Source organism: Chamaea fasciata, unplaced genomic scaffold, assembly GCF_029207755.1.
Source record: "Chamaea fasciata isolate MVZ Bird 193981 ecotype frontalis unplaced genomic scaffold, bChaFas1.0.hap1 SCAF_6, whole genome shotgun sequence".
In the NCBI taxonomy this organism is placed as follows: domain Eukaryota; kingdom Metazoa; phylum Chordata; class Aves; order Passeriformes; family Sylviidae; genus Chamaea; species Chamaea fasciata.
In genome coordinates, this window is record NW_027094091.1 from 60081668 (window position 1) to 60328879 (window position 247212).

General features: G+C 42.3%; 4 protein-coding genes and 1 long non-coding RNA gene across 21 annotated transcripts; 2 read left to right on the forward strand and 3 right to left on the reverse strand.

Moving 5' to 3' along the window:
* The first annotated feature begins 4805 nt into the window (after positions 1 to 4805).
* On the forward strand, positions 4806 to 118038 carry ZNF827 (zinc finger protein 827). 3 transcript variants are annotated; one of them, XM_066186530.1, is made up of 14 exons: positions 4806 to 4940; positions 42116 to 43126; positions 47007 to 47179; positions 56759 to 57242; positions 68888 to 69121; positions 80745 to 80993; positions 81707 to 81764; positions 86258 to 86361; positions 104422 to 104559; positions 105854 to 106025; positions 107530 to 107696; positions 110638 to 110829; positions 110924 to 111101; positions 113901 to 118038. In XM_066186530.1, exons 1-14 carry the CDS (start codon positions 4886 to 4888, stop codon positions 114706 to 114708), a joined length of 4023 nt encoding a protein of 1340 aa, XP_066042627.1. In that variant the 5' UTR covers positions 4806 to 4885; the 3' UTR covers positions 114709 to 118038. The 3 variants fall into 3 exon arrangements, with proteins under 3 accessions (XP_066042627.1, XP_066042628.1, XP_066042626.1); XM_066186531.1 differs by having other exon boundaries at positions 110924 to 111110; positions 113901 to 113987; XM_066186529.1 differs by lacking the exon at positions 4806 to 4940 and adding an exon at positions 18010 to 18253 and having other exon boundaries at positions 86237 to 86361.
* An 807-nt stretch (positions 118039 to 118845) lies between these two features.
* LOC136291453 (transcription termination factor Rho-like) lies at positions 118846 to 122441 on the reverse strand. 3 transcript variants are annotated; one of them, XR_010721550.1, is made up of 2 exons: positions 120991 to 121078; positions 118846 to 120329 (listed from the first exon to the last, which is right to left on the reverse strand). XR_010721550.1 is itself a non-coding variant. In XM_066186543.1 (2 exons), exon 1 carries the CDS (start codon positions 122023 to 122025, stop codon positions 121372 to 121374), a length of 654 nt encoding a protein of 217 aa, XP_066042640.1. In that variant the 5' UTR covers positions 122026 to 122441; the 3' UTR covers positions 118846 to 120329; positions 121214 to 121371. The 3 variants fall into 3 exon arrangements, 1 of the variants encoding a protein (XP_066042640.1); XR_010721551.1 differs by having other exon boundaries at positions 120986 to 121062; XM_066186543.1 differs by lacking the exon at positions 120991 to 121078 and adding an exon at positions 121214 to 122441.
* On the forward strand, positions 122167 to 123880 carry LOC136291455 (uncharacterized). Its single transcript, XR_010721552.1, has 2 exons — positions 122167 to 122249; positions 122933 to 123880. It is a non-coding gene; the product is annotated as an uncharacterized lncRNA (long non-coding RNA).
* Positions 122700 to 163238, reverse strand: MMAA (metabolism of cobalamin associated A). Of its 5 annotated transcripts, XR_010721549.1 has the most exons (12): positions 147515 to 147745; positions 146765 to 147241; positions 145617 to 145739; positions 144353 to 144523; positions 143972 to 144057; positions 143490 to 143624; positions 140077 to 142164; positions 127359 to 127527; positions 125231 to 125310; positions 124599 to 124791; positions 124135 to 124401; positions 122700 to 123006 (listed from the first exon to the last, which is right to left on the reverse strand). XR_010721549.1 is itself a non-coding variant. In XM_066186542.1 (7 exons), the coding sequence occupies exons 2-7, from the start codon at positions 147183 to 147185 to the stop codon at positions 141877 to 141879; spliced, it is 1239 nt and encodes a 412-aa protein (XP_066042639.1). In that variant the 5' UTR covers positions 147186 to 147241; positions 147515 to 147745; the 3' UTR covers positions 139652 to 141876. The 5 variants fall into 5 exon arrangements, 1 of the variants encoding a protein (XP_066042639.1); XR_010721546.1 differs by lacking the exon at positions 124135 to 124401 and having other exon boundaries at positions 143475 to 143624; XR_010721547.1 differs by lacking the exons at positions 122700 to 123006; positions 124135 to 124401; positions 147515 to 147745 and adding an exon at positions 162914 to 163238 and having other exon boundaries at positions 143475 to 143624.
* Positions 163239 to 165038: 1800 nt separating this feature from the next.
* SMAD1 (SMAD family member 1) lies at positions 165039 to 242608 on the reverse strand. 9 transcript variants are annotated; one of them, XM_066186540.1, is made up of 7 exons: positions 242588 to 242608; positions 187317 to 187939; positions 175777 to 176034; positions 173032 to 173148; positions 170028 to 170249; positions 167809 to 168065; positions 165039 to 166426 (listed from the first exon to the last, which is right to left on the reverse strand). In XM_066186540.1, exons 2-7 carry the CDS (start codon positions 187714 to 187716, stop codon positions 166283 to 166285), a joined length of 1398 nt encoding a protein of 465 aa, XP_066042637.1. In that variant the 5' UTR covers positions 187717 to 187939; positions 242588 to 242608; the 3' UTR covers positions 165039 to 166282. The 9 variants fall into 9 exon arrangements, with proteins under 9 accessions (XP_066042637.1, XP_066042635.1, XP_066042630.1 ...); XM_066186538.1 differs by lacking the exon at positions 242588 to 242608 and adding an exon at positions 227716 to 227738; XM_066186533.1 differs by lacking the exon at positions 242588 to 242608 and adding an exon at positions 208404 to 208559.
* Between the last annotated feature and the right edge of the window lie 4604 nt (positions 242609 to 247212).

Below are 247212 nucleotides of genomic sequence, written 5' to 3' on the forward strand. Positions count from 1 at the left end.
ACAGTCCGTGTAATTACACAGATAAAAGCAGACATAGATTATGCTGGAAGCTGCTTTCACGGAACCAAGAACACCAGTACTATGCCAGCCTGTTTGGTGCCATATTCTAGTGCCATTGCACTGGGTTTGTAATGCTGAGGTAGTTACAGCTCTTTTAAACCTTTTAAATATACCAAGAGCAACTACCATTAGCCTTGGGTCACTGTGGAGCAGAATGTATCCCGTTACATTATTTTTACTGTATGGTAGTGCAGTACTTACTTACCCATAACCACACGCAACCAGTAACATTAACCTCCAAATAGCCTGAAGAACACACCATATCTCATTATAATAATCTGGGCTTCATCCTTTGCCTGACTTTAATTATTGTCCATTCTCAAATATTTTTGGTTACGTGACAGTTGAACTACTTCGGCCTGTCATTAATTGTAGGCCTCTTTAATCTCAACCTTCATTTTCTTAATGTTTACATTTATTTTCTTTACTTTAGCCACTGAAAAACAGGTGAACTCAGTCTCATTTACATTGTTTTGTGTAGCATGTTAATTAAACATTTCAGAGCATCATCCAGAGATTGTGGCAAAAAACCCCCAAATTCTACTTTCTATTTTTTAAATTTCTACTGTAAAGAAGGGGAGAAAAACATCAGCTGATAATATAAAAAACCCTCAAAACTCGGATCTTTTTCCCCTCTGCCTCAACTCCCTCACTAATTGGGTCCAAGCTTCCTCACTAATTGGGTTTCCAAAGAGAAAGACAATCAGAACCACATTTTGCTTGTGGTAATTTAACTGAGCTATAAAGTATTGATTAGCTTATTTACGTTTCTTTTAAATTTGCTTTATACTAAAGTGTGAAGAATGTTGCAGAGGAGAAAATAAAGGCCTCCAACCTATTTCAGTTTATTGAGCAGGGAAAGGTGTGTAGATAACTCGAGAATTTTTGCCATATACTCCAGCACAAAACAATCAGTAATACAAAAGAGGGAGAAAAGGACAGGCAAAGTATTTATAGAATGCAAATACTGGGAATTTTCTTTCCTCTTCACTTTTTCTTCTGTTACCTTCAGCTTCACTGCTAATGACAAGTATCATTTTAATTTGCAGGGAGGGTTGCTAAAGCAACTTTCAGGAATGTATTTAATCAGGTGGCAAACTGAATCCACAGAAGCCGTAATGGGGATACAGGGTGATGGATGCAGGACATCCTTCTTGTTACATTCCTAATCCTCCAAGGTCACTCAGCTGATGTGTGACCTTGCCGTTTAGAAACTGCTGACCCAGATCTTTCTCCTGCCCCACGGGAGGATGATATAATCTAGGAGCTCACGGGTAGGGCTCTGCTACCTGATCTCTGTCCGAGGTGGAAGCAGCCTGCTGGGATGGCAACGCAGGAAGCATGGCTGCAGCGAAGAGAAGTTCCTTCAACAAGAATCTGTGACAGATTTATTCAGATCAGAAAACCTGCAAGTTTCCCAATTGCATCTTGGCAGGGAGGAGGGGGAAAGGCATCCTCTTTATCTGGCCTGAGAAACCCCAGTAGGACTGACCTCCAGGGCCAGCCTATTCAATATTTCACCTGAAATTATAATTGCTCGAGTCACTGTAGAACGATATTTGCAAACTTCCCTGCACTTCTCGGAGGAAACAGGTTGTTTCAATGAGTTTTTAGTAGGATTTATCCAAAAATTGTATGTTTTACAAATGAAAATTTGTAGTTCCTGCAGTGCTGGCCTCCTGATTGTGGTGGGCCTAGTGTGCTTTTTGTGGAAGTCTGATGTGTGACAAAAGCCTTCTAGAGGGTGATTAGCAAACACAGTAGCAGCTAATTCTGATGAACTGCGGGTGAGCAAATAGACCTTTGTGTAACTTGCCTTGTGCGCTGAGCAATTGGAGGGGACAGATTTGGGACGAGGAGAGAGAAACTTAGCAGGTGGGCTTCTGACACTGTTGCTCCGCCTGTGTGCATCCTAAACGAGCTTCTGTGATACCATACACATAAACAGCTCATGGCACGTCATATTTTCAGGGTCAAAGCAGTCAGTAAAGTAGGGGGTGTGTTAGTCTTTTCTTAAGAGATAGGCATCTGCATGGAGAAAGAGAATAGAGTGAAATGCTTAACAGTGTACAACAGCCTAGGGGACTGCAGGCAAAGTGTGTGGTCTCAGCCAGCATGGCTCTAATGGCCATTCAGTCATAGGCAGTCCTTTTTCTGCTTTGGAGGGGCAGTTTGTAGGGTCTTTGGGAACCCATCTGAATGGTGAGTGACTCCAAGTTTTTGTTTTCCTGAGTTAATTTTAGCAACGCCTGTTTTCCAGTCTTGTTCACTGTGTGCTACACAAATGCTTTTGCTAGTGTGGAACAGAAAAGGAGGAATGATGGACAAGGTGGGTGGCAGTTGCTTAGGTTTGCTCTCTCTGTACTGCCACTCAGTGTCAAACCACACCACTTTACTGGGCTGTGTCAGATTATGTGTGGACACAGCATTCCTGTTTGTTAAATACCATCTATTTTATCCAAATGGCATTCCTTTTAATTAAATAAATAATAACTGATTTTTAAAAGTTGGAGTTTTCCCTCAAGCTAGGTTTAGGAACCTACAAATCCTAACTTCCACAGGATGGAGAACAATTGCTTAACTCTCTCTTTTGACAGCAGGTAACCTAGAAATCTAGGTTAAATTAAATAACTCTCTCTATCATACTGAAGATTAGCAGAATTTGTTTTTGTTGTCCACTGCTTAAAACTCCCCAAACCTGGTATCTTCCTCTAATTTCAAGGAGTTTTGGAACAAAACCTGACACTGCTGCAGGTCTGAAGCTTTGTCAACAGCAAAGCGACTCAATAAAGTGGAATTGGTTTGGGAGGGGAGAACTGTGGAGTGGCACTCAAACTCTGGCAGGTTACCTGTGTTTCTCTGGCACTCCCCAGCAGAAGATTAGTGTATCACCCTAGGTTTTATGTTCTTAAAGTAGGAAAAAACCAACCTTAAACAATGAGATTTCAAATCTGAACTGGAAAATGGTAATGTAGAAAGAGAAGGAAGGGGTGCCAGGGCATCAGAAATGGGCCAGCAGCCATTTCATCTGGATCAGGAGCAGCTGAATTTGCCTGGCAGTGTCTTAACACCTGGACTGCAAAATGCAGTGACTAAGGTGAAGGTATGTGATTAATTCTGCTGACTCTGTTATGGGAAAATGGATTTCTGGCGAAGGGATGGGAAGAGCAGTTGGGGGCAGTAAAGTGGCTCAAACCTGGGAACAATTTGCTTTCATACATGAGAGCTGGAGTCATCAGCCTCTATGAGCAAGACTCTAACTATGAGCAGATCAGTGAGGACTTTGTCATTGATTGAATTGGGACCAGGATTTCACTAATTCATGACTAATTGGTAATCACAGTAAATAATTTCTAATTATGGCAAATGTGCAATGGTTGCGTTGCTGCCTGGAGCTGAACTGTTTACTTCAGGGTTGGGTTTTTTTTTGGTGTTTCAGCATGGGAAGCAGGGCTCATAAATCCCTGTGTTACTTACCTTTAAAAGGTGTGACTTAAAATGTAGGACTTGGCTGATGACAATGGATGCATGGAAGGACCATTAATTTAAGTGAAAGGAGGGTGAATTCTTTCCTTTTCAGGCTCTCACAAACTGCTTGCTTACCTAAGTGTACTAAATAACTGAATAAAATATTTGTGGACATGTATTCAGATATGATAGGAAAAGCTGATTAAAAAAAAAGAACTTGGAGTAGAAAAGGATTTTTCTGTAAAATGCTGGCATTATGTCAGTGGTAAACACAAGCATTCTCATCTCACATTAAGGTGACAGCCATTTCTGTTCATAGATACTTCTTGAGGAAATTCTTTTTTTTCAGAATAGATCTCTTCTGTCCTCAGTCTAGCTGGTTTCTAAAGAGCTGTGATAGTCAGTGAAAGATGTATGAGCCTAGAAGACAAGGTGACAGAACTGATGGCTTTATCAGGACAGTTGAAAGGAAACTGAAATTTTAAATTTGTGCCTAGTAAGAAGTGTGGGGAAAAAGCTGGTTTTCAGTTGACAAAAATACTGTAGAACAGAAAGGTACTTGGTAGGATTTTAACATCAGGGTTTAATCCTCTGTTTTCCCTAGCACCCACTACTGAGGGGGGAATAAAAAATTAAAAATAGTTGGGGTGTTCCACCAAGGGGAGGAAAAAATAATCCTTTGATCAGCTGCACCTGCAAGTCTCGGTCTGGGAATGAGCAGCCTGGCTGCCACCTGAGTCTGTGTTGGAATCAATCCTGGTTTCCCTCAGAAGGAAACTCTCATGCATGGTGAGGCAGAGAGTCTGGTGACGAGGAGAACTTCCCTGAATGAAGATGCAGACTAAGACAGACTGCCAGGAAGGTAGCTGAAGGCTAACAGCAAAATTCGGCTATTTTAGCTCCTTAACACTTGTCCTATACCTTTACAGCCTGTTTCCATTGAACACCCAGGAAGGGTTATTACTATTTCTGTTCTACAAAAATAAACAGAACTATTGAATGTGGTGGTGGGGAAGATGCAAAGAGTCGCCTCACATTTCTGCTTGCCCAAACTGTGTTCAGGGGCTAGTGTGCAACAGCTTAAAAAAAATAAAAAAATAAAAAAAGGCCCAAACCTACCCAGCCTCCTTTCCCTCAGCCTAAACCTTACCCATATCTATGACTGCAATTAAGGGCAAAATGCCTCAGCTGCTGCTTGCCTCTGGAAGCACCTGCACTTAACTTACATTGTTAAAAGTTCTCTGAATTCCACCTGCGACTGAACCACATAGCACAGAGTTTGACCAGTGAATGTTGCTACTCCTTTCTTCCAGATCAAAGTAGCAGTGGAGAAGGGAAGAAGCTAAAAGAAAGGTTGATGACACACAGACCTTCATACTGCAGACCACTGCTTAGTGTGCCCCAGGATACAGGTAAGCTCAGCTCAATTTTTTTCTTGAAGGAAAATGTGTAGGTGTTACCTCATGTTTGGCTATGTCAGAGGGGGAAACTTGTTGAGGAAAATGCATAAACAACTAGTAAAAGTAACATCCATTTTCTCCTAGCCCTAGGCAGCTTCTCAGTGTGTGGTTGGGTCACAGATATGGTTCTAAGGCACCTGCAGTCCTGAGCTATGTGGGGGCCTCAATAGATAACACAATTCTGGATTCTGCCCTAGAGGTGAGACTACAAAAAGATCAATTTTTTTAAACCAATTTCTTCTGTATTTGTGCCTTGGGTGGTTCTTTCTCTCACATCCAAATGTGACAGCTTCAGCAATGCTTCTGCTATGACCAACTTAAAATCAAATGAAGAAGTATGAAGTGCAGACCTGAGGTCAGTGGCAAAAAGTACCAGTTTTCTAGGTGCTCGGTGCATGGTCATCAAAAATATAATAAAAGTGGTAGAACTAAAATGGGCGAGTAGTAACAACTGAAAACTCAGCTTCTAAATCCAGAATGAACTGGCAGAGTGACTCCTTTATTTCCAGTATATGTTCTCTAATTCAGAACTTTAAAAACCCACTGGTTTAGCATTGTACAGACTATCACAGGCTATTGAGTTACAATGGCATAATGAGGTAGCTAACTGCGTGTTTTTCTCCTCTCTGGCACATTTGAAGTGAAAGAAAAGTATTTTAGTGTAACACATTTTATTTGCCATTACAACAGCTAAAGAGGGTGTGCAAGAATAGTTAGGGAAGCTCAGCCACAATAGCATACCATGTGGGGTCATCTTTATCCTGATTATTTTTTTTTTTTTTTTGTCTAGCTCTTTCTCTGACACTGCTATGGAGTGTGTGTGGTTTTGCAGCAGTTGTTCTCTGTGCTTTCCTGCTAGGGAGGAACATTCACAAATACTTTGTGAAGAAGGTCTGGGATTGAAATTGCAACATCATAAAGCTTGTTTTGGCATTTGAATGGTTAACAGCACCAGCGTTTACACGTTTGACTGGTTTGAGATTAATGGGTGAAATACATAACTCCTCCAGAGCCTCTTTCACATCTTCTGCATTAATGGCAGGCAGTTCCACAGCTAAACCCCCATGAAAATGGCCCAAGTGAAAGCCACCGCTCAAGTGGCAAATCTTGTAGGATATTGAACTGAGGAAGCTTCTCAAATGGGGAGGTGCCAAGGGACAGGCAACAGCTTTGGCTCACCAATGATCTAGAAGAGTACGTGGAGAGACTTTAGAAGTGCAGGTGGATGTGCTGTTCCACTATGTCATTTTCTTTAAAACATTGCCATCCACACTGTAGTTTTAATTAAGCGAAAGGGAAAAGTTGGCTGCTAAACATAATATCTTTGGGCCAATGGTCAAGCACAAATTGAGCCATGCAAATACACAGCCAACCAGCTTGGTTAGTTCTGAAGTGGCGTTGATGAAATCTTCTGGTTTGTTGTTGAGTTTTTGGGTGTTTCCCTCCCTCCCCGCTAATTCTTTGGTTAGCTTTGCTCAAAAGCTGGCATTCCTATATGGTAGCAGAAGGCCTGCCTGAAATTTTGCTTTAATAATCTAATTTTTAGTGATTCAGCATATTTAACCTCAAGGAGTAGAAACGGTAGTGCCACAGATTGCTGTCCGTGTTTCCAGGGGGACTTGGTTGATTTGGGGGCGGTTTTTAATGGTACTTCTTCGAAACACAAAGGAAACAAAGCATTTCCTTTGACCTGAGCGTGATTCCATCCAAACCATGCTAAGAGTCACTGGAAGGATCGGCGATAAGGACGGAAGCAAGGAAAGCTTAAGTTAGAGCCGGAATCGTCCCAATAAGGCAACAGAGCGGGGCAAACACATCCTTAAATTGGCTGCCTGTTGTGTGTGATAGCGAGGTGGTTTCGGCCCTTTCCTCCATCTCCGTCCCGTCCCGATCCAGGGCGGCTCGTAGCGCCGGGCCGGGGTTGCGCTCCGGGAGCGGCGGGAGCGCGGCTGCCCCCGGCGCCGGCCGCGCACTGCAGCCCGCGGGGAGAGGCGGGCGCCCGGCGCCGCCCCGCTCCGAACGGCAAAGACAGGAACTCCCCCCAAACCTCGGGAAAAGGATCGGCGGAGCTAAGGGAGTGCTGCGCTGCTCTGGGTGCCCTGTCTCTGCTCGCCTGGTACCCGTCTCCTGCTCAGGCTCATCATGGAGGTGCGAGGGGGGGCTCAGCAAGCAGCCTTGGGCCGATGGAATGGCAAGCTGGTCCTTGCTTAGAGAGATGCAAAAGTCGCTTAATTCATGCAGAATTTTTTATTCCTGCACCTGTAAATAAGTCACTTTCATCTTCAGTATTGTTAACCTTATCGCGAGGAAACGTATTGGCCTGTAACCTAACCCCTCTGCATTGGTGACTTTGCCACCCTCTGTGTATTGGCACAGCCTTTTCCCTCAGCAGACTTTCTCCCTTTTGGGAACAGGATTTTGAGTGGGGGTCCTGTCTTTAAGTGCTGGTGAGCAAAGCCCCAAAAGTTACCTGGCTTTGACATGAGAGCCATGAAAGAAGTACCTTCCTTCCAAGTGCCTGCTGGCATAGGTGCCTCAGCCTGGGGTCTGAGCAGGTACAATCCCATAATACATATTGCAAATCCAGACCTCTAAAGGCCCTTGAAGTTTCTTTAATATTTTTTTTTTCTTTCCTAAGCCTATGGCGAAGTCATGTGTTACCACTTTGTCTCTAAAAAGGCTTTACTGCGCCAGTAAAAACCTGATGCTGGGTTGTACAGGGAGCAGCTGAAAAGAATATGACACTCAATAGTATGGGAAATCTTGCTGGAGACAGTGTCACTGAGCTAATAGGAGACTTTAACAGAGCCTGGAGAGGAGCAACTTGCCAGAGAAGGTCAGTTTGAAAAGTACAGTCAACCCATTTTGAAAGAGACTGCTCAGAAAAGTCTTCATGCTACAGGAAGTTGCTGAAGGCATGGCAGTTTAGAGCTGGGAAAGATTTTAGTAGAGATGATTGACTTTTAGTAACAAATTAAGTTAGAAGCTTTGAATTAGATAGGATGGTCAATCAGAGGAAGTATATAAAGCTTAGGTGTTCATGTAGGTGAGAAGGATATTCTGGGGAGGGATGTGCCTCTGTTGAAAAGATAAAACGGGAGAAACGGGGAGATGTAAAAAACTGGATGAGGCAACAGTTCAGAGGTAACTTGAAGAAGAGAGAGGCACCCTAATCTTCAGCCAGCTAAAACATTTGAGCTGTCAAGCTGGAAATCTTCCGACTTTCCTAGCAACCTAAAATATCTCCATCTTTTTAGCTTCATTTAGGTGGGGTTTGGGTGATGTTTTAGTTTTGATTTTCTTTTTTTTTGTTTCCTGTTTTGGAACCTGGAGTATCTAGCTCCCAATAACTTGTTGGACTTAATTACTTTATGATAACTCACAGGCACTGAGTGTATAAAGCAGGAGCTTTGGTAAAAACCCATGTGTTGTGAAGGTCTCCAACAATGCCAGCAATGGAGGATGGCAGTCTTCATATTTTATATTCTCCAGTGAAGAGTGTTTGGAGTCCTCAACATTTTTAATAAGTTGGTTAAGCACCATGGAAGAGAGAGAAGTAGGTGTGGTGTCAGACTTGACCCAGCTTCCTTGATTAGCATACCCAGCTGGACAGCAGAAGTAATTATGTCTGACATGGTATCACAGCTGTGGGGACTGGAGGCTTGTATGAATCACAGAACCCTGACAAACCCTGAATAGGAGAGTTTCTCTACTTCACTGTGCAGACTTTTTCTTTTTTTGCACTAGAAGACCAGAAAGATGTTCCACACCATTTCTTCCTAATCTCGGCTGCATTGTGGTATCCTCTCCAATGCTGTTTTCTCTTGGGAAGGCTGCTCTTGAGTATCTTCTTGGCCCACTTCCCAATTGCCTTGCTACTCAGATGATTTTTAAGCCCCTGATTTTGCCTTTTCCCCGTGTAAATGAAAGCATCAAGTGTTTCCCTTCTGAGTTGAAATAATACAGCTCTTGTAGAGTTCATTAGGCAACTAAAATGTGTTGTTTCTGATGGACACTGTTCTGGGCACCTTGGAGGAGAGGCCACCTAAATTTATGGTTTTTGAGATCAAGAAGGCTTACTCATTTTCTTATAAGCTGCCATTCAATATATTAGAATGAATAAAACCTACAAACTTTAATAAAGATTTCCAAGAAAACCCAAAAATAGCCTCTTGAATCTTGCACAAGTCTATGCCTTTGCTGGACCTCTTCTCTGAAAGTCAGTCACCTTGATTTTTCCCTTTTATGTTCTGCTTGATGACCTTTACAAGACTAAGTGGGAGATCCATACCTTCTCTGGCTAGACAGGGAATACTTACTGTTCAGGCTTCCACCTGCTTCTATTCATTCTGGCTCATGCAAAATCCTCCATTTAGGAAATATGGGAAAATACTCCTCCCTTTAAGAACACTTCATCTTCTCTCTTTCTTCTTTAATACAAAAAATATGGATTTTTTTTTTTGTTGTTGTTGAGAGTGGGATATATACAAAGAGAGAGACTAGAAAGTATTTGAGTGAATCTGTTTATTCTTCCATTCTCAGACCCTCGATTCTTCATTTGTACAGTTACTTTTTGAGGAGGGAAACACACAAAGGGGCAACCCCCTGCCCCTTCAATTGTTTGTTGCTCGAGTTGGGGGAAAAGAAGTGTGTGAGAGCGTGTTCCCTGGGACCGTGACTCCATCTGCAGGCAGGAGCGTGACACTCTCTGCAGAGAGCCACCACGACCTCCGTGCAGCGTCGAGTCCCTTAGGTCTTCAGTGACACTGCTGAAATCCCCCGGTGTTTCTCAGTGCTCAGCAGTATCTCTGTCCCTCCCAAAACCTAAATGAGAATAAGAGTAATAAGAAGTCAAATTATATGGGTACCTCATGAATTTTACTTCCATGACCTGGGCACCTTCAGTGCAAGCAGCCAACATATATGAGGGGTTATATGAGTAAATTTGTGTGCTTACTGGTGGAAGGAGAGAATAGCACTAAGGAAGTATGGCTGCAGGTTAGCGAGAAAAGCAATTAAATCCTGTGGCCGCAGCACCTACGTGTCAGGGATGTGTTGATGATAATGGTTTGCTGGGAAAAGCAGCCTTAAAATTCTACATCTAACTTTGTTGGTGAACTACTACTAGCAGAGTGCATGTCCCCAGCTGAAAGGTGGAGGTAATGATGCTTTGCAAATGTCTAAGAAAAAAGACAGCCAACTTCCAGTGCTTGCGTTTTAGAGGGATTAAAAATACAGTCATTCTTCTACCTGCTCTGCAGTTATAAGTTCATTCAGATTGTATAATCTTCAGGATACTGAGGGAAGAAGAGTGAGGAAGTAAAACACCAACCATGAGTTTGGAATGATTAATTAATGTTTTCCATTAAGTGGCTCATAAACCAGTAGCAATTCTAAGGGAAAGTATTTGGACATCAAAGAGTTCTGGATATAATAAAGGTGTTTTTGGTGAAGAGTCCTAGTAGCTAAAAAAGCCAGGTGGCATATTTGTGTTCTGTAAACAACTCCTATAAAATCAGACATGAATACCATGTTTAGGAAACAGTGGATGCTCATATTACAACACTTTCATTTAGGTTGGGAGAGTCCTCTTAATATCATCTAGTCCTTCCTCAGTGCTCAAACAGATAAGCTAAGTTGTTCAGGCAACCTCTCTGGTCTACTTGTGCCAGTGTTTGACTCTTCTAATGGTTAAAAAATAAAAGTTGTGTTCTTGTGTTCAGATGGAACATTGCTGTTGTGTTGTTTGGTTTGGTTTTGGGATGTTGCTCTGGTTTTGGGGTTTTTTTTCATTTTGTGCCCCTTGCCTCTTATCCTGGCAGTGGACATTGCTGAGAAATGTCTGACTTCTTCAAACTCCTTCCTGGCCATCAGGCATTTGTACAAATGGATGAGATCCCTCTGAGCCTTCCCTTCTCCAGGCCAGACAGTCTCAGTTTTTCAGCCTCTCCTCATACAGTAGATTCTCCAGTCCCTTAATCATCTTTGTGGCCTTGTACTGGACTCGCTCCAGTAAGTCCAGATCTTCCTTGTGCCAGGAAGCCCTGAATGAGATGCAGCATTCCAGAAGCAGCCTCACCAGCACTGAGTAGAGCTGCAGGATCGCTTCCCTCGACCTGCTGGCAGCAGTCTTCCTCCTGGTGCCCTTCTTGGCTACAAGGGTGCATCGCTGGCTTGTGGTCACTTTCTTGTTACCAGGACCCCAAGGTCCTTCTTGGAAAAGCTGCTTTCCAGCTGGTAGATGCCTAGGATATGCTGGTGCCCAGGGCTATTCCTCATTACTTTGCATTATCCCTTTTGAACTTCAGGACGTTCCTCTGCCCACTTCTGTTGAGGTAGTACTTCTGAAAGGTGACACAACCATCTGGTATTATCAGCCACTCCGTCCAGTTTTAAATCATTTGAAAACTTGTTGAGGATGCAATCCTCATCCTTTTTTGTATGGAAATGAAAGCTGCTTCCCTCCAGGTATTACCACTTCTCCTCTTTTCCTGCTGATGAAGTTTAGTGCTTCTCTGTGGGATTTTTCACTATTGTTAGTCTATTTCTTTTGGACAATTACTTGCATCTTACTGTAAACTACAGACTTGAAAGAACATGGGTGGCCTTAGAGCTGCTGAAAAATAGGGACTAGAAACAGTATGTCCATCTGTGTTAGCAGGGGTTGAGGAAGCTAGTCTTTATTTCTAGTATCTCAAAAGACAAATAACCTTTTCCTGTGCGTTGTACAGCCTGGTGGGGAAGTGCCAGTGGAAGGAGAGATTTCCTACAGGCTGCATGCCTTCATGCTCAGCAGGCTGACTTGCAGCCCAAACCATTCTGCCTGCCTGTAGGTGAGGGCTGATCACTGAGAACATGCAGCATGGTCAAGCATAGCTGAATTCCCTGTGAAATTCATCACACCAGGCAGCTGAACTCTGCTAGAAGCTTGATCTCTGCATGATCCTTCCCTCCCTTATTCTAATGGATTTCTTTCCCTTGGAAATGTAAAATCTCAGCAACATCATATTTTCTTGTTTCCCAAACGCCCTTCTATCTCACCCTTGTTTAGGTATTCCAGAGAAGGCATAGTTGGCATCAGTACCACTGCCATGCCCCTCTGTGCCTGCCTTCCTCCTGCTGTGTCAGAGGGAGATGAGTGTGGTGAATGCACAGTCCTAGATGGCAGCTGAGCTCCTTGGGGTCTTGTCAGCTCTCATGGTCCAGCGCAGTCTCAGTATTACTCCAGTGTTTTAACAATAGAAAACTAGCTAGTTAATTGAGAAACCAGAATTGATTTCCCTGAGGAATTTGCCACCTTGCTGGTGCAGCAGAGACTCTGTCTTTCAACGTAAATGTAACAAGGTGTTTAAAAACTTGGACACACTTCCATTTAGCAAACAGCTGTGGCTTAAAACGCTGTTGCCTTGCTACTTAACGAAGCTGCAAGACTTCTCACTGAAGTAGACAGGAGGATAAATATGTTCTGTTTTGCCACTTTGGGGGTGGTTTTTCCAGGAAGACGTAATGCCTTAAACCATGGCAGGTGTTTGATAAAAAGGCTGTGCCTAAATCTTCAGTTAACCAGTGACTAGCAAACTATTAAGCAGAAGCAAAATGAGAGAGGCAGTTCTTTGGGTCTCACTCTGATTTACCTTAGATGATTCTTAGGGTGGGGTAAAGTTAATGATTTCAATGCACTTAAATGTAGAATATAAAATTACGCAAAAAGATCAGGATTGGAGGAGATAATTATCCATTTTATTTTCATGTTCGTAACAGCAGTAGCCCTGAGCTAAGTGTTCCAGTCCTCAGTTGACTAAACAAATTCTCATCAGTTCAGAAATTGCTTGGTGTTTTATGTTGTAAAATATTAATTTATTTTTTCTATATTTAATCTCTAATGGGTAAGAGGTTGCTCACTCAGACTTGGGAGAGAAATTTTGCATTTCAGGTATCTGTAGGCCTGACTCCAATAGTCCTAGGGTCAGGTTAGTGGTTGGTTGATTTTTGTTTGCATGTTTGATTGGTTTGGGGGTTTTTGGTTTTTTTGCAAAACAGCCTTACAATAAAGGGATATGTAGGATTGATATATATTATATGTAATTATAGGTAATATCATTACATATATAAATTATGCAATTATGAAATTGGAAAGCCAACTACAGTCATGGTAAAATACAAATCATAAGACTCAAGTAACTCTGAAGAAGCATCCTATAGTATTTAAGTAGCAACAAAATTACGTTGACACTAGTATGTGGTCCTTCTTTGGACCTTTAGACAATGTATTTCTGGCCTGTGAAATATAGGATTTTACATCAGCATGGGTTTAAGGCCACCAGCCCTAAAGTGTTGATTTTTTTTTTTTAAATTGAAATTAGTAGCTATATCATCTTTCCTAGGTAGTGTGCTGTTCTAACAGCTGAAAACTATAAACACGATGGTTTTTCTGAAGAAGTATTAATGTGTTAAATTTGCACCTCAACTAGAAGCATCTTGTGCTAAAGTTTGTTATGAAGTGATGATGGCTAGTTAGTTTGCCAGGATTCAGACAAGATTCTGAGAAAACTGGCTGTGTTTTAGCAAAGAGACATAGGTCATATTGCACTCTTCCTCTTTGATGCCTCTCCATTTGGAGGCTTTGAGACTGTAGTGGAATTCTTGGTCTTCAAGAACATTTGTGATTCAATATGCTCTCTGCAAGAGTTCTTGCCTAGAAGTGGCTGTGGGCCTTTCATTTTAAGAAAGAGGAGGTTAAAAACTTTGTGGAAGGAAAATTTGGTCATCTTTTAAAAAAGCAGAAGCCTGTGTGTCATTAGGGTCTGCTGGTTATGCAAATGCATCTCCCACTTGGTAATTGTTTGTTATCTGTCTCAGGATGATACTCATCAGACAGCAATGGCTTCTGATGATAGCACATTGGCTTTTGTGGGGTTGGTTGGTGGCCTTGCCAGTCAGTATCTTGTCGTTATTAATTATTCTTACAAATCTGTTACTTAATGTTATTTGTTTACAGAGGAATTGCAAATATGGATGATGGTGTCCATGAGCTGTTGTCCTATGGGCTTGTTCATCCCTTTGTGTTTGCCTTTCAAATGCTTCTGAGCAAAGAGAAGGTTGTAATCAAATGTTGTTTGAAGGATTGATTTGTAGTTACTGCCGAGCATGGAAATATTGGCATAAATTAAAGCCAGAGTTTTTGCCGTTAAGGGTAATGGCCAAAACATGTGAGAGAGATGGTAATTTCAATTAAAACTAGTGACCCTCATTGTACATATTGAAGATACAGAGGCTATAGAAGGTATTTGCCTATGTTCAACAGGAAATTAATCCAAAGATAGGAGTAACTTTAAAAAGAGCCCGTGGAGCCTGAATAACTCTCCGCTGCATGCTCAGGAACACACACAACTGACCCGACTTTCCTTTTTGTGGGCTATACTTAAAGCAGAGGCAGCCATAGTTTGGTTTGAGAGGGCCCGGGAACTGATTAAAATGGTCTCACTTTTCCACTCAGTGCACATCTTTTAAAAAATCTGACCCTGGGAGCAGAACTCTTTAAAGTTTCAAAGAATAAAGCATGGATGCCCGCTAATTTTTAAGTTTCTGTTTAGCAACCTTTTCAAGTATCTGGTACATTGCATAAAGACAGTTTGGATGCTATACACTGCAAAGGTTTTAGGAATGTTACATCTTTTATTACTGTTTAAAACCTTATTTACTCAATTTGTTTCATTTTTCGTATGTGTAAGCAAAGAAAATATTTACTTTGTTCAAAAGTGGTTTCTGGAGCTGAACTTAATTCATATGTGTAACTAGGTTTGGTGTTTGAAAGGTGCCATACAATCATTACTTATTAATAGCAGGACCTGCAGAAGCAATGCATTATTTATATTATGTTATCTGTGGAAGACTTGCAACTATTTTCTTGTGTTTGGACTAAAAATGTTCGAAAGTGTGGTCAGCTGACTTAATTTTTTCTTTTTGTGCTATACCACCCAACACATAATGGGAGATGATTTTTAAAATGGCATTATGCCCTTAGTCACCTTCCTTAAATCAACTTGTAAAACAGTGGGAAGTGAGGACTGATGTACCTATGGTTTCAGTGGGAAGGCTCGATACTATCTGTTGACTAGGACAAGATCTGGAGTAATGCACTTAGCCAGGATAGGGGTAAAAAATGAAGTTGTTCCAAAGAGGGTATTTCCAGGTGTGGGGCTAGAAACTCTTCTAAGCTAGAGTATATAAAGTTTTTCCCTGATAATTCATTCGAGCATTGGGATTTCTTTCACTGCAGAACACACTTAAGGCTTGGCCCACTAAACTCCTAGGAAAACTGTTTAAGATGTCTATGGAAGCCAAGGTCACCCTCAGAGAGATTTAATGCTGCTCTGCTGTGTGCCAGTCCCCAAGGCCCTTTCAGAGAGCAGTGCTCCCGTGGTGCCTTTTTGCTGCAGCCACCTCAACTCCCCTAAAGGGGGTTTCAAATGATGGAGGGAAAAAAAACTTGCATGGCACATTGTAAATTAATGCTGACAATGTCAACATTAATTTATGCTAGAAACGCACAAGGAATAGAGGGTGGAAAGAGTGATAGTGAAGAACACAGTATTTTCTGTGTCCTGTTCTCCTAGAGCACCTGGGGAAGGGCTGCCATAGCAGTGGTGGATCATTGCACAGAGCCAGCACTCTTTCCCTCTCTGAAATGGCCACTTTGTGGCCTCCTGCACAGACAGGATCACTCGGTCACTGCTCACAAAGCTGGCTTAGTTCAAGACAGTTGCCATTAGAATGTATTGAAAAAAGAAGTGAGCGGGTCAACTCCTAGAGCAAGCAAAGCTCTGTTGCTAGTCCCAGGCATGTTGAAGTTGAGGTTTGTGAGCAACAGTGAAGAATGCCTCTGATATTTTTGGTTATCACTGCTAATGTGGTAGAAATCTCCAAGCCCAGTATGAACTGGAGAACTGAGGGAAAACACAGGGCTTATATATTCTGAGGGAATTCTGTCTCTGGTACTCTTGGTCATGAGTAAGTGTAAGGCAGCTGTTTGGACTTATCCCTACCCCCAGAAATCTCCAGGACTGACAGTTACATACTTTGGCTTTACCTCTGGATTAAAAATAAATCTCTCCATGAAAATGAAGTATTTTAGCTGTAATTGTGAAATGATAAACCAGCTGAAGCCAGGAGGAATTTGTTTTGTTCATGTGTACCCTGTACATGTGGTTTTGAACCTCAGAATTGCATAGGCATGGTAATGAACCTGAGATTGTCATATATGCAATCTTTTTAATACTAGTTAGATTTTTTTTCTTTCTGAAAGGCTTATTGTGGCTGTAAAATGGGTATAAGATTATGTGAATCTATTCTAAATTGAGGTGATTAAGAGTTTAAATTTATTGTTTAAAAATATTTAGGTTGCAGATTTAGTGTTTTGTGTTTTCCTAGGCAGCTGTTTACTTTTAAAAATTGAAGTTAGGATGAAAAATAGTGTAATAAAATGATGAGTCAGGTTGTCAAAAGCCAAAAAATTCTAACAGGTATACATGCTAGAATAATGCGTATTTTTATTTTTGCAACATCTGACTCACGATTTTGATTATGTATTCTGCTAAGTTCAAAGTTTTCTTACACAAAGAGGGAGCTATATGAAACAACCATGCTTCAAATAATTTTACTTCAATTGTAGTAACAGATTTTGGAGTTTAAATCATTAACAACCTCTGTGTGAACTTTTATCCAAATGACTGCAAGTCACAAAGAGAGCACTTCTCTTTCACGGAGTACCTTTTGTGCTGTAGTGAGACCCAATCCCTCTTCTATTTTTTTTCCCCACCTTCATGTCTGTCTTTGAAGAAAGATGTGTGATTTGTGAAGTAATGAGAGTATGTATCAGTTAATGAAAGCTGCTATCCTGGCTTCATAATGCACACTGGAATTGCTTCAGGATAAAGCTTCATATACCTGCATTACAGCAGGAAGAAAAAAAAAAAAGTAAATTTCAGAAGTCCAGATTGCTGTGTGCACTGTAGAAGTATCATGTAGCAGTTAAACCAACCATTAGGGGTGACCTAATCTTGATTTCCTCCCCCCTCCACACACACACACACACACACTCTCTTTCAAGGAGTTGTGATTTTCATGTTGGTTGTATTCTTTCCACTTTTTAAAACCTGCACTAGATATTGTCAGAACACCGACTTGTCCACCTTTCTTTCTGGCTTATTTTGGGTGCTTGTTTTGGCCTGGAGGGAGTTGTGTATAGAGCAGCTTCTCCCTCCCACACCGAAGTTCGGCTACATAAAGCCCCTTCGGCCCCTGTGCTTTGTAAAGGGATAGCTGAGCTCATCCAAGAAAATCTATGGGGTTAGCTGTGCACCACCACGATTTTGCTTTTCTAACACAGAAAGACAAAACGCCTTAATTAAAAAAAAAAAAAAAAAAAAAAAAAAAAAAAAAAAAAAAAGTTGATGTTATTATTTTCGTTCCCACCACAAACGAGGGGATTACAGTGCGAATGGTCGAGACCCACAAATCCACACACACACCTTTTTTTTTTAAATTTTTTTTTTTTTTTTCCTAAGGAGCGGATTAGCAGCGGGTGCAGGACCGGGGCAGCGCATCCTCCGCCGCCGCGCAGCGCCGCGCCCGGAGCCCGCGGGGAGCGGGGGCACCGTCCCCTATGCTCCAGCGGGGCGCGCGTGTGTCTGTGCGTGTGTCTGTGCGTGTGCCCGCCCGCCGGGGCTGTGCGGGGGTGTGTGCGGTGTCCCTGCCCGCCCGTGGGCGCGCCGGGAGCGCCGCCGCCGCCGCTGCCCTTTGATCCCGGCGTTAGTGTTAGTTAGGGGCCGGGAGGAGCGCGGGGCGCAGCCCTCGGCACCGCCGCGCCAGCCCTCAACCCCGGCACGGCGCCCTGCGCCCGCCCGCCCGCCGGGAACACATCCCCGGCCGCTGAGGGATACTGCGACCGGGGACAAGCCAGGTGCACGACCGGGTTGCGGGGGGGTGGGGGGGTGGGGGGCGGGGGGGAGAGGAAAAGAAAGCGAGAGGGGGAGAGGGAGCCCTTCGCGGTGGCTCCGAAAAAACCGGCTTCAAGCCCCCTTTCCCCCGGCGAAGAGGGAAAACCCGCCCCGGTTAGCAGCTCCCCCGGGGGCCCCGGCTTTGTGCCTGTCCGTGTCCCCCCCTCCCGGTCTTATTTGATCTCCCGTTAAACCAAGGAGGAGAATGTGAAAAAAGGGGGAAAATGCCCAGGAGGAAGCAGGAGCAGCCCAAGCGCCTCTCTTCACGTAAGTGCCCCCTCTTTTTGCCATTTTCTCCTTCCTCCTCTCCCCGTCTCCTTCCCCTCTGCAGCCGCCTCCGTCGTTTCGTGTATTAGTTTAGGGTTACAGAGGTGAAACTGACAAAGACACAGCCTGGGTTATTCCTCTTTTAGGTCTGAGCTAAGGCAGCCATGTTGGTGATGAACAGCCTTGTGCCCTTTTAATTTTTCCTCTCTCTCCTTTCCCCCCTTCTTTCTTCGCGTCTCTCGCCCTTTCCTCCCTCTCCCTCCCCTCGCCCGTGATTGTGCATTTGTGCTAAGGGGGGGGGGGGGGGTGGAGGGGGGGCGGTGTGGGTTTCTCTTTGGGGCCGGAGGGAGGGGGGTCTGTTTTATTGGGGTGGGGAGGGGGGCTAAGCACGGGAGGGGAGGGCGGCGAGAGGGGAAGCGGCTGCTGGCGTCTTGTGCGGAACCAGCCGAGAGGTCTGTCCCCGGCTAAAGGTTGCGGCGGGGCTGGGCGGCCCGGGAGCGGGGGGTAGGCGGGCAGCGGCAGCGGAGGGGGACGGCGGGGCACCCCACACCGACCCCAGGGCCACCCCGGAGGGGGCTGTGGCCGCCGGCGGCGGCGTGGGAGGGGGCGGCGGGGAGGCAGACCGTGGCAGGCGAGGTCCCTGCAGAGCAGGGAGAGAGGAGGCGGCGGCGGGCTCCGGGCTCCTCCTGGCCGCAGTGAAATGAAGGGTCAGGCGAGCCAGGCGAGACTCAGGCTTCGGCGGCGCTGCCCCAGACGAGAGCAGCAGAGCACAGGGCTAAAGTGCATCCGATCTCCGCCCGCGGGCACCCACTGCGCTCACACGCACACACACATACACACACACATCCCCTGACACGGCTCACCCTGCCCTGTTCCTGAGCGCTCCCTCCCCCCTCCCTGCCTGTTTTCTCCCCTCTTTGCAAAACAGTTAACTTTTCTCCCGCTCCCTCTCCCCCCCTCTCCTTTTATTCAGCGCTCGGCAGCTATTGAGAGGGAGGCGGAGAGGAGGGGAAGGGACCTAAAAATACCCTGCCCCTGCATGGCCCCAGGGCTGGTTTAAGGAAAGCGTGGGGTGGATGGAGGGGTCATTTGTCTGTCCCCGACACATCTGCTCGGAGCGTGCCTGCCGCCCCTCCGCGCCGAGCTCGGGGCAGGGCGGGAGCTGAGCCGCCGGTGCCGGAGCCGGGCTCGGTCACCGGGAGTTCACCGGGGTGGCTCCTGCCCCTGCCCGCGGGGCGCCGCTGCGGGCGGAGCGCGGCCCGGCCCCCGCTCCGCTCTGCGGGCGGAGGGGCTGGGGCAGCGCTCCCCGCGTCCTTCCCGCACCGGCACACGGGCCGGGATGGGGGATGTGGGCGCGGGGGGCGGCGGGCCGGGGGCGAGGGGGAAGCGCTTGCAGACCCCGCCAAGATTTGTCTCCCCTTTTCCTTTCCTGCCGAATCGAGGCAAGGGCTTGAGTTGCGGTGGGCTTTGCTTCGGGGGGGTTGATGATTGAGGTTGGTTTAGGGGCTTTTCCTTCCCCCTTCCCTTCCTCTTGCCGTTTGCCCCCGCACAGCCCTTTGGCGGTCCGCCCGCCGGAGGAGCCGAGCCGGCAGCCCCGGTTCGTCCCGCAGAGCGTGGCCGGGCTCGGCTCGGGGGGGGCGGCGGGAGCGCGGCGCCCGCCTCTGCAGCGCCCCGGCCCCGGCGCGGCGGGCGGGGGCAGGGGCCAAGCCGGGGCGCGCAGGGCCGTGCGCGGCCGCCCAGGGGCGTTTCGGGGGGCGGCCGTGGGGGGCCCGGCTCGGCAGGAGCCCCGCGGGGCTCCCCAGGCGGGCGGAGGCGGCGGGGCCGCGCCGGGCTGGCGGCTGACCTTGCCCTCGCCCCCGCCCCGGCGCGCTGCCCTCCGCCCGCCCCTGGGGCTGACATCAAACCTGGGCTCCATCTTAGCTCGGCCGGGCGCTGCCGAGTGCGGCGGCGGGGGCTCGGCTCGGCTCGGCTCGGCGCGGCTCCGCCGGGCCCGGCCCTGCGCTGCCCCCGCCTCCGGGTTGCGGCTGAGGCCGCCCGCGGCCCCGACCTTCTGACCGCCGCGCCGGGGGAAGTCACGGCTTTTTCTGGGCCGAGGAACAATTGCCTTCATTGTTCAGACAGAGTTCGGCGTGTGTTATTATTTTGATATTTTTAATTATTTTTTTTTTAATCCCACGGCCTCATTTGTACTTCTTTCGGATTAATTTTTTAGTTTAGTTCATGGGAGGAGGTATTTTTTTCCTCCTGGCGTGTGAAAGGCACACCCGCCATCTGTCCCACACGAATGCTACCTTTCAGTGGGATTTATTTATTTTGATTTCTTTTGCAACTAGATTGTACTGGATTAAAAGCTGTTATCAGGCAATAGTAATAATACTTTAGATAACTCAGAATAATAGTGTTGTAGATTAAGAAAGTACCTTGGAATTTAGTGTGCAGATTATGTAAATAGTGATTTGGTTTGGGTGGGTTTTTTGGTTGGTTGGGTGTTTTTTTTTAAGCAACATGTTGCTTTAATGGGTACTCAGTGTAAAATGCGGTTTTATTCTCTGTTTCTCGCTGGGTTTAGCAATAAATTTCTTAGCGGGACAGAGGGTGTATTTCATTTTGAGGTATTAATGGTGGCAGAAGACTGTAAAGTGCCCCACGCGCGTCCCAAAAGAAGGTGTCAGCTGCTGTGCTCAACCTTGACTCTGCCCCGCTGAGGGCGTCGTGCCGTGGTTCACTCCCAAGTCATGTTACAGGTTGCTGGTGATGCGTGAATGCTCTCCAGGACGCCTAAGTGATGTAGCATCTTACCGAACCTCCCTGGGATATTTCGGAATTTGTTGCAATTGTTTGTAAATAGTCAGATACGCAGAATAATTTGTGAGTTACAGTGTAACTGAGCAAATGTAACTTAGCCTGGCAAGTCCTTGGGTAGGAAGCTGTGTTCTCAGGGTTTCTAGGCCTTAATAAATTCCTCAGAAATTGTCAGGTACCCTGCAGAGCACCTGAGGATTGCTGTTACTGCTCACTAGCACCCTGATTTTATACTTCTGCCCACTGACTCCGCTGGACTCACCTACGTTTGCAGGTAGTTTCCCTTGAGAAGGCTGCGCTGCCAAAAAACATGCCATGATGAAGTTCTCTGTACAGGACTTTGCTGGAGATGTACCAGGCTGCTGCAATAGTTTAGTTCAGTTCCAAGGGAGCAGTGTTGGAAGGAAGAGGATTGATATTATTAGATGCAATAATGCTGTGTTTGGGTGGCATCTGCTTAAAATGACAGAGTTAAGGTTGAACTTTCAGTCACTGGAGTTGTTTACAGCATAATTTACTTTGGAAGGGTCCTTTGCAGGTCATGTGGCCTAGCCTCCTGCTCAAAGCTGGGTGAACCTCAGGGTTCAGTCAGATGGATGAGCCCGTCGAGACTCCAGTATTTACATGTATTGTAAAGTGGAGCTTTTGTGTCCAAAGAAGTCAGGTTTGGGGCACTGTTTAGTCACAGATGCCAGTAGAATGTCTTCAATTACATCCTGTGGAACACAAAAGAAAGCGCATCCTTCTTAATTTAGGGTATAAATGAATGAGGAAAGGATTTTAGAAGTTCCTGGATAGACAGTGGCTCGTTCATACCTAAATGAAATATTACAGCAGTGTGGACTTGAATTACAATGCCAGAATTAAGTCTATAACTTAAAATTTTCCCCAGTACATGCGTGTCCTATGATTACATTTGGATGTGGCTAACTTGGACAAGTCAATTCATTTTCACTGGAATGTTTTAAGGAATTTTGCTTCTTTCTGTGTGTATGTGTGTTAGGAGGGTTTTTTTCCCCTTTCAGCTACTTTAGCAGTTAGATATTTGTTTCCCATTTACTCAGCATAAGAATCTTTAAAAGTATATGTATAAACACAACCCAGTCTTTCTTTTCCTTGTTGTCTAGCTTTCCATTCTACCTTAGGCTGTTGTTTTCTTTACTGAGGATTCCTGAAAGTCTGCTACGTCTGAACTGCTCTATGTGACTCGGAAGAGCTCAGCCTGAAAAGTAAAAGTTTTGGGAAGTCTTCAGGCACTCGAGTAAATGTTTAAGATCTAGAGCACTACATTGCCTTAAGTGCAGCAATCAATACTCCTTGGGGTTTGGTTCTGTCTCAGAGGCTTGTCAGCAATGCAATTTGCGAATGAATGCCACAATTCCATTTATTCAAAGCTTGCATTTATTACAGACTCTCAGGCAGAATTAAATGCTACATTGAGAAGTTTGAACTGCTGCTAGTTTCTGAGGAATGTTTTCAATTCAGGACAAACTGCAGTGGTGGTTTCTGTTGGATTTGTTTTGTTAAAGGAGGAGATGTGGAATTGATACAATATTAGTTTCCATATCAAAAGCTGGATATCTGACTAAGAGTGGGAGTAACTCTTCTTCCTTTCACATTGTTGGTCAGGTACAGTGTTGGATGTTCCAGATACTGTGTTGAAGTGTTCAGCTGTCACTGTTTCTATACAGTAAAAAAACGCTTGAACTCTGTGAAGGTTTTTATTATATTGTGTCTTTATTGCTCGATTATATCATCAGAGGGGAAAAAATCCTGTCAAACAAGTAAATTAACAGTGATTTAGAGCTTCCTTCATTTCTATTGCTGCAGCTTGCTTCATCTGATACTTTCTGATAGCAAGAGAGAGGATGCATTGGATGGGTTTTTCAAAAGACTTCCCAATGTCAGGAGCGCTTTTGCTGTCATTTGGTATTTAAGAGTTGCCTCCAAGACAAAATGCTTTCGCCAGGAACAGAAATCTTTCTCTTTCAGATGAGTTTATTACTTCAGTAGCCCACATTGCCTGTATAAGGGGAAGCTTTTATTTATTCTTCTAACATGTTTTATTTATTCTTCTAGCATGTTTACTATTTTTGACCTCTTACCACTGCAGGGATCTTGATGTAGCACATAGTCCACAAGAGGATCCACATAGGGATGTTGGTACGATGAGGTTAATAATTTCAATGCTCTCATTATGGTTGTCCTGGTGGTGCTGTAATGCGCCTCTCAAATAAGCAGCCTTTTGGTGGGTTGAGTAACAGCTCCATTACTCCGTCTGAAAACACTTCTTTCATTTTGTCCCTCTTGTGCTAGTGAAGTCCTCACAGACTTCAAAAATATCTTCTCCCTATATGAGGACACTTTTTGACATGTAAAGTCTGTCTCTTTAAATTTGTATGCTTTTTTTTTTTTTTTTGGTTATGCAAACTAAGTCACTTTTACAGGATCATTCAGTGATAAATGTCTAAAGCACATCAATGGTAGGCTATGTCTTAGTGTTGTCTGATGGTAAAAAATATGGATACATCACACTGGAATATAGACTGGGCTACCAAAGAGTCCGTGTTGTTCTCATTGAGCTAATTAAGTCTTGAGGATCTTAGGAGTGAGATTTTAGAGGGGGTAAGGGTGCCAAAGATTTGGAACAAAACTGCAAAATTTATAGTTGGCCAAACAGGACAACTGGCAGGGAGAGCAGTGGAATGGGAAATGTAAGAGCATGCAGACAGAATGCATTTTTACTTTTAAAATGGATGAAGAATGAGTATGACTTAATCTTTGTAGCAGAGTGATTGTTGTCTTTTTCATATGTAAGAAGGCAGGAGTAGGAGGAAGTAAGTTTAAAAAAAAAAGAAGGAAGAAGAGGAGCCGGGAGGAGCTGGCTGTTCAAAGTGAAGTATTAGTAATTTCCTATAATTTAATCAGACCAGATCCCAGAGCAAGATAATGAGAGCATGACCTACAAAAGAGGACTTTTTGGAAGTTAAAAGGGTTTCTAACATGAAGCTTCACAAGGCATGTGATTTGTCATGAAGCACTGTATAGAGGACTTTTTTCCCTTTCACATTGCAAAGGAATCGTAATATAGACATGAGTTTAGATGGTTAGGGAGAGCTGATACAGATTGTGTCTGGGATCCTTTTACTAATGCAGCTTTGTCAAGAGTGACTCTGGAGTTCTTTAAAAGTATATCTTCCAAATAACAACCTGGGGGTTTTTCCTACTCTTTTGTTGCCTACTTTGGTATTCATGGTACATGATTTGAATCATTTGGGTTTACTCATACAAATCCCTCTAGGATGTTTGGAGGCTGAAGTATCATATACCTTTAAATAATAATAATAATAATAATGATAATATGCAAAATATCTGGACTCCAAAGTAGCCAGCAGTATGTCATAGAATCTAGTTTTCATGGGGATTGGGGAATTTTCTTTCTCTTTTTGCTCCCCAAAGTAAAACTTATTTTTGTTCTGCCTTAAATGTTTTCTCTGAACAATACATGCTACGGACTTGAAGAATAATAAATTATATTGGGCTAAAGAAAAAAAAAAAACCCAAAACTTAAAGGTGGATAAATCCCTTTCTCCAAGGATTTTCTTTTTTAAATGTAGTTAAGTAATAAAACTCAGACCCATACTTCATGCTCTAGGGAACAGACAGCATCAATGCTGCACTTACATACTGTGTTGTGGCTACTGCAATGAAGCATTCAGCAACTTGTACCCATAAGCTCACTTGAAAGCTTGTCTTTCAGGTTTTCTTCTTTGCAGACTTAGTCACCTTTGTGGTAATGTTATGCTCCCAAAGACAGCTTCTCTTTTCCTTGCTTGGTATCCTTCTTGGTCTAGACACCAAATATTTTGAATGTCCTGTCTAAACCTGACAGCTTTGGAGTTAGCTCTATTGCTTGAAATTTCTCCCACCTTTCAAGGGATTTCCTTGTTTGTGGCGTAACTGTACTGAGTATTGGAGTTCCAGGTTAAGCCCAACACTAAGATAAGGCTGTTCCATTTTGCAGGTTAAGAATTCTCACAGAGTCTGAGTTTGGGTAATTTGGAATGACACAAAAGTCACGTTTGGGGTTTTTTTCTGAGAAACATTGAATAAAGAGAGAAAAACTGGGCTGTATAAATAGTCCTTTCACTCATTCTTTTCAGTACTTAAACAACAGGATTGGGAGCAGAGGGGAAAGAGTGACTAGTGCTGATAGCACAGCAGACCAGGAGAGAGAAGGTTGCATGTGAGACTGATGATTTAGTAGTTGCTGTTTAGAATAAATTCTATTAAAAATTAAAGGATTACCAAGTGGTAGCAGTCTTGTAATTAGTGGTATAATCAGCAGTTCCAGCAGATGAAATTAGGTTCCAAACATCTGCACTGTTTTTGTCTCTTTTATTTGGGGTGCTCTCACTAGGGTAGAAATAACATTTTTGATGCAATTCAAAGCCAAGCTACTGTCATCATCCCTTTGAAATTTGCATGGCCCTACTCTAAGGATTCCCTTCCTCAAGAAGGGTTTGTAGCTCTACTGGCCCTCACCTGAGGTTTGGATCTTGGATGTGGTTTTCCTCTGTAGCAGGGATTTCTATGCAGGTGCAAAGAATTCTTTCCTGCATGGTCTCAAGTTTTATCTGAAAGTTTCTGAAAGGGAAAAAGATTTGGCTCAAGCTTGCTTTAAAATTACAACTTCTTACTTTGAGCAAATGTTTTGGACACGTCCTGAATCTTGGTGCCTGTTAGATTTTGTATCAGGGCAAGTAACTTTTAGAAAAATTCACTAAAGGAACTGCTGGTTTTACTAAGTGTGTGTTTAGCTTAATGAATAATCCCCATGTGTGAGTTTAATGAACACAAATTCTTTGCAAGCTTCTAAACTTCACTTTGATTTGTGTAGTAGGACAAATAATTACTCATCTCAAAAATTAAAATACGAACAGATCTTCGTCGACTAGATGATCATTATCTGGAGTGCAAAGTAAGGAACAGAGAGGGTGGCAGACAAGTGTATTTAGACAGCAGCTGGTGGTGTAGCTGTGTTTGCATGCTTTCCTGAAGCACAGCCAGAGCCTCTCCCTTTATAAACCTCTGTGCCAAATCTAGACCTGGCAACTAATGACTGAGGACCCATTTCTTTATATGTTTGGAGCAGAACTTCCTCTTACCTACCTCTGTGTTTCTGTCGCTTCGAGCCCATGAGGAGCCCTTCTCAGGCACCAAAGCATAACAGCCTAGAGCTTCTCCAATTTCTGCTGTCCCCAGGCTCTCCCCCTGCTCCTCGTTCTGGAAAGGAAAGGCTGACATAATCCTTTTGTCAATTCTGCGTTGCCAAAGGGGGTTCTTTGCACGGTGAATAACTCTGAAGGGAGCTCTTCTGCCCACCTTGAGGTACTTGAATATTGCCCGTAAGACCTAAATAGGCTTCATCATAATTGTTTGTATTGTCTTCCTGCACAGTGCTGTGCCACACTGAGATAACAAAGCAAGCTCTAAATAAGCTGCCTTGTGTACAGGAGGCCGTTATCACAGCAGTGTGCCCAGGTTAATTCAGCTCTACTACTTGTGGGTATACTCCAGCTGGCTCACATATCACCACATAGCACTGCTATTATTTGGTATGGACACGCTCCCAGGAGAATCAGAGTTGTTGTCTTTGAAGGCTTTTACTGGCCTGTGTAAAAGTTGTTGGTAAAGCCCACGGAGTTCACAGCCGAGAAATGCGCTTTGGAAAAATAAAGTCAAATTCCACTACCACTGTCACACCTCTTTGTTTGTTCAGCAGAAAAAGCCAGGAATGGATTGGACAGGAACATGAAACTTCCTCTTCACTTCTAGCTGTTCCTCTTTATCTAAATTTTAGGTGGATTTTTAGGCAGAGTGTCAAAACAGGTTGCTGTCATTTCTGCTGTGTCTATGCCCTTAGTAGCCATAGCTGTAGTTTCTTGTACTGGCAGCTTGGCATAGAATCCTAAATTTCTTCAAAATAAGATAAGGTTTGAGGAATGTCCACTTCTAATTGAGTGCTTGCACGTTAATTACATGTCCTCTGAATTAAGGTTGAGAGCTGAGTGCATAGAACCATGTGTCTGGGAGTGAGCCGTGCCTCTTCCACATGGTCGGCTGCTGTGTGCTCTCCTACCACTATGAGTAGCTTCCTAATCCTCACTTATTTGGCTTTGCTTGTTAACCCCAAGCAATCCTCTCAGGGACAGAGAAAGCAGCTGTCTTTGGTAGCAAACACAGCGCAACAAACCAAGCACTTCTTGAAACTTCTCTTAGATACGTTACCATATCATCCTTGTGGGAGGAATTAGAAGCTCAGGGAATATGATTTGCCATGTTTTAATCTGACTTTGGGAGAGAGGAAGAGATTAAATTATAGGCAACTAGATTCCTGTGACATGTACAGAAGGGAATAATTTCAGTATCTGAAATCTAAACTTTTTGTTTCTGAACCTGTTGGAAGGCTAATGAGAACAGAACACCTCAGGTGAGTAATGGAGCAGAGTAAAATGGTTAATGAAGAGCCCATTATTTACTTGAAATTGAGCAGGCGAAGTTGCTTATAGCAAAAATAAACAGCAACTAGTTAAAATGAAAAGGGATTTTTGTTAAAGCAGGTACTCTGGTGGTTGTCACCTGCTGTGGTTGAATATTGCCATCCACACAGTTTGTGAGCTCCTCCCTTTGCTTTGTGACCCCTTGGTATGGGTTGTGAGCGCAGTAGGGATAATTACAGGCACTGTAGCACCTTGATCTGAGGCTTCCCATGTTCTGTTTATTGCCACCTGCATATTAAGATGACAGGGATTTCTAGCTGACTTTGTTGTTTCTTTTACTTTATTGATCCCTGGAACATCTTTAATGAATATGTTCTAAAGCAACAATTTCATTTATTTTAAAAGTCCTTTTCTAAGAGTCAGTGTTTTGAGTGTTTAATGTGGGTTTTTCTCTTTCTGTATGTTAGTAAAAGGGAAAGAAAGTTCACAGTATTTGTTGTTGCTGCCTTTCTGACTTCACTATTTAGAATAATTTAAGATGACTTCAGTCATCTTAACATTATTTCTAAAATTGAACTTAATGTTTATTATCAGGAACGGGCCATCTTTGTAGCCTTCCTCTGATCTCCCCTTGTAGTGCTAGGGTGATGCAAATGTTATGGAAGTTGCCTTGGTCCCAGATGGAGATTCTTATTGCATGAGGATGCTTCTAGGAGAGGAATAATCCTATTATTTCATACATCTTCGTATCACTGTAACTTGGAATAGGCTGTGAATCAGAGATGGGAAGGGTTAGAGATGAAACTACAGCTGGAATGCATTCTGATTGACTTGCTGCTAGTTAAGAGCCATTTCCAGCTGCTGCTGCTAAGCTGATCTCCAGGCTGAGGTTAGAAAACACAAGGGACAATCAGAGCTCGTGCTGTGTTCCTCATTTGCCAAATACCCGCGTATCTCACAGGGGAGAACCTGGCCCTGCGTGTAAATCAGACAGAAGTGTTGGGATTATTGAATGTGTAGTGGTAACTATTCTTCTGAATTGAGTGGAATGAACTGCTTTTGCCAGGATGCCACAGGGATTGCTGGGAAATTGTGATGTCTTATTCATGTTCAGAGAAGGAAATAAAGAGCTAACCAAAGAAGTCAAAGTAGGCATAGGTCAGGATGTACAACAGCACATCATCTTATCAAGGTAGGCAAACACAAGCAGTTCTTTGACAGTTTTTCAAGCTCCGGTATGTCCTTTCTATGAAGAGCAGCCAGCCAGATATCTGCAGCAATAAAGAGACAGTTAGAGAGAATATTTTCTTCTGCCTTCCCCAGAAGCTACCTGGGTTAACCTTGTGCCTGGGAGATGAAAACCTCCCTTCAGCAAGCAAGATTTTTTTTCCTCTTGCTGTTTTACTGGTTCTGTAAGCTGTAACTGTGTTCCTTAAACAGTTTTGGATCCAGAAGTTCCAGATAGCAATGACAGAGCTGTTGAGGTATGATGATGGTTGTGGGGATGTTTGGAGGCTGAGCAGGATAGTATACAGACATTAGATGTTTCTTTTTGAGTGCTTGTTTGGTTGGGTTTTTTTTCTTGTGGTTCACAACAGGAAATTTTCTTTAGAGAATCCTCACACCTACTGGCAGAGCTTCACACTTGGCTTTTTTCAGCTTTAATCCTTGTATAGTAATAGTACACCGATGAGATCTATTTTTCTTATTTTTCTCTTTCTTCAAAAACACTTGTGGGGCAATTACTGCTTTTATCACTGATAACTCTTCTCTTTTTCACCCTTTGCTAGTCAGTATTTATGATAAGCTTTCTATGCCAGCTGAAGAAGATTGGTCAGGAAAAGGTAGGAAAGTAGAGAAAGAAAGAACCATTTTTCATTTTGGCAATAGCAGTACTTTATCAGTGTCACACCCTGAGTGCTATTGGTGGTTTCAGAAGTTAATAGAAAGAGAAGTTATTTGGAACTGGTTCAAGAGAAGATACTACGTGCCTTTAAGCACTGGAGAGGAGAGGAAAAGTAAAGGTTGCCATTTGTATCATCCCTGACATTTTTGGCCTGGTTTAGGAAATTAGAGACAGTAGTCATGGAGAAGGCAGATCAGAAATACCATGTTCTTCTGTAGGACTTCTGATCGCTCTTTCAGCCAAATGGCTCCTGAAATTCTGTTTCCTGTGGTAGCAGTAAGACGTGAGAAAGCGCTCTCAAAGATTACCTTGTGCATGAGAGACAGGGAAATTCTGTTTCCTCCACCTTTGTTGGCTATGTGCAATGCATAGGAGTACAAGCCAGGGAGTTGACCTGCTGTCAACACATATGACCAAACAAAAAATAGTTTCCGCCTAAAAGAGAGCCTGTTTACTAGTTAGGTCCTGTAGGAAACATACACTTAGTAGTTTCTTGGGGAAGCTGAGGTAAGTCATTGAGGTTGTGCATCTGTAGAGCAGTTGTCCCTCTTTGGAGCAGAGGTCAGTGGGGAAAAAAGTTGGAAAATGCGCTCCTTTAAATGACTAGGTGTGTTCTGGATGCTGCTGTGTGTTTTGGAGTGGTGCTGAAAACTTCTAACAGAGCTTTCCTCAAGTATCAGAGCTGTGCTAGGCTTCCATCAGTCAGTCCCTGTACAAATCCTGGTCACAGTTTGTCACCTCTCAATTTCAAAACTTGAAGAGATACAGGAAACCAGTTCTATTGCACCAGTTCTATTCCGTTGTGTTTAATTACTTCTGTGTGTAGAGAAAGAAGGATGATACATATAATTATTCTTTTGGGTTCAGTATCTGTGCATTAGCTATTTTTTTGCTCTCCTGTTCTGGGAATCTCTTGCTATTACCAGCAAGAGAGGAGTTATGGAAAGGGAAATTTTACCTTAGATCATGTGCATGGACTTTGCCATAGGTTTAATATTCCATTTTTAGCCCAAATTAGCTCACTGGCAAGGACCATGGCCTGTAGGTTTTTGACACTCTTGTGCCACCTGTGAGAATTGGACAGTTCTTTAGATTCCCACCAGGGGCACTGAAGCAGCTCTGCCTTGAAGATGAAATCAGTAATTGCAGTGCTTCAGTAGTATTTGCTTGTCTGTACCTTCCTCTCTATGTTAAAGACTTCTCCCTACTTTATAGACACAGGGGGAGTGCACGGCTTGGGGAGGAAGATGGTTTAGACCTCATAGGAGGAGTTGAGGAGACTAGGAACCTCCTGCCCTGTGTTTGTGCTCAGCCAGGCAAGGAGCAGTGATGGAGAGACAGCAGTTTCTCTTGCTGTGGTGTTGAGGTGAGCTGAGGGAGCTCTGACGGTCCTACACTGAGCCAGACTTAATGTGGAACCAGCAGCCTCAAATAATGATAGCAAGGGAGATTATTTTCTGGAGCTATCACTTTGGTATTTAGAAACCTTTTTTAAACAAGCCTGTTGTAATCTTGTTTATAGTAATTAAGGATTTGCTAGTAATTTAAATAGTTGGTTTTGGCAATGCGCAGGTCATCTTCTTATAGGTATTGCTAATGTCAGGTTGAAAACATTTACACAAGACTAAAAGTCAAGGAAGCAGGTAATTGACTGATTTATCAACCTTAGCAGACAATTTTTTCTGATACATCATGGTGGCTATGGTAAATTTACTCTGGATTGCTTAAGGGCATGATCCTATATGGTGTGTACAACACATGAGGGCAACTCCTTGGAATGAATGGGTGAAGGAGCAGGTAATCAGCCAGCTTGGTTTTGGTGCCTCAATTAGCCTTTTGGTCAATGGCTTGTCTCCTAGTAAGGTTGGGAATTGCTATGCACAGCACAGCTCAGAACATAGGTGGTTTACAGCTTTTTTGGGGAGCTTTTTAGATCAGTTTTAGTCTTTCAGGTTTTGTGAGAACTTTTTAAACTTATGGCCGTTCCTAGGCCATAATGCTAAATTGCAGTTGTGATCAGGGAATTACTTATTTTCATTGCAAAATGCCGGTATGTAACAAAGTAGTATGTTTGAACACTTTTCTTACTTCTTTTGCCAGCTGCACTGATGCTTGCAACTTCTCCTCTGCTTCCTTTCCACCTGTAAGGGTGACAAAAATCATGTTGCTGTGGTGACCCTGTCAGTTTTAGACGACAAGCCACACTAAAATGAGTCACAGCTATTGAGGGTTAATCAGCAGTGCAATAATCTGTAGCACAAATGGATCACTTTGTTCTTGGCTGCTGTAAGTTGTGAGGAATATTTGAGAATTCCTGTGCCTCCTTTTTTTTTTTTTTATTGTTGGGGTTGTGACTGCTGAGGTTTGCAGTGCATTTCAGGCAATGAAGGTGCAGTTTGTCGCAGTAAAGAGTTGAGACAGCTATCACTGCAGCCAGTTCTGGGGAGGTGGCAGGTCAGGGGCAGCCCTTAATTAAGATGAATTGTTGGCTGATGAAGGCACTCAGTAAGAGCAGGCAGTTTACAGATGTAGCTCAAGACCAGAGAACCCAGGTATGCAAAATACAGCAGACCACCAATTCTATTTGTTACCGGGTTAAGTGAAGATTAGAAAGCATAGCTTTCCTGTGGGTTTTTTGGGGTTGGGTTTGGTTTTGGTGGTGAGTTTGTTGGTTGGCTGGTTGTTTTTTTGGCACCTAGAGGATACAAAATGTGACCTAAGAAACTGTAGCAGTTGTAATTACTCCAGTTTTGGTATGGAGGCTTCTGTGACCGAGAACTGAACTACCAGAAAGCACGTAGCCATTTGGAAATGAGTAACTGAGCCTCTGCTTTGTGTTTAAGATAAGGTAGTTTTGTGTTTCTGCTTAGAATTTCCTAATAGAGACACCAGTTCAGTGTTCCACAAGCAACTTCTTTAAGAAAATTTCATTAATGACCTGCCCAAAGACATAAAACCTTCATGGAGTGAGATGTTATTGAAGGATGGCTTTAAAATATTCTGGATTACTATATTGAATATTTGGCATTCATGTGATTCTCCCACAATAATTTGATCTAGGGTGGAAACTAAAATTCCTCCTTTAGGGACTTCTCTGGTTGTAGCCAGCTTTTGCAAATTCTTCGCTAGAATTGTTCAAGGTTTCATTTTCATTGAAGACCTATGTTATGAAATTTTGGAGTATTTCCCTCCTTTTTGAGGTAGGCTGACATGATAGGTCTTGTCTCTGTATGCTAAGGATAAGAGAAGCCTTAAGACTAATCTTTAGCTCTTCTTATTTTGGAGGTGTCAACATCCCTGTTATCATTTGGTAGTTGATATTTTCTCACTGTAGCAGTCTGTTGAGTTAGACATCTATCTAGACTAAAATAAATGAGCAATCAAAGTAATTTTTGGCTAACTAGAAACAATTTTATGGAGTTTTTTAGCTTCTTTATAACTAACAGCAGGTAGAATTTTTAATTGCTCTGCTGAACTTTACATGTAGGTGGCAAATATTCACTGATGTCAAGGATACACTGCCATTCCAGGTGCAGGGAATCTCTCTGGATAGATTTGCACAGGAGCCATTTGAAGCACTGCAGATTGCTACCACTGTTTCCCATTTCCAGCAGAGCTGTGGGAATAACCGTGGAATAACTCCTGCACATACAGTTTTTCCTCAGCTTTATAATAATCTATCAGAGTCAAAAACTGATATCTTAGCTGGTTTTAAAAGGCACAGGGAAGCTTGAAATTCCTGATAAGGGACTTTAATCTGGCTCAGAAGTTGCTGCCTAAAAATTGTTTGGTTATATAGAAAATGGTTTGTCATCATCTCTGTTTACATGAGGAAGAGGTGTATTCCTTTGACATGTTAATGTACCGACTCTAGGTTGTCAGTTGGCCATATTCCTGCAGTGTATGTCAGTCTGATCAGTACCTTGTGCTTTATGAAATGTGTGCCCAGCCTCAGCTACAGGTTATTATAGGACGCTTGTAAGGGCCTGTGGAAGAAACTTTCAGTAAGTCTGGCTGTGGTATTTTGTTCAGCCTCCATAAAACTGTTGCGAGAACATTGGGAACATAAAATAGCTTTTGCAAGGAACATGATTCTCTATTGTTTTACTGACACTTCCTGTGTTTTATGAACCTGTCTTGAGGCTACCAGGCAGCCTTTGCAGCATAAGCTGACCTCAGAAATATTTGTTTCTTCCGAAAACCTCCATCATAAAAATCAACTGTCTTTTTATACTTTGTCTCCAGTTATTCTGTGTGTTGATCACAGAATGGGTCAGGTTGGAGGGGACCGTGGTGGGTCATCTGGCCCAACCTCCCTGCTCAAGCAGAGTCATCCCAGAGCACATGGCACAGGACTGTGTCCAGACAGGTCTGGAATATCTCCAGCAGGGGAGACTCCACACACTCACTAGACAGTCAGTCCCAGTGCATGGTCACTGCACAGTGAAGAAGATCTTCCTCATGTTCAGGAGGAACTTGCTGTGCATCAGTTTCTGCCATTGCCTCTTGTCCTATTGTTCAGCATCACTGAGCAGAGCCTGGTCTGTCCTCTTGACACCCCCTCCTTTGGATACTTCTGTACATTTGTGGTCCCTTCTCAGTTATCTCTACTCAAGGCTGAATGGCTCCAAGTTTCTCAGCCAGTTCTTGTAAGGAAGATGCTCCAGTCCCTTAGATGGTTTTGTAGCTGGGCCGGAGCCCCATGTCTCTCTTGTACTGAGGAGCCCAGAACCTGGACAAAGCCTTCCAGATGCGCCTCACCAGGGCTGAGTAGAGAAGGCAGGATCACCTCCCTGGTGATCAAGTTGTGTCAAGTCAGCTGATGAAAGCTTTTTGTGCAGGCTGTTCTTTTGTGGGGCACCTCTTGAGTGATGGTCTTCAAAAACATTCCCCTCCTCTAAGGAGGTATATGTTCTGTTCTGTTTCACATGCACACCTCAAATTCTTCAGGTCACTGGGCCTGAAATACTGGCAAAATCCAGCTGGAATCAAGTAATACTAAATTATAGTAAGCAAATATCATACATGTGTTACTATAAACGTGTACTATTTATATGCAATGTTGTTATATATTACTTTATAAATCATACTGCCCTTCCCTCCTACTTTCATGGTTGCTGATTACTGTGCCTCACTGTTAAGATATTATTTCTGGGTCTTTAGAACTCTTCTCTCAGAAAGATGCTGCTGACCAGTTCTAGAGAAGAGGGTTTTTTTAAATTAAGATCTGAGTACAGGGGGCCCAAGCCAGCTACAGATGTCCCAGGTTAGGCTTCTGAAGAAGTCTAGATGATATTGACTGTGGTGGCCATCCTGACTGCACAGGCCAGCTCTTCCCTGAGAGGTGTAGTATGTTGTTGAGGTTTGGGATGGGAGAGAGAATCCTCAGTTGGTTTTTCGCTGACAAGATGTGATGTCATTTGCACCCCACAAGACTAGAGGAGATAGGTGGCTCGGACTGTTGATTCCACCTGTTTTCTCTTTCCTGTCTCCTTTGCATCATTGTTTTTTTCCTGATTTCTTGACAGAGTGTGTAGTTTTCTGCCAAATTGGTGAGTTGAAATTGGCTCATGAAGCAGTCAAACAACAGCAAATCTAAGGGAGGGCACAGGACCACCGCTTCTGTTGGTCTTGAGCTTTTGTCACCTCACTGCACTGTCAGGTGATGCTTGTTCCTTTGTAGCTTAAAATATCTGAGTCCCAGTGGAAGCAACCCTCCTCAAACACTAATCCCACAGCTACTAACTATAACCTCCTGCCTAGAACAGAAGAAAAGCTGATCTTCCTTAGAGGCTAGATGTCAAGCATCCATCATTCTAAGAGTTCTCTTTTGAACTTGCTTTTGGGGGCGATCAGACTTGTCTTTGTAAGGTCCTATCTTGTGGTCTGTTAACCAGCCCTGAGAACCTTCAACAGGTAGTGACAGCTGTCCTCAGGAGAAACCATGTGGTTTTGTCCCTTTCCATGGATGCATGCTAGTAAAAGATGGATTTTTTTGGCAGCTAATGAAACCCACTTGGCACATTTATTCTGGGGCTTGTGGCTGAAACTAGAAGGCCACTGCCTCTGTTTCCCATCTACCACAACTCCCCTGTCCTTTGAAGGGCAAGAAATAAAGACAGTTTTATGTTGTCTGTGACAAGCTTTTTCAGTAATCTGACCTGATTCCCCTTTTCCTTGGGAGAGTCCATCGCACCTGGATTCTGCCTCTGAGAGGAAACTGAGGTGTTGTACATGCCTTTTGATAATCTGTGGCTGTCCAGCAGTTTACAAACATGAGTGTGTAATATTTGGGCACATTCAGTTGTTTGTGTGTATAGACAAAGCATCTTGAAGAGTTCTAGTTACTGCAAAATGATTAACATTCTCTAATCCTTTTTGGCTCTGATGCCTTTTTCAAACAAGCAGTGCTAGAGAAATTGTTAGGTGAATATTCTGGGGTTTTCTTGTATGTTGATTTTTTCAAAGTCACTTTAAGTTAGGGATAAAAGTAGGGAATGTATGCCCTGTCTTTAAAAGCTGTGCCTTCCTTTTCCCCTCTCCTCCTTCCCTCCAGTTAGGAAAATCATTATCTTGGAAGATGTGGAGATGAAATAGAGAGTCCTACCTAGGGCTTCTTTCCCTGTCTAATTGTGTGACTATTTTCACATAACCTAAACACGGGGGGAGAAGGACAGAACAGAAGAGCTGTGGCTTTTTGGCAGATCCTTCTTGCAGCTGTGCTGCTCTCTTTAGGTCAGCCTGCAGTAGAGAAATTTGGTTCAAGCACCAGCAACACTACTAAACCATTTTGTGAGGAGGTCAAGAGTTGAATAATCATCCCGTTGATAAGGAGCGAGCCAGAAATTCCATTCAAAGAGGACAGTGACTTCCTGTGCTGCTTACCTATTATAGGTCACAGAAATCATGAAGGGAAAATGGGGGGACCAAGGGCACTCCAGCACATGACTATTTATGTAACTGTGACTTTTAAGTCTTGTTTGCTGCTGTAGATATATTAAAAGGAGTTAAAGCAGGCCTTTGTGTTTTCATTAAAATCATGATTTTCTAGCAAGCATCCCTATGGGAAAATCAACACAGCTGCTGCTCTGGATATACAGCCTCATCAGATGTGGCTGTAAATGCTTTTTAGAGGTGGAGACTGTGGGCAGTTGGCACATTGTGTGCTCAGCTTCTTGGTGGTAGTCTTACAGCACACACATCTGCATGGTTTGGTGGGTATGTGAACCCATAAATGTTGTTCAGCCCAAAGATATTACATTCATTTTTTTTTAATTTGCAGTGCTTAAAAATCAGCCTGAATACCAAAAGGGTAGTTTGTAGGCAGGCAGCTAGACTGAGCAATTTATGTAGGATACCACAGAATAGACTTTCCAGCTATGACTGTCATTTTTAGGTCTGTGCCTTCTGGTTTCTATAGTACCTGATTGTGAAATCAGCAAGGGCTTATGTGCAGCTGACACCCAGAGAAAATGTGAATTAGAAAGTGATGTGATATTAGCAAGTGGTCTCTTGTAATTATTCTTTACCCTTACTAAAATGATGCACTTACACAGCTTACATAGTTTACCTAAAGGTATCCGCTGTGTTTGGTCCTTAGCTCCTTCATTCTTTTCTCGTCCATATTATCTGGTCTGCAGAGGTAAGATGGGGACAAGGGGAGCCTGTGCTGATCTTGAATTAGCGGCCACCATGGGATGAGAAAACTTGTCTTACTTGGATATGATGATGATGATGATGACAAGTCGTGATGGAACCTGGGTTACAGCACGAGAGGGTATCCTGAACTAGACTGCCAGGACAGCAAATTCTGGCCTGGCCTGATTCCTAGTTCTCTTTGAGGGTTCTAAGAAAACAGCCAGGAAAGAACAGAACAAGAGAACCCCTGCTAGAGGCTGGATATGAGCATTTCAGTTCCCTATCTGTCTCACCTCTCCTTGTCCGTGACCAGTTAAAAGCCTTTACAGTCGTCCTTGCCTTTCTTGATTGTCGACTGTTTCTTCTCTTCATTCATTCCACTTCTCTTGCGACAGATGATAAAAGTCACTCAAGGCTAAGTCCTAGCTTGCTCAGGTATTGTCTCTGCCTTATTTCTGATGCATCTGCCTATTTACTTGGCCTTAAAATGATTGCTCAGCCGAGCCAGTCGGTGTTTCCGCAGAACTCCTCTTGGATGGCTCCCTGCTTCATTTAAGTTTAATGCATTCTTTTAAATTCTTTCAGTATCTTTGCAGAGCTCCTCAGTCCCCTAGTGTAAAGCTATCACTTAATCCCAGCTCTTTCAGTAGGCCTAGGTACAGTGTTCAGTGTAAAATAATCCTAAGGACGGTTTATGGTAGGTACTAGTGATGAAATGATCGAGTTGTTGGGGCAGCAAATTAGGGAGATGATCTGGGTGTCAAGTGGACAACAAATGTAATTGCAACTTTATTTAAATTGACACAAACGTGAATGATCACATCTGAAATCCTTATACAAATCAGGGTAATTGATATCAAGATAATAAAGATAAGTTTGGTTCTCCTATATCTTTAAATCTTGGTTCTGTAGGTTCCCAGTTTTTCCTTGAAATGTAAGTGCTGAAAAAAGGGCAATTTTGATTAATTTTTCTCATCAGCAATTTTCCTGTGTGCATTTCTTTGAAACTATTTGACTTCTACCTTCTTCTGGATTTGCTTTAATTTTCATTTTGTAATACCATCATTACAATTTCCATATGTTTCATATCACTGTAGCATATGGATTTCTGTATTGAAATTCTGTAATTTACTCATTACAGTGAATGATTAAAGTAGAATTTTGTCCTGCTTAGCATGAAAAATCAGTCTCTGGGGTGGGTTCCTTAGCTGTAGTGTCTTCTCAGGTAATTTCTAGTGTTTCAAATGGTTTTCTTTCCATCATGTTTTCACTGCCCATGTCTCCGTGTCTATTGCTCAGTAACACAAGTTTAAGACTCTTCCCTTTCCTGAAAATCTAACTCGCTACATTGATATTTCTCCCCTCCAAGTCCTACAAAGTGAAGCTGTGAATCATCTCACACTTGCCACTGTCGCGAATGGCATGTGTACATTGCACTGGCTACAGTTAAATTTTCCAGCATTTGAACCGAGTGGCTCAGTGTATAAATCAACAAATGTGTTTGTCTATTTCAGTTTTCAGATATAAGTAGTTTGAGCAAGTTAATATTTACGTTTCTATTGGCACCGGGGTCAGATTCTAATCAGCACTCTAAATAAAAGGGCAGACGGTCACAAAGTGAAATAACATACTTTGGGATCAATAAGATTTGTCTGTCAAACTGATCTCTTGAAGAGGAAAATGAACTTCTCCGTATCTGAAAGCAAGCAGATGAGTTGGTGAGTGAGGGAAACTGGCACTTCTTCAAACAGTGCTTTCTGCACGCATTCATGGCTCTGCCAGAGATGGACACATGGGCTACATCCGTGGCAATAGTCACCCGGCAGTACTTTGGTGCCTTTTGTCATTGCTGACAGGAGTGGAAAATATTTTTTGAGGCTCCTCGGTGCTGTGTGATGTGATCGTCATGAAACATGCAGGCTGTAATTTCCAGCTAGCCTCTGCCAGAGGCAAAGGGCTTGGGAAGTAGTTCTTGTTTCAAAATCACTCTGGAAATCAGGAAGAAGCAGCATTGACAGGTCTTGACTCCTGAATCATGATGAGAAGAGCTCCATAACTGTGTTGTGAGAGAAGGGAAAAACATGTCATGCAGATGTCTGCCACAGATGTGAAATACAGCTGAAATTTCTTGACAGACGTGTGGAGGTTGTCTCCTGCTTCAGACAAACCTGGTCTGGGTGACCCAGGAACCCCCTGGGTTCTGAGGGAAGATTTTATACAATTTGAAATCATAAAGAAGTTGCTGGATTGGGTTGATTTCTCCTGGAGTTCTCAAGCTTGTTCAAACTCACAGGCTCACAAGTTAATGTGAATTAAAATTCTGCCCTGAAGGCCTTGAAAGGCAACTTTGCTTAGAAATGAAATTGCCAGGCTTCACTGTTCTGCTTCTAAACCAATTCACTGGTGTTTAAAGGGAGGCTTGACTGAGCTCTTGGTAAGACACTGATGCTGACTTTTTCAGCATTAACCTTACAGCCTTCAAATATAGTGGGCTTGATGCTGCAGCAACTGGGAATTACTGAGAAGAGGAAAATTAGAAGAGTGGCAGCAGTTAGAGGTCTGATTTCTGGCTACAGAAAGAAACTGCACTGGTGGAAAAGAAAGTATCCTGCTGGCTTTTGGGATAGTGAGGCTGGAGAGGAAATTTGCCCTTTATTATAGAAACTGCATGGAGCTTTGAGAGGCTTGGAGTGGTCACAGGTAGATTAGCAACAGGAGAGGGAGCTCTCAGTGTGTTACCTGAAGAGGAGGAAAATCCTGGGCTTGGGAGCAAGCCTGTGAATGAAGAATCCTGCTCTCCTGCTGCTGCCTGTCAGTAACATGGTGGTGGCTGCCCTTTTGTATAGGCAAGAGCAATGGGGAATGTGCGTGTCTGGAGAAAGAAAGAAATTGAGGTACACGGCAAGGAACGGGGGACTTCTCTAATACTGAAGTCCACTTCTTGGATCCTCTTATACTTAATTATGCCTCAGACTGTAATGTTTGAGTGGCTTTCTGGGTGAAGGGAAATGCAATTCTCCCTCCCTGTGAATGGATGGGAAGTACAGAGACACAGAGAGTGGGGTTTGTAGGGGAGAGGAGAGATTGTTTCAACAGACAGATGTAAGTGGTAGGAAGCAGGCTAGCTCTGGCTCCAGAGCTGTGTAGTGGTGTCAGCTCCAGGCTGTGTCCCAGAGGATGTGCCCTGCGCTTGATGGATCAGTTCAGACAAAGTGCCAGTAAGATGCTTTTTTGGCTTCCAATCCAGAACTTGTTTGCATCTGGGATGAGTGAATGGATCTCTCATGTGAGTGCACCCAGCTGTACAGACACGCTCAAGTTACTTTTTTAATGTTCACAGGGTGAAAAGGGAATACATTCAGTTCTCCTTTAACCTGCATAAGTGCTGGTTCAACTGATTAGCATCTACCTCCTTTATTTGAATGTGCATGGTACTGGCCTTTATGCACACCTTATTGCTGAGCCTGTGTTGTTAACTTGGACAATACCAAAAATAATTCTAGCTAAGAGCTTGGATGTTTGTTTGGCTTTTGTTTGTTTTGAAAAGGGAATACGCTAACCCTCTTCTGCTTGAATTACAAACCTGAGGTAACTGAGTTTATTGCCAGCTTTTGAAACATTGGTGACTTTTTTCCAAAGGATTTTGAGTAAAAGAAACCTTCTGTGAGAGACTGTGCCTCGTATTCTGTATAACATAAAAACTCCCAAAACTTTGCTTTCAGAGTGTACGTTTGTATTTCTGTACTCGTGATACATTTGTCTGAGGTTTTCCTCCTTAAATTCTTTGGATCAAAGCAATAATAGAAATCTAAGTTTTTATTCATTAACTTCTCTCCGAGTTTTGTAATTTGCTGGAATTAAATTGGGAATCTGGGAATAATACATGATCATAGACACAATGCATATTGTGCAGGCCTGATTCCAGAATGTCAGTGGAGGGTTATATTAAATACTTTTGTCTTGCTGTGGTGTGATTACAAAGATGCTTGTGCAGCTTGGGACATTGTGTCTAAAGGCAAGAAATGTGAGAGGTATCTGGCAAGAGGAGATAATATGAATTTAATTCTAGCATTGCTGTTGTTCTTTACTATGTTCTAATTGGGCGGGAAGATCTGCCAAGAAAAAGAAGTCTTGGTCACATCTGTATGACTTTGAATGCCTGTCAGGAAGAGGAGCAATCCAGGGTCACAGTGCTTTAAACACTGGCAGGTCTCAGGAGAAACTCAGGTGTTTTGCAGTTGCCAGAGAGGAGAAAATGTAACTTAACTGCAGTGAAACCAGCACTTTTCCTTTTTTCCTTTTCAGCTAAACTAAGTTCAGTTTAGGATGATCTTTTAGACTTCATTAAACAGTGACAAATAAGAACAAGTAGAGTGTGTATAAGACAACACTTTTTGTTATGATACTCCTTTCCCAAGCAGTTGGAGAGATGAGAGCTTTAGCCTGCATTCATGTATTAGTCATTGCAGCTATTCAGGAATGAATTGTGAATTATCAGTACAGATTTATTTTATTTTATTTTAGATAGGGGTCACTGCAGGATTGGTCTGAGATTTGAGTAGCTACACACCTCATCTGCCTTTGAAGGCACACCTGTGCTGGCTGTACAAATACCCAAGTACCCAGTAATTTCTGATCTGTTAAATCCCTGCCTTATACCAGACAGTTCATAACATTTTGCAGGCTGTACAGACTATGCCAATAAAGAATTGTTTGCAATATATGAATATATATTATATTTATATATATATTGTTGCAGTTTTAGCTGCTTTAGTTATGCAGACTGAAAGATGACAGGTTTGTCATCATTTTGTCGTCTTAGAAAGATTTATCCATTTTGAAAAGCTCTTTTTTTTCTGGTCACTGAATCCAGGCTGATTCCAAGCCGGTGCACTTTAGGGGGTGTGCTAGGGGACTATTCAGGGGGGTCATGCAGAGGTCAGGCATGCTTCTTGCTAAGAAACTGCTTTCCACAGATTTGGGAATAATGCTGTTGTTCGTGGTTCCACACAGATGGTACCAGACAGGAAGAAGTGGAAGGTGAGCTCAGCGAAGAAGAACGCTGGTTTGGGAATTCTTCAGAAACTCCTTCGGAAGCATCATATGGAGAAGTGCAGGAGAACTTTAAGTTGTCTCTTGAGGACAGAATCCAAGAGCAGTCCACCTCCCCCGATACCTCTTTGGGAAGCGCAACGCCGAGCAGCAACACAGCAGAGCTGGGATCCATTGAAAATGAGGCACTAAGAGACACGCTGCAGAGCAAGGAGCACCTTTCTCCAGAGGTGTCCTCTCTGGGTGAAGAGGAACCTCCTGGTCCAAACAAGCCACTGAGCAGTAACCTGAGGCGGCTCCTGGAGGCTGGCTCCCTCAAGCTGGATGCTGCTGTTACAGTCAATGGCAGAGTCGAGTCCCCTGTAAATCTTGGCTCGAACATCTCCTTCTCTCCACCTGCTCACCATGCCCAGCAGCTAAGTGTGCTTGCCAGAAAGCTTGCTGAGAAACAGGAACAAAGTGACCAATACAATGCAGGCAGTCACTTTATATGGAATCAAGGTAAGTGGTTGCCAAACTCAGCCACCACCTGTGGTTTGTCCCCTGATTCAGCTATCCTGAAGCTGAAAGCCGCAGCCAATGCTGTTCTGCAGGACAAATCTTTTTCCAGGACTGAGGACACGATAAGATTTGAATCCTTTTCCTCGCCTTTTAGCTCTCAGTCAGCCAGCTCTACGTTAGCAGCTTTATCTAAGAAAGTGAGTGAAAGAAGCATGACTCCTGGGCAGGAGCACCCGCCTCCAGCCAGCTCTTTCCTTTCCCTGGCTTCCATGACCTCTTCAGCTGCCCTTCTCAAGGAGGTTGCTGCAAGGGCTGCAGGCACCCTCCTGGCTGAGAAGAAGAAATTACTGGTACCTGAGGATCCCCTGCAGCTTTCAGAGATGAAACAAGAGAAAGCAACTCCACCACAATCTTTGGAATTACTGTTACTACCAGTCCCGAAGGGAAGAGCATCCAAACCCACTAGTACAGGTATGGATACAATTTGAACCACTAAGTAGAATGTATTTGTTTGGCTATAGACTTATATAACATCTTTTCAGCGAGTCTGGATTTGGTTTGATTCCGTGTCTTATGAAAATAAGAAGTAGGTACTTTAGGTGAACAATAGAAAAGCTTTTTGAAGTACCACTTTGAGACCAAGCTGTCACAAATTTTTCCCTGTTTTAAAGGTATGAGTGTACAGTTCGATACATTTTTTTCCTCCTTTTGTTCCACACAATAGTATTTTCCTCTCTTACCAAGTTTAGAATGTGTCCACAAAAATATTTAATGGAGAAGATCAAAGAATCCCTGTGAGGGAGCTCACAGTATCAGTGAGCATGTACAAAACTATGCTTTTGAAATATCGGACAAGGGAGAATTCTCCCTCCTGCTGTCTCTGTCACAAATGGACTTTTGTGTAATCTCTTACTACCCTGTCCTAATTTACCAGACTATATTATTGTGTTGTCACTTTTCATTAAAATTTTTTTACAATCCTTTGTTGTTAACAAAAAAAAAAAAAATCCAACTAAACTGCATTTCTCTAATTTGCTCAACAAAAACCATTTTACACATCTGACTTTCCTCCATCAGTTCCAGCTGTTGACAGTCAAGGAATCGGGGTTATAGGGAAGAAGAAGCAACTGTCTGGGTAACAAAAGCTTTAAAGAACTGGCAAGCCATGCAGGGGAATTTAAATGATCCATCTTCAAAATAAGGAAAAATAATTTCTTTCATCTCTTTCTGTAAAAAGTTCACATCACGGATTCAAATTTCTGGTGGAACATATGGCTTCAGGTGTTGACAGTGTTCTGCTGCAGGGGAAAAGGAAGCATGGCAGGTATCTTTGTGGGATGCACAAAGTGGTTTAGTATATTCCAGCTTTATCAGGCGGAGTTTTATCAGGAATGCTAGCCTGGCTGCACAGGTGTAGCAAGCCAGTGGATAGATATGAAGCCTGATATGGACGATGTGTAATTGCCCTGCTGTTTTTCTGGCCTAACCTCTCTGTTTAGGGTTATCCCGAGGCCTGGTCTGTCCCTGTACAGCTCTTGGTCAAAGCTCATAGGTTAGCTGTTGGATGGACAGCAGTGATCATCCTTCCCTTGGAAGAGGAGGGAGAGGGATACAATGACTTAACAGCCAGTACCAGTTTTTGCTCAGTGTTACACATGTATTCTATAAATGCTTAACTGCTGTATTTTGCCAAGGCACTTAAAGTGGCAAACTGTTCTTGGCATGGGCCTGTCCTGAGGTTTTCATTAGTTTAGATGAAGTTCTTCTTGGAGTAACACAAGCTAAAAGCTGAATGTGTACATTTGCCATGAAAATAAATGTTACACCTTCCTGATTCCTTTAGCTCAGAGAACCTTATGGCACTAAAAGATTTTTTTAAAAGATAATTATAATTATAATTATATAATGCTTTATCGTTTTGTGTCTGTCTGGTTGTACCTTGAGACTTTTTTTGTCTTGTTCCCAGAGAGAAGTCTCTTTTCCCAGTAGGTATAGCTTGAGAAGTCTTTTTCCCTGCTCTCATACTTTGAACTTTTAATGCACTGATGAGTTTGCTTTGCTGTTACGAATCTGATTCACTTCCCCACCAGCAACATGTAGCTTTAGTTATGAGATCAATACTCAGTGAGATTAATTAGATGTAAGTAAGGAGCAGCAAAGATGGAGGCTATTTAAAGAGGAGTAAGTTAATAACAAGAGTAGGTCTGCTGCTCTTTTGTCCACCACGTTGAGCTATTTGTTCAGAATTATTTCAGGCAAGAAGCTGGAGCCATGGCTTATCAGAATGCAGTTACCTCTGAAATGGCATGTCAAGTTTGGTCAACCTAATCATTGCTTGCATTTTTATTATAGTAAATTGGTATAGAGGAGACTAAATTTTTTATCAATCTGTTAATATTGCCAGTTTTATGAACTGCTCACGCATTTGGGATGAAGTTGAAAAGGAAGCCTGGAATATCTGTTAAGTTCTGATTGCTTTGAAAGAGTCTGGGTGACAGACCTTTCTTTTACTGACTGAATACTTATTGGGTGTAACGTAATGCCGGTGATGCTTGTAATTTTGTTCCCAAAACTTCTTTGGGAAGCACTGGCTGATTCTCTCCTCACTGGAGTAACATAGTGATATAAAATAGGCATCAATATAAACGAAGGAAAACTGAAACCCCTGGTTTTCTTTTTATTCTGAGCTCCATGCAGTATAGAGCTAACATGGTTCAGCTTTGGAGCACACTGGCACAACTCCTGAGTAACACTAATTGCCACTGTTATTGGTGAAGTCACGTGCATTCATCCCACTTGTTTGCATATTTTGTAATGTGCTAAATCACAGTTGATTCATCTTGATTGCAGATTTATTTTTAAGGGGGTCAAAGCCAGGTAATACGTATTTCTCTTCTGGGTGATAACCAGAGGCTGAAGAAAAGATGTGATAGACGGAAAAGACATGATAGATAAAAATCTACCCATGTTTTTCTGTGGTTTGTCTCTCTCCTGCCTTTTGTGAAGAAAAAAATAAAAATATTTTAAAACCAACACAAGCAGTTATGACACTGGTTTTGGCCTACTCTTTAGAGATGCAGGGAGGGGAACAGTTTGATATTTTAAGTATGATAGAATATTTTACAAGGAGAGTTTCTGAACTTGCAGTAGTACATGCTTTGACATTGTGTCCTTTTCTGTACTTACATAATGACTGCCTAATCAGTTGAATTACAGTGGTTTTGTTTCCTACTTAATAGCAAGAATTGTATTTTGGGACATGACAGATCTTTCTGGAGGCTTTTATCACTTAGTTCCTTATCAAGGGACTTTGATATTTGCTATATTCTTATCAGTGATAGTCATAAGATTAACTAGTCTGAGAGAATTTTTGAATAGCAAGATGCACATTGCTGAGCTCTGGATATTTGAAAACAGTCTTGTCTTTTACAGTGAGGAAAAGGACATCCAGTTCCACTGTAATAGTGGGTCTTTCTTTATAATAATGAGGGGAAATTGTTGTGAGAGGTTGGATGGATGCAGGGTTAGTTGTGCAAAGTCAGCAGCAAGGAATTTCTCTCTCCTTCAACCTTGTGATGGTTCTGCACTTGGAAGTCTAACCATATTTTCCTGATCAGTGCCACCAAATCCTTTTTTTAGGTGAACTGGGCAGTAAAGCAGAGTGCAGGCATTTAGGAAGGCAGTAGATTTAAGGCCCTGGCAATTAGTGGAGCAGAAGGAAACCTGTGACCTGAAGACCTTTGATGGCTGATGCTGCAGCAGTATCTGCTTGAGCCATAACTAAACAATTTCAGGAGCAGGACTTCCAAAGTCTTTCAGCTCTGGTGTTAAATATATCTGCCTTGCAATAGCAGCATTGCTTTTCAGTTAATTTGTGGATTCTTCTGTGCTTTATGTCCTGCTTCCCTGCTGGCTAACCATCAGATGTGGAAACGGATCATTTTTTAACAGTTATGCATATTTTCCATACTCTGCTACAACCAGCCTTTGATAGGAAATGAAGCTGAAAAGTGATGATTATGAGAGGCATTCATCTCAATGCAGTTAAATTGTAAAGAACATTAGGACCCAGGTGAGAGAGAGAGTAGCATCCTCTACTGATTAGTGAAAGGAAGTTTGGGGCATTAACCTTTATAAATTATGGTGACCTTTCTCAGGGAGATAATAACTAGATCCAGGGGAAGAGGTATATGCAGGGGGTATGGAAACTTCTGGTACCTGTTGTTGTTGAACTGTTGTCTCTTTACATATGAGACTCTAGCACTGAGAAATGATCTCTTGAGTATGTTTACAAGGGGAAGGTATTTGACAAATGGCTGTAAAGGATCCTCTCTTTTTTCTTCCTGCTAAGCCTCAGAAGAAGAAGGGGGAAAACCTTTCCAGTGTCCCATCTGTGGGTTGGTTATCAAGAGGAAGAGTTACTGGAAACGGCACATGGTGATTCACACAGGTTTGAAGAGCCATCAGTGCCCGCTCTGTCCTTTCCGCTGTGCACGCAAGGACAATCTCAAGTCACACATGAAGGTAAGGGGAATCTTTACTGACAATCAAAACCATCAGTCAAAAAACTGGTAGTATAGCAAAGCTATTTCATTTGCATTTGCAAGAACAAAATTTCCCTAGTTGGTACTACAAGTGATGCCTGTACTTAAGTAAAGAGCCCATAAAAAGAAATAACTTTTATTGCATTGCTTGCCTTTCCATTTCATGCAATGTAGGAACTGCCTTGGGTCATGTCAGTTGGGTGCAGCTCAAGCTGTCTGTGACTGATGCAGTTCCAGAGCTGGAACCACAGCAGCAGGGTTGTTGACTGGGATGCAATGCCACGCAATCCTATCCTAGTGTTACTTCCAGGATGCCAGCTAATAACCCTGCATGCCAGTGTCTCCTCTAAGTGGGCAAGCTCCAGCAGGGGTGACTCCATTGTTTTCTACAGACAGGCCTGCAGTTTTAACTTTTTTCTTGCTGTAGCTTTTAACCGTGGGCATTTCAGCAGTGAATCATCCAAACCAAAATGAATGACAGATTATACTGTAATGTTTTGTTTTCAAGTTTAAAGTGTGTTTTTAACTCGGCCTAAGTTTTGGGCTCAAGCTGAAGATGACCTTCTGAAGGAAGCAACATCTGTGTTGATACAGAAAAATATAAAAATGTGAAGAAACTGATTTTCTGCTTAGCTGAAGGACTGTTGTGGTTGCAACACGAAGTGCTGAGTCTGGCAAGCTGTAGAATATTCTTGAGGAAGTTAAAATGGTACCTGTCCTCTTAGCCCTTTGGTTAATAGGCTGAAGTGAAAACATTTCCCTTGTTAATGCAGTTGAGTTTTATAATAATAGTGAAATGTTTTATTATACCATTTTGTCTGATTTAGATGAGTATGTGTAACAGGGTATCAGATTGGTGTGAGGAGGGACAGAAATGCCTGTTCTGGTTTCTTACAAGCTATTGCAGAATCCGAGTTTACTGGACAAGAGTTTGGCCTTGCTTACACTCAAGAAACTGTTCCCTTCTGTGTAAATCATTCAGATTTCCTCTGGCCACCAAATCAGATCTTGCTATGGTTTAAGTTGTTGCTAGGTCTTAAATCATCCCCCTATAGTCTGAAGGCTCATTCCTTAACACTGCTACTGTAGATCAGTGCACTATTTCCAGGTGTCCTCAGTGTATCATGCTAATCCTGATCAAGTAAGCTCAGTGTTCATGACTCTTTCAGGACTTGCTGTTCCATGTTGACTAGAGGGCACAGATGGCCAGCCTAAGAAAAGGGTGAATAGATAAGATGGGACCAAAGACCTGTTGCTGTCCCCTGCTTTGTAAAGGACATCCCTGTTGTTCCCTGAAGGGATAATTGTTCTCTGCATTTATTTTGCCTTGCTGGCAAAAAACTGTCATTTGAAGATTGAGGGTCTGTCCCTCCCTTTTTGGCGTGGTGGTCACAGGACAAAATCAGGGACTTTTTCACTGTCTCTGTGTGTTCTCAAAATGATGGCTTTCTGAGGCCCTTGTGCTCTTTTCTGCTCCTCTCCCAGCATTAATGCTTTCATTAACTGAGCCTGCATCTGCTTAAAATGTACCTCCTTGTACAATCATGTAGCACGTAGCGTTAATTATTTGGTAATATTATGACTATGACTGAGTAATGCTCAGTTAGAAATCCCTGAGGTCAGAGTCAGGCCTGCTTGACTCAGTGTAAGAGATTACAGCCCCCTTCAGCCTCACTGTGGAGGCCAGATCTGAAGATTCCTCCATCACTGCAGTCCAGTCATAAAGGCTGGGATGGACTTGGGCATCTTTGCTGGCAAAACTGCCCTTATTTGAGGTGAAAGCAATTGTCCTACAAAACCAGGTGGTTTGCATTTGTGTTTTGGTCTTAAAGATAGATGTAAAGAATCACAGGCACAATAACCTGAAAGATAATATTTTACCTTAGTTTCCAAGTTTCATGCACTTTTCTCAACTGACTAAGCCGTTAATAGGATTATTTTCTATCACATCAAAACTGAAGCAGGTGAGTGAGGAAGGGGCATGTTAGTCTTGTGTCCAAAAGTGTCAGACATAGTTGGAATTCCTTTTGGTGGGAGCGTAAATTGATAGCAAGATGAGAAATGAAAAAATACCAGATTTCTTTTCTCATTATAAACAGTGCTGCATTTAAATCGATACCTATATGATGATATAAAAACTGGCACAGATATAGGCCAACAGCATTCAAAATGGACTGAATACACACAAGAAATTATATAGTACAGCTGGGAGCTACTTAGGATGTAGTGTTCTGGTTATGCCAGTTGGGTGTGTTGGTTTTCTTATTGTCTTAGTATCCTTTAGGAGCCACCTGACCTTATCTCCTTGCTGGCAGGCAGCCCATGAACGTACAACTGCTTCTGCCTCTCCACCCGTTTCTCCCCATGTCTCCCCTGTGGCTACAGGTGAAGACACATTTTTCTAAACAAAAAAGGCTCCTCAGAACTGAGGTACTGGGCTGGTGTTTGTCATTCATTACAAGCCAGCTTTTATTCCAGGATGCTGTAACAAACCAAGCTTTTTTCCTTTGTGCTGCTCTTTGGTTTTCAATTTTTTTTTTTTTCCTCCATTCATAAGGATAACAGGAGAAATTGTTTTTGTTCAGCTGCAGTCCTCAGAATCTGATTGTTTTGTCTTTGCTTCCTCCAAGGCAACATAGCCATGAGCTTGAACCACCTTATTTTTTCTAGGTTCTTGTAGGCATTCTCCACTGAAACTGATTATTTGGAAATTTAATTTCCATGAGTGGTCTCTGTGTGTCCATTTAGATTAATGACCAATAACTATATAATATATATACTGTGTAATTTTAGTATAATTATAACATATCTAAGTGACTGACCCAGAGCACAACATGGCCAACATTTTTGGTGTCCCATCCCCTGCTATGGAGAAAATCCTAACAGAGGGCTGGAATGATCCCTGCCCTGACCCATATTCAGATCTGCATGAGCTACCCACCACATGGATCAAGCTTTCTTCCACTAAGGGCACTTTGCCAGGGCTACCTCACAACTGGAGGCGAGGAAGTGAAAGGCACAAGAAGGGAAACAGAAGGAAAGTTTCCACACAGACACACAACAAACAAGGGGGGGTGAGGAGTCTGCCTTTTAAGGCACAGTGTGTTAACTATTATTGTTATGTGGTCTTTACATTCCACAGGGATAGGCACCTTAGAAAAATCCCAAAATAGATGCAGTACAGAATTATATTGGGTTTTTTTTTTTTTTTTTGAGGCACATTGTAGTCCATGCATTACCATGAGTTTGGGCTCTCATGCCCAGGAATCTAGGGGGAGCATCTCAGCAGCTGATTCTGGTATCATGGTATGGTTTCTAGAGATGCTGAGAGTACTGAACTGGAAAATGAAGCTGGGCAAAAATGCATGGGTAACTGAGAGAAGTGTCTTGTCCAAGCAGGCAGCAAGTATTATGCTTGAGTCCTTCTCTCTGTTTATCAAAATATATGTTCACTTGGAATATGTTTTCTTCTTGAGACAGTGTTCTACTACTTCTGCAGAAAGTAATGGAAAGTTGTGGTGTAATTCAGCAAGATGTAGTCAGGCTTTTCTGTTTTTTTCCTGGTAGGGATTACATTTTCCTCTGAGCAATACCACAAGCATCAGTCAGACTTTGGCCAGTTGGTGCCTTTGGATCATGCACACATCTCCCTCAGCAATTGGTGGACAGATAGGCTGTGAGATCATACAGATATGTTCCAAGAAAGCAACAGGATATTAGCTGAGCACTTGGATGGGGGAGTGAGGAAGAGGAGCATATGGCCAAAAACAATATCCATGAATGTTCCTTGTGCTGCTATATAGGCATAAGGCAGAAATGGGTGAGCTAGCTGTTGTAGCCATGGAAGAGAAGTTTGGTATTGTGAACGTGTGCTGAAGCATGAGGGTTTGATAGAAAATGAGGGAAGATGAAGCTTAACAGGAAGGTTCAATGCAGTGGTCAGCATGTCATGTGATGCTCAACCACAGGGTTTTCCTGCTTATGAAGAGCAACCATCTCAGTGATATCCAGATTAATGTTCTTGTCTAATACAAAGAGGGTTATAATCAGCCTAGCAGTTAGGAGGCCTATTAATTATATGATAGTGGGGATCAGGAAAGGTCCTGAGGAATGAGGCTGGGTGCTCAGTGCCTCTTGTTGTTTTGCTTTTCCCTCTTTCTTCCTCAGCTTTCAGTGTCAGCAACTGAATAAGCTTTCCTAATCCATTTTAGGGAAGTATGGGAGCAGTTCTTTTCAAAGCGTCTTCAACTTCTTGGGAGAGGGAGATTGACGGTGTTTTACAGGAGGGAGTTTGGTTTATTTTTAAGTTAAACTTTAAGAGCCCTGGGAGGCACGAGTGATTCTATGACCTCTTCGTCATCTGAGGGGAGCTAATGCAAACTTGAACAGCTTTTCAACACATAAAATCTGTGCCCAGTCTCAGACAGGTACCACAAATGACTTCAAGTATCTCACTTTTTGCATATGAGACAAAGATAAGGCAAGATCTTAAATCTTCTCAAAAAATAATTTTTTAAACACCTAATCCAGTCCAACACTGCAGAGAGGTCTTTTCCTCCACCTTGTTTTCAAGTAAAGCAAGGAAATACTTTTGAAAAGAAAATACTATATGAATAACATGTGTCTTGAGGAGAAGGATCAGATGAAAGCTAGCACCACAGCACTCAACTTTTGAAAATACAGTATTTTAAAAATGAGGGAATTTGTTGGAAAAGAGCATGAAATGAAAAAGCAGAGGGCGCATGATAGATGTTAAAACGGAAAGTGTACGCAATTTTTAACATAATCCCACAGAAGAAACATGAATGTCTGTGTCCCGTAACCAGAAAGGAGAGTCTGTGCAAAGCATTACCCAGCTGTAGGGAAGGGGAAGAGAAAAGATCGACCTCAGCAGTACCACAGAATTGCAGGATGTGCCTGTGTCACCCTTTTCCTCACCCCTACTTCTGTCTTACCCTGTTGGGTGGGATCACATGTATTTGTAATTGTGGCCCATCTGTATGGCTGGTAAATCAGCAGGAATGTTGCTTTTAAGTATAAAAAGATGACTTAAGAAGTGGCTTATGATACCAGGAAAGTTACAATGTCCACCGAAAAAAAAAAAAAGTAACAGAAAAACCAGCACATTGATACAAATGATGTGATCGGATAGGGACATGTGGTTTCTGTAAAAGAAAATCATGTGTTCCTCCACTAAGATGTTTTGAGCATGTCAGGAAAATCACAGACTTTAAAATCAGTTGAAATTTATTTGGTCTATAAAAAAAGCCTTTGGCAAAGCTTCTCACAGAGAAGCTGCCAAATAAATTAAGCAATGTGATGTACTGTGGCAAATTAGAAATTCACCAAGAGACAGTAAAACAAAGGGTAGGAAGGAATTAGCAATTTTAAGCATGACAAAAGGCTAACAGAGGGGTGTTCCATTACTAAAAGTGGAATTGTGCATATTTTAGCGAATGTGATCTACACAAAGTGATGACTGTGGGTAAGAGAATTGTAGATGGTACAACCTTATGTGCATGAATCGAGATGAAAAAAGGCAAAGCTTGAAAGGGAACAAAAGGAGGCTGGCTGCCTGATAAACAAGGGGGCAAATGAAGTTATTGTTGACAAATAGAAGGTACTGTACCTTGGAAACCAGAGTCTAATAATGCACCTGGCTGTCGGATATAATGAACTGTAACTGCTCAGGAAAAATATCTGGATATTGTTGTAGACAGTTCAATGAAAACCTTTTCTTGGCATGCACAGCAGTGGTTAAAAAGCACATTAGATATTTGAGTGTCTGGAGAATAAAACAGAAATAACACTGAAAATGTAACAATGTTACTATTAGCATATGGTATGCTGCCACTTCTGGTCACTGCATCAGAAAAGACATATGAGAAATACAAGGGATTTCAAAAACTGGAAGTGAAAATTATTAGTGGGATGGCAAGAAAAGACTGCCTTTGAAGAAAGAAGCTGAAAAGAATGGGACTGGCAGGAGGGTGAGAGAGGTGTGATCAGAATAATGCCTGATAGAGAAGATGAACTGAACGGCCTCTTTTTTTTCTTTCTTGTAATGTGAGAATGAGGAGGCAGCAAGAGAAACAGAGAAACAAAAATAAAAAAATTTGACCGATACGTAACTTGTACCCAAGTCCTCAAACAAGGCCTAAAGTTTGTAAGGACACTGTAATTCTGTTGAAAATTACTGCATGTGTCAAAGCAAGCACACACTGACAAAAACTGCAGAACCACAAAATATCATTTGAGACTGGGCAGCCTGTAGGGTTAGAATAAAGATGATACAAGTCCTTTGCCCAGTCAAGGAAAACATCCCTGGTTAAAGGAAATAAACTCTGAAGCCAGAAGCCCTTAAGTGGTTCTGGCATAAGTCAAACAGTAGTTTTATGGGATTTTGAAAGAAGCATTGTGTATGAGCAGGTTGTGCACTGTGGTTTGTTGCAGTGTAATTCAGAGAGATCCAAATCTGGCAGCAGCTGGGCTCAGACTGGCACTTTGGGGAAAACCTGCCAGCTGCACTCTTGTCTCCTCCTGCCTGTGGTTCTTGCAGGAAGAGCCTGATTGAGCCTAAAGAAGACATCTGATGGTTTGGGTAGCATTAGCACAGTGTAAGAGCTATTCTCTGCCTCATGGAGGGAGCAGGCGGCTTTTTGGGCTGTAATATTGTGTGGCCTAAATCTCCCCTGTGGCTTTCTGTGTAGCTCTACGGGGTTTCTTGTTTTTCATTCTGCAGCAAGTAGTTGCTGCTTTGACTTTTACCCCCAAATGGCAAGGAATGGCAATTCTTGGCTCTTTTAGCTGCTGTTGAACGAGAAAATAAGGGAGTTTTTCCTTTAGGGGGATTTTAGCTTAGCTTTAGTGTTCAAATTTTTAAATTAATGTTATTTATGAAAATGAAATAAAAGTTAAAATCTTCTTGTGGGAATGGACTCTGGACATTGGAGAGGCTAAATCTTTGGCTTAATTTTTTTTTCATTTTTTCTTTTTCTAGGTCTAAAATTTTTCCTTTCAATACTCAAAATATTTGGGTTTGAACTCTGTCATTCCTTGGCTGCGAGTTAGAAACGTTCCTTGTTTTATGAGAAATCCATCGGTGATGAAGTTACTGTCTTTGGGCAGGAGAAAAAGAATTCAAATCAAATGAATCAGTGGCTCCTATTTTCATCCATTCTCAAAAGATATTGCAGAGGTGGCATGCCATACTCCCAGGGAGAGAAGGTGGGCTCCCACACAGGCTCCGTCACCTGCCTGCAGCTGTGCCAGCCTTCTGAAGGCATCGTATTGATGGCTGTGATAAGGGCCTCTGCAAGACGTGATTAAACACATAGGCAGGGAAATGCTGATTGAAGGGGATCCTGGAGAGAAACCCTGGCACACAGAATCTGTGGGTGTAAGCGATAAAGTTGCCATGGTGAGGGTGCTTGCTGCCCTGAGTACATCTTGGTGTTCTCTGAGAAGAGTGCTCACACACTGCTGTACTCACAGACCATCCTGCTTCCAGTAGTGTAGACAAGCAATCTGGTTGGCATTTTCGTTGTAGCCTGCTAATATTTAGAATTTATTGTGTTGCAGTTCTTCTGCAAGATTGCCTTAAATCTGTGTTAGGTTAGCATAAACTTTTTCTTTTTTTCTTCTTCTTTTTTTTTTTTTTTCTGTCATTGTCAGGTGCAATTATAAGATTCCAGAATTGCTTTGTCTGTAAATGTCATGCTTAGACAGTATTGAGAATGTTGTTCTGGCCAAGAGAAACTCTCTCTTGCTGTCCGTCTAGCACCTCCAGAGCCACCAAAGAGCCACTGAATGAAAAGTTACACACCACTGGTGAAATGTGTCTCCACTGAATGGAAAAAGTGCAAAAAGAGAGACATCCCCCAGCTTTACATTTTATCAGACCTGAGCTGAGGGCTTGTGTAGAGCTGGAAGTCCTGGATCTGAGCTTGTGACTGAGTTCCTATTACAATATAGGAATTTAATCAGGCAATTGTCCACAACCACGTGAAACTCCAGCCTGAATTCTGACAGAGCCTTGTTTGGGAAATGCTGCTGTTACTCTGGAGCTCTGCAGTGTCTGCACCAGGACTCCTGGGATCTAGATCTCAGCTCTGCAGGAGAGCAGAAAGTGCTGAAAGCCTTAGCTAAAGCTAGGTTTTCCAAGCTCCCTCCTGTAAATCTGCAGCCCTCAGGGCTTTTGGACTCCCAGGCTGTAGCAGCAAGCCTTGAATCCCTGGCACAGCTGGCTGCTTCTGAGCCAAGCTCCGGGAGCACGGGGAAGGAAGAGTGCCACTCAGTAGGGTAGGGGAATCACACCTTGTTTGCCAAGAGTTCATCAAACCTCTCCATGTTTCAGGTGAAATATTTTGCATTCAACAAATTGCCTTTTTCCAACAAAAATCTGTCTCACTGAAATGTTTCCAACCGACTTGAGTCACAAGCGAAAGCGAATGTGTGGAGCTCAGCTGGTGCCAGTGTGCCCCGATCACATGTTCTTCCATTAATAAGGAACAAATATATGTATTTGCCAGCCTTTTTGCAGGGAGTAGCCTGGAGTGCTGCTGTCAGGATTTAAAGTTTATTTGTGAAGCCGTAGCGAAAAGATTTTTCAACAGCCTGGCTGCTATTATGCTGGGCTCAGTTGTTCCTTCTCTTTAATGAGTACTGTATGAAGCTAGAAATTGTATAATTATATGTATGTAGCTTATATAGTTTAATGAGGGTGTCTGCTCATATAATACGTGAGTCATTACACAGGGATGGATGGAGTTCCCTCTAAAAGGTAATCGGGATCAAGCCTGAGGATAGCAGGCATTGTATTCATACTGGAGCATGCAGGCTCTATGACAAAGAGCTTGCAGTCAAAATATGAGGACAGTAAGATTAACTGTGATCCTTAACTGACTGATAAACTAGAATAAACGGCAGACACCATCTCTCATGTTTCTATTCTATCATAAAAGAGCTGTTTATTTTCTGGTAGAATTAATTTGCAGCAAACTGTTTCAATAGCTCCTTGGTATTGCCAGGTGCTGTGTTTTTACTCTAATGGTACATAAATCAGTGATGGACGTTGCTGTGCTGGTTGGGCTTTTTATTTTGGCTGGGTTGCTCTGAACAATTTTTATTAGTTAGATTGCACAGAGTGATGTTTGTTTTTTAATCAAGAAAGTTATTAGTTATAGCTTGGAAGTCTTTATGCACCAACAGGTCATCAGGATCTGATTGTAAGAACTGTTTGATCCAAAGCAGACTTCATCATTTCCAACCTGCAGGAACAGATGTTCCTGATTTTTTGTTTTGTTTTATTTTGTTTTGTTTTCACTTGAGTCTGATGTTTACGCTCTTTGACTTGTGTGAAAGAATCCTACTGTTCTTGGGGTCTGACTTTCCAAGTGCTCAGAATGAAGAGTTCACTCATTAGTTAATATTTTCTTTTGGTTTTTTGTTGTTTTTTTTTTTTTTTCAAAGAGTATGAGAAATGCAGAGTTGAGATTTCTGGAATTCTATTAATCTGCTTGGCTTAATACATGCTTTTATCTTTCACTTCTTGAACCAGGTTCATCAGCACCAAGACAGGGGTGAGACCTTCCAATGCCAGTTATGCCCTTTTACCTCCTCTCGCCACTTCAGCCTGAAACTCCACATGCGCTGCCACCAGCATTTCCTCAGGACAGAGTCTAAAGTGAAGGAGGAAATGCCAGAAACTGAGGTGAAGGGGTCACCACAGCTAAACAGTGACTCCTGCCCGGGACCACAGAGGGAAGGAGCGGGGCCCGACCTCACGGGATCAGCATCTGTATCCAAAACACCCGATGTGGCTGGGCAGCCTGCTGGGGGGGTTCCACCTTTGCTGGTGAAAGAAGAGCCCAAAGATGACACTGGCGCCTCAGCTGCACCTTTTGCTCTTAGCACTGTTGACAGAGCCCCAAACAACACAAAGCTGAAAGACTCCTCTGACTTCGTAGCCAATACAGCATCAGCGCTATTCAGCCAAGACATCTCTGTCAAGATGGCATCAGATTTTCTAATGAAGCTGTCAGGTAATTGAGCAGCAGCATTGGCTACTCCTTTGTGGGCTAGGACACACTTTGTCTTGGTTTTGCTAAGTCAAGGAATTGCTAGGAGCAAAACATTGTAGCTTCTTAGCTTAATAATTTTTCTTTTGATAGGAGAGGCTTGGTGGAGGGCAAAGGGGAAACAGTGAGAAGGGAAAGGGGTTTTGCTGTTTAATTGCTGGGATTAGGAGCAAGAACTGTTTATCCAGGCTTTCACGTTCATTAGTATTTACCTTGGCAAATCTCTTGTGACGCATTTTCCAGGCATGCGGAATACCTGTAGCTCTAGTTTGAAATCATTGAGGGCCACCCACGCGCCCAGCATGTTCAAAAATTCAGTTCTTAAGTTCTCTGCCTTTACCCACCTGTTAAAAAGAATCAATGAAGTATTGGTCACCTTTCTTTCCAAGTAGCATTTGAGGCCTATGTGGTAAGTGCTTGTGAAGTGTAAATGTTACTGCATTTGGGTTTTGTTGCTAGCACTTTTAAAAGAAGAGTAATCCTAGAGATTCATGTAAGCTTTTAAAAATAATAATTATTTTAATTTAAATCCGTATCTAATGCCAAACATACGTTTAGTGTTTTTTCACCATCAGACCATTGCTGTAAGAATGATATTCATGTGTGAAACTGAAGTGTAGGATGTGTTTAGGGTGGATCTGTTATATTTTATATGCTCTTTTATTGATTTGACTGAATACTTCAGAACAGTTGATATTCTGGGGAGGTGTTCCATGCCAAATGTTTTCAAAATAGGCCTTGAATTTTTGAAGAGAAAGAAGTCAGGAAAAATGTCACTCAAGGAGCTTCTGTTTCACAAAGAGATCTTGGTCCCTATGGGAAGTTTTAGGCTTTAGAGATAGAAGATAATCTTCACCACAGAAAATAATCAGTCAGCTTTCTCCTTTAAATGGAAAGTAATTTGTATTTGAGCAAATTTTATTGTCAGGTAAACTAAGGAATTAGCTCTGTGTTAATGCCCAGCCTTGGTGAAACCACAGCCATTTGTTTAGGAAAATCTTGCTCTCCTCATCTTCCCAGATCTTTTTACCTCTGGGACCACAGTTCTGTGAGGAATTGAGTAGAATGGGTTAATACAAGAAATCTAAGCTGAGGCTTTATGGAGCCAGCCAGGAAAAGAGAAAACAGCTGAGGGCAAGCAGGAGGTGAATTGGGCTGGCACAAATGATACGCTGTGTTGGTTGGAAGAAGCCATAGGACCTCCCCCTGAAAATAATATTAAATAATCTGTCCATATAAATTATTAGTCTGACTGACAGCAAGTGGGCAGGATGAGTCTGTTTGGGTTTGCTTGTACATTTCTTTACTTGAGTTTCAAATTGGGACTCGATATGAAATCTATCTTACGCTGTCCAACAGCTGTCCCACACATGTTGTTGTTCCGATGTCGACCTTAAATTTGGGTTGCTGTGCACAAAGAGGCTCTGCACATCAGCAGGGCTGGCCTGGGGAGGGTGGTGCTCATGATGGCTGCATGTATCAGGATTGAGAGCAGAGTGAAGGAGAGGGGGGGAAAGCCTGAAAGCTGAGAGAACATGCAACAATTTGGTGTGTGGCTTTTCATGTAGCAGTTGATGGGAAGCTGTTCACAGTTTAACAGGCGGTCATGTTTTCAGTGTCTGCTCTATTGGCATCAGAGAAGGGATACAAAGGTACATTATTCATGCAAAAAGCCTATGCAGTTATTTTATGGTGACTTACTAAAGGTCTTGAAACCTGACTTGTATGCACTGTTACCTAGCAACATGTTATAAAGTCGCTGGGGGAGCCAGATGTATCTGTAATTTTGTATGTGCGCATATTTGGATTAAAATGTACTGCCAGTCACCAAGTTTGCTACACGGGAAGAGCAATGTCAGAAGGAAGGGAATTTCTTTTTTCCTGAGATTTATATTGTGTTACATACATTTGGTTCATGCTTTCCCCTGTACAGAGTACATAAATTTAGAGTAGAAGTACTTCTCTTTTAGCAAGTTGGCTGAGTATTAGCTGCAGTTTTGATGGTTCAGCTCTGCTGAACGAAGTTCCTTTGAGTGATTTCTTTATTACGACAGTCTTGTTAGGCCCATCAGAGCTTCAATTATTTGCCCTACCTTTCCAATGATATAAATCTTTTGACATCTCAAATTGTATATGCCAATTGTAACAGCCAACACAGATTTTTCGAGACCAAATTATGTCAAAACAATCTAATTTTCTTCTCTGACAGGCCTTGTGGCTAGGAAAGAAGCAGTAGATAGATATATAGACTTTTAGAATTTGGCATTTATTCTTATTGAATATTGATGCTCTAAATGAACATTTCTTTTCGCTTGCCAATGTTTATTGCTCCTCTTCTTGCTTGGTGTCAATCTGTATACCTCCAGTTTCATGGGAAACCTGCTGAAGTCCATCCATCATGTCCCATGTCTCTCCAGTTTAGAGACGAAGGTGTCACATGTGACAGTGTCAAATGCTTGGCACAAGTCTGCTCTGCCCCTGTCCACCACTGCTGAAGCCCCACCATAAAAAGCCACCAAGTTTGTCAGGCATGATTTGTCCCTGGTGAAGCCACAGTGGCTGTCACCAACCACCACCTTGTTTTCCATGTGCCTTAACATAGTTTTCAGGAAAATGGAGATTATAGTAAATAATCATAAAATTATTGTAATTAAGACAAAAAGTAACAGGATTGTATCATGGTAAGGTTTAAGTTAGTGTTAGGAAAATCTTTCCCAAGCTGAGGTATTTATACCTCTAGGATAGCTTGGCTGGAGAGATTGTGGCATCGCTGCCACTGGGGAAATGTAAAAGCAGCTGGATGTCAGATAAGGCTGGTCACATATTAAGCAGTAAGATGGACTAAATCTGTGTATGTCAATCAGTGGACCATAGGATGCCATAAGCAGTGGCAAGAAATGTTATCTGAAAAAAAACAAGCAGCAAGCTGTAGAGATGCAAATCGGGGGGAAATTTACAGATGTTCAAAGTTAGACCTGATTTGGAGCAGGCCAGAGATGAATTATGGTGACACATGAATTATGATGAATTATGCTCAAAACAACCTTTCAGGTTTTATTCAGAAAGGCTCAGAGGAGCTTTAGATTTAAAGAGATTGAGAAATACTGCTGTGGGTGACCTTTTCAAGACCACTTCATACCCAACTCTGGGCCATTGCTTGCCAGAAGGATCTTTAGTTATGTGTTTTGTAAAATAAGGCATAACACAAATCACCAAATGTAAATCTAAAAATTAGAACAAATCTTGACTTTTTTTCTAGATTTAATTATCTAGATCCTAGTTTAAGGTAGGAGACTATTTTAAATTCACAAGAAATTTAAAAGGGTTCTCTAAAACTTCATTCAGATTTTTGTGTAAAGACAATTAGCAGATGACTCAACACATAAAGAGAACAATATTTAAGCATGGGTCTGTTTTGACCTTCAAATCTTGCTCCTTTGATTTCAGTAGGTCTGCTTGTACACTTCAAATTTTTCCAGTATTTTGTTCTATCAGTGTTTTGTCAGAATGTTTTCCTCCCCCAGTCTATCAATTCCATGTTGAGACTTTATAACAGCATTCATATCTTAATTTGAAGAGTATTTGATTTTCATGTTTCAAAGGTTTCAGTGGCAGACATTATGCAACACATCCCTTTAAATACTGGTGTCCTTCCACCCACTTTTCAGGCCTGATGGGCTTTTTTGAGTTTCTTGGTGGGGTTTTGTTTTGGTTTTAGATTTTTTGGTAATAAAACATTCTTTCACAATGATCCAAACTACAATGGCCAGTGTACCCTAGTGATGATATTACTGTGCCTACATTATGTGCTGCAGTAACTTTTAACATTTGGAAATAAATGAATCCCAGCAAAATGAATGGGATTCTTGCACTATTGCTCTCCATGGGATTCTGTGTGGAAACAGTAATTGGTACACATCCTTCATTGCTGGCCTCTCTCCCCCACCTCTCTGGGTTTAAACAAGTGCATTGCTCCAGCAAGCAGGTCTCTTCATCTTGTGGAGTAGTATCAAGTGTGCCCTGCCTCTGCTGTTCTTTTTATGTTCCCCCAGTTACTGGCGTGGAAAACCTTAAGAAAAGACAGGAGGAAGGAGCTAAAATGCTGAGGGTTTGGGGCTGGCCATGTTAAACCAATTAGAAACTGCTTTCTCTCAGTTTGTCATATCTGCTGTCACTGTTGTGTGAGGAGTCACGCCTTTATTTCGGGGAAAAAAGCCACCATGGGACTTTGGTGACTGCCCAAAATATTTGGGCTTTTCATTCATGTTTTATTAGCTGATTCCATTAATGGAATAATGGGAGAGTAAATCATCAGACATCTATATGCAGCATATGAGTAGATAAGCTAAGTAATCACTTAGATTATTTGTTCTGTTCGGCTCTTGAAATTACTGCATTCCTTAAAGGTAGCACAAGTAATTTGACATGTTTTATCATTTGGCATTGACAATACTGAACTTGAACTCTTCAAACAGCTATTTCTAATTTTTGAAAAAGCATGTCCAATTAAATTGCCGTAATTCATGTATTGTAGTAGCAAGTTCCAAAGAAAAGACCACGCTGTCTATATTTGGGATTTGTAGTTTATGTCAGAATGTAAAATCTCAATTAGAATATGTACGTGCACAGGGCTGGCAATTATTGAGCCATGTCCCTAATTAAAAAATACTGTGAATTCCATGATGCTGCTGTCAGTGTAAATACCCCTGATGTCATCAAGTTTTCTCTTTGAAGTCTCTCCAAATTCACATTTTCCTAGTTTCCATATAGACCTTTAGTTGGAAGTAAAATTCTGATGTGCAGTAGCACATCTACTTAAAACTTGGGCAAATAAAATCTTGTTCTAATCTTTGCTACTGATATATCATCACTCTTATAATCTCTTTTCAGCAATTTCTAGTTTTGTATCCATGATTTCTAGGCATCCTTAAAATCACGCCCATTGTGTTTTACATCTTGAAGGAATGTGTAGAATTTAGCAAGATAAAGCAGTGTAATCTCTGTTCTAATTCAACAATTTAAAATGCAGAGTAACAAACTCCTTTTTTTCGTGTGTGTACTCAGTCCAAAACAACTTAAAAGAAGCCAGCAATATGATCCTGAACCAGGTCTGTGCTTACGATTTAGTTTTAATGTCTACACAAACTCTTACATTTGGAGTATATGACTGGACTAGGCTGATGGCTTTTTTGCTTCCCTAAATACACCATTACTCTGGGCAAAAGTCCGAGCTCATGAGCCTTTCTCTCACATCCATCCAAAATGGGATTTGAAAACACTGTTGGTTCAATCATCTCTGATTGTTTGTTTTGGTTTTTGTTTTGTTAAACAAATATAAAGGTCGGTCCAGTGGTATTTCTCTCCTCTGATTTTGCTTCTTTGTAGAAAGAAGACATTCCCATATTGCAAACAATTCTTTCTTATCAGCAACAAATTCTTGCTCCTTTCACTTCTCCCCTCTCTTTTCTCCAGCTTCCTCACAATCTTACCTGTTCTGCTGCTGTTTTGTTTTTTACCTGGAAAGGAAGAAATGGTCTTGGCAGATGCTACAGCCTTGTTTAGCCTGTGGGACTTTGGCTGCGTAGCCGACATCTTGGGGTGTTGCAAGGGATGTGTGGCTCTGCACCTGCCTTAGCAATTTGCCTGATTTCTCCATTCCACTTGGACTAGAACATGGTGAAATTTTGAAGTCACAGTAGCAGGACTGGTCATTCTCCTTTTCTGTGTGTCATTGTGCTTGACTCCAGCTTTCTAAACACAGAGCAGCTTCAAAGGTCAGTTTAGTTAACTGGCCTTTCTTAACCTATGCTTGCAGTTTTTAATGTAGTTAAGCAATCTGGTTTGGAAGACCTCACATTTTAAGTGGTGTTCTGAAGCCCAGGAGTGTCGAATCGTGGCATCATTGTATTTGTGATTGTCTATTCTGCCATTGCACTGCTTTGATAAAAATGTCGTGATGCTGAGCGCCCTTGAGTCATGAGTTGCTTTTTCATTGATAATGCCCATTCTGTCCCTTATAGCCCTATAGGTTAGTTTTCTTGGCTGAGGACAGAGTAGAGGGCTTTAAAATTCAGGTGAAATTGACTGAGAATTCCTAGAAGACTTAGGTAGCATGAAGTGCTCTGGAACATATTAATACTCCAGGACAAGAGGCACTAAAAGGAAATGATGGACCAGCTAGAGTGTCCTGCTAGAAGAACAGTATTTCTCCTTTTGGGCCACTTACAGTATATGCAGCCTCTGTGTTTAATAAGATGAGCATAATTTGTCAGCCCAATTGGATTTTAGTCTGGAGATTCTCCAACAGGTTCCAATTCCATAGATTTTTCTTGTGAAGTAATTAGCTCACTGGGGGTTGCTTCTGCAATGTTTGTGCCCCTCTCCCAGTTCTTGAATGTCATCAAATATAAGCCATGGTCTCCATGCAGAATGCCAGTTCCTACCTGGACATTTCAATGGCTAGAGAATAAAATAGTAGATAACTCAAGTCACACCCTTTATTGACCACACCTGCCCTCAGGGTGATGTGATGCCCACTGACTTGGGACTGTGTCCTCCAAATACTGCAGAACTGATCTGTCAGAGGCCCTTGGTTCATTTTAACCACCACAGCTCAGAGTTTGCCCTCTGGTTTGGAAGGTTCATCATAGTTCCTTTCAACCCAGACTCTCTGTGGATGCTTTTTCACTCTGTGTGGATGCTTTTTCTCGTGGCCTTTTTTTCTTTTTTTTTTTTCTTTTTTTTTTTTTTTCTTTTTTTTTTTTTGGCAGGATTTTTGTTGTGGATTCTGGGTTTTTCATCATGGTTTTCTCTCAGACGGATGGAGCAGTGACCAACTTCTTGCTGATTGTGACTTGTAACATTAAGCTTGCCTTGGAAGTAATCAGCCCATTTTTCCTCTTTCAGTTATAAACATTCTGAGCATTTAGAAATCCTCTTAAGTGGACTGATGGAGTTAGCAGCTTCTCCCAGAGTGTTTCAGATTAGTGGCAGATGCCCAAAGCTTTTCTTGTGGCATTTGGCAGTTTCAGGAAAAGTGTTATAACTTTGATCATCTACTTTTGCCAAATGGCTCAAATGGTTCCAGTTGCCAGGAAGATAAAAATCAGCAGTCTGGAATATTCTTTGATCTGTGTTTTTTCTGGATATGGAATGGAACAAATGGAGCATTATCCACCGTGCTTGAGAGATTCCTGCCTGTTGGTTTCGTTTGCTGCATGGGTTTGTTTTGTTTCCTCACCGTGCATTTCAAAATTAAATTGCTGGGTTTTTTTTATTCAGTCTGCAGACAACACATCTTTCATTCTGTTCTCACTGCTGTTCAGAATGAATGTAAATTAAATACAAATTAGGATATGTGTGTGTATCTATTTTTGTATGTAGCTAGATGATACTCTTCCTTCTGGGGTATAATAATTTTGTCGTTCAAATATACTTTAATAATCTTCAACATATTCTTTTTAATTCTTGCCTAGTTCTAATTTTTTTAAGGATTCCTCAGTCATGGGATTTTTAAAAAAATCATCATAGAAAACTTTTATTTCCCTTATTTGCAATGGTTTTTTCTTACATCTGTTTATTGTTTTCCCTAAAATGGCTAGTGGATGCATCACACTTGCTATTCCCCATGTGTTAGCAATTTTGTCCATAGTTGTGGATCCAAGATGGGACAGAAACAAGAGTGGTGGGGGCTTCTGTTGTTTAGGGTCTTTTTTGTGTTGTGGGGTTTCTTCCCCTCTATCTTTAATATATGGAGCTGATAAATAAGGCGACCTGCCCTTTTTTATTTGTCCTTCTGTTTTTAGGCTTCATTTACATTAGAATCTGCTTTAGTATATTTCAAGAAAGAGTAAAAACCCTGTAAATTGTAGCAATTGCCTTGAAACTGACCCAGTCATTGTCTGATTTTGTTTTTATTTTCTGGGGGAAGAAAAATGAGGCAAGTAACTCTTCTATTTTTGTGATTTATCTACAATTTAAGTGTTTGGTTTTTAGAAAACATCATCGGTTCAAGGAATGTGCTGCCAGTTAATTAAAGAAATAAGACTACTTCTTTCCTAATTTATAGTTCCCTCTTCTGTCCAAAACAAAGCAGCTAGAGTAGGCAGAATCAGTGACATAAATAAGAACAACAGTCCGGGATTCTTTTCCTTCATGTAATACTGCCAAAGGCAGACCTTCAGGGCTTCCTCTGGGCTGGGGAACCCTGATTATGTTTGATTTTTCTCGTTGGTGAAGTATTGTAAACTCACAGAGTATGCATATCTTGTGAAGAAGTCATTTAGATTATATCTGATGCTGTGCTGGTAGATTGGTTATCAACTGCTTTTGTTTATCATTGTTACCCTGGATGGTGGCTCAGAAGTGTGAGGCAGTGGCTCCTAGCAGCATGTGCTGTCCCTGCAGGAGGGATCACATGTGGCGTAGGGACAGAAAGGGAAAGGTGTACAGAGGAAAGGAGGGAAACTTGATTCATTCTGCATCTATCACTTCATAGGATCAATCAGGTTGGAAAGGACCTCTGAGATCATCAATTCCAATCCTTAACCAAACACTCCCCTGTCAACCAGACCACAGCACTGAGTGCCACATCCAGTCTTTCCTTAAACACCTCCCAGAGCAGCCCATTCCAATGTCTAATCACTCTTTCTGGAAGAAATTCTTCCTGACGTCCAACTTAAGCTTCCCTTGGTGTAGCTTGGGACTATTTCCTCTCATCCTGTCGCTGGCTGTCTGGGACAAGAGACTGACCTCCACATGGCTACAGCCTCCTTTCAGGGAATTGTAGAGTGACAGTCACCCCTGAGCCTCCTTTTCTCCAGGCTAAACACCCCCAGCTTCCTCAGCCACTTCTCACAAAACTTGTGCTCTAGACTCTTCACCAGCTCTGTGGCCCTTCTCTGGACTCACTCCAGCACTTCAGTGTTCCTCCTGAACTGAGGGACTAAGAGCTGGACTATCACTAAACTGTTTAAACTCTGATGTGATCTACCTTGAATTTTTTGGTCCTCTGAGCTATTAGAACTTGTCTTCATCTAAGCAGAATTTGAGGATACTCTGGGATGAAGAGCATAGAGACACCACCTTGGACTGGGTCAAACTGGCTGCTGACTTTTGCCTTGGTGAAAAGAGGGTTTTAAAAAAGAAAGCTAATTTCTTCCAAAAGCATTCCTTTTGATTCTTTTTCTTGTGGTAGCATAATGCAATAAGCGTCTGCCACTGCATACCATAGCACCTAACTGTTGTAATAAGTTCCTTGCTTAAGTCTGTGATACTATATGAATTCTGTTACATTCTGTTTGTTTATGGATGTTTTTGCCATGGTATATGGTTGCAAACTTACACTGATCTATGCAAGTTTAATATCACCTCTATTTTAAATGGTGAAAAAGTGTAGGCTTACTCAGCCTGTAGTGCTTGCTCTGTCTGGCTCATTTTCTGCCCTGGTTCATGGCAGAGACAAGGCTGGGTCCACAGGTTAATGGTTGTTCTCGGTGGGTCGTCTTTACCTCTTGCCTCTGACTCATGCTTCCTTTATTTTCTGGGACAAATTTGAATTAATACCTTTTTGAAATGAATAAATTCAGAAGACCTTTTCTTTCCCCAGTGTTCTCTGAAAGTTCAGGCAGGCTGCTCTCTCTCAGTTGCACTCAGTTCCTGGTGGAGGTATTTTTCATATCAGCATAGCAGCTGGAGTGGCATGTTTTAAAAGCAACGGACAGCAGAAGCTAATTCAGCAGAGAAGGTTTGGGTCTCCTTTTTTTTTTTTTTTTTTTTGTGACCATTCATCCCCCTGGATCAAACCCCAGAATAGACTGAAGCCAGGGTAAAGAAGATAGATGGAATTATTTTGTTAGTACCTTGGTAAAGTTAAGATTGTCTCGAGAGCTCTAACTTGCATTTTTATGGGTTAAGGCATGTTTTAATGTTTCACATTTCTGCTTTTGCTGTTCTTTAAAAAATAAAAAATGCAAAAGCAATTCCTAGTACTGGTAAACGTGCCTGTAGGTCATGTTAAAAATTCCAGATATAAGGTAATGCAATTTCTGAAGTGAATAGACCTAATGTGTATGTGCACGTTGCTTATGTACGCACTCTTTACACCACTTGCCTTAATCGTGTTCTTTGGTAATGACTTGCCAACCAACAAGGAGGAAAACCAAACAACTCTGAAATACAAATTGAAAATACGTGTTGTGTTACAGGGTAATGCAATAGCTTTAAAAACCATTAGCACACCCCCAAAGACAAACAATAAAAAAATTGAACTGTATGGAAATGAACAAAGGCTCAAAGTAGCAAATGTAAGTGTCTAATTCTGATAAAGATGGTAATTGTACCTCACATTTTAGAGTTCACATGTCTGGGAGATGGTGAGCACTTCATGATAGGATGCAGGGATTTGGGTTCTCTAGGAGTTTTGGCGGAGTTGCTGAGAAGGAGTGTCTGAGGAAATAAGCCAAAAAAGTGAGGAGACTGAGAGTAGGTAAGAAGCTGTGAATTGGAGGGGAATGAAGACCGAGGGTTTAAGAAGGTAAATGTTTCCAGATTTTGTCAGGGACAATGCTCTGTCTTTTGTGTTTGTGGAGACGGAAGTTTAGAGAAGTGGGAAAAATGTAAACTTACCAAATTTAAAGGCACTCAACGAGTCATCTGCTGTGTGTTACTGGGAATATAAAGTGATATTTTGGTCAAGAAAAGGTCACAAAGAGACAGGGAAAAAAGTATCTCTTCATGGTTAAACATAAAGAAAATCATAAGAAGATTTAGTTGAAAAATAGCGCAACTTCTTTAGCTTTCTGCTTGTCATGCCTCTGCCCATGAATTTATGTTGGCTGGCCTTGGAAGTATTGTTGAAGAGCTGTTCTGGTATTATCCTTTTAACCGAACACCGTGCAAAGGTTCTGCTGCTGTCAAGGGATATCGGAGAGACCCTTTGAGAACGGCATTGCTCGATGTGTATCTACAACCAATGCTTAAACAGCTCTCCAAAGTCCCCTTACCCTCTTCTGAGGCTGTACAGCTGCTTAGGAGGAGTATTCCAAAGGAATATTTTAAACTTACTCTCTTTCTTTTTATGGATATAGAGCTTGGAACAGTGCAGAACTGTCTGCTGAAAATCCCTTCGTTCTCTCCTTAATGTAGCAACTTTTAGGACCTAAGAATTTGCTCTTTTCCCTTTTACTCCCTCTTAGGTTTTCTGTCTTTCTACTCTTCATCTCTTGCCTCTTTTCCACGCTTTAAAACCTTAGTATGTCATATACATGGGCTTTGCCAAATTTGCCTGTATGTGAAATGATGTTTTAAACTTCCACCAAGCCTGTAGAAAACCTACAAACCAATGACCAGGGAAGTTTTTAGGAGGAGTAGGGGGGAAAAAAGTGAGAGAATGTTCTTCTGAGCTTTGGGACATGCAGTTGTCAAAACTGACCCTTTGTAGAAAAAAGATGCAGAACTTTGTTTGTCCCTTGAAGCATCTTTGAGCACAGTTTGATATGTCTGCTTCCCGTACCTGCTCTAGCATTTCCCCCGTTATGGTTTCTTCCTGTTACTAACTACTCCAAAATTATGTATTACACTAAGTCTCACTTCTTTCCTTGTATTGACAGCTGCAAATCAAAAAGAGCCCTTGACTCCTAATTTTAAAGTGAAAGAGGAGCCTGAGGATGAAGAAGCTGGAAGTTCAACCGTGTCTCAGCCCAGCTATGTGTTCAGCCAAGAATCTGAAGCCCCAGCTCCAAACGTCCCTGAAGAGAAACTCAAGCCACAAGAGCCACAGGCGAATGTGATGAGGCAGGACATGTCAGTCAAGGCAGCATCTGAGCTTCTCATGAAACTCTCAGGTAGATATTTCATTTACTAATATTGAGTTTCTGATTTTTTTTTTTTGTATGCTAGCAGGGTTACCTTGCAAGAAGGTGGGTTCAGCTTTAGTAGTAAGCCAAAGAACAATTGCAAATGCCTGTCTACAAAGTGTCATGTACATGAAACATCTCTCTTTGGTCTGTAGCCACATTATCTAATTATCTCTGCTCTGATTTTCAAATTAATGACTATGAAATAAGTCAAAAGAAATGATGCCTTAAAGCTTTTCGGTGCTGTAATTTTTAAAAGGTACAAAACCATGTTAATACCAATTTATTCACATGTGTCACTTCATTAACATCATAAGAACGTTTCTGTACTTTACTATACCTGACATAGCTTTATAAAATATGACTTTTAAAGCTTTTATTTTTTTCTGATAATACATTGCACTCAAAATTACAAGATACTGATTAAAAAATTGTGTAAACTGAGCCAGCTTTCTGCATTTAGCAAGACCACTTGAACTTGCTTACATTGCCTCAGTGATAGATTCTTCTGCCAGACAAGTAGACAGTGTACACACACAGGTAGTGTTAAAGCTTGAGGGAGTCAAATAAAAATATATATTCTGCTAATTATGATTTGTCTACCTCTCAGAATTGAGGTTAAAGAGAAAGTAAAAGGGTTGAATTCTTCCCACTGGGGTCAGGTTAAGTGAATGCAGAAAAGGCTTTGAACTTCTAACAGACCAATTTTTAGAACCAAGACATGAAATCAGTCTGGCAGGCTGGGTTTTGTGCTTCTGCACCTGAACTGGATCTGATAGATTTTAAGTCTTCTTCAAAACTGGACAAAACTTATTTTTTTCATTATGCCAAAGTCATGCAAGAAGTGCTGGTGGGAATGCTTGCAAGTTTAGTAACTTCTGAGATCCCTGTCAAACCTACCTGAAATCAGTTGTCTTGATTGGACACTGTCAAACGTGAATTTGAGCTCAAATTTGTACCTGAAAGACTTGAGCTGACTAGGATCTCCCCCATGAAACATGTAGTTAATTCATGCCTGTTCATGCCTCCATACTTTAATTTGCAGAAGAATTTGAATCACTGATTTGCAAGCCTTCCATGTTATTGGGGCAAAAAGTGTTTCAGTAGTACAAAACCCAACCAGAGTGCCAGTTTCCAGATTTTTTTCTCAGACTCCCAAATACGAAACACTTGGTTATTGGTGTAATCCACAGTTGCTGCTTGTAACTAGTTTGAGTGGGGTGTTTTGGTAACAAAACTGTGCAGCCTAATGAATGCTAAGATGTGACTATTTTTCTTGGTGCATATACATTTATGTAACTATTTTTATAAAGAAAGAGCTCCATAATTTCATGTTTTGTCATGTACTTCAGAGACATAAGGGTTCTGGATTGTCAGTGTGGAGTTCAGCACTGGGCAGACTGTGTTTAGATAAACCTATTGCTGCCTATTACATTAGAATATTTGTGCCTTAAATACCTGTTTATATGAGGAAATCCAGCATGTATTAAATCTTTGTCTAGTCTTCAGCTCGTGTTGGGACCTCCCATGCTTTAAAGGCTGTGGTAAGAAATACACCAGTGTAACATTTCTTTTACAAGCTCTTAGGGACTGAGAAGTTTTTGCTGACAGTGGTCTTTTTGGCTAATCCATAGATTAGGAGGTGAAGAGTGACTCGGATTTATGGAGTTGGTGTTGCTGCTGTCGATATTCCCGCATCAGCCAGGGTGTAGGGTTACACCCAGTTTGTCACAGACAATTGCATTTCCCTGAATTACCATCTAAGGCAGAAACCAGAGAGGAAAACACTGAGATTCAGTGTAATGTGGGACAACTACAAAAGGAAAATCTAAAGATGATTAGCCTCTTTTATTATGGATTTTCTTGAATTTTTATCTGGTAGAATATTCCCATATTGCCGTTGACTTTGCAACCTACCATAAGCAATTTTGCAGCCTGGTTTTGGTGACTTAGAACTTACTTGAACAATTAAGCCACTTCTTCATAGAATCATAGAAGGTGATGCCTTAAGTTTTAGCTTTCATATTATCCAGATTCTGTACTGCATTAGCATATAACTCTGAACTTCATATAAAGTATTAGCAAGTTCTCCTCACAGTTTAGTTAGACAAAAGAATCCTTTTCCAGCCCAGGGAGAACCAAGGACACCTTTACAGCTTCAGGCCCAAAAAGTATAAACAACAGCAAATTGAGGAGAGCAATCTGGGAGGATGGAACTTCATAACCTGAAGCTGTAATTGGACAATTAACCCCAATACGTAAATGGACCAAAACTTATAAAAGTGTGAAAACGTGTGACATGTTGTTCATCTTGGGTGTGGCCTTGGCTAGACTCTTGTACTGCCCAAGGTGCAGTCTTTGAAGGCTTTTTAATAAATACCTACTTTATTCCTTTAACACTGTCTAGCCTCTGTTCTAGGTAGCCTCTCAAGGCATCAAGGGACTTTAAGATGACAGAATCATTTAGGCTGGAAAAGACCACCAAGGTCATTGACTCAAACTGTTGACTGCTCACCACCTTGTCCTGGGCCACAGCACTGAGTGCCACATCCAGTCATTTCTTCAACACCTCCAGAGATGGTGACTTCACCACCACCCTGGGCAGCCTGTTCCAATGTCTGGCAACCCTTTCTGTGGAACAATTCTTCCTGATATTCGGTCTGAACCTCCCCTGATGGAGCTTTAGGCCATTTCCGCTTGTCCTGTTGATGGTTGCTTGAGAGAAGAGACTTCCCCAGCTCCAACCTCCTTTCAAGGAGCTGTAGAGAGCAATCATCTGGTTCCAAACCCCCTGCCATGGGCACGGACGTCTTGCATTAGAAGATATTGCTCAGTGCCTTATCCAGTGTGGCCTTGACCACTTCTACGGATGAGGCATCCACGCTTCTTCCTGAGCCACCTCTTGAGATTAAAGGGAAAATAAGAACAAGCTTCCTCCTCTTTCATGGTACTGGAAAGAAAAAAAATTGGAAAAAGTGTGTCTTGTGGTTTTACTTTCTGTGGGAAATCCTCAGCCAAGTGCCCTTGTTAGATTTGCTATGTTTTATAATTGGGTTTAAGTCAACTCCTTCCAGATTTGCTATATGCTTGGTAAGGACTGCATGGATTGTGCTCATGCACTATTTTCACTTTCTTCTGTGTAATACTAATCACCAAAATCTGCATCACATACAAATTTAGGAAGAAATTTCCAATATAACAGTATTGTGCTTCCTGCATTCCTGACATCTATGCTGCTGTTATCCTCTGAGCCAGAATATTGCTGATTGTTTCAGCCTCTTGGATGGGAACCACTTGGGATTTGGGCATAGACCTTGCTCTCTCCTTCCATATGGAGGATAAACTGGTTTATATTTTTCACTGGGAAATCTTTTTTCCCAAACAGAGGTGCTGCGTTGCCAACTCTTAGCTGTACAGGGTAGTGGGAGGCCTTTCCAGGTCTGGAGCCTGGTTTGGTCTGGAGCATACTGTAGGGTAGGTTTACTCCATATCACCAGCCCTTTGTCAGCCTCCATTGTAAGCCACTCAGAAATGACTCTAGAGATAGGAAAAGTTCAAAGAATAAACATCTTTTCCCATTGCGGAACATTAAAAGAGCATTTGTTAGCTGCCATTGTAGAAGCAGATGGGAAGAAACAAGAGAAAATCATACACAGCTATTTTAGTTCTACAAGACGAGATTCTCTTTCAAGCTGAAGGGCTCTTGAGACACCTGTTTCTAGCAACGTGACCAGAGTTTGGGGTCAGGCCCTTACCCCGCACATTACTTCGGTGGAATTGGACCTTTTACAGCAGTTCTTTCTCTCCCTTGTTCCCCTGGGATTCAGGTCTTCTACTCCGCAGTTCATAGATTTGATGCCTACTCACACCTCTTCCAAAGGATTATCCAGGCTCAGAGGACTCATGTCTCTTGGGCATGTCTGGGCAGAACCCACTTCCAAGCAAACAGCCGGGACAAAACTTCCTAACAATCAAGCTGCTATTTCAGAATAAATCAAATGCCCATTTGAAAGAAATGGTCTCTGGAAGTTAACAGGTGGTTTGAGCAGATTTTCAACCTCCATTCTACAGAAGAAAATAAAATTACCACCGTGATCTGTATGAATGCTCAAAGGTGAGCTGGGAATTCTGTCCATTGCTAAGTCTTGACTGAGACTAGAACCACTGTTAAGCAAACAGATTTGAGGAGATAGTGGATTGCTCTCAACCTTTTTTGGAAGGGTGCCATCCCTGCAAGAATTTAAATTCCCATAAAAGATTGCATAAAAGCAGTTAGAACAAATGGGAGTAATATGTTTCAAATACACCTGTTTTTTTACCTTTTTACCAGTTCTCTTTCATGAAAAAGCTAATTTATTTTTCAGAATATTTAATTAAGTGGCGCCCTCAATGATTCCTGGTCAGTTTTATGCACTCGGTCTTGTAAATTGGAAGGTAGGTTTCAGAGGAGACTGAAATTAAAAATAAATATTTGCATTTACATGCCAATGTTAGAGCTAAAAAACTCATTTTCTGCTGAAATAGTCATGCCGCTGATATGTTTGGGGCATGTATTAGCTTTTAGAAGCTTACAATATTTTGGCGTCTTGTTCAAAAATGAGCGTATTGGTGAAGGAATCTAAAATCTATCCCAGGTATTAGTACTTTTTAAGTAATGTTTTACCCAGGGACATCAGTATGTCCTTGTCTTTCCTAGAAATGTTGTCTGAATCACATTTGCCTTTACTTCAGATGTATCCTTTTTTTTTTTTTTTTTTTTTTTAAATGTGCTCATTTTGCATATAACTCAGGTTGTTTTCCTCCTCTCTTTTTTCCCTGGGTCAATTCCCCAAGTATTGCACATCTCCTTGTTAGCCCAAGCAAGTGCGTGACATTTGTACTATTCGGCTCCTTTGGATTTTTTGTTCTTCAGTCCTCAGGTCACACAGTGTTTTCTTGTAATACACCAGTACCAACAAAGTGTCTTAGTTTGGGGTTATCAGCACATGCAATTAGTGCAGACTTACTTCGTGACCTCAGCACACCAAGTGAAGCGCTGCCTACAATTGAGTCCAAAAGCATTCCTGATCAACTCTATTTATTATCACCTAATTATTATATGATAGCTCCTCTGTTGGAACAACTGGTTATTTATTACAGGGGAGGAGTGTGATAGGTTTTTTGACTTTTTTTTGATTAAGCCTTTATCTGCTTTAAAATGTTTGTGGTAATTTCGTATTCCACGCCTCGTAGTTAATTTTTTGACACTGCATCATACGTTTAATTGAAATAACATGGATTAGAACAACTATTTAAAAAGAGTAATGCAGGGAGAAAAGATTGATAGTACAATTCTAGCATAAGGTAAAGGTCAGAACTAATCTTGCTGCATATTTCTTTTCCACAACATTGTGGACTGCTCTGGGAAGTACCTGTGTGGAGTTAGGCTGCTGTCTTTGCAGATCCCTGTTGCCAGTACCTCATGAGAGTGCCTGCACCTGGACTGATTGCAGGAGAGCTGTCAAGGCTTTCATCCCTGCTAAGAAACTCTTGATAACAGGCAGACAAGGGAAAATACAGGGAAGTCTTTTGTTCCTTGGGGCTTCTGTAGGAGCCCAGAATGTAAGTGGGGAAGTGTATGATCTGAAATAAGACTTTCTTTATGGGAAGTAGAGAAATGGCAAAGTATGGCAAGTCACATTCCCAGATTAAACGCTGCCAAGTGGGTTTTGTTGGGGGTTTTTTTGGTTGGTTGGTTGGTTTTTTGGGGTTTTTTGGGGTTGGGGGGGGGGGGTTTGTTTCGGTTTTGGTTTTTGTTTTGTTTTGTTTTGTTTTTTAATTTTCACCAGGTTCTGCAAGTAGAGTCTTGCAGGTAAGCACCATGATCCTACCATTTTAATGGAAGGGGCAACAGATGTCTATCACAACTCTAATTAGTCTATGGTTTTAATTTGCTCCAGTTTTTTTTTCCTTGGATCTCATTTCTGTGAAGCAGCTTGTAGTTGCTAAATTCTGTAACGTGGGAGTTCGGAGGTTCCACTTTAATAAATATGAGCTATTTCATGACTTTTTTTTTTGATGCAGGATCCTGTTACATTGATTCATTGACATTGTCTTATATAAAACAGCAGTTTGAAAAAAATACTAGCAAAATAAAGCATCAAGCACAGCGCCCTAGGGGAACGTCAGATGTTCCTTGTTGTGTCTCTGTGGCAGAACCTTCAGGGCTCGCCAACTGTTCCCTACCTCTGAGGTTTTATTTAAGCTGTTTTAGGGCATGTTTATTTCCAGCAACTCAGAACAATTAGCATAACAAAACGCCTGATTCTCAGTGCTGAAAGCTTTTGAAGTTGGTACAAGTTGACCCACTAGTTACCCCTGTCTGCTTCATTGTGGAAACTGGTACATGAGTCCAATTTGTGAGACATATGGGAAAAGCTTTCTTCTCTAAGTTGATTCATAAAGTTGATTTGTAAAGCTGATGGGCATTTCAGCAAATATGAGCAACTTAGAATTTTAGTCACAGGGTGAAGTTTTAAATAAAATGGTGGGAAGAAACAGGATTGATTTATCAAGTATTCATTTGATTTTGGCAATGCATGGTTATTGGATAGCTGTTGTATCAGCCAAAGCAATATTTACAGCATGACTTGTGTTTTTTATGAAATCTATCCCTTGCCTTTGACTTCTATCTCAAATAACGGGAAAAGCAGAGTGTGCTGCATTAGGAAGGGTACGTTCAGTGTCCCCAAAGAGCATGTGAGGGCTGCATGGAATCACAGAATGGTCTGGGATGGAAGGGACCTTTAAAGGTCATCTAGTCCAGCTCCTCAGCAATGAGCAGGGACATCTTCATCAAGATCAGGTTGCTTAGAGCCCCATCCTACCTGACCTTGAACGTTTCCAGGGATGGGCAACCTGTTCCCATGTTTCACCACTCATCTTGTAAAAAATTGTTCCCTTATATATAGTCTGAATCTATCCTCTTTTGGGTTAAAACCACTGCCTCTTGTCCTGTCACAACAGGCTAAAAAGTCTGTCCTCACCTCTCTTAAAAGCCTGCTTTCGGTGCTGAAACACTGCTGTAAGGTTTCCCTGGAACATTCCCTTCTCCAGGCTGAACAGCCCCAGCTCTCTTAGCCAGTCTCCACAGGGAAAGTGTTCCAACCTTCTGATCAGGTCCATCAGGTCATGGCTTCCCGTGCTGCAAGGCACTGGGGGAACTGAGCCTTTCAGTCTGGCACAGAGGAACTAAGGGCCAGTCTAATTGCAGCCTGCACCTACTTGAAGGAAACTTGGAAGAGGGGTGGAGTTAAACTCTTCTCCCTGCTGGCAGGTGGTAAAAGATGGGGAAGTTTGGGAAGTTCAGAGTGGACGTTAGGAAAAAATTCTAGTGCTGCATTAGAACAAGTGTTATCTTCCTTTTGAAAATTCTGCAAGGTGAACCTGCAGCTGGCCTAGTGCTGAAGGTTCGTTAAATAATTTTGTTTGGAAGGGGCCTCCAGGGTCATCTATTCCAGACCTCTGCTCAGAGCAGGTCAAACCAGGCAGGCTGCTGAGGGTCTTACCAAGTTTAGAATGTGTCCAGGGATGGAGAACCCAGCTTCTCTCAGCGATGTGTGTATAAGTATTTCCCCATCCTGACGGGCATTCTTTTTCCTGTGTGTATAAACAGAATTCCCATGTTCCGGCTTGTCTGTTGATCACTGTGCATTTATGAGAGAAGTCTGACTTTAGCTTCTCTACACCTTCCCTTTATTCCCTAGAGAGCTGTCGGCAGCAATAAAGTGTCCCCTCAGTGTTGTTTTCTTGAGGCTGGACAAACTCAGTGCTCACAGCTGTTCTCCTCTTCTGTCTTGCAGCAGCCTTCTGACAACCTTGGCTGCCCTCCACTGAACATGCCGTGGGGGTCACTGTCTGTCCTTTACTGGGGGAGCCCCAGACAGGGCACAGTACCCTAAATGCAGAATCGTAAGTGCAGAACAAAGGGTAAGAATCTCCTCCCTCTGCCTGATGGCTGCAGATCCGATGATGTGGCCTGAAATAGGGTGGGCCTTGAATGCCACAAGGGCACTTCGCTGACTTGTGCTCAATTGGAGCTGGATTTTGATGGTCCCAACTTTCAGACAGATGGAATAAAGTCTTTCTAGAACTTGCCAGCCTCTGTTCTAGGCTGTAGAATGGTGTTGCCTGAGACTAAATTTCAGAAGTGCTCTTACTGCTACACCTTATAGAGGTGACACTGTCAGGCCTTCAGATACAAATGTTGTACCCTGAGCTTTTAAGTAGCACAAGTATTGTTCTACGTTTCTGGTGTTCTAGGTTTGGAGGGTTTTTCAGCAAGTATCACTACTTGCAGTTGTGAATGCCAGTGAACCTGAAAACTGTGGAAGAAATTGCCTCCTCCTAAAACAAGCCTGTCCAGTACTCTATTTTTCATCTCTGATATGGAAAATTGTCTCACCCAATGTGAATAGGATGACATTCATTAAGGCTTTTGTAGATAAGATGATTAAAAGTTACGCTGCACTGTAAAGAAACAGCATCTCTGTGGCTTGATAAAGTACCTCCATGTATAAAATAGTTCTATTTTGTTAAGGTGTTTCTGTATCACAAAGTTAATAGCAGAAAAAAGACATATTGGGTGATTTAGTTCATCTTTTGCCCTATGAAGAGTCTCCGCACTGCTGTGCTGTTATTCTGAGCCTCACTCAGGTTAGTTTTGAATGAATAGCAGACTGTGTTTTGGAGATCATGGTCTGGATACTTCTGAGCTATTTGAGTCTTTTTAGCCCACAGAGTTTGCTGTACTATTCTAGAAATCTGACCTGAAGAAAAAAAACTGACTGTCACATACGAACGTCTTATTCTGATACGTTGCAGATTATTTAACCAGCTTATCTACTAGGTCTGCTATAAAAGTCAAAGATAAAATGATTTTGTTATTTAAAGCAGGAGACCTTTTTGTGTACCTGTACTTGACTTGAAAAACTTTAGCTGCACTATAACCATGTGAGATACCTATGTAAAGAAATAAGGGCTATCACCTTACTCCACAATGAACAGCACTGAAGGGAAAATAATCCTCAAGAAGCTGGAGTTTGACTGCCTATATGGTGAGACAGATACGGGCATAACCTTAATTACAGTATTTGGCCAGCACAAGATCTAGCACAGCAGGTTTTTATGCCTGTGATTGCTGCTTGTGGGACAGACTGACTGTGTTTCCCTTTCATTAGCTCTTGTAAAATTATCAGAAACCCTCCTTCAATCTTCTCTTTGTGTGTTTGCTTTGGGGATTTAGAGTACGACAGAATTCACATTTGGCAGGGACATGGTGTCAGATCAAAAGGGTGCAGCTGAGAAGATAAAGGTCAAAGGAAATGATCAAATATGTAGATTCAGTTAGGGCAATTGCAGTGCTCGCTGGTGGTGACGGAGAGAAGGTCACTGGTATTGCTTGACTCTTGCCTTAGTTGGGGTCCTATCAGTTTGTCTGATACAAAAGCATTTGCAGGACAGGGAATTAAACTGTGTGGAGCAGGAACAGAAATAGAAAGAATATTTTAAAAGCGGAGAGAGCAGCAAAGGTCAGCTTGACTCTGCACCTAAATTTGGCAGCTGGGTGCAGAGCTCAGTCTGTCAGACATCTGAAGAACTCATTTGTTTGCGGAGTTACCTGAGCTTTTGATTGACACTGTTACCTGATGCGTTCCTTTGCTGCTCTGTGTTCACTTTCAATGCACAGCATGCTATTTTTACACTTTTAAACACAGATGCAAGGTTCTGTGGTTTTATAATAAGAGAGTAATGGAAGCTTTAAACAAAATTTTAAAAAGAGAAAAATCTTCTTAACAGGACAAAAAAAAAAAGCATTATGATATTTCTAACTGGTCTCAGGCTGAGAATTCGCTATAAAAATTTCTGAAGTCTGAGATGTATCTGTGGATAGTAGATGGTAAAGATTTTTATCAATGTTTATATGTGTCTTTTAAAGGTCAAGAAATGTCATAAGAAAAGATTGAAAGCACTTCATGTAAATTGTTCCTGGAACATATCCAAGTGGCTTTTATCTCCTGGCTTCAATTTTTTTTTTTTTTTTTTAAGAGCTGTAGGAAGTAAAGCCACTTTTTCTCTACTCCAGGAATGTGGAGGAAGGCAAAAACCCAGGTAATGAAAAAGGACTTGGTGATACATATCAGTTTAATTTTAGGTAGAATGCTTATGCCTTCATGATAAAGGGATTCTCTCCGTCTTTTGCTGGAGGAGACGACATGACACCAACCAGCTGAGGAAGTTGAAAACATTTTTGGGGATAGCCAAACCATGTTTTGGTGCCTCTGAGATCCATTGTAATACTGGATAATTGAAAATGAAAGGCCTGAATCTTTCACAGTTGAAGTAAAATCTGTGAAGCTGACACACTCACACGTGAGTTAGAGAGGATGGGAAAAACAGAGCAAACAAATTTTGTTGGAATGATTCCTTACCCGGGTGTCCCTTCTGGTATTTAACTCTGTTCATGCATTTATTTATGTTCTTGGTTCTCCAGGCATAGCGCCTTTTTTATGCTGTCTGTCTCCGGAGTTTCTGGTCAGCATCCAGCCAGCAGAAGCAACACCTCATAGGGGAGTTCTGCCATGATACCAGTGCCCTTTCAGGAGTGCTCTGAATGAAAATTACTAGGAAAAAAAAATCACGCTCTTTTTCTGAAACTAAATTGAGAGTAAATTCTACAGGTCTTCAACTTCTCTTTTTGCAGCAGAAAGTCTGAATCAAAAGGGCTGTATGGTATTTGGGGTGTAGTAAACAAATTAACTTGGAGCCTTGATTTTGAGATTTCAGGGCTAAAATTGTCGATTTTGATCACTTACCTTGCAGCCAAAGCAAAGCATTCAGCAACACCCAAGGAATCCCAAGTGTAGAAAGTGAACTATGGTTTTGTTTGCTAGACCTGGGACACTGGAGAGGAAGGCAAGGAGGGGGAGGATATGGACTTGAGCAAACTGTTCATTAAGGTTAATGAACCTTGTAGTGTGTGAGAGAATATCTGTCAGCCTTGAGAGCAGGATGAGGCCCAGAATACTCCTCTCACCTAGAAAACTTGTGCAGGTGTAACAGGTTCTTCACATGGTTGTCTGGAATTTTCCATGAAAGGGAGTGGAAGAAGAGAAGATGAGGTTTCCTCCTCTGCCCCTATCCCCATACTGACCCTTCTGTCAGTGCTGGTACAGAGTAATTTGGAGTTTGTAAGAGGCCTTCAGTGCCCGCCTTAGGAGGGCTGGTGTGGAGCTGCAACTTCATTTAATAAATAGAAACAAGGCTTCACTGACTGGTGTGTCATCGCACACGCAGCATTCATAGAAAGTGATGTAACTCTCATATTTGCAAATATGCAACTGTTTTCTGCTTTCTAGTTTGAAAAATTATTTTCAAGAGCTTGCTTCTATTTATAACAGCCAGAAGAATACTGAGGCTGTCAGCTGCTTGCTTCCCTTCCCATTTGCAGGGACGTGGTACACAAATTACGACTTGGTAATTGTGATTTCTGCTTTCAGCACTCTGAAAAATTACCGCCTAATTAAATAATTATGGCAGTTGTTTATTTTTTTTTTTAAATACATATTTGCAGCCGAGAGTTTCAAGGAAACCCAGACGGTGAAGATAAAGGAAGAACCGATGGAAGTCGACATCCAGGACTCGCAGGCGTCGGTGTCACCCAGCCAACCCAGCCAGAACGTTGGCTACAGCACTTTACTGGGGCGAGACATCAGCGAGCGCATCCCCAAGGCACCCGAGGGCCGCGTGCTCCCGGAGAGAAACCTCTTCAGCCAGGACATATCAGTGAAGATGGCCTCTGAGCTGCTCTTCCAGCTATCAGGTAAATCCCGTGCAACTCCTCAGTAGCTGAAGTTAAAGAACAAAACGAGATTTTTTATTTTTTTTTGTGTTGCCCCGAAGTTCTATGAAACTGTGAGATCACAAGGGCTGGAAACTAATAGGAGTTAGAACCTTCCCACCCTCACACTTGGAACACAGAGGCCTTGCCAAATGTCCCCCATAGTTTGCATATGCTTTAAAGCACTGTGGCGGCCAGGTCAGGTTCACAGTATTTCAACTGAGTTGGAAAAGCCAGAGTTCAGCTCCTGTATTTTTGAAAGCTAATTAAATAATTTGTGATGACTGCTTTGATCCCTGTAGAGGAGGATCTGCAGATGGCAGTTCCTGGCCTAAGTGGCCAGTGGCTGCAGGATGCAGCACTCCTGGGGCTGCACTGCCCACTTCCCTTGGCAAAGAAGGTGAACCACGTCTCTTACACAAAGGCTAGTGGGACCAGCACAGTGTTCAATGAACACTTGCATCGCTCATCGCTCTGCACGGAGCTCCAGCGCTGACATGTGGAGCTGAAAAAACTTGTTGGGTGTTGATTTAAATAAAATCATGCCCATTCTCTAATCATGTTGGAACCGTTTACCCTAAATTACCCTAGGTTATGCTGTTACCTGAAAGCATTAAAATAGTTCTGCTGAATAAAATCTGATAGAGAACATATGACATATGCTAATCGCAAAACTCATGTGTGTTCCCCTGCAGAAAAGGTGAGCAAAGAGCACAACCACAATAAAGATAACACCATCAGAACTACAGCCAGGTAAGTACAGCCCATGGTTACCTGCAAAGCTGCACTGTAAATTGCATTGCCTCCTTTTGCCTTGTGAACTCAAACCTGTCTGTCTCCTGCAAATGGGACCTGATAGCACAAGTGTAAGACATTTCCGTGAGTAATGGAACCCATGTCTGAAAAGCGACTACTATAGATCTGATTGCTTAGGGTTCAAAAGTCAAAAAGGCCTGAAGGGCTTTTGTCTGTTCTCCTCTGATCAAGTAGTCACATGTCATTTTAAGAATTATTTATTCTATTTTTTTTTTTCAACAAAAACTGAAACTTAAACTGCATGGTACATGCAGTGCTTGAGGGAAGACCAGGCTGACAAGTGGATTTTAAGACATGGATGAATGTAAGAAGAGGTGATTTTGATTGTCTTCCGTCTAGCTAAATTCCTTTAGAGAAATTTCAATTTAGTATTTCTGTCATCTCAATACATTCTAGAGATGAATTTTTAAAAGCCAGACTGTAAGACAGTGCTAACAAAATGTGTTAAAAATTACAGTTACATTATTACAATCACTCAAATTAAGCAGGAGTTAAAAACATGATCCTATTGTGGCCTGTGCTGTGAAAGAAATGTGCACTTTACAGTACTGTGGCTGGGAACAAACCCACACGGTGTTTACATATCCATGCAGCAAGGTGAGGTGTTCCTATGGGAAGATTTAAAGCTTTTATGCAGTAAGTGGTAGCTGGAATTGGTAAAGACTTAGGAACCCTTGGTGTAGGGTAGTAGGAGTAGGCAGGAACTGACAAGGATATATTTCTTTCCTACCTGAAAGTTCCCTAATTGTTGTGGATGGGTTGGAGACTGAGCACATTGAAGTGATGAAGAGTTCATTCAAAGATAGGGTAAGAGCTTCTTGACTCTGCAGCTCCTTTACAGAAGTTCTCAGTGCTAACTTACAACAGCTTTGCCCAGACAGAATGGAAAACATTTCAGTTGCAAAGAAAAGGTCTCTGAAATACATTGTACCTAAATTTCTAGGCCTATCCAATTCATTCATGGCAGCTGCAATAAATAACTTGTTTTTAATAAACTGACCAGCTCAGTAAATGTACATTAGGGTCTTTTTGATGTTACAAGTTGAAAGATAATTTAATTGAGCTTTTGGCTTTTGGCTTCTGGTTACAGTGAATGCTTCCCATATTTGCTGGTTGTGGGAATTTGTCAGATATGCAGCCTGCAATGGCTTTCTGTGCTACTTAAAAAGCATAAGCCTGAGATACAAACAGAGAGAAATGCACATATTGTCTAACTACTCCTTAACCATCCAGGGTGTGCTGCAGGGACGGGCTGACAAATAGTTGAAAATAGATTTCAGTGTCTCATGATGTTACCAGCTGGACTGGTGTGAGAATCCAGAGCTACTTTTGGATCTATCAAAGATAATTCCAATTGGAAAGGTTGAGGGCAGTTCAAAGATAACTTGCCCTTCTTCTGGCTGCCAACTTTTAAGAGGGTAGCACAGTTGGCTGTTGTCAAACTCGTGTTGAGCTTTACTGAGTTGTCCTTACAGTGGCTGCTACCTATCAGAGCATGAAATGCTGAGTGCCTGGTTCAGTTTCTCTGGGTGCTTTTCTTATCCTGCCTATTTATCAGCAGAAGAAGACATGAATGAGGAGAGCTTCTTAAGAGGAGAAGTGAGTCAGTCTACTAAATCCTGCGAGTTCAAACAGATTGAGTTGAAAGACCTTGCCAAAATAAAAAAGCCAACCCACCCCAAACCAAATAAACAGCTGGAAGTCTTTACTGGTAAGGGTATGACGCCTTCTCAAAAATAGAATGTGATGGAGCAGCCAGTGGAGGATAGAGGCACTTGGACTGCATCAAGAAAACATGTGGTGTTGCAGTTTGGCTCACCACCCCACATCTGGAGTAATGACAGAAAGGCATTTGAATCACAATTGCTGTGTGAAATGTGCTGACAGCTGCAGAGAGCCAAGGTGAGGTCAGTGTTGTCCACCTGTGAGTAGCTGGGAAGCATAATGATTTAGCTGTGTCACTGGTGAGGCTTAAATCAGCAATCCCCAGCAAGACGGGGCACACAAGCACTTTTTGCTGTCTTACTCCCGATTAACATTTCTTACTGTCACCTATCTGTTGCTGTTCCTCCTGTGAGTATTCCTGGACTTTGCCAGCAGATACTTCCATGTGACTTTGCTTAAGCAGCCGGAACTGGCAAGGATTCCTCACAGTTCAATGGCTGAGTGAGATGGTAGAACCTGCCATGTGTGATGAGAAGACAGAAAAGTGGAGAAGCGAGTGATCTGGAAGCGAGTGCGCCAGCCTAAGATGCCAAGATAAGTTTCTTTCATCTAGAGAGCTGTGTAGCCATGAAACTGGAAAAGTACAGCCAGAGGAAAAATAAAAAATACCCCAAAGCTTTAACGTTCATCAGAAAGGACTTTGCACAGTGATTGAGGGAAGTGTGTGTAATTTCTTGCTGTGAGGCAGGAGCTCCTCCCTGCATACTTTGCACTGGGAATCTGCTGAGATAGAAATAATAATAGGGCCACCACTGAAGGGACTCGGCTGCCATTGTAGAGGAAGGCAGAAAAGGGGTGTCCAAGGATACTCTGGTTCTGTAATTCACCAGAGGCCAGTGGACGAGAGGGAAATCCTTGGGATATGGCATGACGTGGACTTCAACAGCACCTGCTCATGATCTATGACCCAACCTGAAAGAGATAAGCCCTGCACCATCCATTTTGCTTAGAACCAGCAGTGAACAGTGTCCCAGTGACTGAATCTAAGGCACAAGCAGGAAGGCCAACATGGAAACCCGAGCGGATTACAAGATTTTCAAGAGTTACAATAGTAATAAAACATTTTTTATTGCTGTTTTTCTTTCAAATCATTATTAAACCAGCGAGAGGAATGTTGCAATAAATCATGGCGTATTTTTATACAGTGTCAGTCTGTTTTGTATTATGTCACCCCTGAGTGGGAGTGTGAGTCTTGGAAGAAGTTAAGTTTTGCATATGTGTGTTGGAGCTGTTGTGGTTTATCCTGGTCACTTGTTTTCTGGAATATCCTGCATTGTTCAGCTCTTGGCATTCTCCAAACCGTTCAGGTTTGGGGCAACTTCACACCTTCCCCTTCAGCACAGACTAATGTTGACGACTTCTGGATGTGTTCAAACTTTTATAGAAATACCAAAATATCCCATTCACTGTCACATATGGAACAGCACAAAATGAATAATGTCCAAAAAACTTAATAGGAAAGTAAAACAACGTGGTTGCCAAAAGTGTTTCACAATCAGCTCATTATCAACAAGTTTCCCTGAGGCAGAAGAGGTCTGACTAAGAATACAAGTGACGTGGTGGAGACACCTTGTTCACTCTCTGCAGAAAAACTGCACGAGGGGAAATACAGACCAAGTGATGCCTTTTGGACAGAAACTTTGGGTATCTGGACTGGTGAGGTCAGCTTGGTGCAGCTGGCACGTACTGTGAGTCTGGACTACTTGCTGTGCAACTCCTTCTAAGACCTCATAGTAGGTCCTTTATCCTGAAAACATTCTTGGATTTTATTCCTGGGTAAGAAAAGGCTGCAGAAATGGTCTGGCCTCCTGTCCTGCACCTTTAAAACACCCACTATACACCAGCCTGTCAAGGATTCTCGGTCTGGGAGAGATCAGATCTAAAGTGATTTTCACTTTGCTTAGAAGAAATAGATAGTTTTCATGCAGCTGGAATACATTCCCTTAGAAAGCATTTTTCCAAGAAAGACTGTAGTTTTCTATTTTTAATTTTTTTATGCACCTCTTGGCTGATGTCTGTCTGTACTGCAGACAAGGAATTCTTGTTTCTGTTATGATCTTTGAGCAGAAAACAAATACTTTGACAGAGATGCCATTTCACTATTGAAATTAACTTTTTTTTCTGCCTGTTAATTAAAACTAAGGCAAAATATTCTTTTTGAAATCATGTAGCTGGTAATTTTTGTGCTTTATACTCTTTGGGATGCGTCTGTTCAATTTATGAGTTGTTTCCTGCTTTAAAAATCAAATTCATGGAGGCAGTTTCATTCATGTCAGAACAGAACTATTCAGCATCTTAATCTAATATTTGAAAAGTTCTGTTTTAAAGATAACTACTGTACGCCTCAGATTATTAAATAATAATATTTTTTACCTTTCTTGATTACCCTCTCCAGATATGGCGATGGAATACAAACTTTTGAAATGTTAATTTTAACGATCCATACTGTATTGTGATATAGCAAAAGTGAGATGTTGAAATGTAGCTAAAAGCCTTTTGTGAGGTGTTCAGTTTTCACTCTGAAATACAATTGTACCAAAGCATGCTGCCTCACTTTTCAGCATGAATTCTGTAAATGAAACGTTTTTTTTTAACAAGATGGTATTTCTTACAATATTAAGATGTTGAGATCAAAATTCATATTTACTTCTTCCTCTGTTAACTGCTGTTTTCTTTAAAAAAAGGCATCTTGTTTTTTCCTCTAGCCCTTTCTTTTCTGAAGATACATTTAGACAATCACCATTCACTTCCAACTCAAAAGATCTCCTGCCCAATGAAACTGCTCTTCATGGAAGGACGTCAGCACCAGGTCAGATACTTCTTTCTTCCATTACTTCCAGTTAACAGATATTTTTAAAATTTTCTTACTGTAAACTCCACCACCTGACCAATGCTCTTGAAGTATGGTTTGCTTTGTCAAAAGGCAGCTATTTCTCCGTTACAATAAGTGCTTATTATTTAGAAGGAAAAGAGAAAAGTTAAATACTGCTGGAGCATTTTTGTTAATAGTCTTTAGGCTGCTGTTTCTATGAGTTGTGCAATAGTCTACAGCAGATTTAATTTAGCAATATCAAGAGAGGTGAGGGGTTTTTGTGTGTGTTGTGTGTGTCTGCCACTGTACTGATGCTGAATTACTATCTGCTATTTCTCTGTTCCTGGCCATTTCCATCTCCATCTCTGGAGTACAGATGAAATGTTTACAGGATGTCTATCAGGGTGGCCGATCTTGGCAATACAATTTTCCTGCCTTTAGCAGTAATTTAGAACCTTTCTGGAAGGATGTGGAGTTCTTCAAATGTACTGAAAGGCCCCAGCGTCTGTGGGTGCCTTCCCACTGATTTTCTGAACTGGTTGACAGGCATTTTATGTCTAGATATAGCTTGGGTTGTATTCTGCATTAAAATGGAAAATACAGGCATGTAATAATACTATTCAAGGTCGCACTGAACACATGCAAGAACTTGGTATGTGCCTTCACCGTCCTGCTGCAAAATAACTCGTTTGCTAGTTCACTGCTATCTGTTCTTAAATTAATAGCTCTGGGGTTCTAAAGGTCAGTAATTACACAGTCAGCTGTGGGGGGGGTTATTCACCTTTTCTTAGCAATCAATAAACTTTTGGGCACGTTACTGCTAATTTTCAGCTATAGACTGTCATTTAATTTACAACTTAACAGACCCTTCATTTTTTTTAATGCTTGAATAGTCATTTGACAGCTTGTGAAGTGGCAGATGAGGGTAAGAGCTAGATGCTGTCTAAGGGTAAATATGCATAGCAAGAAGAAAAAAAAAAAATTGTAGGGTAAGGACAAGGGTCTCCAGGCTGTGCACAGACACAGTTCTGTAAGGAAGCAGTGGATTCTATACCTCTGGGTGAGGAGAACCAGATCAGGTGTGGTGCTTTTAAGTATTAAAATGTAAACCAGGTTAGCACTTTCAATCCTGGCTTTTGACCTTGACATAACATGGAATATTCATATGCCCAGATGAAAGATGAGAATTCACAGACTCCTCAGGCAGGGCTCAGTACCTCAGAGGACACGGCCTCTAGCAGCAAGACTCTTACATCATACCAAGATAAATGCATAAGAATTTTAATTCTCTCTAAGTCTTCACTTTAAGTGAGGCCATTAGAAGTATGGGTGGGGTTTGATCTTCTGCTTAAAAGATGTAAAGTATCTTGTTGGTTAGATCATCCTGGAGTGTTAGAATGGCTTCTGAGGAACTGGGTTTTTATATGCTTGTGCTGCTCCATAATCTATTTGTGGAACCTTAGTAGGTCTGTATATTATAATACATGTTGCTCTGTGGTTATAAGACTCTGATATATAATAGTAGCAAGTATACTGAAAAGTTTACAATGCCAGTTTCTGGTATGTTTTTATTTTTGGAACAACTCTCCTAACGCAAAATATGTTGTTTTATCTCAGCTGCACAACAAATTCTTGGGCCTGAACTGCAAGTTTACAGTAGCACCAAGAATGTCATTTAAATTTGTAATCAATTACAAATATTATATTCGTGTAAAAGAGCAGCAGAATACCCACAGGTAAATTTCCTATTAGTTTCAGCCTTGCAAGAAGAAAGAGCCTATGTAGTGCTATGGATAGCTCTGAAAACATTTTATCCCTTCAAAGAGCAGCATTAAGGAACAGAAACAAACCATTGTGAAAGGCCTACAGAAAGCGTTACAGAAAATGCTGTGGAAGTGTGTACGTGGTCTCCCACGTAAAAATGCTTTGGCTTGAGATTTGTTTTGGGTTACTTCATCCCTGAAACAGGACAGTAAGAAGCAGAAACAGCAGCCTAAGAAAATTATAGGAAATTCCCGGTCCAGTGGCCCTGGTGGAACCCCACGCACACTCGCGGTTGCCTCTTCCCAAGTGAGCACCAAAATGGGTGGCTGCGTCCCCAGGCTCCTGCCAACTTTCTGTCTGCAGACTTTTTGGCACCCTAGCTGCAGAGGACTTGGGAAAAGTGACAGGAACATAGGACAGTAAGATATTTCATGTGTCAAATTCAATTCTTTCCTGTACTAGGTAACATTATGCAATCTTTTTCATTACCAGGCTCCATCTTAAATCCCGTCATCCTTATTATTTTTATGAGGATGCTGTTTCAGAAGCTCGCCCCTTTGAAGAATTGGGACCACTCTCTTTCCAGCCTGAATTTATTCACAGCAAGTTCTACTCTAGTTATTTCACCAGCGCTGTCCTTCAACTTTGATAATTCTTGTCCCTTGCAATGTTCACCATCTGATGTGCCATTTTACATTCCTCTAATCCTGTCTTCGTTTTGGGGAGCTGAGACAGCCTGTGTCTTTTAGACTCTTTTAGTATGATAGGGTTTCCATTTCCTAGCCTTTTTCTGCCTCTGTTTAGGGGCATTAATTTCTGCAAATATGAGTAGTCAGAGCTATATGTGCTCTTTCATAGGAGGTTTTACCCCTGACTTTTTCAGTAGCCTGCAATCTTCTGAGTGCATATTGGAAATGCCTCTCCTGATTAATCACAGCCTTTGTAACTAGAACATGCTGGTGTCTCTCTTGCTGGTCAAATAGTAACATGTTTTTCTTTTCCTTTATAATTTCAGCTGATGATTTCAGCATGCAACAGAAATTCTTATTCCTACGCTCTTAGGCAAATGACCTTGTAATTTGAATTGTTTCACTTGTTATTCTAGCTCTCAAGATTATTTCTTTAGTACTCTGAAATTTCTGCATATTGATATTGCTTTCACTAATGCAATTTGGGTTTGTTTGGGGGTTTTTGTGTGCGTGTGTGTGTTGAAGCTGTTAAAGAGGATTTTTAAGTACAATGGGTCCAAAGTTCAGTCCTTGAGACTTAAGCTTAGTGGCCCCCTCAGCGCAAACCACTTCACTTTATAGCCAGTTTATAAGAAAATTGCAAATTCGGGTATTTAAGTGGCAGAGCACTCTTTGTAGGGCATTGAGTAGTTAAGATCCCCCAAGGAGTATGAAATAATTAGGAAAGAATATTAAAAGATGTCTGAGCGCACTGCACTGATCAGGGCATTTAGCAGAGGGGAAAAGAAAAATCCTAAATAAATAATGATATTGTGATGAATTTGGCCTGAAAAAAGGGTGGAGTATTCCTAATCAGCAGCAGTGTCACAGGCAGGAGAGTTGATTTTAATTCAGGTATCCGAGGAAATAATGAAATCTCCAACAGCTGTCAGAAAGGGACTCATCAGATCCACAGAAGTCATGGTATCTCCCTGATAATCTGTGGTGAATTCCTAATACTCTGAGAAGGGACGATAGAGTTTCCTAGGGTATATAGTTCAAATTTACTGGTTAGATTTGGGGAATTGCTTCTCTCACTTTTTAAGGTATTTTCTATGTTAATAACCATATTATTATATTGCACTTTTCTGTATTACTCTTACTGTCCAAATAACTTCATTTTTACTCAAAAATGGAAATAAAATATTCTTGATATCTACATCCCAAACACTTTGCTCAAAAATTACCATAGTATCAAAGTAATATCTAATACAAAGTCAATCCAAACCAATTCAATAATTTCAGCTGCCCCCCATTAAGATGTGGCCTCTTTTAATCTGGCAAAAGGTAAGGAGAAGAAATTAAAATTTTTATTTCAAACAGTCAGTTTTTAAAAAATGACATTTTCATCTTCTGTTTTATAGGATTCTTCTTTTGACAGAATAGTTTTATGTCAGACTATATAGTTCAGTTCAGATCACTGGATAAATTAAAAACTTGATCTTATGCTGCTGTTCCTGACCCTTAGTCAGTCTTTAATGTACTTTAATAGTTTTCCACCATCTCATTGACTCATTCTGTAAATCAAACCTGCCTTCATGGAAGCCAGATGAGTGATATTCACTTTTGCTTTTCTGGACGGTTCATTGATATTGGTGAAACCCTCAGCCATGGCTTTTTGGGCGTATTTTTTCTCCATGTATGTCTGTGTGTAGTATAATAATATTTCATTATTTTCTCTCCTGTTTACCAAGGACCTGGTATTCTCCTTCATTTGCATTGACAGTGCCAAATATTGAAACAATCCCATCTGTAGTGGATTAATTTCTTTTTTTTTTTAAATCCATCCATTCCAGTATGTTTGGAACTTCAGGACTATTCTGCAAATGCACAGGTTTCTTCTTCTTCTCCAGTTCATACTCACACTGTCCTTTTCTCTAGAGCAGTAATTCCACTGGTAACTTCAATAATACTAAAAGGTGAAAACCTGCCTGCTCCCAGGGCCTCATCTTTGCACATTCTGCACACAGCAGTGCCAACACCTGTGTGGCCACATCAGGGGACGTATGAGCTAATCTTTTTTTTTCCCTAACAGTTTGTGGGAATGTTGGGACGTGTGCAGGATGGAGGGAGTCTGTATCCTTCAACCATGTGTAATTTCAGCATTTGTGTGAGACTGGTGTGCCCATGAGCACACTTAATCTTGTTCATTTTCTTCTGTTACCGTAGCTGGAAAATACCCCCTGAGGGTTTAGAATTTTAGCTTGAATATGATAAATAATCACGGTGGTGGTGTTGTGCAGATATCACATTCTTTAGTATGAGTTTGCATGTATCTTCCTGCCTAATTCCTTTTTAAAAATGCTTTGAGGTCAATATAGCTCTTGATGTTGTAATTTTCTGTGGCTCCGAGCATCTGGAAAGTAGACAGCAAGAGCTCTTTTGGTCCAAGCAGCAGAGGTGCTCATATCCACTATTTTCTGGCAGTATTTGTGCTCTGATTTCGCATGCTCTGCAGCAAAATAAACTTCTGCAGCCTTCTACAGCAACCACCTCTGAATTTTAGGTCATCACCATGAGACCACTGTAAGCACACTGAGAAATGAAGGGACACCTTGAGGGTTTGATTTCTCTATGTGGGATCACTGCCACTTCTGTCACCCTGGAAAATACCTTAGGCCTTAGGAGACTATGAAATACACAAACCCTATGAATTTCCACTGAAGTGACCAGCAGTGAAATGTTGGCATTTAAATTGCCCTTGTGTCACTTCCCTGCTATGTACCCATGTAGTTAATTAGAATGATTCACACCTTCTTACAGTTGTTTGCTTACAAGTGCCAAAAAGGCTCTAACTCCACATTGTGGGTCATCCTATTTACTGAAGGAAGGCTTTCTTAAAATGTTCAAATGTTAGAATTTGTAAATGAAAGCCAGGGCTTAAGAGCATGATTACAAGCAGTCGATTTTGAATTAATTCAGGACAGCAGAACCTGTGGATTATTATCACAGAATGGCTGAGGTATGAAGTCTAGTTCCTGTCCCTTCCTCAGAGCAGAGTCATCTTGCTGCTCAAGGCTATGTCCAATCAGGTTCTGAATATCTCTAGGAATGGAGACTCTGGACAATCTGGGTCAGCTGTGCCAATGTTTTACCTTGCTTACTATAAGAAAAGTCATTTGCTTATGTTTAAGTGGATTTTCCTGTGTTTTAATTTGTGCCCTTCCCTCCTCTACACTGGCATCACTAAGAAGAGCCTGACTTCATCTTATTTCCCCCTATCAGGTATTTATCCAGGTTGGAAAGATCCCACCAAGTCACTTTTTTTCCATGCTGAGCAGTCCTAGTTCTCTCAGGCTCTCCTTGTATGACAGCTGCTCCATTCCCTTAATCACGTTTGCCGGACTTCAGACATTTTTTGAAAGCCTAAAAGAATATTTCAAGACCCTGGCAGGTGTTTCTGTCGCTGTGATGGAACAGCAGTTTTTATTGCCAGTGTAATTGCAGGAGGGAGTGCACGTGCATATGAATTGACTTATGTAGTGCTTTTCCCCCCACTTGCTTTATCCCATTATTAGTGCTTATGATCATTTTATCTGCTTTCAGTTTGGGTCTGAGTTATGAGCTCTGCCCATCCAAGACATTGGATACCCCCTTCAGTTTCCTGATGATGAGAGTCCCTGACCCCTGTTGGCTTCCTGTCAGAGTAGAAAAGTGAGAGTGGCACTTAATTCACTACCAAGGCATGTTCCATCAGGCACTTGGTCCTGCTGTTCATTTCTGTCTCAGGATTTCTGTGAAATGTGCTTGGGGAAAGTGGTGCTGGAAGCAGATGCCACGCAGTCATTGACGCCTGCAGGGCACAATTGTAGCTACTCCCTGAGCCGTGCAAAGTCTGTCTCTCTCAGTCCTCAAAAGCACCCTTTTCATTTTATTTTTCTTCTGGTACTTGTCTGGGAGTAAGATTTAACCAAATACTCTTCTTTGTGTGTGTGTGTGTGTGTGTGTGTGTGTGTACACATGGGTGTGCATGTGTGTGGCTGTGTAAAAATCCACACAGGTGCATGAAAAAGGATACTGGAGAGATGTCCCTCTGATAAATCCAACCTGTGTGACAGCTTCAGACATGCTAGGAAAGTATTTTTGTGACAGAGTGGCAGATTGATCTTAGTAACTGATTTGAGTTCCTTATCTCCAACATGCTAATTCTTCCCACACAAAGAGTGTCTTGTGGGTACAAGTGACTGGTGTGAGCTGTCTGGAAGGCCAGGGGCTGTCAGCCACTGAGGTGGCTCTCTGCAGTCAGATAGCGGGAGACAGATAGCTGGCAACTTGTGGAAAGTTATTCTAGGGAAGGTGAGATAGTTGGACTGCAATAGAAGTGGGCTATACTTGGCATAGTTCTCCAAAGCAAGACAGATTTTGCAGAATTTGTTCAACATAATTCAGTGCTAAACTGCCTGATAGTGGCTCTGGCACGTTTTCCATCTATCGCATCCTGTCTCCGGATTCCCATGACCGTCTGCCTGCGTGCAGCCTTCTCTCCCTGTGCACTCAGCTGCCTTGACAACCACTTTGCACCACAGCCATCGAGCAGAGCCTTCCACATTTCTGGTTCATTCCTTGGGATCGGAACCAAGGCGGCTTCAACCGATTGCAGCATTTTCTGGATCTGCTCCCAAGCAGGTTTGCATCTCCTGCACGTGTGGTGCAGATCTGTGGTGCAGCAATAGAGGCCATGTCCTGAGCAGCCACACAGTTTTCATAAGTAGCAGAGTCCCTTTCAGAGCTGAAAATATAATTCATTATGCAGAACAAGCCATTTCAAATCAGCAAATGGCCTCTTGCTCGAGCATGTGTACGGTGTGTTCTCTGGCTAAAGCAGGACAAGTGAGATGTGCGGCACGTGCATCCTTGTATGTATCTTTGCTTTTCTTAACCATTAGTATTTACTGGGCAGGGAACGTGATCATATCCTTCTGAGCATCCCATGAAGCTCCTGGTGAATTGACCAGTCTCTCAGTATAGGCTAAATAGCAGGACTTCGCACAAATTGATGTGGCCACACAGATTTCACTTCTTTTCCCTGTGAAGTCACTGCACTGAATATTTTGCCAGTTGTTTACAGGACTTTCAAGATGAAAGGTGTTAATTAAAACAAGCAGAAAGAGTTCAGGTCCATATCTAATGGCTGTCTCACTTGACATCTATCTGAAAGCTTGTGTTTCTTGTTTTACTATGGGCTGCCTCTATACAGGGTAAATTTTATTTTCCAATACTGCACAGTGTTCTCATACAGGCAAAAATACTCATTGACAACTCTCATTGTTTTGGCAACTCTTATTATTTAACTTACCACAATAAGTTTGCTAAGCAATGGTTACTCGATAGCAAGTGATTTTTGAAAAAAATAAAATCGTTGTTGCCATAAATATTCTTAACCAGATAACACAAGTGGAGGTCAAATTTGAGAAGAGTTTTTTGAGCAGCTACGATCATTGGAAGTACTTAGTGAGAAATGTGGGACTTTGTCTACTGTGTATTATTCTGGGAAGTGAATTTGGAACAACACAGGGCTGCCCAGCAAGTTCTTGGGAGCTGCCTTTTGATGCAGGTGATAGAAGATAGACTGGGGGAGAATGACACGAAGTTGTAGAACTGGTTTGGGGAAAGGAAGAAGGGAAAAGAGCAATATAAAGCCGGTTGGCATCAGGAAGGACAACTGGAACCAACTTGGAGATGCACGTGGAAAAAAGCCTCACAATAGTTAATGACCTCTGGGCTTGAGTGAAGCTTCTGATGTGTCCTCCCACACTAAGGCTATAGAGAGCAGGGAAACCCAGGGTAGGTACAGCTCTAATTAAGGGGGAAGTGTCGCTGTCAAAGCCCAGGGACCGCGTGGGGTCTGCAAGGGGCTGTGCTTGCTCTGTCATTCATCCATTTTATTAACGTTGTGGATGATGGAGGAGAAAGGATGTTCATTAAATGTCTGGGGCACACCTCGCCAGGAGGTGCTATGAGCACTCCAGAGGACAGAACTAGAGTTCAGACTTACCTTGAGGAACTGAAGAAACTGTGAAGAATAGCAGCCAATGCAGTGAGATCAAAGTTCTGTGCCTGGAGGAATGGTGAGTGCCTTGAAGAAAGGGGAGGGATGAATGCCCAGGCAGGGATGGGGATTAGTGTTGGTCACACACCGTGTTTAGAGCTGGCATTGCAGAAAGGACAAGCATCTGGTTGAGGTGTTGGGAATGTTGTAAGGCACATGTGGTAACTCTGCTCTGCAGCTGGAGCCCTGAGTTCAGTTTTGGGCTCTGTAATGCAAGAACAATCTGGAGGAGACAGCGGTTGTCAGAGGTTTAGAGCACATGAGCAGTGCATGAAGGTTGAAGAATTTTACCAATATATTTAGTCTGGAGAAGAAAAGAGGGGAGATATGATAATGGCATTCAGGTATGTAAAATGACAGCTTTGAGAGGAAAATAATAAATCTTACCTGTGTTCATGCGAGCAGAATAAGGAATAACAGGCTTAAATGACTGCAGAGGGAATTGCAGCTAGACACCAAGTGAAACTTTCTAGCAGAGGGGTATTTTTGCACTATCACAACTGTCAGAGGAGCCTCTGGAGTCCCTGTCATAGGAGGGGTTTTTTTTTAAAAAAAGGTAAGAAAAGCACCTGTTGGGACTGATGAGAAAGTTTGGTGAGTTGCTGACGTGCCTCTGGGTGAGGGAGAAACAAGCTGGCCTCCTGGGGTGCCTTCCAGCTCTAATTCTGGGATATAAATTCAATAACAAAGCTACAGTGGTGACTGGACAACCTCCTGGAAGAGATTTGATAGATGAGGCACTTGGCTTACAGATACTCAGCATGCTGTGGTTTAGAATCTGCATCTCATTCAAACCTATCTCTGGTTTCATATCCTCTTTTGTCTTTCCTAATATCAGAATCTTTTGTAAACGTAAGCATCAGCACTGAGTCAGATTGTTTCCCAAGGATTAAACTTTTCCAAATACGAGCTCAACGTGAAATAGAAAGACAGGCTTTAAAATTACTTTTCTAGCTCTGCAAAAGGAATTGGAACACATCATTCCTGACATTTCTTTTTAGAGTTACCTTGAGATTCTTCAGCCCTCACCTATCTTACCTTGTACAAGTTTGCCTTCTATCTTCTGTCTGCCTAAGAGTAAATTAAATGCAAAATTCATCAACTTTTTGGGCGGATGGATAGATAGACGTAGAGAATATTGTTTGAAAATAATCTAAGTAAAGCTGAAGACAAGTTTGGGGGTTTTTTTCTTCTACAGCGTGATTTCAATCTGAGTACAAATTTGCCCCAATTTGTTGCTGGGTGTTTTAGATGAGCTTGGGGCAGTTGCGATGCTCACTGGTGCCCTGCAAAAGCGAAAAAGCAGATGGGAGAATTACGCAGAAGGAGGGGATGGTTTACAGGTAGATGCATGTGCTGGTGATAGGAGAGAGAGCAGAGAGAGATGTTAGTATCTTAAAAAGAGTGAGTTAAAGGCCTCAAGGAAATGGCAAATTCAGTGTTTATCACTTGGGGAATCTGCAGTAAAAGCAGCAAAAACGTTTTCTTTCACAGCAGCAATCACAAGCACCTTGGCAAAGGTGGCTCTGGCCAAATGTTTCTAGTTACTTGTTCATCCAGTGTTGATTATTTTGTGTTAATTCACTCAGCTCAGGTACTCAACCTATATTTGGTGGTTTATTTTGCATTCCCCCACTGAGGTTTCTGGTCACCAGCTTTTTTCCAAGTGCAGAAGATTTTGCTTCACCCAAAAAGAGGCAGAAAGCTGAAAAGAAAACAATACAATCTAAAGGCCAATTTGTCTTTATTTCTATCTGAATGCTGGATGGGGAACTACTAGTGTTAGCCTCTGCAAAGTGCCCTATTTGTGTTTATTATCTTCTCTTTAGAAAAGAAAAACCTGTATTTCCCATGGACTTGCAAGCAGAAATTGTCACATTGTCAAAAACAAAAAAGGAAAATTCGGATGCCCCATAATGGTTCTAAATGTGCACAAATGTTTGAGTGATTGTTAAAAGTATTTCTTGGAAGGATGTCTTAAGCAGGATTGTAGGGAAAAAATTAAAAAGGTAGAAACCTGTTGGGATTATGGAAATGAATTAATTTTGGTTTAAAAATAGCAACAGGAGCAAATTATACTTTCATAAATTCATAGGAACTCAGTGTTGTAGCACCCAAAATAAGTGTTACAAGCAGTGTAAATGCTTGGGGTGGATGTGAGGGCCACCTGCTTGGGAGTGAGTTGGAGGAGACTTACATAAGATTATTATGGCAGCCTAACTTTTGTCATGAAGATATTTTCAGGAGGAAATGAAATTAAGTACATTATGCAAAGATAAGAGAGCACATTACCAGGCTTTTCTCTGGCAAAAGATGCAGGATTGAACTTTAGCTGTTATTTCTAAACAAGAAAAAAGAAAAAAAAAAATAACGGTAATGGTGACAGAGTCTTTTCCTGCTTAAAGGCTCAGCTGTTCTTGGCCAACAATGATCAGGTAAAACTTGGAGAAACACTTTTTGGGGAGCAGATTTGTTGGTGCTTCTTTTGCCTTTCTTGAAATGTCTCAACACCCTCAGTGAAAAAAAAAAAAAAAAAAAAAGCCATTTTTCCTCTGGACCATTTTGCATTACTTCATCTGCAGCCACGAAACCCAGCTGTGTTCCCTGTGATAACCGTGACTGATGGAGGAGCTCTTGGAGCCATGCAGTGAGATAAAGGGACTCTTCCAGGACTGCTGCTTCTCAGCCAGCAAATTCACAGCTTGGGGAGGGCCTGATTTTGCATCTGTCATGAATTTTACATTGTTCTATTCTTCCTTGTTTTGTAAGGGATGCAGTTACCACAAGACAGTCCTGTTCATGCTTTATGCTAAAGCAAGGCAGTGGTGATACAAGCTGGGGGAAATGCCCTGTTGCCCAGCATTATCCTTAAATCGATGCCTGTGATGTACACGTTGTAAAAGTAGTTTTCAGGTAATGACTGCAGCATTATTGTAGCTTTAGGGTTCCTTAAAAATTTGCAACTTCGGCCACCTTGAACAGAATTGACCGGATTTTTTTCTCTCTTCTTGGTTGTTTCTTAAGTCTTGAGTTTAATGCAGAGAATAAAAGCAAATCCCAGAGCTTTGTAATGCAGATGAAGATTATCACAAGATATCTCATGGTTTGCTCAGAAGTCTTCTGTTGTAAAAGAGAAGTGAAAATAGGTGTGAGATTTGATGCAAAGGTAGAAGGTGGGAGTGGCTTTGTTTTAAAGCCAGCTGTTGTCCCAGTCTTTTCTTTGCCCTTTCTCCTTTATTTTCTGATTGTCCATTTTTGAGCAATGGGCTCAATCTCAGCAGTGAAGGGGGCTTCACTCTTTTTTTCCATGTTTCTTTATGGAGTCAACTTTAAAGTTCATCTTTCACCTGTTTTTTATTCTTTCCCCAAACTCTGATATCTTTATTGTTTCTCAGTGACCTTTTCAAGTACTGCTGTCTCTTGTTGTGCTCTTGGACTACTTCTGTGCACAATATTAATGTCTCCTTTGGTGGGCTGTGCAAGCACTTTGCTGAACTATTTCCAACTTTGATGGTTGCTCCTTTTCAGAAAAAGCAGCTTAAGTACTGTGCTGCTGATACATAAAATCGCTTGGGTTCTACTTTCTTCCATAGCAAGGATTTTAAATTATCATAACATTACCGCTTTTTATCCAGCATAGCAAGCTCCATAGTAACGTTACACATTTGAAATGCTTTTGAGGAGAAAAAAATAAGAGCATTAATTGGTAAAGTTTTTTTTTTGTTTGTTTGTTTTTTACTGGAAGGCAGACTTTTTCCGCTTCCTCTGTGCATTTGTTCTGTCATTCAGATTGGTTATGTGCAGATTTTTGGGGCTTATGAAACAAAAAGGACACAGGGGAAACTAGAGTTTTCTATCTTCTTTGTATTTTTGTGGGGAATACAGAAAAACGTTATGCCTAGAAAGCAACTCCTTGTCTCTCAGTTAATAGGGGATGAGGCTGCTCACAGTAAAAGATACACCCTGAACCAAGACCAGACAGGATGCAGCAATGCAGGGGGTGACAAATGAAGACTGCAGGGCCAGTCAGGATCTCTGATACCTTAGAGAAGCTAAGAGATGTCTTACTCAGGAACTACACTACCTGGAAGGATTCCACTGTTTATTTAAACTGACTTACTAGAAATAAGGATTCTGGCCCTACAAATAAAACCTTTGTGGAAGCAAGTTGGAAAGGCAGTAAGATATGTAGTATTTGGAGCGCTGCAATTCCGTACAGTCAATATATTTTTGAGCTTGGGAACCTTTCACAGGCTTTTGGCAAACAAGCTTGCAACAGAGCCATAATTACATATTTCATAAAAGGAGTTCTCAATTTTTAAATACAGTGTGCTTGCCAGAGGTGATGGATGAACATGTAAGGGGAAGACTCCAAAGCAATAAAATGCATCTTTGATGATGGGAACACTGCCGAAATAGGAAGACTGTATAATAAGATAGATAAATGCAGACAGAAGGAGGAAAGAAAATTTCTTTGAGCAAATAAATGTTTTTAAAGCCATGTTTGCATGACTGTCTGACCTTAATACCTTGTTTCTGGATAAATAATTTTTTGACGTTTGTGTCTTTTAGACATAACCAAACAGAAATTACCTCACAAATGGAGTGAGCTTTTGTGACATTCTTGTAGAGCTGCATGCAGTGTATTTACCTCTTGGGTAAATGTGGGGTACATGACAGATCTCAAAGGAAAAAGCAGCCATTCAGCTCAGGCCAGGAGCAGCCAGAAGTTACCTGATGACTGCTTAATGTCCCAAGTCTTTCTTAGCAAAGTGAGATGCCTTGCTGTTGGACATCTGCCCAGGAGTGTTCATCCTCTTACCATGAGCTCACAGAACCCTGGTTACCTTGTTCCTTAGTCAGTTTATTAATTTTCTGGTTTGGTGGCTTACAAACAGCATTTATTGAAAACACTCTAACCGGCACTTTCTGTTTCCACAGAATTTCTGTTCATTTAATTTTCAAGGTTACTTACCTGGTTTCTCCTTGACCATTTGTCTGGTGTCAAACTGTCCGAATAACTCAGAATATAACTCTGATGTACACTTCCAGAAGAATGGAGAGAAAATGAATTTTGACCTTCTATGTCGAGGCTTATCAGCACCTCTCAATCCCATCTCTATAAGGAATACTTATTGCAAAGAACAATCTGTTTAATTTATATCCATGGGATTCCATCTGACCATCAGGATCTGCCCTTGTAGATTTGGTTGTTTCTGAGGTCTGTGGAGGTGCAAAGATAAAACAGAGAAGCAGCTGTTTAAGTGAGTTACAGGTTGTGAGAGCAGACAGTGAACCAGCAAAGGTTATAAACATGAATTTACCTTCTTTGAGTGATACCTCAGCACACTTCTTGTTTGTCTTCTTAGACTTGTCTTTTTCACTTGAATAGTGGTTTCATTCTTTCCATTGTCTGCATAAAGATAAAAAGTTGGCCATGGCATTGGACAGCATATTAAAACATAACGTAGCATAAAACACTGTGGAGCACTAATTGACAAATACATCAAAGAAAATAAATAATCCAAGTATCAGAGTCCAAAGCCAGTCCCTGGGGAGTTCTTGTGCCTGACAGCCACCAGCAGCCACAAGGCTGATTGGGTGACTCCAGACAGTCACTTTTGTATTCAGGTCATGCCTCGTCCTCTTCTTCAGTTACAGCTTCCAGCAGATATGGTGTCCTCTCTCCAGGCATATCCTGACAAAAGCCAGGGTAAAGACCTTTCAGAAGGGGTGGTTAATACACTCTCGGTATTGAAATCACCAGCTGGAGAGGGAGAGGACAAGATTAATCACTAAATGTGAAAACTAAAAATACAAATGTGTTCAGAATTATGCCCCAAACCTCAGGAAAGGGGTAAACGGTGACTCTCTCAAGCTGCTGTGCTTTGTTTGCCAGAAATTAAATCTATGTGGAAGAGGAAGAGGAGGCACAGAACAGTGTTTCTGCAGTTGACGTCCTCATCTCAGAGAAAATACAGATGGTAGCAGTTCCTAACCACTTCTTGGATGATCAGCTCTACACAGCTACTCATTATGAAGTTGACTTGTGGCTAGAAGGGGAGCAATGTCAGGTGATGCAGGAGAGCAGGAAAGGTGTCCATAAAGATGTATTTCACTATATTTAATTAAATCTTACCTTTTCGTAAGATTCTTAACTCTTAAGGGTTCTATGCAAAGTTATTTCAAAATAATTTTATCACTAGCTTTGTAATATCCTGAGGCTTAATCCTTCTGTTTCTTTTTAATGTTGCACTGGAGAACTTGGTGGCTTTTCATTTTACTGAGCACGTATTTTGTTTTAAACTCCAAAACTCACACAGAAATGCAATCTATTCCTTAATAAGTTCAATATAATTTTGTCTTGTACGATTTTCTAACATAGGAGTTTGGGAACTTGCTTTGGGCAGTTAAAGCAGAAATCTTGTATCGAGTGCTTTTTTTTTTTTCTCGTCTCTCTCTTTGGTTTCCTTTTCATTTCAGTGTAGGGGATGTCATGGTGAACAATGGTTTTCTGTAAGACATCTTTCACAACAGCGATTTATTATTTAACGTTAGCTGGCCTGAGTCCATCTTCTTCCTGGCCACTGCGTAAGGTGTTCTTTTAAGGCTAGCAACGCTGACTGCCTTGGGACAGGGCGTAGGGGTGCACAGAGAGCTCTGTGCACAGCCCAGTGTTGTGGCCTTGGAGTCACTGGGCCTGTACTCACTTCCCAGAAAACACCATTCCCTGGCATTAACTAGAACCAGAGCCCAAGGAATGAATGTGGAAGTTGACTCACATGACTCTCCAGGTTGCTGGCAAGGTCACGTGCCGGGCATGTTCTGGGAAGATTTCTGGACCATGGTATGGACACAGAGCTCCAGTTTCCAGGATGCAGTCAAAGCTTGCCCAGAGGGTAGGATGTGTGGAAATAGGTGGTTTTCCTTGGAGCTGAGAAATCTCTCACAAGGTGCTGAGGCTCCTGTTGCAAGAGACCAGCTCTGGTTTGCCATGAGCAAGCTAAGAAGCTGCTGAATAGAAAAAGCACTTTGTTGCAGAGAGAAGATTCAGTCAAAAGAGAAGGAAGAAGCACTGTAGTTAGGACTCCAGAAATACATATTTAAAGTAAACAGAAGTACTTTCAAAATACCTCAGTGTTCTCTTTTGCATCAATGAAAAATATGCAGCTGCTTTGCAAGGGGACTGGCTGTCACCAGCCTGAGAGAATCAGAAAGCTGCTATTTTTGCAGCTTGCCATGAGCTTCCCAGGACAATCCCTCATAGGGAAGAGGATATGATATTTCTTTTTCTTAAGTGATAAAAGAGGGCTGATGACTAATACTGAAGTGAATTGTTAAGAGACTTATTTACTTAATTGAGCCTGCTTGTTTGGTACGTGTCCCAATTAATTCATTTTTGTTGTGACCATATTGAAGCAACCTACACCCTTGTGACCCTCTCTTATAATTATTACTATTTTCCTCATTTGAAGCACTGTTTTGATTATGTACTCAAAAAGCTCTGCTGAAGCATCTGTAACACTACCACAGTCAGATTTTTCCATTGTTTGGAACTCAAGGATAGCAATAAAAAGAATCCTTCCTTATTGAAGTTTTTAGAGGTTATGGGTCACTTACAGCCCTTAGGGGATGGGGGATGTCTTCCTTTTTAATTTCACAAAATGAGTGTTTTGAATAGGCAGAACTTGTTTTCTAACCAGAAGTTCTTTTAAGAAAAATGTGTTGTTGGATGGTGGCGCTCAGAGGTGGCTCAGAATTCCTGTGGTGTGAATATTGTACATATTACAGGGTCACAGGAGGATGAAAGAGCAGTGGAGCAGGGGCTGGCAAGTATGGCCAGCCCTAAATTTGCTGAGATTGCTACGTGGACTCTCTGCCCCAAATGAGGCATTGTTTTTGTTATTGCTTAAATTAAATACAATATTTGACAGCTCTTTGCCTAAACCACAGTGGGGCTTTCTGAAAAGCTCTCTGTGAAGGAGAGGCTCTCTCAGCCATGGTAATCACATCTGCAGTGGTAGCTGTCAGTGAAGGGCTGCCAGTACGCGGGCAGGGTGTTTATTCCTCAGTGCTTCATGGGATGAAGATTTTGCTGTTTGTGCCAAACTCCACCATGTTGACTCATGCTCACTACAATGTTTTTGAACTCTTGTCCCCAGCTCCTCTCCCCCCCATTTACCTGGAAATCCCGGCCAAGTGGTTTTCCTCCATCAGGGCATGTTCACACGCGCTGGTGGAGCTTGTTCTGGGCAGCGATCCTAGAGGAGGTGTTTTTTGGGGAAAGGTGCTCTGCCAGCGGCATCTTTCCTTCCAGTGGAACTAGAAGAATTAGACCAAGCCCTTCACTGCTGGCTGCTGTGTTTAAAAAGCACCCTAGTTCTGTGCTCCTCTTACAGCAGCAGTCCCTTCTCCTCAGGGAACAGGACCCTTGCACAGGGTATTTCTTTTACTCAAGACTGGCTGATGCTCTTTCTCTTATTGTTTTAAGTAGTACACTGCTTTCCCCAGTCTCTACTTGCTTTTTGCTCCATTCTGTCCAAATCAAAACTGGCCATGCTTTCAACTTCTTGAAGCATTGTGTAATCTTTTTCCCTCTTCCTCGTTCCCAATCCCTTTCTCTTGACTTCCTTACAAAGCGCTTTCCTATCTGTGCTCTATGCTCTGTGGGGTTTCTTTTTTTCTGTATTGCAGATTCTCTTTGTTCCTGAAACAATTAAAACCACTTATTAAAAGCTAATAGCTCACTCTGGGTCACAGTTTTTCAATGGGCCTCTAAGCTGCTGGGGATTTTGATGCCAGAGGACGGTGGTGCTGGGTAGAGCTTATCTTCGGTGCCAGCCATATACTGGGGTGCAGTGTCCTTTTGTTTTAGTGTTTGTCTGAGCAATCTTCTGGTTTTCAGAGTCAGCCTGCTCGTGTGTGTGTAGGTGTGGCACTTAAAAAGATGGCTTTAGTGATGGACCTGGCAGTGTGAGATTAACGGGTGGACTTGATCTTAGAGGTCTTTTCCAACCTAAATGATTCTAGGATTCTATGTAGCAAAAATTCCTGCCTCAGTAGAAAGGAAACTATCTGAAAATCCTTATTCAGCCATGAATAATAAGCCAGTGTCAGATAGACTGTCTCAGACCAGGCTTCTTCATGCACCAGGCAAAGGTGGGTGACTGAAAAAGCCAAAGGACTGGTTGTTCCACAAAACCATAATTAGAGGTTAATGCTTGCCCTGCTCACTCTTGACTTTCTCTCTGTACATAACCTGGTTTAACTCTTTGGCTGTGCCTATGTCCAGAACACTTTGGCTCCGCGTTCCGCTTTAGAGCATGTGAGAAAGATGCTGTATGAGAGATTGATTTCCTTTCCAGCATTGGGAGTTTCCTTTCTAAATGAACTCGTGTGCCAGATCACACAGCATGCCGCCAAAGTGCTGCGTTTTAAGTGACACCTACAAGGCTCTACTGAATGAAATCTGCAAGTCTTCAGAGTTCTTAAGATGACTTTGTGTTTTTGGCATAGAAACAGAAAAGCTGGGGCTGGAGGTGGGAAATGGATTGCCATCTTGGAAATTTAATGACCAGCTGTTCCCCTGTGATGTGTGTGGAAAAGTGTTTGGTCGCCAGCAGACTCTGTCCCGGCATCTCTCACTGCACACAGGTAAGGCAGGGTTTACCTGTGGTTGTTACAGCACTCGGGAATTCCGTGGGGTTTGTTTTAGGGGGAAGAAAGATGGTAAGGAAAGGAGTGTGTGAGTCATCCTTGGCTCACCTGGAGCAGAGCCAAGCGCAGGGACAGGACACAACGTCAGAGTGGGCTTAGGGAGTGAGCATTTCTTTCTTTGCAGCCTCTGTGACATTTCTCCTTACAAAACCTGTCAATTCAAGTTTGTCCAGGTTCTGGCACACCAGACTGCAAACACCAACTGGTAACCAAGCTTGGTAATGGAGTTCTGAAGGGAAGGCACAGCTTTTTTTTTTTTTTTTTTTTAATGGATTTGGGTTTTTTGGGCAGAAATATCATTCACCTGATGAACTTTTCGAGTGTCGCTGAACAACAAAAGATTTGGCCTTGGTGTTTTACATCTGTGAAACTGAAAGGATTGAGTAACTCATTCATCTTTGCTCTCATCACACAGTTCTGAGAGGAACAGGGGCTGTTCTACCCCACATCAACTTTCTTACGGTGAATCTGCTTCAAATCAGCTGAAACAAACAGAGTTTTTATATGGAAGATGCACTCTGTCAGCCTGCCGAGGTGTGCTGCACAAAAAAACACTCGGAAGCAAGAATTTCCCATGTAGAGCTGAGAAATCCTGTTGTATAATGCCAGTGTGTGTTGAGCCATCCAGCAGAGCCATCCTGAAAAGGCTCAGCTGCTCCATAGTCTAGTGGGGTTTCCTTAGTCCTAAGCTGCTTTATGGAATACCTTGAGTGAGTTTTTCATTAGTTTATTTTTAGAACTGGACTGATGATATACAGTGTTCCCCTTTCTTCTGCCCTCAGATTTTAATACCGAATCATCAGCTGTCAGCTCTCTGCAAGCAATCACATGGACAGCCTCAACAGTAACTAAGTCCAAAAATCAAATAAAAGATGCTGGGTAGAGGAAGTAGTTGTAGACTATTGACCTGTTTCTCCACTGCCTTTGCTGCAGCTCCCAGAACAGCAGTTGCCCCAGTTTTCCAGTTTATAAAGTTTTATATTATCCAACTACAAATGGTAGAGCAAATTAAAAAAGATTGCCCTAAACTACCTTCAAATTAGTTGGGTTTTTTTTCTGAGTAATTGCTGTGAACTCCTATAAACTTCTAAAATGTCGAGCTTCCAAGCTACCTCATCCTGAAAGCCGCTTGGAGAAACCCAAAGGAATGCACGCTTGGTTCCTGGCAGCTTTCAAAGCCGCTGGCTTCAGACTGAGGTATACACTCACATCCTTCTGCTCCTTCTTTCAGAAGAGAGAAAATACAAATGCCACTTGTGCCCCTATGCTGCTAAGTGCCGTGCTAACCTGAACCAGCACCTGACCGTGCACTCGGTGAAGCTGGTGAGCACCGACACCGAGGACATCGTCAGCGCCGTCACGGCCGAGGGCAGCGATGGAAAGAAGCACCCTTATTACTACAGGTAATTACACCCTTATTACTACAGGTGAGCACCCAGACGAGGGCTGTGCACCACACACCGTCTCGTGTGCCTGCTGAGGATGTGTGACAGGGCCACCCTTCTGCTGCTGCAGGGTTGGAGCCATGACTGAAGTATTTTTCCTGCCCATATCTGGCTTAGGATGAGCGGTGAACCCTGGCTGGCTGCTTCGTGCTGTTTGACTTGACTGGCCATTGGGAAGGACTCGGGAGTTTGCTGTGGGTTGGTTTTTTTTAGTGGCTTTGTGAGGCAGCTCGGGTCTTAGAAACCTCTCTAGATTTTTAAGCAGTGTTCCTTTAGGTTTTGTGTTTGGAAATATCCCATCGTGTGCACGGATCCACAGCGAATCTAAAGCCCGGTGCTTCCAGTTGCCTCGGTTTGTTCCCTTGTCTTCAGCCAAATCTATGGAATCGAATAGCTTAGAAGTGTTATCAAGAATTGTTGCATCAATCTACACATTTCCTCTGTTTGCTGGAGGTACACACCTTCTGTGACCAACATGGTGAAGGAAGAAAACCTTCAGGAGAATTTGCCTGAAAAATTGAAAGGAATTGCCCAGATAAAATGGATATGTAGACATTCTTCTTGTTGTCTGCACCGCTGTGCACTCTGCAAACTGTGATGTGCACTCTAGTGGCCAAGCAGATTACCAAATCACTCTTACTTTGAGTCAAAGTGCCAAGAGCAGATTTAATTACAAAATCATAGGAGTAAGAAATAAATGAGACCTGCTGGATTAGATTATCTAGTACTTCCCCTTGGGAAAGCAAAATAGTGCCCTGGAGTATATGCCTTTTCCAATCTTTCTGGCTTGTTTTAAATGTTAATAGCCTAATCAAAGCAAGAGGAGGACTCTGCAAAGAAAGTTAAATTAAAGGGTCCTTTCCACTGCCTCTCAGTATCACTCTGTTTATGTGCTGGCTGCAAAATCTGTATCCCTGCTAATTATTTGCATAGCTGAAGACTGCTGTTTTCCAGTCAAGCATAAGAAATGTTTGAACCCATTTTTACTTGCTTACACCGAAACTGCCAGGCAGTTTTGCACAAGATCCCAGTTTGGCATGGGAACCATTCCAGGCCTCGAAAATCACTCCTGGAGCGTGCAGCAAGCTCTCTGTTTGTCAGTGTATCAGCTGTACTAAACATCTTGGCAAAGCTGCAGTGCCTCTTATTGCCCAAAGGAATCGGTTAGGTGATGCACAGCATCTGGAATCTGTAGTTTTTAATTAACTTTATGATTATTTAGCATCATTATAGCATGTACAGGATTGTTGCATTGTGCCTGCCCTTAATCACATTGGCATGGCCATCAGTTCAAAGGCAGTTCAGCAGACAAAAGAATTCTGCAGCGAACACCGAGCAGCGAGGAAGCGCAGAAAACTGTGCTGTGAGTTTCCTCTTGCAAATCTGGGCAAAGGCAATAGGCTTCTGTTTGTGGTTTGGTTTTTAATGTTTCTTTTGCTCTTGAATTCTCTTCTGCCTGCAGCTGCCATGTGTGTGGGTTTGAGACAGAGATGAATGTCCAGTTTGTCAGTCATATGTCCCTCCACGTGGATAAGGAGCAGTGGATGTTCTCCATTTGCTGCACGGCGTGCGATTTTGTCACTATGGAAGAGGCAGATATGAAGGCTCATGTCAACAACAAGCACACAGGTGACGATCCCTCTCTCCCGGCTGCAGTGATCTCTCTCTTCCTTGCTTTTTAGGTGCAACCTTTACACTTCCCATTAGCACTCTGCTTTCACTGAAATGCTTGCTAATTAAGGCCTGATCTCTCAAAGTTGAAGTGAATTGGACTCCAGCCAGGCAAATAATCTGGTGGTGCAGATCAATTTTCAAGCTTAGTGAAATAAATGAAGGACTACTTAGCCCTTCTTCTTCCTATTCCCCTTATCCCCCAAATCCCCTCCCCTGCTGGAGTCAGTCAAATATTTCATTTGTTTTTCTGGTTTACTATTTCATCAAAAGCCTGCTTTGACTTCAGCGATGATAAGGTGACTTTGAGGGCTAATTGTGCATACCTGGCTCTAAGTCTGAAATAAACATTGTGTTGAGCTTTGCTCCTCACTGTGTTTGCCCCTACAGTCCATCAGTTTGGAATTTCACGCTGATGTTTAGTTGACACTGTGATTCAACAATACCATAAATGTACTTTATATTAAATAGCAGAACAAGTCGTGCTCTCTCTCTGGTCCTGCTCACTTAATAGCCAAGGATAAGAGCAATAGCAGTTTTCAAACAAGCTCCATATGCTTAGTCCAACTAATGAAGTCTGGCATAATTTAAGGAGAAGAAAATTGGAATCCTTTTCATTAATTTCTCTTATAAGACCAGGCAGAGGCATTTTTGCTGCCACAAAGTACTCACAGTTGGATTTACAATACGGAAACCTGATTGCATCCAGCACAACTTTTCCATCACTAAATTGCTTTTCTTGTCCTACCAGGAATAAAATTGGGAAAACAGGAGGGATGAAGAAGAAGGGAGAGAAGAATACAATTGGTTGTGTTCACAGATACATAAGTTAAATGGAACTACAGAAATATGAACTACTGGAAAGCTCTCAAGGGATTTTATGCCAGCATAGCTCTCAGCACTGCTTCACTTCATAAAGAGGAGTTAAAGGCAAATGAGAAACACCACCCATAGCCATGTGAAAAGCCTCAGAGCTCAAAAGTGAGCTGTGCTCTGCTGTATTTTCCTATTGTGGCTAAAAGACTGAAACTGCTACTTGTCTTTTGAAGATAGGCAAAACCCCCTTGTTCTTCCTCCACCCTGGCCAACTGAGCCCCTCAGCTGGTGGTTCAGCCAAATGCTCGCACATATGGCAAATACGGAGTAAAAAATAGAATGGGTTTTCTGGGTCACTTGACTCCAGTTCCGTATCCTGTGATGTTACCAGGTCATGAGGGGACTGTTTATGAGGATATGGCATATGTCTTCAAAGAAGTATCGTTGTTTTAAACGAACTGTTTTGAGAGACAGGCAGCTGTAGACTTTCTTGCATTAAAGATTAGGGACCCTTTTAAAATTTGCAGTGTGTGTCATAGTGATAATCAGAATACACATACACTGCTCTTGTGCAGAAGTGCCCTCTATGTGAAACAGCAATCTGCCTTTTCCTCCCTCCACCTTTCAGCCCTCCTTCCACACTATTTATTCCCTCAGTACATTTCTGAAAAACAACATTCTCCCCTCTAAATGTACACTGAGCCTTTTCCTGTATGGAACACAGTTTTCCTGCTGTACCAATCCCTCGCTGCACATGTTCCTGTTGGAACCCCTGCTCTGGACATATGCAATCACAGCTGTACATGCTGAAATGAAATAAGCAGTGGTGGCAGTGCAAACCAGCAGCAGCTACTGGGAATAGGTGACACAGTAACATTCTGCGATCACATTTACCTTCTTTGAAGACTCCCCAAACACCGATTGCTCATATTCATCCCCTGTTCTGCTCGAATTCTGCTTTTGTTTTCCTTGACTGTTTCCAACCTAAGCACTTCTCATTTGTAGCAAAAATTCTTGTTACTGGCCCTTCAGGTCATAACCTTGTTTTCTGTGCTATTAAATTTCATTCCATTTGTATTACTCTTGTCCCCAAGGTCAGTGAACCTTTCTGTATGATATCTAGTCATCCTCCCTATTGGCAGCTCAGGTCATCAGATTTCATTAGTGCATTCCTACGTTTTTATCTTGAAGGTGCCACTCATCAGTTTAAAGCTAAGGACACAGGTGCTGGTGTTTGCAGAGGCCTCGATCAGGGGACTGTATCACATGGAGAATTTGAAGTTTTAGCGAAGTCTCCTTTTAACACAGCTCTCATTGAACCAGGACACGAGTGGGAGGGAATAATTTGCCCATCCTTGCCTCCCTGGCTCATGGCAGTTCTCATATGGGAACTGTCCCTCTTGTTCAGTTCTAGTGTGTGATGGGGTTTGGGATTTGGACTTCATACATTTATTGTACACAAAAGGAATCTCTGATGCTTTCTTTCTTTCATAAAGAAGCTTTATCTCTAGGTCCAGTTAAAAAACATGCTTTTCAATTATCTTTGGAAGGAGATCCTCATAAAAACATATAAATCTTGAGACCACGCTGTCACCTCTGCAATGATTACAGAGGACAGTCTTCAGTACAATGAGGGAGATTATTCTCCTTTACCCTTCATCCCAAATTTACTCACTGGACCCACACAGATGGGAAGGTGGGGGAAGTTTAGCTTGGACTAGTAGGTACTTTTGGTTTCTGCCCCTCAAACCTACAGAAATTCTGTTTCTTTTCTGAGCGACAAGCTTTTGAACTCAGAGTAATCAAAGTGGTTTTTTGGGGTTTTTCCAGTCCAGTAATGTGGTAGAATTGCATGATCCCTTCCCACTACCATCACAGAAACACTCAATTGCAGGATAAACTGAGAGATGTACTGTGGTTAAACAGTAATAAAAAAGGAAGGAGGCCCAACAGTGTTTTTTTATCAATTAATTTCAGACTTGTTTTGAATTAACTTTGAATATAAGTACTTCCTGAAGTTTAGAACAGAATCCTGGAGACTCCATCCAATATGCTGAACTCGTTATTGCTCTCTGTTTTTCAGCTGAAGAGAGGAAGACACCCAGTGAATCTAACAGTCCATCTTCATCTTCGCTGTCAGCACTGAGCGACTCTGCCAACAGCAAAGAAGATGCAGATATAACCCCCAAAAACAAGGGGTCAAACAACCTGCTGGTCATTTCTGTAGTGCCTGGTAGTCAGACCTCAGTGAACACTGAAGAGAAGTCAGAGAAAGGTAAAGAAATTGTTTAACAAACACAAACTCTCACTCTCTATGCAGTCAATCTGGCCACAGTGTAAGGACTAAGTTTTCCCGTTCTATTTTTCAGTCTTTGAATGTGTTTTCTGTAACTTTGTCTGCAAAACAAAAAATATGTTTGAGCGTCACCTGCAAATCCACCTGATCACACGGATGTTCGAGTGTGACGTGTGCCACAAGTTCATGAAGACACCTGAGCAATTACTGGAGCACAAGAAATGCCACACTGTCCCCACCGGTGGGCTCAAGTAAGGAAAGCAAGTACACAAACTTTTACTGTGTTAAGCACTTTAATACTGTGGGGATAGGACAAAAGGAAGTCAGTCAGAAAGGGTTGGTTAACTAATAACAACCCAGATTTGGGGCTCCCTTGTATTTAGATGACCCAAGGCCTGTCCTTGAGGCTTGAGTCATTACAGCAGATTGGGAACCTAGCAGTCGAGGAGCTGTAACAAACTGTGATCCTTTCCCCATTCAAGTCAAAGAGGAGACAGTATGTGATGGGTCCTCCAGAGAATGAGGCACTACCGCAAAGAGCTTTTGGCAGAATAAGGGGTTTTTTTTCCAAGGCATCAGAGCAAAAAGAAGCACCCAGCACGGGCTCTGTTTTTCCCCTGGCTCAAAGAAACTAAATCCTGTACAGCCTCTGCAACTAGGTCTGAAGTTACAACCTTAAAGGCCTTTGTATACTCAAATCCAAAGCCTCCAAGAATGAATGACTTGGATGCTTTCTGCCTTGTTTGCGTGCCCCACAACAATCACTATGGTATAAATTAACAGGTAAAGAGTAATACAGTCTCTGAAGATAAAAGCTCTTTGATTTTGGCTGTGGTGGTGTCCTCTAAGGTCTTTTGGTGCAGAGCAGTGTTTCTAGAGAATGGGTGTGCCCTTATGTCACAGTCAGACCCCTGAGGGAAGGGGCGACTGCTGGGGCCATACGCTTGCTCTCTGGGCAGGCAGTGTGATGTTATGAGAGAGGCACGTCCCTGGTCTCTGTCTGGTCCAGCTGCTGCAGGAAAAAAGGCTGCAACCACTTGGAGCCCGGCTAGAGTTCAGCACAGGGCTCCCAGCTTCTGCTGCTCCTGCTGAGCAGGCCGATGTCTGCGGTGCGCTGTGGCTGGCACGCGAGGAGCTCAGCTTCACCGCGGGCAGCCCCCTCGGTTTGCGCTGCAGCTTTGGAAAACTGGCCCTGTTTGCCAGGCAGCCTCTGGTCTCCAGCTCAGTAGTTCCACAGACTGGCCTCTGTGGTCACTTGAGACGAGATGACTGAATCTGGGAAGAAGACCAGACTGAGAAACAAGCAGCGTGTCAGAACGACGGGATGTCTGCCTTGGACATACAGATCAGTTGTCTAATGCACGTTTGGTTGAAGCTGCGTAAAATCTGTTCTATTTACCAAAGAAAAACCATGACCGTAATATGACTCAAGTCTTCCCCACAGAATGGGTTTCTCAGTCTATAATCCTGCCCAACTCAAGTAATAATTAGGTTCTTTGAAAGCTGCATCTAAGAAAAAGCTCTGATTTATTTTTTTTTAAGGCATCCAGAAGAGCCTGAAGAGATCTAAGTAAATTGTATTTTTCTGTCTCCTGTTTGCTGTGGGGGAAGAGAAAAAAAAACATGATTCTTCCAGCTCCAGGTCAAAATCTGAGATTCTGATCCAGAGAGCACCCAGCCCAGGAGAGGTATGTGTGCATTGACAGCCAAGTCCTCTGGTGAAAGAGATAATCACATTAGAAGCCTCAGTGACAGGCTCCCTCTCTGGATCAGAGTACTTGATGTGCATCAGGAATTGTGTCCAGGTGTTTCAGTGTCTCTTTGTCCTCCTGTTATTACTCACTTTCCTCAAAAATCTCTTGATTGACTTGTAGAATAATATTATACCTGCAATCAGATGTAGCAAGTAAAACACGCATAGGGAGAATCTCATTTTAGAAATTATCCAAAATGCCAGAACACAATTAGCAGCCCTGCCAAACAGTGAAAGCAGATGTGTGGCAGCTAGGGATGTTAGAAGAGAGTAGCCAGCTGCCTCAGTTGTACGTTTTTATCCAGCCCTGCTCTCTGAGCTCACCAGTTCCATGTGGAAGGTGCGTGCTTGGTTCAGTACAGCAGAGATCCCTGGCAGGGAGCTGTCCCCACCAACTTCCTCTCAGCTGCACCAAGCAACAGTGGGCGTGTTTTGGGTTTGGGGGGTGGCCAGGCTCGTTCAGCGTGCAGCTCAGGCTTCTTTCCAAACTTTCATGGTTCCCTCCTCTACCCTTGTTGGCCCCTCCTGGCTCAGGAACTGGGGGGAGGCCCTTTGCCATGTCCACCCCAGGCCGGACGCTTGCTGCTGTGAGGAAGCAGAACCCACATCCTGTTCCTGCACAGGAGCAATTCCTGCCGTGGCAGAGGTGGCTGTAGGCAAACACTGCCAAGCACACACCCCTTGCAGCATGGTTAGCTCATCTCCCAGAAACGGGAGTCCCTACAAATCATCCCAGCAGCCTGGCTTTCAGCTCTTGCTAGCAGGATACCCAGCAAGCTTGTTGTTCGAGGTCACAGAAAAGGGAATTCCTAAGCTTTTGCTGTACGTGTGGTATTACAAGTTTATTCCATCTTTACTTAAACAGCTGTTTTCATACTCATCTGTAAACACTCACTTTAAACCACTTCTTAATGGAAAAAATGGCCAAAGTGACTTCGTGCAAACACTAGGAATCGTTACACAAAGTACCTGTGCATCAGTCACCCACCCTGCACTCCCCGGCCTGCTTTGGGGGAAGACCCCATCAAGGTAAGCCAGAAGGTTAAAGGGATGCTCCTTCTGGGTGAATCAGTGTTTTCCTAGGAATGCCATTAAATGGGCAAACCTCCTCTAAGCAGAGATGTGTCAAGGTTAACCAAATACTGGAAAGAGGCTTCCCAGGGAGAACCGAGTGCCTTTTTCTCCTCCTTAGTAGGTCAGAAAGGGGCTGAGTGCCAGGGTTAAAGCAGGAACGCGGCTCTGCCAGCTGAGTGACTCCTCTTCCCTTTGTCCCCGCCCGCCCTTGCTGTGTTGCCAGGTGCCCGTTCTGCATCTACTCCACGAACCGCCCCGCAGCCATGGAGTGCCACCTGAAGACTCACTACAAGATGGAGTACAAGTGTCGGATCTGCCAGACAGTGAAAGCCAACCAGCTGGAGCTGGAGATGCACATCCGAGAGCACCGCCTTGGCAACCATTACAAGTGTGACCAGTGTGGCTACCTGTCCAAGACGGCCAACAAGCTGATCGAGCACGTGCGTGTCCACACCGGCGAGCGCCCTTTTCACTGTGACCAGTGCAGCTACAGCTGCAAACGCAAAGACAATCTCAACTTGCACAAGAAACTGAAGCACGCTCCACGCCAGACCTTCAGCTGCGACGAGTGCCTGTTCAAGACTACCCACCCTTTTGTCTTCAGCCGCCACGTGAAGAAGCACCAGAATGGGGACTGCTCCGAAGAGGAGAAGAAGGGCCAGTATTCAGCTTCCAAGGAAGCCAGTCCGCTCCTACCAGTGAACAGCTCCAGGAACCTTCTGTCACCCCTCTCAGTCATGTCTGCCTCCCAGGCTCTGCAAACAGTAGCTATGTCAGCTGCGCACGGCAGCGGCGCAGAGCCGAACCTGGCAGTGAAAGCCTTGGCCATCAACGGCACTTCCCTGTGCTTTGACAAATACTGGAACTCAGAGTTTGCCCACCTTATTCCTTTAACCATGTTTTTCCCCAAAAACCACTACGATCTCACATTCCATCCACCCAGACCTCAGACTGCACCGGGAGGTGCCTCTTCACCGAAACACTCCTTCCTTGCCTACCTTGGACTAACAGAAAGGGCAGAAACTGTCTGAGGGCAGTTGCATTCTGTACCAAAAATCCCCCAAACAGACCCAGCAGGTTATACATTGCTGCAAAACGTAGCCCCAAAAGGTAACGAACACTTGTACTATATCATTAGTAAGGTTTAGCAAATGGCTCTGTGTGTATTCTTATTGCATTGACATGAAAGCTGCTTTATTAAATCTCCAAGAGGTGACCTACTGCATACTTCTACCTTCAGAGGCATGTTCCCAGTACTCTTATCTAAGAAACTATTTTGTCTTGTTAAGCTGAAAAAAAAAAAAAAAAAAGAAAAAAAAAAAAAAAGAGTGTCCTTATTGGCAATCAGCACTTGTAAGATGACATATTGATGCATTTTATTTTTGGGCTTTGTGTGCGTGCGGGTGTGTGGGAGAGAGGCTGCCTGTAGCGTGCCATGACATTGCTTTTGCACATCCCTTGGATTGGCTTATTTAACCATCTTCCTTCTCCCCTTTTCACGCACTCGCTCCCTGCCTTCCCTCCGCCTCCCTCTGAGCTGTGCAGCTGCGGAAGGAGGGATGTTTGGGCCGGGGCAGGGGGAGAACTGGTGCATTATTTCAGTGCTGTTTGCAGCTTCCTTTACTTGTTTGATGCCTTGTGTTCGGTTGTCCAGGTTTGAGGATTTGGGGTAGAACTGGTGAGGAAAAAAAGTCGCTTTCAGCACTGCAGGATGAGAGCATGACAATGACAAGAGTGTGTATATCCACACACACATGCAGTGTGTGCAGCCTACGCACCCACACAGCAGGCCCAATTCTCAGCTCTTACACAGGTGTGATAAACACCTGCCTCTGGGCCACAAGCATACATCTTTTGTTTTAAAAGGGCATATAAATATTATATATATACTGTATTATGCAGTGGTTACCTTTTAGTTTGCAGGAACAACTTGTATAACTAGAATTCTGTAGTGGGAAAAAAAAATCCAACAAGGGGATTTTAAAAAGGGTATGGATAAATTCTGGGTATAAATACTCAGACTAAAAAAAAAAAGGCAGTTTTGCACAGTGCTTTAGTCTTGCACTAGTTTGTTTCTCACTTGCAAAAAAAAAAAAAAAGGAAAAAAACAAATTGTGGGTTGAAGTTAATAAGACTGTTTATTTGAAAAGGTACCAGTCACTTCTTTGAAATATAAAGCTATAAGAAGATGCTTTTGGAACCATAAAGTTCTCTTTTTATACCCTCAGTGTTTCAATTGTACTTGCAAATTTAACAGTCCTCTCGCTCCCCTCCTTGTCATCAATAATACTTTATCCCTTTCTGTTGATGGCAGATAGAGTGTGTCCTGCTAGGAAGCTAACTTTGTACTTATTTAATGCTCCTACTTGTGGTCATTAAAATGACATGTTATATGTAGCACTTTATTGCAGGAAGAAGCAAATGCAGATTGGTTGTATAACCTTTGTTAATCTCAAAATGCCAAGAGTGATCTTAATACAAGAGAAGGTAACTGACTGTTAATTGATTTCTGTTCCTTAGACAATTTAGTATGTGGGAAGAAAGACTGGGATTAAAAGCACTCTGTTTTACAATTGGAAGTATAAAATGTGAAGCATTGCAAAATGATCATGTGACATGCAGGAATGCCTTCACACTGAATTATTGTTTTCCATGGTGTCTCTTGGATTTGGATCTGGCTGTCTTTTACCAGCTATTAGAACTGTCTGACCTAGCTTTTGCCACAGTCCCCTCCCTGTCCCTTGGCCAAGCCACTGTAGGAGGTGCCCTGAGTCACATCTTTCATGCTGTCGACCCACCCTCGTGCTGTCCTGAAGGAACTTCCTGTGCAGGTTGTTGTGGGATGGGGGGGGATCCAACCACCCCTTGTTTGTGACAGCAGGAAAGCAACAACCCAGTTCAGGAAGGCATTTCTTGTTCAAAAGGGCTCTTAGCCGTATGGACAAGCAGAAATGTAACTCAATCTTCATTAGTTCTTAAATGAAGCTTGTGTAGAAGGACTTTCTGGATGCAAAACTCGCATCACTTGAACCTATTTGCAAGATTCCTACATTTGTTTTGTACTGAGATGGCCAAACATTCTCCACTGTCATGACCAAATTCTTCCTGTTTGTGGAGGACTTCCTAATCTGCACACTCCTGTTACCATACTGGAAGCTAGTTAGAAGGGGGAAACATCCAAAATCAGAGCAGGTTATCATTTGGCGTTATTAACGACAGGACAGAGAAGTCTCACCATTTGTTCACATTCCAGCAGACAGTTTTGGTTCTAACGAGCGCTTGGCGGTTCTGTCTGTGCAGTGAAGAAAACCCATCTGCTCCAAACTGCGTGTAAACCTTTGTAAACAACTTACCTAACTCAGGGCCCTGCTCTCCACGCTGTACTCCATCAGAGCTCCTGCGCGCACAGTACAGACAAAATAGAAAACACTGTGTTGGTAAGTACTCCAAGCATAAAAAGTTACTATCTGGACAGCATGAACTGTGCAAGCTGTATCCAGCAGCTCTACCAGTTCTGTGAAAACACTCCGCACATCCCTGACCACACCACAGAAAAGCGAACACTCCCAAATCAAAAAGCTTGTTTTTCACACCAGCTACAGGTAAAGTACAGCTGCCCAGGAGGAGGAAGGTTAAAACAGTGGGCCACTGTATCTAAACCAAATGGCCATTGAAATGGGGCTGGAACTTCCAAGAATGAGCTGCCCACATGCAACCGCCACGTGTTTTGACCATGCTCCACTGCACCAGTATCTGACCTGGCAAAGTTTAGTGTACCTGGGAAATTTGTTTAGCACTTTGGAAAGGATAAACTCATTCTTTCTGGCAAGTTATAGAAGTTTTCTCTGTAAGGAAAAGTGTGTTAGGAGGTTTTTATTTTTTTAAGAAAAAAAAATACACTATTTATCAGAGCTCTTGCATATTAAAATAATTGGTTTGCAGTTCAATACTAAAGACAGGAATGTTCTCCAGAGGTTCCCCCGTCTCATTAATGACCAACAGTTCTGATAAATTCCCCCCACCATAAACGTAATTTCGTACTGGTTTTCACTATGCATTCTTTCATGAAAGCTGGCGTGTTTTTCCTTTCAGTAATTCAGTTAAAGTTCTCAGCACTTTTTTCTTTCTTTCTTTTTTTTTTTTTTTTTTTTTACTCGTTGTACTATGTTCAAATATCATTCTGTCAAGGTTTGTGTACATTAATAAAAATTTGTATTGTATAAAGCTTTTTGCATTATAAGGCTGTACAGGGTCATTTTGACAGTAACTGGTATATTTCTTTGCATCTTATGTTGCATTGCCAATTTCTAGTGTATCCAGTTTGGAAGTACAATATACTCTAATTAAAAAGGTTGGCTATATTCTGGTTTCTTTTGGTTTTCCTTCCTCTCTTTTTTTTCACCTTAAATATATTTAGAATTGATTTGGAGGAAGGGGGAAAGGATTCTCCTACAAGACAAGAAGATAACATCTCCCCTTTCTTTTTTCTTATCAATGATATTTATCTTCAATTTCAAAGCTGAAGAGGAAAGCTCTGGCTCTCACTCCTGATGAAGAAATACAGCAAATAGTCCTAGGACAGCTCCAGGACTTCACTCTGAGGATTCTGTGCTTGTAGCAACCTTCCAGGTCAGTTCTGCAAGGGGGGGGGGGGGATCATTCCTCTTCTGGGCACTCTGCTCAGTCATGCATTCCAAAAAAATCAGATCCTTATTGTGGTAAGTCAGCCGAGACTCCGTTCTCTTCATGCGGGAAAAGCCAATTCTTTACTCCCATCCTGATGTTACACAGTTTTCACAGACCTCGTGTGCAGCTCCTGTTGCTGGTACTTTTCTTACTACTGCGTTGTTTGGTCACAAGGGGATTTGTGTGTGTGTGCTGAGATTCAGGTTCTTCACACTTTTCCTGTACGGGTTCTCCTGGAACAGATCTTACTGTTTACAGATGCACTGACTTTTCAACCCAAGAACAGGTGCGTGTGTTAAGGAACCTTTCACACCAAGATTGTTTTGGCAGGGGAACTTGCAAGTTCCTTAACTGCACTTAGAAGAGATGACAGGCTGGCTGTTAATTTAATAGAGCAGGCCTGATTTTATGAGGCCTTTCTGTTATAATTCTTCTACCTGTCACAACATCCCCCCCTTTTAAATTAATTTTAAAAGCTCATATGTTCTGATGTTAAAACAATTTGCATCTTATTAATGCTATTACCAATTATCTATTAAATACGGGACAAGATACATAAAAAGCTGATTACAGTCAACAAAACTTCTTAAATCCAATCACGTCACTGACACAGGGCCTTGCAGCATGAGAAAAATAAAAATAATGTCCAATGTCTCTGGGGGAAATTGAGATCAATGACCATTGTTTTAAGGTCCAAATAGTTGAGACTTGGGAAAAAGTCCATTAGCTGGAAATGTTGATCTTTGACATCACAGAATGTCTTTGTGGGAGCTGGAACAGGGAATAGCTGAAGAAGGTTGGTAGGAACACTGAACCACGATGATGACAAAAGGCTTTTGTTGCCAAGTTTCCTCTGTAAGTCTCCAGACACAGCCCTGCTCTGGCACTCCTGCTTGTGCTCCTGTTCAGATTCCAAAGGCTGGGTGGTGATGAAGTCATTTCTCACTGAACCTCATCTTCTCAGAGGCAATTCCTATCTGATCAAATGAACAGATGACTACTTTTAACCTGTTGATGATAAAAACACATGCCTGTCTTCTCTTTAAGTTAATGAATCAATTAGGCTGTGCTGCTGTACACTCAAAGGGGATTTAGATTTAATGATCTTTTTTCCAAATTTTTAATGTAAATTGCATTATTCAAAATGATTTGTTGTCTTAATGTACATATTGCATTATTTGAATGTTCTCACGGTGTTAAATTCCCCTTCTTTTTGATTTTTTTTTTTGTGAGATGCATGTTTTTTATTATGAGTATGAAGGGAACATCAAAACAGAACAATATATGTAGCAAAGCCAGAAACTTACAGCAATCAGGAATAAGTCAAATACAACAACCAGGAATATTTCAGATAATAGACATAATTAATAACACATGTGAACTAAGGTAATTAGCAATCTCTGAAAACTGGAATAAAACATTGTCTAAATAATATTGAAACTTATACAAGATTAACTTCATAGAACTTAGCCTTGCTCAACTTAACAGAAGGTAACAGAGCATTAGATTCTTGGAACTTAACATAACTGCAAATTCGTGCCTTTAAAAGTTATAGATATGACAAGCTGTAGCTTATTCTACTGTTATTAACACAAAAAGAAAATGAAAAAGTGAACAAGCCGTAAAAGAAATAAGTGTGATGGTGTACTGGAGGGATAAAAGTCACAACAAGCGTATGAAACTTAACAAGTAATTTAGTTATGAGAAAAACCCATGGCAACTGCAATTTTTTCAGAAACAGAAATTTAGTAAGACTTTTTAGAGTGCATGGTTAGTGAAAAAATATAATAACGTGTAATTTGGCAGAGTGCTGAACGGCTGAGTAGCTTCTCACGATTGCACTTGGTGTAATTTCATCTGGCAAATCTGTTAACATTCTTGTTAAAGAAACCAGACTATGCTGAAATCTTTGACAGGTAATCAGGCACTGCCTTTACGGCTTTCCATCTCTCCAGCAACCGTAAAGCTGTAAAAAATTAAAATTCAGTCAGAAAACAAAATTAACTTAAAATCCCCAATAGCAACACGTTTTCAAGGCGTTCAAACACAATGCCTGGCAAAGCTTCATTAAACAGAGGCAGTCAGAACCCACTCCGCGCTGGGGCAGAGGGGCTGCGCTGCCCGCAGGGAAAAAGGAGAGGGAAGGGAAAGGGAAAGAAGCCTCCCGCTGCCGGGGAAGGGAGACAACGCCGCAGTGTTGTGCCCACAGCCGCAGGGATGAGATCCTGAACTCTGGAATGCCCGGGCAGCGGGGGCATCCCCGCCTGCCCCCAACACCCGCGGGAGAAAGCGGAGGGGGAAAAGCAACACAAAAACCCCTCTGAAGGCCGCATACAGCGAAAGCGGGGGAAACCCCGAGAAGGAATACAGGACAGGCTCAAAAGGCACGAAGCGCTTGCGGCTCCCCCCCCCCGGCCCGGCCCGGCCCGGCCCGGCCGAGCCGCCGTGGCTGTTGGAAATCCCGCGCGGGGCCCGGCCGGGAATGCGGGAACGGCATTGGAGCCCTGGGCTGTGGGAGGAGCTGGGAGCAGGGAATGCGCTCCGGCTCCCGCCGCCTGCAGAGCCGGCGCGTTCCCTGCGGAGCTCCAACCGCGCGGGGCCCGGGGCTCCCCGGGGATAAACCTGACCCGGCGGAGCCGCCGCGGCTTTTCCCGGGGAGCGGCCGCCGCCATCGCCGCCGGCCGCCGCGTCCCGCCGGAGCCATTTCCCGGGGGCGCCGCACGCGGGTTCCGGCTCCGGGCTCCGGGCGGGTCCCCCGCGGCGGCTCCGCCGGCCCGGGCTGCGGCGGTTCCGGGGCGGCTTTTCCCAAAGGCGGCGGGAATGGGCCGGCGGGGATTGCCCGGATCGTACCGCGGGTTTAAACTCTCACTCTGCGCCTCGCCCCGCGGCCCCGCCTGCGCGCTTTCCCGGCATACGCTCCGCGGCGCGTAAATTCACATTCCGCGGCGCGGCGCGTATTTTCCATACTACGGGGCACGTATTATGATGTCCCCAAACTTCGCGGCGCGTCATTTCATACTACGCAGTGCGTATTGTGAGGTCCTCATACTCCGCGGCGCGGCCCCTCCGCTCCCTCCCCCCGGGCGGCGCCTTCCCGGGAACTCTGTCGGTTTCCCCGTCGGTTTCCCGCTCGGTTTCCTGTCGGTTTCCCTGTCGGTTTCCTGTCGGTTTCCCTGTCGGTTTCCCCGTCGGTTCCCTGTCGGTTCCCTGTCGGTTCCCCCGTCGGTTTCCCCGTCGGTTTCCTGTCGGTTCCCTGTCGGTTCCCTGTCGGTTCCCCCGTCGGTTTCCCTGTCGGTTTCCCTGTCGGTTCCCCCGTCGGTTTCCCGCTCGGTTCCCTGTCGGTTTCCCCGTCGGTTTCCCGCTCGGTTTCCCTGTTTCTCCCCCTGTGCCCTGCTCGCGGCCCGGGCTCTCCCAGCTCGGGTCCCGCCCCGCCGCCGCTCCGTGTCCCGGTGCGTTCGGCGCCGTCCCCGCCCGCCCGCAGCTGCCGCCGGCGCCTTTCGCTGCCCTGTGCGTTCCCCGCTGGAATTCCCTCTGGCCGCGGGCCGCCCGTTCGCGGCTCTGGGAATTCCGTCCCTCGGTCCCGGCCCGGCCCCGCCGCCTCCCGCCATCGCCTGGGGCCCTCGGCTGTGGCAGTAAGTCAGCCGAGACTCCGTTCTCTTCATGCGGGAAAAGCCAATTCTTTACTCCCATCCTGATGTTACACAGTTTCACAGACCTCGTGTGCAGCTCCTGTTGGCTGGTACTTTTCTTACTACTGCATTGTTTGGTCACAAGGGGATTTGTGTGTGTGTGCTGAGATTCAGGTTCTTCACACTTTTCCTGTACGGGTTCTCCTGGAACAGATCTTACTGTTTACAGATGCACTGACTTTTCAACCCAAGAACAGGTGGGTGTGTTAAGGAACCTTTCACACCAAGATTGTTTTGGCAGGGGAACTTGCAAGTTCCTTAACTGCACTTAGAAGAGATGACAGGCTGGCTGTTAATTTAACAGAGCAGGACTGATTTTATGAGGCCTTTCTGTTATAATTCTTCTACCTGTCACAACAGATCCTTAAGCAGTAGTTTGGTGGACTTGCTCTTGTTTGGAAACAGTCCAAATGAAATCAGGGAAATTTACTTAAAGAGAGCTAAGCAGTAAATGAAAGAACACAGTGCACTAAAACATTATCATGAAAATAATTTTTTTCATTGTAGAAATATTGTGTACTCATTTTATCAGCATTTTAGAAAAAACTCTTTTTTAACCAGAGATTACTGGAATAATTAAAATGCACAGAGGACACTAAAGAAGGAAACCCTAAGAACAGACAAATTTCCAAGAAGAAAAGGTACTGCTGACTCCACTGAACAAGAAAATATACGCAACATGCTAAAAGAAGTTAGACTACTTAAACACTAACAAGGAAAGAAAATAATCTGGGTGTTCCTTACATAAGAATTATCCTCAGATATATTAATGTTAACATTAAATACATGTGGACTGCCTTTTTCCCCCAGTCAGGGCAATGTTAATGTCTACTCAGCTGAAAAAACTTACAGTTACTGAGGTGTGGATACTGACTTTCAGGGCCTTCATCAGTAACTTGTACGTGTTGCTGGGTGTTGGAATTCACTGCTCCTCTTCTGCTGCTGACTCCTTACCTGAAAAAAAGCATTGACACGGAGTTGGTAAGTCATGGTGTCTCTCTCTTCCCACCCACGCTGTATCTGCAATAGATACAGTGATACCCTCTGTGGAGTTTTTGGCACTAGACATAAATAGTCATCCTAGCAATTAAAAGGCAATCATGCAAATCATGCCCAGAGCAGCTGTGGGTGCCCCATCCCAGTAAATGTTCAAGGCCAGCCTGGAGGGGACTCTGAGCAATCGGGTCCAGTGGAAGGTGTCCCTGTTCATGGCAGGAGAGTTGGGACTGGGTGGCTTTAAGGTCCCTTCCAGTGCAAACCATTCTGTGATTCTATGAAGAAGTGGCTTAATCGTTTAAATGAGTTCTAAATCACCAAAACCAGTCTGCAGAATTACTTAAAAGAAGCTGGGAGGCGCCTGAATTATCTTACTGAATTTTCTGACTGCCTAAGTAGTCAGCTAGCAGTTAAGTGCGAGTCTTGTAGAAACTCCAGCCCCTGAGTCATTTATAATAAGCTTCTGCCTAAAAGATCAGGGCCAGTCTCAGCCAAAACACAAACTGCCTGCAATCATCCCCTGAAGCTTTGGTCTGCCAGCAAACCCCTGTGTGCACCCAGACGGGTGTGAGTGTGACATGCTGAGATGTGATAAGGAGCCCCTGCCCTCTGCAGCAGGTGGCTACAACAGTGTCGTATGATTTTAATCAATTAACTCTCCCCAGTCTGTGTTTTCTTCCAGTAATATTCCAATACCCACATGTGATTACAGAAAACAGCTCCAGTTGTGCACTACCCTTTCAGCAAAACAAAAAGTGTCCTGTTTTCATTCCGAATCTATGTACATTTTTAATATATGCTTAAAAAAATAAAATTGGCTTTTTTTCTAGTAGTTATTTCTTACAATCCTACATATGCCGTATTCATCATTGAGGTGGGGAGGGGGAGGGGCAAGGGACAAAAAGTCAAACCAAACCAACAAACCTACAATTCTCTACAACACTTCACTGTCAAGAGGGCTTCTCTGCAGTGGAGGGGAGAGCATCATCTATACCGAGTCGTATTTTAACATCCTTGTTGTGTTAAAAACACATCAGTTACGCTCCTAGCAGACAGACATCTGCATTATATCATCCCCCATCTTACCTGCTGCTAATTGGCCTCCTTGTTGACAAGTCTCAGCAGCGAGGTTAAGTGCTGGCTGTAAAAGCAGCGCAGCCTCTTGCCCCCAGGGTCAGAGCTCAGGCAGCCCGTGCTGCAGCCTGCATGGCCTCCTTTCCCTGCTATATATTTTCTGGGAGCTAATAAAACACCAGGGCAATCACTCCTGCCTGGAGTCTGCCAGCCACCACGGTGCCTGTGGAGCTGCAGCAAATGGAACCTCATCTCCCCAGCACAGAGCACTCCAGGAGTCTGCAAAGGAAAAAGGCATCTTCTCTTGCACCAAAGTTTTAAAAACTCCCTGAGATGCAATTTAAAAAATCCCTGAAGTGACAGCTAACCTTGAACATGGGCCGGCCTCAGTGTCCAGCAGAGCCCTTGGAGAAGGGGTGGGGGCCCACCTTGCCTGAATTCACAGGTTCCATTTGAACCAAAGACTGTGATTTTACCTGGCTGCTGGGCTCCTTGCAGAGCTCTTGGGAACATATCCTAGGAAGCCATCCAGGTGGATGCCAGGCAGTACAGCAGGAACGCAGCTGTTGGGCTTCCAGATGGGCACAACACCTGCCTTTGACCAACCTGGCAGGTTTGATTTACATAGGACAGGGAAAGGAAAGGGGAAAGGGAAAGAAAGAACTGGAACTGAGTAGTAGCAGGGGTAGGGGAACACACAGACAAGAAATATGTTTCATTAAGTCAAAAAAAAACCCAAAAAAAGCATTCCCCCCAAAAAAACCAACAACTACTGTGCAGAAGAACAGAGCATCAAGTGATAGTATGGCACTAGTTTTGCAGCCTGTGGGAACCTATTTCCCTATTTAAAATGGGGAAGGGGTTTCCATGCTTGGTTTTGCTTTGTTTTGGGTTTCTTTGTAATTATTTCATTTCCCTCCACCCCAATCATTATTAAAACCAACATATGGCACAACTCTAAAAAAAACGTCAACCACTTCCCATTTTTTTCCCAGTTTAGGCTATTGTTAATTAAAAGACTTCAAGTTTCTGTCATAGAAGTTCCTCTTCTGTTTGCATTTAGTTCTGCTCTACTTCACTTTTCAGACCTCTACTTTCTATCACATACCTTTCTTTTTCCAGCACTTCTCAGACGGCATTTCACTGGAAGTGTAAACTTTGGATTGTTACTCTTCTGGGAATGTGCCTCTTTAAATAAAGAAGAGAAAAATGAGCCCCTAGACCTTCATGCCAGTGTATTCAACACAGCCTAAAGTGACCAAAACCAAAAATAAGCCTTGCTTTCTGGCTGGTCAACAAAGCATCAAATACTTGCTTGATTCTTTCCCTGCTATTTAAGCCTGGAATGTTCATTGACACGCCAGGCCGAAGAATTCGTTTTTTAAGAGATTTACCAGGAAGCCAGTTGGGAGGGTCAAAGCCCTCACTCAGGTGCTCACACGTGGGTGAGCAGGACTTTGGAGCCACAGAGGCAAGATGCATCAGTGAATGGGAGCAGGTTTCTCCCAGTTTGCTCTCACTGCCTCGAAAGTTGCCACAAATCACCGCATGAGCCCGGTCTAGGCCCTGCTCTGGGCCAGAACCAGCAAAATAAATGAAGACGAACTATCCATGTCTGGTATTCCCTGATTGCAGGGATTAACACTTCCCTGGTATCCAGTACATAGTGTGCAATTGCATGCCAGCACAGTTAGAAGCAGTGCTTGTTTTAGCAATAAAAATCCCTGGATCTTTCTTTCCTGAAACTGAGAAAAACATTTTAAATGGGAAGGGACTGTAAGTAAAGAGTTGCAGGAAAGCTCCTTCCATCAGCAGGGTTCTGAAATAATGTGAATACATTGGTGGCTGTCACTCATGCCAGTGACACTTTTTAAATGTACCAGAATAGCTCTATGCACAGGTGTTACCAGAGCAATGCCCACTTGCACTCTGAATATTTAGTAAGCAAGCATTAAGACTTCATGTTTTTTATACTTAGCTCCCTATTTTTAATAGGACTGCATACCCAGAACTTAATGAAAAGATCTAAATATAATGTCAGTGTGATTTAAAAATATGCACTGCATCTTTTAAGTTGACATTTCAATTAAAAATAAATAAGATCCATTTATATGGTGATACTGTGATAAGATTGCATCAGTCAAGTTTCATTCCTACTCAAAGTGACAGATTTCTCTAAGTCAGAGCCAGGAAATTCAGTCCTCTAGCAACTCCAACCAGGAAAATATAACTGAGGGTGAATTTAGGCGCTTCACAAAAATTGGGGTATCATGTTTCAAGGATAAACGTATTTCACAGAATCCAATAACCATTAAGATTGGAAAAGACCTCCAAGGCCCTCCTTTTGTTAATAATGAATTTATTAAGACTTTTTTTTTTATTATCTTTCACAGAGAAGGCCAGATTGAGTTGCAGCTGAGCTTTCACCTTTCTAATTTTTCTCTCTACATGACCCAATGACAACCCTTGTACTTTTCTCCTGAGTTGCCTGCCCGTTCTTCCAAATGTCAGAAATCCTTTCTCTTCCCTGAGTTCACCAAAAGCTCCCTATTCAGCCATGCCAGTCTTCTTCCCCATCTTCCCACTGTTACTATCCTGTGGCTAGTCTATTAAAACTGATAAGTGCACTCAACTTTTGTATTTGCCGTTCAGCCCAAGTCACATGAGTGACATTAGTTTTTTTCTGTCACCTAGTCAATAGCTTGTCAAGATCCAGGCTCTTATTTGATGGTAGACTTCAAGAATCCTCCACACTCAGCGTGCCAAAAGAAAACGGATGAGGCATGGTTTTGCACTGTTCAGAAAATCTGTTTCCCATTGAACTTTTTTAGTTTCTTGGGCTAGTCTAAGAGAGGAACTCAGACAATTCAATTGTAGTGACCAGAAGTAAATAAAAAGATCACTCAAAACTGTCACTGGCAGCCAAGAGGCCAGGACTCTGAAATGTCTAGTAGGAATGTGTCCTAACCTGCCAGAAGCTAGCATGGTTCAAAGCTTGCTCTTGGCACTGCCAAATGACCAGGGACTGCCTCCTCCCATGTCATCTGCCAGTTCATGACAGGCCAAAAACTCAGAAGAAATCCCTTAGCTCTGCAGCTCTTTCTAGAAACCTCAAAGAGCCACGCTACTTACCTCTGACTCCTCTGAGATCTGCTGTCTGTACGAATGTTGAGGCTGAATTCACTGTGCAAACACTGAAAGCCAGAGAACTTCCACCCCAGCAGAAGTGCACATACCTGGTCTCCTCTTGCTCTACTCTTGAGGAGGGTGGGCTGCCCGTTGTAGCAAGCTGCAGTGTCGTAACAAACTCAAACCAATTATCTTGCTTCCTATGTAAGACTGCCGAGTCCCTCACATCATCTCGTCACAAGCTTTCTGACAAGGGACTTTCTGAAGACTCTTTTCCTGTAAACAAAAAAGGGAAAAGCACTTACCCAAGAACACAATTAATACTGTCAGTCAAGCCAAGTGAAATCTGACATCTCACACCATCCCAAGGATGCACTCAGCTTGAATTCTGATGGTATCCTTGTTTACCTTTCCCTCCTGGCTATAAAGAGGACAGCTGGCAAAGAAAGCTACCCTCAAGGAAAGACACCCTCCCACCTCTTTCAAAGGTCTTTGAAAGATCTCCCAGCAAGGTGAGAGAACCCAGGGAAACCTTCCGGCCACAGAGAGAGACTGCTGCTCAGTGCAGGGGGAAAGTCTCACCCTCTGACTGCAGCTGGCAATCTGGGACACCAGGCAGAGGCAAGAACAGACAGCAGCCTCTCCTCACACCATCCATCTGCCCAGCCCAATAGATCTTGTGGGGCTCTTGCCAATTAGCACGGTTTCTCTTACTAATGGACAATCAAGCATGTGCCAAAGTTCATCCAGTCTTCAGCTCATTTCAGGGAGGATCTGAGATTGGCAATAAAACTCTCCAGAAATGGAGAGGCAGGAGACTCTAATCAAAGACCTCTTGGAGGGTCCTGAAACCAGCCCTTTCTCACCAGCAAGCTCAATATGGCTGTGCCCTGACAGAGCCCGCAGGTTGTTTCGGACATAAGAGGTGTCAGAGAACAGATTCATGCAGGTTAACTAGGAAATGGGTAATGCATCCTCCATGTCTCACAGGCTGGACATGAAGACAAGCAACTGGGTTTTTTTCTTAATGGATAAGGCACGGGAGTTAACCTCGAGGTGCTGCAGGTCAAAATGTGGTTCTTTTTTCCTGATAATGATCAAACAGAACACTGTAATTCAAACCCACATCCAAAAAAGTTGAACAGCAGCCAGCCTTACCAACTGCTCAGGGCACCTGCTGCCAGTGATTTAGCCTCTCCCTTGCACAAATGATGTCAGAAGATGAACACTTTCTTTAAGTAATTCCCCTTCCTCATCCCCTGCAAACCTCTTGGTTTGTGCCTGTATCACATACACTGTCAACTGTTCAGGATCTCTTTTATTCAAAACATGAATGAACATAATTACACTAAACACCACAGAGCCGCAACTTTTTGAACACATCAAAAATTTTCATTTTTTGCAGGAAAAAACTGTAGACAATTCATGTCAGCAGCCAGATTAAAACAAACCAATCTTTCTGAACACAAGCTGGGCTCATTCATTACCTCCAGATTTAATGGACTGCAGATTCCTCAGCTTTTGGGAAATACAATTGAACGGTTTGTAGAGGAAGATTGATTTTATTTATACACATCTGCAAATAAAGGCTCCATATTGTGGCATCAGATTCATGATATAACTTCAGCATCTCTTGAGGAGAAACAGTCAGGATTTTGGGCAAAGGACTATAGTGTGGGTCATTTTCTAACAGAGTGGAAAGAAACGAAAGAGAAGTGCTGTGCAAAAGTGGGACTTTGCCCTTAGTAATTAAAGGTAGCATGGATTTCACCCCAGCTCTAGCAGCTTTCCATCTATAGGGAGAAATAAGGAAAAGAACAATACACAATAAAATTCACAGTGTGAATTATACGATACACCTTCATAAGAATCTAAAAGTATGAGCAGAAGGAAGATTTGAGGAATGGATAGTTTTAGCAAGGCCATACCACATAAACAAAAGATATCCAGGCAAAAAATGAAAAAAAAAAAGGGGGGGGAAGTGTTTTTGAGATGATCCAAACCTATTTTAATCTGTTTGGGCTACAGAAAACAGGTTTCCTGACTAAGAGAATGCCTTGAACAACTCGGCCACAAACAGGCCTCTTCAAAAAAGTTATGCCCTTAAAGCTATTTATACAACAGCTGGGACTCCTAATTTTCCCAGCTCTGCTTCTTCTTGAGTGACAAAACATTTTATATCCTCAGTAGCTCTTGCCTGTTGCAAAGCAGTGAAAACACCCTTGCCAAAATAAGTCAGAAATGCAGAACCCTGAAGGAAATGAGACCTGAGACAATTGATTTAGGACTCTGCTCACTGGGTTTTTTTGTTTGTTTTTTTTTCTTTTTCCTGGTTCCAAGTAGCCCAGTACGTTTCCAAAGGACCATGGAGCAGTTTGACACATTGAGGAGGGGGAAAAAAAGATGGTAACAAGTGGTTGTTCTTTTTACCTCAGCTGTAAATCTGAGCACAACACCCAGGGCACAGCAGCAATTCCAAACGAGTGCAGGCAGATATACAACGTGCTGCTTGCCCCAATCAAGCCACAGAGCAGCACAAAAAAAAATAAGGCTCTCTAGCAAGACGTAAAAATACTCAAATCTTTTGTAAGCAGAAGTTCAGTTTTAAGGAGGTCTAAACTCTTTTAACTCCAGAAAAACAACACCACTACCTAGACAGAGTAAGCCCACCCACAGTCCCAAACAGAATTCCTATAGCAAATGCAAATTTTAGCTGGTAATGTGAGCATTTTTAAGCAGCAGTCTGGTGCAAGAAGGTTAAAGACTGGGATAAAAACATATTCAAATCAGCTAAAACAGAATCTTTGATAGGGACAGCATGATAGTTATATCCTGGTGAGTTTTTAGGGAGAAATCAAGAGGCTCTGAGGAAGCACAGCTATCCCCACGTGAGCCATCCGGGAATTTTATGGTAGGCAATCCAATCACCAGCACCATGATTGCTTTGTTCTAAGTCCAGCTGATCCAGTGATGGAGCACAAAAGCTATGGGTTACTTCCTGCCGTGCTTGGTGCTTTAATCCAGTGTGTTTTGACAGGTTTGTACAAGGAAAGTTGAGCACTGACAGCAACTCCCCGGGTTCCTCAAAAGGCTTCATACCATGAAGAACCACAAAACCATCTGATGCCAGAAAATACAAACCACACAGACCTTGGAACCTCCCTTTCTGCCACAAGAACTCAAGCATGCTCCAGACCAGGAGCATGAACTGAGACACTCCAGAGAGATCATTTGTCTCTTTTTTTACAGGATGTTTTACTCGGGTCTCTCCTGAGTTCCCCAGTAGGGAAAGCAGATGTGGTCAATGCTGAAATTGTGTATTCATCAGCATTTGCCATGAATCATTTGGCCTCAATCACAAGAAGGGGCTTTGTTACCCAGAAAGTGTACTGTTCTTCCTATGTGGCACTGCTTGACTACATCTGGCTGACTTCATCATATGGAAGAATGAAAGCAGGATGCCCAATCAAGTACCAAACATCACTCAAAACCACAAATATTTACAATTCAATCTCTGATCAACCAGTTTCGGTTGTGAAAACTCAACTGTGGTTCAAAAAACCCAAACAAAAACACACACACACACACGGGGGAAAATAAGTTAACCAAACTTCAAAAACTCTGACTCCACCAGAAGATAGTTAAAGAGATTAACTAATAAAACAAGAACCAAACAAAGCACACCACAATTCAGCACAAACAACAGACTAGAATAAAGGCAGGGAACACTGACAATGCTTTTTCAAAGCAGTGACTATTATGGCTGGGAACTCTGAGAACGAAACAGAGCAAGCTCTCCAGTGCTCTGACCTCCAGAAGGTCATGTTCGCAAGTCAGTGACCGTAAGAGCCAAGCTGGCATTCCCAATGCCCACAGCTATAGATCCAATTACTTCAACCAGCAAGCATTAAAAAGCAAGCGCACCACATAAAGCTCACATTGCTCTGTTAATTCAAATTCATACATCCACAGACATGAAGATGAGAGAACAGCACCCTTGCAGTCTCTGGATGCTGTACGTGCTCTGCTTAACTTTCCTTACACATTCTGGCTTCCCCATTTCTTTCCCTGGTGTTTCCCTGTTTGGAGACTCTTCACCCAAACTCAAACCATAACGAGACTGAATAAATTGATTCAATACCTATTTGCTTTGTGAATGTCATTCTTCTCACCGTGGTTCACTGCAGTTCTTCAGACTTTGCTAAGGCAAAATACCTTTTTTTTCTTCTTTCAATTGCAGATGGATAGAGCTGGGTCCTTGGTGAAAAAATAAACTTGTTTCCTACATAGTACTTTTGAATTTGCTGAATAACCTAGCAGGTCGAATAATTCATTTTGAGAAGAAACAAAATCCTTCAGTAAGTACACTGCTGAAGTAAAAGAGTTCAAAGGGGATCAACAGCATTTTATAAAAGGCAAATTGAAATAAAAATCTACAACATCCAACAATAGCTACCTAATACCCCATCCCCAAGGTCATTTGAGGAACAGCTGGGACCAAATCTCAATGAAACCCCCTCTACAAGTATCAGCACCGTCTGCCCTCTACCCCTCACACTGGGTGGGAATGGGGTTTGCCTGCCTCCCTGGGAGGCCCAAGGCCATCACCAACCCTGGCAGCCCTGTGGGCTCCCATCCTTGTACCCCAGCTCCTGACTGCCACCCAAATCCTCCATCAGCTCTCTGTTCTCAGGCAGGCAGAGCTCCGTGGCTTCCAAGGGGCAGAGGAGCTGTGCTGACCTGAAAGGTGAGCTGGGTATTGCAGTTTAATGTGGCTGCTAATCAGGAGGCTTCTCATGCCTACTTAGTAAATGTCCCTATTTACTTTAAATAAGACTGTGTTAGAAGAGCCAAAACAAAAATACCTATAGCAGATAAAACAGCAGACAAAAACTAGCAGTGAAAGTGATACTGCTGCAGAAAAATATGATGTAGCCCATTTTGGAAGGTTGTTAAATTATGTATTACTGAGGGCGGCACGCGGTGACCTATTAATACATCCAGAGCCCTTTGTTGCCCTATTATCAATAACAAACCTTCTGCACTATTTTGGGAAATGACCTTTCTCCACAGCGTGGTGTAGCATGAGCCAGGAACCTCCTGAGCTGTAATTCCAGCTCCACCATTGACTTGCTGCAGGGTGAGGGGAAGTTGCTTTAACCTCCCAGGTGCTGTTTCTTTTTCTGTAAAGCTGCAGCGACACTGGCCTCCCTCTCAGCTCAGTGGAGTGCCTTCCTAAGTTCAAATATTTGAGCAGAGCTTTGGGGACGCAAAATGCCACATCAGTGTGACACATTGCTGCAGCTGCTTAAGGATATTAACAGCGCAGAAATTCAGCTGCAGCTGGAAGAACATATTGTGCAGAGCTACAAGAGTCTCTTTTCACAGGTGAGAATTTATAGCTACCAGCTTTAGGCTACAAATCACCACCCAGTAACTTGTCAGTGTTTTCAAGCCAGAGTTTCTTTCTCAACTCAAAAGAAAGGAGATCTCAGTGCTTGGTCCCACCTACATGGCAGCAGAATTCTGGGTAATGTTAACAACCCGCATAATGGTAAAGGATACACCTAAAACAACAGCATAAGGGACCACGGGATGAGAGGAACACACAGCAGATAGTTTATGCAGCCTGGGACATTTCAAATGTAAAAAAAAAAATAAAATAAAATTTAAAAAAAATTGGGTTATAGGAAGTTTCAGAGATTAAAAAAATAGAGCAGAGAAAACGGAGACTGTAACAACACCAGCTCTTTCTCTCTCCCTCTAAATAAATAAAAGTCATGACTACATGAAGTCATTCTGAAAACACGAACTATTTCACGTGCATATTTCATTTGCTTTGGCAGAATATTCCCAGGCTTAACACCCTCAAGCTGCAGGAACAGGTGGAAAACACTTAGAAAATACAGAAACGTGCATAAGCATGCAGTAAAACTATAGGAAGGTTATATTCCCAACTTAGAAAAAAACAGTCACATAACTCATTTCCAAGGGGCAAAGATCAATTTGTTTTCAATACCTCACTTCTCTCTTGTGTTGTTACAAACGATACCATCAGTATTTGAGAGCTGTTTAATAACTCTTAAATAATTCACCCAACAGTTCTCCAAATAAAATTTACTTTGTGGCTTGTAACCCATCCTGCTAGAGGAAATTCCATTTCAATTCCGTTGTAACTGACGGCACAACTCAAATTCCTAAATCTGCATCCCTAGTTCTTCAGAAATGAAGAGGGTTTCACAGCCTGGAAGAGATAACCTGAAAAACACACCACCACACCCATATTTACATGAGGAAGTTCCCAGGGTGAGCGCTATTCTTCCATCAGGATGATCCTCAAATGTCCTTTAAAAACTCCTGAACTATTATTTAAAAGCCCTTTGCTTTACAGACAGAGAGCAATACATTTGGCATGGAAGTTTAAGCACGACACGATTCAAGTTCGTAAGGATTAAATTACAGCAGCTATTGAAATCCATGTTTGAATTTAATATTTAATATGTCTCTTCTGACAGCTTTCATTTACTCGTCCTAATTAACAGTGCCCAGAGACTGCCTTTTCACCTCCTTTGGGCTGAACTACGGCCAAACGTTAGCCCTGGGGTTGGGGCACGGGCATCCCGAAGGCAGCGGAGGTGCCGACGGGCCGAGCGCTGCCATACAGCACCATCTAAGGGCTCTCCATAAGTACTGCTGGGGGGATGTATGGAATGAGACCTATGGATTGGCTCCTGGAATGCTCCCGGCCAGCTGCCAGGCTCCCAAGGTACACACCAGCGTCCCCACAGCAAAACTCTCTGAGCAACTGTTTCCTCTCTGAGCCGCTGCCACTGATTCATCAGGAATCACCTGGAAAACGAAGTTACCGAGAAGCTGCCTGAGGAATAATTTTCAGAATAACAAGAATTTACCTGTCATCAGCAGCAATTTGTTTCTCTCTGTGGCAATCTCTTGGCACGCAGACAAGGTGGTTTAGTACAAACACTCCAGATTAAGCACGGGAGGAGAAAATGTTATGGCTTTTAGATTTAGAAACTTAGACACAAGCATAGCTTTAACTCTATCCAGCTTGTGCAGTATTTAAATCTCTATTTCAGCTTTTCCAGGCAATTTTTTTCTTCATAATTTATACAAGTCCTGCTCATGAAAACATCTTCTTCTGGAGTGGTTTTGTGATGGAATCTACATAAAGAAATACCACACTAACCTGAGGATCCACTTAGTCCAGCCTTAATCTCAAGGAACACCCAATAAAGGAGGAAAAAAAGAAAAAAAAAAAAAGCAGCAGAAGTATTCAAACTGTCCCACAGAAATGCCCTTGCATGTTAGATGTTCACTAAAGGTCAATGTCTAAAAATGTTACATGAGAGCTATTCAGACTAGACTAATTTATAGGATCTGTGCCTGTCTCCACAGCAATGTTTTCTGAGATGAAAGAATTGGCAATGGGCCAAACAAAATTATTTAATTATCCCAGTTTCCCTCTGAAATTTCCTGTCCCGTTGCATATGTACTTTACCACCCCAAAAAATGGAAAAGTGACCTGCCTAGCAGGACGAACCTCAGGCAGCCTTTATTCTAGGACCTTACTCCATCACGTGTAGGCACATGCTCCACTGCTGACCTCTCCTGACCTCAGGGTGTGGAGAAGCAGCAGCATTTCCAACATGGAAGGAATTGTGTGTGGTGAAAATGAGTGTCTGGAGCAGTGTCTCCAGCTAAACTGAAAGCCACGTGCATCATGCAAGACATGAAACTGGGACTTTCAACACGTCATGATTCAAAATAACTGTTTAATGTCAGCACAGAAATGAAGCGTTCAGTGGCTTTTAGTCATGCTAGTGCTGTACAGTGGCCATGCTCTGCTCCACTGTTGCAGGTGTGGAAATGACAGTACTAAAGAGTCCCACATTAGAGACTCCTTCACTTCTAAGAATGTCACATTCTAATGGGTAGTGAAAAGGAAAAGTGAAGGGCAACAATATTTGAATTGCAGTCTGAAACATTAATTTTCAAATCTAATCAATTTCTATTGCCGCTGCACACAGAAAGAACCAGTCAGGTTATAAGTGTGCATTGTAGCACTCACAAACGACAAAAAAAGGGGTTTTTTACTTTTACTGAAACTGTTTCTAAAAGCTTATTGATCTTGACCAGAGTTCCCTACTTCCCCTGTAAATAACAAGTTAAGAACACGACTTCAGCCTCTTGTTTTGAATCCTGCAGATATCAGATATTAGCAGCTGTTGTTCAGTGCAGACAGACAAATCACACTCACAGCTCAAAATAAAGAAATCCTGTTTGGGTGAACACAATTTGCTCTGTTCATCAAGCAAGGGCATGAAAAGTCATCCCTCTCAGCCTCAGATAGCAGTCAGGATTTCCAGATAGGTAATTTTGTTAAGATTCATGCAATATTTAAAAAACAAAACTAAACTAAACAAACCACCAATATTTGCAACGTAATTCCCATTCCCATTTGCTGATTATTCTACTTGATTGACCTCTGCCCGATACCATGCACTTGCCATGCTTTTGACATGGCATGCAGGGCAGAAGCCAGTTTCTCATGCAGCTGCCTGTTCTGGAATGAATATCTGATCAATCTGATCTCAGTGATGCAATTACAGCAATATTAGTCCTCTGCATGAATTTTACAAGATTGGGATAGCTGAACAGCAGAGTTTCTCTTTAAACTTCAGAAGAGGAGGGACACCAGAGCATAACAGGCCTGTGAAACACCTGCCGACCTTTCAACACATTGACCTGTAGTGCTCTGCAAAGCTACCAATGAATAGAGGGCAGAAGTCAGTGCTATAGGTGACAGCGTGGAAAGAAGAGAACCACCACACTGACAAGGCATTATTTTCCACCTAGTGTCCACGAGCATAACGGTGGCTCAGGATAACATTTCGGGCAGAAAAAGCATACAAATACTCAGTTGTTTCCTACTCAGATCTAGGTGGAAAAGATAAGCATCTGAGCAACAGTAAAAGCTTCTGGTCTAAGCTTCCGATGTCGTAAGGCACATTAATTGTTGCAGCTTCTGAAGTGTCACTAAAGAGCCTTTGTCCAGTCAGACGAACAATTTACAGTTTAGAGTAAAGGTGAAACAAGCAATTTTCTCCTTCCTTTTATTTTACAGGCTCTGCCGGATTTGATCAGATAAAAGCACATTCAGACCCTCGATCACTTTCAACCACGTTCATTACCCCTTCTGGTTCAGTTTGTGAAATCCCTTCTAAAAGACATAAACCAGGAAATTCTTAGTGCCATAATTTCCCTTTCCTCTATGGATTATTCTGCCTACCTCGAAATACTAGGAAAGCTTCTCTAAATAAGAATAGACCTTACTGTGATGGCCAAAGTCTTTCTCCTTCCATGAGAGGAGGGTCTGACATCACAGTCTGGGAACCAGCTTAGCTCCTTTTCCTGAAAAGAGGCAGGATACAGCTTAGCATAGCTGACTTGTCCCTGTATTTCCCATCCTCAACGTCCTCCTAGGACGGTGCCTGCTTTCTTCACAGATTTGATGAGAGATAGAAAGTGGAGTAAAGGGCAAAGGTAACCAAGAGGTCAAGAAGAGACGCTTTCCCTCAGAGGCTGCTAACAAGGCACAGCACAGGAGTTTCACACGGCTGCAGAAGCCCTTGTTCTCCGCTGGTGAGCTCTGTCCAAGCCCGGGTTCACCGAGGTTACAGCACAAGAAAAGGTTGCACTTTTGTTGATCAACGCTGCTAAGCAACGAGTCATAAAAACCAACCTCACCCTTGTCTTCTGCTGGTTGCAATTAGAGAACTACAAACAGGATCAGAGATTCAGGGCCGGGAGAAAACCTTGAGCAGTGTGAGTGTGCACTGCTCCCAGCCACACAGCTCGTGCGGCAACTTCTCATTAGACACACATCCCACATCCCCAGCCATTGCAGCCTGCACAGGGCAGGTCAGCCCGGGCCTCTGAAGCTGTAATAGCCTCTGGCTTCTCATAGGTTGCAATCTTTGGGTTGTAGTGGTCACTTCCAATCGAAGAAACAAAGCAGAAGTGCTGTCAGTCCCTGATTAACTTCATGAATATTTGAGTCATGTTAAAAGGTGCATACCTGAAGCTTTTATGGGCTACTCTACCAGTGGAAGAGATGCAAGAGGAAATGAAGACAGTTAACACGGCAGGAACTCACTTTGCTGCAGTATTTTGAGGAAAAACACAGGAATCTTATAATGAATTCTGAAAGGTGAAACTTTTAACTTGTTACAAGTAAACAATCTTTTGCTCAAACTACAAAAAATTCCCGCTATTCCCTAGTTAGAGCACAATTACAAACAAGCCCACCTAGTGCCAAAGGACAAGTGTCACATGCAACATACAAGTCCAAAAGATAGGAACAGGAGTTTGATTTATAATTCTTGTAAGCCTCACACAGCAAACCTGTTGGTCATATCAATTTCTGTGGCTTCACAGTGAACTATCCAAGACAATTCTTATGCTCCCACGGGAGGAAAAAATAGAGAAAAATAGGTGCTGCTCCATAATGTACCTTCTCCATAGGCTGTCATGCGTGTCAGCTCCCCTTTTCCTTCCTTGTTCATCAGTTGAACCATGCCTTAGTATGACAGGAGGGAACAGAGTATGTTCTAAGCATGTACTCTAATTGCCTGTGAGCTTCTAATTTTGAAATTTTTATTCTCAATTTACAAATGCTGGTAAATGTTCCATTGTGGGGTGGGTGGGTTACTTTAAAACAAACTGTAAGGAGTAGCTGAACTGGTTTTTGGAAGAGGAATCCTGTTGCTAGTCAGTCTGATGCACCAACTCTTGAGGGGAACACACTAATGTTTCCTTAAATACATTACTTATCAACTTTTGTTCAATCTTTTATCAAATTATAAAGGTTGTAGAACAGTCCAGCAGGAATAGTTACAGAAGCACTAAGCTCTGTGAAAATGTTTTTCTCATTTTAACTCATGGAGTATGTTACTTATTGACTGCTCATCCAAGGGGGAGCAACAGAGCACGCAGAGAAAGGAAAATAAAGGGGAAATAAGGATGTTTGCACCAGTACAGAGCAAGTCAGCAATTGAATCTTGCCACATTATGAAAGAGAACTTTAGGAAGGGAACTGCATACATTTAAAAATGTATTTAAATGTATTTAAATGAATTTACAAAAAGTTCTTTTGTATTCCTCAGCTTTACTCAACTCCCATGCCCCAAAATCTCAAATAGCCAACACATTGCAGATTTCACAAATCAGCAATATATGTGGGGAGAACATAGACGGTGAAGCAGCATGCACGACAGGAAGTAATGCATTTACTGAAAGTGAGGGCAGATTAGATATCAAAGGAAAGTTTTTTATTACTTAAAGCAGGACATTACAACAGAACAGTAGTCAAGAAGGGGTCACTGGGTCCTGTCACTGAAAACAGAGAGATTAGATATGAAAGGAATAAGTCACACTAAGAGCATGAACTTGCTAAGAGCATTTTTTCAACCTTAAGTAACGTGGCTGTAAATATACGTGGGGCTCAGAGTAAAGACTATTGAACTGTAACCCTGACACTCTCTGACCTGTTTCAGAGTCCTGGGTAAATCACTTGATCTCACCACACTTGTTTTTTTCCAGCTGTGAAACACCAACAACATCTATTACACAGGGACCTGGGAGAAAGTTTCACACTTACAGACAACTGCAAGACTTTGCAGGAAACGACTCTGTGTATCTAAACAGTTTATTCCTTACCTCCCACACTCATTTGTCTAACAGTTTGTCATACCTCCAGCTACAAACTTCATCTTGCTATTGGCTTCTCATGAAGTTGTATTATTTTCCCATAGTATTCTGCAATAGCTGTGGGTTCAAGTGTTAACATGAGAGCAGCTTGACAACTCCAGAAACTATGAATATGTCAACATCCTACTCAACAGATTTGTTTACTATCTTTTTTCAGAAGCCTGTTTACTTGAATAACAGTATTTTAATGTATTTTAGCCAAGTTAATCCCACAGAGCTAAAACTGATGAGCTGAAAACGTTCTTCCCTGTCTTGGGACACAGTGAATTGTTGACAGAGTTGTAGCCAACCAGCTGAAGCTCTGCATATCCTTCTGAAGACAATGCAACTGCCCAGCCCATGAGAGCATGAACAAAACTGCACAATTAACTGAACAGCAGCTGGCTCCAAAACACATCACAGCAAAATTTTACAGGTTGTAAAATAAACTATTTCATTACTACATGGAAGGCTCAGTTCACTTTGCACAGGACAGCTTTTCAGTTTGGTAGGGGAATCGCTGAAAAACAAAACAGGGACCCTTCACTGATTGTTTCATTTCCAAAGATTCCTTTCAGTATAAGGATATTTCTCCACCTACTGAAGCATGAGGCATAACTGAACACATAAAGAAGGCAAATCAGATTTTCATTTAATGCTCTGCTTTAAGAGGAAAATGCAGTTCAAAGAACCTGCTTAAGCCATTGAACTTCTGCTAAGAGTTCATTTGTAAATTAACAATACTATAAAAGAAGCAACAAAATGAGAAAATAACAATAGCCCACGGCTTGAGTAGATCAGATCTGCATCCAGAAACCAAATACTGAAGAAGCTGCAAAACATATTCTGCTTGAGGAGGTGTCATTTAAACAAAGCTGCACGTTCTGTTTTACTGGCTTGGCAGCTCATGTATAACAGACAAGGAAAACAGCAGTCTCTGACAGAAGAAGTAGTAATGACCATAACAAGGGTTTGATCTAACAGACAAACACAAATGAGGTCACCTCAAAAACTGCCACCTGGAACAAAGGGACTATCAAAAAGTTGAGGACTCACCAGTTAAAATGCTGCTGCTCCCATTAATTCATTTCCCGCCTGTCATTTCTTCTACAAGGTACCATAAAATAGAGTCAGTATTTAAAGCTGAAAGGACTCAAAGGACACAAGATGCTGCTTTTGGTTTGGGGCTCTCCCTGTCCTATTCAATAGAAGTTGTTTAAATAAAAAAGAAAATATAAGCACTGCATTTCTCTCACAATTCAGCATGGTCATTACAAAGTCACTGTGCTTCTGCCACTCCATACATTCCTTCAGCTGCTTCTTTGTAACTGATTGCAGCAATCCCAAAGCAGGGATTAAGAAACAGGAGTAAGTGGCCAGAGATGAGAAGTACTGACAATTTAGGTGGTGGAAACCACTAACACCAGCTACCCCAATGCAAACTTTCTTACCCAAGAAATGCCTCAGCTGTATGGTCCCCAAAACACCACAATGCCCTTCCTTAGTGTTTCGCTGCAAACAGTGCCTGGCAGGCAAAAGTTGGGAACAAGATACAACAACTGGGACAAGGGGAAAGAAGAGAAAAAAATACTTTGAGGGGAAAAAAGCCCAAACGAAAACACACACCACGAAGGTAAAAAGATGATTTCAGTAACCCAACTTACTGCTATAATGGAATTGGGTTGCCAGAAGGCAAACAGGTGATATTGAGCTGAAGACACCATACCTTTTATGTACATGTTCAGAACATCAAAACTGTGAAAATCATCACGTCCAATATATTTCTTTAAAAATGAATTTCTCTAAGCATCAACAGGCTCACAAATTCTCCACTTTTACTGTTTTTACTGTCAGGTCTCCAAAAATCAGTACTTTTCCATTTTATCCTTCACAGTTAGTGGGTACCAGAGGAGCTCTGCTTTCTAGATCATGGATCAGGAAAATGTTTCCTCCAGATTTTTCTCAAGGGAAAATAAAAGTGCTTTCAGTTGGAAGTAGTCCTGTCTTCTGCAAGACATAAAGAAAAAATACCAAACACACCTGGCCATTCTGTTTGAATCCAAAAAACTTAAGTCAGATCAGAAAACAACAAAGCATTATTTTTAGAGATAAATTATTCTAGTATAAAGACACTTGCTATTAAAACATCACGGGTAACATTTGTTCCAACTGATGTCTGCATGTAAAAAAAAATAAAATCTAACTACATTTTGTTTTCTAATAAAACATCTATTTTGAAACCGGGATGGTTAAAATTCCCTTCTCCTACTGTACAGCGTGTAATAACTAACTACAGTTTCCAAAGAGGGACCAGACACCACTGTGTTCTATTTATATGCACACAATTTATTTAAAACTAAGGCCGTGGTCTGGTGCTGTCAGGCAGTCCAACGCTCTTGCTGTCACTCAAGGTGAGGAAAGAAAATGCAATCCATTCTGGCAACAGCTGCTGCTACGTTAGAATGGAAAGCTGCAGTGTCAACTGCTCTGAGATGACCCCACAATCAGAATTAAACCCTGCACCACCCCAAACCTCACGCTCCTGCCCTCCCAACCCAAACCCAATCGTTTTACATGGGCATCCGGTTTTTATCAACAGATCTATGGCACGTGCAGATAGAAGATTTGGAAATTTACTTTTTTCCAATACAGTGTGTAGGTGTGTAGTAATCTCTTAGCTACGTTTAGATTTGTCATGATTGCGGCATATAAGGAATCCAACAGAATTCTTTTGCAGAGTACTTGATTCTGTTCATGTCTGCTGCAGTAAAACATCTGAATCCACACACAGGAAAAGTGTATTTAATGTCCACGTTTACATAAATCACTTATCAAGAACAGAGTAGAAAACAGTGCTTAGAGACCATCTTTGAATGCCTTCAGCAGCAGGTCTGCTGCCAGTCCAGGAGACAAGACTCCTCTAAGAACCTTTTCTTCCAGAAGTGGGATCTTATCCTTGACTGCCGAGTGACTCCGGAAATGCTCCAGCATGTTTTCCTGGATGAGGTTCCACATCCACACTTTCTGCTGCTTCCGTCGTTTGGCGAGCAGCTCGCCACTGGCGAGCATGAGGTCACGGAACTCGGTCATTTTGTCCCACACGTCCGAGACGCCCTCCCCGGTTTTGGCCGACATGCGCATCACCTGGTGGATCCAGAGACATTGCTAAAGCCAAGGCAGCTCCTGGCCTTGAGGCTTCAATCGTTGCATCAGGGAAGTTGCATGGAAATTAAGAAATGTGTGAGGGAAGCTTCCTTCAGTGCCTGTTTCATGAGGATCTAAGCATTTCTGTGCCTTCCCGCCCAACCTGCCCCCAAAAATGTGGGGTTCTGCTAACTAGAAGCAGACCCTGAGAACCATACTATTTGGGATATTTGTCCAGCTGCTTGCTATGAGAATAATTTTTAGTAAGTCCTTCAGCTAAAAGGTACATTATTGCTCTTTTACTTAAATGCAGAGCTAAGCGCATATTCTGGTAGCTATTCTTCTGCACTTAAAATATGCCAGAAACAAGGTATTCTGACTATTTCTTTTTTACCTTTGCTTTTCAGACCAGAAATTAATTTTGCCAGTAATATTTCAGACATCCAACACAGTCTTTCAAATTGAACAGCCTGATATTTTTTTAAAAAAGCTTCTCGTCTTTCCCACTTACAAAAGAAAGGCTAATCCTCAAGCAGCCCAGCTGATTTAAACTCAGCTTAATGGGTCAATTTCAATACCAGGGTAGAACAGACCTCCTTTAGAGACAGTTTGTTTCTAAAGGAAGTGAGAATGTCTGTGCGTGCTTATTCTATAGACACATATTAAAAACTACTACTGAATCTTCTCCTCAAAAATCCACCAAAACTTTTTAGTAGATAAAATACAGCATTAAAATTGAACACCCACAGGATGAGAATTCCAACTATCTAGCCATTTTCATTATGTGAGAAACGAAAAAAAAAATAAAGCAATAAAGAAAACAGGTGAACTAGAAGAAAGAAAGAACAAAGATATAATCACAGGCTTCAGAGTTACAACGGAGAGAGAAGATTAAGGGACATCTCTAGATATCTAGAGACATCTCACAGTTTACAAAAAGCAAGTAAAGTTTGCACCACTCCTGATGTCAGTAACAGCTGTGCTAGTGCAGAGATTGTAGCTCAGGGCAGGAGTCCTGGGGAGAAGGAGTGGCTTTGCAGTGTTTCATGTGGCACACCTTGAGATCAGAGGTGAAGCACAGACAGCAGCAATCACCTCTCCAGCACACTGAGACTAAACAACCAACTGCAATTTTTACAAAGAGCCCGGGGAGAATAGGACAGCTAGATGAGAAGATACCAATCTTAACTCCTTCAGCACATTTTCTGGGGCGGGGGGGGGGGGGGGGGAATACAAAAAACCACCAAACACATCAGCAAAACCCAAACAAAACCAAACCAGAGCCACAAAACACAGGGACGCCCACAAACCTTTGGCCTCCAAACCTTGGAACGCTTACGAAGCAGCTTCATAGCACTGATGTACTCGGCCTGGATTCTCCGGGCAGGCACAACTAAATCACCATCGGCCTTATTGATAGCAACCAGATCTGCCATCTCAATGATGCCCCGTTTGATGCCCTAAATGCAACAGGGACAGAAATCAGGAGTGCCCAGAGGGGCCGATTCAGCACTAAAAGCAGGTCAAAACGCTTTGGTAGTTTCTAGTTTTCTCCCCCAAAAGATATATAATTAGTAAACATGTGGAAGTTAAGCCACAAAGTATCAAAGGTTTACATCCTAATGATTTTAAAATCAAAAAGGGAGCTTAACTGTGCAGTAAGTGGATTGCAGTGAAAACACTTAATAACAACAGTATAATGGACAAAACACTACTGATATGGACCTTCTGCACAGATACTGCATGCTGAATTTAAGCTTCTCTTTCTAGTCCCAGGTGGTTACCAGTAAGAGAAACCGAAAAATACCTGTAATTCATCTCCACCTGCAGGTGGTAGCAGTAATATGAACATATCAACCATATCAGCCACAGCAAATTCTGACTGGCCCACACCTAAAAAATTAAATTCCAAATTTACCACTTACTACAAACTTTCAGTCACATTAATGACAGCAATTATGACAGATCCCAGCACTGCCCCATGAACAAATCCCACTAACAAAACAAAGACAACGGGAAACACAACAAAGACACACAGGACTAGAAAATAAGACAGAGTGAGCATTCATGTTCAGCCAGTGACCATGCAGGAAAACATGGGCAAAATCAAGGCAGGAAGTATGCAATTACTAGCACGCCTCATTTTCATATCACAACAGGACAATCAAAGCAAACCCTAAGCACATACCTACTGTTTCCACAAGAACAACATCGTAGCCTCCACCTTCACAGAGCAGAATGGCTTCATTTGTGGTCCTTGTGACACCTCCCAGTGTCCCACTGGTTGGAGATGGCCTGATGTATGCATTCATGTCTCTTGACAACTCAGTCATCCGTGTCTTATCACCCAGTAGGGAACCTTAATGTTAAATTATTTCAGAAGTGCAACACAGCCAAATGCCCTCTTCTCCCCTCACCCCACCAAAAAATGAGTGAGGAAAGACAGATCTCTTGTACAAAGTCAGTCAAGTAAGAATATCCTAGTCATAGCTCCTCAAGACTTAGCTGAGGACTGGGGAGCAACTGCCTGGTTCTTCTACTTCTCAGAACCCGCAAAGGCCTGACAGCCAGACCTTACTGTTACCAAATTAGAGGAATTTGTGCTAGGTCAGAAAGAATTCTACACCTCCTGAATGGCTTTTTGAAGCCTATCCACATCAGGGCAGGCAGCTGATTCTTGTCTGTTCCTGTCCAAAGGGACAAATCTCTGCATTATGATTCTGACACGCCTTGATGCTGGATGTTTTGTTTTCAGAGAGCTGACACGCGTCCCTGCCTTCCTTCTACTCAAACAAACTGCAAATCAGATTCAGCGAGATCTAAGCACTCGATGCACACTCCAGAAGATGAGGGATGCTCAATCCTTCCAACTGGAGCAGTCTTGCTGTCACATTTTGCTGTTCTACTGATGCATCCTGAAGGCATGCATTCAAGAACACAGTCTGTCCTGGCTCCACGTCATTGCAATGCTCCAGTTATTTCTTTATAAATAGCTGCACACCTCTAACAGCACAGAAGCTGGAAAAATTAATGATTGCTGCCTGGCAGCTGCCTTTACAAAAAGATCAAGATTGTATTATTTGTATCAGAGATACCACGAATCAGGCATTGTCAGCTCGTAATTTCCGTACATTTTTTTACTGGAGAGTTATAGATCACAGCCTGTCATCAGTAATCCTGCACAACTTCAAAAAAATTTAGATTTAGAAAAAAAAATGTAAGGCAACACACTTGAACACTGGAAAAGAGGAAATCTGAAAGAATCACAACACTGATACCTATTCTCCAGTTTTGCAGCACACAGGAAAAATATGAAAACTTCATTTATTTTATATTTGACTGTTACAGGCACCAAATTTTCTTCTATTTGGCCCAAAGAGATACTTCTGTATCTCTTGACAATACCTTGACAAGATATTAGAAACTTGACTCAAACTTTAATTCACACTCACCACCACTTGTACTAGAGGAAGGGTCTACAGCCAACACAGACACTTTGTGTTTTCTTTCCGTAAGCATTTTCCCAAAGCATTCTATGAAGGTCGATTTTCCAGCACCAGGAGGACCAGACAACCCTAAGTAATCACATTAGGAAGAAAAAAAACCCATTTTGTTAGTCAAATAATACATCTCATGAATACCACCACGCTGGTAACAATTCCTACTTTAACACAGCATCACAACAAAAGCAAATAAAAGCTGTGCCAAAACAAAACAGGAGTTTGGCAACACAGCAGCACTTCACCACCCCTCATCCTAGTGACACCAACATAACATTGGGTTTACCCACATCTATTTCCTCCCCTCCAAATAAAATTACTTATACTGTGTGACTCATCCTTCAGAACTTGCAAAGTGTTATATATTAGAACTGTACTTTTCAGGTTTGCTATAAAAGAAACACTCCAAAAGGAAAGGCAAGCCCTTACCTTGAAGAGCTGTTCTTTCAAAGAAATGAGGCCATTTATTTGCACGTCAAAGCTCACAAACTAAGATTAGCAGCAAACTTTTCTCACTCCCATGCCCCAGTTCTTGTTCTTACTACCGTTGTACAGACAGGAGAGATGACAGCTGGGCATGACAAGTTAGCAGTCCATCTCTTTGTAAGGGAAAAACATTTTACAGCTTCCGAGAGAAGCAGGTTCAAATCTCCTTCAGCTGAAAAGCAGGCTGCTTAATAGAGGGCCACACAACAGGAAGGTGTGTATTTTTCCTTCTGTAGACTAAAAAAGGGATTCAGGAAGTGTTCAAGTAAAAACTTTCTTTGGGAAAAGACAGATCTGCTTGACTACATCTTTCCCTAAGTGTAGATAACATCTGCATCAATCTGCAAACTAACTAATGTTTCACCTTATAACGGTTACAAACCCACCCTGAATAACACACTTCCAAGAAGCAATGATAATTCCTAAAGCGTTTTCAAAAGCATTTTTCATCTCAAGCCATAATACCACTGGACAACAGAAGTGATCTGGATTGGTTATGAACCCCCCCAAAAAAAAAAAATCCACGACCACAGACCACAAACAAGAGTGATAATAAAAGGTGAGGACAGTAATTACATGTAAGCATCTACTAGACAAGACATAAAAGGACTAACCCACTCTAAAGGCAAGTGGCTTTCCTTGATTTAACTTTTCTTGTTCCCTGTGGTAGGATAATACCTTCTGAAGGAGCACCTGGGCTACTTTCTTCTTCCTACTCTGAGTTGATTCTATCAGTGTAATGGCTTCGGCCAAACAGGCTCTCTGACCCTGGATTAGCCCATGGTAAAGTCTGTCTACAAGTCTCTGCTCCCGGTCAGAAAGTCCCTCTCCTTGCTGCTCAGGGGCTGCTTGCTGGCACAGCCCCCTCCTCAAACCATCTGATGAACAAATCCATTTCGTACGACAGCGGCGCGCTGGCCCAAGAGATTCGACACCCAGGAAATCTGCTCGGGAAGCGAAGCCAAAGTTCACGAAGTAAGTTCTTCTGGGGAAATAACAACGAGGGAATCTCAGCAGCAAAGAGGGGATCTTCATCTTGTTTGGAATTAAATAGAACCAGAGTTGTCAGTTCATTTCTGATCGCGGACACCCTAGAGAGAAGGAGAAACATTTTTACTTTTTTCAAAGCACTTGGGAGGACTCAAATTTATGTACACCTGGGATCATCAGCTTTATCTGCACCTGCTGCCTTGAATAAAACAATGACCGTCCCCTTTTTCCCGTTAAACAGACACAATAAAAACAAGCACAGCATCTCTTTATTCCCACACTTCATAAATTAATATATCCCCAAAAAGTACTTTCAAATAAGCCTCTGAGAGCACACGCAGCACACCACAAACCCAGGAACAATCAATCCTTACGCCTGTGGCATATTCTAGTTTGACGGGCCACTTTTAGGGCTGTTTTTCACGATTATTCGGGATGAGGGCACATTTGCACTTGTTTCCATCGGAAAGAAGAAAGAAAGAAAGAAAGAAAAGGGGGGGGTGGGGGGAGCTCAGACACAAGAACATTCAGAACCGAAGAGGAGGCGCTGAGGCGCCCGGGCGCTGAGGGCCCCGCTGAGGGCCGGGCCGCGCTCCCGCCATGGCCGGCACCTACCGGAGCCGCCCCGCTCCGCCCCGGGAAGTGACGCCCTCAGGGGACGCCGGAAGCCGCTCTCCCGCTGGGAAAGGGGCGGGCAGGGCCGGGAGGGAGGGAGGGAAGTGCTGGAGGGCCGGGAGCTTCGCCGCCATCCCCCGGATCCCTCAAAGCCAGGGGTGCCAGGCCTCAAGGCTCAGGTCTGGCCATTCCGGGAGCACGCAGAATTGCAGGAGGCGCAGTCTCCCCGCCCTGGCCTTACAGTAAAGGGTGCTTCAAATCATCCTTTGTCTGCAGGTTTAGAAATTCCCACTCTGAATCCGTGCATGGCGATTTACTAGTCCCCCCCAGTTCGTTTCATACACTAGGAAGGGAGAAGAAAAGCTTAAACCCCCACGTGCGCTTGTTAAATCACGTTTATTTTCAGCCTAATTAAACATCCTCTTTAAAGTTTCCCGTCATGGAATGCTGGTTTGTTGTGAGGCGGGGTTTGTTTTGCTCCCTTTTTTTTTTTTTTTTTTTTAAACTATTTTCGCCAGTCATCTCACCAGCCTTTTTCCGCCCGTCTTCTTGTTGAAGTGCGCAGATCTATTGCCAATGAATGTAAATGTACAGAATGCTCCCAGTGCCTTGCAACGTCCTGCAAAGACTTTTTCGCAGTGTCATCACATGGGCAGTGAAAATGAGAGACTATTAAACAGCAGAAGTTTTGTTTCTGAACTGCTGAATGCACGATTTAATCTCACTGCTGTTATTCTGGTCCAGAAGATGATGATACACAGAGAATGGTAACACTTCAGGGCTAAGAAAATACACGATTTTGTGTCCCTGTCGGCATGGGATGAAGCCACGGCAGAAAGAGACAAGAAGTTCCATTTCAAAATAGCCTTGTGAGATCTGAGATCTTTATTCACCAGAGTCAGCACGGATCACTATAATCTCTTCATTAAGAAGCTTTCTAAGGCTCTCTGTTTCAAGTGCTGTGCTTACACCTAGGCAGCACATCCCCGCTATTATTTTAATAATAGCAGAAACAACAACAACAAAAAAATCTACTACTGTTTAATTGATCCTTCGGTTTATCCCCTTTGTGTTCTCCCAACATGAATACTTTTGCCAGTGACCTCGATGGAAAGGCATGCAAAATTGCATATTTCATCAATGCTGAAGAGGAGAGGGGATTGTTCAGTTCTCTGTGATAACCTTGTGGACTGGAATAATAGGAGATTAAAGCGTGCACTCAGCAGTTCAGAACAAAACTGCTGCTCTTTTTTATACAGCCCATCAGCTGTACTGCCAGTCTGATATGACCACAAACAGGCATGAATGTGCTTTAGAGTCCTTTTCCTGCAAGACCTGTTTTCAGGACTTTGCCCACTGGTGAGGTCTGGAACTCCAAATTGCTCCGGTCATCCTCTTTTTTGTTCCCCTTTCCACCCAACTCTGTTATTCAAAAAGTTTGCTTTTCACCTGTCAGAGACTACAGTCTCCAAATGCCAGATACGAGAGGAACACTGCCTATTGCCTTGCCAATTATATACACCCTTTCTTTCAATAGTCTTTCATATATTAGAAATTATCTAGGTCTCCTAGAACTACTGCTCTTCCACCACCTCTGATTTTCTTTTACTCTAACATCCAAAATAGGCAAAATACTCCCTCTCCCTTAGAGGCTGGATCATATCTAGAGTCTTCTTAATCTACATCCTGCCATACTACACAGTGTTCTTGTGTTTCTCCTATCATCTTTTAATGTGTGACACTGAAGAGGGGGGGTTGTGGTTGTTATTACACACAGCCCAATAAATTTTGGTCAGACTCATTGTATTTGTGCTTTTTGATCTCCAACGTACAGATTTCTCTTGGCTTCTGTAGTCTTTATCCATTCATCATTAAATTAATCATTAACATTGTTGCTGAGCTATTCAGGAGGGTAATTCGGTAGCATTCCACATCAGGCTCTGTTTCTCCTTGTTCTTAAAAATTATTTTTCAAATTTGGGGTGGGGGGAGTGTGTTTGTGGATTTGGGTTTTTTTTTTAAATTTCAAATTTAACTCATATTCTGTGTTCTCTTTGCTTCTTTTCCCTAAAGGGTGTCAGAAGAATAAAAATGTGCACCCCATAGTTACTCCATCACAGTCTGCAAACTTGTCCAAGATTTAAGAAAAGTATCTGTTTTAACCTCCTTGCTGCAATTTTATCCCAGTGTTAAAGAAAAGGGTACTGCTGGTAACTCATGAAATAGCAGTCTTCCTTCTGAGCCAACACTAAATCAAACATCCTGTAAAGTGTTATAAATATTGTGCCATGAGCTAAAGGTGCAGGGAGGCACAGATACTCAGGAAAAACATGCAACAGAATCCAGATCATTACAAAAGAATAGAAAGACCCTTCTGTAACTTCTCACAGCAGGAATAGTATGAACATGAGAATCTGCCAAATTCAACCATGCAAATTTACATTCTGTCTAACTGGCTTCCCCTTGCAGTTTTGGTTGGATTAGTTCATTCTTTCTTTCTCTGGCAACAACACTGATTTCCTTGCTCTGTTTTCCTTGCTTTGTTTGCTTGTTGTCTCCTCTTTAAGAAACCCCAAAGTAATCTTTGTGCACATAATTAACACAATGATATTCAATATAGCCATAGACATTTGCTTACAGCAGTGTGCTGTGAAGGCCAATACAAAACCACAGTCCCTGCCGTGGTACAAACTGAAACCACAGTGGTGACCAAATGACCATTTGCCCTTTATTTCAGAAGGCACGCCTCAATTCGTTTCAGTTTTCACAGAAGCAGAGACCTGTGATCCAACTTCCTCTTTACAGCAAAACACAAAGCAAGGTAACTGCTGATTACAGCCTTCCTTTCAAGAAGCAAAGCTGCATCTTTCAAGGACAGTCTTAGCACTCTAGACAAAATATACCTCCTGCCTTATCTTAAAAGATGATTGGACACCTGAAATAAAATCACTGGAAAACATATTCACAGCTGAAAGCTTGCCTGGTGAATTGCAACTTGAGCCCAGGCTTCAGATCGGCAATCGTGACTCAGGCAAGGAAATACCAGAAAAAAAGTCCATCTCCCCAAAAGCTCTGCAACTGCTACACCAACAGGTGTTTGCTGACTGTGAGCATCCCAAGGTTCTTCTACAAAGGCCAGGACAGAGCAGCAGGATGGCTGCCTGGCTAGGTGTGGAGAAAACAGCCTTTCCACAGCTTCCCAGGGCTAGAGGGGACAACTCCATGGCTGTACCTGGTGGTGTCAGGGCTGCTGAAGCTCAAAAGCCTGGAAAACGAAATTTGCTCTTTGAGCTTTGGCTGAGACCTACAAGAGAGCATCTGAGGAAAGCAGAAGGGAAAATGATGTTAAATAACTGTGGTTTGTATTTGTGTAGCGTTTTTATAAAGTTTCTTCACAAAACCTTAGAGCAGTGACTTCAACATTTCCTTGTTGGTATGAACTGAGCAGTGATTGTACATTAGTGAGAAATGACATCAGCCATTACAGGAAAATTTTCTACTGCTTATGCACAGGTTTTTTAATTGGTAATGATGAACTGCCTGATGTGAAATGATTTTTAAAGGGGACAGATAAAACCAACTTTTCATATAAAAGCAAATATCTTTTTTGTAAAAAAAGGAAAGAAAGACATTTATTATATAGGGAAAACTCCCAAACATTATTCACATATAACTAGTGGTTGTAAAAGCCAGTTAAATAATGTCCTCCAAGACTGATTCATTGTTAAAATTATAAACTTGGAAGAGCAAGTCACTTGCCAGTAAAATATTATTTCTTTTTCTTTCAATTAAAAAAAAAAGTATTAAAAAGCTTGGCTTGAAGAGTATGTTTTTCTCCATGGCCACCAATGACTCACAATATCAAAATATTTCTCATGTAGTTCATTATTGCACAGCTGAAAAGGAAATCATTAATTGCCTCCTCCTGGTTTGGTTTTTTTTCAATACAGCAATGAAACCATAGCAAGCGTATTAGTAAACATAAAAAACACAGTACAATCTGACACCTGACCTTGCTGAGACACCCTCATTCCCAGCAACTTTTTGCTTAAGGAAAGGCCTGATTTGCTGCAGTTTTTAAGTTCTGTAGTTGCCAAAAACTCAGTCCTGAGCAGAGGACTGAGCCTTTCAAGTGTCTAAGTATAATCCTCCTTCCCTCCAGCCCGGGGTGCTAAAGGTTTATTAAGGCAGTTTGAAATGAGCACAATCTTGCACACCAAAAGGGAATACTGTAGTTCACCAGGTGAAGCATCCATTGGGGCAAGGAATCAGTGATGAATGCATAACTCAATTTATCATTGAAGACAATTTGAACATTGAGAGTGAAAGCATAAATCTCCCATACATTCAGGTGTTTTCCCTGCATCTCCAGCAGCACTGGTGCTCAGACTTTTTGTCCCACGCTGAGTGCCTCACCCAGCACATGAAAACCACAATTGGTACAAGTGAGATACTGGGGAGAACTATCCAGAGGAACATAACATTGCAGAAAAACAGATCAAGCCATTCTCTGTTCCAAGATGACACAACCAAGCTGAAGAGGAAGACCAAGGCCATGGAAAATGTGATAGTCAGGATTCAGGACTGAGATGCAGGAAAACCTAAGCGGTTCCAGTTGGGACCAAACCTGTGGTGTGAACAGGGAAGGCTGTTTCTGGCAGGCCCCTTAAACACGAGGTACTGTTTACCATGCTGGAAGCCTCTGTTGTGTAGGTATTTGCTTGCTTACTCTCCAACATGCCCACAAAAGCAAGGCTTCGGTCTTACAATCCAAAACTGTGTGCGAGCTAGATGTCCCGTTTGTCCAGGCAGCTGTAGCAGCTGGGTGTGAAAAGGACAAAAAGGGAAGATTCTGCCAAGATTCAATGTTGTATGATCAACCCATCCAGAAATACAACACAACAGCATTCTAAAAGGCTGACTGACTCAGAAAGGCCTGTAGGATCATACTGTCTGTCATTGCTTTTCATCACAGGGTAAACAAACACCTCATGTAAGTACACCCTACCTTTACAAAGCTTAGCCTAATGATAGAAAGTATTGTACCACAGAATTAAGATGAAAGAAGAATCCTTAAATAAGACAAAAAGGGAAACAACTCCAATGTCCAAACAACAAACCCCACTGCAATTGTAACTAATGCAGTTGCAAGGGGAAAATTAGCATAGAGCATACGAAAAGAAGTAAAATATTTGTTTTGAGGACGAGCTTGTAGAGGTCCAGAAGGGAAATTTGGAATCTTTTTGTTCAAAAGTTGGTATTTTCATCTAATTGCTTTCCCAACTAAGTCCATGTTTAGAAAAGAATTCTACATTCAAGCAACAACCCCACCTCAATATATCATTATATTATGTTTCAAGAATCAAAGATGCTCTGCCCCACTGGAAGTTAGCCATTAATTTTTTATCTGAAAAGTTGTATTTATCTTAAGTGCAGAGGAATAAAATTGAGCAATAATTCCCGTGACTCTCGCCATGAGGCTTCCCTTCCTTCTTCTGGCCAGAAGGGGAAGCTAGCGCTATGCGGTTGAGTCACACAGCCCGGATGGCTTCTGAACACACGGCAATTCAGTTCACCATCACCATCGTAAATCTGCCCTGTTGGGCCACGGCACAGTTTAACTACCTGAGGAACTTAAGCACACTGAACTTGTATTGAGAGTGCATTCAGGAGGCTTCAGAGTGTAAAACACAGAAGCCTCTCCGCAACCACGGGTTTCATCTCGGTTTGGTTTGGAGAATTACTCACAAAAGACCAGCAGCAAGTGGCTGTAACCCTGTTTAGGAGTCCCTTACACGGAGTTTCTGACTTCCCAGCAGGATTTTGCTGTTGCCCTATCTCTGGTCACTGCAGCAAGTCAGGGATCTCTGTAACATAAGGCTTATATAGAAATGTCATCTTATTTCCTCACCGAAACCAGAAACAAAACACAAAGCATACATTTTAACCACAATTCTGCTGCTGTGTTAAGACACTTGCTCAGAGGATCAGTGTGGGAAACGAACAGAAAACCTTACAGGAAACATATGAATAGCTGCCTTGTTGCATTAAAATTAAAGGATTTTGTTTTATTGTTTAGAATGAAGACAAGAAATCTGCAGTACTGACAGCTCAGATGGCTTGTGGTTATCAGCATCCTTCATCCTTTTCAGAGCAAATTCAGCTGCATTTATTTGATGTCTTACAGTTTTAGTATGGAAGGGGATAGACTGAGGGTTTTTTTTTTTCCTGATCAGCTATTCCATTTCAGTTTCTCAGCGTTAGAAGCCCAGCTGTTTATTTGACTTACGCTAATCTATCAGACATGTTAGATAGCCCTTCCCACAGGGCTGTGGAAAGAAACAGCAGCAGACAGATACTAAAAACTGTATCTAGGTCTGTCCAAAATTTCTAGTTTTGTATCTATCTGCATGTCTCCAGTCTGGCCTAGACTCAGGCTTTCTGCCGTTTCTGGAAGGAAACTTCCAGGAATACTTCACTTCTAGGAACTTCCAGGAATGCTGTCTCTTGCTCAGCCAGAGGCAGAGTATTCAAATCGTCGGTAGATGAAACATTAAAAAATGAACGCAAGAACTCTTGAATAGAAGTCTGTGTTACACACACACACACACCATCCCTTGTCCCTGTTTGCCATTTATTCCAAGAGAACATATCCCTGGTGCTACTTTCCTCTCAAGAAGCAAGACTGATACTAGAGCAGATGCTGAGTATATGTCAATGAGAGTGCAGTCACCAATAGTGGACGTCTGACAGAAAGCCTAAAAAAGCCTATTAGTTTATAAAATTAATCTAAAAGAATGGAATAGGCAAAAAATTGCTAGTGTTGCTTTTAAAGTATAAAAATACAGGAGGCCTCCCGTATTGCAGTCTCTCCCCATAACCAACCCTTTCGGTTGTTGACTTCCGGTATGCACTTACTCTAAAAAAGACAGAATGAGTAGAGACTCGAAGGATTAAAACAGCAGTTACTTGCAGAATGAGATGTTTCTTGAATGGAAGGGATATTGATTTTGTCTTCTCATATTTTATACCAAACACTGAGCTATAAGGAATTTTTTGCTAACACCAAATCACAAAAATGTGAGAAAATTAGAGCTCAAGTCAGAGCTCTCAGCTCTTACTCTACATTTCAGAATCACATGTCAATGACATTTCACCTTCCCAGTGCTCCTGTTCCCGTGAAGGAAAGGTATTCAGTCATTCAAATCCATACTTCCTTTAGCTGGTGGGCTGGAAAAATAACATTTCATATGTTAAAGCCTCATGATCTACCCATCTAGCTATGGAAAGCATAAAAATTCTGATATCATCTCCTTAGAGTGAATCCATTCTTGTAACTAAGCCTATGAAAAGAATAAAGGTGGTATCAACAATCTGTTTTAATGACAGTGTTTTTATCATTTCCAATTACACAAGTAACATTGCTCCAGAGTCATTAGTGCCCTGCCATTATAGCTGTCACTGCTTCTTCAGTCTTGCTGCTCTGAGAGCAAAGATTCTAGGTTCCTGTTAGGAATATTGATAAGCTTCAGGAAAAGCTCTTTTCCAGATGGTTTTGTATGAGGCATTCGGACTCCAGCATTCCCAGTGATGGTTAAATGCTTGTACAGAACACACTCCTGAGCAGAAAGTGAGGTTTGTTACTAGGATAGCTGTGCAAATCAATACATTTTTTAGCTGCAACTCCTCTTTAACTACACAGGCATATGGAACAAGGAGAAGAGGAGGAAAATAGCTTTGCCTGCTTTATAATAAATCACTATGTCTCAGTAGGTATGAAAATATTTTCAGGTGACAAAGGCATCCTCAACATCTGACAGAATTCAGTTCTTTGGTTTAGGACCGAGCCCTAAACTGTCACAGCACGCAGCAGGAAAACATCCAAGAAAGTGTCAAGACGACCTTTGCAATTCCCAATATCCATTTTTCTAACCTGTCATTGACAGTCTCCAATAATCAACTCTCCAGAACCTATCCAGATAACTTGTTAGTGTTTAGTATCTTAACTGACACAAATTTCTTCCACCCGCCCCCATTATTAGACATAATTTTATTCTCTGCAGTTTAAGCCTGCTATTTCTTGTCCTATTCCCTGCAAAGCAAAAATTGAACTCTTCTTCCTCAGAGTAGCTATCTACACAAAAGCTCCAGGTTTGACCCTTTCCGTTAATTTTAAAGCACTTTTTTTTTTTTTTGCCATGATGTTTTAGAACAAAACTTGGTGAGCAGGCAGTTTCCTCACTTGATCCTTCCACCATGCACAGAAACACTCCTGCATTAATTACTGATGACTGCAGTGTCTCAGAGGCTCAGACAGCAGGGCAACAAGTAATTCAGCAAAGGTTACTTCCGAAAACCCTTTGGTCAGCTTTTCTGGAAGAAGACTACAAATACAGACCTAATGCTAGTTATCGAACCACAGACTTTCTTAATTAATGCATTCTAAATAACAAAGACCACATTTTAAAGTCTGACCTGTACAAGAAAACTCTTTTTGTTCCTCGTGATCTAAGAAAAAGATGACAGCGCATGCATTTTTTTCCATTGAAATAAGACAAAATGAAAAATAACCCACTCAACTTTTGCCTCCTCCCTTTAAGGCAATTTTACTTTTAACAGTAACACTCAGATGCTTCTTGGATAAATGTTTTAACTCTTATTTAAAAAAAAACAGCGAATACTTACCAGACAGTGCTTTAGGAGAGTATTAGTGTTAAAAGGTATCAGACAAACAGTCAAAAAAACAAAGGGAAAGAACAAAAAAAATAGTTTAATCCAAGAGGATAATCTTTGTCAATGACTCTAAGTAATCTTTTCTGAGCACGAACCTGGACATTCCACATGATCATTTCCAGGAGATAGAAAATTTTAAATTTTTAGCTCAATTGTGTAAGAGTCCTGAGATTAGGCCAACTTTTTCACAGAATCATTGCTCATTCTCACAAGAGCCTTATGAAAGCATCATGAAATGATGAATGCCTCAGGATACCCAGGAAAACATGCTGGATACCCACTGCGTTTCTAGTGGAGTGACAACCACTAAAGGCACGTGCAAAAGGCAAAGTAAAATACATAGACATAATACATAACTATAAAGCAAACCCCTTTCTTAGAAAGGCAGATTTTAACCAAATAGTAGAAGAAACATTCTAACTACAAAAGTGATTAATAAATGAAACAGGGTATGTAGAGAAGCTGCAAAATACCTTCTAAATTTTACTTTAATCCTACACAAAGCCCTTCTGACCATCCCATACACCACTGAAAGGATGCATATTGCAGCCAGCCCCTCACCTGACCAGCATTTACTGCACTTCTGCATGTGCATAATACGTACAAGGCTCAAATATGCTTCCAATGCAGCATTCCTGAAAGAATGTCTCAAATCTTTATGCACCCGAAGTGATGTTTTCGTTTTTCAAAGTAGTTTTCCCTCCTCTCATAGCCCTCCAGCTATTAGAGTGATCTTTTCAGAGGCTGAAATTCATAATTCATCTGAAGAACACAGCATCTGTTCCATTGTGAGATCTCTCCCTGTGGCTGGGTCAGCTTTAGCCAGAGGGAAACCACATGGAGCAAGTCCCTCCAGATTTTTCCCTTTCCTCCCATAAAACTACAGAAGAATAATTCATTTCAGGGAGGTGGCAGGTAAGAAAGTGAAGCAGATGCCTGTACTCCTCCTCCGCAGGTATGAGGACTTATATTTCTCACCTGTCTTCATCCAGCTTTCCAGGAAAAACAAAAGATGAAAACCCAACCAAAAGTATTCCTTAAAAGTAGGAATATTATCTTACAGAATTTGCCTTCTCTAAAACAGGGAATTTTAAATTATTTCCAATTCTGTCATTTGCACCTTAGTAACAAACCAGCAATACCAGGTTAACCATCTCAGACTTGTAGTCTGGAAGCTACATTTCTAAAAACCCACAAAAAATAAACAGGCTACTTTAAAAATGCCCAACAACAGAAATTAAAATACTCCCCCTACAACTGTTTGTTTTTCCCGGTATACACTAGGTATCTTCTCATGGTATCACATGAACTCATACTCTACTTTTTTTCAGTAACCAGTCCTTTTACCGTTCTCTCCAAACTTCTGTAAGCACAGAGGAAGAAAGGCTGGAGAAAGAGGGAGCAGGCTACAAGTACCGAGAGGGAGGAACTTCACAAGGAGCCTTCTGGTTCTGCATTTGAAAAACTAAATCTAGTGAAATTAAAACTAAATCATTTGAAAAACTATCCAGACACAGGATATAATCCATAGCCCATACATTTGAAAATTGGGAAATTAAGAGTGCCTAATTATTACATATGCCCGAAGAGGATATCGTCAGTCTGCTGTTACATTCCATGGTGTTCTTTTTGAGGAAATAAGGCCAGCTTTCACTGACATACTTATTAGCCAGCACTCAGAAGCACACTGCATTCCACCTCTGACAACTGTGTATTTAATTTACTACCTCTCTGTTTTTCACTGCTTACTGTCATCAGAAACTTCAGATGACCAGAGAAACCTTGACCCTGCTTCCAGTGGTGCAGGTCCAACCCTGTTCCTGTGCAAGCACCAAAACCTTCACACGTGCAGGCTTTCACCCACAGAACATTTGTGTTTCAGACAGAATTTAGAAAAAAAGAGTTAAATGTGTAAGGCAACATCTGGTAACCGCCATTCATCCCACATGTGGAAGCCAGTCACAACCACGTTTTCCAAACTTGTGTGGCACTGAAAGGCTCCCAGATGGAGATGACTAACAGTGTTATTTGGGTTAGGCTTTCAGCTACACTCAGTCCCTTACAAGGCCTGTTTCCTGTTTATGTGAAAGGCCATGTCACATTTTTCAGGCATTCCAGATACAGTTGTAGAGAGAACAAATTTTGACTGGACTTCTTGTGTACCCCACCTGTGTCAGGTCATGGTAATTCCCAACACAAGGAGACAGTAATGTTTTACAAAAGACAAGGGACGACTAGAACATGGAAGAAAAACAGAGGAAAGCCCACAGATTCTGCATATCCTTTCATCCACCTTACTATCGAAGGAACAACAGTGCAAGAGCACCCAGACAACTCTGAAACAACAGTGAAAATAAACACCAAATAAAACAAGACCATTCATAGTGTGGTCAGGTGATCCTTTTCCCCCATTGTATCCAACAAAATGCTCACATGCAAGACCAGCCTCCATGCGCATTCAGCTGTGAAGTTCCAGGTCTGACCATGCTTAGGATTGTTCCATGTAATGGCACTGCCACATCCCTATCACCCACCCACTGCTGCTGGCACAGAAATGGGCATTTTCCTGTACTTTCTCAAGTGATGGTAAGAAAACCTGGCTGTGAACCTTTCCTGGCCACTGTACACACATGGATCTTTTTCTGTTGCTTCTTTTGATTAATCACAACATGGATTCATTTGGGGCTTGTATGGTGCCAGCAGATCCTGTGAGGGTATGGACAGCCCCTACTCAAAATAAGCACTGTAGAATCAGGGTCCCCATGTAGGAGAAGGGAATACAGGTGACCTCACCCTGAAAAGTAACAGCTGTGTTAATTAACCAGTACAGCCTCGCCCCTGCTGAACAACAGCTGTATAAAGATAAATAAAGATGAGTGAGATAAAAGAGGAGATTGGCTGGTAAGGAGAGGACCATCATGGAGGAGAAACCTTGAGGTGCATGAAGGAGAGAATCACAAAGCAGGATCCTGGGGAGAGATAATCACTGCTGTGAGGTCAATCTGGGTGTGCAGTCAGAGCCTGTTGTTGGAACCTGCAGTCACAGTCTAGCTGGGTGAAAGCCTGCAGCCAGAGTCTGCAAACTGATCCCTGCAGTCAGAGTTCAGCAGGAAATAACCAGCAGTCTGAGGCTGCAAGGGAAACCTGCAGTAGGAGCTTGCTGCAGGCAGAGTCAGTGAATGGTTGGAGTTAAGATGACTAAGCTGTGAAAAGGAATAAACCAGGACCCTTTTCATGCTGTGTTTGACAAGAAGTCTGTGCCTCACCTCATCTTTACCCTCTAATAAGAGGGCTGCTGCAACACCCCAAACTTGAGGTGACAGCTCAAACTGCTGTATGTGCCCTTGCCAACATTAAGGCATCCCAGTGCTTTCCCAGGAATCTTTTTGAAGATGGTCAGTTTCTAGAGAGTTTAGTGGTTCAATATTTTGGTTGTAAGCTGCTTTCAATCAGTGTACAATCAAATTCAACTGAAGATCTACCACTTAAACTTGTTTAAGCTTAAACTTGTGTTTGAACTTGCTCCTGTGACCTGGGGAAAACACAGGCACACCTGAGGCAATGACGTGATTCCTGAAAGACCAAGAGCAACACAGTGGGTCAGAAAACTGAATGGCCCCAGTGCCCAGAATGTATTCTGAATTAGAGCCACATCAATAATTAGCAGTAGGGGTACAAAGAAACCCCACACTGCAATTAAAAACTACCCCATGAAAGAGTATTTACAGAACTGCTCTCTTAGCACAAGATGAAAACCCACCTCTTAGACTTTTGAGTCTCCAGAGCATGCAGATCAAGGTAGCTTCTTTCTGTGCTGCTTGTGAAAACAGCATGGCCCAAATCCAGCAGACAGAAAGATCAAGCTGTGTTTGAGAGGTTTGAAAAGTGTTTGTAGTCAAACCACTGGCCGAATCACGTTCAAAATGAAGCCATGCTTGGATCCAGTTTCCAAATAGTTCTGTTGCCAGCACTGTGGCCTGGTGATTTTGACTTGAGGAGAATGGTCCACAAACTTGGAGAAATATCTGATGGGACAGCAGCCATCTTTCAGTCTCCACAAGTATATCTGAAAACACTCAGGATTACCAATCCCTACAGTATCAACAGAAGGCAGAAGTGAAGGGCTCAGAGATGAGACAGACCCTGTTCTCCTGCCAAGAACCAAGTGCTCCAAAAAACAGTGAAGTGTTACTGCAGCACTACACACATCAAAACTCATTCTCCTGCTTGTTCTAAGCTCAGCTCAGTAATCTAGAGAAACAGCAGACCAAGAAGTTCAAAGTTATATGAGGAGAAAGGGGAAGGGAAAGTTTTATAAAAAGAAAAAGTTTTTCTTTATAGAAGAGAATGTTTTTTTACACATTCCAGGGACACAGCAACAGGAGAACCAGAATGTTTTACGAAGGCAGATTTTGCTCTTCCCAGCACATCTAAGCAAGTGACTGCCCCACATAAACCAAACTCCTTGAGCAAAGAAAGTCTGAGATACAATTATAGCTCATTTTGTATTTACTATAGTACACAACTGTAAGTGGCAGGTTTTTATCACTGTGATATCTTGACTCCTGTCTACAAACTGGAGCAAGTGACACTGCTTACTTCTTCAAAATTAAACTACAGCCTCCTCTGAGCTTTAAAGATTTAGAGTCTCAGATGAGCGGGTAGGATCATGAAGACAACATACACATTTTTCAATTCATGCCTTAGCGGCAGAATGAAAAGGGGAAATCACAAACCAATTCTTAAGAAAAAATTATCAATCTACACACATTAGAGTAAAAAAGTCTCAACATTCCTTAAAGATGATTGAATCAAATTCCAGCCTTCTGGACCGTTTGTAAAATTTGGGGGTTTGTTTGACATTACTTTTGATTACTTTGGTCACACAAGATCAATTAACAACACACACTGAGGATCATTTTTAACTGCAAGGCATTCACCAGACCTGCATAAAAACTGTACCCATTTTGTCCATTCCCTGCAATAGACCTGCTCAGCTCTGTAACCACATCAAGCCCAGTGGATGCTTACATTGTCACTCTCATTGGAGTCACTTTTGTATTTGCAACAGGCTTTGATCAGGAGGCGGCCTCTCCATCACACCTGCCTCATGAAAAACAGTTCACCAGACACCCCAGGGGACACAGCCTTCCCAGCTGAATCGCTCCTACAGGTGGGGTGAATGAAACAGGGGCCACCTGTCAGCCACCTCAATTAAACTGAACAGAAGTGGGGAACCAGAGGCCTCTGCCTCAGCAGCTCCCACCACAGGACAGCACACAGACACGTGACCTGCGGTGGCACAGGGACAGCACCTCCTGAGGATGACAAAAAGCAGTGTTGCAGAGTTCAAAAAAACAGGGGAAGTCATCCAGAATATAGAAGTCAGTTAGGGGAGCTTAGGGAACAGAGAAGAGAGAACATCCCCTGAAGGACAACAGGGCAAGGGTGTCTCTCTTGGCTGAGTTAAGTCAAGGACAGAGAGGGCCAGAGGAAAATAAGAGCCATTTTCCCTTCCCTCCTGCACAGAATCACAAATACTTAAGAAAATGAACTGTGAGACGATGTGTGTAAAAAATATACTGCTCCACCACGGCTGGTGATGGTAGAGTTATGTTGTATATTTAGGCAAGCATCCAGAAAAAGGTGACTGCCAGTTCATGGCCATGAATCACAGATCTCAAGAGCACACTAAGAGGCTACAGTGTGCTTCACAGAACAAACCAGCAGCAATTACTAAAGAGAGCACCAAAAGACAGCTAACTCCCAAGGTGTCCATCAAAGGTTTTAGCAAAGGAGAAATCAAGGAGACAGGCACACCAAGAAAGATCCACATCAATTTCAGACACCTCTACGCTGATTTATTGTCTTCAAACAACAATACACCTGTGTTATTTAGAGGCTAAAAAAGACAACTATAGCTGTCTTAAGATAATAAAGGACAATAGCTACAGTAGGAAGAGGAGTGATTTAGCAGCAAATGGCTTTAACAAAGTAGACAGCAATACCAGGTTAGCAAGCATTGAAAGATGAGGCCCATGCTTATGATACAGGATATGATAAAAATGCATTATTTTTATCCATACAGGTAAGCATGACTACCCCTCTTAGCTTTCAGCAAATCTTTTAAACGCTTACCAAATCCTCTTAAATGATTAAAAAGTCATCTCCACTCAGGGAGGATTATTTGATTTCCAGCACTTAAAAGCCAAAGCAGAGATTTCAAAACATGTTCAGCTCCATAGAATTATTTGTGTCCACATACACTGCTTTTCCTCAATACAGATATCCCTGTCTTCTCAGTTTCTCATAACAGGGACTTGTCTTGGCTTTTAAGTAGTGTCTTCTGTGTTTAATTCTTTTGTTCAGGAGATTAAATGGAGGAAACTATGAGGAAATAAAACCAAATAAGCAGCAGGAACTTACCTGGTTACAGAGTGGACACCATAGGCTCTGTCTGTGTTTTTAGTTCACAGCATTCTCTGTTTTGTGAGAGGTCAGCAAGAAACGCTTTTCCTTCCTTTCTTTCTTGTCCTTTGCCTTTTCCAGCTTTCCGACTCCAACTATCCAAAGCAGGGCAAATCGGTAGGAAGACTTCTTCAAAATGCTCCAGAAATTTTCACAACAGCCTGAAGCCAGCAGTTGTTTCCTCCCAGGTAACCTTTTCCTACCTCCTGTGTTTCTGGCTGTTAGTCTGTTGTGGTTTAACCCCAGCTGGTAACTAATCACCACTCAGAGGCTGCTCCTTCACTCACCCCAGGTAGGATGGAGGAGAAGATTGAAAGGGTGAAAGTAAGAACACTTGTGGGTTGAGATAAAGACAATTTAATAAGTAAAGAAAAAGTTGCACACACAAGCAAAGCAAAACAAGGAATTCATTCACCACTTCCGATGGGCAGGCAGGTGTTCAGCCATCTCCAGGAAATCCAGGCACCACCACACGTAACTGTAACTCGGGAAGACAAACTCCATCACTCCAAACACCCCTCCTTCCTTCCTTCTTCCCATTTTACCTGCTGAGCATGACTTCATATGTTATAGGATATATGTTGGGTCAGCTGGGGCTGGCTGTCCCAGCTGTGTCCCCTCCCAACTCCTTGTGTACCCCCACTGTCTTCACTGGTGCAGTGGGGAGGGAGGCAGAAAAAGCCTTGGATCTGTGTAAGCCCTGCTCAGCAGGAAGGAAAACATCCCTGTGTAATCAGCACTTGTCTCCAGCACAAATCCAAAAGAGCCCCATACCAGTACTGTGAAAAAAAAAAAATTTAACCCAGACTAAACCACCTGAGAATCTCAGTCCTACTCCAGTCCACTCATCTTATTTAATGAAGTACAGCTGAGATACTCCCTGCCATCATATGAAGGTTCACTTTTTCCTTGCACCTAATGTCTCCACACCACAAGTAAAAAGCCAGATTACAGATAGTGAAAATATTATGCACCCAAGCACTTCAACAGTATTATAGAAAAAGTGACAACAGAAGGAACTCAGAAAAACTGGGATCCTGCACGTCCCACTTAATTCAGATTGCCGCTCAAAGTTTCTGAGGCTCTGCAGAGCTACTGTTTTCTAATTTTAATCCCTATTTAGGAAAAACAGAGAGGCATTACAGCCCAAAACATAAAAGACAGCAACATTCAAAGCAGTCACAACATAAAACTTTCTTTTCTTACTCCAACGCTTTTTCAAAGTTTATCAGAACTTGCACAGGATCATCCAAATACGAAAACATCCAAGTAGAAACACTCCTTAAGACTTGCATGATGGATGGGTACAGCACTAATTAAAAAAGAAGTCACTACCTCACAGCTGCATTCCATAAAAAGGAATGAAACTGTTGGGAACAGCTGGGAGTTTATGTAGCAGGGGCTGAAGATATCAAAACAAAAGACAGTGCCTGAGAAGCAAACAGCATTCCTTCTCTTTTTGGTCATCTCTAAATTTTATGTATTTTCAAGACTTACATTTGTGCTATGACCGCTTCTTTATGAAAAAGATAAGTCAAACTGAATCTGAAAAGAAACCAAAAAACCTGTTCTTGGAATGTAAAAGTAGCAGGTTCTTCTCCATAGGGAACTTGTACATTCTGGATTTTTTTTTTTCCCCTGAGCAAGGGGAGAATTTTTAATTTAAAAAATGTATATTGAGTCAAGTAGTGGAATTGCCTTTAACAAAAAACAACAAAAAAGCAAACCCAAAAAAAAAAACCCCCAAAAAACCACAACAACCCAAAAAAAAAAAAAAAAAAAAAAAAAAAGATAAAAGAAAATAAAAGAGAGAGTAAGGTGGTATTTCACGCATACTCCAAAAAGGGCTATTACTCATTTCAGAGACAGGCAGATGCATTCAGTGTCTGGCTGAACACACACTGAGCTCTGCTGCTCAGCCTCCCCTCATTCCTGAGTTTAGCAGGGCTACTAACCTGTACTAATCATTCTGTCTAAGCTCAGCACATCTTCATTTTTAGTTGTTTCTCCTCCAAGACCACACTTCTATCTGGCTTGTTAAGAGTCTGCTAAGAAGTGGACAAGACAAGGTTTTAATCAAATGTAAGCAGTAACAACAGGTTTTATTCAAAATTTCCAGTAAAGAGGACCCACTAGTTTTGGAATAAAAGTACTTAAAAGTACTACAGCTTACATGAATATAAAAGAGCAAAGATAAGAAAATAAACCAAGCAGCAAAAAAAAAAAATTAAAAATATATATATATATTTTTAAGTTTGAAATAGACCCCCACAGGGATACTGAAGTCCTCCAAACAATTAACAGTTACTATGTTTGGCAAAACAAGATTATCTCACAAAATTAAAAGCCTGCATTTGTTACATCAACTGTATAAAATTGCTCAATAGTTAAAGAGCACTCTGTACAAATTTGTCTTGAAATACATAGAGCTGCAGCCTTCAAACTGCAGTAATCATTTTGTCCTCTTCATGGGTAAAAGAAGCTGCACAATTGCTTTGGGGGAAAGGAAGAGGCAAAAATAGTCAGAACTAACAAGAAGAAGGCAGTATGAAAACAAAATGCTCAACAAAATTCAGACCTCAGTTTAAACTAACACGCTATGTTTACAATATATTCTACATTTCAGTTGTCATTTCCTCCTCCCACTCCCCCCTCCCCCCATTCAAATATTCCTAATTCCTTTATGGACTAAGTCTAATTAATTTCTAAACTTTCAAATACGCCATACATACATTTAGCAAAAGAACATACCTAACATTCTTACAGCAGTATGGTCAGGACACAGTTTCAGAGATAGCACACAGTTATGGAGATTAAACCTTATGATGTCTTTTACTTTTAAAGAGAACAGCAACCATCAATGTAATGTTCCTAAGAAGTACTGAAGAGAGGCTGCAAAAGACTTGGCCAACATCCACTCTTAGCTCCAGAGGACATGGGGGAAACCAGTGAGTGCTGAACATAAGGAAGGAGAATCTTAAGAGTGCCGGCTGCAGAAAAATCCTTCGGGAACTCGCTCCTGCACACTGAGTTTGGCTTGGGCTCTGTCGTCCCTCTTGTACTAAGCCCTGTAAATCAACTCCATAGCAGTACATTACAATGTAAACTAAAATTCTTTATACCAACAGTATGTCAAAGGGGTTTATTTATCTTTGTTTTCTGAATCCAACAGTTGGTCACAGAAGTCAAGTGTTTTTATGGCTCTTTTTCAGCTGTTGCCAGTTGAGGGGGGGAGAGAAAAAAAAAACCCCACGTGTGTCTGACTCATACATCTTTCAAGTACATGCAAGGCTCAACTGTTTCCAAAACGCAGGAGCTTGGGACCTTTTAAGACACTGAAGAAATAGGATTATGAGGAGAGCCCATCTGAGTAAGTACTTTATCCAGCCACTGAAGGGGACCATGGAGATGTATCTCTATCCAGCATGGAGTGCTCGTTACATCCTGGCGATGATATTCAGCTCCCCAACCCTGGAAATAGAATCATAAGCAGGGAAAGAAAAAACAAATCACCTTGTATTCTAATACTAAACACGTGAGAAGCATACTGCTTACCAAAATAACTTTCAACAGTCATTATCAGCAGGGTGGCACAGCACCCATAGCACCCACCAACTATTATCCCATTTCAACAAACAAATCAGAAGCTAAAAAAGTCATAAATGTGGAAAAGGTATCATTTCAGATCTCTTGGAATGGAAGTCTTTAAAGACATAACCTGTAGCAGTGTAAAATTTCCCCATACATCACTGCCAGCGGCCTGAGGTCCCTATAAAGCCTCTGAAGAGAGGAATATTCAAATCTTCTCTGCCAAGACTGAAAATAGACCAAACGGGGTGAAAATGCTGCCAAACAGATCAAAAAATTAAAAGACTGATGTGGAAATGGGGGTGAGGCATCTGTCTGACAAGAACCAAAGTGTCATTCTCAGGATGGGGATGACAAACTGAGCAGTAAGTCAGAAGCATTCCTCCTTGGAGAAAGAGGACATGGTCATCCCCCATCAGGCTGTTCCTCAACTTAAGACAGGTTTTGTTTCAGCTCACACCTGATTCTATTACAGTAATTACCAAAGATATAAAAAGATATTTAAAAGCATTCAAAATTATTTTGTAAGTGAACCATTCTTGGGGCAGGTCTCAAGAGAAGACTATGACATCTGCAGGTACAGTTTGTTCTGCTCTGTATTGATCACTAATGAAAGGATTTCCAAGCTCCCAGCACAGCTGGCAGCAGCTCTGAGCACTGTGCAGTGCAACTTCCAGCACACAAGAGGTCCTGTCTGACTGTTTAGGCAATACTGCCATACAACTCTGTAGGATGCAGAGCTGTAAACAGCCTATCCCATTTTAGGAACTCCTGTCTCAACACATCTGAAAGTTCTCATCCTCCCATCAGGGAGAGGGCTGCAGCATATCACCATCTTCATTTGATTACTTTCATTTAAGGACCAGCCCTTTCATATCAGTACCTGTGTTGACACTCACACAACAGCCACATCACAAATCCTGACCTTGCATGCCTTCCTAGAATAGAAAGGTATGCATATTATTCTAAATAATGACTGCAGCTCCTAATTTGGGAGTTGCTGGTCAAGATTTAGAGGACTTATGTGAAGAAACATCCTCTGCAAGTCACCTCAAGCTTTCTAAGTATGTGGGCCAGGTGGTTTTCTGTCCACAAATACTTCATTTCACTATCTGTCTTAGCCTTAACGAGCATTCCATCCTTAAAATTCAACAGCCATTAATAGGCTGATGAAGGGAGTTATTGGGCCATTGAAAATCACTACATTAAGGAAAAAAAAAATTTTACTTTGCTTACAAAATAATCTCAAGCCAATGCCCACATACCTTTACAAAGCTCATCCGGAGAGTGCACATCTTAGTAAGCTCATACACTGTCTCAAAGCCATGGTTCACAGACTGAGCCAGGAGCTGAGCAAACTCTTGATTGTTGAAAATCTTCAGACTGCAGCCACTGGGGATTTTGCAGACCGTGGTGGGATGGAACCCGTGGTGGTAGTTGCAGTTCCGACTCTGCACGAAGATGCTGCTGTCGCTCAGACATTCAGCGTACACCTCCCCTCCAACGTAGTAGAGATGGACACCTGTGAGGAGAAGGTTGGCAAATTCACACTCTGTGTCTGTTTTCATGCTCTGTCTCCACAGAGATAGGCTTCTGTTCAAAGAGATAAACCTTAATTACATATCAGAGTATCATCTGCCTTCATTTTTACTTTCCTCTTTCATCAGCAGGCAAGCTGAAGGAAGGTAATGTGCGTATGTATGAATGTACGTATGGGGAATCAACATGTTGTATATTCAACAACACTAAACTAGCAAGCACAGTAGTTTTGATGCCTTCCATTGGACAACCTGGCCACTTGGAACTTTTTCTCATTATGTCTAAGTAAAGCAGTAATTGGGAATGCAAGCAGAGAGAGCAGAAACCTGCTGCATTGTTTGTAGATACTGAAGCAGCCCCAAGCTCGATTCTCTGGAAAAGTCTTGAATGCTAATTTGGGTAGCATGAGTTTTGTCAGCTAGCTTTAATTCCAGAAAGCTAGGTGGGGGAAAAAAAAAAAAAAATTTTTTATATTCCTCAGAACCTATCTGCCAAATGAGGGTACACACCAATTTTACAGTCCTTTCCCCTTCTAGTGGCTGCTCCTTCACCTGTCATCCACAGCAGCAAAGGCCCAGAAGAGTAACACACAGAGAGCCTTTGTGTCAGTAGGAGTCAATTCTAAAGGTTTTGAGAAAGCGAGAAAATTTACCTTCTCTGTTTAAAAATGGTTTATTTGCTACTTAAACCTTTCACCTCCCAAAATGTCCCAAATGACAGAGGTGAACACGGAGAATTTGAAAACTCGACTGCAGCCCAGTAAGAAAGCCTTGGCTGTGCTCTGTCATGTAAGATTTTGCCACTGACTGTGTGGGTATATAAATACTCCCACCTGATCTGCAAAAACATTTATGGCTATGTCTTCAAGTTTGGGATTTACTCCTCCTTTCTCAAAGACTAACAGTTCTACATCACCATTACTTGTACACATTTACTTATTCAACTGTATCCTGGTCTCTCCCACGCTCTGCTTTGGTACACACGCAGTTAAGTGCTTTGGCAGAACTCTGCCTGCAGCTGGGTTGCTCCTAACAGGAAAAATGAATGAGGTGTTAAATAAATATCCTGATACTTGGGAAGATGGATGGGGAGGAAAAGAAGGAAGAAGTATCAGCACTTGAGTGGCACAGCGCAGGTGTGGTGCACTACTGAGAACTGCACAAGTTCTCATGAAGAGAAAAGCTCTCCAGACTGGGGGCTCAGTCTCGAGGACCTGCCAGTTCTCTTCAGCTTCAGTTCTTTCCTCCTCTTCATGAACTGGCACATCTACCCCACAGCTTGGGCATGCTGAAACCCTCAACTGTCTCAGAAAACTTACAGTTTACTAAAAATGTAAATACCTAAAAAATGTGCCTTGCAGAAGCGGCCCATTGCAGGGGGCAATGTCAGCTTTGTCTGCCAGTTACATTACAGGTGAGTTCTCAGAAAACAGGACTGTATTAGGCAGGCATAAAGGTGTCACAGACAGAGAAGGGAAGCACAAATTGCCACTGAAAGAATCACCAGCCTGTGAAAAACGCACTTGGAATAAACTGTTTTAGCAGTTATCTCCCAAAATACGTGTTAGGATAGCTAATTTATGTAAGCACTACGGCTACCTAAAACATTTGGTGCCAAGAACCACAATTTGGGTTTCCATATACAGCAATAATCAAGATAAATCAAGGCGTTTCATTAGACAAACTGCCTTAACCTCTAATTTAGATTTCGATAGCCTTCAGGCAACTAGAAATTGATTACGGGTAAAAGCTTCCCGTAATTACACCCCAGGTAGGAACAATACTTTGTTTATAAGACTAGGCCAGAAAATTATATGTTTACCAACACAAGCACTTCTCCCACATGCTAGGGAAGAGCAGCTTACTCTCGAGGGAAGCGGCCCAGGTTGTCACGTCTCGGGAAAGACCAGCCCCATCCCAAAGGGACGGCCGGATCCCCAGCTCACCCTTGCCAATGTGCCGCCTGGTGTTCTCAATGGTGGAGTTGCGGTTGACGTTGGAGAGCAGCCCCAGGCAGAACCTGTTCTTGTTGTTGGAGGGGTCGGTGAAGCCATCCACCAGGATGCTGGTGGAGGACGCGTGGAACGCCTCCCCGACGCGGTTGTTCAGCTCGTAGTAGACGATGGAGCACCAGTGCTTCGGCTCTTCGTAAGCGACTGCCTGGACATCTGGAAAGCCACAATGGAAACCTTACAGCCTAACAGTGCTGGAACACGGGCCTGAGGAGGAAAGAGCCGTAACCCTGCAGATTTGGGCCACGCAGTGTAAAATGATTTCAACTCGAGACTCAGAAGAGACAAAGGCTGGCACTAGGTATGAACAGGAAAGTACAGAAAGCACCTGGGCTCATCCCCAAGCAGTGTCCCAATATCCCTGCCCCAGTTTCTTAGAACATGCTACAGTGCAGGCCCAGACAGCAGAAAAATGCTGTAACTGTACAACTCAGCTTTTTTCCTATTCAGTAGACGGATTTCTACTTCAGTTCATTTTGCAAACGAACTACAAGTCACCTTTTTGCTTACTGCAAAGTTGTATAGCAACAGGAAGAAACAGCATCACACAACCGCATCAAAGACCATTCCTCACTTTACAGAGAAGTACAGCAAGGCAGCTTAAATACACAGTCAGCAGATCAATCTTTCAGCAGTCAGAGCATGACCAAATCTTTCTCCAGGGTTTTTTGGGAAAAGGGTAGGAGACTTCAAAAGACCTTAGAGAGATTGATATTTGTCTGCAGAACATGCATGAAGCACATCCCCAAATAAAAGAAAGCTACTGAGGGGTTGTGGTTGCTTTATGTGTGCCTTCTTTTAAATGAAGCATACTATTTCACTACTAAGACTAGAAAAGTTGGACTTGCTGCTAAAACACCAACTTTGCAGATCCCACCTAGAGGGCAAAGTGCTAAAATGAGAATCAGACTGGTATTATGGGAAAACTTGTTTTTTTCTGGCCAGAGGTTTCTTTCTCCCAGCTCCAAGTTTTTACTGATATCAATCAACTGAGATTAGTGTTCATATTTTCCTCTGTTCACAGATCAGACCACTACGAGTTTTTGTTACAAAAACAAAAAAACAAAAGTCCCCCTCAAACCAGCAGTACACAGTAGATACAAAAGGTGGCAAATAATCAAGAGCAGGATAACACATCCTACATCCTATGGAAAAACTTCTGAGCAGAATGTTTATTGCTAATAACTTGCCTAAAAACACTGGTAAAAAGCTGATCTTTCCTGACACTCTGGCACTTTCTATCCCTTCACATCACTGTTGAAAAGGAAAAAAACAAAAAAAACAAAAAAAACCCCAGTCTTTAATATTTAGTAAGAGGTTACTACATTTTTAATTCCCATAAAGATGCCAGCAATTATCAAAGCTGCAGCTTTGCCCCAGTTCTCAAAGTCAGGAAGAAATCTTGCCAGCTGGCCATTCTTACAGAATTAATCATATCTCTCTCACACAGATTTCATACTGACTTCCTTACATTTGCTTTAAGTCATGCAGAGCAGGTGCGTTCAGTCTCTCTATTCCCAGCATGGGCCAACAATGGAAATTACCCAACTTCATTGACAGGATGCAGCTTGTTAAATCAAATCTCTTAAGACTAACAAATCACCGTGAAGAACACGCTTCTACAAAGTTTGCAACAAAAAATGGTGCAGTAAGTTCACAGTAAAAACTTTCCTTCTGCAACCTGCAGGAGACTTTTTTTTAAGTAGTGCAATCACAGCATACATATGTGAATAATAAACATGTGAAAGCACCCAAAAGTCTTTTTAATGAAGGGACAGAGATGAAAATCATTGTACTAAACTACTAGAAGGGAAAAATATCAACAGAAAATTTTTATTTTGAAATGGCTGAATGATAAAGAGCAAGAAGAAAAATGTAAACCCTCTTTTCTTTGTCATCTCTCATATATTAGAGGAATTCTATAATACACATTTTGGGAGAGGGACACACATACAGAGGTCTGCAGTTAGGCATAAAGTTTGATAACTGTATTTTGGAGGAGTAAATTTCTGGCCCAAAATTCCTGCAAACTACTCAAACACACAAAGTGTAATTTGTGTGATCAGCAAAAAGTGGAGGTGCTACAGATGGAGTTTATCACATGCAAAACTCATTCCAAGCAGAGAGTAAACAGGCTAAGCCAAAAGCCATCCAAATTGTCCTAAAAGGGCAGATACACTTCCTGAAACCAGCCACTGAGCTTAGCAGCAAAACAAGTACCAAAAAATCCCCCGAAAACCTCACCAACACCAAAACATGCAGAACACAGCAGTTAAATTGTGCATATGCTCGTGATCTTGATAATGGTTCTGGCACAGCACCAGCTTGCTGCTCTTTCTTGGCATGGGCCACAACTGTGTGAGCTGAAGCGTTCTCTGAAGGGGCCAGTTCTCACAATGTGATGATGAATGCACAGAATCCTTTACTCAGCAGCCACGGCTGCTGCCGCGGCTTTAACAAGCAACGCGTAAAAAGGTGTGTGTGTCACAGTACCTAAAGCAACAGGCCTTTATTTCATACAGAATTTTAAAAGCCTGTAGCAATGCCACACCTCAGGCAGATAACTCTGTATTCTTCAGTCTCATAGCAGTTCTTTCCATTCAGGGATTAGTGGAAGTTCCCAACAGAAAACAAAATTACTTTGGTCTTTGAGTTGGTTGGGAGTAAGAAAGTAATAAACCCCGTACATTTTACATTTTTAAAGAGTCATGGGATAGATTCCTGTCTTAAATATATATTTACATTTATAAATAATCTCCAGCTTTACTATTTCATCCCTTACAACAGCAGAAGAAAAATTACATGGCCATTTCTTTCAAAAACAAAAACTTTCATGAACAACATCCGTCCAAAATTAAAACTCAGTTATTACTCGTAAGTTCTGGAGGTTCTTTACTCTTAAGAAGGGAAGCAGGAAACATGAAGGAAGTGTTCTTACCTCCTCTGTGCACGTCAGGGGGAATTGCAGGTGCCATCATGTTGGTATCCATGGGCTGGGAGGTATCGTGTGTCATCGGATCTTCCGGAGGCAGGTAAGTGGGCGGGGGAGTATCAGCTAAATATAGAAAAGGCAGAGACACATGAGTCCTTTCCTCTCTTGAAAGCACATCTACACATCCACATAAACAGTTTGAGCCTGGAAATGCTTCCAGCCTGACTCAGCTATAAACTTCCACCCACCAGAAATCTGAAAAAGCAATCCGGGACCTCAAATAAGGAAAGCAAAGAATTAGTGTGCATATTAAGCACAACTGCAATAAAAACAAGTCACTTCACCCCCCACAAAAAGCCACAAAAGAAAGTTCAGCTGTGTTTCCAACCCACAGTTCTGCAGGCTGGAGGTGCCATACAAACATCAGGGCACGAAGAGGTCTCAGGCCCAGCCAGGAGTAGATACTGAATTTGTTAAAAGTGAACAGAAGCTGGGGCAGAAGACTTTCAGTTCAAGCTTTTCTGTAGCCAACACAATTCTACCAGGAAATTATTTAAACATCCCAGCTATATCCAGGACCTTGTCATCGTCAGTGCAAAGTATTTAGCTCTGTGTCCCTAGACTGGGAATAGTAGAAGTGTTTAGGAACCCGAATTCTACAGAAGTGGCCTTGTGGGTCTGGAATTTCTCTGTCAGTGTCTCTGTCCTGTCCCATTCAGGGCTCCATCACCAGCACAGAAGCCGGTGCACACTGACCACACCCATTAAAATCCAGCTTTCAGCCCTGTTTGAAGTGTCCCAGCCAGCACTGCCCTTCAGCTGCCTATTCCACTCCTGTGAAAGCTTCCCAAAAGATTTCTTAGAAGCTCCAGGAAGTTGCCAATGTCACCATTTCCCAAGACACCAGAGGACACTCTCCTCCGGATCAATTGCACAGAGGTACATCCAAGAGTGAGAAACCCTTGCTTGATCCCTGCAGGCTTTTGCTGCCAAAGCTGGGAATAGATTACCACTGTGCTGTCTCTGCTGCTGCTCATCGCACACTTACTTCCATTACTGAGAGAATGGATTGCAAACTACCACAGCAAATAATCAGAGGGGATTCCAAAACTCTGAAAACTAAATTAGCATCAACAAAAGGCAGGAAAACGCTCTGTAAGTTTGGGGTTTTTCTGTGGAGTGATGGTTTTGTCTGGATTTTTTTTTAATGTATTTAAGAAAACACACGTTCATGGAATTTATTAACTCACTCACTGTTTAGCAGGTAATTTGTTGAGAGCTTTACATCTAATGCTGGCAGGTGCCTGGCTAATTCCCTTACTTGAACACATTCAGCTGGATGAGAAAGCAGCAGAGAAAGACAGAGATGGCAACAGGCTGCATTAAAAGCTTAACAAACTGCACTGGATTTTGAGTCTCATGTTTTACTAAGCCTTAAATGCTTGCGTGTGTGCAAACATAATCTTGGTCATGCACAAGATTCCAAGGCCATGGGCAACAAATTAACCAGAATCTTGAAAGTTTTCAAGGCTAACTGCTTTGCCCCCCCCCCTTTTTTTTTTGTATTTTCCAGAAGTCAGCCTCTTTCCCCATTAGTGCAAGATGGACAACTGTCCAGGGCTAACCATCAAGGACATCAGTATCCTGACCTCCCCTCTAACTCAATTTCTTCACTGCAGCTGCTGACATTAAGGGCATGTGGACAGAACAGACCTTCAAAGATCAAGTGAACTTCCCCAAGCCAGCATTCAGTAAGACCTTGGTAGGTCTTTATCTCTGTTGGAAGAGCCCCAACCACAGCAATCATGTTTAAAAAAAACGAAAAAAAAAAAAGACAGCTGGTTTCACAGCAAATTCTCACTTTTTTTTAGAAAAGCCAATGCAAACTCTTTCCTTCCTTCCAGCAAATCCAGTAGCCTTCACTCACAAGAGAAAAATTTGCAACAATTATCAAGAGGAGCAATCTATGGATATTAATTAAATGTAATAGGAAACAGATTTTCACAAATCTGCTACTTTGTTTACACATCCCCTCCCCTCAGCCCCTGAAGGAAACAGGCAAACAACATCAGAAAGCATTTGTGCTGCATCCTTCTCCCAGCATGTAGATCAAGAAATCCACCACAGACTTTTTCTGTAGTACTTTTATCCAGCAACGTGTAAAGACTAAAAAAAGGCAGCTTCATGGAGTTTTCTACAAACGCCAGTCAACAAAGGAAGGCTCTTCTCTGTAGGCAGCTAAACAGACTGAGGAGTTATTTTAAGGGCCCATTTTTTTGAAAAAATTCCAAGAAGCAAATATACTTCTTTTATAAAGAAGTATATTTGCTTCTTGGAATTACACCGCTATGAGAAGAAATTGTTTATCAAGTAGTAATAACGTGATCACCTTGAGAAATATCCTTTTTCTGCAGAACTAAAGCCTTGCGCTGAACTTATGATCATAAGCAAGGATGATGTCTAGCATCACACTCCTGGTGCATTGAACACTACACTTTGTGGGCTAAACTGCTGAACTGGTCCCCAGGATATTTTGGATCCCGCTCCACACCTCACCAGAGTTCTACTGTAACGTTTTAAACGTGTTTGAAAGCCTTCAATATTACCAAAGAGATCCTCTACTCTTTATCACCTTCCATCTCTTAGCTTGCTATTGAACACAAGTGTTGGCTGATCATTTGGTGTTATTAAGCAAAAAACCAGCAGTGATGTCCAACCACCTTCTCCGTTCTCAAGGGAAGCTGACTGTACCTGGCATCTGGAAAGGACTTCCCGGGTCTGAGCTGGCTGGAGAATGAGGATAGGTGCTGCTGCTGCTTCCAGGAGAGTTTGGGTAGCTGCTGCTGGGCGAGTGGGGGAACGGGTGACTGTTGGGCTGCTGGAAAGAGTCCGGGAAAGTCGCGTTGTGCGGCATGTGGGGCTCGTTCTGTCCCAGGTTGCGGAACTGCGCCAGGAGGCTGTGCTGGGGGTTGTACTCGCTGTGCCTCGGGACCAGCACCGGAGGAAGAACTGCAAAGGGAGATAGAGAGAAAAGCCACAGCGTTGGAGACTCAGTTCTAAAGGTATACAGGGGGGAAAACCCCACATTCTTACTGCCCCCGGCATATCCGCATCTGCCTCAGAAACAAGGCAGTCAAACCTAGGAGCACATGTCCAAGCAAGACCTCTTTCCCTTACATCCGGTTACTGCACAGCTCGAACCCGCAGCTCCCTGGTTTGCCAGATGGGAGCTTGTTTCCACAGAGGGCCAGTGAAGAGCAGCCAAGAGCAAACCACAGCTCTGTGTTTCACTCTTGCTCGCACAAAGAGATGCTGGGAAGAGCCTGACAATGCTGACATGCAGTTCCTCCTGCCTCACTTGTCATCCAGCTAATCACCTAATGGCCTGGAACCCAAACCCTTGCTCATAAGAACAGATTTTTTTTTTTTTTTCTTGAAGACAATACTAATAAGCCTTGAACTCTGTCTGGTCCCAACAGCTGTAATTTTATTTTTAACCTGGACTATGTTCTTACAAGTTACTATTAAAACAGCTATTAACTCTTCAAGTCAGTTTACAAAATGTGTAATTTAAACAAAATTATGTAGTTCAAAAAAACCAACTGAGCAGCAATTGAGCTGCAACTATGTGCTACTATGGGATCAGAGAAACATCAGAAACTACGAGTCGCACCAGGCTTCTGAAGCCTTCTCAGCAGCGAAACAAAGGTCTCTTTCTAACTGGGAATATGAACGTGATACCAGATACACTAAGATAAAAGAATCAAGTCTTTTTCCAGTTCCTCAGCTTCTATCTGAGTGCCTCACAGCAAAGGCCAAGCAAACCGAAGGATTAAAAGCTCTTCTTTCCACAGAAATTTTTGGGTGATGGATAGAAGAGGAGAGGCAAGGTCTGGGACAGGGAGGTCCATGCACAAAGCAGTGGAAGTGAAATAAAAAAGCAAGTCCTCTTCACAACTTCCCCCTCTGGAACCTTCGTCTCCCAGCTCCATGTCTGAGCAGGACTGGAAGAAATCCCCCCTGGATAGTCTGCCCTCGAGAGAGGGTGCCAAAAACACAACAAAACCCAGGGAAAACAAGCCAAGGCTACCGCTCCCTCTCCTTGAGACTCCTGCTCCGGCCTCGACACCTGGGCACACAGAAGATGAACAGGAGCATGTGTAGTCAACAAGCTTATACAGACACAGCTATCATTCAGATTAAGAAAGGTGTTTTGGAGACGGCTGCTTTATTAAAAGCCTGAATTACAAACTAATTGCCAAAAAAAACCCCAACCAAATAACATTTTCTTCACATGACAAACAGGTTCTTCCAGGACACTGGGGCATCTTTACTCTTCCAGCACTTTGCTATTACAGAAGCAGCACTCAGGTATTTACTTTAGTGTCCTAGAGTCCGAGAGTTCCAGGATAGCCACTCAACACATACACCAGGTGTGAGGTCTAGGTTCATGCTTAAAAGGTATATAAATGCCACACTACAAACTCACTCTCTATTCCTAAAGTCACAGATTAACTAAAAAGAAAAGAAGTGGTTTTTTCTGCATTTGTCTAAGAGAGAAATTAAGCTCCCATTTTTGCCTGCTGGTGGCATGAATGCAGGAGCAGTCTGATCCCAGAAAGCTTCATTGAACATACACTGGAAAAACCCAAACCCTCACTACTGAAATTAAGGCTGCAGAAGCAGGTTTTAAGCGTTTGATCTGATCTCTCAATTTCTTAGAGCAGCTTCACTGAGATTCCAACAGATCTCAAATATTTGAGGCAGATGTCACCCTTAAGTAGATTTGTTTAGATGTCAAAAAACCCAACTCCACTTTACAAGGCATAGACAAATGACCTAATTATGGCGCTTTCTGAAACAAAGCACATCCATCTGTCATTCTATGGAAGTTCTCAATTGCAAAACATCCCAGGAGAAGCTGCATCTCCCCCAGCTGTGCAGACCATTTCTTGCTCCAACACAACCATTCTGACATGCCGCTAGAAAAGGCAGTTAAAAAAAAGTTGCTCAGCATTCAGGTGAACATCACAAATCCCCTTATGCTCAACATGTCAGAGCCAAGCTCACTGAATATTAGGGTTTCTCAAAATTAAGCTTGTTCTGTTAAACCAGGCAGTCCTTTTTGCAGCTAGGTCAAGTGCTATTTAATTGTCATAGTCAACATTTGCCGGGCTAATAAATTACCAGCGAAAAAATTAACAATGAGATCATTTGTTAAAATGTATTTTCCCTTTCCTGTCTTTATGGTTCTTCCTCACTTCTCTAAGCATTAAAAACACAGCTTTCCTATCTCTTCCTTTCCTATGGATGAAGGTCAAACCATTAACTTTTATGGAGTTCATTTGTGCAGAAAGTACATCACCTACCTTTCCCATCCCCTACCTCACATCAAACAATGACACACATGACATCAGAGGAAGCCACATGATTCACAGCATTTTAAAATAGCAGGGGAACAGGATATTTTCTGTATGTTTTCTGTAATTAAATTAATGCAGTGCCAGATTTTCCCAAGGTATGTATACATGTTTTCTCCTGTTGGGCAGAACCACTGGCAAAGTTTAGAAGGACTTGAGATAAAAACAAGTCTCCTTTTCCCAGGTGTCCTTCATGCAAACCCACACTTTTTGTCCGACTCTGTCAACCTCAAGCGATTAAATGCCAACTTCTTCAAAGTACACACAGAAAAGGGGGGAAAAAGAATACAGCTGGTTCTGATACAACACAAATAGTCTCAAAAATATCATTGCAGAATTTCCTTTAAGTGCTGCCCCTAATTCACATACTCCCTGCATACACAAAACCTTCAATGAGGAAAAGCCCTGAAAGGCCACATCAGGTGGGACAGACTGCAGTGCTCCAATTAGTCCAAGTCACTCACTGCCATAAGCTGATCTCTCTGCAGCTTCCAGCTTTTTTGCAGGGCAGCTGCTCCTAGTGAAGCCACAGAGGAGTTAATCTGAGTGCTGTTCACTCAGGAGTAAAGACATGAGCAGGGACTGGGCCCTTTGGAGCATGGGAGATCACACCAGGAAGGGAGATGCACACCTTTCTTGCTCCCTTTGCCCCTGTGTAAGGCACTGAGCCTCTGGTCAGGCTGCAGACCTCAGCCACATGGAAAAACAAATTATTGAGGCTCAGTCCAGCAGGGGAGGAGGCTGATCTCTGCTGCAGCTGCCAGCTCCAGGAAGAGGTATAATTGAAGGGGAGAGAGCATGAGAGAGTTATTCAGTGCTAAGCCAGCACACCTGTTGCTATGAAATAAATGAAGCAGTGCACATCTTTGCTGTGCAGACCTCTGCAGGATGTGGCTCTAACCATTTGCAAACACAATTCCTCCCTTCCTCTTCAGCGGAAGGGAACACTGATAAAAAAAAAAGAAAATTAATTTTTATTGTAATTTAACATCAGTATCATCAGCATATATTTAAAGGAAACATAATATTGAATACACTGTTGTCTTAAAAAGCTGCTGCAACAGATTTGCCAACTCAACCTCATTAAAGTTAATGGAGTAGAACCACAAGTCATCCGACAGCTTGATTTCTGTAATTCTTCAAACACCGGATTAAAAGGTTTTATGTGCTGTACTGTGGCTAAATTTTGCTCCCAAGTTTTTCTCTCAATGTGGACCTGGAGTTGAGATTTAATACGTGACTACTACCAGAAAGGTCACTAGTAAGGAAGAGGGGAATAATAAACCCCCAGGAAGGAGGCTGGGTATGTTTGTGGAACTGCAGCTGAGATCCCGTGTCTGTCAAGACAGCCTGGGAATTGGGGAGCTTGTTTTTACCATGCAAATAAGACCAAGTATGCCTGCACCAAACAAGAGGAGCTGCATTAAAGAAATTAGAGCTACAGGGCAATTTAACCCACAGGGCTATTTCATCTAGGAGCCAAGAATGCCAAAAATACAGAAGATAGACCAAAGGCAACCTGGCTTTTCAGATAAATGTTCTAACCACACCAAGGAAGAAATGCTTTTATGAAAATGTAATAGTGGCCTTTGAAGAAACTTACTGATCTCTACTCTTTTTATCTTCTGCATGTCACCCTGTTCTTCTTCAGAAAACTAACAGCTGTGCTATCCTAAATAAAGATCTTGCTTTTCTTTCTTGTTCTATTCTCACATTCCAGAGATAATGATTTTAGCAAACACAGAAAGTCTCCAAGTTATGTTCATAACTTCTTTTTTTAAGTTTCTCTGTGAAAAACCCCAAACTAATCCAATCCAAAGGACCTGCTGTACTTTCAAAGAAGCATATTTTCTATCCAGATGGGTTTTGCTTATCTTACACAAGCCCAGATGACAGCTAGCTTCCCTCAAGGGCTTGTTTTTTCCACACCCTTTGCATGGTATGTGAGATTTTGGGTAGGTATCTCTCTCTTTCCACGTATGGAAATTGAAAGACCATGTAATGAAATACAAAGGGGCCACATATAAGAAAGCAGACTTTGATCCACTTCCCTTGCCAAAGTAGATTCTATTTCTTCCGTTAAAAAAATTATTTATGAAATAAATGAAAAAAGAGAAACTTAAGCAATTGGTGCTGCACTTTTTGCTCTTAAAAACCCTGACTTGGTTGACATATGTTCTGTAAAAGGGTTTGTACCACAACAGGGTCCCCAGTGCTAATGAAGACCTAACAACACTATCATTAGACAGAGCACTTTAATTTCCAAGCATTACATAGCTGCATTTTCATCTGAATTTATGCAAAGCCACATATATTTTGCCAGAATGAACAGAACTGCAGGTTGGGAAGGAGGAAAATCCTAAAACAAAAGTTCATGCTATCTGGAAATAGGAAAATCCTGCAAAGACTAAATTGTAACAAAAAGGAAGAGTTAGGAGAAGGAAAAAAAAAAAACCAAAAACCCAAAACCAACAAAAGACAGCAGCAGTGTTAAACTAACAAATCTGAACTCTCCTGAAGACTCCCAGCTTCATTTCCTGCCTTTGAGGTCACAGCAGCTGAAGCTGGCTGTGGCATCCTGATGAGCACTGCAGTCCCACGGTGGGAACAGAGCAGGTACCAACAGATGCTCAGCTGAACATGCTGCTCTCCGCAGCACCGGGGAGCCACTGAAGCATTCTGACTGCAAGGCCTTGCCAAGAGCCTGCTTGCAAACACTAAAACATTGTGTAGAGACAAAACTTTTTATGTCATTAGGTTTTCTCACCTTGCCCGAGTTATCCTTGGTTAAAAATATAAAATTAATGTGCATTGTGTCAAAAGCAATCTCTGAGGATCGAACTACTTAAAGCTCTTCCAATAACCCTTGGCTGTGGTATCTTTGCTTTGCTGTTTCTCAAAAGGAGAAATTCCAGTCTTTGAGACTTTTGCTCCAAACCTCTGTTCCAGAAATTGCAGCTATTCAGCAACCTGTTCTGGGTGACAGAAAGACAAACTTTCTACTCCAGGAGAAAGCTGACAGCTGCCTTGTTTCCTCAATTCTTAATTTTATTCTGCAGTTTTGGGAGACCCCACAGCTTGATTTGTCATTTTGCGTAGTTGCAAATGAAGACCGTGTTAAAAAAAAAGGCAAAACAGTTGTTACTTTACTGACTTTGCTTTTACATCAGACATCTGGTCTAAATGCATTTGACAAGTAACATGAGGACATTTCCTGCATTACAATATTCAGCTAACATTAGATTTTATTTGCGGATGCTCTGATAAGCTGGCATTCTGATTAAACTGACATTTGTCAAGGTCAATTTCAGAATTTAGTGCTAATTGTCTGCACATTAGTGAGGGAGTCCTTGAAGCAGATTTGGTGGAGGAGCAGTCGTGATGCACGAGGAAGTCACAGTGTGTATTAACTCCGACATTTACACAGACCAGAGTTCAAATTACCTGTACCAAAGCCACAGTCACCATCCTACTGAGCAGGTTAAAACTTGGAAGTCTGGTCTTTCAAATCAGAAGAAACATCTGTATCTGGTCAATTTTGAAGAAAGAAAACATACACAAAATAGGAGAGAAATCTATCTTTGATGGCTTTTATCCCTTCATTGCAGTTTCTTTTTCTGACACATGGTAAGGCTAGACAAGGAAAGCCCTGCTTGTTAGATCATTCCCTCCTTCCACCTCATCATTTCAATTCCTCCCCCCCAGCTCTGGTAGGGAATTTTAGAACTGAATTCTGCAAAGCCAAAATGAAGGAAGTTTTATTCTGCTTGCCAAGCAAACTGACAGTTGCTTTTGCTATTTTGGGGAACCATCCTATAATTGTGCCCACCTGTTGTAGCAATGCTATTTTTAAAGTCACACCCAAGTGCACACATGGCTGCACAGCAAAGCTTCTCAGGGATGACACTCTGCTCCCTCACCCCCAGCCTGCAGAGGTACAGAAATCCTGCCACGGGAATCATAGAGGAACAAGGATTTTTGTAACTTGGTTCTACACAAACTCTTAAGGGCTGCAGCAATTTTGCCCTGCCTTACACCCCAGAAGCAGCCTCCCATTTGCCTTTTTCTCTCCCCTTCTTCTGGCACTGCTGGCATGATCCTCCACCAGGCCTGGATCTGTGGGAGCCTGCAGTAGGTGTGTTGCCTTACAGAGCCTCACTGAGAGCAAAAAGCAGAGGAGATCAAAGACAAATATGAAAATAATCAGGTTAAAGTCATAGGCAGAGAGTCCACACCAAGAGCAAAACCAGCTTGACACACCTACTGCTCTCCTCAGAGCCTGGGGACCTGGCCTGTTCTTGTGGCAAAAAGCGGCTGTACATACAGGTAAAATGTTTCTGGCCAGTAACACGCTTGCTGATGCAGACACACGCTTTGAATTCATGGTTATAATTGAAAGGAACATCACAGTTTTCAGGCAGAATTGAAAATTCAGCTCTTATGACAGCGTATTTGCCGGCATCACCAAAAGGCAAACACTGCTTGCCCCCGGTTTGGCTGGAGCATTGGCACCATCAGCTTCATAAAGCCCCTCGATATAGAGGGGGCAGCTCTCTGAAGAAGACAAGCTTATCAGAGGAAAACCATTCAGCCTTTTGTATCCATGCTTCATTGGTAATTGCAAAAAAATGGGGGATAGCCATTTACCGAAACACTGCACCTCCAACCACTACCACACGTTAAACGTGAGAACTAAGTTAATTTCTCTTTTGCCTCCTTTGTAAAATACTGTAAAGTCAGAACCTAGCAGGATGATGGGCAGGGACACTTAGTAGAGGCAAACACAATTCCACATCAGAAGGGACGAGAGCTAGTATTCACTAGCACTTTAAGAAAGTTGAATATTCAGTTTCTTCATCTTCCTTCCTTCCCCTTTAGCTAAGGCAAAAGAACTGAACCTCCTCCCCTAAAGCCACATTAGAGGTGTGACTTATTATTATTATTTTTAATAGCAGTGTCAATTTAAGCACCTCTTCATCCTCCCTGTTCCGTATTCCATTCCTGTTGTTTTGCTGTTAGAGCAAACAGGATCCAGGCCTTTTTTTCCCCTTAAATTCTCGATGATAGCTTTCATTTGGTCCCACTGACATAACTGAGGACAGAGGCAAGCAGCAGAGGCTGTATCTCCACAGAAATCAAAGGAATAAAAGACGGGAAGGAAATGTCTCAGGAGAGACTTTACACATTCTCCAGCAAAACCTGAGAGGTCATTTGTGGCGTTTTCAGAGGGATGAGAAACATCATGTCAGGTTTTTCCTCACAGCCTCTGTGTATGCAGTACACCTAATTATTTAGCCTTGTGCCTTTACACCTAAGTCTTGATCATACTTAAGGATAATCCCAACAGGTATCTCTAAACCAAAAAGTAAAACTGAGAAGAAGCAGCAGATTCAGCCAAGCAAGCACACCAGTTCAGCTAAGCGTGCCAATTTTTAAGAGGCATCAAATTCAGACCTTGCCCTCCTTAATTAAAAGCTTGCTTTGCTTTGCCAAGGGAGAAATGTGACAGACATTAACTACCCTGCTCCAGAAATAATTCCGCACACAACAGATCTAGGGAACAGCAGCAGTGAGCTTCTCTAACTCTAACCCATCTCGAGGAGATATTTCCTCCTGGCACTCAAAGTGCGACGTTGCATTCCCACTCCCAGCAACAAGTCTCTACTTTGCCTCTCATGTCCGTCCACCTCCACTCCTCCCCAGATGTCCTCCCCAGGGTCTTGTTGGTACAGATGCTCCTGCAGCCTGAACAAAAGTCCCTGTGCTGCCCTGATCAGCCTGAAAGATAACACAGCAGGGGAGAGGAAAAATGACTGGGATCTGGTTCAGCACAAGGCCACAGGAACAGCTGTGCTGGCACAACGAAGGAGCAGGAGCAGTCCGTGCACCCCTCCATCAGCTCGCTGGTTCCAGGCTGAAAGAGTGTCACAGTGTCACAGGAAGGTCACCCTTCTTCACCTTCACCCTGGGCCCCCACACTGTTGTGCCTCCATCTGGTTCCACGTGAGCAAGCTGAGGGCACTGAGCTTGCCAAGTTAACTGTGCCAAAAAGCCTCTGCGTGCAGGGACACTGGGAGATTCCCTGTTTGACACTGCTGACAGTTTTCTGCCTCCTCTCACTGTTTACAAGCTGTTCCTATCTAGCCTGGCTAACAGAAAAATCTGACTTGGATTCAGGTGTAGCTTTGTAGCTGGCAGACACCATAGAGTGCCGGTTCTCATGCTTTCCAAGCTTATCTTCACAAGCTAAACGTGACGATGGAATAAGACGTCAAGGTAGAAAATCCATTCATGCCTCTGGCGCTGTAGAAACTGAGACATAGCCACAGCACTGATTTCCCAACCAAGAACATTACCTTACTTCACTATTTCAGGATTTACCACTAATCCATTCTGCAAACCTTACACAACACTGAAACAAATCACACAACCATCTGCAGAAGAATGAAAGGATAGATGCCGTCCCCTGCATGGAACATACCCTTCAGATCTCTAGTCACTGGTTCTGCACAAAACAGTTAAACAGAGACCACACTGTCAAGCAGAGCCAGAACTTCATAATGTACCTTTCACACAAAACATGTACCATGCACAATCTGAGTTTCCAATTTTGCTTTGTCAAGAGAAAGCACATTTGTAAGCCTTCTGGGAAACACAAACCTTGGTATCTGCTCGAGTCCATAGATTGCTGTAAGTGGTGACTCATGCATGAATTCTCACTACCCATTAATCTCAAAGTGCAAGCACTTACGTGGCAATAATGGTGTTTTAATGTCCTGACAAAAATGGAAAAAAAACGGTTAGCAGAATTTGGGAGTGACTGTCAGGAAATGAAGATAAAGACCATGCTTGGAGGACAGCAAGAACAAGGAAGGGACAGGAAAAAAGAAGTCAGAAGTTACAGAGCACAGCTCTCCAAGCCAAATGGGAGTTCAGCTACCACCTGTTTCCAAAAGTTGTTTTCCCATTCACCTCCATGCAATACCCCTCAAAACAATCTGTGGCTGACTAAACACCAATCCCTCCTACATTACATACCCAGCCTAAAATGCACATTTTAGTTAGACATCTGTTGGAAGTTTTATTCTATCTCGCATAACTCATTGAAGTGAACAAAGAATATGGACATAGTCTCAAGCTGCACCAGGGAAGGTTTAGGTTGGATGTTAGGAAGAATTTCTTCACAGAAAGGTTGATCAGACATTGGAATGGGCTGCTCAGGGAGGTGGGGGAGTCACCGTCCCTGAAGGTGTTTAAGGAAAGACTGGATGTGGCACTCAGTGCCATGGTCTGGTTGACATGGTCGTGCCTGGCCAAAGGTTGGACACAATCATTTCAGAGGTCTTTTCCAACCTAAGTGATTCTGTGAAGTGACAGGATATTTACAAATACCTGGTTTTAAACATGACAAATGGTCCATATGAGAATGTTCTGAAACCCAGTAATTGTTTTCAATACTAAATCAAAATGAGTTAGAACATGTAATTTGGCATTACAGTAAGAGCCCAACTGTTGCTCAGTCTGATAGAGATAGGTGTTCCAGGAATCTTAATTTTCAGTATTTTGGAATACTGAACACAAGCAACCAACCCAGACATATGCACACAGCTAGCAGTACAAGTACATGACTATTTTATTATCCCTCTTGTACTTAAGATGAAATTGTTAAGGATTTTTTAAAATCTTTTTTTCTGAACTGTTTTTCCAGTGCTGAGTTCCCTTGTTCAAGCTGCTGCTGCATAAATACATAAATTATGGGTATTGCATCTGCCATTCACATGATTTCTAAGTTAATACTAACACAGCAAAGGGAAATACTTAACATGAAGATATGCACTGTGCATTGCAGATCCAAGACAAATGCAATTTCCATCCACAGCAAAACAATCTTGCAACAGCCTCATTTCCATCACGGTTCTGTGTATCCCTGCCACCCTACAGCTAGCTGCTGAGTTTATGAAATGGCTAACACTGATGGACTTCCCATATTTAAAGCAGGGAAGTCCACCCATGCCTGCAGTGTATTTCTGCAGCTGTCCCTGTACACCCTCACAAACAGCTGGGGACCAGTGATGACACATCCAAGCACAGTTCATCTTAGTCCCTGGAAGTATTCCCAGATAATAAACATGCGTGAGTGAAATTAAGCACGGAGTTATCACAAAGAGGTTTGGCCCTTGAAAAGGAGACTGGAGAGAGAATGGGTGGCACCTTAAGGAGAGAAGTGAGGCAGTGGGTAACAGGTAAGCAAACTCTGTTTGCGAAACAGCTGACAGTAGAATTCCACATACAATGAAACAAACAGTGCTATCAAAGTTCAAATTGAGGGGACTATAATCTGCTGTCTAAACTCAAAGTCTTTTTAAAAGGCAATCATTGTGAGAGATACTAAAAACAATATAATTTTCTGTAGGATGAAGAAACTGAAGTGATGAAGTGAAATAATTTGAAAATACTACTACTACTACCAGTGTTATTGCTGCTGGGTGTCAAAGTGGTTTTCAAGCACAGATAATGCAAATAAATCCTTTATGTTAGCCTGCAGTATTTCATACAAAATCACAGATCTGCACAACAAATTAACTGAGGGATAGTGGGGACCAACAGTCCCAGAGGATGCCAGGCCCAGCAGCCTGAGGCACATATTAAGACTACCTCTGTGTAGTGATAAAACATTTACACAAGTGAAGCATTCACCCCACGAAAGGGAGAACTGCTAATTAATGCCTACATCCAGCTAAACTGCAGAGGAAGAATCTGACATGTGCAAACAGCCGCTTTTGCTTATTTAAGCCGATGAGTCACATAATTAATTGCCACACTTTGCATTGTTCAGATAAGGTGTAAATGTACAAACAAGGAAGAACCTACCAGGACTTTCCACCCGCTTGTAGTGGTAGGGATTGATGCAAACCTCCTTCTGTTTGGAGCCAAAGGGGAACTCACAGCATTCCAGAGGTTTCAGTTCGTGATGGCTCTGCAGGTCCGGCCAGCGCCACACTCGGCAGTAAATGACGTGCGGGAGCCCTTTCCGGTGAGACACCTGGAGCCGGCCATCCAAGGAACGAGGAATTGTGACACAGTTGCTGGGCTGACCAGGACAGCTTAGTGCTTTCTCCAGCTCCTCCATAGCACCCTTTTTCTTCTTCAGTTTTTTCACTAAGGCGTCAACAGCTTTCTCTGCCCATTTCTCTTCTTCGTCCCCTTGCTTCCACCCCAACAGCCTCTTCACTGCTGGGCTGGTGAAGGAGAATAAACTTGTTACATTCATGGTGACCCTGCTGTGGTGACACCACAGAACCAAGCAGGAACGACTGCCCTGTCCTTCCACCACCACCAGGGTACAGCAGATTGTGTCAGCAGTCAAAAGCAGCCTGGATCAAACAGCTCTGGTCCTTTCTCCTTTTCAATCCTCCAGTCCCAGGAAGGCAGCGCTGACATCCCCCTTGATCGTCACAACCTTCTCATTATTCTAAATCCTTCTGGTTGACAGCCTAAAGGAGGGTATCCGAGAAAGAGAAAAAAAATAGGACTTCATCTTTCAAGTTAACATACAGCAGTTAAAAATATCCCCCACCTCAACCCAGAAGAGTAGTGTGATCAAAAAAGAACCAACGAAACAACAGCAAATGCTGACAACCTCCAGGACTGGACTCAAGGCATATCTGAGGAGAACTTAAGCAGCAGGATCTGCTGCTGAACCCAGTACATACCTATACTAGAAATGTAGTTCACATTAAATCTAGCCTAAAACAGTCCCTCAATTTAAATTTTTCACTCTTAAGTATGAGGGGTTCTACAATCTGCCTGTCGGCTGTTGCAGCCTTAACCAGCAAAACATCCCAAGGAAACAGTGCCGCATCACTAGGGCTTTTTTATTATTATTTTAGAGAGCGGCTGGAAGCAATATTCCTCAACAGCAATGTGCTGCCCAGCTCTCTCCAAACTGCCAGGCATGAAGTTCAAAAATCCCTGCACCTAGAACCTAAGCACAATTCAATCCGAAAAAAAAAAACCCAAAACCAAACAACAAAACACCACCCAGTTCAGTTTTACCTCTTACTCACTCTGAGGAACAAAGCAAAAAAAAAAAAAGAAACTAGCAAGATCTTAGCCCTCACTCACATGAGAAAGAAAACTGCATCTGTCCAACCCAGCCAAGAGCCCTCCGAGCTCCTAAGCAGCCTAGGAGGGAAAGCTATCATGAACTTCACCGATTATCCACTGACCCTTTGTGCTGCAATGTCTCTGCCAGATATACTCAAGGACTCATGAAGGAGTGGGAAGGACAAGGAAGTCCAGATAAGAGGATTTTAGACAGCACAGTAGGTCCTCAGGCTGGGAGACAAGGAATGGGACTAAAGCGATGGGTCAAGAGGGGGAGGAATTCCACATTTGAAGGAGCCCCAGCTGTGAGCAGCAGGTTTTGTCCTTGTCCAGGCTGGGAGCAGGCAAAAGGCTCTGGCAAGGGAAACAGAAGAGACCCACGACTGGCAGCGAGGGGAAAATGAGACAAAGAGCACCACATCACTGACTTTCAAATAGACAGACAAGACAGGAAACATATCCTGGACTGGATACCAACAGGTTGCAGAGGAAGGGGGAAAGGGAAAAGGATATGAATGTTTTTATTGCCATCAGAACAACACAAAAAAACACCCAAGCAACAACCTATACACACAGAGAATGGAAGGTGTCAGCACAACCACATCAGACAGGATTTCACAGCTAGACTAAGAAAAGATTGCAGACCTTAAAATTGCAAATGCTATGGCACACTTACTTTCATGACTGTCATGCACTGCAATGGTTTCATAGTATACCACTAAATTTGAAGAACTTTAAGCTGAAAACCATCCACTTTCTTCAAATTAACTTGTCACTAGAACAGTTATCTAATTGCAGAAGTTCAGTTTTATTAGGCTGAATGCATAAACTACATTTATGTGAATAATGATTACAGACTAAGACACAGGTCACAGCTACCTACACTGCAAACTGGTACATCCCATTTCTTTTATGCTAAGAACTGTATTTGAAATAATAATGTTAATGCAAAGGGAAGATTTGCATGAGCCTGCGGCAAATTTAAGAATTTGTTTTGTTTCGTGGGCATGTGCTATACTGTTAAATGAACTGAAACTCCATTACTGTCACTGACTCTACTCCAGGTCTACTTTATCCTTACATGCACCGTAAAGTGCTCCATTAAAATGCTGTGCTAATTTAAGAACTGAATTACCAGAACCCCAGTGCATGGGCTTTTAACATGTTTGTAACTGGGTTATTCTCAATTCATATATAGTCTGTATCTCAATCAATACTTTAAGTATCATTTTTCTGCACTTTTCAAACAAAGGATACAAGTTCTACACACAAAAGTTACAAGTTCCAGTAGTATATCAAGTAAAGCTTTCTCGTTCCATTTGAAATAAACAAAAAAGATTTTAAAGGCTTGAGTTGAAGCTCTAATAAAGGAGGAAGTACAAAGTCTACATTTCGACCCAAACTTCATTCAACATTGATAATGTTTGCAGATGTCATTCTACCTAGACCTGACCCATTTTTCACCAAGCTATTTGCTGCGAAAAAGGGAAAGTCCTGTCTGTTAAGACTGTATGTTCACATCAGTGCCTGAAAATACAGCCCCTAACATGGGCTAGTACACGAGCTCTGCACAGACTAAGAGGACACTCAGATGCAGCCCCAAGCAGTCAGACCCAGGCAACAGATCCTCTTAAGTTCTTGGATCAAATCCTGCAGCACACACACATCCCACGCCCACAATCACACGCTCCAAAGCAAGTTTCACCCTCACCATCAAAGCTACGGTGGCATCTCTGTGGCAGCAGCTGCTGGGAGCTGGAGGAACAGCATTAGGCACAGCACTGGGAGGTGAGTTTGGAAGTAATGCAGCTCAGCAGGAGCCAGCTGGGCACCAGCCTCCAGCCAGGGATTCCTGCTGAAGTCCTGCCTCCAAAACAAAACCGAAGCACACCCCAAGCCCTGAACAAGCAGCAAGATAAGGCAAGGGGGACAAAACTCACAGGCTGCTGGTACACTAGTTTCTCTAAGCTTCAAAACTAATATTAAGCTAAAAAAAAAACCCCAAAAACAAAACAAACAGACAAAGAGAAAACCAACAAAACCAAACAAATAAAACCCAAACCACAATGTATGTGGAGAGTTTAGTTTCCAAGAAGCAGAGAGCTTGTCTGCAGTGCTGAGCCCTTGCCAGTACATTCCATTTCCCTTTCTGCCACTCTTGGTTTCTGCCCTGCATCATTTCCTGTATTACTTCTGCACAAAGTGGTCTTATCAGCTGGAAGTGCAAAATAAAGATTAAACCACGAGTCAGCAGATGACAGCCTGTGTCTTTCTTCCCCAAATCCATGTGTCCTTCTGGGAAAGTGGGAGTTAGTATTTCCAACAGCTAAGTGACCCCCAGCCCTTGAAGGGTCTGGTTATTCACGAGGTAGGGATAAAACAGAAACCTAGGCCAAACAACAGGACACTCTCCAAAAGGCAGTCTGGCATCAGTTTAAAGGAAATTGAGTTGTTACCCACTTTTCAGACACTCTCTACACATCCAAACCCGTGCACTTTTTATTATGCGTTCTGTCTGCCGATGGATTCATGGGAACCAACAAACAACTTCCAAATCCCAAAGTTGTTTTACTGGTCTTCCTCCACTGCTGTTGTCTTTTTTGTAATCTTTGGATTATCACACAAACCTGTATGCAGCCTATAAAAAAAATAAGTGAGCATAGTATTTTTATATGTATCTGTTTGGCTAGCCTTGTATTCAAACAAATGTATTTAGGCAAAAGGCCTAAGAGTGAAGTCCTATTTTTCCAGCCATCAAAGAAAAGATAGTAACTCCTTCAGCAACATGAAGCAGACAGTAAAATACTCAATGAGAGTGCTTTCAAATTCCCACAGGAGATCCCATAGGAAACTGTCCCACTTTGCATAAATGACTGTTTTTGATGGGTGGAGAAAGGGTTTGGACAATTAGATGATCCTCTCCCAGAGGGGTGGATGGGGGAGCAAAACAACTTCAAGTTTCAGGCAAACAAGAAGTGACTCTAACTCTTCTACTAATTTAATTATTTGTATTACAGGCTCAGTGATGCAGGCAAAAAGGATCCTATTAAATATTTTTAATATATGCTTAACACAGTTAAAAATGGGCAGGAACCACAGTGAGAATAATTGTTAATAGAGAAAACTATCTAGTCTGTGACTACATTTTAAAAACTCAATTTATCTTAGTCAACCTACCTCTTCCCAGCATCTATTACTTAGTAACACTATAAAGAAACAACAAGCCAAGAGATTTTAATTAGCTTCTTTAAAAATATTTAGTCATATACCCTCTCCGAGAGACATTTTCAGCAACTCATGTAATCAGTACAATATTTAGACGTTAAAAAACCAAACTGAACAGATTTTGGCATAGAAGGCAGGGAGCTGTCTCTTTATTCCAGCAGGAACTATCTCCATGTACAGTTTCCATGTCTTACCAAAAGGCATGAAGTCTAAGCAGCTGCAGTGCTAGAAGTGTAACAACATACTGTGCACTAACTTAATCTAGCTCTCTGTTCCTGGAGAAAGCAGCAAAAAGTTTCTGTTCCTTTCTTCAAGTAATGTGATTTGTGAAACAAAGTCCGGAGTCTTCTGCTGAATTACCCTCCTTTTAGTCAACAAATCCTTTCTTTGCACCTTCTTACGGCAGAAGATCAGATCTTGCTCAGCTTGGAAAAATGCACTAAACCTGGTAGAAACCTCAGTAACATTACAACATACATGCAAAGAGAAAGCATGTTTCACATCAGAGTGCTGTAGAAGTCATTAGAGAGCTTGTACAGATCCTGACTTGGCTTCCTTTGTAGGTTTGGAAACGACAAGAAGGAAAAGAAAAAAAACCTAACTCTTTTATGTTCTCTTGGCATGGTAGGAAGAATTCAAAAAGACACTGAAATATGTGATCCTGTGTTCTGATATACAACACATCGTTCGAGGAAAGAGGAACACAGTGGTGTTGAAAACACCTCATCACACCTAACAGAGTAGGCAGGGTTTTCCTGACACTGCATTAGGCTCCCTTCCTTACTTAGACCCAGCCAGGGCCAGGAGGATAGCAATCTGCAGCCAGCTCTGTGAAGTGACCTCTGTTACAGCCCAAAATACCCCGTCTGTCAAAACTTGTCTTGGGCCATCCCTTGTGCTATTTGGCTGAGGGATTGCCCTTCCAAGAAAATCTCCCATGTATCAGCGTACAGCCCACAGGGAAAATCCTGTCAGACACCCACGAGCACCCTTTAGTTCAGCAGGCAGGGGGAGGGCAAAATGAAAGCATAGGGGCAACCTAGGATTTACCAGCAGAGGGGAGGAGGGCAACAGTGACCCAAAACCCAAAAAGCCCATTGCTGTGTTAGTCCAGAGCATAAAGGGATAACCTTACACTATCAGGATCTGCCAGCTCCATCCCAGTGCTCCCCACAGTGCAAACCAAGAACACAGTGTTCGGCCAGCTTCTACAGTGAACCGCAGCTTTTCTTCCACCCGCCTCCCCACTTGGCTTCTGGCAGACAAGGCACTGCTCCTTGCCCTTGAAGTCCCAGCTATCACAACTGCAAGAGTTAAATGATAGCAAATTCTTACAGGTCTTCTGGATTTGAAGGTACCAGATTTGAAAGATGTATGGTAGCTTCACTCTTGTGTCACTGGGAAAAAAATACCCGTTTTCCATACACATTAGAAACCGAATCCTGTGTTACAATACAACTAAAATGGAACAGAAGTCTTTCTAGGCAAGTATATCATTGTAAAAAAAGCACATGGCAAAGGCTCTTTCCCAGTTTTAACAAACATGCATCAACAATTAGATCTGCCCTTGTCCTGGTTAAAGAACACTTCCTCCCAATACCTTTGCAACTGTTTTGACCTATTGAAAACCATACTCCGAATTTAAACACCACATCCTTCATGGGTTTTATTTCCACCACGTTTACAAAAAACACTAACACTATACAGCCTCCTAAGTGATCACCAGATCCTCAAATCCTGCCTTTTTCACCGGAGATGAAAAACACACTGCTGAACTTTACCCATCCTTGCATTCAGATGCATGAGAGATTCCAAAAAAGGCACAAAACACCAGCTCTCCCTTTACCGCCTGCTGGTCTCCTTGCCGTGCTTATTTTTATATTGCCAAGACTACAGGAAAAAACTAAAACCAAGTTTGCCAGGAGACTTGGTCAGGAAGCTGGGTAAGCCTGGTGCACAGCAGGGCTAGTACAAGTAGGATAGATCAAAACATCCATCCAGGTGTGCACAAATCCCTTCTGGTGTCGGCGAGCAGCGGGACTGAATCGGATGTGCTTTCAAAGATTATCTCTAAAACCGCAGCCTAGTACTTTAACCAAGGTCAGGAAGGAACTGTAACTTGATGATTTAGTCAAAACTCTGGCACAGATGGGACTGCAAAATGTGAACTACACTAAAATAACCTAGAAGATGAATACAAGGCTGTGAATCACAAAACTTGCCAGAATAGTGTTCATAAGGTGTTTTCCTAAATGCTATGTAGGAAGAGACTCGTCATTCTTCACTCTCTCCAAGCTAAAGGCCTCTTAAAGAAATCTTCAAACTATGACAAGACATTCAAAAGAAAAACTTATCTAAAAATAACAGCTGTCAAGAGACGTTATGATTTACCAGCCACCACAGTAAGTATTTCATTGTGCATCTTTGGGGCAGGTTTATCGTTGTCATTTGTGCTGTGGTGTCCCTAAACTCAACACATTGTCCCACCAGGACACTGAGAGCACTCAGGAGTACAGGAGCAGCCAAGGATCTCAGTCAGCATTGTTAGATGACACAGACCAAGTCCCGAAAAATGCAGGAGAACCTCTAAGACCAGTCTGGAGCACTGGTTTGTGCTGGTTTGTGAACACCCACAAGGATGCCAGGACTAGCCTAGCTATCAGAATAAGTTAGAAGTCCTTTTCTAAAAGGTGAAAAATCTGGGGAAAACAGATTCATTTTTTTTCCCTTTCATCATAAAACTCCTGCATAACTCCCTTTTTCCACAAAGACCATTCCCTTTCCTGACTTTTTGAACTGTCTTTAGAAAACAGGTGTTGTTTACAACAATAACAAACACACATCTGTGTGGGTGTGTTAATACACACAAAGGCAGGATAACTGAAACCTCTTCCTATATTTAGATCTGTCTGGTCAGCTCTAATTGCATAATTTAATCAAAACCCTCTCCAAGGGAAACACATCCATATTCATCACAGGCATCAAAGGAAACATCTTTACAAACTATATCCTTTTACAAACCAACACATGGTCCCACATCACTTGTCCAATTGTTGAATTCCTCCTTTGGGAAGGGCACGGAATTTTATTTCTTTTTATCAGCTGAAAAAAGCATTTCCCTCCAATTCATCAGAACAGGGCGGGAAGAACTTCCTTCACAGGTGAGATGGGGAAAATTTACTGACATGTCACTTTCAGGGGTTTTTTTAGGCAGTTAAAACATACATCTGCAGCATAAAGGAAAACCTTTAAAACAGAAAAGAAAGAAAAACGCCCCATCACCACTCAGGCATCAAAATTTTTGAGTGAAGCTCATAAAATGCAAGATGTGTTTTGTCTTCAGAGAACAGCAAAGTCTAGCACAGACTGCATGAATTTAAAGAGAGGTTTGTCAGCCCCAGCCAGAGCAGTGCTCCAACAGGGTATATTTTAAGGAGGGGAACCCCACCAAATGCACTCCAGTTATGCTCAGCTGAGGCAAGTCACTGCTCCTACAAATGATTAATTTCACCAAGAGCATGCACCAATACAGTTACATCAGCTGCATTAAACCACTTCTAAAGACTATGACCCAGACCTCATTTATCAGAGATTAAGTAAAGATGTTAAATTACAGCTCAAGATCCCTAGCTTTAAAGCAGAATCCTTCACCAGATCAAGAGATGACAAAAACTGAGAAGAAAAATTATTCACTAATAAAAGAGTTATTGGGTCAAGCCTCAGCAAAACAAAACAAACTGATGAAAATTAAACAAAAAAAGTAATGCTGTTCAATTAATCTTTCCACAAATTTGTTCTCCACCAACCATTTATACACCTAAAATAGGAAGAGTCAGTTTGCCAATGCTAAAGACATTTAAGCGCATTTCATGAGATGCACGCTTTACTTTTTTAAAAGGATTCCTCCAGCTTTCCTGGTTTTTGCCTTATCTGTAAAAACTAGAGAGCTATTATTTTGCCTTTAAACAACTTCTGAAACACTGTACCTTCTTCATGTCTTTAAAATGCCCACGTTGAATTTCATCAAGTGCCCTGCAATTCACAACTACCATTCTGGACAGAGAAAGTGTTTAAAGATGACACAGCTTTCCAAGCCAAGTTTATACAACTCAGACACAAACACCAATATTTGCCAGACTTCCACTGTCCAATGAAACATTATTTAATTACAGCATGCCACGAGTGGCCTTCTGAAAACCAGGACTGGACTTCAGATGACACAAAGCCCAGTGTGCTCCAGGTCCTCAGGACAGTGAGGAGCAGCTGCACAACCCCACCACAGCAGATACTCCCTGGCAGTTTCTTGATATTTATCAAGCCCTCCTAAGTCACAGACCCTTTATAAATGGAAGATCACAGCGTTTATAGATGCCCCTTCAGCTTCCACAAAAGACAAACTCTTTAAAGTTTACAATTTACAGGCAAGTACAAATTAGGGATCCTCTTGAGACAAGTCATGGACACTTTGGGTTAACATTTAAAATGCACCCACAAACACTTAGAAAGGGTTGATCGCAGCCTTTACCTGCAGGGGAGGTACAACCCTGAGCGTGCCTACGCTAAAAACAGACCCAGAAGTCATGGACACACCTTTCCCCTTCCAAAAGGGCAAAACAAGGGTGCAGACATACATGAGTCAGAGATCCAAAAAACTGTGGGATGAGGCAAAAGCAGCTGTCACAGCCCTGTGCCAGAACATCTGCAGAATCTCACATCAAACTGTTTTCTCATATTCCTGAGATCAAGGCTTTGGAGCATTCTGTACAAAGGCTTCAGCCCACAGATAGGAACTGATAGCTAATACAGCAGTTGGGAACTGCATAGCTTGAAAGGAAGTGGGAGATATCCTCCTACACGGCTTACTGGGAATATGGAGGTTCTACAACAAGAGAAAAGGGCTGTAATCTGTCTGTCTGATTGCCTGGTTATCTGTAAGCTTTTCATGACTTTTGGAAGAGGAACCAAGCCACATAAAGAATCACTCAGTACCCTTTCCTTATCTGCAAGCTCCTCTTAACAGAGCCTGTATGACTGTGCGTATGGCAATAAGACAACCTACTAATCACTCCACCGTAATTTTTTGAGACCAGTTTGATGTTTCAAAAGCCAGGTTTTGCAAAGTCTCTTGCAGTCGAGACACCAAAACACAGCATTTTCCACATGCTCTGCGAGGCCAGCAGCAGGCTAGATTAGAACAGTCATAACGCTTCCAAATTTTCCACTGCTGTCTGCTACTGAACAAACAGCCACAGCTGGCCTGGTACTGAGGATGGACAGAAGAACTCCAAGTTCCAACGTCGCTTGCCAAGACTATTTACTTCTAGGCTACAAGCTAGTGCACAGAAAGAACACACAAAGATTTCAGACTCCTTGTCTTTTAGCTACTACGTAGATGTCTTTCATTCTGGGGCTAAAATCAGCACTCCCCAGCTTCCGAGATAAGAAGCCTTGAGGCTCAAACAACCCTGACTGCTGGCTGGGCTGCAAAATTGAGAGTCTTCATGTCCCAAATCAGTGAAAGCAAGAAGTTCGGCAAAGGTGTGATGGAAAAAATCAGGAATATCAGATTTGAGCCAAAGCAGCCTGCCATCCCCACTGCCAGTTCTCAACTGTTCCCCGTCCACAAACCACAGGAGATGCACTGGGTTTGACCATGAGCAAGAGTCATTCCAGATAAACTGGGGGGGGGAGAAGGGCAAAGGGAACAGTTATCCAGCCAACTGCAGTAAATAGCCCTGGAGCATTTATGCCAGTTATGCTGATGCTTTCTGCAAAGAAGCCTCTAGCCAAGCCAGAGGTAAAAATGAAAAAGATGTTACAGTCAGATTCCCATGTTCTGGAGAGTTCCTCAGCACAGCAGCAGGCTACAAGGGAATTCAGCGAGTACCTCATTCCAGCACTAGGAAAAGTAGTAGCTCCCACTACTAGGGAAATACCTACGATTTGTATCTTCAATCTGTAGATAGTCTAATTCCTTAAAGTTAAGAAATATACTACAAAGATGCAAGTAACAAAAATCAGTAAGGGCTTTTAAACACATTCACCACATAGCACCAAAACAAATGCTTCCTAAATTTCTTTTGAGAAAAGTGGATTGAAAGCCAAAAATCTGAAGGTGATTTATGCTGTGGTGCAGAACCCAGGAAAGCTACAAACAGTGCACTGGCTCACAGCACAGATCAGCTTCAGGTGTCCTAACTGTCGTCACTTGCAGTGATTTCTGGTAACGCCAATCTGCTTTTACAGAAGCGTTTTTAGCGGATTTAGTACTTGCCTTTTCTCTGATTTCTTGATAATGCTGCTAACTGTACCCAGTTTGCCAATTCTTTCAAATTCCTCTAACGAGGAAAATAAAGTTTCTATTACCAAGAAGTTAAACTTGGACATTCTCTTCCTCCTGAGGAAAAACACTTGTCCCGTCTCACATAGCACATGCACTAGATGTGTTCTGCTCATGCAGTTGCATCAAACTAGAAAAACACCTCTAAGACAGCTTGCAGTTTATACCAGCAAAACAACACTTGACCAGGAAAGCTTGTTTTAAGTGTTGCTCTCCATCTGTCCTCCCTCACCCCCCATAAAAGACACTGCACCATTAATCACTGCCGTTTTGCTGCCAATAGAGCTACACTGGGGCTTTGTGGCTGACGTAACTGTTGGCAGTCGAGTCTCTCCCTGCTAATCACCAACAGAAGTATCTGGGAAGAAAACCCTGTAAATTAGACCTTTCCTTGGCCAGCACTTTAAGGAAGTCTCCATCTGGGAGCGCTACAGCACTCGCCTGTGACTGGCTACCTCCAGCAGCTGCCTCGGGCCAGCAAGGTCACAGATCCACAAGCCCCAAGGGGCTTGCTCCCACCCAGAAAGAAAAGGTTTCCCTTTACTCCCTTGTGCCAGCCTCGGTACTGCAGCACAACTTCCCCTCCACCTCTCAGTCAGTTCACATTCCTAACCTGGCAGAACCAACATAAACCAAAAGACACATTCTGCGAGATCAGATACGAGCACCGAAGTCATCCAGCCAGGCTATGCGAAGAAATCCATGGCTGGAACTGAGAGAAACGCAGCTCTTAAGAGTTCTTTCCATCTTAGGGAGCTGCCACCCTCAAATTTGAAGTGATATCCAGGTCAAAGATTAGCTCACATTCAGACACAAGTACTTCAGCTGATTTGCAAAACCTGCTCTCATGCCCAGAGCGAGGAACCCTGCCTTGGCTGGTTCTGAAAAACCAAACACTCCAGCAAGCAATTCACCCCCCTCTACTGCCACTGCCTTCTGTTCTAGTAGCTAGACAGCAAACTTGGGGGAAAAAAAGAGCCATTTCACATCCATCTATCCAAAACATACCACACACTGCAGAGTTTTAGGCTGAGAGCATTTATAAAATATTTTCCACATGAAATATAATACAACACATTACAGAAACTATAATTGCATTATCCTACGTTTTTAAGCTAATAAAGACAAAGACTTTTCCTTTGGCTACTACATCCAAGAGAAAGCACTTAACACTGACACTAGCTAGCATGGATAATAAAGGGCCTGTTATTAAATATGCCAGACTGTAAAGCCAGCAGCGGGCAAAAACGCAGAACAGGAAACTGCAACAGTCAAGACAGCAAGCTATGTGTAAGTCATCTTTTCCAAGACATTCAGCAAGGTCAAAATTCACATTTGTCAGACGAGTATAGCTCATCACTGCATTCACCAGGTAATCAGCAGAACTAAGATGATGACATAACCAAGTTCTGTTCTATCTACCTATCTTCTTAGCAATAAAAAGGAAGCGTCTGACATTAGCGTAGTAGAGACAGCCATGCACTCAGAGTGCCTCAGTAAAACTTCAGAGGGCTTCAAATATCAGCTCCTTGTTATCTAGAAGCCTTTCCTACCTTTTCTCTGCACCCTCCCATGGGCAGCTCCACGCAATTCTGGCTCTTTCTCTCCTCCTTCTGCAGTTCCAGCTCACTGCTTCCTGCCCCTAGCACAGCCACCTACCCCTGTCTATCCCCTGTACAACATCTTACCCTTTCTGTCCCTCACACAACCTCTGTCCCTTCCTCCTCACAGCATCTCCAGCGGACACCAAAGGATTGCCTCTTAGCTCACTTACGCTTTTATCACACCCATGGATGTGGGGGCAAGGCTGTTCCCACTCTCTGCTAATTAACCCAGCTGCAATATATCGGAGGCAAGATTACCTTTAGCACTATCTGTGTGTGTCTTCCTACATGACAAGAGCAAGAGACTGCGTAAGGGGAGATGAAATTCTGGTCATGAATGTTGGAGGCTCATGCTAAGACCTCAGTAAAGCCACTCAAGTTGGCTCTCTGTCCCTGCCACCTCCCTCTTCCCTTCGTGTACAGGAAAGCACATGCTTTAGATGTGTTTGGGGTTCCTGAAATACTACCACACATTTGAAATATAACCAGTGCAACGGCATTATGCGTGTAGCAATCCTTGAAAGCCATCACATGTGTGTTGGCAGGTCTTTTGAGGTTCAACTAAATTTCAAATCTACTTTATTCAATGTTGGGACAAAACAATAGAGCAGTTGTCACACAACTAGAAAAACAGAAGTCATCCAAATGTGGTCCTGGGCAACCTATATGGCCATGACTGAGCAGGGGGCTGGACCAGATGACCTCCAGAGGTCCCTTCCAATCTCAACCATACTGTGAGTCTGTGAAGTTCTCCAATTAATTTGGTCACACATCCGGAAAGCAACTGTTTCAAGACAACTGGATAGAACCCTGCTTGCCCTGGCACAACTAACATTGCATCGAGTGCTGCTACACTCAGGTAGGGACTGAGCTCTGTTTGCTGTGCACAGGCAGACATGCAAGAAAGCTGCTTTCTCCCTGATTTTGATGACTTCAGAGAATCCAGAAGCCTTCTCAATTGCCTCACCCTTCCTTGGTGCTCGTACCCTTGAAGTTTGGCTTCATGTACGGCTCAGTTCCATTAAAACCAAGTCCTCATCACTGTCACCTTGCTTCACCTACAGCCCGGGTAAGAAGCCACTTTCCCACCATTTCCAACATTTTTCACTGGTTGTGAGGTACTGGAAGATTTTGACCTAGAGAGGTTCCCATCCCCTACTCATCACTATAGCACCAGATACCTGAAGCAACCCTGACTAAGCCCTGTCATGTTCATGTCCTGTTTGTCTCCCAGCCCATCTGCAAAGGCAGGATGGATTATTTTATTATTACACACGGAATTAATTCAACAGAAAAAAAAACAAAAACAAACACATTGTAGTCTGCAGTTTTACTAACCTGAATAAAGCCCTTCCTAGATTAAAATAAATCCAAACCCACCTTCCCCAAAGTATATTTCAGCCCAGAAACTGTAACAGTGGGAAAAATATGTCAAATTTCACACCAGAGCATTTAGATATCAAGAGAAAGACCCTTTATCAAACAGGACTGCATTTTATTGATGAGCCAGTTTTAATAACTTTTCAGGACCTGGGAGCAGAATCTACACTCCTGAGCAGGTGCTAGTGAGTGACCTAACTTGAAAGTAAATTTCTTGCTTCATGTAAGACTGCTCAGAAACCCTTGGAAAAAAGACAACTGGCTAACAGTGAGCAAGGGTGTTCTGCCAACTATTTTGTCCTCCCAAAACGCTAGCAGAGTTTGTTTTACAACATCTTGGGAGGGCTAGAAAGAAAAGGAAAGTAGTTAAAAAACAACAGAGAACAAAAAAAGCCAACCCATACTTTTTTTTTTTTTTGCTCTTCTCCAGCTGGATAAATTACAGGGACACTCCAGAGAATTAAACCATCAACTGAAAGAGCAGAAGAAGTCAGTTTCACACCACCTTCCAGCCTCTCTCTTACTTACACACAATACCATGTTTATCTGGACAAAATTTTGGGACCCCTCTCTCCCCTGCCACAGAAAATACGTCCAGTTACAAGCTACGTATTTTTCCCTCAACAGATCAGTTGAATCAAAGTCCTTACTAGTAAAATGCATGTAAGACAACAAGGGTGCTTGATTAATTCCTCCCACGTCAATATTCAAATGAAACCTAACAGATACAAAGGTGAAATACACGGGCAGAATGAAGTCAAATATGGAGCTCATTAACAGCATCTGACCAAACAGCAGATGTTTCCTCCTCCTATCACCCTTAGGAACACATTTAAGGGGAAGCCACAATTTGTTGCAACATGATTCTCCAGTTATTTACTTCATCTTTAACCAAAACTGATTTTAGGCTTTTAAGCATTTAAACGGCATTTGAGTATTTATATATAAATAGTTATTACACACAGAGACCTTGCTAAATTTACAGGCTCTTCTCAACTATATATAGGTGTAGCCTACCTTTATCTGATCCAAACAATTCAACTTTCAACAACAGTGACTATTATTTTGGGTATCCACATGTGCACACACACACGACATACCTATCCACTTTAAGGAACCTATATACACACCACTGTAAGAATGCAGTATCTTTAAGAGTCTCATGCCCTTGTTTCAACATGCTACATCAGACAGAATGCTGCTATTTTTTTCAATGCCTTAAAATGCTTGAAATCAGAAGTCTGAAATTACTTACAAGAGAAATATCTCTGTAATTTAATCTTTCACGTAAACACAGAAGAATGAGATACCAGTTTGCAGTGCTGAGCAATGAGAAAGAAAAGCATTCTCTGAACTCATGGAAAACTTTGCAACCTGCCACAGAAGCGTCAAGCGTGTACTCATGTGCTTTTTTTCCTTTCATCTACTTAGACACATCCTTAAGCATGTACATCAGCCACCTCTGTAGAAGAAATTCTGCAATGCTGCAAACCCTGAAATCCAAGTTCTACTCGTGGATGAAATTTGTATTGAGAGGACGTATTTTCAGCTTCCCCTCAAAAAGCTTCCAAGTACTGAAGGAAGGTCCATCAGTCAAAACAGGAGGGCAGATCAGAGTCTTACACCCATGCTGGGGAGAGACACGAGGAGACAGCAAAAACTCTCATTATTCTGTCTATAATCACTTCAAAAAATTTTAATGGGTATCTTATTTTCAAGTTACCAAATATTGGATTGATAGTCCATAGACTACTTTGATGTGGATTAGCATTTTAGTAGTTTTAATGACAAAAACATGCAAGTGATATGCTTCTGAATACCATGAAGTGCTATAATTCAGACTGTCTACACCGGCTTAGACGGTCTCATCTGCTGCCATGTTGGGAAGAGTGTTCCCTTTATGAGTACAGAAATATGAAATAATGCTTCAGAAATCACTGGTGAACCACATTAATGATTTGCTTACATGCCAACTCAACATAATAGTTGGGTTTGGATGATACTGCTTTGAACAGTGCCTAAATATAATGACTTATATAAAGGCAGGTTCAAAAATAATTTGTTTTCCTCCTTGTACTCTAGACTTTGCCTCTGCATGCTGGAGAGAGGGTGGGGGAAGAACCAAACGGGAGAGACTGGTGACATGTCTTCTAATATCACTCTCCTGAGTGGGTAACCCATATTGGAATAAAAGTGACATAGTCCAGAACAATTACAGAGCTACATTAGAACGACCAAATTGTGCAAGTGTCCAGAATAGCTCTACTGCTCATCACCCCTACAATGGCAAGTCTAGAGACAGGAAGAAAAAAAGGTTCAACCCCTGATCTAAACTCAGCTTCTACACAGTCTCCAGGACAGCGATCACCACAAGAGTACAACTGAGCAAAGCAATCCGTGCTTGCAGAAAACCCTTTAGAATTGGCTCAACCCAGCTGCTGTGTGGCACTATGGCCCCACAATCCTTCCACCGGGGCAATCCCACATCCTTCCTCCTGTCCCAAAATAAAAATAATAATCCAAATGGACCCATCTCCACAGCTCAGCAGAGGTCGGTGTTTCACGTGTACAATACCTGTCCTCCCACAGTCTAATTAGGAGTAGTGTGCGTGCCCTTTGTTCCTATTAAACTAAGAGGAACTTCCAGTGCCAACACATGGAGGTGTCAAATGGATGCAGGGAAGAGAATCTTGTATGATCTGGGCTCATTCTAGAAAATGTTTTCATTCCTTGAAATCAGCCCATCTTATGAAATGTTTGCCTTCTCTATCCCGTCAAAAAACACAGGCATCCCCCACTCAAATACACAGCAACCCGAAAAGCTTCTGTAATGCAAATTACCATTTGTCTGAGGAGGAGGATAGGGATCTTTGTGCCAGCCAAGGGTGTCCCCACCCATGAATCCATCCTCTGTAAAGCCGTCCACAAGAGGCCCAATAGAACGTTTTCTCTGGTTATTTCAATTCTTGAATAGCAACATTCTAAAGGAAAAACAGTTACGCCCCAGACTGCAGGGATACAACTCTAAAACTTAAAAAAGAGCGATTTAAAATAACTTCTTTCCCATCCCAAGCAGAACCTTCCATTCTAAGATAAAAATTCTCTATGCTGTTCTACAGCTTGAGGAAAATAGCTTGAGAAGTGCAAGATGCCTGTGCAGATGAGCCTGTAAGTCACCAGCATTTTAAACCTTGCTTGCCAGCTTGGGGTTTATATTTTAAACTCAAAATTTCCACCCAGTACATTTCAAAGGAAAACCTCTAGGAACTCCCAATCACCTTTTAATTTTTAAGACTGGTATGCATTCAGTTTTTTGCTATACACAGAAGAAAGGCCAGTGGAAGAACATTACTCTCCTGTTACTACAGGGAAAAACAGTGAAGTTTTTATGGGCAGAACAGACCTTTCCCCACTCTGAAAGCAAAAGTCGGTGAGTTTGTAATGAAAACCTAAACCAGAAATTAAAAAAATAACCAGAAACAAAACCAACAAAACCCCCACACATTAACCAGGCTCACTTCATTAACCATAAAGCAATTTGTGCAATCTGACTTTCATTTTCACAGATTTTATGGCTCTCTTTCCAACACAGGTAGTTTCCTCATCTGCACTGACACAGCAGAAGACAGCTCCACATTCACATTTGAAAAGCCACTGCATGCCAAAGTGAGCTTTAATTCCTTTATCTGCCACTCAAAAAGCACCTTAGCTAAAGCACACGCTGTTGAGGTGCAACCGAACCTGGTGAGTAATAAATCTCTTACCACTAGTGACCATTTATTTTGTCTGCCTCACTTCCATGCCTCAAAATTATTTTTTTTACTTATATTTATGACTAAAAATAAGGTACGTTTCTTTCTGGGCTGAGAGACCCTCAGGAGATTAAAAATTCACACCGATTCAGGGATGAGGAGTTGGTTTAAACACTAAAAAATGCAAAACTCTCAAATCCCCAAGCAGCACACTGAGTAGGAGAAAGAAGAAAAAAAACAGTTTTAGCAGGATTTTTCTCAAAACACATCATGGTGATTTTACCAGCAGAAACAGCAAGACCTAGGACGCTGAGTATTTAGCAAACATTTTACTACCTATGGCATGCTATTTCCTAGGGCTGTTAGAGGAAAACACGAATAGCCGCAGTTGCCTTCACTAAGGAAAGTGACCTGTGCCAACTCGTATTCAAAATTACAGTCTCTGTTCTGGAAGAAGTTTGGCCACACAGTTCAAGAAATGACTTAAACAAATGTCTTATACAAGAACTCACATCTGCAGGAATATTTCAACAGGCAGTTACAAACTTCTAGAAATACTAGGGGGAACAAAGCCAAACCATTGGCTTGTTTGCCTGTTTGTTCCTTTGAGATCTGATAGCACGGTCTGCAGGTGAAGTCTAGCTGATCCTTGAGAAAGGACGGATAAATTTCAGAGATTCACTCACAACCACTTCCCCACGCACACATTCCGAAGCTGCACATCCTTCATCCAGCTCAGCTCCTAATGACTGCAAGGAAGACGTTGACAGTCAGCCTAAATTGGTTCAGCTTTTACTGTTCACAGGGCCACCAACTTTAATTTCAACTACTCTTTGCATAACTTAAGTAATACACACAGAGCTCTCTTTATTTGATTCTTAAACCAGCCGTATCTGAAGCACAATGGGACATGGCACAGACACTTGCTTCACTGCCCTCATAATATGGTTTAATTATGATGACTGAACTAACAGGCTCACATCATAGACTTTTACAGGTTGACCCTGTGTCATCCTGATGTATCATTTTGCACCAGTTCAGTGCTGTAAATCAATTTAAGATCTCCAGCAGGTTGAAAAGGCTGGTAATGATGCTTTCTCTGCAGTCTCTGGGGACTCCACATTATACACAACTTACATTATTTATAAAGCTGAGATGATGCCTCCATTAGGCCTGTAAGACTACTCAAATGATATTTTACACACACAGCTTGGGCTGCACAGAGCAGAACACTGGCAATATGCAATATCCAGTGCATTCATGCTTTAATTTAAAAAAAGAAAAAAACAAAACAGTCACAACCTCTTCATTTTTAAAAATTAAATCTTTATCGCAAGCCAAGAAATTCATAGTTTAATCTGAATAATTTCCTAGTACTCAGGAACACAAGTAGCACTTTCATTAACCTTTGTATTGTTTTTCTTCACATTCAACTCTTTACTTCTGTTTTCAAACTACAGAGGAAAAGCAAACACCAAACTCTTCAGTTTTCAAATATTTGATTTGATGGTTAATATTTATACCAAAACAGAAAGATCTCCATCTGTTTACTCTGTCACTTCCCTCAAATGTATCGGATCATCACATCTTCAAGGGTACACAAAAAAGCAAGTTGAACAGAACAGAGCAGGAAAAAAATGTATTTGATTACATACCCAATGGTAATGGGGTCAAAACAGATGCAAGGACAAATCCCTACCCTTAGGGTAACCTGATCATGCCTTGAACTGATCATTTCTCATAGCTGTGGAAGCCTCCCGGATCGCCCAAATCAAGGGAAATTTCTCTCAAGCACCTACTTACAGTCTGAAGTAAATTGCAAGACTTCATCCCTAAGACCACAGCAAGAACTCCCAAAAGGGCCAGATCTCTCTCATTTTCATACTGATGTTCTTCCAGTCACGACAGAGAAGTGAGCACTCAAAACCTGCACTAAAATCCAATGAGAATCTTGAAAAAGCTTCATAGCACTGCTCTCTGGTTCAAGGGGGAAATTAAGTATTAATCACCTGCAACTAAAAAACTCGCGTCTCATAACTCAGCCAAGTCATTACTCACAAGTAAAAGAAAAAAAATAAGCCAAACTTAGGTTCCCTCACATGATTTGCTTCTATTGTTTGACATGACAAGTTGCATGCAGTCAGCCACATGAAGAATTACAGACACACACCTGCAAAGAAAAGTGTTCTCCGCGGGCAGGGCAAGCTACAGTTTTTAGTCTTACTCCTGAGTGCCGCTTAAAAACATATATAACTATTGGAAGAAAAAATATTAAACAGGTTTACTTTTTCTGACTTCCCCTCTGTGTGCAGAAGAGATTCCAACTATCAGTTATGACAGCTCTTTCCTAAGAAGCATGTTAGTTTTCAGGTGCAGGATCTTTGGACGCTGACATCCATTAAACACTGACATGTTTCAGGCAATGATCTTGCCCATTTGCCTGTATCTGAAATACACATCTACTTTTACTCCTCCCCATCTGGCTCTAACAATACTGTTTTTATTAACCTCTGTTTAAAATACTTCCCCAAATAAAACCGTAGACATGCAGCGTGCATCATTTTATCCTAAAGTACACCAAAATAACACTAAATTTTCAGAATAAGCTGTTGTTATCCAGATAAAAGCGAACTGTAAAAGCGAACTGTAAGGTCTACGTACCTTCTTCAGATTGATCTACTAACAAAAGAGCAATCACAGCAACCCTGCCTCGGTCAGAACTCCCTCTGACTTCAGTTTATATTAAAAAAAAAAGCTCCGTATTTGGCCCAGATCCTTTCAAACGCATGACTGAATATTTCCACGCCAGTAAATTTTAATAAGTTTTAAAGATCCATATTCAGGATAAGATTATTTGGCTGTGCGAGTATATGAAGCAACTATACTGAGGAGGGGGAAAATCTCAAGCATCCAAACCCTCTAACAGGGAAAGAAGGAGAAAAAAAAAAAAAAAAAGAAAAAAAAAAAAAAGTGAACTTTCCTTGACCTCTAAGCACAGATTTGTCATTAAAGAAGAAAGTGGGGGGGGGGGGGGGGGGGGGAACAGGAGAGGAAGGGGCTGCGGAAAGAAAGGAGAAAAAAGGAAAGGGGGAAAGGAAGAAAGAAGATAAATTAGAGGGAGAGGGACGCGGCCGGGCCGAGGCGGGAGGCGAAGGGCTGTTCCCGCACACACAAAGGCGGCCCCTGCCCCGCCGGCCGGGGCTCCGCCGGGTCCCCGCGGGCCACCATGGGGCCGGGGCCGGGGAGGAGCCGCAGGACGGCGGCTTCCCGGCGGGGAAGGGCTCTGCCGCCCGCCGGGCCCGGCGCGGCACCTACCCTCCAACTTGGAGCCGGGAGCGGTCCCCGCCGGGCCGCCGCAGGGACGCCATCATGCCGGGGAGGAGAGCGGGAGCGCGGCGCTGCCCGGAGCCGCTCCCGCCCCGCGCCCGGGGACCCCGCGGCAGCGCCCCGCAAGGACCGCGGAGGAGGAGGAGGATGCGCGGGCACAGCCGCCCGGCCCCGGGGGCACTGAGCGGGCTCTGAGAGGCGCGGGGGGACGCGAAGTTGTTACCGGCTGGCGGGCGGTGACGGGCGGCCAGCAGGCAGCTCCTCCGCGCCGGGATCGGGATCGGGATGGGGATGGATGTGGCCCGGCTGGCGTCAGGCGGCCGGAGCCGCCCCGCGCCGCTCACCGGCACACTCACACACACACTCACACACACACACGCACCGGCCCGGCCAGGGATCCTCCCCAAATTCCCGCCCCCGCCGCCGCGCCGCCGGGTCCCGCTGGGAGCGCTGCGCCCGCCGCCGGAGAGCGGCCCCGGCCCGGCACGGCCCGGCACGGCACGGCACGGCACGGCCCGGGCGCTGCGTGCCCTAACCCGCAGCCCGACCCCCGCCCCGGGTGTGAGCCCCCTCCGGAACCCTCACTGGGCTTCAAGGGCGTTTCTGCCCCGCCGGAGCGGCTGCGGAGCGCCGGCAGCGGGGCTTCGGGGACAGCGGCGGATGCTGTCGGAGTTAAAAGTCAATTCCTGATCGAACAGGATTATGTCACGCCGCTTGCCACAGGTGATTCAGCCTTGACACGGTCTAGTCTTAATACTGAATTAATTGCTGTAATACCTCCCAATGACAGAGCACTCTCTATCCCCAGGTGTTTTACACGTGGACATCCTCCTGCCCACAGGTATTGCTGCACTTACTCCTCATTCATGGCAGGAAACCCATTACAGTGCGAGAGGCTTCCTGTGCAGTCAGACCCACAGTAATGAAGCCTCACGCCGCTGTCCCTCTGAAAAGATCGTGAACTTCGTTTGGATCTGCAAGTGTCAGCTCCAGAGTGGAACTGGCTGAAAGTTTGGAGCCCACATGTGGAACGCTGAGCCTCTCCTGCCTGCTGTGTTTACCAGGATCTTTTTAGTAGTCAGATAAGTGTTGCACAAGCAAGATTGAACTGAAACTGATTCTTTAACAAATACTTTGGCTTTTACCCAGTCATCGTACCTGGAGGGACATATGAAGCAACAAGTGCAAGATGTTTCTACGTGGCAAAATATTCTGATATGCCTATACTGGCATAATTATATGCCTATACTTAGGCTAGTAAATTTTCACATGTATAGGCATTTCTGGGTATGACTTTAACCTCATTATAAAATCCAGCAACACTGAGGCCTGGAGGACTTAAGGCCCTGAGAGTTTTACCAGATGAACAGTGGTCCTTGCCCACCCAGGTGCATTGTGAGTCTGAAAACAAAACTGGAATGGCTTGCCCAAGGTCACAGAAGGAGCACGACAGCAGCAGTAAAAAATGCCCAGGTTTATGCCTGTGAGGGTATAAGATGCTTGCGCATCTTTCTAACTTCATAATCTAAAATTCATCCATTTCTTTGCCACATAAATAAATACCACATAAATTGCAAACAGGTGAACTGTACTATGTTGTTGGATATTATGCTACAATAATAGTAGAGGAACTCCCACACAGGATGATGCCATAATATTGATGGGGAAGGCCTGGAATAAAATTACTCTTTTCCTGCTTAAATTTTGAACCTTAAATCATTGAACTTCGGTAGTCATCTTTAATGTGTATTTTGTGCTTGTACTGTATACAACTACAGTTAGCAGGTACTGTGAGCTTTTCTTTGATGTGCAATCACAGACAGAGTGTAGCACTGGACTGCAGATACAACTGGTAAAGTTTATCTCAAGACAAACTGAAAGATGTTTAAATTTTGTCAGTGTAATGAAGCCGTTTGCAAGCAAGGTACAGAAGAAACATGAAACTGATACCGTTTTTTGTACTGTGGTAGTGCTTAATCTGGGTCCAGGTGTCCTGGATCAAGAGTAGTGGATGCAGCAGTGGTATCTGCCTCAAGAGCTTGGCAGTCTCGGTGATCCCATCTCTCACAGAGAAATACATGGAGAAGGCCTTATGTGTGCCTGAGCTCTGCTCTGCTCTGCACGCTGACTTGGCGGGCACAAGCTCCATCCACTGGATCCTGATTGCTCAAGTATCAATTCATGATTCACACTAAACAGATATGACAAGGAGATAATTAGGAAAGCACTGCAGTTTGTCAGGTGTCTTGTTAAAACCGCGTTTTTACTGCTTTTGTTGTTGTTAGGGTTGACTGGTAGGTTGGCTTTGGCATGAGAGAATTAAATTATTTTCTACTTATGTTGAGGCTTGGGGAGGATCACATTAATATGCTGCTTTCCCTAAAAAGGGCTATAAAACAGCCTAGGAGAGTCTTTTGCTGGTGTTTAATAGAGTGGTTGTCCTGGAGAGGGCTGAGTAGACCTGGCTTCAGACAGAGCAGTGGTGTGAGGAGGCCAGGGGACAAGGCAGAAACAGTGTGCCTGGTCAGATCCGCCTGGAGGCTTCCCTGGCTGGGCTGTTCTGGCACACTGGCCAGAACAAAACTTCAAGTGTGCCCCCTGCTTTAGGACGTGCACTCAGAGCTGACTGTCTATATCATTACTCTGTGGGTGAGCAGTATCGGCAGTGTCTTACTGCACGCTCACCACTTCTAACTCCAGTGGCTACTTTAATGCCTTGCATCATTAACTTCTTCCTGGCTTTTCTGAATAACATTAGAAAACTGAAAAAAGGAGATCAGAGGGGTATGTACACCTGGGTATCGACCTTGATGCTCCTCCTTTGCAGTGGGCTGAATAACTGTGCCATCTCAAGAGGCAACAGAGAATGGGGTTTTTCTCCTTTTGCTCTGCAACTACATGATCATTCAGACTGGTGCAAGGAAAACAGGCCGTGAGGCTGGGGCAATGAGGAAAGAGAAGAACCATTCCTTCTGTAAACAGCCTGGCTTCTCATCAGATTAGGTGCACAATCTGATGACACCATCAGTCATAAGGCCTGTGAACCTGAATTTTAATGGAGTTGGGGCACTTATGCAGATAAACTCCTAATATGATTCTCAAAGGAAACTTTTATCTCATTGACACTTTCTGACAGCCTCACCAAGTACCTGCCCAATCACCTTTAAAATCTGCATCTTGGAAACCAATTATCAGAAGGCTGAGTGCTAAAAAACATTCATTATGCTGCATATTTTATACTATTATAATATGTAACAAGTATTTAGGAAATACTACTACTACTACTAATAGCGTGGCTACAACAACTACTAGCTTTCAGTCTTCTTCTAAAATCCAATTTTGTATGCAGGTTATGATTTGCTATTCCTTGTTAACTTCAGCCAGGCTTTATCTGCCTTAATCAAGAGGTTCCAGGGATGGACAGTGTCTTCTGGAGACAGTTTAACTCCAAGGTCAGTAACTTTGCTTCACCTTCATGTACATCAGGTTTCTACCAGAAATTAAGAGTTTCATGGATAATTAAATAATTAAATAATATCAAACACACAACTTATTATTTGCATTAAAATCACTGGAGTAATTTTCTTTTCAGCCACTACACTGTTGTCCTAGCGTGGGAAAATACCAACAATATTTTCAGAGGAAGAGCCAGTTCTCTCAAGAAGAACAATAGCTTTCTAAGGATACTGGATTTCATTATTGCCTTCTTTCTTGGGCTGGCTGGTAAAATTTATCGCCTTCTGTCCTTCATGGCTTGTCTGCTTCGTCTTTGATTAGGTGAAGTATTAAACAAGCCTCCCACCTCAGCATTATTAACATAGGTTATGCAGACTGCTTAGCAGCTACACAGATCTGTTTGGGAAAGGTGCCTCAGGCAGAAGACAGCATGTGGGAGAAGGTAAGGAGCATTTTTAGGAGGTCATCATAACTGTGCAGCACTGCATATGGTTTTCCAAGCCCATCCAGCTACAAGGACCTGTCTAGCTACAGTACAAGCAGAGGAAAAAAGGAACTAAGTTGTGAAAGGCCTTGAAGGTAGCAATTGTGGCATGAGGGCTCTATAGTCCTGCTTTGGGGTGTCTGGCCATTTTCTAGAATGAGCCCTGCATGAGTTTGACTCTATAGAGTCAAATATCTACTTGGGACCTGCCTTAGTGTTCTGATTCACTGTCATAGGCAAAAGAACAAAGAATCCATTTCACTCTCAGAAGTTCTTCCTAAACTGGCCCATCATGATTAAGTGGGATTCATATAGAATAAATGTGGAACTTGATAATTTTACAAGGTTATTACATGTATTATTACTCCGTTATATTAAATAAGGCTTCTGCCATAAATCTATCTGCAGATACCAGAGAGGTCTTTGATCAGATTGAGTAGTCATTCATCTTTTCCACCATTGGGATGATGGGAATCAGACCTAAATTCATTACTTTCTTAAGATTAATGTGCCCAGCTAAAGCTGCCAAGATCCTTATTAAAAGTTATGATTCGAAAAGGTTTGGGCTGAAACAAAGTATTGAGCAGGGCACTCCCTTATCTCCTTTATTGGTTGTTTTCTCATTAGACTCTGATGTAAGGACTTTGCTCCAGCAGTGTTACATTTCTGGTAAAGAAGGGAGGTTGCCCTCTGTTCTGACAGCTTATCATGTGCTTCCACCAAGCACAGTATTCCTGCCCACTGCACTGCACCAGTATTGTACTTTCTAGAGAATGGAATTCTCCCTTTGGATCTTGCCTGAATCCACACGGAAGCTTTTGAAGGCAGTTTCACTTTCTCCTGGCTATCACCTCAGCAAGGGATAATGGACTCGGTGTAATCAAACATTATTGGTTCTTTGAAAATTAAATTTCTCTTCAGTCATTCAGCTTAAAAAGATTTACATAACTGGAATAACCTAGCTCTATTGCTGGTTTCTTGGAAGACACCGCTAAGATTAATCTTATCTCCCACTTTAATTACTGTTTTCAAGTTCTTACAGTCCTTGTCCCAGTTACATCTTGTTGCGAAAACCACCAGAGAATGATTTATTAAAATTTATTCAGACAGGTGGCAGAGACAAAATTAAAGCTAATAACTCTATGAGAAAAGAAATCAAAGGTGGTTTGGCAATCCTGAGGTGTTATTTCTTGGTCCCTCGGTTGCAGTGGCTGCACAGGCAGTGCCCAGATGCCTGGGCTGTGTGAGTGGCTCTGTGCCACAGCTTGCTGTGCAGGACTCGGGCCTGCCATGGTCACACAGCTGCACCACATCCATGGGATAAGGAGCCTTGGAGCAGGACTGCTTGTGGCCATGTGTGAAGGCTGGAAAAAACCATGGTAATTGTCTCAATAGAGGGTTCTGTCTCATTTATACCCAAAGAGGAGACAATTATATCACATCACTGGAAGACTAACAAAATGACACATACTGCCTCTAAAGGCATCCCTTTACTTCCATGTTTTTATTGATATTTTGTCACAAAATACTCAGGCCATTTTATATAATGATTAAAAGCATAAAAGGAAAAGGCTCTGAACGCTAAGTCAGGTTGGCTGAGCTCAGTGTCACTCTTGGCTGAATAAGTCAGTAGCGAAACAGTCCCACCCTCCCTCCTCCACAAGGGCTGCTCAGCCCTAACCCCGTGTCACCCACCCGCTCTGTGCTGGCACAGTTGTTGTGCAGCTGCGAGCTGAACAGGCCCAGGGAACTCAGATGGCTGGGGAAAGCAAATGTTGCAGGGGCCAAGCTCGTTTTTAATTTGGATCAGTTCCCTGATCTGGCTCATTATGTGGTTGTCCAAATCCTTGTGCTGATCTTGTGCAGAGGCAGGACTGAGGTAGGAGGAAGGGTGAAACTTATCTTTTTGATTGTGTTGTTGACTTCAGCGAGTTAAGTGTGGTTATGAAACTCAGTGATAGACTAAGCAGGATTTTTTTTTTTTTTTTTTTTTTTTTTTTGTAAACCAGGGAAAAATACTTTAGTTTTGAGCATAACTACAAAGATGGTTTTGGAACTGCACTAACCATATGAACAGGGCTCACTGGTGTATAGCAGAAGACAAGGAGAATGTATGACTGGACTGAGAAATTCAGTGAGCTGATGTGATCACTGCGTATTAGAAAAGGCAGCTGTTGGGCATTGCACTGCTTGGTAAAAAGGAAAAAAACCTGTTGCTCTTCAGCTGTTCATGAACCAACCAGAGGCCAAAGAATTCCAAGGATCCCACCAAAAATTATTAATTGACTCTTCAAAAGACAGAGTTATTCTCAGCTGGCTTAAAGGAAGCTGATAGCTCAGCACTGGGTATGCCTGCATTTCCATGGCTTTTTTTCTTTCCTGTATTCTCCAGAGTTTTCCTTTGCTCTTTGCTTAAGGTGTGGAAGAAACTGAACTTTGGAGGGTAAGTAAATCAGATTTAATTAGTCATCACAAGGCAATGGGCTCTTTAGTGAGTTCTCAGTAGCAGATAGCCCCGACAATGAATGTATGTGTGTTATATTAGTTTCCGTTTGCACTTTGAGGAGGAAATTAGTTTGCAGGTTTCAGACAACCTGGCAGTCCCACAAAGTGTTGGAAAAGGTTGCCCACATGACAAAAGCTTTTAGACCAATTTTAAATGCCACTATTTTCTTGCTTGACCCAAAATTGCCAAATTTTTGACAAACAGGTTTGAGCTGCTTTTAAATAAAAACTCTCCACATTTCATAAAATGTTACACAAATCACATTGGAAAATCCTCTGTATAAATAAATTTTAAAAAAATTCAGTTAAACACTTGAAAGTTGCAACCAATCAAAATTAGTGTTGCTAGTTTGATCTTAGTTAAGCACTCAGTTTGAGTGCATCCTGGCACCTGTCTTTAATTGAGTACTCATATATGTTCCTTCCTAAAGACCCTGTCTTATTCAGTGAACAGAAGAAATAGTGGGCAAACAATGGGGAATTATTTTGTTTTCTCCCCAGGTTCATGCTGAAGCTAGCCATTATGAGCACTGGTTTTGCAACATTTAGTTGCAAAACTAAGACTGCCTTGCAACTCACAGCTCATCCCTCAACACAGCTCATCCCTCATCTTCCCTTTCCCTGCCAAATTTAAGCTCTCTTCTTGCATGAACAGGAGCACCAGAGCTTCTCAAAGTAATTTCTCTAGTATTATCAGTCCTGAAAAATAAATGCATTCATTTTTATCCTCTTTTCAGATACACTTAAGCTGTTTCACTGGCATTTTCTACATATACTCTGGCCAAAGCATACACCAAGACAATTAACATTTGATGATGTTCTAAACACATAAAATCAATATAGTCTCAATGGGGGAAGCACTGGGCAACCTGAATTACAAGAGATGATCTCAGTCCACTAATGATAGAGTTTAAAGGGCCAAAGCACCCTATGTACATCCAGAGATCCTGCTGGAGTTGGAGGTGTCAGAGAGAAGGGAAAGGACTACGTGGCTTTAAATACCACAGTCAGTGGCTCTTTAGAAAGGGGGAGAAAATGAAGAAAAAAGAATTAAGGTGCACATTTGCCTCTTCAGACAACTAGTAGCTTTCAGTGCAAAGCATTTTGTCTGGATGTTGAAAAGTATCTAAAAGCATTTACAGAGAAGGATCAAACAGTTCAGTTTGGGCATCACCACAGAAGGCCCCAGGAGAAAACTGCACGTAGCAAGGGGTAGCAATGCCGCCTTATTGTGTCTGCAAACCTGCAGTCAAAGAGGCCTCACAGTCAGTGCACACCTGGTCCAGCTGCTGTGAGTCCATTTGCACAGAACATGAACCCCACATCTTGAGGGACCCTACAGCTACTCTGCCCTGCTCATGTGCCTGCAGCACCTGGGAGACAGCCCTGATGGACCACGTTCACTTGTCAGAGAGCAACCAGATGGAGAATTGCAATTTATGGCCTGCAGTTAGGCAGGCTTGCACTGTGATCTAATCAAATCTTGCACAAAATAGGTCAAGGTTGGTCAGTGTTCAGATGAGATACACTCTAGTGAAAACATGGATACTGTAAGAAACAGTTTAGGATTGGGATTTAGGATTCATCTGACAGAGCTCCCTAGGCACAGTCCTGATTTTAGGCTAGATTCCCAGACGTCTGAGGTACCCAAACAGGTCCCTGGTCTGTTATGCAGAAGGGGCACTGTACTGCTGGAACCACATTTCTCATTTTTCAGACGAGAAATAAAATTACAGTCATGCCTTGTGATTAATTAAATAAATCATGCTTGTCTTTGCTTGTGGACATGACATTTTCAGAGGCAACATAAATGGAGAAAAGGAGCTTGTTTGGTTTCTATGATCCTAGTACAACCTGCTAGCCTTCTCTCTGCGAAATCCCATTTTAAGGCTTTTCAATACTAGGGCACCAGACCCAAGAAATTTAAATTCCTCTAAGGTAGCAAGCATCATGAGAACTTTTGAGCAAGACGCATGCAAAATAAAGCAAATTATATAATCTCTTTCTTTACAGATACATTCCTTTTCCTTTACATTCACATTTCTCATCCATTCACATTCCCACCTAACAATCTTTACCTCAACTCATTTCCCCAGACGCTGGTCTAATGTGGTTTCATTTTTATAATGGTTGGTTTCAATTCCTTGGTTTCAATTCTGTATCTTTTGCCTGAAAAATATAGTATTATAGTAGAATTTTACAGGTAACTATTATTCTCAAAAAAACATGCAAGCACGTATCTCCAAATAATCAAAGATGATGACAAGTATGTTACTTGGGAAAATTAAGTAGTCAGAATGTAACAGATCAAACTGAAATTTAGCCAGGACACTGAAATTACATGATGAGCTAAACAGAAATACGATCCTCGTGGATTTTGGTAATTTCAAGTGGTCAGAACTCATTCTGCTCTCCAATTGCCCTCTCAGCACAACACCTCTTGCATGCTGTGCAGTGCAGGATGCTGCAGAGTGAATGCTAAGGCTACAATTAATTTATAAAGCTTGCATTCTCCCTATGATTGCATTGCTCAGATGTATCAGTTCATCAGTCTACAAAAGAATTAATTTCCAGATTTTTTTAGTCTGCAAAGAATCCCCATATTATGTGCTTTGTTTTGACTTTTGTTTTTCTTTGCCTTATGGTCATTCATCTTTGCTGAAAGTGAATCAGAGGAGCAATGCCTGCCTTATCGTTGTTTTGTGGTGTATAATCATGTTAAGGACAGATCACTGGCCTCCTCCTTACTCTGGTGCCATTTATAACAGACAATTACCCCTGCATGGTGCAGTTGTCAGGATCTCAGGATTGTAAATGCTCATTATCAGTAGGGAGACAGCTGAATGCAGTGTGTTTCTCTTTAAAGCTGATTGGATTTTCCAGAGCTGTCTGTCATCCTGGAAGTTTTTCCTAGTGCAGCTCAGTTTTCCATCTACAGCCAAGTAAGATCCTTTTGATGTGAATCATGAGGGGCAGAATCTGGGTACTGCTCCCACCTATTCTAGGGAATGACTACGGTCCAGAGGAAAGAACAGCAGTGTGTCTACAATAGGAGATCTCCAGCCAGTGTGTTGTGTTTAAAGAAGCCCTACTAATGGCAGTGACCATGTGCAAATGCCAAAATAAAGGGTGTAGGGGGGGGTAGAATGCAGTGGCATTGCCTACAAAAAGGAAACTTACCAAAGCATTCCAGTTGGTTTTAAAATTAGGTGGGGAAGATGCAAGGAGTTCTAAGTCTTAATGACCTCAGTTCTGCAATTTGCCACTAATTAGTTCTACAATGAGTAACTGGGAACAAAACAAGGAGTGACAGACTAGGTCAGCCAGTGGTTTGCCAACCCCTTGTCTTGTGTTTCCTACTGGGGCTTTTATGTGATAATTCTTGATTGTGTATACACTGTCTTTTACTAGTAATCAGGAGTGAAATTGCGTGTGTTATACACTATACAAACACGCACTGAAATACTGCACTTGCTCTTTGGTCCTGGAGAGCATGGCTGATATTTGTGCAGCTCTTTCTGGTGGGCATGCACATGGCTTGATTTTTTTCCCTGCCAACCATTTCCCTGACTCCTCTTGTCCTAACCCAGTTACCCCCGCATTTGTTTCTTCTATGACTCTTTCTGCAGCTTACATTGTGCTTATGCTCTGAAACTACTTTTTTCTGTGTATTTACCTCCCTGATCTCACCCCTAACATTTTGTTCTTTCTCTCCCTCCTTCCCACACAATGAAGACTTCATTAATTCTGTCAAAAGATTATCTTATTTACTCCATTTGCTTTTTTTTCTGCAAGTTAGCTATTTCTTCTCAGAGCGATGCGCAGATATACAGTGTGCTGAAGAAAGATTTCTGGAAGCCTCGAATATTCTATCACTCCCAAATGCCTCATTCCTCCTTAAAATCCATCAGGCTTCCTCAGACCACATAGGATCTGTCCTGCATGTTATGCATTTCTGTATCCAGAGCAATTGCACATGCCCCAGTTCAGCTCAACATATGTCCTAAGCAGTCAGTCAACACTGAGAAACTGAAACACTATTGGTTTGATGAGAAAACTGTGGTGCACAGCTCCCACATCATCTGGAATTGTTTTGTATTCTGCTTGCTAAGATTTGCCATTTAAGTTTATCTTGGAGGGAGGTGCCTTTGTGTGCCTTTTCTTCCTTTTAAAACTCATCAACTCAGTGGCTACCAAGAGCACAAGTGCTGTAGAAAGGATATTAGGAGCACCGTGTGTTATTACATCACCGGGCATCTGGCAGATGCTACCTCAGCGTCCTTACATTAATAGGCTGGAGAGAGAAACATCCCAAACCTAGACCACTCCACCACCAGGTATTATTAAGGTGTACAAGCTATCAAGAAGACAGTACCCTGCAGGTATGCAGGTGTTGCTTATGCAGGGGTGGGGCACAGCTCAGCAACAGCGTTTAGAAAAGGAGGCCAAGGCTTTTAAAGGGACCATGCTCCTCTCACCAGTGAAACAGCAAAACGCATTAGTTAGTCAGTCTCTTTTTTTGGTCCGTTAAAGGGATTTCCATAGGTAGGAATGCTGTAGTTCTCTTCACACCATTAGTCTTTATTTCGTTTTTGGTAAGTGCTTTAATCAGCAGGTACCTGTCTACCAAGCAGTGGGGAGCTGTGAGGACTTCAACCCTTTCATCCAGCTGGGCCAGCAGAGTGGGCATTCCACAGCTCTCCTTCCATCCCTGTGGGGATCAGTCCCGTGTTCCCCTCCACCACATACACATTTTAGTCAGGTTGGAAAAAATGCCAGCTTCATTCTCACCTACTGGCCGTGCCCACAGAGGCACACACGCAGCACACACCCAGCTGACAGAACTTTTTTTTCCCTTTTTGTGAGGAGAGCAGTGGTAACCTTCCAGCATCAATCTGTAGGAAAGTAGACTCGGTAACACACTCCAGCCAGAAATCTTGTGAACCCAGAGCCTTGCTTTCAGCAAGACAGGCATGATAAAATCTTCCCTCTTTCTTCAATAACATGACTAATAAGTGTAGAAATTCCTTTCTCCTCTCTCCCTTGGCCAATATCTGTCTTATCTCCGGTTCTTCCTTAGACATAATTTCAAAGATGAAAGACATGTCTATACTATGAACAGGCAACCTTGATTCTGGCATGAGATCCATGGCAAGCTGCAGCTCAGTGCTGGAGAGCTGAAGCTTAGGATCTGGCATCTGCAAAACCCGGTAACTGGAATTTCTGCTGCGTGGTGCGATCCTGTGCCTGGGGTTAGCCTGCTCTGTCTTGTGAGGGCAGCACGGGCTCCACTGCAAATTTCTTTCCAAAGCAGGTGCACAGCTGAACAAACATGGCAAGCATTTATGAAATGAGCTCGCCATTAAACACCCTACTCAGCAAGTAAAGGGAACCATCATGAAGCCTTCCTGGAATTTTGGCAGCATTTCCAAGAGATCATCTGCAAATTGCTCAAGATGGGTATTACATGTGTGCTGTAGGCAATAAATAAGAGTGATTTTAAGGGGCAGTGTATATTGACAAAGTAACACCTCTCAGAATAGAACACAACCACTGGCATAAGCAGTGGAGGCACAGTAACAAAACCAGGATCTAGGGAGTGTCTTAAATGTGTGTCTGATAGCACAAATACCAGATAAACAGCAAAGTCCAAAGAATGCAAAAGGTTACAACCACACTAAACCCACTCAGTTAACATGCTGGTTTATTGTTACTAAAGATCACAGTAACTATACCTTAACTTAAGCACCCAGAATGCTCCCAAACCCCTGGGTGTGCAAGCCAACTACATGACAGCCTTATCTCAGGGTGAGACAGATGCATTCATCAGGCTCCCTCTTCCCCTTTCACCACAGGGGGAGAAACGTAAGCACACCGGCTGAGGGGGAACCATGGCATGCTTTGGCCAGATCCCTGGTCACTGAATTACAAACAATAACAGTCTACTGGTATTTCACCCCCAGATCTGAATTTTGCAAAAACAAGAGGGTTTTGGGGGGATTTTGGGGTTTTGTTTGTTTTGTTGTTGTTTGTTTGTTTTGTTGGGGTTTTGTTTTGTTTTTGCCTTGAGACCATACATTTTTCCTCTGACTTTGTCTTTTTGTTTCCAGTGTAAGTGGCTACAAGAAGGAAAAAAAGCCCCTGGTACTGCCTTAAATGCAAACACTGAATCTTTGTGGAGGAAAACCTGCAGGCAAAATTGGCAAGCAGCAGAAACAAAATAGCTTTTTCCTTCACCCGGCATGAACACTACAATACTGTGCGTGGTGACACAAGTCATAGAATCACAGAATGGGCTGGGTTGGAAGGAGATTTTAAAGGTTGTCTACTCCAACCCCCCAGCAATGACATCTTCAACCAGATCAGGTTGTACAGAGCTCCATCCAACCTGACCTTGGATGTTGCCAGGGATGGGGTATCCACCACCTATTTGAGCAACCATTCCCAGTGTTCTACTGCCCTCATAAAAATGTCTTCCTTATATTTAATCTGAACCTACCCTATTTTACTTTAGGACCTTTGTCCTTGTTCTATTGCTAGAGGTTCAATTAAAAATCTGTCCCCAGTTGTGATCATGGGCCAATACTGAGATTTTCCTGTGAGGAAAATCTGGTGTTTATGTGCCAGGTGAGGAAAATTTTAGGGCATATATTACACAGACAGGTATTCATCTCAAAGCACAATTGATTTCTGTGTAATACCAAGAAAACTGTAGCACTGGTACCATTCTTAGCCTGCTCCAGTAGGTCGTGACATTTCTTTTGGTACTCTTTTCCAAACCTGAACCAATTCCTTTCCAAATGAATTCCTCTTGCTCTACTCCCAGAGCCAGTAGATTATTTGCTGGGCCACTGACCTAATCTGATGGTTGCCTGCAACATTCCATATTGTGTTTCAAACCTTCCCACTGAAGGTGGGATGCTTGTGCTTTTTCAACACCCAGCAATGTTTGACAAAGGTGGGAAGATTCCTACTAAACTCAGAAGGATGCCAGAAGGGACTTTAAGACTTTTGAATTACCTTCACTAACATAGAGTCTTTTAAAATATGCTTTAAAAATTTAAAACTAATTTTTTTTTTCTTTTATGGGAAAGGCAGCTGTCCAAGGTAAATAAGGTAAGTTTATGGTTTAAAAATAGCTTTTAAAACTGCATGGTTACCCAGCCCACCCCAAATTTTAAAGCACTTTGCAACCACATTACCCTACTGTGAATGACCACTGGCAATGCCAATAGACTGCAAAGCAGCTCTTTTATTTTGTACTATCTGTTTACATTAAACAGAGTTCAACATGTGGTTCTGCCAAACCTGGGGTCAGAGCAGAATGGGAATTTGGTAAGAATTTTAGATGGATCAAAGGGAAGAGAAAAAGAGACATGAGTGTTCAGAATTTGGCCGGTGACAAAAGAAGACAAGAATTTATTTTCTGTTGATTGTTTTGCCCTTCTGAGCAGAAATAACAAGATGAAGGTAGAGAGGAAACTGGTTTTGCAAACTCTTGTAGATATAAAAGATCATAAAGCCTTGAAATCCTGCTGTCTCAAAACTTTTTTAATCCAGTCTTGCTTTTGTCTGTGAATTAAGACTACTCCCCTTGCCCAGGAAAAGCAACTTTACGCTAGAAGAGGCCACAGATGGGGAAGCAGTTTGATCAGTGTGGGAGGGATCAGCCCAAAATACGAGTAAGATATATTATACCATCAAAAAAATGGCATGTCTGGAAGGAAAGTCTTGAGCACAAATTAATATTGACCTTAGCCAGAACAACTCATTCTCTTCAACATCTGCAGCTGCGTGGTTACTAGGGATTTATCTGGCATCATCTTTTTCACATCTGTCTACTAAATCAGAGATAGAAACACAAAAATCTAGCACAGAGGGACATTATATGGATTTGTGACACTCCCAGAGGGACTTAGTGTCTTTAAACAAACAAAGATATTACAATGGGACACAGGTATAATATTGGACTAACGTTGTGTCTGCTCCACTGTGCCATGGAAAAATTACATCTATTGTCCTCTGATGAGCTCTCTGAAACTTCCAAACATGGATAAACATGAACTACACTATATATGAGACAATAAGTTTGGCATACATACATGAAACTTCATACTTCTGGGATGAGCAAAATGAATAATCTCAATTTATATTAATTGCCTTACAACAGCATGTGTGAGGAACAGATTGAGAGAGGACAGAGAGATTCACAGTTTAGTTCATATGGTATTTGCATCATTCCTCACCATTTTCAACCTCACTAGCAGCTTCCAAGGACTGAGCTATGGGGCCTTAGTAGAAATGGGTATGACAGGGTTATTCACAAGGAGTAACATTTTTCAGCATGTTGCATGTGAGTTGGTGAAATGAGTGGTATGTTGTATTTTTCCTGCCTGCATCATCTCAGGTTGTGTTATGGTCCAGTCTAAATGACAAGGTGGTGAAAGTGCATAGGTGTGACGTGCCTTTACTTCAGCAGCATGCATGACACAAAGTACTAAAATCCCTGAAGTAGAACAGTCTTGAATAATAGGGTTCTAAATTTTCAGGTGTCAGTGGGATATTTGTATGTTATTGCCCCATGCTTGTAAAATATGGGAGTTGTTCCTAAATTATGTTCTGAGTGTGTATAAAAAAGCTCAACCAAATGAAAATGCAGTAACACTTGCCCTCATTTTGAATAGTGGAACTTCTAATTCATAAAATATTTGTATTCCTTTTTATCTTTATTGTAGTATAAAACTACATTTAGGTTAAAAAAATAGGTAAAATTTCAAATGGGCAGTGCAAATTGATGCAATTTGAATGTACTAAGAGATTTGAGAACACAAAGCCATAAATAGGTAACCAATATTAAATCAAATGCATGCATGAACAAATATAAACAAAAAAAAAGTCCATTTTAATTTATAGTCATTGGACAAGATGAAGAAATGCCACGTGATTTCCTCTGGAGAGCCACCAATATAACTTGAACTTTACAGAAATGGAATGATAGAATCATAGCAATCACAGAAAGGAATAGAATCATAGAAAGGCTTGGGCTGGAAGGGACCTTAAAGATCATCTCATTCCAACCCCCCAGCCACGGGCAGGGACATCTCGCACTGGATCAGGCTGCTCAGAGCCCCATCCAGCCTGGCCTTGAACACTCCAGAGATGGGGCATTCACAGCCTGTGCCAGTGCTTCACCACCCTCACATTAAGGAATTTATCCCAAACATCTGATCTAAATCTCTTCTTTTAGTTTAAAACCATTTTCCCTTGTCCAAATAACACGTTCATAGAGCAAGAAGAATTGAGAAGGGGATTATAAACACAAGGTAAGCAAAAGTAGTGGTGACAGATGTTAGGAGTAGTAGAGATACTCCTTATGTGGTAGAAAACTATTGAATTTACTTTCTGCTGGATGAGCATATTGGGGCAGCCCAGACAGATGTCAGCACTAGTGCAAAAGAAGGGCTGCAGGAGCAAGATTGCTTTAGGTGACTGAAAAAAGAGCTGCTGCTTTGAAGGAGATGCTTTCTAAATAGCTATAATACCACAAAATATGATGTTCATCATTATTATGAGTAATGTGATAATATAGGCCTGACTCTTGATATTTCCTTCTGGAGTGAAAAAGTTCTCTTCTTGCTTCTTACCAGATAGTGGACTTTGCCAAAAGATGGCCTGTTCCTAAAAGCATTTTATAGCATGCTAAAAATCTGTGTACACAGCCAACCTGGCTCAAGCTGACAGTAAATGGAATGCTCATGGAATGAATATTTTGGATTTGTGTTTACTCGCCTCAAGTTTTGACTGACTTATAATAATTTGTTGCATTTGGTGCTACCTATGGCTCCGACTCTCATAAGATACATCTTTAAAATACTCTGATCTCATCTAGTCTGTCGTTCCAAGGGTTAATTTGAAAATACACACATTCAATTAATGGAGCAGATTACTTAGAGCAAGGGAGCCCAGAAGTGTAATTGCAGCACCAAAATAAACAAATAAATAAATAAAATCTAAAGTGAATTCAGATTTTAAAATTAATTTCATTCATCCTTTTTCTTGACCCCTCTTTTTCCCCCATGAACACTGAATTTGCTTGTGTATACATGTATACAGAAAGCAAATTTCAGTGTCCTGCAGGAGTTGCAGAAGAAGCTCAGTTTACTTTCACGGGTAGAAAGAAAATAGATAAAAGAAAATTCCTGCACATTAAATTGCATACTTAGCTAATAACAGCCAGCTAAACACCGGCATAAAACAAATAATGAAGAGCTTTTAAAATGTGCAAGCAATGCAGTAAAGATGCTGTAATGTGGAAAAGTGAGGGTTTTTTTCCCCAACCATAAATAAAAAAGTAGCTGCCCTAAATACATGTAAACAAGGCCACAGCTGGAGGTGAGGTTTCTCTGAAGGTGGTATTTGGTGGCACCCTCACACCCTCCACATCACCATTATTGCCTCTCACTGCAGCCCACCAACACATCCCGCCCATTACAGCCATACAGATGTTCCTTTCAGGGGCCCAGCTGTTGCAGCATTCCTCCTCCAAGCCCAGTCACATCATGAGCATTCTGTGGGGCAGCTTATCAGGGCTATTCTTGAGGAAAAGTGCGATTGTGCATTCAGCCCTGCAGCCAATGTGTGGGCTACGCTCACATCGCCACTCCAGCTTTTCCATTTTTGGCTCTACCCTCCTTGGACTTGTGTAATCTAAAATTCAAGCTTTTAAGCTTCAGCCATTACAGCCGACACTAAAACACATCCAACAACCTCTTAATATCTATCAAGTTCTTTCAAGTAAGTCCAACAATTCTTGAGAAGATAAAACTGGGTTTTTTTGTGATGATTTGGAACTGAAAACAGACAGCCTTGGTAACTGGAACTTAAAAATGCAAAATCGACAGTGAATCCAGTTTAGTTTTTGGCACTGCATTTTGGTTGTCTCACCAGTAATAACAGTTGTTATGTTTTAAAACAAATATCTAGCAAACAAGCAGTTAAGATGTTGTTCAAAAAGTGAAAGGCAGTGTGGTTTTTTCCCACTTGTTTGACAAGGTGATTCATTTCCACACTCCTTACTAAATCACAGGGTGATTTTAACAGGAGGAGAAATTGGGGGTTGCCTGAGATGGATAACTGGGTCGAGTTCCCCTCTGGAAGGAGTCAGGGAACAAAATGTGAAACAGAGGAATCCACCGCCTTTACCCTCTGAGCTTCATGCAAATCTGCTCTGGAAACTCGGTTATGTCTCATTTTCTAGGGCTTAACCACAGTAGCAGGCCTGCAGGGATGTACTTTCACCACCACCTTAAGCAGCCTCTGCTGCCGAAATAAAACCCCAGAGTCTTTTCCCTCTGCTCCCATGCCCCGCTCTTCCTGCCCCCTTGCCATTCATCTGTGAAGCTGATCTTGGTCAGAGCTGACCAATGGTTTGGCTGGTCTGGCTGTGGAGCCTGGCACAGTCCATCAGCTGCCTGTGCAAATGCTGGTGCTGGCACAAGGAGGAAGGTGTGGGGGGAGAAAAAGACAAGAGCTGTGTGGGACTGCAGCAGGGTTAGCTCTGCTTGCAGCTAGAAGAGGCAGCCAAGACAATTTACTGGCTTGCTGCTGCCAAAAACGTCGGACCCACACCCTCCTTCCCCCTCTCCTCTGCACCTGTCTGCAGCTGTGGAGCCAGGTTCTTCTTGCTTGTGCATCCGTGAAGTCCAAGGGACCTTGCAGTGAGCCAGCTCAGCTCATTACACCATGGGACAGCTGTTGATGTGTTTTAACTGCATTGGAGCTGGAACAACTCACTGAAGGAAGAGAGGAATACAGAGCCAGGGCAAGAGAAGTGGAAGGAGTGCATGGCCAGCAGGCAGGGAGACAGGCTGAGGAGAAGGACAGAAGAACCTCCCCCCTCCAGCAGCAATGACCCATTTGTTTGGCTCAGCTGGATCTTCTAACTCCACTCTTGCACTGTTTTGGGCAGCAGTGCTGGCTTATGTCAGCTAAAAGTATTGTGAAACAACATCCTATGTCTCATTTCTCATTTCAGCCATGCAGGTAAACAAGACTTCACATACCTACAGTTAAGAATATGCTGATACACATTTTGCATTAAAGCCTATCTCAGGAACCACATATACTTTCACAGGAAGCCCAACAAATGGCCTTCAGAGAGGTTTGCTGATCTGCATTTCAAAACTGTGGACCATTATGGCAGTAGTAGTTCTCTCCTGAATGATAGCTTTAAGCACTTGTTATTGATTTAAATTTTGAACTAGTTTGTTTTGATTCAAAACATCATTACACCTACAACTTCATTTGTGCTGAGTTACTGTCCAAGCCTTCACATAAATTACTTCATCAGCTTGTCAGAAGTCCCAAGGCTGTGGTTCCCTGTGCAGACACTGAGGCTGCAGGAACTCCCAGCACCCCCCTTCTGTTTGTCCCGACCTCAAGCTGCTGCATCCTGTTCCTTCAGCTCTGCCACTTTGTGGGACTATGCTGCAAAGTGGCTATACAAACTCAGGCACAATAAAAATATTCCAGCTGCCCCCTTTTATTTTTTGCAGGGAGGTAGTGCCTCAGGCTATAGCTTCAGAGGTAATACTGGCTTGTTGTGTAGCTGAACACCGTAATTTCCCCCTGCACAAACACACACACACACAGAGTTTATACCTGTCCAAATTTCACTTACAGCACCCTTTCCCTTGTGCCAGTGTGCACAGCTGTGCCTGGGAATGGGAATAAGAGACCTAATCAAGCTGTAAGGAAGAAAAAGAACTGAATGCACTTAATTCCCTTCTCCGGTTCACAGCAAAGCTACACAGATAGTGTGATATGTTCATCTGACTGAGGCCATAATTAAACAGATATTTGCAGATATTTTCCCTACAGAAATCCCCACTGTTCTTTTTGCCTCTCCCCAGCATATTCCCATCCTCGAGCATCTTCTGCATTGTGCCAGAACACAGGCAATTTGATTTCTATGTTAAAGCCTATAATAGCAGATAGGTCTGAGAAACAGAAATTCTCTGTCCACTTCATTATTTATGCAAGCATTTCGTATTTTTAACAAGCCAAGGTTTAAAACAGTTCCAGAACTCACCCAAACAGTCACAAAACAATCAATGACATCCAAATCTGTAGCAACCTTCTTAAGAAGATCATCCAGCATGGAACAGAAAAGCTACTGAGCAAGAGCAAAGCACCCTCTGCACTACCAACAGGCACAACAGGCTGTCCTGGGTGCCCCGGGCACTATTGGCTTTGGCAGAGCAGACTATGCCAGATCCAAACCAGTTCAACTGGCTCGAGAAGCAGCAAAGGAGCCCAAAGGCAGGTAGTTGTTCACCTGACTGGGACTGAATCAGAAGTAAAATCGTGTCAGAGGTTCTTTCCCATTGCTCTTGTCAGTTTTGATGACCGGGGTTGCTGGGCTGACAAATACACCCGGAAAGTGTGTGATGGCTATTCTGCCACGTCCAAATATCCCAGCCCTGGTGAAATCTGCACGGTGGTAGGCAGGTTCTGCCTAGCACTGGTCTGTCCACTGTGAGAGCCGTGTCCCCTGACAAGGAGTTGGCCAGCAGGGTTTTGGCAGTGCGTGTGAGGTGAAGGGATTGCAGTTATCCGAGGAACGCTGCTGGCTATGTTGTGTCTGTGATAGTTTTGCTGCTGATGAAACAGGGTTCCTAGTCTGATAAGGAAGAGGTGGGGCATGTAATTGAAGCAACCAAGTAGCTGGGAGCAAGTCTTGGGGTATTTGTGTAATGGTTCCTTGGGTGGACTGTACCCGTTTGGGAGAAACAACTTCTGCTCTTTATTAAACAAACAGTAAAGATAATTTACATGTCAACACCGTTAACTATTTCAGCAGTAGGCTGGAAATAAAGTCACAGACCTGCCCAATTAATTGTGAGCAACATCTCCTTTTGGTGCCATAGTTCAATGGAACCCAAAACATTCAAGCCAAATCGAGATGCCCAGGCAAGCAAAGCAGCAGCTCAACCTACTGCCTTTTCCTGACCCATGTGAATAGGGCTCAGTTTAGGAGAGGGTCTTAGAGTTCTCAACTCATCTGTGGCTTCCACTGCTGTCAGAACATCTTGGCTTTGTTGAACCTTCCAAAAATGTTCAGTTGGTGGAAAAGAAGTTCACAGCTCACCACTGCTGCTCACCTGGTCTCCCCACTCTACTCACAGCAGCATGATCACTCTGCTTACCAGCTGCGCTCCTCAGAGCTTGTCAGACCCGTTTCCTAGGCCAGCTCAAATCACCAATCGAGCAGAAAAGTGATCCAGGTGAAAAAAGGAGGTGTCTAGACTTTTGCTGGGCAAGTAGTCTGAACAAAGAGTGTACCAGCATGCAGCATATATCAGAAGTGATTCAAAAGTGAGGGCACAACACACATTTGAGAGCCATGGAAGTGTGGAGTTAGTTTCCAATAATTATGTTTCTATTGTCCAAAGCCCGTTAAGATGTAGGATTCCCTGTTTTCTTTTTATCACCTGCCCCAAACTAGTCAAGTTTTGCCTTCAGTTCAATATTAGAGTGGTTATTTTGTTGATTGTTGGTGAGTGAACTCTTAACAGGGTCTAAATTTCTGATAGTAAGCGGGCAATTTCATTAGCATGGTCACGGGATTTAGATAACTAGGCTGAAGCTAGCTAACATGTTCTCAAAAATTAAGACTTTATCCACGTCTAGACAAGCACATCTAAAGAGTGAGGAATTCTAGAGGCTCATATGCTGACTTCATCAATATAATCCACTGAGTCATGCTTTTGCATCCTCAGGCACGGTATTAGAAAGTGATCAGTGAAGGTGAGAAAAGCAATTTGCAAATTCAAACTGATGCCAGTAAGAGGGAAGAATTTTGAGGAACTTGCAAACATTCTAACAAAGCCACCGTAGAACAGTAATTTAGGATCCTAAATGATACAGATTCACAGAACTATGTGGATTTTGCAGAGACATTTGCATTGTTTTCCTCTGCTCCTGCTGCTGACTGTCCTTCCCAAACCACAGTAGCCCAGGGAGGCAGGTGGGATATTTGATCTGTTTTAAATAACACAAATGCAGATCTTGTCAGGTATTCCAAAAAGCTGCATTTGTTCACTGAGCTGCCTCACAGGAAGGGGGGCGTATTTCCTAACCACTTCATATCACTAAAAGACAACCTTGCAATCAAGACAAAGCCATTGCTAATATTGGGCAGCAGGACACATTGCTTGCATGAAATGTTTTATGACTAAATACTTAAAATGACCAGACATAACTTCTGGAGAAACAAAGACACAGGAAATTCTTCCATCCCTAGCTAGCCAGAGAGATGTTCCACTTTTCGCTTAAGGTGGCCTCTTTACGTCTAGCCTTGCTTCCCCAAACAGTCTTCACAAGCTGCTAAAGCAAGAGAAAAAAGTCCAAGGCCGATACGATGTTTAAGTAACAACCAGTTTAAGTAACTCCCCAGCTTTGGGAAGTTTTCCAACTTCTATTTGTTTTTTAAAAGTACTGTTCGCATTTTCAGTCCTTTTTGTCATCCTTCTTTGTTCCATTGCTGTTTATTCCTATCCTTACTTTCTTGCCTGTCCCAACCCAGGTGCTCCAGTTCTTCCAGTGAAACAGTGCCCACCTTCAGTTCTCCCTGCCCCGTCTTTGCATGAAAAAATATACAGCAGTGTATGTGCAGGCTTCATCCAGGCAATCCTGCTGCCCATGCTCCAGCAGGAGCCCCCAGCACCTCTAGCTGCTTCTCTGCACTCCTCAGAGCCTCATCAAAGCACTGCCTCCGGGCCCTTCCCTTCATTTCCCTAATACCTGCATCTTCTGCTTGCTAAGGCACCTCCTGAGACAACCACCTCTTGCCCTACAGCCTTGCCCTTCAGAGCTGCCTTCCACAGCTGCCGTGCCCAAACCGGTGAGCCTGGGCTCCGGCAGGAGAGGAAGAACCACCGGGCTGCCGTGGCAGCAGCGTGCCTCACCCTGGGCCAGCAGAGGGAAGGGCACAGAGGAGGAGAAGGAGGCAGTGTTTTGGATGCTCTTGAAAGCAAAGGCTTTTTCGGTGAGCCACGTTATTCCCCAGTTTCAATTTACTATGCTATGTAGGGCCATACACTCCCCAGCCAGCTGTCTTACCCTCTTCTCTCTTCCCACTTCTTTCCTCTTCCCAGGATATGCATATTGTTTTCTCTCCCTTTCTAAAGCTTCTTCAAATATTAGGCAGACCTCCCCGGGGAGGTGATACCCTGGCCCACAAGAAGTGCAAGACTGAAATACACATAAATCCTGCTGGGAATATGCATTGCTGTCCTTAGCCAGACAGTGGCCTGGCACTTATATCTATCAGATTTGTATCACTTTGTCATAATAATTTCCCTTTTATTAGCAGAAGAATATCCTTTTTAAAAGGTCCAGTCAGAATCAGAAAAACAAAACAGGAACATTACTTTCAGTTCCTATAGAGTTTTCACTAAGCCAGCAAAATAGTAATTCTGTGCTGGGTTAAGTGAAATGGAAATCACCCACCTGGAAAAGGCAATTGCTTCTGAAAACTCAAGAGAAACACTGCTTTTAATAAAACGCTATCTATGGAACACTTCTTTGTTCCAATCTCACTAAATTTACGGCAGTCAGACCCCTATATTTCTTCATGGGTTGGAGGAGAGATGCTACCACAAGATTTGAAACCATAAAGGTGAACAGCATGAAATGCATCAGTAATTAATCTTCCTTCCTTTTCTCTCACATTACAATCTCCCCAAGTTCTTCTGTGTCAGATATCTTTGTGATGCTCACAAACTTCTCCCTTGGTTATATTTCTGTGTTCCTGTAGAACATTAACAAAATGTCACGCTTTTCCTGAGAACACTGTTAACAGTTAATTACTCATGATAATTACTAACTGGGGGATGTGTTTGCTTTACTAGGCTCTACAAAGATACATTTTGAAAGCTTTAGGATAAGCTAGTTGCAAAGAGAAGTTTGTTGTTTGTTTGGGGGCTTTTTAAAATCAATGCTACAGTTTGGGTGCTGTGGAATGCAATTAGGCAGATAGGTTTAGCTTGATGAACCTGGAAAACCTGAACAGACTGTTCCCATTCCCCCTAGAAATCTATTTTTAAAGGAAAGAACTATGGAATGTTATTTCTTGTTAGAAATAATGGATATAAACTTAAAAAAAATGTTTTTAAGTCAAAATGGATAGTATATGCTCCTATTTTCCCGGCCCTACGACACTATTTTTCACCCATAACTGCCACTAGCATTGCTAGAAATCACAGAATTCTTTTGCATCCTGCAGAAAGTTACCCACATAGGGCAACACTTCACAACTCTTACTCTGCAAGTCACCAATCCCATCCTACAAGACAGCAGTCACACTGATATCAAAAGTGTGAGTAGGACAAGCTTGGCTCTGCTATTAAAGACAAAAAGGCCCACAAGAAAATAGTCAATTCCTTACTGTTCTACTCAGAATGTATTCCCAAGCTTCAGTCCACTGACACTCAAAAGTGTTTGCAGTATATAATGATATTGCCTGTCGTATCTGTGAGACAAATTTTAATCATTTTTAAACATAAGGAACATTCTTAAATTAATCAAAACTCACACACAGCCTCATTGGATGTTATTCCTGAGGTGAGATGTTATAAATGTAGCAACTGAAGTCGAAAAACCGAATGATTTACCCACAATTATTCATTAAATCAGTTGCAGAGTTGGTGTTGGAAAATAAGACTTTCCTGGGTCCCAAAGACATGTCCTAATTACAAATCATGACGACCTACCCATGTTTGTCATGTATGAATGGTATAACCATGCAGATGTAGGAAGTGACTTTAACCTGACTGCAAAAGAAATGGAAGCAAACCTTTCTCTGGGGAGTTTTCAACTCACAGAAGTTTCCTGGTAAAACTATTAACCCCTATATATATATTATATATATATGTGTGTGTGTGTGTATTGCTGTACTATATCAAGGTAAAATTAACACAAACTTCATTTTCAATGCAACAGAAATACAGTTAATGCAATCCTCAATCTCATCACCAGACTATAAACTGGTGCAGTGAAATCAGATCAGATTTATTTCCTTTCTGCTTTTTTTTTTAAAAAACAATATTTTTTAATACATCTGCCAGATATTTGGTTTCCTCTCCAAAAAAGTTCTGATCTTTTCGGACTCTTATTCAAAAATCTCTCCATAATAACCTCTTGAATTCTGTCTATTTCTGCTGTGCTTTGCAATATAATAAACCAAGGTTTGCAGGAAGAGGTAATGTCTTTTATTAGAACAAGCGTTAGGGATGGGAAAATCATCCAAGCTTTCACATATGAAAGACAGGACGTCTTTTTGATGTAGACAGTATTGAAATTGAGCAAAGGCTCCCAGGTGAGTATCAATGAGTTAAAGAAGGAATTAAAGTAAGTTTGTTTATTGAGAAGCCTTGAATTAAGTTTTATTTTAGAAAGTTTGTATTTAAGCAAGCTTTCACAAAAGCATTAAGTAGTGTGAACTTTACCAACACTTTTTGTTAAACGCTTAATCCACACCCACATCAAAACAAAGACAGACGGCTGAGCTCTTTACATGTGAGAAGGTGACTTTTCACACATAGCCTTAACAGTAAACCTTTTGGCTTTTTTTCACGGAGATACAAAGCTCCGAGATAATAAAGTTGCCTTAATTTACGTTTCTCCCAAGAAGTGGAAATTACAAAACTACAGACAACAAACGTTGGCTAATCAGTCTAGGGAAAAAGCTCCGAAGGGAAAACTCAGAAATAGCTTTGTTTAAAAGCTACAGCAGGCAGCAAGGACGTTGAGCTACGAAAGCTTTTGTTTTGCTAATCTACCTAATGTTCTATTGAAGAAAAAGAAATCCTTGAATGAATGATTCCGACTTTGTTCTAGTGTGAATTGAGTGGCAGCTTCTTAAAAAAAATCCAATACTTAGTTTGTATTTAAACAATTCTTCCTGAAGACCTTTTCTCAAACAGGTCTTTATATGGGAAAAACAACTGTTGATTTTGTAGTCATCATGTGAGTAACTTTAATAAAAGTCAGCAGGGCCTTGCCTACTGTGAGATTTTTTTTGAACCTGTAACCCTTAATCAGGATTGCTGTCAGCTGTGGAGCCTGAGGAAGCTGTCATACAGACAATATTCAAATGGAGCTGTCTTTTTTCCCACAGCGCTGTTGGAAGGAAACCCTTTTTTGTTAGCAAAGCCTGAGAGACATCGGGATCCTGAGCTGGAAACAGAGCGAAGAAGGGTGTCCCAAGCCCAATAAACGCTTCCCAAGAGCAGTGCGTCCCCAGAGCTGGAGCTGCACACCACCAACGACTTTTAAATATCTTTCCCAAATATAGGTTAGAAGCGCTAAGAATTTGTGGGAAAGTTTTCCTTCGGAGTAGACCACGGCTTAATGTTTATTCATACGCTGCAGTAAGCAAATGAGAAACTAAGCACTTTGTAAATGCTGCATCATTTTGACTGCTCCATCCACTCCACTGACAGAACAGTTTGGCATAATTGCTGGCGTACATAATATTTTCAAATGACAATTCTCCAAACAAGTCAGGGCCTGAGCTAACAGCAGTGAAAGGTGAGGAGATGCTGCCTACATGTTGAGCTGAATTCTAGACTATTAAATGCCACAGACAATTAAGATTCACAGTTGATGTTGTCCGCAACATAAATGCATTCCTCTGCCTTCGGTACTTTCAGTTCCACAGCAGGTACTGGTATCTGTCTTCAGCTGTAGTTTTACATGTGAAAGCTAATCTCTCTGCTGTACCCTTTCCCTTCCATTTGACCACAATTGTCTTGAAACAGGCCCCAAACATTTTCAGTGCTGCCTCTACCAGCAGTTTTGATTTTACATTGGTGGTACCACTCAGGCTGTTGCTTCTGAGTCATGCCAGGAGTGGAGCAGCTTCAGCTCCAGGCTGCTCTGTATCTTCTCTTGTAAATCAGGCAGGATTACACATAGGATTGCCTTGCTAATGAGAAAAACACTTCATCTAGAGTGACTGGCAGAAAACAATGGAGAGCACTTTAAAGAAATTCAAGAGTCAACAAAGTATGGCCAATAACGAAGGTCTAGGGCTTTCAGCAACCTTTCAGTACTACACTGATGCTAGGACACTGTCATGGGATTAGGATGGAGGCCTTACATTTTCAAACATAGCCTATTTTGTTTTGGTATCTCAGTGTTTGGCTTTCAAATTCCCAACATTTGGTTGTCACCACAATTAAAGAGCAACTTTTGTAGAAGCAGCCAGACAAGGAAAGATACAGTGACAGGGACAACACTGATGGCAAAAGGGACCCTCAGAGCAGAATGCTGGTCAATACACCTGTAGTGCCTGCAGATACTCTGGCTCAGAAAAAAACCCTACAGCTGAGTGTCAGTGTGTCAGCAATGAGCAGCCTGTAGTTGCATGAGCAGCAACGTGGAGCTGCTCAGAGTCCCTGCAGGTGAGTTGCACAGACACAGGAGAAAGATATCTGTCTGTAAAAAGGAGTCTGCATAGCACAAATGGTGAGCTGTTCTTAATGTGCCTGCTTATACCTGGTTTCAGAATAAAAGCTTGGTACTGAAAGTATTTTCCCTATTGCCAGAAAGAAGCACTTCTCATTTTTGTCCAAAATCTTCCAAAGGTGTAATGCCTACAGATTTTGCCAATACATAAAACAGGTTCTGAAACCTTCATGTTTTTCCATAGTAGGAGAAGATCCAGCTTTCCTATCCTAATGTTGTTTGGAATAAGGAAACCTTGTAAGCAGAGACACCATAACACCATAAGGCAACAGATAATGCAATTTTAGGTCCTTTGAATGTTTGACCTATATTACATAGGCCAGCCAGGTAGTTACCATCAGTCCTCTCTGCTCCACCTGGTCAAACTGCACCTTGTGTTATATTCAGATCATCCTTCCTGATACCTATCAGGGAGTTTGCCACAGCCTCTTGCTCTGGTTGACAGCATCACAGAGTGCCTTCCCAGCAAACCCTGTGGCATACAGCTATGTTTTTCTCTCCAGATCTAAGTTTCTGACCGAGAACCACAAATAACCTATTAGATCTCAGAAAAATCTGTGACCAGTCTTCCACCTGAGTGTTTGTTTTTTTTTTTAAATCACACTATATTTTCAAGGCACTCTTCATAAGGAGAAAGACCAGAAGTATTTTAAAATCTCTTTCATCTTCCAGGTCTCACAAACTGGAAAGGATTTGCAGTCACAGGCTTTGGGAATCTACAAAATGCTAGACTTTACTTCCAGCTGATACTTTATCTTCTTATTTTGACTACTAGCAAAGGTAATAGCTGTGATGCTAGTCATAATGATTTTGCTGTCAGATGGAAAAAGCTTCCACAGCAGCACATCCAGTTTCAAGACCAATATGATCTAATCAATAATACATGAAAAAGATACCTATATGGCTAAAAAAAAGACTAGGATTGACAGCTTTCTAGAGATGTCTTCCAGACTGTATTTTTCTTGCCCAAATTACAAATTAAAGTCATGCTATGCAGCCATTTCTCTTAAATAAACAGTTACTGACAGTGACACCTTAAAAAGCATTACCAGCACCCCCACACAGAACTCAGAGCCTGCACACACCCTCTTTGTTAACTGCACACCCACTGTGACTCTTAGGATTTAAGTACAACAGAGAAATCAATGGGATGCACACGGACAGAGGGCACTCCAGATGAGCAGCAGCTTGCTGGAATCCTGATACCTCCCACCTCAGCAATAATACATCTCTCCCCTCCCTGTGGTTACTAAGCTAAAGGCACAGTCTGAGAATGGAGGCTCCTTGTTTTAGCACAGTGATGGAATTCTGGCTTCAGGCTGCACCACACTCCTCACGTAAGCTGCAATTATTTTGGAGAAGGTAAGGGATAGGCCTGTTGTATTAATACATACGAGATTTTCCCTTCATCATTAGGAGTTTTGGAAAGCTGAAAGTTTACTGAACTTCTTAAGAATAACTAATAAAATTTCTCTTTATTTTTTTGTCCTAATGGCAACAAAATCATTATGATCCCAGTGTCTCTCTGCACATCTTTCTGTCAACCTGAATACCTTTCACATCCATGTGGCTGGATTTGATAAAACATAGAGATCTCAAGGCAATTAGATTCCTACAAGGTATTATGCAGAAAGGGCAAAGACTCTGAAAATATTTCTCTATGTATGCCTATCAGGTAATGTGTCAGGAAAAGGCAGAAGCATAAAAATATTAAACATCTGGGAATCCAGAGTCCTCCTTTGCAGATATTGTCCTGAGACTAGGAGCAAAACAAAACCCAGTCAGACCTTGCACGTTCTTGGACACTGTCAAACAACAAGATGCAAACTGGCCGGAAAACTGAATACATCCCTAGAGCAGCCCATCTCATTCCAGCACTTGGCCTAAATAACAGAGTCCTTGTTTTCCTGGGTTTGACCTTGAACAGTCAGGTTTATCTTGCCGGGTTCCGTTTGGCCTTGGCACACCAGCTGTCTGAAAGAGCTTCCAAACCCAGCATGCGATGACTCTGATTGTCCTGGCACATCACAGCCTGACCTCACCTCTGAATGGGGCAACGTGGGTGAACTGTTCAGAATGCTCCAGTATACTGATGCAAGAGTCACCTGAATTTCCAGCTCCTTTTGAATGTGATGGCACACAAGATCAGAGAGTTAACAAGCAGGTGGTACTGTCTGTTGGCTTATTGTCTTTATCCTAAGCATTTCTGACTGGCCACTGCTGCTCCAAAATGGAAGTTAGGCTACATAGATTCATCTGTCTTCATGTGAGCAGTTCTTATGTTCAGGTGTTCTAAATTACTTCCTAGCTCTTCATCAACCTCTAGTTCCAGCAACACTGTCCAGAGTCTGTATCACAAACTGTGGCCAGCTCTGGGCCCCCAGCATCAGAAGGACAGGGACCTCATGGAGTGAGTCCAGAGGAAGGTGATGAAGATTATCAAAAGGCTGGAGCACCTCTCCTGTGAAGACAGGCTGAGAGCTGGGATTGTTCAGCATAGAGAAAACTCCAGGGTGACCTCGTTGCAGCCCTCCAGTATCTAAAAAAGGGCTTATAAAAAGAGCAACTTTTTACATGATAGTGATAGGGCAGGAGAATGGTTTTACACTGAAAGAGCAGAGATTTAGATTGGATGTAGGAGGAAATACTTTACTCAGAGGGTGCAGTGTCACTGGAACAGGTTGTCCAGAGAACTGTGGATGCTGTATCCCTGGAAGTGCTCAGGTGTTGGATGGGGGCCCTGAGAAATCTAATCTAATGAGTGGCCACCCTGCCCATGACAGGGGTGGGTAGAACTACAAAATCTTTTAAGTCCCTTCTCCCCAAACCATTCTACACATTATTGATACGTGTTTGATAAAAAATAGTGTCACTGTATGTGATAGCGGAGGTGAGGAGAGAAGCACTTTTCCAGAATGTCACTGTTTTTAAATGATCTAGGCTTTGAGCTAATATTTGTTGCAAGCATAAAGAGATTGGGGGGTTCCGTTAATATCTTCCTTCCTTTTAAAATCTACTTTATGCAAGCAAGTAGAAGCTTTTAATCAGGCAAAGCAATAAAATATGGGCAAAGCACGGACAACACTGCAGGACTGCACCGGAAAAGCGAATGGTGCAGCTATTCTGGAATGGTGGTGTCAGCCTGGAATGACTCCCTACTGTGACATTTTTATTCCACAAAATCACTGACTTATTTTGGATGACAGTACACATATGCACAATTATTCTGAAGAGCTATTCTGGCCAACAACACTAGGCAGGCAATCATGAAGCATGATTTTCAGAGCCATAGGCAGTTTTATTGCTGTCTGGGTCACTTCAAAATCTGTGGGAAAATCACGGTTTCAGCCTCTCAAATCCCAACACAAGCTAGAGCAGTATGAAGTATTTTCATTTGTGTTAGCAGAATCTTATTTCAACTTCTTTAAAAACATAATAGGCCTTCTTAAAACCTATTAGTTTTTAATGCAGATTAAAACCAAGAGAATATAAGTTGGAAAACATCAATAGTTTTCCTCTTCATATTTTAACCAGCTGAAGAATTAGTAGAACTTTGATAAACTTCAGTTAACATTTTATACTGCAAATAAAAGTGAATGTGTCTGTGCATGTGTGCAAGAGTAAAGACTTTCAAGATAACTTAATCTTTCTGACAGTTTTTTCAGCAGGTCCCTGAATAGGCCTAGAACCTTGAACAACTTTCAGCTGCTGAGCCACAAAAATGCAGGAACTTGTGGAATTCAAGATGTCTCTGGGTGGCTTCCAGAGGGTCACAGAGAGATAAGGAATTAAAACCAACAAATGAAAGTTTGCTGGGCAGAGAGCTGCACTGCCATAAGGAATGTTTTGTGAAACTGCAAATAGGGAGGCTGATCTAGACTGCTATCAACAATTAAAGAGGAACCATCTGTGCTTGTACAAGGTCCATGTACAGAAATATCTGGAGAAGTTTGCAAAGTCACTGTTGTGTGTTGGCCTTGAATCCCATCACTATTGATAAAAGTATCAATATTTTAAAGAGCTTATCGCTACTACAGTTATCAGTTTCAGCTGGGACATAACAAAATTTTTTACTGCTTATTCAGGATAATGAACATGTTGGACTTTAACCTACAGGGTTTATACTTTCCACGTTCTAACATCATATACACAATGAGTTCTAAAAGCCATATGATTAAGTTAAGGACTGAAGAGATAAAACAAACACAAAAATACCTGTCATAAAGAACCTATATGCTCATGTTGCTCTACATATATATTCTTCTCAGAGGCCACAGATGTATCTATACCAGAATTGCTGTGACTATCAAACGAGTTTCATCTCTTTCACAAATATTTGCATTCACTGGTGGCAAAGAAATGAAATAAAGAGAAAACATAGTAGCAGATGCCAATGCCACAGCTAGGAATCAACTCCTCTGTACTTGGGAACATTTTCAAAGGTGCTAAGCCTTAACTTTAAAACACTAGAATGGTTCTATTGTTTCCATTACCTGTGGCACATAACCAAACCTCAGCATTAAGGTTAAACCCGTGATAGCCAACCAGACATTCCAATATTTTTAGATGCACAAATGAATTAAAAATAACCTCAAAAAGCTCTTAAAAACAAGGGGAAAAAAAAGAAAAGAAAAAGAGAGCTATCAGGAGTGTGAAAGTGGATTTTGCTTAGAAAAAAAAGTGGATTAACTGCTTAGAAAGGCTCAGAGTGAAAAGCATATTAATCCTAATGTAGCTGAGAACTCTGTCTCCTATTGAGCAAATAATTTTCAAAACCTGTCTCAGATCTACTGGAGCTAGTGACATTAGATTTAAAACCTTATAAGTTTAAGCTTAAGTTTATACTCAGATTCATATTGTTTTCTGAATTGGCATCATTGATAGTGAGGGAATTTGTTTATAAAGGAGAGAAATAAACCCTACAATCTTCATGGATGCAAATCCTGTCTGCAGCTTACCTTTCACTTGAGCTGAATAAAGTGCAGAATAATCCAAACCCTATTTGTGCAACTCTTGAAAGTGAGCAGTGGTATCAGAAACACCCATCTAGAGACAGAAATAGCTGTCAAGTCATTTAGCTGTGTCATGCAGAACTCATACACATATACACATATATACATGTATACACACATAAATAGCTTTTTTTCATATTGATAAACATTCTTTGAAACTGCTTGTTTTCAGGATAGAGGAGACCTTGGCCCTTCTGATTCCGAACAATTTAAAAAGCCACTAGACTTTGTTTCCAGTTTCATGCAGCCACAGGAATAGCAATTGCTAATAATCTATTATACTAAAATCTTTCTTGCAGCCACTTTGTGTTATTTCAGTCTCTACAGGACTTAGATACTGTTTAAAGAAAATGCTTAGCTATTCTGGTTTAAAGAAAATAACTACCATATGAAACACAAGTCTGTATTTTTGGTTGTTCCCAGACTTGTCAATGTAGCTCTCTCCTCAGTGTAGTTCTTTTTGTAATAAACACTTCAGATCTTTATTTTATGGCAACTATATTGTTATTCTTAAGCAATTATTTAAAAATTAACTTTAAGAAAGGATACTGATAACTGGGAAGCATAACTAAGGAACTGTGTACTACTGCCTCAAGCCACCTTAGGCTGAGTATTGGCTCTAAATCTCCAAAATTATATTACCAGTGTTAGTATTTTTACAAGATTTGTTATCCATCGATTATCTGTGTAGAGCTGGAAGCCATTGAAAGAGGAGCTAAAAGAAATGTTATTGCATCTTGTGTAACTCATCAGCCTGCACTTATCCCTGTATCTCTTGACATGCAGAGCACTGGAAAAGGCAGTCCCTTTGAAGAAAACTGAGAACACATGCACATGGCATATAGAGAGCAGATGAGCTGAAGAATGATATATTACTCTATTCAGACAGGAAGAAAACCCAAGACATTATAATACCTAGACAAAGGAAGTTTTACAACTACAGATAGCATACACTCAGATCTATGAAACACCTAAACATTTGTTGCAGGTGTAACAAACATTATATTTGCAAGATAGAGAACCTCCATGGAAAATTCAGTTTCTAAGTGATGCAGACTAAGTACAAAAACCAAAAAAGAGAAAGAAAAAGTGCAGTTGTATGGAAAAGGTGATATTGCTAGCCAAAATGTGTGGGGCTTGTGGTCTCTCTAAGATTTGACACAGCAGCAGTGGTATTAAGCAGGGGGCCGAGCAAATGCCCCCCATCACATATGGGTTCCACTCACACTGTCACCAAAGCGACCTGCTCAGAGCTCTGGTTCTCCAGTGACGCCACCCAAGGTCTGGGTACCTGACACAGGTATCCTGATGGGATAACCACCTGCTCTCCAGGCATTGCAAAGGCTGAGCTAGGCCCTCATGGCTAAGTAGATATCCTTTAGTACACAACAGACTGTTTGACATCAGTTCTAAGAAAAGGAGTGTATGGATCCATCTTTTCTGGGTGACTCATCTATACAGCAAATTCTGGCTTAACCCAAGTGCTCCTTCTGTTATGAATTCCAGTTATTTGTCTCACTCACTAAAGTAAGCTCTTGATTTCCTCCTGTTAGCCAAGAGTGACTTGCAAGATAGCTCCTTTTATCACAGAATTCCTTCAAGATGTGTTTTCACAGTCTTTTCTCAGAGTAGCAGCCTACAATAAGGCATCAGAGAATTTCAGAATTGATTAGGTTGGAAAAAACCTCTGAGATCATCGAGTCCAACCTTTGAACACCACCATGACAACCAGACTATGGCACTTTTCATAAACAGCTCAGGGATGGTGATTGCACCACATGCCCGGGGGAGTTCATTCCAATTTTTAATCATCCTGTCTGTGAAGAAATTCCTTCTGATGTCCTACCTGAATCTCCCCTGGTGCAGTTTGAGACTATGTCCTCTCATCCTGAATGAAGCGACCCACACTGGTATATTTAGTTTACCAGGTGTGTTACAAACAACAATAATATACTTGCCAGTTAGCTCAAATATTGTCATTTTCTCAAAGGATAATCTGCTCCAAGCACATGAATGAACTTCATCTCTTGCCATTTCAAATCTCAGTAAGTATCACACAAGAAGGGAAAGCAAGGAAATTGTTTTGTTAAGGACACCTGGAAGGTCTGTCATAAAAATAAAAAAAATCAAAAAAGCAAATTTTGAAGAAAAATATTAGACTGATATCCTTGAGGGGGTCATATTTAGTAAGCAACACTACCACAATCTCCTCTCTCCCAACCAGTAGGCCTCAATTATAAAGATGAAAGCACTTAGCACTCTCCTAGACTCCAGCTACATCTCTCCTCTAACATAGTCTGTCCCCTGACACAAGAAAAAAAATTACCTTGTGCTCATGTGAAAATGGCTCAACTTCCTTAAAACTTAAGCTTCAAGAGACACTTCAGAGAGATAAGAAATTGTTTCAGAGATACTTACTGGGCTTCCCTCACAGCAGCAGCTCTGTCCTTCCCACCCCAAACTATAAAAAGTGCTGAGACTCGTATCCTGATCACTGCTCTGGAAGTAAGGCCAATAAATAGCCCCTAGGATTGGGTTCCTGATGAGGTAAACTGCTGACACACACTGCCCGCCTCTCCTCGCACTGCTGGGACGCACACAGACGGTGAGGCAAAGTGCTTCCAAATAGCAGCTTTATGCTCACGGACCCCCTGCTTTTCACAATCTATTTTCCCTCAAGAATAAGTATTTTTTAAAATACTTACAACTCTTCTACTTTAAGGAGAGCACCAAGAAAGCCTGTCAACAATTCACTGTGAGGACAGAGGAGAAGGGAATTTGATTTCTCATAGCAGACGATCACCAGCTATCACACACTTTATGTGCCGGCAGGTATCAGGCTGGAAACAAATTTGTGTTATTTTATCATAGAGCTCAAACACAGTTCCTTAACAATATGGCCACACTGATGTAGCTGCCGAGTAGAAGGCCATGATTTTGACTGTGCTTATTAGATTTTTATATACAAGCAATTCAGGAGCAAAACCTGGCTTTCTGTATAGCTACTTGGTATTAGCTATATCTACGCTTACAGAAGAGAAAGTTGGCAGAGCAGTAAAAGCATATCTGTGTACATTATTCATGCATATTTATCTGTCAGCAGATACAGTCAAAATCCTCTCAATAACGACTTTCAATATTGATTAAAATGGTGTGCATGTTTTACCATAACTGGAGACAGTTATGGTCATTTTATGCGTTCAATAAGCAACACTTGATAACTCACCAGTGATACAGACAAGTTTCTTTAAAAGACAGAGCAAAATTTTGGCTTCCTAGAAGTTCCTTTATGAGCATCCTAGGAATTTTACATCTAAAATATAACTGCCAAGGTGCTGCAACTCTATATTGACAAAGCTCCTAATTCAAATTCACTAGGCTGTATTTATTTGGTGTGCTAAAGGAGACTAATGGTTAAAGCACTCACATCTCATTGTGGCTGAGGGAAAGCATCAGAGCTCTATACTTAACAGATTTCTGGGAAGCTAATAAGATGTGTGGCTGAGGCTGTAAGCCAAGAAGTGGGCAAATGGCAGCAGAAAATCATTTCAAGTTACTTCAGGATCTTTGCTGAGTCATATCAGTTTCAGTGTCTGTGTGAGCAAGTCTGTGTGGATTCCACATCACACTCAAAACTACCAGAAGGGATTTTTTTGCCTGCCTTTAATATTTTTATCGCTAATTCACAACATCTGCCTGGAAAAACACCTCAACAGATTGAAAATGAAGACTCAGATGGTGTGTTTGAATATCTCATGCAGCCATGATTTGACAGATCCAAATCCAATTGCCTTGCACCATTACTGAAAAGCAGTGTTCTCTTAACAATCTGTCTGGTAGATGGTGAAATTATCATCAATACAGACAGAACCACAGTAGTATAAAATTTCTGCAAATTCTTTTCCATTTTTTGATGTAGCAGCTGATGAGTCTCTTATTCTCATCCATGCCTCACCTCCTTTAGGCCCAGAGAGTGGCTCAAGGCACTTGCCTTCTACAAGGTGAATGGGCAGAGTACAAGCTGATTTATTTATCAGACAAAGCACTGAGAGGCACTTTCATGCAGAGAAATAAGTTCTGGATCCCATTTTTCCTCCTTGCTCTCTTCATTGCTCCATGAAAGGAAAAGAGACCATGCCCACCAAGCAGCTAATTATAATAACCATGCTCAGCTCAACAGTGTTTTATCATGGATTTGGTTGATAGATTTGGTCAAAAGCTCAAACTACTCCCATGGAGAACAAAGGCGGCAGCTCTGTATCATGTGTGACAGAAATAGATACAATTGTCACCTTAGCTTTGCCGGCCCCCCATGGGCCAGCATTGCCCTGGAGATAACTCCAGGTAGCTCTCACCTGGACTCACCTTAACCAGACAACTTTCCCATGATGTGCAATGGAGAGGGATAAGCCTTGACTTCACTGGCACATCAAAGCAGATCTGCAACTCACCTTTCTTGCTGCAACCCTTTCAATAAATTCCAGTTAATGCAGTTAATGGACGGACAGAAGCAGCTCTGTCATTATTATGACAGAGATGTGTTATGTGGTCATTTACAGTATCAGGGTTTTTTTTATTTTACTGTGAGTTTTTCTTTTAAAAAACAGTATATTGAAAATTTATGTTTGGAATATAAACCACTTTATGGGATCATAATTTTAACAGAGCTCCAAAATAAAGTTATTCTGATGGAAAAGAGCAAGTCCATCAGGGAGAAATAAACATATTCTCATCTCACTGCTACCATTTGTATTGTCAGGGAGCTTCCTGTATCCCTAGATCATTAAGACTTAGAACAATATAACCTAGGAGTTAGTGGTAAAAAGATTTACCATGTCATCCTACTTACTACAACAGTGTGCTTTGTTCAATCTAGAGGCTTCTTCCATTTCACTCGGAATATCATGTGAACTAAAATAACTCAGAGTCAAGAAAAAATACTAGACTGTATGCTGCAGTTTATCCCATCTGTTTCTAATTTAATCATACTAATTAGCTGAGCTATCATAAATACATTCTCCTTCTGTCATCGCTGTTCACATTCTCCAAATTTATCTGCAGATGCCAGGAGCTCTTATTTGTTCCTGCTACACGGTAAACATTGTTGTGTCAGGAGCCCTGCTGTGATAAAACTTCCCTGACAAACAGCCACCCTCAGGGAAAAAAACCAGTACCCAGCTCAGCAACAAGTGGTAACAGGCTATCAGTGGTGAGAAACACTCCAAGATTTTACATCTAACAGTTTGTCACACTTCAGCAGTTCAAAGCAAAGATTTTCAGGAGCCCAGAATTAATCTTAACTATTTTTAAAATTCTTTAGTGGCGTATTAACCACGCGGTTTAACTCTATGCTATCTATTATGCGTAGGGAAAATAGCAAACGTAAGAGGGAATGTGATTACATATGGTACTATTTTGCAGCCAGGTAGAGAGAAACAGTGCCCCTAAATTCTTGGGATGGCAGACAGGAGCTGCGGCCAGTCAAAAACAAAACCAAAAAAAACCCAAACCAAACCAAACCAAAACAAAAAAAAAAACCCAACAAAAACTCTTAAAATTTTGACAGTTTGTTTAAAATCACAATTCAGAGACATCCAGTTTCTACACAAAAACATCTCTTAAACACATGATTTGTTTGGATGCAGCAATCACAAAATTTAGCTTGAGAAACTTCTCAGGAAAGCATTTAATTTCTATTCCCTCTGTTGATATATCATAAACTATAATCAGGTTGTGCTTTCTAAGGATACCTGTTGTTATTAACGGATAAATAAATCATTTAAATCACATGTTCAATGTCAGATTTCTAGGTTTTATGCAATCCCAGTGTAATCCATGTAATCCATGCAATCATGGATTTAGAAGACACACTTTTCTAACAAAGAAGTAGATTCTGCATAATTTAGAAGAGTTTTACACAGAACCGTATTCTCGCATTCTCGGATGGATAAAGATGTGTAAATTCCTCAAAATCAAAGGGAACTGATACCCAGGAGGGTAAAGCAGACAAAACAGCCCATCAGCAACTCAACCACATGAAAGACCACAAAGAAACTCCAAAGCCACCCACGCAGCTGCCCGAGGAGTCTGTCAAGGAATGAGAGGCTCTTGTTCAGCTCATGCTGCTGCTGAAAATGTGTTTGAAGAGCTTGGCAATACATCTGGATTTTACAAGTGGCACACAAAGACGAGAAAAATGAAATCAGATTGAATTATGTGCTGCAGTGCACTGGTGGTGTCACATCTCACCTAACTAGAATGTAATTTAATTTACAAGATAATGGAACGATCTCCTGCATTTGTTACTTCCAGCGGAGCAGCTGACAAACATCCACAGTGTAAGTACAAACTTAACTAGACAGTCACCTAAAAGGCAAAGAAGATAGAATCCTTTTTCTAGTATATTAAACTGTATTTATTTTTCATCTATTCTAGATACCTAGAAAGCCTCAGTTTATGAAAAATGAGTACCAGACCTTGAACATCAGAGATCTATAAAACCAGAATAGAAAGGGTGAAGAATGAATCCGGTTTTTTCTGCATCTTTCTGAAACTACCAGCACTTACTGATAAAGTAACAGAATAACACAGCTATTGTATCATTTGCTATTGCTTTCTACCTCTTTGGTTTATATAAAGCTGACAGAAATGCCCCATCTTACTGTCTTTCCACCTACAAACATGGAGATATCCGTTCTCAACATTCTGCTTTCCCCAGTAAGGAAGAAAAATGGCAAGAGAGGTAAATTTTCAAAAGATTTGTCAGTAAGCATTCCAAACAGCACATCTTAAATTTTGTTCTCTAGTACACTAACATAGCTAGCTGCAGTGAAATGTCAAGAGAGTTTTTGATGAGAAAACACCTTTTTTTTTTTTTAAACAAATTATTTTAGATGCCTTCAGTTTGCTGCAAGGGAGGGAGAATGAGGCAAAACCTGGAACACTGAAGGCGTTTGTCTTCAACACTTGTTAAATGCTCCCTTGTTTTGTTCATGTTGTCAATCTGTAGTAAAATGAACAGGATCTAAAATACACATGGTGAA

Bases quoted from the DNA above. Each gene is read 5' to 3' on its own strand.
- ZNF827 (XM_066186529.1), top strand. From the start codon at position 18,211: ATGCCCAGGAGGAAGCAGGAGCAGCCCAAGCGCCTCTCTTCAC. The intron at 43,127-47,006 runs GTATGGATACAA...CTTCCTGCTAAG, and splicing joins ATCCAAACCCACTAGTACAG to CCTCAGAAGAAGAAGGGGGA. The intron at 106,026-107,529 runs GTAATTACACCC...TTCTGCCTGCAG, and splicing joins AAGCACCCTTATTACTACAG to CTGCCATGTGTGTGGGTTTG.
- SMAD1 (XM_066186540.1), bottom strand. From the start codon at position 187,716: ATGAATGTAACAAGTTTATTCTCCTTCACCAGCCCAGCAGTGAAGAGG. The intron at 170,250-173,031 runs GTAAGAACACTT...GTGGCTTTCCAG, and splicing joins CCCTGACGTGCACAGAGGAG to ATGTCCAGGCAGTCGCTTAC. The intron at 166,427-167,808 runs GTATGTGGGCAT...TTCTATTTCCAG, and splicing joins TCCGGATGAGCTTTGTAAAG to GGTTGGGGAGCTGAATATCA.
- LOC136291453 (XM_066186543.1), bottom strand. From the start codon at position 122,025: ATGAAGAGAACGGAGTCTCGGCTGACTTACTGCCACAGCCGAGGGCCC.
- MMAA (XM_066186542.1), bottom strand. From the start codon at position 147,185: ATGAAGATCCCCTCTTTGCTGCTGAGATTCCCTCGTTGTTATTTCCCC. The intron at 145,740-146,764 runs GTTAGTCCTTTT...GTGATTACTTAG, and splicing joins GCCACTTGCCTTTAGAGTGG to GGTTGTCTGGTCCTCCTGGT. The intron at 142,165-143,474 runs GTTTGTGGGCGT...TGGATCCACCAG, and splicing joins CCAAGGTTTGGAGGCCAAAG to GTGATGCGCATGTCGGCCAA.